The sequence below is a fragment of the Trichosurus vulpecula genome, chromosome 8 (genome assembly GCF_011100635.1).
Source record: "Trichosurus vulpecula isolate mTriVul1 chromosome 8, mTriVul1.pri, whole genome shotgun sequence".
NCBI classification, from domain to species: Eukaryota; Metazoa; Chordata; class Mammalia; order Diprotodontia; family Phalangeridae; genus Trichosurus; species Trichosurus vulpecula.
Window position 1 is genome coordinate 62,670,505 of NC_050580.1, and position 288,358 is coordinate 62,958,862.

At 43.0% G+C, this 288,358-nt stretch overlaps 1 protein-coding gene across 1 annotated transcript; it reads right to left on the reverse strand.

Moving 5' to 3' along the window:
* Window positions 1-49,354: 49,354 nt before the first annotated feature.
* ZCCHC24 (zinc finger CCHC-type containing 24) lies at window positions 49,355-190,370 on the reverse strand. The gene is made up of 4 exons (XM_036734791.1): window positions 189,836-190,370; window positions 173,550-173,750; window positions 80,587-80,751; window positions 49,355-55,239 (listed from the first exon to the last, which is right to left on the reverse strand). The coding sequence occupies exons 1-4, from the start codon at window positions 190,076-190,078 to the stop codon at window positions 55,126-55,128; spliced, it is 723 nt and encodes a 240-aa protein (XP_036590686.1). The 5' UTR covers window positions 190,079-190,370; the 3' UTR covers window positions 49,355-55,125.
* Between the last annotated feature and the right edge of the window lie 97,988 nt (window positions 190,371-288,358).

Genomic DNA, 288,358 nt, shown 5'->3' on the forward strand with positions numbered 1-288,358 from the left:
ATGGTGAATGCTGCCGGTCGGTACACAGATGCCCAGGACTCACCACAGGCAAGGAATCTGATGAATCCTTAGTGAAAGGTCTGAGTTGGTTGTGCCCTTCCTAGAAGGGACTTGCCCCAGGGCAATAAAGATTAAGGACTCCTGAGTAAACAGAAGAGCCCCTAATAAAAGGAGTGAGCCAATAGGATGTGCCCTTCTAAGGAAAGTTCCTTGCCCCGGTCCAACAAAAGTTGATGCATGGGGGTTATGACGCTTGGAGCTGTAAAGACTTGGGTTCAAATCCTGCCTCTGATACTTAGCTGAATCACCTTGGGATTTATCTGGGAGGCCACAGATGGTCACTGATAACACTGACCTTATTTTTATGCTAAGGGGTAGCAATACTAATATAATAACTGATAGGAAGAATGCTTTTCAAAGCCCTTTACACATATTATTTCAATTAAGCCTCTAAAGATTCATGAATTCGTGGGTATGCTTGGTTGGTCCTCTCTGCCACACAATGACCCCTTCATGCCTTAGATGGTGGCCGATCTCGGGTGGTTTGTTTTTACTAATAGTCCATCACCCGGCTTAGTACAAATAACCTTTCTGGCTTAGCATGGTATTGGCTGTGTGATCTGCTGGTAGAGCCTTCCAGAACCCAATGTGCTATTAGAATAGGGCTTTAATGAACCATTGGCAAAATTATGTGCTATTTCTAGCCATCACAAGAGCCACTAGAAGTCAAGTTTTGGGGTCAAAGATTATTTTAAAATTTTATTGAGTGGCTATTTGAAGTCTTAGGGATGTTCTTTTTTTTAAATATTAAAATTTGTATTGGATTATAGGATCATGGGTCTAGAACTGGAAAGGACCTCAGAGGCCATAGAGTTCAATCCCTTCACTTGGCGGATGAAGAAACTGAAGCCCAGGTTGATTAGCTGACTTGCCCAGGATCCCGTAAGTATTAAAGGTCATGGGTGGGGTATAAAAGCAGGTCTTCTGACTCTAGAGAGTCCCGCCTTTCCACTTTTAATATCACCTTTTCTCACTGTCTTTTGTCCCCTCCATCCCTATCCTTTGTGACAAAAAAGAGAAAACCAATTCAGTAAAATTAATCAGTGCATCAAATAAACCTGATAGTATATACAATGTGTATATATATATATAATATATATATGTATGTGTATATATATATATATATATATATGCTATACTCTTCCAATTACAAGTAAAGACAATTTTTAACATTCATTTTTAAAGCCTTTGAGTTCCAAATTCCCTCCCTCTCTCCTCTCCCCACTCCCTGAGATGGCAAGCAATTTGATATGGGTTACACATGTGCAGTCATACAAATCATACTTCCATATTAGTCATGCTGTGAAAGAAAACGGACCCCCCAAAAAACCCCACAATTTTTTATAAAAGTATGCTTCTATCTGCATTCAGACTCCATCAGTTCTTTCTCTGGAGGTGGACATAATTTTTCATCATAAGTCCTTTGGAATTGTCTTGGATCTTTGTATTGCTGAGAGTTGGTAAATCATTCACAGTTGAGGGTAACCCATGCTCCTCCCAGTTTTTCTTTTGGAAACTCTGTCCATATTCTTTGACCACTTATCTGGTCATTACTGCCTATATGCCTTTGAGCAAATCACTTAACTTCCTTGGGCCTTGGTTTCCTCATCTGTAAAATGAGGGGTTGGCTTAGGTAGCCTCTGAGGTTCACCCCATCTCTGGATCTGTTGGAGATTAGTGTGTCAGTTCTGTGTGAATCTGGGATATCAGATGCCTGTTGAAGATATTTGGAGAAAAAATATTTTCTCCAATTGACAGCTTCCTTTCTTATCCTAATTGCATTAATTTTGCTAGTGTGAAATTTTTTTTAACTTCACATAATCAAACTTACTTATTTCATCTGTTGTGATCGCCTCTATGTTTCATTTGGTTCAGAACTCTCCCTTAATCATAGCTAGGAAAAGTAACTCATCTGGTTACCTCCTCATTTTTTTTAATGGTGTGACCTTTGATATTCAGGTCATATGTCTGTTTTGAATTTGTTATGGCACAGAATGTAAAATATTTGTCTAAACTTAATTTTTGCAAGATTGATTTTCAGTTTTCCTAACAGTTTTTGTGAAATAGGGAGTTCTCCAAGGAATTTTTAAAAAATTTTATTTTGAGCTCCAAATTCTCTCCCTCCTTTTTCTTCCCCTTCCCCATTGAGAAAATAAGAAAAGCAAGTCTGTTACAAACATGTATGGTCAAGCAACCCAAGTCGTGCATTGACCATGTCCTATATATCTAGATGTTGATACATATGTATGCATATATAATATAGACACATGTATATGTATATACATACACACATCTATACCTATACATACATACCTATATCTATGCCTACATACATACAAATATATATGTGTGTGTACGTACATATACATACATACACATACATACATACACATGTAGATGCATACACACACATATATCAGTCTGCACTATGAATCCATTACCTTTCTATCTGGAGATAGGTAGCATGTTTCATTATGAGTACTGTGGAATTATGACTGGTTCTTGTTCCCAGGTCTCAAACTTTTTTATCTTTACAATATTATTGTTAAGAAATAAATTGTTTTTGTTCTACACACTTCACTTTACACCAGTTCATACAAGTCTTCTCTGGTTTCTCTGAAACTATCTCCTTTATCAGTTCTTACAGCACAATAGCAATTTCATCACATTCTCATGCTATAACTTGTTTAGCCATTTCCCAGTTGATGGATGCACCTTTAGTTTTCAGTTCTTTGCCACCATGAAAAGAGCTACCATACATATTTTCCTATATGCAGGTCCTTTTCCTCTTTCTTTAATCTCTTTGTAGTACAAATCTGGTAGGGGTACCACTGGGTCAAAGGGTATGCAGAGTTTAATAGCTATTTGGGCATATTTCCACTAGAATGTCTGGGCCAGTTCACAGCTTCACCAACAGAGGATTAATGTATGTGTTTCCCCACAACCTCTCCAGCGTTTCTCATTTTCTGTTTTTTGTGAACTTTGCCAGTTTGATGGATGTGAGGTGGCACCTCAGACTTGTTTTAATTTTCTTACTCTGAGAATTGCCAATTCATATCCTTTGATCAATTATCAATTGGGGGAATGGCTCTTATTCTAATACATTTCAATCAGTTCTCCATATATCTTAGAAATTGAACTTTTATCAAGAGAAACTTCCTGCAATAATTCCCCCCAATTTCCTAGTTTTCTTCTAATTTTAGCTGCATTGCTTTTGTTTGTGCAAAATCTTTTAAATTTTATTTCCTCACAATTGTTTATTATACTTCCTGAAAACCTTTCTTCTCTTGTTTGGCCATGAACTCTTCCTTTGTCCATAAATCTGACAGATGATTTCTTCCTCCTCTAACTTTTTATAATACACCTCTATATTCATATCATGTACTGTTCTCAGTCTAATTGAACATTGGATTAAGTTCATTTGTTTCTGATTCTTTCTTAGCTAGTTTGTTTCACTAATGTACTTTTCTATTTTTTAAACAGTTCTGCCCAATAGTATAATTTAAGGTCTGGAGGTGCTATTCCCTCTTAATTCCTACTTTTCCCCCTTATTTTGTTTGAGATTCTAGACTTTTTGCTTCTCCAAACTAATTTTATTATTTTGACTAGCTCTTTAAATTATGTTCTTGGTAGTGTTATTTGTACACCACTAACTCAGTAATTTAATTTAAAGTAATATCATCATTTTTGTTGGTGTAGTTTAGCCATGATCATTGCACATCCCATCAATTATTTATCCTTCTTGATTTCTTTAAAGAGTGGTTTGTAAATGTATCCATACAAGTCTTGAATGTGCCCTGGTAAATTGGCTCACAGGTATTCCATGAATTCTATGAATGTTGTAGTTATTTTGAATGGAAATTCTCTTTCTCTTATTTCTTGGATTTTGTTATTACTATATAGAAATGCCATTGATTTTGTGGGTTTATTTATTTGTTTTTTACTGCTATAGGATTCAAAACAATTAATTGTATCAGTGTTTCTTTGCTGATTCTCAGGAGTTTTCTAAGTAAACCCCAATGTCAGCAGTGAATAGAAATAGTTTGGTCTTCTCTTTGCCTATCTTTATGCCTTTACTTTCTTTCTCTTATCATATTGCTAGCCCTAGTGTTTCTAGAATGTTCAAATAATAGTGGTCAAAGGGAAGAAGTCATAGAGATTGAATTCACTCTTTGGTTTTTCCATAAGTGATTTTTGAGAGAATATTGAAATTGTGTAGATATATCATTCAGGATTCATATATTTGATCAGAGAGGTAAGTGAGTTTCTTTTGAGTCAGGTGAATCTATGGAAAGATTGTTTGAGTTCACCTTAAAGTATTTCCATAGAAGATTGTTTTTTCCAGTGTTTTATGGTTCAAAGTTCCTTTCAAGCTCTTAATCATCTCATTTTGAAGATGAGGAAAATGAGGGCTCCTCCAGAGGGCAAATGTCTTGCCCAATGTCTCATGGTGATTTAGTTGCATCCAGGACAAGAATCTAAGTCTCTTGACTGTGTAAAGGACATAGAAGATTCCTTCCTTACCACAATTCTGTAGAATGGTTAGTGGAAGCACCATCATCTTCATTTTACAGATGAGGCCACTAAGTCTTAAGAGGATAAAGTACCACAGCTAGTAAATTGCAAGTCTAGAACTATGTACCATCTTTGAATACATGGTAAACTGCCAGCTCTTTAGCTGATGGTTTTCTTTTAACATTATTGAGCATACCCTGGATCAAATAGAGTTCATGTTCTGTTTCATAATCTATCAATGAGTTTATTCTGAAGCCAACACAGTTATTGAGAGGTTGGTTAATTTACTGGTAGGTCATTTAAGGTCATATCCAAAGATTACATTCATTTCGAGAATTTTCCCTTCATATGGGTGATTTTTGTGAGCAGAGTTAATGCAGAGTTCACATTTGGGATCATGGATTGGTCATTGATCTCATTCTGAGATTAACTAGTTCATGGAGAGGTCATTGGTGGTCCTTCAGAATCATTCCATTCACTCTTTTCAGATTGGTGATTTTCTGAGGGAAGTCATTGAGTTAATGGAAGGGTCAGTGACTTCACTGACAAGCCATTTAGGGTCAGGCATTTTATTCACTTTAAACAACATTTTATTGGCATTGGATATTTGAGGGAGCATTGGGGTCACCAAGCTTATATTTGGGGTCCTGAGGAAACCAGTGATTTATATTTAGTTTAATGGAGTCACCAGGAGCTTACTGAGGTCAAACAGGAGAATTTTATTCATTCGGAGATTTCCTTCTTAGAGTGATGATTTATCAGAGTGAACTGAAGTGATGCTGATTCATATGGGTCCTTAAAGAGATTAAGAGATGCTCAAAGAAATCATCATGGGTCATGGGGCCAAAAAGGAGAAAATTCTATCCTAAAGAATTTTTTTCCATATAAATTCCAGTCTGGCAAAACCATTCAGAGCTTTAACTCTGCTGGCACACCGAGTTACCTTGACCACCCCAGGGAAACGTTTCCAGTATAGTCACAATCATAGCTATGTCTGTTTTCTGAGGACCAGCCTAGGTAAAGAGGGAGAGGTTCTGGACACTAGGATGGCCACTAGGTGATGAATATCTTGGCCAAGGCAACTCATGAAATTAACCTCAAAATAAAAAAACTGATGAAAAAAAACTGGGGTGCGTGTGTGTGTGTCTTCCCTCTGCTTTTACCAAGGCAAAGTGGTGGGAAAAGGGACAGAGGATGTCAGATTTTAGATAGTAAACCTGACAGCCATGGGTATCAATGCAATGTCAAGAGAATTCAAGGAAAGTACTATATGCTCTGTGGTTGGATTTATGGGATAGTCAGACATGGATGGGTTGTGACCTACAGTTTTGGAGAAAATATCTACATTGGTGAGATTGGAAATGGTGTTGGGGAATACTCATAAAATCAAGTTATTTTTAATGAACAGGGATTTTCTCTCCCTTCCACTGTCCATTAAAAACCCTTATTAAAATACGTGTGTGTGTGTGTGTGTGTATGTGTGTAGTCAAACAAAAAAAATTCCTACACTGACCATGTTCAAAAATGATTCATCACCTCTCTATCAGGAGGTGGCCGCATCATTGGTCCTCTGCCAATTTTAATATTTTCCTAACCCACCCCACTTGAGTTTCAAGTGTGCCCCACCTCTACTATTCTGGGGTTTGGTAAATGAGACTTTTTTGTCCATCTCTCTTCCCTTCCTACCTCCCACCTCCTTCCCTATCATAATCCATATTTATTTAGGGTGTGTGTGTGTGTGTGTGTGTGTGTGAGAGAGAGAGAGAGAGAGAGAGAGAGAGAGAGAGAGAGAGAGAGAGAGGGAGAGAGAGAGAGAGAGATTGAGATTGAGATTTTGTCCACTGCATTGATCAGCCTTCTGAAGTCCTTGAAGGTTTTTGGCTTTACAATGCTGTTGTTATTGTATAAATTGTTCTCCTGGTTCTTCTTGCCTCACTCTGCATAAGTTGATATGTCTTCCAGATTTTTCTGAAACTATCTCTTAGGCCATTTCTTACAGCACAATACCAGTCTGGTACATTCATATATCATAACTTGTTCAGCCATTGGGCACCTCCTTATTTCCAGTTCTTTGCCACCACAAAGAGTTGCTATAAATATTTTTATATATATGGGTCCTTTCCCTTGGTATGTCTAAGTTCAAGGGTATACTTATATTGAACATGAGAATATTTATTAGAGTGAACTTGTATTTTTCAAGAAAGGTATAAAAAAGGCACTATTCTGATGGCAAAAAATCCATTGTCAGGTGGCATGCAGTTACTGAGTTGTCACATAATCCCATGTCCCATAAAGGTTAAGGAGATTCTTCCCATTCTCTGAATCATAACTCTTTAATGACATGCATGCATGGCTCAGCATAAGGCCTGATTTCCCAGTGGCCCTGAACTGGTCATGAAACTGTTCTCACTGTCTTCTCTCCTACCTCCAAAAGCAAACAAATTGTTGACTCAGAACCAGGACAAAGCTGCCCCTGGCAAGGTTTGAAATATAGGCTCCATTGTTACTGTCCATTGGAGGTTTGGAGGTTTGCTGCACCCTAAGAAATTGATTTATCAGAGAATATGTGCCAATGAGCCATAGAGGTCAGGCTTTTCCGGCCTTCAAATGTGCATTTGTAAAAAGTCACTGAAAAATGCCATGTGCCCTCCTGCACACTCTGCCCTCTCTTTTTCTTCTCTCTCTCTTCTTTCTTTTTCTTTTCTCTTCTCTGTCTCTCCTTTCTTTTTCTTCTCTCTCTCTCTCTGTCTTTCTCTCTGTCTCTCTTCTCCTCTCTTCTTTCTCTCCTCTCTCTCATTCTCACTTCTCTCTCTTCTTTTCTCTCTTTTCTTTCTCTTTCCTCTCTCTCTCCTCTCTTTCTTCTTTCTCTCTCTCCTCTCTTTTTCTTCTCTCTCTCTCCTCTCTCTCTCTCTCTCTCACACACACACACACCCTAAATAAACATGGATTATGATAGGGAAGAAGGTGGGAGGTAGGAAGTGAAGAGAAAGGGACAAAAAAAATCTTGTTTACCAAACCCCAGAATAGCAGAGGTGGGGCACACTTGAAACTCAAGTGGGGTGGGTTAAGAAAATATTAAAAGCAAATACCCACTTCACACAGTAGGTGGTTAAAGGTGCAATGTGGTGGTGACAGAATGAGGAGGAATCTGGATTTGGATTCCACCTCCAAAACTTACTACTTGTATAAATGTGGATAAGCCAATGAACCTCAGTTTCCTTCTCTGTAAAATGGGAGGAGAATGATAATTATAGCAGTGAGATTGGAGAGGCAGCATTGTTTGTAGTGTAGTGGTTCTCACCCCTAGGGGTTCCCAAGACCCTTTCAGGGGTTCTGTGAGGTCAAAACTATTTTCACGTTGATACCAAGCTGTTATAATTTCTAATATGATAAATAGCTATAGATATAACTCACATAAACAAAACTTCCTTTTGGGAGGCTCCTTAATCATTTTTAATTGTGTGAAGGGGCCCTGAGACCAAAGAGTTTGAGATGCACTGGCATAGAGCAGGGCTTCTTAAACTTTTTCCACTTGTGATGCCTTTTCACCTTTCAGCTTTAGCGTTACGTGGCCTGAGGGCATGCTCAGTGCAAAGTGTGCATGCTTTGTGTTCAGAACCAAGGCTGCAGTGAAGTTACGAGATGCAACATGGGAAAGTGCTGCCAGAAACACCTCAGATTCACTATGAGTTTGATTTTTAATTAATTTTTGGTCGTTTTGTGTTCAAAAATCTTTTACTGTTGCCAAATTTTTCACGACCCCATATGGGGTTGGGACCTACAATTCAAGAAGCACTGGACCATGTAGAGAACAGAGGTTATGGAACCAAGAAGACCTGAGTTTAAGTCCCACCTCTGATTCATACTGGTGACTTTGGGCCAGTTACTTAAACTCTGTCTGCTTCAGTTTCCTACATTATAAAATGGACAGACTTCATCAGCTTGCCCAGCTGACGCAACCTTCATCACATGGAAGGTGTCAGGGAGCTTGCTTTGGGGAGAATTGTGAGGATGGTGCAAGGGCAGTATGCTGTGGAGACTGTGTGGCCTGTGTGGTCAGCCCATACCTGATTCTGGCTGGCTAACGACATGATTGGGAGAAGCCTTTGGGGGAATTGGCTGCATAGGCAGTACTGCTAGCGTCTTCTCAAAGATCTAAGTCAGACCTGTTTGATGGGGAAGGTCCCTGACTCTTTTTCTCATAGGGTCCAATTAGCCACAGAGTTGTCAAACTTTCTGCCCTTGACTTTAGCCAGATTAAAATGTAATGAGAAAACATTTAATAAAATAAATGAAAATGCAACACAACATAGATAAATTAATTCATGGTTTTGTAAGTCAATATACAACAGGGGATCTATTTCTATATTTGCATTTGATACCTCTACAGTAAGAGACATTTTGGTAAAGGGAAAGTCCCCAGAAAAAGAGACAGAGACATAGTGTGTTTGATATTAAGAAGGGCAGCTGGTCGCCTAGTACCATCATCTGAGAGTAACTCCTGGGTTGGATAGACCATGGGACTGAACCAAGAGGTCAATTATGTTCATGGTTCTAATGTTCTTACCTTCAATGATTTATATCAAGGAGAATCAACTTTAGGAGAAATTAAAAAAAGGAAACTGAGGACTCCTTCCAGACCAGAGAATCCTACCTGGTGTCCGTGACTTGCTAAGCCTAGTTGGGTGTCCCACCACAGCAGTGACCATGGGAATCATGGACCATTGAGGAGCTTGTTACCAGAGTTCAAGTTTGTCCTAAGTTTGTCTTTTTGCAACTTTAGCCCCCCTCCCCCAAGTGCTGACAACCAGGCTTCCATAGTTCCAATTATAATCCGAGCTTCTTGGTGACACTGCTAACTGTGCTCCATTTTCAGCTTTCTGGTTGTTTTTAGCCTTCCCTCTAGAAAAGAGCAAAACACAGAGCTTTGGATTCAGCTGCCTTCTCCAAGAGTTTCTTTCCATCAGGTAGCCTTACAATAAGAGGTGTTAGAGGAGATGTGTCCTGTGAATCCTGGTGCCTGCCCTAAGCCCTTGAAACCTGTCCAGCCTTCACTGAGGGGCTTCAGGAGTCATCAATTAACAAACATTTATGAAGCACCTGGGGCAGCTAGGTGGTAAAGTGGAGAGAGTGCTGGGCCTGGAGTCAAGCAGACTCATATTCCTGAGTTCAAATCTGGCCTCAGACACTTACTACCTGTGTCACCATGGGCAAGTCATTTCAGCCTGTTTGCCTCAGTTTCCTCATCTGTAACATAAAGAGGTTGGCCTCTGTGACCTCTAAAATTCCCTTTTAGCTCTGGAGCTATAACTTATAAACAGGCATATATAAAATTATAGGTAAAACAAGCATTTACAAAATATCAGTGGTGGGTGCAAATGGGAGATCTCCCTCTGATTTGCTTGACTGGTGGCCACAGTGAATGAGAGACCAGATCTTGGGTGGTCTTCTAGCTCCACTTCTCCCCCTCCCCGCCCAGAACTGCAATGGGCGAGAGGCAGAGCTACATCAAAGCAATGAATGCCAGGGAGGGTCTGCCTCAGAAGCAGGAAGAATTACTCACTTAGGAAATTTTAAAAGGAATGATGTTCTCTGGTGCTTTCTCTTCCTTCCTGTGTCTAGAACATGTGGCATGTGACACTCCCTCTCTGGCACTTCCTCTCTAACCATTAGAAATGGCACCTGTTTGACCGACTTCATAATAACCTGGAAAGACTTATGTGAGGGGAGCCGAACCAGGAGATCATTATACACGATTACAGACACATGGTATCTGTCAGGACTAACTTTGATAGACTTGGCTCTCCTCATCAATGCAAGATTCAAAGACATCTCCAAAAGACTCATGATGGAAAAAGCTATGCACATCCAGAGAAAGAATTATGGAGTCTGAATGCAGATTGATGCAAACTATTTGCTCTCTCTCTCTTTTTGTTTTTGTTTCTTCTTTCTTGTGGTTCATTCCATTGGTTAAAATTCTTCTTTACAACTTGACTATTGTGAAAATATGTTTAGCATGAAGGTATATGTAGAACCTATATTGGATTGCATGCTGACTTGGGTGGGGACAAGGAGAGGGAGGGGGAGAAAATTTGAAACTCAAAAACTTGAGGAACTGAATGTTGAAAACTAAAAATAAATAATTTTAAAAGGAAAAATAAATAAATAAATGAATAAATTAATTAATTAAGCAAAAGACACAAAAAAGGTTTTCTCTTTTGATGTTTTAAACATCAACCTCCTGGGAGAGTATAATAATAGTCATAGGTTACTGTTTTGTGTTCTTCGAGTCTTTGCTAATTTTTTTTGTGTTTTATATTTTAAGTAGTGTGTGTGTGTGTGTGTGTGTGTATGTATGTGTGTGTGTGGGAAATAAATAGCCATGCTATACTTGATCTATACTATATATTGAATACTTTTCTACTCCTCTTTTGGGAAGAACGTAGACATAAGGCAAACCTAAACTTTAAGTAATTTCCCCTGGGGGATGTAAAAAGCCAGAGAGTTCAAGAAAAAAGAGCCTGACTCTTCATTCTGGAGGCCAGGCACCCATAGGACTGAACCTGGTCCACAAAGGTGAGCCCAGAGTTGAGAAGGCACCTTACTAAAAGAGGGAAAGTGTCCTAGCCTCCTGCAGCCTAGCCGCACAGTTATTATAACTTGGTTTCCACACAAGCCTGGGGTGTGTTTCTTGCTGTTGCTCATAAACAGAGAAACATGACTCCTGATGGGTGTAGAGAATTCTGGGCATATGGAATTTGCTAAGTTGTTTCCAAAGGCTTTTGGGAGAGATGCAGATGGAGGACACTCGAGGCAAGGTAGAAAGTTTTTCTAATAGCTGACCTGCAGGGGAAGCTGGCCCCATCATGTCTATCATGTCTCTTTTCTAGTGGCTGCACAAAAGTCCCTTCTCTGGGGAGGATTATTCCTCCTCTCCTGATTTGAGTTGAGATCGCATCTCACTCCCAGCAGAAAAGCTCATTCATTCTTGTCTATTCTTTGGCATATTCTATTCTGCACGAGTTCCATGATTTCCGCTTGCTTGGGCAGATACATTTACTTGCTAGTTGTGGTGGTCTTTTGTGGAAACACCGTTCAGAAGGAAAGCTGCTTCTCTGATCGACTGTGCTTAGGGAGAAGGGTCGCCTTCACTTTACACTGCTCAGCTTAGTTCCTTCCCAGCACATGTGTGATGCATTCGCTGGGGAGATACTCATTAGCAGCTGTGGGGGTCAGGCCTCTTTCAGGATGTGGTCTTGGAGCTGAACCTTTCATTAAGTCATGCAGTCCACCCTTCTGTTTCCTGACTGGGTTGCACCTGTGCCATAAAATGCATGAAAAATAAACATTAACCTCCCTTACTAATATCCCAGACTGCCCTGGGATTAAATTTTATAGCCTGCAAGTTCTGAGGAGCACGTGAACTGGAGCAGAGACAAGAAGGACATCAGGGAGGGATGCTTGTATTTTCACCTTGTATTCCTGGGCTACGGAAGACATCGCTTGGTCCCTTCATATACTTTGTGCCCCTCCTGTCTCTGGCAATCTTACTATCTCCTGCTGTAGAGAGAGGGGGTCCTTATCCCTTTGGTTCCTGCCCCAGGGGACTGACTTGTTGCTGTCATCTGGTTCCTGCTATCTCTGCTATGGATTTCCTCCATGGGTCCATGAGGCCACGGGGGTCAACAGCTGGAAGTACAAGATCCTTGTTCCTTTTAGCAGTGATTCTTTTCCTGCGTCATCCTTATGTAAGTGAGCACCTGGAGGGGCTCCCAGGACTGAAGACCACCCACTGTCTGTTGGTGTCTCTTCCATATGACTCTTCCTTACTCATCCATTCCCAACTTCTCATCCTGTAGCCATCTGAATCTCTAGCATCAGGGTATCAGACGCATGACAAGTAGCCTCACTTTGAGATTCCCCAGAGTTAGTGTCTTACAATGGGAAGGGGGGGCTCTGGATTCAAAGGACATCATTTCAAATCCTATCTCTGGTGCTTACTTCCCATGTGACCTTAACATTTCTTAACCTTTCTGGTCCTCAGTTTCCTCATCTGTATAATGGTATGGTTGCATTAGATGGCCTCGGAGGCCCCTTCTAGCTATAGATTCACGATCCTATGATAAGAGCCTTCTGGGAATAGGTTCAGAGGAGACTCTGCCATGAAATAGGCAGATGAAACCTTCATGTCGTGTCATCCTCTTTTCCAGCCCCAGCACCTCTGGCACTGGGCTCCACTGCATTGGGAGTTCTGTCACCCCATGCCCACCCACATTGGGTCACTGGTGAAGTCCCCAGTGGTAGCATGTCCTGGGGTGATTGTCTTGTTGTTGAGCAGAGTCACTGAACTGTTCAGGAAGGAAAGGGCATTTCAAGATCATGGAGTCCATCTATGTGTGGCCAGGACTGTGTCCAATCCCATTGGATAGAATATTGACTTTGGCTGCCTGAAAACCACCTGGAAACTATCTCACAATTCCAGAGCAGGGAGACTGAGGTCAAGTTGTGGAGTCAAGTTCATGGTGTGTCTTCTCCTGTTTACTTCTCATCTCCCCTAAGTATCCCCTGCTCTGGTTTCTAAGGAGCTATCCAGGGCAATGTGTCTCCTCCCACACACTCTTTACATCGAGTACAACCTATCCAGGGGCAAGATATTCTACATGGCATTGAGTCCTCTGGGTCATGGGATTTCCTACTTATTGCTTAGCGAGGTGTAGAGCTTGGGATGGGTTCTTTAGTCCATTCTCCTATTTCCAAACAGGATTGCTTCTAAGTTTTGAGATGAAGTGAGGGATCGTTGTGCCAGGCACTGTGCTAAGTGCTGGGGAAGGGCGAAAATGTGGTCCCTGACCTCAAGGAGCTCATAGTCTGATGAGACAGACAACAGTGACCCTTATATACCTACTGTCTGCTCTGTCCTTTAAGATGATGGAAAGCATCACTCATGAGGTGAAAAAAAAAAGCCAGACCTCCTCCTTCCTCCATTGGACCTTAACTATACAGACAAATAGCATATTGCTATTTCCACAGGCCATACTCAATTGAATATAGGTATGGAACCCTTTAGAAAATAGTAAAAAAAAAAGAATACATAAAGTATATTAATATGTAAACACAATAATATATAAATATAATAACAAATATAAATACATATAAAAGAATATATATATATATATATATATATATTTTCTTGGCACTAATGTAACAAAACTCCCCCTGAAAATTCTGGCTCTGAAACCCCTTATTACTTTACCAGGGTCTGGATGGGGTGTTTTGGGCAACTAATTGTGAAAAATTGCATCTTGAGCCCCCATTCATGAGTCACAAATCAAACAGCAAAGTTGCTGAGATGGAATAACGAGGTAACTCACAAATAACTGAAAATAACTAGATAATAGACTCCAACTACTCCCTTACAACAATTCAGGCTCCCGGGGAGCAGAACAGGGATTCTACTGTCAGCCAGGACATCTCCACAGTTCCTTTGGGTTAGATTTACCTCCACTCCCATTCTGGGGGCAGTTAGGTGGCAAAATGGGTAGTAATAGCCCTGGACTTATAGTCATAAAGACCAGAGTTCAAATCCTGCCTCAGATACTTACCAGCTGCATGAACCTGAGCAAGTCATCAAATTTCCCCATCTGTAATAGCACCTACCTCAGAAGGCTGTTGTGAGGATAAAATGAAGGAATGTATGTACAGAGCTTTGCAAACCTTAAAATGTTATTAGGGGTGGCTAGATGATACAGTGGATAGAGCACCAGGCCTGGAGTCAGGAAGATCTGAGTTCAAATATGACCTCAGACACTTACTAGCTGTGTGACTTTGGGCAAGTCTCTTAGTTCCTCACTGTTTGTCTCAGTTCCTCATCTGTAAAATGGGAGAAGGAAATGACAAACCACTCCTGCATCTTTGCAAAGAAAATCCCATGGACAAAGTTCATAAGGTTATACAGTCAGACACAACTGAACAACAAAATGGTAAATAAATATTAGCTTTGATGATGATGATGATGGTGATGGTGATGATTTTTATTACTATAGAGACTGCCCCAGTTCCATTTTTCCCCCATAGTGGTTTTGGAACTCTTCGGTACTCTCTGAACGCCATACCCAGGCATGATGTAACATCCCTTCCCTGCCTCCTGCTTTAGGGGTAGGGAGAAGTCCAGAGAAAGGCAAGGACTTGTGAACCAGGACCTGACATGGCAGGGGGAGGGGCAGGATATGGGAGAGGATGGTAGGGGTCCTTTGCCTCGGATGCCCAAACATTTTCTTTCTTTCTCTGCTGGTGCTCATCATGTTCTGCCATTCTGTCCCCAATTATCATTATATTGTCTTTCCTTCTGTTCTAAACCATAAGCTCAGGGAGAACAGGGGTGCTATTTAAGCCATAATTGGTGGTTTTGTCTCTCCCCGTCTCCCTCCCCCACCAGCGCCCTGCATATAGTTTATTGAAATCAATTGTAAATCCCTCTCCCTTCCTGCTCCCCTCCTTTTCTGCTCTTGTGACCTCAGCACATCTGGCCAGGTTGCCCCACCCCTGGACTGATGAGGCTGCCAATCTGGGCAAAGCAAGGCACACCACGGCTGCACATCTGTCAGAAAATCACACCTGTGGGGAACTGAAATCCTCAGACCATCTTTTCTTCCGAAGTAAAAGTGGGAATAATTAGGAGGATGTTTTTAAAACTGGGCTGGATTCTTTCTTCTGGAACAAAGTGGAGATAGGGCCAATAGAATGGATAGGACATTGGTTTTAGAGTCTTGAAGATCTGAGTTGGCATCTCACCTCAGATATTTACTAGCTGTGTGATCCTGTGAAAGTTAATTATCCTTTCTGGGCTCAGTTTCTCATCTGTAAAGTAAGGGGCTGATCTCTGAGTCCCTGCCAGCTCTAAATCTTCGAGCCTATGGAATTTCCTTACTCAGAGTCCTGTCCTGTTTTTACTTCTGGGCTTTGGAGACTACTTAGATCTCAGAACTTTCATTGACCAAATATAGACCACCAGCTCTGGTTGGGTTCATTAGGGACCTTTCAAATCTTTGGTTGTCAGGTTGGCAAAGGGAAAGATGGAGGATTTTGTGGGGTTTCAAAGGCTAAGTGAGCGCTGATGCTTGGGTCTGTTGGAGAAGGATGGACGCTGAGAGTGTAGGAGCTCCGTGCCAGGGAGAAGAGAGGGAAGAACCAAGTACCCACATATCCCCAGGAATCACTGGCCAGAGGGGTCAGGAAAAGAGGCCGAATAGACACCACAAGACACGACCTTTTCCTCAGATCCAGGGACTCAAGCGTGGTCCCCGTCATACCAGCAACGTGCCACCAGAGGGCAGCACCAACACACTTTCCCTAGCATGGCCGTTTCATCAGCCTGAAATTATGGCTGAACCCAATTACAAGAGAGGTGGGCATGTGTTGGCCCTAAATGCTTGCTAACGTTGTCTGCCCAGCTTGATTCTGAGATTCCTCGCACTTGAAGGGATGGCAGGCAGAAGAGCAATGATTTTGGAGCCAATAATTATGAAGAGGACAGAAAAGGGCAAGCCAAGCCACAGTGATTCCCCTGGCCTCTCTGCATGCTGGATTTATGAGGCAGCTGTAACTTCAAGAGGACAGCGCGGACCTTTGTGCCTACACCTGGGGATGAGAGGGAACATGGGGACACAGTGAAGCTGATGGGAGTTTCAGATCCTGGGTGAAGCCATGTGCAGCCTAGCTTGGGAGGTGGCAGTGATTGGAGCCTGAAGCATCGAGCAGAAGAGCCTAAAGGGAACTAAATTCCTTCCATAAATTTTTCTCCTAGCTGTGAAAATTTCCAGTTTCCAGTAAAGGGGCCTTAATTGGGGAGTGAATTGTCAATGACATTTTAAAGAACTTTGATTAACATTATAGATCACACATATGGAGAAGGGAGGTGTGCTCTTGTCTAAGAAGACATCTGAAAATCTTGACCTGTCTAGCCATAGAAAAGTTTCATAAGTATTAGATTGGAATTGCTTTTTCTTCCTCCTGAAATAAGGGTGTCAACATTTGTCTGAAGTGGTCAGATAGTCAGTCAAGCATTTATTAGGTGCTTACTATGAACCAGGCACTATGGCAAGTCCTGGTGATACAAAAAAAAAAAAAAGGTAAATTTATGGAAGGAAAGCAAAGTGACTCAGTCTGGGTATACACTGCCTATTCTTAGGTGGGTCTCTAAGTCCAGGTTGCCATCTTCTTCTCGAATTTCAGCCTGGAGAATTGCATGCTGGGAGATTAAAGCTTATGGTTGTGTGAACAGCTGAATGAGAGCTAATGCTGACTCTCGTTGACTGTGTTTTTATTCCTTTGATTAAACACTTATTCCAACTATTAAAGCTGCTTGTGACTTCTAGGTGGTGCAGGGGACAGTGTGTTGGGTTTGCAGTCAGGAAGGCCTGAGTTCAAATTCTGCCTCAGACACTTACTAGCTGTGTGATCCTGAGCAAGTCACCTCAGCACTCAGCCTCAGTTTCCTCATCTGTAGGATGGTGATGATAATACTTTGCAGGGTTGTTGTGAAAATAAAATGGGAAAACTTAGGTGAAGTGCTTTGTGAACTTTAAGAAGCTATCAAAGGCTGGCATAATAATAATAAATCGCTATTTCAATGCTGTATAATAACTAGGAGGAAGAGGAGGGGGAAGAGTAAATATGTTGGGACATAAGATGAAGGGGAGGTCTAGGGTGTGATGAAGACATAATAAGGCATAAGATTTGACTCAGAAATCTTCACAACCCTAGGCCAACAAGAAAAGCAGTATCACTCACAAATTGCCAAACTAAGGAGGGTCAACAAGCTTTCTGAGAGTCAGAAAGTTTGGATATTACCCTGCTCTCAGCGCCCTCTGCTGTTGAGTGATATGCATGGCAGGTAGGGAATGAACACTCGTCGGACAGCACCCTTTACCATTGTGTAGGTTAGGCAGGAAGTCAGCACCCCCTAATTCTTATGCAGGAAGTTAAACCAAGAGGAAGAGCAACGGATGCCTCCTGAGAGTAAAAAAAAAAGGGGAACTGCTTCTCACTCTGGAGAAAGCAGTTCCTTGAAAGGCTCAAACCAATGGATTTCAAAGCCTTTTTCTCCTACCTGTGAAAATGCCAATTTCCAGTAAAGGGGCCTTCATTGGAGAGTGAATTGTAAATAACTTTTTAAAGATAAACATTACAGATCACATATATAGAGAATGGAGGTGTGCTCTTGTCTAAGAAGACATCTGATAACCTTGACCTGTCTAGCCACTGAAAAATTTCATAAGTATTGGATTGGAATTGCTTTTTCTTCCTCCTTAAATGGGGGTGTCACCATTTTTCTGAAGTTGGCAAGTCCTGGTGATACAAAAAAAGGTAAAATTTATGGAATCTTCCCTCAAGGGAAAACAAGTCAGCAGGTAGTTATTAAGTACCTACAATGAGCCAGGCACTGTGCTAAGCAAAAAATAGTGCCTACCCTCAAGGAGCTTACAATCCAACGGGAGGCAAATATGCAAACAACTATGCACATGCAAGATGAAGACAAGGTAGATCGAAGCAAGCACTGGCATTGAGGAGGATTGGGGAAGGCTTCTCACAGTAGGTGGGATTTTACCTGAGGCTTGAGGGAAGCCAGGAAGGAAAGAGACAAGGTAGGAGAGCATGGTGGGCCATGGAGCATCATGGGTGAGGAATAGCAAGAAAGCTTGTTTCACTGGATCTCTGAGCACATGGAGGGAAGGCAGTTGTAAGAAGACTGGAAAGGTAGAGGAGGCCAGGTTATGATGGTCTTTAGAAGGCTAGGGAGTTAATAGGGAGTCGCTGAGTTGGGGCATGTGTGTGTCTGGGTGGGGGTGGTTGCATGTCCAGATCTGGGCTTTAGGTAGATAGATCACTTTGGCAGCTGAGTGGAGGATGGATTGGAATGAGCAGGGACTCGTGGCTGGAAGTCCAACAGCAGCTATTTCGATAGGGAGGGCTGCAGACATGGATTTGAGAGATTTGAATTCTTGTCCCAGCTCTGCCATCAGATACCTGTGTAACTGAGGGCAAGCCATTTCCCTTCTCTGGGAAATGAAGAAGCTGTTCCAGGTGGCATTTTTGGCAGCAGTGGTAGTTGGGGAGGAGAGGGGGGCTATGGGTGTGGAATATTGCATACACTGCTAGACTCAGTTGAGGTGTTGGCTAGTTTTTCTTTTCTTTTTTTTCCTCCATTGGTTAGTTTTTCTAACCTGCTTCCCCCCCCCCCCCCTCCTTTTTTCCTCTTCTCTGTTATAAGGGATGGCTCTCTGAGTAGGGCAGAAGGGATACATTTGGATATAGAAGTGCTGCAAAAACAAACGAGATGAAGAATTTCTAAAATCTTTCCATTTTTAGCTCCACAAAGGTCCCTCTTCCTTTTGAGTTTGCCCCCAGTAAAGCAGCATCCCTGAGGTGGAAAGGTGTATTGGGGGCAGGCGTCTAGTCCAAGCTGACCGCAATCAGGAATCTTCTCTACCGCCTCACTGGGTACAGCCGCTCCCTGAAGACCACCAGCAACGCTCCTGAGGCTGCGTGTTGTTGCAGCTCTGAAGAAGGATGTTTTCTGTGGCCAGTCTCAGGTGGGGCCAGTCTGTGCTGCTGGGTGGGGAACTCAGCTTCCTGCTTACCTGAGCTCAACTGATGGATTCTCAAAGTTTTACACAGCCTTGGTCACTGGGCGGCAGCACATGACCAGCTTATGCTGAGGAGGTGCTGTTTTTAGCTGCAAAGGCAATCCGTTTGCCTGGAGAAGTCACCATCACTTAGCCTTCCTCTTCAGGGCCCCCAAACGCCTGCAGAGGTCAGCAGATCTGAGCTAGGGAAAGATGTCCCTCCGAGAAGGAGGATTTTGGAGTCATTCCTAGCTAGTCTCCAATAATCCTAGGGTGGCCATGGTCCACAATGTTCCCCGGTTCCCCAGCAGATTAAAATGTAATTGGGAAATACTTAACAAATTTTAACGAAATAAATAAAATACAATATAACATAGATAATGTTAACTTGTGGTTTTCTGAGTCAATATGTAGCCTGCAGGGATACATTTCTCTTTGAGTTTGACACCACTGGGCAAGACTTTGGAGCTTTGTAGAAGAATGCTGAGGATTATTAGGAAGATTGTCCCCATTTCACAGCTCAGAAAAGTAGAGCCAAGCCTGGTGCATTGTCTTTGTACTAGAGACATGGCAAAGAGAGAATTCACATTTTAGCCTTTCTGATGTTCTCTTGCTCCCTCTCTCTCTTGCTTTCACAGGAATCCTTTATTTCTCTTCCAAAATCTCTAAATCTCTCCCTGTTCACATCATAGATTAAAGTGGACAAAGGTTTGTCAGATTTTGTTTGTTTTATAATTGGACACTAGGCATGCACAATTATATGGGGGTAAGGGGAAGAGGATTCAATCTGAAGGCAAAGAGCATGGACAACTATGGGCTACTTTTGGCTGGAGCAGGTGGGTCACATGTCTGTCTCACCTTCTGTCTTTTCCTTCACTATGTGCCAGGTACTCTGCTAAGCACTGGGAACACAAAAAGAGGCAAAAGATAATCCCTGACCTCAAGGAGTTTACAATCTAATGGTGGAGACAACATGCAAACAAATCTACACAAAGCAAGCTATATATGGGACAAATAGGAAGTAATTAACAGCAAGAAGGCACTAGAATTAAGGGGCTAGGGAAGGCTTCCGGTAGATGAGATTTTAGTTGAAACTTGAAAGAAGCCAGGGAGGTCAGCAGGTGGAGTGGAGGAGGGAGAGAGTTCCAGGCAGGGGGAACAACCAGAGAAAATGCTCCTCCCCCGACATGACACTTAGTTGCCACTGAATGCTGCTCCTCTGGACACTTACACTGGACACATCCCCACTAGACACCTCTAGGCCTGGCCTCCTTGGGCCCTGGAGCATCTCTCTGCTTCTAGCTGCACTTGAAATCCTTGGCTCTCTTCCTCATGAGAAGAGTGGGCTCTATGATTGCTTTTTTTTTTTAAATTTCAAAAGCCAAAGGCCTTTTTATAGCTCTTTTAAAACCAGGAGCAGCCCTATGGAGAAAAACCCTCCTTTCCCAATTTTTGGAACAACAGATCAAATACTCTTCAGAATCTTGACTTTTAGGACCTCTTATCTTTAATAAAAGATTCTCCCACCCTTTTCTAGCTCCCCTTTATATGTTGCCTTCCTCTATTAGAATATAAGCTCCTTTAGGGCAGGGACAGTCTTGTTTCCCTGTATTTGCATCCCTGGCACTTAGCACAGTGCTTAGCAAAGAGTGATGTGCTTAATAAATGCTTGCTCTATCTATGTAACTGTCTATATCTATCTATCTATCTGTCTATCCATCATCTATCCATCTATCTATCTATCTATCTATCTATCTATCTATCTATCTATCTATCTATCTTTCTATCTATCTATCTATCTATCTTTCTATCTATCTATCTATCTATCTATTCTTTTAGATAAATAACTAGTATTCCTCAGGCTCATAGGTCTTTTTTTAACTAAATTTCCAGGGGCTTGGATCTCTCTGTCAGCTCCCTTACCCCTACTTGTGTTGAGCATTCCCTAAGTCTTCTGATTTTAATTGTTGAAGTCTAGACTACCCCTATGCATTGTCCATGTAAAGGCTATATGCCCAATAACTGTCAAATGACTTTGGGATTTGGTGTAGAGACAAAGCTCAGGAAGGGGGCAGGGGACAAGCCATTTTCTCCTCTACCTGCCCAGTCACATTTTTGGCATTTCATGAACAGATATGGTCAGCAAAGCCTGAAAAGTTTTTGAAACTTCATCCTTACATAAAAATCCATCAGTCATTTGATCAATTGTAATGTGTCTGACTTGAGGTAATGTTGCTGTTGGGAACTGGTAAAAGAGTAGGATCTGTTTACCCAGTTGTTCCTTGGAAAGAGAGTGTCCTGATGGTGAATGTGAGTAGTCTTTGTTTTGGGCAGGTGTATTCTTGTGATGGAGAAGGGAAAACGTTGGCCTTCTCTAGGAAGCACAAAGATGCTATGCATTAGGGAACTCTAAATCCTTTCATTTGGATTTAAGGACATCAATCAACTAGACAGTCTTAATTTGGTTTGCTAAGTTGACCTTCCTACTGGCTGAGAAGATGAACTGAAAAGCCAAGAGGAATGCGAACAGTATGGTAGAGAGAAAAGGACACCTGGCCTCACTTTTCCTATATATAAAGTGGGAATACAGTCCCTACCTCACAAGTTTGTGGTCAGGAAAGTTCTTTTTTAAAGAGAGTATGCTGAGGAAGAACCTGGTCAAGGGGAAAATCTTGTTAATTAAGGTTAACGGAGGAAGCTTTCACATTGGAGGTTGTATTCTGGAATTAATGATATCTCCTTGCTAAAGGAGGAAGTTCCTTTGCTCTGGATACTAGTTGGTCATTGATACTCCTTTAAGGATGATGGGCTGAGAAATGGCTATAAACTATGCCCTTGGATGTGGTCTTTAAAAAGGAAGACAGACACAGGGCTAGGAGCAAGGAAGAGAGAACTCTATCTGAAAGGACCTGGAAGGAGCTTGCCGGACACATACAGATGCCCCATTCTCTGAAAGGACGCCTGCATGACCTTGCCTAGAAGCATGGGCCCCAGGAGAGGACAGAACCATGTGGCGCCAAAGATGGTGGCAGATGAAAGCATCAGTAGAGTTGTATGGAGTCTCTGAGTCACTTCGGGAGCTGCAATCAGTGAAGAAATAACAGCAATGCCACTGTGGAGATCCTGGAAAGGGGGAAGAATTCAATACCGTTCAACTCAATTTTAGTCATAGATTTAGAGCTGGAAGAGCCACATGTAGTCCAACCACTTCATTTGGCAGAGGAATATCCTGAGGCTCAGAGGGTAGAATGAATGAAGAGGCATTTATGAAATGCTTACTATGTTCCAATCACCTTGCTAAATGGCACCTCCTATGGATAAGGCACTGTGCTAGGTTATTGGGATACAGAGATAAAAACATAGCAATCCCACCTTCATTTTACTGGGACCAAGACTCTTAGGCAGAGAGGAGTTCCAGGAACTCAAGTCAAGTGCCACCCCCCCTTCTTGCTGAGTTCTCCCTCACCTAGGAACGTATAGAGTTTTACCATGGGTTGGAGATCCCATAGACCCCCCAGAAGGGGACAGCATTCAGAATCATTAGAGCAGACCCCTTTTCTGGACCTCTACGACCCACATATCTCACAGTACTAATGCAGGTTAAGGTAGGGTTGGGCTCTACCACCCTCTGTCCCTCGCTATTCCTTGGCTCTGGCTCCTACTTGATCCAGAAACTTGGCGATCTAGAAAGTCCTTGTTCTGCCACGGCCACTCCCAGTTATGTTCCTGCAGCTCACAGGTGGGCTCATAAACTCCTCACTGCTTTGTTGCCATCTTTGTCTGCTGGTCTCTTTGGGGCTGCATGGTTCCTTGGGTGAGATGCAAGGTTTTGCAGGCTGCCCTCTAGGGAACAAGAGTCTTTTTTTCTGACCAGCTTCTTTCTGGCCATCCCTCGACTGGTTCTTACCATCTCTCACTGTGTTGTGTTTGCTTTTCCTTTTAAAGGAAACATACTAGATTATATCTCAGGTGGATGACTAGCTCTGTTTCCAATTTTAGAAGCCAGGAGATCTGGTTTCTGGTTCCAACTCTGTAATTTTGGCCAAGTGATTTCCCTTCTCAAGGCTTCAGGTTCCTTATCCATAAAATGAGGGAGTTAGACTCAATCCATCATCTCTTATGTGTGGACAAAGACTAACCAAGTGCCCAGAGCAAGGATGGCTTGCGCCCTATCAGGGAGACTTAGTGCCAGAACAAAGACTCCAGTGTATATGTAGTCATCTTTAATGCAAAAAAGAGAGACACACAGATACAGAGAGAGACGGAGAGGGAGAAAGAAGGGGGGCGGTGGGAGGAGAGGAGAAGAGAAGAGAAAGAAAGAGAAAGGAGAGAGAAAAGAGAAAGAGAAGAGAGAACAGGAGAGAAGAGAAGAGAAGAGAAGAGAAGAGAAGAGAAGAGAAGAGAAGAGAAGAGAAGAGAAGAGAAGAGAAGAGAAGAGAAGAGGAGAGGAGAGGAGAGGAGAAGGGGAGAAAAGGGGAGGGGAGGGGAGGAGAGCAAGCTAGTGCTCATTCCCTAAACATGTTATTTTTGTTACCAAAAAATTAATCTTGACCAGGTTCAGTCAAGAAGCATTTATTTATCTCTATATGGAAGCACTGTGCTACACTGAGGATCTAAAGAAAGGTAAATATAGAGCTCACATTCTAATGTGATACCATGCAAATAATTATAACTGTAGTTTTATATGTATATGTGGTCATGCATAGTTTTGTATAAATCTGTATGATATATACACAGTGACAATGTGAAGTAAGCTCAGAGGGAAGGCACAAGCATTTTGGTGGGGTGGGAGGAGCCTGGAAAAGCCTCCTGCAGAAGATGGGTGTTGAATTGTATTGACTTGAAGGAAGCCAGTGGGTCCTCTTGGCCACACCCATCACATGTTATATGAGTTTTGTAAATATTATTTTTGGTTGTTGTGTGACTCAGAGTTGGGTTCTCCATTGTCTCCTGTGAGGTTGCTTAATGAGAAGCAGTCTTCCAGGGCTTGATCACTTTAATTAAAAACGATGCAAATTGTTTCCAAACCTGTAAACTTGAGGACTAGGTCCTAGACACAAGATGACCCAGCCACAGCATAGACTTGGGAGGCCAAGGTCAAGTAGTGAATCAGTTGGTGTCTGTCTCTGTATCTCTCTCTGCCTCTGTGTCTATTTGTCTCTGTCTCTGTCTCTGTCTGTCTGTCTGTCTCTCCCCACCTCTCACTCTTCTCTCTCTGTCTCTGTGTCTCTGTCTCTGTCTCTCCCCCCACCTCTCCTACCTCTCCCTCTGTCTCTTTGCCTCTGTCTCTTTCTTTCTCTCTTTCCCCACCTCTCGCTTCTCTCTGTCTGTCTCTTTGTTTCTGTCTCTATCTCTCTCTCCCCACCACCTTTCACTCCTCTCTGTCTGACTCTGTGTCTCTATCTCCCTTCTTTCACTTTTCTCTGTCTATATCTCTTCTTCCCATCTGTAGTACCTCCTTATAAGACTCTACATGACTCCCAGTGGTCCCTCAGTAACTGTAACTTCATCAACCGAACATAAAAACCGAGGACCCTCTTGTTGGGTCCCCTCCAAGGCCAGGGCAGAAGCTCAGCTATCTATTGGGTACATGGTGGTGACTAAGGTGGGGCCAGGGCTGGGGGCACTGTTTCCAAGGTCAGGCATCTGGAGGCAGACCTGCTTTTCTCTGTGGAGTCGTAATACCTAAAAGTGAAATTTCCTGCAGGAAGGTCCCTACAGAGGGCTGGGCCAAGAGCAGCTATTTCCACTTTGGTTTCCCAGCTCCTTGGTCAGCTTCATTGCTGGGAGCTCCAGGAAAGGAGACATGCCACTTAATCTCTGAAGAGATAGCGATGGTGCCATGGAAAGACTCTGGACTGAGAATGTGCATGTTGACTCAGTGTTTTCCTCACAGCAAATCTGTGAGGTTGGTGGCATAAGTATTTTTTTCTCCATTTGACAGATGATCACACTAAGGCTCAGAGAGGTTAAATGAAGGTACCATGGCTAGTAAGTGTCAAAGCCAGGATTCTCAGGACAGCATCAAAGGATTTTCAAACCTGGGAGAGACCCTGGACTACCAGCGTCCTTGATCTTCAGTGTGTCACAGACCCCAGTGGCAGTCTGGCAAAACCTCTTGACCCCTTCTTGAAATAATGTTTTGTTGCCTACGTTCATTATTGAAGGAGATGCTAAATATCAGTTAGAAATTAGTGAAAATAAATAAGTGATTTTTTCCCATCCAAGTCCACAACCCCCCTGGAAATCTATCCTTGGGCCGCAGCTAAGAACCCCTGATCTAGTCCAGCTTTTCTTACTTTACAGATACAGAAACTGAGGTTCCCAGAAAGGAAGTGACTTCCAGGTGGCAGGTGCTAGAGCCTGGGTATGAGCCCAGATCCTCGGACCACAAATGCAGGGATCTGTCTTCTAACCATAGTTCAGTTCTCGTTTTGTCAACCCAAACCAAAATGTGTTTCCACACTGTCTCTGCATCTAATTCTGGACATCAGGAAATCTGGTTTTCTAGTTCCAATTCTGTGACCTTGGGGAAGTCATTTCCATTAAATGAGACTAGAAGTAGAGGTGTCTAGTCTAGGGATTGGAACTAGAAGACCTAAGGGGGCACAGTGGCTAGAGCCCTGAGTCTGGAGTCAGGAAGACCTGAGTTCAAATCCTGCCTCATATACTGACTAGCTGTGTGATCCTGGACAAGTCACTTAACCTCTGCCTGCCTCAGTTTCCTCAACTGCAAACTGGGGATAATAATAGTACCCACCTCCCAGGGTTCTGTGGATCAATTGAGATAGTATTTGTAAAGTGCCTGGCACATAGTTGGTGCCCATAGTATTTGTAAAGTGCCTGGCACATAGTAGGGGCTTACAGTATTTGTAAAGTGCTGGCACATAGTAGGTGCCTAATGAACGCTTGTTTCCTTTCCCTTTCCCACCACCCAGGTTGTTGTGGAGAAAAGAAGGGATGTCAGAGTGCTACACTAATGTTGAAGTGCCTAATTTGGAGGAGGGAAAGGAATATGTCCCATTGTCCCTTTGGCATCTGTTCCATTTTCATACTTGTCCCGCTAATCTCTCACCTGCTGCAAGGGCTCCAATGCAGTTGCAGCTGGTAAAAATTCTTGGGTGTGAATGACATTCTTTGCTGCTTTTAAGATCTGGGGGGAGCCCATGGCTGCCCTTCGGCTTAGTGTCCTTTACTCTTATCACACAACCTGCCCCCTTCTTTTCTGTTCACATATTTCTGATGATACCCTTGACATCGTTTCTCTGGCATAATTCTTTGCTGGCACAGTGGGCAGTCTGCTCCCATCCGCTGTACCCCTTTCTGTTGCTGGCAGGCTCTCTTTCCTCCACTCAGTGTGGCATTCCACTATTCATCACTGGTTATTTTCTAGTAAGTCCTCTTTTTCCCCTGTTTGCTAATAACAAAGTGGGCAGATCCATCCTGGGTGTCCAGACTGACCCTGGGGTTTTAGCCCTCGGGGCATGCCCAGGAAGGGTCTCAATCTGGAGATTAAACACTGAGTCAATGTGTCTGAAAAATAAATGAGGCTAGGAGGTGGAGGTGAGGGAGTGAAAGGACCAGAGGATGCATCCTCCTGTCCTGTGGGAAGAAGACTGGACTTAGGTGGTGTGTATGGCTCAAGAGTAGAATTTTGGGTCAGGAAGACCTCAGTTTGAAATTGTTCTCAAATACTTAGCAGCTATAAGTTGTGTCATACTGGAATGTTCATTCTCTGAGCCTCAGTTTCATCATCTGTGAAATAGGCTAGATGGATGGACTTGATGGCCTCCAAGATCCTTCCAGCCCTAAATCTATGATTGTATGAATCCTAGCTCTGCCACTTGCTGTTTGTCCATGGACAGGTCTCTTAACCTCTCTGAGCCTCAGTTTTCTTATCTCTAAAATTGAGATAATACGTGTACCACTTATTTCATTGGGTTGCTGTGAGGAAAGATTTTTTTTATTCACAAAAATGGTTTGAGGAGAGGAATCATGTTTCAGAGCTTAGGAAATATGGGTCTGGCAGTTCAAGAATCCAGGCCAGTGATTGTAGCCACCCCAACAATGAAGCCCCAAGTAGAAAGGGTCCTGGATGCTGGGCCATTGTCTCTCAGATTTGAACCTGGTGGGATTAATGCTATTAAGAAACTGAACTAAACTGTGAAATTGAGGAAAGCTTTTGGGAAACCTTGAAACTCTATGTAAATGTGATTTCTTATTATGTGTGAATCAGGTGGCACAGTGTATAGAGTGCTGGGCTTGGAGTCAGGAAGACCCAAGTTCATAATCCTATCTTAGACACTTACTGGATTTTTGACCCTGGGCAAGTCACTTAATCTCCTAGCCTCAGTTTCCCCATCTGTAAAATAAGAGAAATAATCATAACTACCTCTAGAGGTTGTTGTGAAGATCAAATGAAATATTTGTAAAGGACTTTGCAAATCTTAATGTACCCTCCAAGTGCTAGCTGTTAGTATTCCTGTGAGCTGACTTCCAAGCAGAGCCCAAGATTTGGGTTGTCTATCCAGACAAACCAAACGGGATGGCTGCACGCTCTTACATGCAGGCAGCATATCTCAGACACATCGCACGAACAGCACACAAACTCAAGGATCAATACAATTCAAATACGTATTGAAGCCCTGCTATTGTGTTAGCCTGCCCAGAAAGGCTAATCGGTACTTGGGTTTGAATGAAAAGGTCCAAGAAATGACTACACAAGGGGCATTTATAGTTCTGAGGCTAGAGGTATTTACCGAGGATAGTCAGCATCAGGTAAAGATCAGGAACCCCTCACCACATACCCATGCCCTTTTCCAACCAAGCTTTCCCTGGGCCAGTTTCCTGTATTCTGTGTGGCTCCCTGGTATCAGCTGTGCTCAGCAACAGGCAGGATGCTTCTGCAGTCCTGATGGAGCCAAAGCCCTCTGGGGCAGAGGGGGCTTTAGATCTCTCAGGATCTGGGTGGAAAAGTACTAACAGCTGGATTTTTTCATGAAGCTCGTTCCCACAGGGGGAAAGACTGGAATGGAGCCTGGGACTCTGAGTTGTGGGCTTTATCACAGTTCCAAGATGAAATCCTCTGTGGCTGGCCTCATGCAGGGCACCTGTAGGAAAGGGGAAGGTGAAGCAGAGCCAAGCTGATTCCTGGGAAACAGAAACTTCAGCAGAAAAGCACAATCTGAGATGCTGACTATCTCATTCCCAGAGAAGGGGGGAGGGGAGCAGGAGCTCAGGATGAATCCTGTTTGTCTGCCATATTGGGTGACTATGGAGGCAAAATGGTGTGTGCTTCAAAGCTTTGTGCCTGCTATTGTTTGACAGTAGAGATCCAAAGATAAAGACTAATCAGCAAGTGCCCTCAAGGAGAGGGCAGTTCTACTGGTAGGGCTGGGGTGGGGAGAGGAGATATAAACATTTGTTTAAATAAATAAAATTCAAGGTGAATTGAAGGGGCTAGGGAATAAGGAGAGGCTTCATGGAGGAGGTGGCAAGCCAAAGATTGTTAGAAAGCAAGAAGAGAAGAGGTACATTCCAAGCGTGGAGAATGGCTTGAATGAATGCACTAAGGTGGGAGAAAGTGTTTGAGGAATAATCAGTGGTGAAGTCAGAAGCCAGATTGCAAGGAGTTTAGAGGTGAGTAGATGGATGTCTCCGAAAGGATTAATCCAGTGTGAGAATGGGGTGGGGCTGGACCTGTCAGTGGTGGCTAAGTAGGCTCAGCTGCCAACATTAAAGAGATTCAGGGCAGGGGAGATGGAGTAGCAGACAAGAGAAGGCAGGAAGGCGGCCAGCCCAGACCCCTGCCCTGACTGAGGAAGCAGCCCAAGGGAGGTAGTTGACTTGGAGTCAGGGTTCAAATTCTGGTTCAGACACTTACTAGTTGTGTGATTCTCAGCAAACTTCTTTTTTCTTTCTTTCCTTCCTTCCTTCCTTCCTTCCTTCCTCTCTCTCTCTCTCTCTCTCTCTCTCTCTCATTCTCTTTCTCTCTCCCTCTCCCCACCCCCACTGTCTGTCTCTTTTTTTTTTGGCAGGGCAATTGGGGTTGAGTGACTTGCCCAAGGTCACACAGCTAGTACATGTGTCAAGTGTCTGAGGTCACATTTGAACTCAGGTCCTCCTGACTCCAGGGCTGGTGCTCTACTTACTGCGCCACCTAGCTGCCCCCATCTGTCTCTGTCTCTCTCTCTGTGTCTCTCTTTTTCTTATCTGTAACACGAGGCAGTCGAACTTGACAACCTCCAATGTCCCTTGCTGCTTTAAATTGGGATCCTCCATTTTTCATTCCATCAAGGCACCTGCGCCTACCTTTGTGCCCTTTGTCATATTATTCCCTAAGCCTGAAAAGCCCTCCCTCTCTGCCTTGCCTGTGAATTTCTTTTCCTCTTGTCAAGGACAACATAAATGCCTTCCCCTCCAGAAGCTTCCCTGATTGTCTCCTGTTAAGAAATGATTCTTCCTTTCATATCTTACAAATGTTTTGTTGGCTCTCCTTTCGGGCATTTACCATGTAGTGCTGTGCTGCACAGTTATTTGTTTTGGTGCCTTATTTTCCCACTGACTTTTTTGGATAGCTTTGTTTTAAATGGCACCTTTGTTCCCAAATAGATTCTTCCCTGTTGCACTACCTACTGAGCTATCCCTGTAACAAAAAAAAAATTAAAAAGAATTCCCTAGACTTTGCATTTCTCCCCAGGGCCTAACCGAGGGGTACTGTGCACAAAGCAGAATTGAATTGGATATCGCAGGGCCTGCAGGTCTCTTGGGAGAAGCCAAAAAGTGTAGCTCAGATCGCTGTTGCTCAGGAGTGGGAGGATGTCCTCCAGTCAATGATGTCGATGAGCTCAGTTTGTCTTCTCTATATCCCCCCACCCTACTAGAGAATTGATAAGGGCCAGACCCCAGGGGGGCTGAGGTCATTGTCCTTGAGGACCAAATGCACTTTGGGAGGAGGTGGGAAGAGGGAATGTTTAATGGGGGAGACCCAGGTAGGATGAAATCTCTGTTCTCCAGCTTCCCAGCAGCTGGCCACCCAGAGCTGAGGCTTTCTGGAGTGGGTCAGGCAGTGGTCCACCCTGGAGATGCTAAAGGAGGAAACTTGATCATGGAAGTGAATTTCTGTCTGTCCCTATGGCATGGGATAGTGGGATAGTGCTGGATGGGGAGTCCAAAGTCCCAGGTTCTGCTCTTCGCCCTAACCCTAGATGACAGGGTGGTTTTGGCCAAGTCATCTCATCTTTCCAGGTCTCAGTTTCTTTATTTGTAAAGTGAGGGTGTTGAACTAGGTCATCTCCAAGGTTCCTTCTAGCTCAAAGTCCTATAATTTTATTGAACTGGCTTATGTTTGACAGCATTTTCAAAAAGACTCAGTTCCTTATTTCACTTGAACCCTAAAACAGGCAGTGTAGAGCCAAACAGCCCTTGTTATCACCATGTTACGGAGGATGAAGTTGGAACCCACAGGGCAGAAGCTCAAGGTCACACAGCAAATTAGTGACACAGTAAACTCACAAATAGAGCCTGTGTGTCAGCCAAAGCAGTTTTTTTGATGTACTGGGGAAAACTGTTTGGGAAGGGGCTGGCTGACCATGGAGAGGTACCTCAGTCTTCCCCAGGGGCCAGAGCAAGGATAACATTTTTAGATGAAGCCTTTAAAAATAGTGGAATTATAAAATTTCATTTTTATATGTAATTAATTAAATTTAAATTTAATGGCTCCATAAGCTAGGCTCTATGTCCATGATTCTTCTGTGGATGTGCCTCATGGGGCTGTCCTGAGCCCTCTGTCTACATCTTATCCTCTGTGATCTTATTAGCTTTCTTGGGTTCAATTAGGTATCTATCCCTAAGCAATTCCCTCCCATATCACTGACTGCTTGTTGGACAGCTCCATGTGGATCCTCCACAGGCAGGGGTGTGCTGGAGCCAGCTCTAACTGGCTCCCTAGAGGCAATTGTGAACTTTTCATTGTGAGTATTATACCCTGAAAATTGGCAAATGCTACAGTCAGAGTTCCATTTATTGTTTTGCTGATTGTCTAGAGTCTAGACAGTGACTAAAGGTGTCAGACTTGTTGGCAGTAAACAGATTAAAATGTAATTGGGAAATGTCTTTAATAAAAGATGTAACGCAATACAGATAATGTTAGTGCATAGTTTTCTAAGTCAGTATGTTGCCCTTCAGGGATCCATTTCTATTTGAGTTTGATACCATTGATAGACTTAAGGAAGAAATGGGGAAAAAAATGTTAAGAATGAAGACTAAACCTACAAGTGTGTACAGCTAACATTTCCCAGCACGTCCCTGCTGTAGGTATCTCAAACTCATTATGTCCAAAACAGAACTCATTACCTTTCTCCCTGAAGCTGACCTTCCTTTAAATTTAGCTATTTCTTTCGGGGTGCCACCATCCATCCAGTCACCTAGGTTTGCAAGTTTAGTATCATTCCACTAACTCATCCTCAATGTCTCCCTCTCCCTTGTCCTCCATCTCCAATTTGTAGCTCAGTCTGGATGATTGATTCTATCTCTATGGAGATAACACATAACGCATCTCACACCTGTCCCTTTCTCTTGACTCACACAGCTACCATCTCAGTTCAGGCCCTATTGCTTCTTTCCTGGACTTTTGCAATAGCCCCTTAATTGGACTCCAGGCTTCTGGTCTTTCCTCTCTTCAGTTCATCCTTCAATGAGTTGCCAAAATAATTTTTCCTATAGCACAAGTCTCAGCAATCACTCGAGAACCTTCAGTGGCTCCCTATTACTTTCAAGATCAAATAGACTTTTCAACTTGGCATTTTTAAAAGTCCCTTAAATCTTTATCCACCCTACCTTTTCAGAGTCAGAAAGGCATAATGGAGAGAAAGCTGGCCCTGAAGCTGAGAAGATTGGTTGTGTGACCCTGGGCAAGTCACAACTTCTCACTACTCTAGGCAAGTCTCTAAGGCTATTCATTACACAGGAGGTGCTATCCTGCATTGGTAGAGGGAATTCCCTCACCTGGGAGTTCTCTATACTTATGAAATCACAGGTCTTTTCTTTCAAATACTTTCTTTATATATTCCCACACACAGCAAGTGTGCCCTCTTGCTGTTCCTGCAACTTAGCAGTCCATCTCTTATTTCTATCCTTTTGCCTAGGCTGCTCCCATGCCTGGAGTAAAATTCCTCCTCACTTCCTTAGGTTTATTTTATAAGAAAAGCGTTGACTGATTCCTCAAGTGTTAATGTTCTCTCCCTCATTAAGAATGTACATAATGCACACACATATATATATGTATATACATGCATATCTGTCTATTTGTAACTCCCTGCTTTAAAATGAGAAAATGATCTCATTTTCTTTACAATTATCATTACAATTTTATGTATAACATTCTCAATCCAATTTTAAGAACTTATGTGCTTCCCCCCCCCCCCCGCCCCCGAATGTAAGCCTCTTGAAGGCAGGGACTATTTTTAATTTTGTCTTTTAGCTGCTAGTGCTTGGCACAGTGCCTTATACTAGGTGCTTAATAAATGCTTGTTGGATGGGACCTGTAGGGATTGGGGGTCAGTACATACACAGACACAGCAAGCACCTCAAAATTTTGAAATATCTCACAAACACAGACACAGACATAGACACAGATACAGGCACGTGCGCGCGCGCGCACGCGCGCACACACGCACACACACACATACAATTGTTGTATGTCAGCTCCCCATCCCTTGGTAACTATCTACACCACTTCTCTAAGGAAATTATCTGGAATAAGCACTTAACCCTCAGTATGAGTGTAAGTCATTGTAGAGTGTGTCCCTAGCCTAGGAGGCAGGGCAGCTAGGTGGTGCCATAGTGCACAGAGTGCTAAGCTTGGAGTCAGGTAGATTGATCTTCATGAGTTCAAATCCAGCCCCAGACACTAGCTGTGTGATGCTGGGCAAGTCACTTAAGCCTGATTTCCTCAGTTTCCTCATCTGTAAAATGAACTGGAGAAGGAAATGGCAAACCACTCTAGTATTTATGCCAAGAAAACCCCGAACGGGGTCACGAAGAGTCCGATATGACTGAAACAACTGAACAGCAACATCCTAGGAGGCTCTTTATAAAAGCGGAGGCAGCGTGTTGTAGTAAACAGGACTGCATTTGGAGGTAGAAAACTGGCATTTGAGTGTAAGAGGTTCTTTGGCCTCATGACTCCTTGGTCATGGATAAGCCCCTTTAATCTCCCTGACTCTTAGTTTTCTGATGTGTAAAACGGGAATAATGATATTCACACCACCTTGGTAAGCTGGTAGGGAGATGTAGCCAGCCCAGTTCTGGGTCAGGGAGCCTAAATTAGCTCCCCAGAAGAGGGGACAGTCTGTACTTGGGGAACCCCAAACACTTTTGAGAACTTAGCAGTGCTAACACATATCAATCATCCATTATTGTCATCAGACAAGGCCACCTCCAGACCTTGGGATCATAGGATAACAGACTGAGGGCTGGGAGGCACCTTAGCAATCGTCGAGTTCAAGCCTCTCGTTTTACAGATGAAGAAACCGAGGCCCAGGAAGGCTGTGACTTGCCTAAGGTCACACAGATAGAAATGACAGAATCAGGGTTTGAATGCTTGTCCTCTGGCTCAAAATTCAGGACCCTTTCCAATCTTCCCCACATTCTTCCTCCTCCTGCTGGGACTGTGTGTGGGTGGTGAGTGGGAGGAAAGCCCAGGAGGGGGAGCAGAGTCGATATTCAATCCTGGCCAGAAAAATTCACTCCGGTCCTCCGTGTTCCCACCAAACTTCCTTTCTTTCCAAGAAGCTGTGAGTAAGGAAGGGAGCGATCAGCCTCATGTTGGCTGCCTGACTTCTCCAGGTGTGTGACTTGACTGCCCATGTCAGGGGGTGGGAGTGGGGGGACTGGGAAGAACGGAACTCATCTGAGTTAAATCATTCATTCCTCTGTAGAGATAGGGAGGAAAACGGGGGGAGGGGGCCGGGTATGGAGGCCAAGGATCTGACCTTGTGTAGCCCCAAGTACAGACTGTTCCCCATTCTAGCCAGAACACTTTAGTCAGAATAGTCAAGTTTGTTCTCAGAGCAACTGGAGGCCCCTCCGATGAATCCTCCCCTTCACCCCTCCCCCACTTCTCCCTAAGGCCAATTCTGAGTAGTTATGAAGTGTGCTAAAAATGCATCCTGACCACCCTTTCTTCTCTCCCATCCCAACCCTCAGGAACTTCTTGTCCTCGGGATTTTTTCATCAACCATAGTATAGTGAGACAAATCCTGAATGGGGATCCTGAGACCTGAGTCCCAGTCTCAGCTTTACCATTAACTTTTTATATGGCTTTGGGAAAATCACCTGAACTCTCTGGAGCTGAGGAAGGAAGGAAGGAAGGAAGGAAGGAAGGAAGGAAGGAAGGAAGGAAGGAAGGTAGGAAGGAAGGAAGGGAGGGAGGGAAGGAAGGAAGGAAGGAAAGGAGAAAGGAAGGAAGGAAAGGAGGAAGGAAGGAAGGGAGGAAGGGAGGGAGGAAGGAAGGGAGGGAGGAAGGACGGGAGGGAGGAAGGGAGGAGAGAAGGGAGGGAGGAAGGGAGGAGAGAAGGGAGGGAGGAAGGGAGGAGGAAGGGAAAGAAGGAAGGAAAGGAGGGAGAGAGGAAGGAAGGAAAGAAGGAAGGAAGGAAGGGAGGGAGGGAGGAAGGAAGGAAAGAAGGAAGGAAGGGAGGGAGGAAGGAAGGAGAAGGGAGGGAGGGAGGAGAGAAGGAAGGAAGAAACATTTGCTGTGTACTATGTACCAGGCATTATGTCTGGTTCAAATGATTTTTTCATTTGATCTTCACAACTACCCTGGGAGGTAGGTGCTACTGTTATCTCCATTTTACAGTTGAGGAAACTGAGGCAAACAGAGGTTAAGTGACTTGTCCAGGGTCACACAGCTGATAAGTTTCTGAAACCAGATTTGAACTGGAATCTTTGTGACTCCAGGCCCAGGGCTATATCCACTGGACCAGCTACATGCTTCAGTGTCCTCATGTCAAATAGATGTCAGATCATATTTGAAATTTATAGATAGAACCCATAAATGTTATTCTGAGGGAAATAAAGGAAGGACAGGCAAATGTTGGATAAAATTTGGCATATTCTAAAAAGTATTTTACTTGTAATACTAGCTCTGGGGCTACTTTCCAAATTCCTGGCTTCCACTCAAATTAGTATGCTAGATCCCCCAGGGTTGCCTAACTACCATTCCCCTGAGGACTCTAGGTATGACCCTGAGGATATAGGGGCATTTTTCTAGTACTGTTGCTTACAGACCCCCATCCAGTGTACTCCCCATCAATGATTAATTAGCCAGCTAAAGTTAGCTAGCCAGAGAAAGGGGTATTTACCAAATATAATAAGGATAGTCATTACATTAATATTCCCCACCCCCAAGAGCATACTCTCCCCTTGTACACACAAAGCTCCTGGGGGACAGTAGACTCAATCATAGAGTCCCCATGTGGCAGAGGGGCAATTCACAGTTCTTGGTTCCTGGAAATAGCTTTCTCCTTTCATATAGTCTTTGTGCAGGGTTTTAATGGAAAATTCCTCATAGGAGGAGAAGGGCTAGCATCAGTGGGGAGGGGTCAGCCCTAGGTCTTGCCTGTGCTCCTGGGGTCTCCAGAGCCACTGTCTGCACATGAGTTTACAGTATCAAGTACGGGCAAACAGTCTCAATCTAGGCCCATTTCATGTCTTTGTGGAAAGACCTAGAAAATCTTAAGCTTTCATTGAGTCTACAAATATGCTTCCATATGATCTTTAATACTCATTTTTATAGACTGTGGATATTTTTTTCCCCAGAAGTCTTCAGGGTCTTGTCCAGAGCTCTGATTCATAGCAGCAGGAAGAATCCAGGCCTTATCCACAAAGTAGTGTGAGAGTGGGGGGGGGGGGGTGGCAGAGAGGGAGAGGAAGGAAAAACCTCCCAGTGTTCCTAGAACTTTGGAAAGCTTTTCACCCTCAACCTACTCCTCCTCCCTTCCTGGATCTGCTCCTCCCTCCCACTCCCTTATCAGTGTCTCTCTCTATCACCACCCTAGGGCTCTGGTTCTCATGAGGATCCTTTCCTCTGTCTGTTTCATATTCTATCACAGTCTCAGGTTCCAATAATCAGGTCCTGTCCTGTAAGGGTCCTTCTGTCTCCTTCTTTCTCCCACTCTCAACCACTCCATCTGATCTGCTTACCTTGGGAAGTAAAAAAAGCTAAGGCCAGCCCAGAGAAATGGGCACTGACCTTCAATCCCACCCAAGAGGGCAAGAAACTTATTTTCTTCCATGGAGGGCCTCTTAGAAGGTCTCCTTTTCTGTTTTACTCCTTGGCTTCCCTCCCATCATGCAGAAGAGTTTCTAATCAGGATCTCTCCCCCAACCCTTTCCCCTTTCCGGAGAGGACAGTTATCTTCCCAAAGGGCTCCTCTCCAGACTGTTGTCTCCAAGTGTGGTTATTAAGTTCAACAGGAAATACAGCCTGCCCTGAAGAATTATTGGTTTCCATTGCTCCTGGAGATGTCAAAAGACATTAATTGTTTTGTTTTGCTTCCACTAATAATACTAGTAATGATAATAACACACACAGCCTTGGGAACAGGGAGCTCCAGGTCTGAAGAGAAACACTGTGGTGCAGGGGAGAACTGCTCAGGGAGCTGGAGATCTGATCTATTTTTTGCACCCCTGCTGACTTATTGTGTCACTTTCAGCATGTCTGTTTATTTATCTGAGACCTAGTTTTCAGGGTTTTTTTTTGCTCTGACTACTTTATTTATTTGAAAAATCAAATATGTTGATGCCTTTGGATTTTATGTCACAGCCTTTTCTAGAGCTCTCTCCACCTTTCCCTGAGCCTTATTTTTTCTTCCATAAGACGATCTACCAAGGATTCTGCTTTCTTATGGAAATGGAAAGGTGTAGATAAGGTGGCAAAGGAGAGTGGAAGACTAGAGGGAATGGGGAATCCTTGCTGCTCAGGGAAAATCAGCACACACTTCTGAAATTATCCTCCTGGGATATTTCAGATGAAATGATTTATTTCACTTGTGATTCCACATCCATCTCCCCTCTGTGCTGCCCCCTCCCACCCCAGGTTTGAATCATGTTATGGTTGTGGGTCAACATGTACACAAAACCCCGTAGCTGATGAGCCCCAAACAGTGTATTGCTTTTACCAGTCAACTGAAAACACGTTTCTTTTTGGTGGGGAATTTTTATATTTTTTCCAATACAGGTAAAAAAGATTCTCGTCATTCATTTTTTTAAATTTTGTGTTCCAAATTCTCTCCCTCCTTCCTTTCCCTCCCTCATCCTTGAGAAGGCAAGCAATTTGATATAGATTATACATGTGCAGTTATTCAAAACACATTTCCATATTAGCCATATTGCAAAAGGGAACACAGATAAAAAAAAACAAGAAAAATAAAGAAAATTTCAAAAAGTATGTTTTAAATTGCACTCAGACTCCATCAGTTCCATCTCTAGTGGATAGTATTTTTCATCATAAGTCCTTCAGAATTGTCTTGGATCATTGTATTACTGAAAATAGCTAAGTCACAATTAGTTGATCATTGTATAATATTATTGTTACTGTATACAGTGTTGTCCTAGTTCTGCTCATTTCACTTTGCATCAGTTCATGTAAGTCTTTCCAGGTTTTTCTGATAGTGTTCTGCTTGTCATTTCTTTTTTTAAACTTAATTTGTTTATTTTTAGTTTTTAACATTCACTTCCATAAGTTTTCAATTTTCTCCCTCTCCATCCCCAAGACAGCATGCAATCTGATATAGGTTCTACACATACATTCCTATTAAACATATTTTCACATTAGTCATGTTGTATAGAAGAATTATAATGAATGGGGGGAACTATGAGAAAGAAAAGACAAAACAAAAAAAAGAAAACAGTCTGCTTTGCTATGCATTCAGACTCCATAGTTCTTTCTCTGGATGTGGATGGCATTTTCCATCATGAGTGCTTTGGAACTGTTTTAGGTCCTTGCATTGCTGAGAAGGGCTAAGTCTATCAAAATCAGTCATTGCACACTTTGGCTGTTACTGTGTACAGTGTTCTCCTGGTTCTGCTCCCCTCACTCAGCATCAGTTCATATAAGTCTTTCCAGGGTCTAATGAAGTCCATCTGCTCTTCATTTCTTGTAGCACAAGAGTATTCCATTACATTCATATGCCACAACTTGTTCAGCCATTCCCCAATTGATGGGCATCCCCTCGATTTCCAGTTCTTGGCCACCACAAAAAGAGCTGCTTTAAATAGTTTTGCACATGTGGGTTCTTTTTCCATTTTTATGATCTCTTTGGGATATAGTCCTAGAAGTGGCATTGCTGGGTCAAAGGGTATGCACATTTTTATAGCCCTTTGGGCATAGTTCCAAATTACTTTCCAGAATGGTTGGATCAATTCACAACTCCACTAACAATGAATTAGTGTTCCAATTTTCCCACATCTTCTCTAACATTTATCATTTTCCTGTTTTGTCATGTTAGCCAATCTGATAGGTGTGATGTGTTACCTCAGAGTTGTTTTGATTTGCCATTCTCTAATTAAAAGTGATTTAGAGCATTTTTTCATATGATTATAGATCACCTTAATTTCTTCCTCTGGAAACTGCCTATTCATATCCTTTGACCATTTATGAATTGGGGAATGAATTGTATTCTTATACATTTGACTCAGTTCTCTATATATTTTAGAAATGAGACCTTTATAAGAGACACTGGTTGTGAAAATTCTTTCCCAGTTTTCTGCTTCCCTCCTAATCTTGGTTGTACTGGCTTTGTCTGCACAAAACTTTTCAATTTAATGTAATAAAAATCATCCATTTTGTATTTCATAATGTTCTCTATCTCTTGTTTGATCACAAATTCCTCCATTCTCCATAAATCTGACAGATAAGCTATTCCTTGCTCCCCTAATTTGCTTATAGTATCAGCCTTTATATCAGAATCCTGTACCCATTTGGATTTTATTTTGGTATGTGGTATCAGATATTGGTGTATGCCCCTGCTTATCATTTCTTATAGCACAATAGTATGCCCTCACAATCATATACCACAACTTGTTCAGCCATTCTTCAATTGATGAACATCTCCTCAACTTCCATTTCTTTGCTACCACAAAAAGAGCTACTTTAATATTTTTGTACATATAGGTCCTTTTCTTTTCTTTTTTAACCTCTTTGGGATATAGACCTAGCAGCAGTATTGCTGGGTCAAAGGCTTTCACAGTTTTATAGCCCTTTGGACATAGTTCCAAATTGCTCTCCAGAATGGTTGAATCAATTCACAACTCTACCAACAATGCATCAGTAAAGACACATTATTTCAAAGCCAAAGACATTTAATTAAATAGCATAGCAAGATAAGTGACAAGGAAGATTTTCTTCATGCACACAGAGGCAGGTTCACCCCACAAATTATTCTATCACAAGGATATTCCAAATCCAAGGAATCACACATGACCAGGGAACTTGAATAGTGGAGCACACATGTAGAAAGTATGTATGACCAGGATTCATGTGTATTTAAGGCAAACCCGACCTCTAATGTTGCAGAGATGCCAATGTCCTCTGGTGATTTCATAAAACATGTTTTCTATGCTGAGCTGTAGTCCTCTGCCATAATGCTTTCTCTGTAATGCTAACATCTTTGTGGCTGGATCAATCTAGTGATGTTTATTAAATGTTTATCAAACACTTACTATGGCCCTGACATGCTTGGTGGTGGTGGTGGAAATGCAAAGAAAAAAATAGTCCCTGACTTTAAGGACATCATTACTGCTGGAAGCCTCCATTACTGCTGCTTTCTGCTACCATCTGCTGGTTTTATGTACCTATACAGCCTCAGGGAGAGTGATCTGCCAGTTCTTTTGTTTAATAGCCCCCACAGTCAGCTTTAGCTCTTCAGTGATTCAAACACTTTAGTTAGCTACATCCATCCAGTTGGATAAAGAATTTGGTGTCAAAGTCATAAAGTATTTCAAACCACTTTTCTTCTTACTCATCTCAGACAATAATTCTAGAATCCTATATGACTTGGAGTTAGAAAATTGCTTTCAATGAATCATATTCCTCATCATAGCAATATGAATCTAAGCCAGAAGTGATCTTACAGGTCATCTAGTCTATGTCCCTCATTTTAGAGCTCGCTAAACTGAGGCTCAGAGAGTGACTTCCCCAAAGTTACCAAGGTAGCAAGTCAGTCTGTGCCCTTTCAAAATATCCTAGGGACTCCCCTTGGCTGAAAAGGAACTGTGCGAAGGTGGGATTGTAAGATTTTTTTTTCTTTTCATTTTTTAAAATAAAATTTTATTTCATCTTCAGTTCCAAATTCTCTTCCTCTCCCTCCCCAACCCATTGAGAAGGCAAGAAAAATAAAACTCATTACCTATATATAGTTTGCAAAATAAATTCCCACATTAGCCATATTTTTTTTAAAAAAAAGAAGAAAATATTTTTCAATCTGTACTCTGAGCCCATGTAAGGTTAATTGGGAATAAGATCTTCCCCACCCATCAATAGGCCTCATGTGGAGCCCATTAAGGGAAGCTTGTTTGCTTGTAGGAAGGCTTACACATCTTTTGCTAATTTCTAATTAGACACTGATTCAGAAGGGTTGTGATGCCTTCTGGCTCTGAGCCTATTAGCTGAAAGAGTATATATTTTGAGAGGTGAACTTTTGCTTTGGGGGCTCACTTATAAAAAGGATCCTGTGATTCCCTGGTCGAGACTCTGAGTGGCCATATTTTCAGAGCTCCCTAACTGCTCAGAGGTAAAGGCTCTCTTGATTCAGTGGTGGATGTAAAGTATATAGCAGTATTGTCTTGATTCAGGCAGTAGAGCCTTGTCTGTTGGTCTTTATTTCTCTGCTCTGTATTTTCTCTGTTTGTATTTTATGTAATTAAAGAAGATTGTTGACCCCTGAAACAGCTATCTTTCCTTTTAAAGCAGATCTAAGAACCTGTGCTAGCAACCATCCTGGGTATGCCAGTGTGGTTGCCATTATAGCCCATCAGTTTTCTTTTCTTTTTTTGGAGGGGGGGTGGGCACAGATATCTTGTGAGTCCTCTGGAACAGTGGTTGGTCACTTTTTTGATCAGAGTTACTAAATCTTTCAAGATTGATTATTTTTACAATTTTGCCATGACTTGTATGAATTTTGCTGTTAATTATATAAATTGTTCTCCTGGTTCTTCTCAATTCACTTTTTATCAGTTCATACAAGTCTTCCCTGGTTTTCCTGAAATCACACCCTTCATCATTTCTTTTTTCTTTTTTTTTTAAGATTAAGAAGTCAGTCAAAATATATTTATTTTTTTTTTGTTTGTTATTTTGGGTTTTTTTTTTTTTGGCAAGGCAATTGGGGTTAAGTAACTTGCCCAAGGTCACACAGCTAGTAAACGTGTCAAGTGTCTGAGACTGGATTTGAACTCAGGTCCTCCTGACTCCAGGGCCAGTGCTGTACTCACTGAGCCACCTAGCTGCCCCCCTTCATCATTTCTTACTATGCAGTAGTATTCCATATTAGATACATTCAGCTATTCCCCAAAGGACAGGCATCCTGCAGTTTCTAATTCTTTGCCATTACAAAAAGAGCTACTGCATTTTGTATATATGTGTCCTTTTTCTTTTGGGGACCTGGTAGAGGTATTGCTGAATCAAAGGGCATGCCCAGTTTAATAGCTTTTGGGGCATTGTTCCAAATTATTCTCCAGAATGGTTGAACTAGTTCACAGCTTTACCAAACAGTTCATTAGTTCACCTCCCTCCTCTCCAGCATTTGTCATTTTTCTTTTATGTCATCTTAGCCAATCTAATGGGTGTGAGTTTGCACCTCAGGGTTGTTTTAATTTGCAGTTCTCTAATTATTAGTAATTTAAAGTATTTTGTTCACATGCCTTTTGATAGCTTTATTTTCTTTCTCTGAAAATTGCCTATTCATATACATTGAACATTTGTCACTTGGGGAAGACAAGACGCTTTTCAAACCCATGTTGTTCCTGGTTGCCATGCAAGTTTCTGTGGAGGCTGACCAACAGGGCCAAGTGAAGCTTGTAATCTCTTCCCTGGTTTTTTGGTTTGTACCCCTGCCAGGATCATCATGACAACTCTTTACATAAGCCTGTGTTAAATGTTACACATTATATAAACAAAAGGAAAGTGATTTGTATACAACTTAAATACATACGTGTGATTAGAAACTTTCCTTCAAAATACAAACATTCACATTGCTTCTCTGTGATTTAATTTCCTGTTAAACATAGGATCATATATTTAGAACACAAGGGACCTTATACACTCATCTAGACTAGCTTCCCCATCCCATCTCTTTCATTTCCTTCCTTCCTTTCTTTTTTTCCTTCTCTCCTTTCTTTCCTCCCTCACTTCTTTTTCCTCTCTCCCTCCTTCCTTTTCTTCCCCCTTCCTCCATCTCTCTTTCCTCCTCCCTCCTTCCCTCATTCTTTTCAAATTTTCTGTGAACTTATTGCTTATTTGATTGTCAACTCTTCTATCCATAGGTAATAAAGGTAACTTCTTGTTTCTCTATTTTGCTTATGATGTCATGTTTCATGTTTAATTCTATTTGAAGATTATCTTGGGAAATGATGTGAGATGCTAACCTCTATCTAGTTTACTGCCATATTGTTTTCCTAGCAGCTTTTGTTGAATAGTGAATCCACCCTTAGTAGTTGGGGGTCTTTTAATTTATAGGAGATTGTTCCGCTATGTCTATCTGCTTCTGTGTGCTATATTTGGTGTTCAGTTGCTTTTCAGTCATGTCTGACTCTTTGTGACCCCATCTGGGGTTGTCCTGGCAAAGATCCTGGAATGGTCTGCCATTTCCTTATCCAGCCCATTTTACAGATGAGGAACTGAGGCAAACAGGGTTGAATGACTTGCCCAGGGTTACATAGCTAGTAAATGAGGCCAGGTTTGAACTCCATGAAGATGTCTTTTTGACTTCAGGCCCCCAAACTCTATCCACTGTACCACCTAGCTGCACATGTGGTATGTACTGAATCTATTGTACTGACCAACCTCTCTATTTTGTAAGCAGCACCACATAATTCCTAATAATTACTGTTTTGTAGTATAGTTTGAGATCTGGTGCTAATAGACCTCCTTCTTCCACTTTTTCTGAACCATTTCCATTTTACAGAAAGTTACTTGTCCAAAGTAACACAGGTAATAAATGACACAGATATTTTTTTAATGTTATATACCATGCTGCTTCCACATACATGAAGAACAACCACATGTGCATATGGTATAATAAGGTAGGCATTCTTACATGGTGGAAAGATCCTTGGACTGAGAATCAGGTGGTCTTTGTTCCAATCCCATCTTGGCCACTGCCCTGCTGTAGGACTCTGGGCAAGTTGTTTTATGTCTCAGGGTCTGTTTCCTCATCTGTAAAATGAGGAGGTTGGATTACATTTCTGCCTATTTTGTGATTCTGGGAGGCCTATAGAACCTGGTGTTCATCTCTGGTGCTAAGATCATGGCTTTATTTATAGCCATCACCACCCACGCCATCTGTAGCTTGCCACTTATGCTGAACATACCACCTAACAACATGATCTGGTTGTAGCTGAGCAGCTACAGAGTGTGTGGTGTATGTGTGCATTTTGGTGTGATCAATCCAGATGTTTCTACAGCTGGTGACTGATTCTCTCCATCTTTTGTGGGATGTGTCTATTCTTATCATGTGAGGGGGTGGGGTGTGAGTGGGAGAGTCCTAGGTCAATGTGAAGATCCCTCATTCACCTGGATGAGGTGACAGGGTATGGCTAGTTGTTGGAAATTACCTCCCAAGTAGGTAAACATTCTTCCCAGCTCCTTGCTGAAAAGACACAAGGAACTCCTCTAATGATCCTCAGTGACTGCAGCGGTCTCCAAGACGATTGATTGGCAACCAAGAGTCAGTGGGGGTGAGGGTGGAGAGTTCTACTGGATAGAAGCACTTTCCCTCTATGGCCTATAAAGGGATCTATGAAACAGCTCCTGCCATTTTTCTTTTCCTGTAACTTCTTACCCTTGGGTTTCTAGACCAGAGTACAGTGGGAATGGGCCTTGGTTGGGTGCGGGGTGGGGCATTGGAGAGGAAATTTCTCCTTCCCTGACTCCACCAGGAGCAGAAAATGATGATTTGCAAAAGAAGTCCATGGAGAGTTGAGAGACGAACCCCAGGATCTCTAGCTCCAGACTGAGTGTTTTTGTCCTTCTGTTTTATTTTCAGAGTCGAGAAAATGAACTTTCTATGGATATTTGTGAATCCTCAACAGGTTGAGAAGAGGGGCACAAGCCCCCTGGAGGGAGCAGAGGATATTCAACATTGAACTTTGCCAGCTCTCCTGTTAGCATGGGTTATTCACATAGTGCAGGTCGATAGGAATAATGGTGATATTATTAACTAACATTAACTAATGTGTTCTTGTTTGATTCACACAATTACTCTGTGAGGGAGGTGCTATCATTATCCCCATCTTAGAGATGAGGAGACTGAAGCTGAGCAAGGTTAAATGACTTGCCCAAGGTCACGGTGTGATTGAGGCTAGAACCGAACCCAGTTTTCCTAAGTCCAATACTCCATCCATTGCGCCACCTTGCTATCTCTATGCAGGGAAATTATTTCTTTAGCAATCTTTCCAAAATACATTCATCTTTCTGGGAAGGCCTGATGAGTCTAATGAGCTATATAAATGTTTATATTTCTGTATTTGTTCATTGGCACCTTTTAGTCCTTTTGATCGTAGGCATTTTATTTGTGGGTGAAGTAAAGGTGTGGCCATACCCAATACCATCATTATACATTGGGAGCCTCTGAGGGGGTCTTGTTCCCTCTTTGGGGGAAATTGAAACATGAACTACATCTAAGCTTTTTTCAGGAGATTTCTCTAGAGTCAAATTTTCAGGGTGGGAGCAAGATTCAGAGAAACTGACCTTGTTGGGGGCCTGAGTTCCCATAATTGAGCCAAGATTAGTGGGAACCCAGAGTCTTCAGTGGGAGGGGAATCCTGGGCCACAGAGAAAAAATAAGAATACTTACTGGTGATACTAGAGTATCTATAGCCTTTCCACTTAAAACTGAAAAGGAGCTGTATGAACCTAGAATGATAAAAATTTTTCTTTCAAGGTACCCTATAACATTCCTGTTTCCATTTTCTATAGGGAACAAAAGGACAGAGTATGAAATTGATACTCTTGGTGGGCTTCTGGCCTAGGGGAAAGGGTGGTGGAACAGAGCAGCTGGCTCAGGGGGTGTTTCCCCCTTCTGACTAGCAGCGTGGCAGGCCCTGGACATAAAAATTATGTGTGTCACTTGGGGCAGCTGAGAAGGATTAAGGAGCTGGTTGGGGAAGGTGGGGGACAGCTGTAGGATAAGGCACAGGTGGGGGCCAAATCAGGAGACTGGCACAGGCGCTGAGGGGACACTCTGAGACAAGCTACTTAAGGCCTGGACTGGGCCCTGAGAGTCAATGACCCAGAACGGCTACAGCTGGGCCTAGGCTCTGGAGAATAGATGAAATAATAACAATAACCCCTTTCCACCCTTATACCTTTTAATATTCATCAAAGAGACTTTCGTCAGACAGGAGTTTCAGTGATGTTCTCTTTTCCCCGTCTCCCACCACCAGGAGGCTGAGCTTAGTGTAAGCAAAGAAGAGGGGCCACAAAGGTTTGGAAGAATAGGAGTCATAAACATTTTCATTTTTTCTCTTCTCAGAATACCAAAGGCAATTAAACTCAATTACAAAGTAGAAAAAAATAAAATAAATTTTCAAAAAGGGACTTTAGAGAATCCTTTGTCTAGGGGAGCTGAGTTGGAATACCAGTTCTGCTAATTACTATTCACGTGACCTTAAACAAATCCACTCTGTGGGCCTCAGTGTCCTTATCTGTAGAGTGGACGTTGGATCACATGACCCTTCAAACCACCTCTATCATTCTGGGATTCCATGGTCCCCAGGGGCTTGCCATGAAAGCTCAGTGTAGCCAAGGTATGGGGCCCTAGGGCTGCTACGAGTTTAATTTTCCTGGGGAATCCTTGAGGCCCAGATTGTCTCCTTGTTTTATTCTTGCCCTATCCCCCTATTTTTCCTCCCAGATTTCAGGACTTTGGGCCACCTACTCTGAGTCACGTGGATCCTGTCCTGCCAGGAGTCCTGGAGAGTAGGCCTCAGGCTGTCAACTACTCTTCTACCTCAAATAAGCCCTTTCTTGATGTTTTTCTGGGCTTTTTTTTTTTAATGGTAGAAGCTACTGGGGAAGAGATGGGTTTAAAAGAAAGGGAGGTTTTACAAAAGACAAGGAGTCTTAAAATCTATGGTCTTTCTTGCAATGCCCATGGAATTTGTGCAGTTAAGTCTCTTTTCATTGACCCATCTGTTGGTTGTTATTTTGGGAGTGAGCTCAACCCTTCTCTTTTACTTTTTGGGAAGGTTCTTTCTCCTCATCCTTGGGCGGGGTAGGGACATAATCTCCTTCCTCATTTAGACTCCTTAGGAGAATAATAGGGAATAAGTAGTGTTGAAGCTGGATTCATTTTAGTCCTTTCCCAATAGACATGGAAAAAATCGACAAACTGATCATTACTAAAATAGTTCCCATTTCCCCTTTCCCCCTCCTCTTTCCATTCCAGTTTAGGAATCATTATTGGCTCCCTACTGCTTTTATGATTAGTTGTTATATGTTAATTATTTCCTATTTGTCCTATACATAGATTGCTTTATATATATTTGTTTGCATGTTGTTTCTCCATATAGATTGTATGCTCCTCGAATCCTTTTCTTCTTTCTTTTCCTAGCACTTAGCACAGTGCCTGGCACATAGTAGGTACTTAATAAATGTTTATCGAATTGAAAAATACACAATTCTTAGCTTACAATTTGAAGCCCTCTGCTGTCTGGTTCTGCTCAACTTTTCTTGTCTTATTTCAGGGGCAATCTTCCGTGGTGTATAGAAAGGCAGTCTCAGAGTCGGAAATACCTGGGTTCAGATTTTACCTTGGACACATACTGGCTGTATGACCCTAGGAAGGTCACTTAACTTCTCAGCGTCCCCAGGTAGTGCTCCTCATAATGAGGGAGTTCCTTCACTGTGATGTACCTACCACAATGAAATCAGGGATCTGAACCAAACACACACACACACACACACACACACACACACACACACACACACTCCAACTACTACTACTATTAGACTACAATGAGAAACTCAAGTCATCGAGGACCCCTACTCTATTCTAATCAGTTCTAATCAATTTGATACGATAGAGGCAGTGATTATAAGTTCTGTATATTAGGCCCCAGAGCTGTGAGCTGCAGGTTGTAAGTTCACTTGCTTAATCATAGGAAGTTAACTGGAGGCCCTCCATCCTTGTTTTCCCTCGTCACGGTGACCAAGCCCAGCGTGACGGAGGTGACTCAAATACATGGAAAGGCTGCCAATTTATTTCTGTACCTCTGGACCATTCTCTCTCGTCCAACACGAGCAGGTAAGCATCTTATGACCCCCCAGTCAGTGGATATAGTCTTTGCTTCACCCAACTCGTGACCCTGCTGACAGATCATTTTTGCTTATCCTTTAATGATTCCAATTAATGGAATTATTCTGTATTTGATATAGCCGTTCTTGAATGTCTACATATCTGACTCTATAAAAGTAGGGCCCTGGAAGGAGGGGGCGCATCAGATCGTGAGGAAGATCCGAGGTCCACTTCATTGGCGGGGACCATGGACCAATAAAATGCCATTGGCTCAGAGCTTTGCCTCAGTCTCTTTTATTGTAGGTTGGATAATTTTAATCCCCACAACTATTAATGCTGTTATTATTACGAGTACTACTACTGCTACTACAATTAGAACTACTGCTACTAGTAGTACTATCACCATCGCTACTACTGTTAGTACCACTTCTCCCCTTCATGCACTTACCATTTTGGTAAATTCCAGTAGTAATATTACTATTACTATTAATACTACTACTGTTACTACTACCACTTCCCTTTATGTACTTACCATTCCATTAAATTCCAGTAATATTACTTCTACTATCATACTATTACTATAATAATATTATTATACTCCTCCTCCTCCTCTTCATGCACTTACCATTCCCCTTACTTTGAATTAGATAGTCTATTTCTGTACCTTTGCCCAGGTGACACTCCACGTCTAGAATGTTTTTTTTTCCCCTCCTCGTTTCCACTATTTATGATCCCCAGCCTTCTCTGAAGCGTGACTATTGCCGTCTCCTGTTTACCCTTCCCCCACCCAGAGTTGCCACTGTTTTCTTCCTCTTGAAGTTATTTCATATTATTTGGGATATGCTGTGTTTACTTACATGTGTACTTGTTATATTCCTCCAATAGAATGTAAGCCCCTTGAAGGCAGGGACTGATGGATTTTTGCCTTTGTATCCCCAGTGCTTAGCAGTGCCTTATATATGGTAGGTCCTTAAAAAATGTTTGTTTCATTAAACTGAATGGAATTTTGAGCTGGAAGGGATCTTAGAAATCATTTTAGTCCAATGCCCTCATTCTACAGAAAGAAGTAAATGCATGTTATTGAGGACTCATAATCATTTTCATGGATTGGAGATGAACCTAAGTCATATGAGTCCAAGTCTTTCCACTATATTGCCCTCCCATTGTTTTTTTTTTTTTAGTTGGGGGGGGGGTGTTACTGTAAGATGAGTGTGTTGATTAAAGCACAGTTACTATGAAACATCCACATTAGGGAGAGGACTGAACAGCGCTTTAGGGTGATTTCCTCAAACTTAAGTGATGATACCCTTATTTAAGCCTAAAGGTGCAAAAACGCAACATGGTATCAAGTCTTTAACCATAATATATACAGTGTCACAAAGATGTGGAAATAACTCCATGACTGTATCTCTGTCTTTTTGTTGACTTTTTTTTGTTTCTTTATTTCTTTGATATCTTTTTCTCTTCTATCCATGCCTCTCTTACATCTTTATTTGCCCTTCTCCCTTTCCTAACTTTCTCTTTCTTGTATTTAGTGGGTATAATTTTGTGCTCTTAGTTCTTACTTTATAAAAACAATAATAATAGGTTGTATTTATATAGTGCTTTTAAATTAACAAAGCAGATGAGTGACGTAGTTTGTTTCTCTTAAAAAAACCTCACTGTTTATTAAGTTGATGTTCATGTAGGTGATGCTTGATTGATTTCTTTTTCCCTTCTGGTCAATTATATCTTTCTCCACCATTAGTCTATAATAAGAAACTTTACAGGAAAAATATGGTCTCTCCCCAAAACTTGCATTACTCACTAACAAACTCTACTTTCTTCCACCAGACTCCTTTTTTATTCTTCATGTTTCCAAACTCTTCTCCATGCCCCCAATCATTTCCTTGCTGTCTTGGAGATTCATGATGCACTTGGGATGAAAAGACTTGGCCTTGTTCAGAGGTTCAAGCTATTCAGCAAGTGAAGAACTTCCAGTGCCTTCGTGAGCAATCACTTCTATATATGGTGATGGAGGAATCTTAATGGCTGAGCTAATTTGTGACCTAATCAGTCAACAATCCATATCAGTCTTGGGTACTGACTCAGGATGGGAAGCTAGTTTGAAGACAGTTTTCAATTGGGCCAGGGTGGATGGCAGAAGGGTTGTATAGGAAATGGCATTGAGTTAGGGGGAGAGGATGACATCCTATTCATTCCCAGGATTCGTGGAATCCTCTTTGACTTCTGGTTATATTGTCCTCCACCTCACTCACCACCTCCCCAATCCCCCTAGTGAACACTCATCACCAACAATGACATTCAAGACTCTCTCTGGCTTTTGAAAAGTATTTTTTTAATACAGCATGAAAAGGCTATGATTCTATAAGGAAGCTGTAATACGTAGTATCCAGGAGATAAGGCACACGCTGGAATGCCAACCTATGGACACTTTGGCTGAGAGGTCAGGGCAGCCTGGGCCACCTCCTCCGTGCACCCTCTAAGCCTTTGTCCTTAGGTCTTGTTTGTCTTTTAGCTGTATACACACATATTAACAGATATAGACATGGGACAGGGACTCAATACATGAAGGCAACTGAGGCTGACAAAAACCAGTGGGTGACAGATGACAAGCGAGACAGAAAGCCCCTTCCCCACCTCAATAACCCCAAGACTAATCATTAGGTTAACTTTCTTAAAGCTCTAAGAACTCATAAACTACTGTGTTAGTTGTCTTTCTAGTATAAAATGTAGTGATTGTTGGATTAAATATTCATTTAGTGTAAAACTGGAGACTAGCAGAGGGTTGGGGTGAGGGCTTCCATTCAGAATGACAACCACAATGAAATCTGTTACAGAATTAGGCCCTGTGCAAGGCACCAAGGTAGGATCATGCAAGTCCTACAATAAGGGGCACCTGAGGATCTGGAAATTCTCTTCATCCATTCTCCTCCCTGGGCTGGCCTCATCCTGGAGGTCATCCCATGGATTGTCCTGTTCCTATTAGGAGAACGGTTAGGACCATAGTTTGTCTTGAGGGCTGGCAAATGGTCATGTGAGACACAAGTTTGTCAAATAGAGGCCCTCACCAGATGCTCCCTCCTTCCCCAACCCCCCTATCAAAATTAAAAATAAAAAGTTTAAGAAAATGAGAGAGAGAGAGAAGAGATTATAATTATATTACAGGACAGGGTATGGGTAATCCCAAATGTCTAGGAGCTGGGCTTCCCTCCAGGAACTGGGATCTTGAGTCTAGTCATAAAGTAAAGAATAATAAAATATTCTTGGTTTCCTTCCTTGCTATCAAATCTAATTATAGCTTTCCTTAAAAGGTAATACTTCCCAAAATACACATATAAATAAACTACATAAGCATATTAATAAGTCTAAACAGTTGAATAATATATTGGTTACTCAATACTGATATTTTCATCCAAGGAAAACATAAAACAACAATATGGCTTAAAGAATTGCAAGGATTCTTCTCATCAGAATTATGTACCAACTTTCATATAATATTCTATGTAGACAATATTTCCTTCTCAATGTAGTTCGGTTGCATACTTTATACAGACAAAAAGCATTGTAAAAAATCAAAAAAAAAAAAGAGACAATTTCCCATCATAAATATTTTCTTGAGAATACGCTCTGAGTTTGCAGAATATTTAAGGAAACTCTTAGCTTGGTTGTGTTCAATTGGAGAACCAGGCCCTTCTGAACAGTTTAAAATAATTGTGAAGATGCCTCTTTTAAAAAACTCAACAACAATAAAAAGCAAGCCATTCCTTTTTTCTTTTCTTCTTCCTTTTTCCCTTTTTTTTTTTAAGGCCCTCAAATATATACAGACAAAAAATTGCAAAGAGTTTCTGGAGAATAAGATAACAAGTTCAGTATTACGAGAAATATTTGTAACCCTTCAGAAAATTTAACATCTACAAAGTTTTCCAAAATACACACATAGTATTAAAAAAAACCCAAAGGATTTCTATGTCAAGTATAACTCAAGATAAATACAGATCTGCCAAGAGAACTGTAGAATACTTCATACGGGGTAAACATTAATGATCACTCAATAGCATCTATGAACTGCATACGATTGTCCCTTTTCAATATCTTCCTAAAACCACAATCTTTCCTCAAGTCACCCAGGACCCTTGGGGCCCCTTGAGCACTCAAACTGTGTAGCACCAGCCCTTGGACAGCAGTGGTATATATAGCTGAGAGAAAACAAATATATACTCATATTTCATACAGGCCAATGGGATACAGGGAAGGGTGTAAGAGGATGTTTTGGCCAACTGAAACCATCACAAATTGATTGGCTTGATGGTTAATTGTGATCACTAACTGGGCATTTGTGACAGTCTTCCTGGAGGGCGAGCAGGTAGTCCACTGGGCAGAGTACCACTCGACTCTGGCTGTCACCATGAACTGTTTTCTTGTAACACCATCTTGGCAATTTCAGGCTTCCCAATAGCTAGGCTCATGATGGAGACCAGGAAAATTAGCTTTGGAGAGGGAATTCTGGCTCCCCTCTGCCTTGCTTACAGACTCTATCCTACAGGGTGGGCAGATAGCAAGAAAAGTTCTCTGCTTGTGGTCTTCTTTGAATTTCAAGTGAAATTGAGAGGATCTCAAAGACTTGGATTTTGTTTGGGAACCATCCTATGGAGACAGGTCCTTGGGAACCCTTGGGCTGAGAACACAGAGTTGGGTTCTAATGGTCCAGAAGGGTCACACTGCCCTCTACCATTATTATTATTGTTAATATCGCTCTTCTGGATTTTATAATCATGATGAACAATAATATATTCACTTTCTCAGTTCCAAAATGGCAAGGATAAAAGCCATGATCAGCACCATACCAGGGCCCTCTGGAATGGCATAGAACATTGTTTGTAGAAATTCTCCATCTGGGGAGGAGGGCAACTGACCTGCCCTATCTTGCTGCCCCTACTGGAGAGGGGTGGGGACGAGGGAAGGAGAGCTTGTTATAATCCTTCCCACACATTATCTTACTTGACCCTCACAGCAATCCTGTGAGCTAGATGCTATTATTAGCCCTATTTTACAGATAAGGAAACGGAGACAAAAAGAGGTTAAGTGACTTGCCCAGGGTTGCTCAGCTAGTAAGTGTCTGAAGTGAGATGTGAACCTAAGTCTTTCTGACTCCAAGTCAGCTGCTCCTACCACCAGGCTGTTGCTAATATCTCATTAAGTGCTCAAGGGGCATCAGCTGCCTTCAGTCTAACCTGCTCCTCCTTGCTGCATCCATACACATACCCTCTCTCATGACCTGGATCCCCAGCTAAACACTTAACTGTAGCTTGTCAGCTGCTAGCTACAAATGCATTTCTACTTGAAAACAGAGTCTTTTCAGGCCTAATTTGGGTGAGCCACGACCCACAGTAAACACAGAGTTTCAGTCTCATTCCTTGGTCTGATTGGTTTTCTTCAGCAAAGGCTGAGTGCCCAGGGGCAAACTGAGTGAGCTAATTTTGAATATATGGCTATCACCAAGAAAGAAAATTACATAACATAAATACAGTTTCATTGCCCCAAGGGAAAGCGTGTACCTGCTGTCTCTAAGACAGCTGGACGCCTGACTAGTGTTCAGTTGCAAGGCTTCTCTGCTCTCCTGGGAAGTAGGAAAACCATCATTCCCATTTACAGAGAGGGAAGCCTATGGCCCAGAGAGAGGCACAGTGGTATGTCAGGGTTACCAGACAACATTGGAAGAACTGAGAGAAGGGGAGGGATGGAGGGAAAGGGACGTGGCAGTGATGATGGACTAGAGGACCTCATCCTAATCCCTTTGTCATGGGCTCTACCATGGCCATTGATGAGGGGGGAAAATTACAGTCACCAAAAGCCTGGCTTTTTTCTTAGAAAGGTCCCATGGGGGCAGGGAGCCGGTGTGGGCGGGGGATCAGTTCACTGGTCAGTCATTCTTAAGGATCCAAGTGTAAACTCTTTGAAGTTTCCTATTGTCCCTCTCACTAAGAGCCCCAGTCTGATTGGGCTGGGAAGCAATTCCTACAGAGGCCGTTAGAATCTCAAAAAATCTGTTTGAATGATCAGCTGTGATTTAGTGCTGTGAACACTCCCTCCCCTAGGGAATTCCACAGAAGGAAGCATTGAGGAGAGAGGACTGAAAGGGAGCAGAGACTAAAAAAAAAAAAAACAGTCCAAAGGAAGACCAATGATGGCTGGACAAGCCTTAGCCCGATCACCAATCAAAGCCGGGCTGCCCAAGAGCTCACCTGATACTTTAAGGTACTTGACTGGTGTTTTTGCAATAGTGTCCAACTCTTTCTTCCTTGCCTTCTTCCCTCTGGCCAGGAGCTGCCCCTTTCTCAAATGATGGAAATATATTGGGGAGTTTCAGGGTTGGAGGCGGTAAGGAAAGGAGTATTTGGGGAGCAGGTGTGGACTCCACCTGTCAGAGCTTTCTCCTATTTTCCTCACTCCCTTCTGCTACATGTGGGTAAATGTTTTCTTGTATTAATAGCTCATCTATTGAATAGAAAATAAGATAAACATTTTTTCCCATAAAAGTGGCTTTTCACATGATTATAAAGTCAGGGTGCCTGTCCAGGCTTGGGGAGAAAAGGGGTGCCTTCAGTTTCCCTATTATTCACAGTAAATTTAGTGCGTTTGTGGCCTAATGCTGAACTGGACACCCAGAGGGAGCCAATGGACAGGGAGAGACCTGAGAAAAAAACCACGTGTTCATACCCTGTCAGATGGTAAGTAGGAGGCAGTGGCAGCAGAGGCCAAGGAGAAGAGAAAAAATACCTTCTCCCACCATCCCCCACCCCTATAACTGGCAGAAGTCAAGCCTTCAGTTCATCTTCACTGACCCCAGAAAGTTGGATGGGTCTGGAGGTCTGGCCACACTCACTGGCCCCCCAATGCCCCTGAGCCTCCTGCTCAGCTCTTCCTCATATCCAAAGGACCAAGGGTCCAATCCTTTGCCTCTCTTGGCCAGGACATTGGAAAAAACTGTGTAAACAATCAATGGGACAGCCCCCACTCTTTCTCTCCCTCACCTGGCCTGGTGGCGGTCCCGTCAGGAACACTTTCAGTAACACTGTGTGTCCTAAAACACTAGACAAAAAACCAGATTCCTATAAATACATCTTGCATGTGTACAGGCTCACACACATACACAGAGGGGGAAAAACACAGACACAAACACAAACACACACATGCACACACACAAACAAGTGTTACATTCTGTTAACTGTAAGGCATGTTATTCCTTTATAGATAGGTGATAACTGGTGATATCTTTTCTTTTCTTCCCAGAGGTTGAATTTGTGTCAGGACTCTCGTAGATTGGGTAGGGGATAGGGGGACCCATGGTGCTCTGCCGCCAGAAGCTTTGGGGGTGGCGGGGTGCTGGGAAGGCCCACCATCACAGGAAGGTTTTATTGCACTCGCCGGCAGTAGTAGCCCAAGACTTTGCACTTCTCACACAGGTGCTGGGGATGCTCTTTGCTTTGATCGGAGACATCCAGGCCATCTGGTTTTTCCAAAGGTCTCTGCAGGAAGGAAGAAGAGGATGAGAGAAAAGAAAGAGAAGAGAGAATGGGGGGGAGGGGGAGGAGTGGGAAGGAGGGAAGGCGAGAGAGACAGAAAGAGAGAGAGAGGAGGGAGAGGAGGGGAGAGAGAGGTAGAGAGAGGGAGAGAACAGAGAGAGGTCAGTTCTGTTTCACTCAGGCAAATCCAGACCTACCTTCCTGCCATAGCTTACAGATGTCTCCTTCCAAACCACCCTCCCCTCACCACCCACATACTCTAATTCTTTTACTCCTTCTGCAAAATGAAAACACACCATTTTTAACTCCACCCTGTGGGAAACCACAATTCTTAGAGCCCATGATCACAACAGCTCTTCATAGCAAGATCACCTGCCTCGGAGGTGTAGTGGATAGAGTGCTGGGCCTGATACCTAAGTTCCAATCCAGTTTCAGAAAATTAGTAGCCACCTGAAGTAACTTGACGTCAGTCTGCCTCAGCTTCCTCACATGTAAAATAGGAATAATTATAGCACCTACCTCCCAGGGTTGTTGTGAAGATCAGATGAGGTAATATTTGTGGAGTGCTAGGCGCAGTGTCTGTCATGTATTAGACACATAATAAATGCTCGTTTCCTTCCTTTGACCAGGGTTCCCTAGATCTAGAAAGTGACCAGGAGTGGAGGGACATTGTCCTAGGAACATTAATAATCAGAGGCAAAAATGGAAGGGGGGGGTGGTCTAAGTAGAAGGGTTAACTCCACACAGATTTATAAGAGAGAGTACACCATTGCCAAGTTAATAATAATGATGACAATTCTGTATTGGTCCAAATATAAACTGCTTAGAGAGACTGGAAGTAGAGACATGGGTTAGACAGCTAGGTAATGAATAGTCCCGGCAATGAGGTCCCGCACTGGGGTGGTGGCTGAGCTAAAGAGAGGAGAGAGACAGAGGTCAGACACATTGAGGACTTGATTCCTTCGGCCAGTGCCTTCCTTCCCTAAACAGCAGGCTCTTTACTTAATATGCTGTTCCTTGAGGTCAGGGGCGGTTTCTTTATCTCCAGAATGTGGTCTGGAAGAGAGAAGGAACTTAATTGTTTGTTGATTGAAAACTAATTGGATATGGAGGTTGAGGGAGAAGTTTAGGGCCTGTGTGTGACAAGCATGGTGGTGTCACTGACCCAGAGAGGAAATGTGGCAGGATCGGTAGGTAGGTATAGGGGGGAAGAGGAAGCCACAGAATCATGGATTTAAAGCTGGAAGGGATTTTACAGGGCATCTAGTCCAACTCACTCATTTTACAGATAAAGAAACTGAGACCCAGAGAAGCTCTGTGTTGCCTAGGTAGTGACAAAGGCAGAATTTGAACCCAGATCAGGGGATTGCTTGCTCAAGTAGACAGCCAGTGGAAATAAGACTTGTGGGGTAAGGACTGAGGTGCGGGGAGGGCACAGACAGCTAAAGCACTGAGACTTGAATTCAATAAGATGAGTTTAAATCCTATCTTAGATACTGTGTGACCCTGGATAAGTCACTTAACCTCTGCCTGTATTTCATAGGGATAATAAAAGCACCTGCTTTAGGGGTTGTTGTGGGAGTCAAACAGGATAATATGTGTATGAAAAGTGCTTCACAAAGTGCTATATAAATGACAGCTATTATTATTATTTATTGGGGGAGAGGCAATCAGGGTTAAATGACTTAGCTATTATCATTATTATAGTGGGAAGAGACTTAGCCCACCCACCACAAGGACAGAGACTACAGTTATCCCTTCCACATCACAGGGGTCAGGAGTACGGCGCCTCCACCACCTGGAAAATCCACATAAAATGTTTTGGCCCTTCCTTCGGACCAGAGAAGTCTGTATTATTATGGTATTAAAAGATAAAATATGTTGATATCATACAACACTATACAGATACTTTATGCATTTCTAAGTTTCTAAACCTTTTCTGTGTCAGCTGCGGCTTCTGCAAAACTCCCCCCAAATTCCCATTTAATTTTTTATGCCAACCTACGAAATATCAAAACCATCATCTCCTTCCTTTCAATCCCCTACAGCGTCTGGCAGCAGTTTCCAGAGGATCTCATTGGCCTTGCTAGAAAGAATACCGTGGCTTTGGAACACCGGGCACTCGTTGTTTAATAAAAATGGACATTTCTGGGGCGATAAAATGGACAAAGCACTTAGCGCTTTCCTCACCACGCTGTGAGGTGAACTGTGTGAAGAGTATCGCCCCCATTTTACCACAGAAGAAACTGAGACACGTAGCTGAGCTATAAGAGCTGGATCATGAATATGAACTCAGGTCCTTTGGCTCCTGATCCACCAACTGCTCTGTCTCCACCCTCTCTGCCTCCCTTTTCCTCTCAGATTCTTAGATTATATCCCCGCCCCCGGCCCCAAATCATCCTTCTCTTTGCCCATCTGTATTCCATATCTGCCTTCCCTGCCCTCTGAGCTCTAGGAAGATTATGACAGCATCATTCTCTAATCCATTCTGTGCAGAACAATTAGATCAAGCATCCTAAAACTGCAACTGGAGGCAGGAAATTTGGGCCTGGGTCTTGCTTCTGTAACTACTTTATCATGTGACCTAGGATATATCTATTTCACTTTTTAGATTGAATTTCCTTCTGTGTAAAATGAAGGATTTGGACCAGAAAGTTCTTCCCAAAAGCCTATAACTACTGAATTTTTTTTCCTTCTAGGGACACTGCAAAGGATTCTTCTGAAGAACATCCCCTTGGGCTTCTCAATATGAGATCTTGGGGTGCTGATGTCACATAATTTATAAGAAATACCTCTAATTCAGAGGAAACACTTCTGGGCCCAGAGACAGTAAGGGAGTCGGACAACTGGTCAGAAAGAGATAACAAGGGACCTTTTGCTGGCATTTGGTGCAGCTGGGCATTGGCAACTTTATTGCACATAAGTCACAGAGGAGGAGAGGAGGGATTATGATTGGTCACAAGGGAGCAGAGGCCCTGGTCACACATCCAGGGCCAAGAGGAGAGCTAAGGCTCAGAGCAGCAAGGAAATAGGGCACCTGGTTGTAGTTCTAGGGCCAAGAGGAACACAGTTAGTCACAGGCAGAAGAGCAGGGGCCCTTCCTGGGTAAATGCCAGAGTACAGACCAGGAAAGCAGTGATCATACCTCTCCCTGTATAATACCATCTTGGAAGCACTGAAAACTCGCACCCAGGATAACCTACCCAGCAAAACTGAGTATAAATCTCCGGGGGCGGGGAGGGGGGAGGGAACGCATATTTAATGAAATAGAGGATTTCCAAGCATTCCTGATGCAAAGACCAGAACTGAATAGAAAATCTGACATTCAAACAGAAGACTCAAAAGAAGCATAAAAAGGTAAACATGAAAGAGTAATCATAAAGGACTCAATGGAGTTGAATTGTTTACATTCCTATGTGGGGAGATGATAATTTGTAATTCCTAAGAACTTCATCATTCTTAGGGCAGTTAGAAAGAGTCTGCATAGACAGAGGGCATGGGTGTGAGTCCATTATGTTGGGATGCTCTCCAAAGCAAAGAATGTAGGGCAGAGAAAGAGGGATGCACTGAGGGGAAGGGGGAAGGGAGAGGTAGAATGGGGCAAATTTTCTCATGTAAAGGAGGCGCACAATGAAGAGCTTTTATAGTGGATGGGAAAATGGGGGTGGTGGCAGGCAGTGCTTGAACCTCACTTTCATCAGAATTGGTACAAAAAGAAAAGAATATATACACAGTTGGGTGTAGAAGTCTATCTTATCTAACAGGGAGATAAGAGAGAAAGGGGATAAGATACTGTGAGGGGGAGGGTGGGTTGGGAGAAGGTGGATTGGTTGGAAGCAAGACAGAGTTTTGAGGAGGGACAGGATAAAAAGATTAAGAGAAGGATAAACAAAGGAAAATGGGATGGAAGGAAATGCATGGGTTAGTGATTATAACTGAATGTTAATGGGATGAGCCAACCCCTAGAGTGGAAGTGGACAGCAGAATGGATTGGAAAGAAGAATTCAACAACATAATGTAAGTAAGAGACACACTCGGGACGGAAAGAGACATACATAGTTGAAATAAAGGGCTGAGGCAGAGTTTATTATGCTTCAGCTGGAGTGAAGAGGGTAGGAGTGGCAATCATGATCTCAGACAAAGCAAAAGCAAAAATAGACCTAATTGTAAGAGACAATAAGGGAAACTACATTTTGCTAAAAGGTACCATAGACAATGAAGTGATATCAAAAAAAATTTTATAGCAAGTTTCTCTGATAAAGGCCTCACTTCTGGTTTTTTTTTTTTGGAGGGTGAAAGGCAGGGCAATTGGGGTTAAGTGACTTGCCCAAGGTCACACAGCTAGTAATGTGTCAAGTGTCTGAGGCCGGATATTGAACTCAGGTCCTCCTGACTCCAGGGCTGGTGCTCTACTCACTGCACCATCTAGCTGCCCCAAAGGCCCCATTTCTAAATATATAGGGTACTGAGTCAAATTTATTAAAATATGAGCCATTCTCCAACTGATAAATGGTCAAAGGATATGAACACGCAGCTTTCAGAAGAAGAAATCAAAGCTATCTGTAATCATATGAAAAAATGCTTTAAGTCACTATTGATTGGAGAAAGGCAAATTAAAATGACTCTGAGGTACCACCTCACACCTGTCAGAAGTGACAAATGGTACAATTGGTGACAAATAGGTACATTAATGAACTATTGGTGGAGTCTCAGTGAACTGGTCCAACCATTCTAGAGACTATGGCCAAATCTGGAACTATGCCCAAAGGGCTATACAACTGTGTATACCTTTTGACCCAGCAATAGCCCTACTAGGTTTGTATCCCAAAGAGATCATGAAAGAGGAAAAAGGACCTGTGCATATCAAAATATTTATAGCAGCAATTTTTGTGGTGGCCAAGATCTGGAAATTGAGGGGACATCCAACGATTGTGGAATGGCTGAACAAGTTGTGGCATACGATTGTGATGGAGTACTATTGTGCTATAAAAAATGATGAGAAAGGGATGTTTTCAGAAAAAAAAAAACACGGGAAGATTTATATGAAATGATACAGTTGAGTGAGAAGAACTGGGAGACCATTGTGCCCAGTGACAGAAATGTTGTACTGAGGATCAACTGTGAAAGACTTGGCTACTCTGATCAATACAGTGATTGAAGACAATTCCTGAGGACTCATGATAAAAAAATGCTATCCATGTCCAGAGAGGACTGATGAACTCTGAGTGCAAATCAAAGTGTAATTTTCTTGCTCTCCTCATTTTGTTTTTTGCTATTTTTTTGTAATATGGCTAATATGTAAGTATATTTTGCATGATTTCCCACATATAGTTGATATCATACCATTTGCCTTCTCAGTAAGCGGGGGAGAGGTGGGAGGGAGAAAGAGAATCTGGAGCTCAAAATTTATAAAGAAAACAATGTTAAAAATAAATTTTTTTAAAAAAGAAAAATAGCTCATAGATTCTCCCCCAAAAATGAAATAAAGGAATTGATTGAGTTGACTTTAGTTTGCTCCTGAAGGCAACAAGAAATATAATTTCAAGGGTACTTGGTCATTTTTTGCTTGTGGTGCCCATGATAATTGTAAGCCAACAGACCACTATGAAGATAATTGCAGCTTATGTCTATTGTGATGATGCGAAAGTATAGAAATTCAATGAAGAGCTTAACATAGTCTTCCAAATTAAGTCAACATATGCCTTGATCTTCAGTAATATGCTCACTGGAAGGTGAGCATAGGGAGAGGTAACATATTTAAACATTTTGCTGCCTCTGAAAAAAGGGAAATTTATCAAAGACTGATGATCCCCATTACTTAGGGAATTTTAACTTGAATAAAATAGCTACCACAATGAGGAAACCGAGAGAATCCAGAAACCATCTCTGTCCAAAAACACTTGGCCTCCCCTCCAAGAGGAAACACGGAAAACAAGGCAACAGAGGTTTACATTAAAAATTCATCTGCAAACCATTACATAGGAGAATGACAGAAGATGACAAGCATCATTGTTTCAACAAGAAGTGAAAAGCAGTGGGAGGTGGGGAGAATTTACAACACTCCAAAGAGTGCCTTAGCATAAGACCTAGCTAAGTCATGTCGTCCTTATAGATAAAACTAGAATGGAGTCAACAAGTGGGTGGGAAATGAAAGAGACTTGCTGAGAGTTTCTATGATGACTAATTCTAATAATTCATGATAGAGGAACTGGGTTTTACTTCTTCAGTACCTGATGTGAAAAAGTAAAAATGGCACTTAAGATGGAGGAGCCAGGAAAAACAGTTAACCCTGACCCAAATATATATCAAAAAAAATCCATGCTGAGTGTGACACAATTTTAAAGGAACTCAGGGACCAATTTCCAAAATTTATCGGTGATTGATAAGACTGGTACCTACCAATTTTATATGCTCATTTTCTAATCTACTTAAAAATTTTAAATGATCTATACATATATTGAAGAAATGCTTGATGGAAACATGAGCAGGGAATAGGAAGGTTTTTGCAAGTGATAAATCATAGCAGACTACATTTTCATAATCATACAGTTCACGGAGACATATGGAAGCTCTAAGTCCCTACTGGGTTTATTATTTGTTGATTATTTTTTTAAAATTGACTCATTGGAAAGGGAAGCTGTGGGATCTTGCCTCCTTTCATATGTAAAGATCACCCAAGAGAGTCTACAATAGATGATACCACAGACATAACTGATCGACAATCTTTTGAGAATCAACATCAATAAAGGCATAAAACAGGGAGATGTGTGCTCACTGAAGGTGTTCACCAGGATCATGGAAAATGTCCAGATAGAACGAGAATTCCCTACAGATGGAGAATTTCTCCAGATGATCCTGTTTGGAAATTACACTGTGCTGATTACAGCGAACACCAAAATATTACATGGCTTCCTCAATGATATCTACTAATACCGTTAGCAATCCACATGGAGAAAAGCAAATGGATATAGAAGGCATATTTCCTAGGTTATGACATGTAGCTGGATGGGCAACTTTTGAATCAGTCCATTAGTAAGTATATCTTGGACAGATACTCCTGATAGTTAATGACTATTCTTCTAATTGAATGATGCAACCATTGTCTTCATTGGGGTGTATTCATATCTGGAAAATAACATTCCATTTTCAGTGATCCCAAGGTTTCCCCTACCACAAAAATTAAATATTTTTAGCACCAATATTCTCCTAGTAATGTGATGGGGCTAAAAATTATGGAATGTCATGATCTCAGAAAAATTCAAATTACAGGACACCTAAAGGACAATTGGAAAGATGCATGGTGGGCATGAGTGGGGTGCAGACGATGAATGTATGGATCGTAATGAACATCCCAAGAGTAGCTCTGTTTTCATGGATGGATATACTAGGTCAAAGCTGACCAGGGTGGGCTGGTCCCTCAGGTTTGAGATTGAGCAATACAAGACATCCAGAAGTACATATAACAGTTATCAAGTGGAGGTTTACTTAGCCATAGCAGAGGAAAGATATTCATAGAGGAGAGAGCAACACATTCCCAATGGTGGTCATCCCATATTAGTTATGCTGCCTGTGGCTTTTGTGTATTCAAGTGACTAGGAAGCTTTGTCAGCTTTAGTTCCCTTGAAGATATTTAAGTAATTTAAGAAAAAAGACTTTACTAAAACCACATGGTGTTGGGCTCTGGTTGCTATTCCAGTAGCCACGGCCAAACAATTGTAAAGCAGTCATCCCACCTGTAATGAGCCACTCCATACTTAGCTAGGCTGAGATAAGGTTGGAACTCAGACAGTAGATATGATCTGCTTCAAGAACTGTACCAGAACCCTTTACAGCATGGTGGAACCTGTCCCAGCTTGGCACAGTCTCTGAGAACTCAGGGTCACCTCTGTTCCATGATGTGTGGCAATCACTTGGCCACCTATAATTGCCATTACCTACTACAAAGTAGGACTTTGAAGAGAGATTACCAGTGCTAAAAAAAATAAAAAAAGGAAAAGAGATGGATAGATGGGAGATTTTGAGAGAAACATGGACAAGAATCTCTGTAAAAAGACATGGTTGGGTTTTGATCTGTACTTGTGGAGAGACTACTGGCAACAGAATATTAAACTATCAAAGCATAACTTGTTCTCTATTTACAGGAAGACTGGAGTAAGAAGACAAACAGATGAAAATGTCCTTCTGAATTAATCTTGTTCATGGCCCACCTTCACGGAGGATGGATAGTCTGCCAGGGCTGTCCTTATATCTATCCTCATTCTCCACCTGGTGCAAAAATGCCATGGTTGGAGTCAGAAGGCCTGAGTTGAAATATTGGTTCTGCCATTTCACTTCCTGTGTGATTCTGGGAGAAGTCACTTCATCCCTTTAGTCCTTAATATCTTCACTTGCAAAATGGGTGTGTTGGATTGGATGGCCTCTGAGGTCTACTGGAACTTGAAATCACAAATCCTATTATCCTATGAAGTACCATGGCCTGCCTCCCAATTCCATGGCCTGGTGGATGGGCCAGGATCTATGAGAGTTTGGGAGAGGGTAGGAGTAAGTACAACAAAGCTTAACCCCAAGGATTCTCATAAACATTGCCTTGCAAAATGTGCTGTAGCTTTGCTTCAGAAATCAGAGAAGAATTCATCAGTGATCCAGTTTGTTGTTAGAAGCATCTCTCCTGCTCAGTCCCCGGCCTCCCTCCTTCCTTCCCTCCTTCCCTGGGGCCCTGGGAATCATTTTTCCTGGAAAACTTGTAGAGGATGCTGGGAGGACTCCTGGTGAGGACAGTTTCTTGGCCAGCTGACAGACACTACCTTCTCTGAAGCCTTGGCCTGCCCCAGTCATACTGCCTTCAGAAATAATCCTCCCGCAGGGAAGGAAGGGGGTGGGGTAAGAACTACAGAAGGCAGAGACCCGGACAAGATTAGTAAGGGCCATCTGGAAGGCACATGTCACGGGGAGCCTAGAGACTTGGGTTCTAGGATCAGCTCTGTCAGCAATTTCTCTGGGTTCCATGATTTCTTCATCTGTTAAAATAGGGAAAATCATTTCTGCCAAAAAGAGAACTAGAGGAAGTTTTCTTTTGGCATGTTGGGTACATTGGATCCTCTGTGGAGGATTTGTGGGAGGACATGGATAAGAATCGTGCAGGACAAGAATGTGTGGGTGGATGAGTCACAGGCTGCATCTTTGAGGTGGACCCCTAACAATGAAATCACAAATCTACTGACTTATTGATGCATATACTTACCATGTCTTCCTCACAGGAGTGAGGATCGAATGAGATGATAGATGGGAAACTATTTTGAAATGTATAAGGCATTGGCATTATTATTCTAAGGCTCAACAAGATAAAGATATTAAGACATTTGGTCCACTATTCTATCAGAATCTGCCTACAGAATCCTCCCAAAGTCGGGTTCCAAGCACCTCGTGTAAAGCTAAATCATTTAAAGGAATCATATTTCAAAGAATTACAGAATGGTAGAGTTGAAAACAATCTGGGGCAAATCCCCTCATTTTGCAGGTAGGGAAACTGAGGACAGGTAGTCAGTATGAACTGCTAATAAGTGGGAAATCCAGGAAGAGAATGGAGGTCTTGTGACTTCAACCTTTCCACTATACACACTTTCTCCTTGTTTTCTCACTTTGTTGCTCTTGTGGCCATAGACTGGGCTGGATCACCATCCTCAGTGCCCTAGAATACATTAAGGAGCACCTTTAACCTTTTCTAAACCTTTCACTTCAGTGAAACAGAGGGAAGGAAGATGGAGTTGGGGAGCAACAATCTAATTTCATACTTCCCTCATTGAACCTTTAATCTACTGGACCTGGACTCACTCCTCAGTGGTTAGCTGACTCCCATCCCATTGTACTAACCCCATTACAATGGTTCTGCCAATGTACAAACCCCATTCCTCATCCTCAACTCACACCCTCTCATGACTCTCTACCACAACCCCTTACTCCAAATGCCCCAATCTAGACTTGCCTACTCCTTCCACTGTGTCCTCTGAGGATGCCTACTCCATAATGAACACACTTGCTTTCATCTTAAACCTCTTATCTTCTTATTCCTTCTACCTTTTAGCCCTCCCTTCCTTTTCTAGTACTGGTTAGACTTTCTTTCAAATGCCATCACTTGCTGATCTAGGTGGAAGAGTCAGAATACTCCTTGTCCCACAGCCATTTTTATGTTTTGGCCTCCACCACATTCACCATGGAATCTTTCCTCTTAGAGTCCCAATATCCATATTTATTGTTCAATTCAGATCTTTATAGCTATTATCTGCTGATCTCCAGGACATTTTCCTTCCATGCTCTATGGATTCAGTACCTGCCTCACAGTCTTTCTCTCTTTTCCATCTTCTGCTGTTATGCTATTAAACATCTATAGTAGAAATTTAGATTTGAAGATCTGTTATCATTGCCTTACTGATACAACATCCACACCCTTTTGATACCGCCTCAAATACCTTAACTTTTCAGTTCCTCAGATTACTCATTTCCCATGACCTGCTGTTTTACTCCACCATGGGAATACATGCAGAGTTGGTCATACTCTTGACCTTGCCCACAAATATTCCACTTCTATGTTCATCAACTCTGAAATTCCTTTATCTGATTATAATCTTTTATCACTCTATCTTTTCCTGTGCTTTTATCATTTCCTCTCCTTGTACTTCATCCTCATTATGAGCTTCATTCCTTCTACCCCTCAGTCCTTTCCCAGTCATTACTCCTGACCTCTATTTTGACCCTCAGTGAACCAACTCAGGGCATCTAGGTGGCACAGTGGATAGAGCACTGGGCTTGGAATCAGGAAAACTCATCTTCATGAGTTCAAATCTAGCCTCCGACATTTGCTAGGTGTGTGACCCTGGGCAAGTCACTTAATTCCATTTGCCTTAGTTTACTCATCTGTAAACTGAGTTAGAGAAGAAATGGCAAACCACTCCAGTATCTTTGCCAAGAAAACTCCTGATAGGGTCACAAAGAGTTGGACACAACTGAAAGGACTGAAAAAGAACCAACTCAATTTTATTTTTTCCCCTTGTTTCCCTCACCCCTTGGCTTGTCACTCATTGCACCTTGCCAGGCCCCAATCTTGAATTGCTCTTACCATCCACTTCTTTTTCTCCTATTTATATGCTGCTGAACAGAGCTGGAGGAAATCATCAAACTTCGTTGGATGAAGCCATTGCATATTATCGAATCTCGATTGGTTGCTAACTGCAGCAAGGCAAACGTTCAATCGTTCCCTAATTGATGCACCCTCCCACTTCTGCCCAGCCCTGTTTTAAGCAACGTTTTTGCTCCTCCAGCCTGCCATGGAGCCTACACTCCTCAGCCCTGTCAACAGAGAACCTCACTTCATACTTTACTGAACAAATGGACATCATTCGCTAAGAGCTCTTCCTTCTCCCCGGTCTCCTCCCTCTTCATCTCAAATCACTCAGGCATCTTTTATTATCTTTTACTTTGCTCTGGCCCTTCTCCTTGCCAAGGCACACCCCTCTCTACATGTACCTTTGATCCATCCCCTCCTAACTTTTCTATCAAATTGCCCCCATTATCCTCCCTACTCTTTTTTTGAATCTTTAATTGCTCCCTATGTATTGGCTAGGTGGCTTAGTGGATAGAGCACTGGACCTGGAGTCAGGAAGACCTGAGTTCAAATCTGGCCTCAGACACCTACTAGCTGTGTGATCCTGGGCAAGTCACAACCCTGTTTGCCTCAGTTTCCTCATCTGGAGAAAGAAATGGCAAGCCACTCCAGTATCTTTGCCAAGAAAACCCTAAATGTGGTCACGGAGAGTTGGATATGATTGAACAACAAATGTATTGACTCCTTCCCTGTTGCCTTACAAACATGCCCACGTCTCCCGCATCCTTAAAAACTCTCACTCGATACCATTATTCTCACAAGCTATCACCCTCTATCTCCCCTCCCCTTCACGTTTAAACCTCTCGAAGAAGATCTTGCGCACTCAGTGTTTCCATTTCCTTTTCCTCTCACTCATGTCTAAGCCCTCTACAATCTGACTTTTGACCTCACTATTGAACTGCACCTACCAGTAATCTCTCAATGGCCAAATCTAATGTCTTTTCTTAATCCTCACAGTTCTTGACCTTTCTGCGGCATTCGATGCTTTTGATCACCTCCTCCCGGCTCTTCTCTTGTTCCTGGGATTTGTCCACACCGCTTTCTTCTGGTTCTTCTCCTATCTGTCCAAACCCTCCTCCTCTGTCTCCTTTGGTGGTTCTTCATCTATGTTGAGTGTGCTCCCAAAGCTCTGCGCTGTGCCCTCTTCTCTTTTTATTCTTTATTATCTCACAAGAGGTCTCAACAGCTTCCACGGGATGAATGATCAATTCTATCTATGCAGGTGATTTCCAGATTTTTATATCTACTCCTAGTATCTCTTCTGAGCTGCAATCATGCATCACCGCCTACTTCTTGGACATCTGGAACTGTGTGTCTCGGAAGAAATTTCAGACTCCGCATAACCTAAACTGGACCCGTCATCTTTTCCCCCAAACCCTTTCCTCTTCCAAACTTTTTCCTATTACTATTGAAGGCACCACCATCCTCGTGGTCAGCCAAGGCCACAATCTGATTGCTTGCTCTCATGTTTTATATCCAATCTACTGCTAAATCTTGTCATTTCTATTTTCCCAACATCTCCCCTGTGTCTTCTCGCTACTCAAAAAACCACAACCTAGTCCAGGCCCTTATCACCTCTCCTTCTAACTGGTTTCCTTTCCTCAAGTCTCTTCCTACTCCAATCCATCCTCTGCTCAGCTGCCAAGGCAATTTTTCCAAAGCATACATCTCTGTGTTAGCTGTACCCCATGCTCGGAATGCCCTACCTCTTCGCTTCTGCCTTTTGACTTCCTTAGCTTCTTTCTTTTTTCTTTTGCAAGGCAATTGTGGTTAAGTGGCTTGCCTGGGGTCACATAGCTAGTAAGTTTCAAGTGTCTGAGGCTGGATTTGAACTCAGGTCCCTCTTGACTCCAGGGCCAGCCCTCAATCTACTGTGCTACCTACCTGGCCCCCGCTCCCACCCCCAGCTTCTTTCAAGACTCAGCTCAAGCCTTACCTTCCACAGCAGGCTTCCCCCAGTAGCTGCTAATGCCTTTCCTTCTCAGACTACATTCCATCAAATCTGTCTGTCGTCTAGGTACTTAGTTATTTGTATTATGTCTCTCCCATTAGACTGTGAGCTTCTTGAGGGCAGGGACTGTTTTTGTCTTTCTTTGTACATCTCCGGTTTTGCACATAGTAGGTGCTTAAATGCTTATTGACAGAATGGTTCCTGGGGTGTTTCTGCCTGGATTAAATAAGGGACCCAAGAAGGAAACAACACAGGAAAAAATGAAGTAGCAGCAGATAGGGTTGGACTTGGAATCATGAAGTCCTCAGTTCAAATCCAGCTTGAGGTACTAGTTGTGTGACCCTGGGCAAGCCACTTAATCTTAGCCTTAGTTTCCTGATCTAGAAAGTGGGGGTAGTGATAGTATAACTTCCCAAGGTTGTTGCAAAGATAAAATGAGATAGTATTTGTAAAGTGCCTTTTCAGGTCTTAAAGTGTCACACGGATGTTAGCTGTCAAATCCTTGTCAAGAGGTTGGAAGGTGGAGGAAGTGATAGTGAAACAGGAAGGAAGTGTCTCTGGAATTCTGGACTGATAGGCTTCCTCCATCATCCATATGGTCCCTAGAAGTCATGGGGTACAGTGGAAAGAACACTAGACTGGCGATATGAAGCCAGAGACCTCATCCCCACTCTGCTACTATCTGCGGTATCACTACCCCTGTCTCTGGCCTTCACTTTTCTTTATTAGGGAGGACTAGGTGTTCTCTCTTCTGTGTACTTTGCTTATAGAAAGTACTTAATAAATAAGTGCTTTATCATTCATATCATCAATCATTCATTTGTATTAAAAAACCTGTGGCATAGCAAGGCCTAGGAGCCATACGGCTCATAGACTCAATGTATCCATCTTTGATTACAACCTACTAACTTATGGAGTTCTTTCTGTAAGATGTCCAGTCTCTCATTCTGTGTAGGTGCAGGTGTTTGGTTAAAGGGTTGAAGATGACTGCAATAGTTATGAAAATGAATCATCTGTTGATCCTAATAGGATCTGTTTCAGATGGTGGACTCCCTGGGTCTAAGGGGATCTGGGAGGGCAGAGGTATTCTGGAGGGTGCCGGGAATGGCTGCTTAGGTGTAGCCAATGCACTGGGGTTTTATTTCTCTAGGGATTGGCTTTGATCTTGAGAAATGTCTACCAGCTGGAAGAACTGGTGAACGGGGTCACTGTTGCCACACATGAGAACCTCACTTCCTTTGGCTGTTAGGAGATTGGACTAGATTTTATCTATATAAGGTCCAGTCCAGGTTTTTCTTTGAGTTTCTATGAGTCTAGGAGAAGACCCTAATAGCAGCTTGCTGAGTACTGGCTGGGATGTTTGGTGGCGGTAAGTGCAGATGCTGGGATTGTCTATATGTAGACATATACACACAGAGTACTTGCTTTTTCTAATCCTCCTTGTTCTTCCTGGATATCAATGGCCCAAGAGCCCAGCTTGAAGTCATGGAGTGAGAAGGAATGAAAGAAGGTGGATTCCAAATGTATAGCCCCACCTCAGGCTCATTATGACCATTCTCTTTATACCTGCATTTAACCCATTCCAAAGAGGTATTTAACAAAGAACTGAAAGGAAAGAAAGTCACTAAACTGTGTACACTCTTTGACCCAGTGGTACCTCTACTAGGCCTATACTATAAAGAGATCAAACAACAAGAAAATGGTGCCATATGTACAAAAGTGTTTATAGAAGCCATTTTTGTAGTTGCAAAGAACTGAAAATCAAGGGATGATCACCCTAGAGGAATGGCTGAACAAATCAGGGAACATGAATGCAATGGAATACTACTGTATCATAAGAGATGATAGAAGGCATGGTTTCAGGAAAATCTGAGAAGATTTATAAGACAATGCAGAGTAAACTGGGCAGAACCAGAATAATTTATACAATAACAACGACGTCGTAAAAGCAAACAACTTGGAAAGACCTAGCATCTCTGATCGATGCAATGAACAAGCATGATTTCAGAGGACTACTGATGGCCTATGCTACCGCCTCCTTAATGAGAGGAGATGGATTCAAAATGCAGACTGAGGCATACATTTCCGGACATGAACAATGTGGAAATTTGCTTTGCCTGACCATGCTTATTTGTTATGAAGATTTTAAACCGGAAGTTTGGAGAGAGAGAAAATAAAGGACTTTGAAAAAAATACAAAAGAAAGGAAAGGAGAAGCTTTGTTTTTTAATCAGGGAAACTTTCAGGTGATGATGGGTTTTTTATGCCATGAAGGAACAGCTTCCCTAGAACGTGATCTGAAGAGTAGATCACATTTAACTAGTGAGTCACTCCTGGCATGGTGTGCTGTTTCTTGGGACCTCAAGGCGTGTCGGTTCATGGATGTCCCTGGGAGGCAGCTCCATGAAAGGCAGTGCTCCTTCAGCATAGGGGCGGGAGCCAAATTTGGACATCTGTAGACTTTGCCTACTAGGCAGAATCCTGGCAGAAGAGAGTGTTGCTTGTGTTGGGCAAGTCTAGGGGTACAAAGAAGCAGTCTTTAGAGGACTGGGAGAAAGTGGCTTTTAGAGAATCATTAATATATCATTCATAGTGTGGGTTGCCATGGCCAAAGAATTCATCAAACGGTCAACCTTTTGATGATGGGACTTTCTGTATTTTTCTAGCCTTGTCTTCTGAAAGAAGAACCAGAATGAAAGGAACTTTTAGCAACCTTGCCAACAGCATCCATTATCCACTTGAACATTTCTAGGGACAGGTTGCTTACTATAACACAACAAAACCTGTTCCTTGTTGGACAGCTCTTATTCTAAAAAGCTTCTTATATTGATCCAAATTCTCCTCTGCTGTAACCCCCACTCCCTTGGTCCCAGCTCTCTTCTTTGGAGCCACATGGATAATCTAATCTCTCTGACACATGAGAGCCATTCATGTATTCGACAACATCTAACCCCACTTTCTTTAGTCATTCCTATGGGTTGGACTAGGCTGAGATTCTCTCAGCTTTCAAATTCTGGAAGTCTGTGATCCTGTTACGAGATGATTTCCAGTCTCTTCAACATCCTGTTTTTCTTCTCTGAATATGCTCCAGTTTGTTAATGATTCTCTTACAGAAGTGGATACCATACTCAGGATGTGATCTGGCTAGCTCGGAGTAAAATGTCTATCTTTGTCTATATGCCTATAAAATGTCTATCAAAGTCTATCTTTGAGATAGACTGCGTGTTTCTGTGACTCTAGCCTCACAATATCGTTGTAAGGAAAGCACTTAGCAGACTGGAAAACCCAATAGAAACATAAACTATTATTGTTCTTCTACTACTACTACTACTACTACTTCTACTACTACTACTACCACTATTACTATTACTACAACCACCACCACCAATAACATAAAATCAGTTTTTTTGATTGTCATATCAAACTCCTATTAAGCTCATCATCAACATTCTCCCCCTGTGCCCTGGATCTTTTTCATATGAACTGATGCTACACTAAGTCAGACTCTATCCTGCATCTGTGCATTTGTATTTGCCATTTTAAATAATAGATTTAGCTCTACTCAATTTCATCTTGTTAATACAGGTACATTATTCTAATCTACTGAAAATTTTCTCAATCCTAATTCTGCCAACCAATGTGTTAACTATCCTTCCTTGTAAGTCTGATAAACATCCCATCTCTGTCTTTGTCTGAGTTATTGATGAATATAGTGTACATAACAAGGCAAAGGGGAGAACCTTGACGTACCCCACTATCATTTAATAGTCCAATCAATAACCACTTATTAACTGCCTACTATGTTCCAGGTACTGTGTTAAGCAATGGAAGCATTTATCCTGGATATATAAATTGATACTCTCTGGATATGGTTTCTCACTCAAAGCCACATCAATCTAACCTGGATATTCTTCAGCCTTACCTCTCGCCATTTTGTCTACATGAATGTCATCTGAGACTTTTTTTTTCCCCAAAGTCTTTATTGCCTTACTGTTCTTCCTCCCTTTGTAATATGGTTCAGGAGTAGTTCAACACAGTAGAGTGGGAAGGATGCTAGGTTTAGAGTCAGAAGACCTGGGTTCGAGTTTTCGCTCTGCTACTTAATACCTGTCCAACATTTAGCAAGTCTATACCTTAGAATTGAGTCTGTACCTGTGTCTTGGTTTCCTCTTCTATAAAATGAGAGGGTTGGATTCAGTGACCTTCTGGCCCCTTCCAGCTCTGATCTCCATACATAGCAGATGTGTGTGGGGTGCCATGTGGTTCTGGGTGCTAGTCAAATCCATGCAGAGACATGTGGCATTAAGAAGCAATTCTACCAGACTGATGCATAACATATTTATTTATGTTGTATTTTAAGGCTTTGCAAAGTGCTTTCTTTACAACAACTCCATGAGGGGAGTAGTAAAGCATAATGTTATTCTCATCGAAAAATGAAGTCATTGAGGTTTAGGAAGGTCGCATTAATAGAATTTGCCTGTGACTGTATATACAGTCAGTTAAGTATCTGAGGCAGGTTCAGAACTCAGGCTTTATTTATTTCTTTGTTTTTAGTCTGCCGAGGTCTCGGGGTGTGGGAGGGAGCCATGTCCTCTGGACTTCTCCCCTTTCTGTCCTGAAAGGTTCCTCTATACTCCATCCTCTCTGCTTTTGTGGAGTTGAGGAGCAGGCCAGAGAAAAGCCATTCTACTCTGCAGTGGGGAAACATTAAGCAGCTGGGATTGATTGACCCAGGAGAGAAACTGGGAGGTGAAACTGAGGTTAGGGTTTTCTTCCAGGAGGGGGAAAGGGGAACTGTGCAGCTGGAGGCTAACAGGAAACACATGTGGAGGGGGGAGGCTTCTGAGGTAGGGGTGGGAGGTGGGAGGTGGGAGGCAGGGGGTGGAAGGAGGCACCACTTTCCCAGAAGAAGGATTCACAGCCAGGGCAGGACCCAGAGAGCCCCGCAGAGAGGAGCCCTTATGGCTCTGCCCTTTCTGGGAAGATCCCTGGGCTCTGATGGGAGAAAACAAACCTTCTGTCAATCTCTGCCAGCTACGAGAAGGGGCAGTGATAGAAAGCAGTCAAGCACAATGGAAAAGGGAAGGCGGTTTGGAATCAGAAGAGCTGGCTCTTCCACTTACAGTGTGACCCCAGAGAGGTCACTCCACATCTCTGAGCCTCAATTTCCTCATCTGTAAAGTGGACACAGGGAAGCTCGTACCATCTTCCTCAAGGGGTTTCTGTAAGAAATGTGCTTTGTAACCCTTAAAGCTACCCTTCTCATCCGTGTTAGTATTGTTTATTTATTATGCAGCCACAGTATGCCCACCCCAGTGGTAAGGACTGTGGGAAGATAAACAGAGGACATATGATCCTTGAAAAGTCGACAGTCTAGTTGGGAAGAAGGATGAACAATGAGAGAATAAAAAAGAGAGAATGGCGTAAGTGGGGCAAGGCACATCCAAAGGTGGTTCTCATCCTAACTGTGTCCCTTACTGACTGTGGGACCTTGAGCACTATACTTCCTGCTAACCTCTCTGGGACTCAGTTTCCTCCTCTGTAAAATGAAGGGGCTGGCCTGAATGAGTGGTAATGTTCTGCCTACAGCAAATACGTTATCAGCTGCTCGATGGTGTGGTAGGCATGGATTTCCAGATCAAAGAATCGAGATAAGCACTGACCCACAGGGTCAAGGAAGACTTCCTATAGAAGGGGGCTCAGCCTCATCTTGAAGCTGGCATCTGTAAACTTGGCCTTTAAATGTTTCAATAACTGTATTCCCATATAGGTCAGTGAGGTGGCCCAGTGGGTAGGGTGCTAGGCCTGGAGTCAGGAAGACTTGAATTCAAATCCAGCCTCAGATACTTACTAGTTGTGTGACCTTGGGCAAGTCACTTCACCCTGTTTACCTCAGTTTCCTCATTTGTAAAATGAGCTGCAGAAGGAAATGGCAAACCGCTCCAGCATCTTTGCCAAGAAAACCCCAAATGGGGTCACAAAGAGTCAGGCATGACTGAAATGACTGAACAACAAATTCTGATATAATTGGTTTCCTTTGTAATCCTGTGCATTTCATTTTATGCATTTAAAAACATTATTCTGAGAAAGGGTCCATGGGCTTCACCGGATGGCCAAAGGGGTCAATTTTACACAAAAAAGGTTAAAAACTTTTGCCTTAAAGGGTTGGTAGAATTCCCAGATGGGGAGAGGAGGACAGAGAGCATTTTGGGTGGAGGAACAGTACAAGGAAAAGAAGAAATAAGTGTTGTGTGTGATGCCAAGGGGACCCTATTGGCTGACACATTCTAGGGAAGGTCATGGGATCACAGAAGTTGGAGCTGGAGAGGGTCTTAGAGGTCACCTAACCCAGCACCCTCATTCTGCAGTTGAGTAAAGTGAGAATCAGGGGTGTGAATGATTTGCCTGTGGTCATATGGGCAATAAGTTCCAAAATAGTACTTAACCTCAGGTCTTCTGGCTCCCAGACCATCCCTCCTTCCCCATATTCCACCCTGCCTCTCTCTCCCTGAGACACAGTTTATTACTATTTTGTTTCTTCATTATATCTTTCTCCTGATGGTGAAATGCAAAAAACTTATCTCTGGCTTCTACATAACCCAAATCTCTATTGGCAAAAGAAACTTTGCTGGGCTCTTATCAAGCTCCTGTCCATGGGTCTGGTATCAAAAGGAAGTCAGGCATAGTCTATGGTACCTGAAACCACCCCAACCCACTTCATCCAGAGGCCACCATCGAGATGGAACAGGTGTCATGTCTCAGGCCTGCCCCTTGAAAGTTCTGTGGTCAGAAGCAGCAGCAGCCAGGGACAGGTGCATTTATACCCCTCCATCACCCAGGGGAGAGCAAGATTTCGGCCCTGGCTCCAGGAATCAACATTCTGAAATTCCATTTCAATGGGGAGAAAATTAGAAAACAAGACTAGAGAGATGTGGTGGGGGGATGTTGTAATGAATCTCACGTACTGGGCAGAACAATTCATGTGGGCTGCTGTAGAACATAAGCTCTTTGAGGGCAGATACTGTTGTACTTTGTCTTTATATCACTAGTGCCCAGCCCTGTGCTGGGAATGCTTAATAAATGTTTGCTGAATGGAATGGAATGATGTAGGCAATAGGGAGTTATTGCATGTTTGTAACTTTTGTGAGGGGAGTCTTGGAGAGGAATAAGTATTTATATCATATCTACTATGTACCAGGCACTGTATTTTTACAAATATTATCTTATTTGATTCTCACAACAACCCTAGGAGGTAGGCGCTATCATTATTCCCATTTTACAAATGAGGAAACTGAGGCAAGCAGCGGTTAAGTGACTTGCCCAGGGTCACCTAGCTATTAAGTGTCTGAGGCCAGATTTGAACTCAGGTCTTACTGACTCCAAGACCAGCACTGTGCTACCAGCTGTCTCCCTTAATCCCTCAAGGGATATAGTGGTAGTGCTGTCCAAGAGGCTCTAGACAGCACCAAGGATGCCAGAGGAGAGTGACCCTAGGATGTACATGCAGATCCATTCATTCAGTAAGAATTTATTAAGCACTATTATTATGTAAGCCGTAAGAAACAATGAATATGAAACTTTTGGAGAATCATAGGAAAACTTATATGAACTGATGCAGAATGAAGTGAGCACAATTTGGAAAACAATATTCAAAATGGCTACCACAATGGAAATAGGAAGAACAAAAAAAAATGGAAGTGGAAACTGTGATTATAAGGACTAGGAAGTTTGACCCTGGAGAATTGTAGAAGAAATGTCTCTCTTTCCCTTCTTTGCAGAGGTGGGAGAATATGGGTGTGGGATTACTGACTATGTTGACAGATTTAGTTGGTGTGCTGGTTTTGTTAGCTGACTTTTTTCCTCTTTTTCTTTAATATTCTTTGTTATAAGGTATAGCTACTGGATAGGAGAGGTAGGAGGGATGTACTCAGAAGCAAAAGTGATGTAAAAACCAAAGAAATAAGTCAAAATTAAACAATCAACCAAAGAATTTATTATATACCTACTATGCACCAGACACTGTTCTAGGCTCTGGAAATTCACATACAAAACCAAAATGGCCCTTACCTTGCATAAAATTTCATTAGAATTCTCCCCAGTAACCTCACCAGTCAGGACAATATGAAGGGAAGAGTCCCCTTCTACTCTCCTGAAATTATTTAGTTTGACCTCATGGCCTATGTAGGGGATCTCTTCTATACCATGCCTGATAGGTGGTCGTTCAGCATCTCCTTGAATACCTCCAGTAGCAGGAACTCACCACTTTGCAAATTAGTCCATTTAGATGATGAGAAGCTCTCCCCTTTGCAATTCTTGTCCATGTTTTTCCATAAATACTCCACAGAGGTTTGACCTATTAAATTGGAGGACTTCTACTGGTCCTTTTAATATTTCAAGAATATCAGTGGAACACTGAGTTGGACAAAATGTTGGGATAACTCCTGATACCTGCCCTGTCTACTTCTTTTTTCCGGGGATGGGGCCCTTATGTCTTTTAGGCCCCTTATTGTGGGCAATCTACTTAGTTAAACTCTCCATTAACCTCTCCATTGCCGTATAACTCATCCGCAATTTTTATTCTTTAAAGATCACTGTGTTCTATGACTTTTAGTCACAAAGCATTGCCAGGAGAATTTTGGTCTTAAAAAGATGTTTTTGTGGCAGGGAACAGCTTGTTAAGCTGCAATTATCTTCCTGGTGGTCTGTTTGCTTATTCTGATCTGAGCACTGCAAGCCATGATGATCAAGCGTTCTAGGAAATGATGTTTCTTGTTGCCCTTCGGTGCACGATCAAACCAAATCCAGTAACCAGCCAACCAATTCCTTCAATCATTTTTCCAAGGAGAACCTGTGAGCTGCCTCCCTTTTAGCTGTAACTTATTGGTGTCTCCTGATTTCATTAATGATGAGAATGTCAACACAGGTGCTAACCAAAAATGCGTTCACTTTGTACTGAAGTGGGTTCCACATTGCCTGGGAAAGGAGGGGAACTGTGTGGTATGATAGAAAGAGCATTGGATTTAGAACCAGGAGATCTGGGTTCAAATTCCAACTTTGTCATTTATTAGTTGTACTACCTTGGGTAAATCTAGAGAATAGATTCGGATGCAGAAGGGCTGGCTTCAGATCTTGTCTCTGCTATTTGCTGTTTGTGTGACCCTGGGCAAGTCACTTCACATGTATGGGCTTCAGTGAAGGAATTGGACTAGATGACCTTGGAGATCCTTTCTCTCTTTAAATCTGTGGTCTCTCTGAACTTCAATTCCTTAATCAGTAAAATGGTTGGTCAAGATGGTCTCCAGGATCTCTGTGATCCTTTACTGTTGAAGATTTTATATCTCAAAAAATACCAAAATACCTTCTATCCCCACCACTCAATTGAAATTGAATCTTACCCTTGAAATATCTTTATCTAAGCCTTCCTTCCCATTGCCAAGGCCACCAACCTAGTTTAGGGCCTAATCATCTTTCTTGGACTATTAAAATGTTTATTTTATTGATATCTTTTGCTTTTCTATTCTAGATTTCCTCCTGAATCCCTCTTTTCCTCTCCATCAGAAAACCATCCCTTATGACAAAGTATTTTTATAAGAGAAAACAAAGAAAAAAGAAAGAAAAGAAAAGAGAAAAAAAATTGGCAAAATTGATTGTTGAAAAAAATTATATACATTATATACAGTGTTCCTCACCCATGAACTCCCCCTTGTCCCAATCTGTGAATAGGAATGTGGGGGGGGGGGCATGTCTTCTCAGAGTTCTTCTTTGGGGCCAAGCTTGTTTTTTACAATTTCACAGTATACACTTCTAATAATTTTATGAATGGTTTTCCATAGATGTTGCAGTAATTTGGTGTATTTTTTTTGTCTTTGCTTATTTCCCTTTGCATCAATCCATGTCAAATCTTTCCATGTTTCTCTGTATTTATAATGTTTGCTGTTTCTTACAACGTAAGAGTTATGTTGTAATTACAGTGTGATATTCCATTATATTCATGTACCATAATTTGTTTAGCCATTTCCCAATCAAAAGGCATCTACTTTGTTTCTAGTTCTTTGATACCATAAAATGTCATGCTATAAATATTTTTGTGTGTGTGTATAGAGTTTATCTTTTTGGCAACGATCCCTTTGAGGAAGATTTAGGTCAAAGGGTATAGAAATTTTAGCCACTTTATTTGAATAATCTAAATCACTTTCCAGAATGTCTGTACTAATTCAGGGCTCCACCCAAAATGCACGAGTGTCTCTCTCTCTCTCCACAATCCTTCCCAACACTGACCACTCTTGTCTTTTATCTTTGTCATTTGGACAGGTGTAAGGTAAAACCCTGGGCTTGCTTTGATTTTCATTTTTCTTTTTATTAGTGATTTGGATCATTCTTTTCTGTGGTCATTAATAATTTTCACTTCTTTAGAAAACTGTTCATATCTTTCAACCACCTGTCTATTGGGAAATTTGCCTAGACTATGCAAATAGTTGTCTCCCTATCTCCAGTCTTTTCCCCCACTTCAATCAAACTGTCCTTCCCACCCCTGACAAGTCATACAGTTCAATCAAAATCTTTGATTTTATTAGATTGTAAGATCAAAGATTTATAGCTGGAAAGAAATGTCAGAGGCTAACTAGTCCAATAACTCCATTTGACAGATGAGGTGATCAAAACTTGTCCATGGTCACCCAGCTTACATGAGAGGCAGGATTTGAACCCAGCTCTTCCTGGTTCCAAGTCCAGCACTTTAGCTAATACACTATGTAGCCTCTCGGCAGTATGGATAATTCTTCTGTCATGATACCTCTACACCATAGCAAATTATCTTCATGAATTACTATATGAAAAACTCACCAAGTGGCAGCCAATTCTCTAACGATGAGATGCTCAACACTTAGCTAGATTAGTCTAGATGAGACACATAGTGTAGACTGATCTATGTAGCCCTTCTAATCTGTCTAAAACACCAGTGTTCATCATGTCATCTCTGCTCAAGGACTGCTGCAGATTACAAGCTTTTAAAACCCTGTCTTCATGGACGACACCGTCTTTTGAGCATGAGGAAGTTGGTCACCAATTAAGACCTATCCAAGATTTTCCTGGCAGTTTGGGAACCTCACTGCCTCAAGTTGTGATAAGCTTGCCAGTTAGCACAAGGTTTTGTTTGCTCCTCTATGAACGTGTGTGCGTGTGTGCATATGTGTGAGTGTGTGTGTGTGTGTGTGTAGCCAGATGGCAGGAGGAGACAGAATTCAAACCCAAGTTCCTATTATCCATTTTTTCAGAGCACCCTATCCTCTTGCCCAGCCTTTCCAAGCTTAGTGATTAGTGAGACTTACACCTAGAACAGTCTATGTGACCTGTGTCTCTGACACTCTCATATTCTACCCCAAGAGGAATTGGTGATGCAAGGTGGCCCAGTGGGTCAAAGTGCTAGCTTAGGTTTTAGAAAGACTTGGGTTCGAGTCTTGCCTCAGTCACATCCTGCTTACGTGATGCTGGGCAAATCATAGAACCTCTCAGCACTCCAGGCAACTCTCTTAAGACCACAAGATACAGAGTGAGTGTCAGTCTACACTAGTGAAAGGCATTCCCTCATTGACAGACTTCTATGTGTCAATAAAATCGTCAGTCCAATAAAAAAAGATAGCCCCCTGGAGGCTTGAATTCATACTGTACCTCAATAGTTCAGACTTAGAAGCTCATATTTAGAGTTCATAATTCCGTATTTAGAGTGCCTGCCTAGTCCTATAGTTAGAGTTTATGGAGCATCCTTCTTGTGAGAGAGGAAGTATAAGTATTATCTTCATTTTCTACATGAGTAAGCTGAATTTCAAAAACATTAAACAAAAGGCTTGTGGTTGTAGGACTGGCGATTTAACCAGAGGCTCTTGACTCTGTCTATGTTCTTCCCACAGTGCCTTGCCAAGTTCATATTGGATGCCCCTTATATTCATGCAGCATCTTAAATCCCAGTCCCCAGATTCATATTATACCCCAAATGAATGCAACTAGCTTCTTAATTTGGCACCCTTCCACTCTAATTCATGCAATAGCTTAAACATCACCTCTGGACTTTGTAGGAGTTTGACCTCTGTTATCTACTTCCACGCTTATTGTGCCTTGACAGGTCAGTGGCATGGGGAATCTCTAGGGAATCACCGAGCCCCAGGGAAAGCAAGGAGCTTGCCCCAGGTTCCCCAATAAGTCAAGAAAATAGCCCTTACTCTTTTCCTCATGCTGTCCCCTCTTACCTGCTTGTGAGGATACACATTGATGTGGCACTTAATACATTCTTGTCCCATGTTGGCCCAAGAGTTCCCACTCATCCATTTTCTCTTGCACTTGGGGCACTTGTATTCTCCAAAGCAACGCTTCTTGCCCTGGTATGGGGTCAGACCCTCACCTTTGGGGCGAGCCTAGAGGAATATGAAAGAAAGAAGAGAAAAGAATGGAATCCATCTGGCCACCTTGACATCACTGTTCCCACCATAGTCACTAGTATCTCCCCGTTCAGCTATCAGCTCCCCCTGCTCCTTCTTTCCCCTAGTACTCCTGAAAGAAAGGATTAGATGTTCCTCTCACTGGAGCTCTTCAAGAAAGGGCCAAAGACCATCTGTTGGGGATATTGTAGAAGGAATTCATGCTGAAGTCCAAATTCAACTAATAGACTTCCTAAATTCCCATCTTTCAGATACAATATTTTTGTGATCTCTGTACTCTGGGGACAGTAACTGGCCACATATTGGGCCTTTGGGAAGATTAAGAACCAGTTAAGTACAATGTGTAACCTGGACCCATACATATGGTGATTTCTGACATTTGCTTTGTCATACTCTTACTTCGTTGGCCAGTCAACGAGCCAGACAATCATGCTAAGGTAACTTAGGTTAAAAAAAAATCAATTGCATAATTACAGGATAGTGAGGCCTCACTTAAATCCATGTGCAAAGGGCCAGAGGGTTTTAGTTGACCTCAAGCTCCTCAGTGTGATGCGGCAGCCCCAAAAGATAATTTTATCTTATGCCAAAGTAACAAAAGTATAGTGAATAGGCAACAGTGGGGAAACGATACCAGGCACTCAGTCCTTGTTAGATCACATCTAGGGTCTAGTTCTGGGCACCACCATAGTTTAACTGGGACATTGACTAGCTAGAAAGTGTCCAGGATGGTGGAACAGTCATATCACTGGGAAGATTTGAATGAAGAGAGGTATTTAGCCTAGATGAAACTGAGGGGGAAAGAATAGATGTCTTCAAAAACCTGAAAGGTTGCTGAATCAAAGAGACCTTATAATTCCAGGAGGAAGCACTAGACTGACTACGAGTGAGTAGAAGATAAAGAGAAGCTAATTTCAAATAAGGACAAACTTACTGACAATTTGAGGCATCTGAGAACAGAATAGGTTCCTTCATAAAGTAATGAGTTCCCCATCCCTGGGGGTGTTCACACAAAGAATGGATGGCCATCAGTTAAGGACATTGTAGAGGGATTCCTGCATTAGGTGGGAAGATGGTCTAGATGACCTCTGAGATCTTCCAGTTTGGAGGGTCTATGGCAGTGTTGTTCAATGGGGAAAAACAAAACAAAATAAAATGCTGAAAATGCAATCACAGCATCTCAGGTCTGCCCCTTCCTGCTGGTGTGACTTTGGGTAAGTCACTAAACTCCTCTGCAGTGGGAAGAGATGATTCTGAGGCTAAGATTCAGATGCTCTGGAGAAGTAGATGGCAAAGGTCTCACCTCTTTTCATTGTTCCATATAGGGTTTAGCTTTGTGTAGAACTACTTAATTGAGACTTTGATCTAACAGCAGGAATGCAAAAAAACAGTCTTACTGTTTGCTTTTCTGATTTTTCATCCTCCAGTAGCACACAGGACTCCATATTACACATAAAGCTACCACACACGTGTGTGTACACATATACATATACACATATATGTAAACACATATACATACACATGTATATAAATACATATACATACTCACACATATACACTCATATAATGCATACACTACATATATAAACATAGCACAATATACATACATATATATTTGTATAACAATGTGCATATACACATGCACACATATACATATAAATACACACTTATAGACATGCACACATATATACAAATACACATATACACACATAGATACAACACACACACATATATACATATACTCACATTCACACACAAACTTACACAAGTTTTTCAGGGTATCCTGGTAACATGTCTTCCATCTCTCTCCACATCCAATAACTGGTCCCTCTCTGCCTCTCACCCCGGTGTACTGGGTGATATTACTCAAGTCAGATCTCTAGAGGCAAGGCTCCCCCTCCACAAAATTGTGAAATAAACTAAATTTCCCAGAGGTGGCTTGACACTGATGTCATGAAAGAACCCTAGCCTGAGAGTCAGGAAATCCTGGTCTTAGCCCTAGCTCTGTCAGTAACTGACCCATGTAATGCTGGCCAATTCCTTTCATCTCTCCAGGCCTGAATATCCTCAGCTGTAAACTAAGGAGGGGTCTTTGGATCCTGTGATCCTCCCCATTGAGCTGCAGCCAGGTGGGTCTCCTCACTGTCCCAATCACAAAAACCAGGGTCATTCCTGTTTTGGCTCAAGCTCTTCCCCACCCCCACCCCCCCAAATGACAGGGTGAAACTAGATAATCTCCAAGCCCTCCTAGTTCTGATGTTGTTTTCAACATTCTTCCACCTCCCCTTCCTAGAAGCTTTTCTTCCTTTTGGGAGCTCTGTCCAGAGCCTCCTATTTTCGTAGCACAGCACGGTCTCTCTTCCAACCCTCTCTCCTCCTCCACACTTGCAGAATTTCAGAAAGGCCATGGCTGTCCAGAAGGAAAAAATCATGAACGACTAATTCATACCAAGACCAGGACAGAGGACAGGCCTTAAGATAATGCCACCTGAGGATCATCTGAAAGAAGGGGTGATGTTAACCTTGGAGAAGAGAAGGCTTAAAGGCGACATGGTAGCTGAATCCAAGTCTTTGAAAGGTTGTCATATGAAAGAGGGATTAGGTTTACTCTGCTTGGGCCCAGAGAAAAGAACTTGGAACAGTGGGTAGAAGTTGCAGAGAGGCAGATTTAGGCTCAGCCTAAAGTCACTGGGTAATGGGTTGGATGGCCACTGGTAGAGGGGGATCCTTATCCCAGTGTAAGATCAGGAGCTTCCCAGGGCCTTCTCCCTGTGAAAGTCTGTGACTTTTAATGCATTCCTTGTCTTGGGTATCATCTGCAGTTTTAAAGAGGAGTTTGGAGAAAGTCACAATTGACCCAAACAAGTCACTTTCTAGTGTGCATATTTTGGGCAGGGCATGATAATGACATAGGAGAGAGATTGTGAGACAGAAAGGCCTTTACCAGAATTCTTCACATACATCACATGAGCTGCTGCCCCCTCACTGTCCATGCAAGGTCAGCCGCATCCCTATTCACTGTTTGGGCTAAGAGCCTGTAGAAAAGGCTGAAAGGCCAAGGCCAAACTTAGCAGGGGCCAAGGAGAAGGCATCTGCTTTTGACCTCCATCAACTGAAGCAAATGGCAAAGGTCCTCTCCTTCTAGGACTTACCAAAGTTTGAGAGTTTGGAGGGTGGAGGAAGGGTGAATATAGATTCTGGGTACTTATTTACCAATTATTCTACTGCCTGGAGAAAGGAAAGAGAGAAGGAGAAAGGGGGAAAGTGAGAAGAGAGAAGAGAAGAGAAGAGGTGAGAGACAGAGACAGAGGAAAGAAAGGAGGAAAGAGCCAAAGAAAAGAAACATATATAGCAGGAAAAAGAAAACAAAAAGGAGACAGACAAAGGAGAGGTTAAGGAGAGACAGGCAGATAGACATAGTGTTTTTATACTGTGAGATTAGAAAACCACTTTTTTCCTGAGTTTATATTCATTAAGAAAACCTTGAGCTGGACAACCTGAGGACACCTGGTTCCTCCCAGGATAAGTGTCTATCGTCATCATCCAGCCACCTGACCAGCTGTGAAGCCTAGTGAGGAAGGCCAGCAGTTAATACTATTTAGCATGATTTTCTAGGACACGGCCTGAGTGGGGAGCTCCCTGAAAAGGAATGGAATGTCTCTGTAAAATCTTCTAGATCAGACTATAAAGGAGATGCCACATTAGGTCAACTCCAGTGGTTCAGGATTAAGTACCAGGCACTATGAGATCTCAGGCCAGGAGGGAGCCCCAAGAAATGAACTAGATGAGGTTATATTTATGAAGCTTGGGAGTTGCCTCATCATGCACTCTGTCCGTCCTATACACCATGAGAACAGATAGCCACTAAGCCTCTACTAAGCCAGCCCTATCCCCACACAGTGTGTGCTAAAGAGAAAAGGCTGCTAGGCCAAAGTCAGGTGTAGTAAGGCAGAAAGGAAGCCTCTGCTTTGGCTTCTTTCATCTGTAGCAAATGGCAAAGGTCCTGTCCTCGCAGGTGCTATTGTTGTAAAATTAAGTTTCAGGGCTTGGGGGGTAGGGATGAGGAATGTGAAGATAAACCCTGAGTATGTAATTCTCATAGATTAAATACTCTGGAGAACAGAAACAGAGGAAAAGAAATTATCTGCATGTAACAGACAATTTTGCTAGCAGTCACCCTATGTGAATAAAATTGGTTGTTACTATTTTCCTGTAAAATAAACCATTCCACGAGCGGGCGAAGAGGGGATAGGTGTGGTAAAAAAGGAGAAGAAGCTGGAAAGAGAATGTAGATGCTGGATTGTGAGGCATCAGAAAGCTGAAGAAGGTTTGGGGCAAAGGATCAGGAACTCCGGTACAGCAGGGTGTTGGGTTTGAGACCAGATGGGACTTTGAGACAGACGAATGGGAGACATTCATGACAGATCCAGCTCTTGAGATGGATCAAGTCAATAGCGGTGCCTCCCATGAAAGCTAGTGGTCTCAAGAAATGCCAAAGTTTTCAGAGTTGGGCTGAGATCCAGAGGCCTGTCTCTTCTAACTTGCTTTGTGACGTTGACAAATCATTACCACACTCTGGGCCTTTGTCTCCTTTCCTAAAACATTTTGAAGGTCCCTTTGAACTGTAAGAATTGTTGGCTCTCTGGGCAAGGGAGAGGTTCCTGGGCACAGACTTTACAGCCCCATGATGGCTTCAAAGAAGAGTCATCCTCTATAGTTCCCTTCTCCTTACTGGCTTCAGCTTTCATTGCCCTCTTTTGGTGGCACTAGAACCTTTGGCGACAAGAACCTTTGATGGCTCTCCATTTCCTACAGGTTCAACTCACAGACTCTTCAGCTGGTTGTTCAGACCTTCCATAATCTTGCCCCAACACACATTTATGGCCTCATTTCCCATTAGCCCTGTATATGAACTCCTTGGTTCTCATTACATTTCTTGTTCATTCTCCCACCTGGAAGGACAATGGACAGACATTTCTCCTACTCTCTGCATATCCCAAACCTACTTAACTTTCAAGGCTGTATTTCAGTTCCACTTTCTCCATTGTGTTCCCTGACCAACCCAGCTCATCATCTTTCAAAGCATTCACTAACTGTACCCTCGAGTTTGGGCAGTTAGATGGCACAGTGGATAGAGCGCAAAATCTGGAGTCAGAAAGACCTGAGTTCTAATCTGGCCTCAGAGACTTTATTAGCTGTGTGACCCTGGTCAAGTCACTTAACCCTGTTTGCCTCAGTTTCCTCATTTGTAAAATGAGCTGGAGAAGGAAATGGCAAACCACTCTAGTATCCTTGACAAGAAAACCACAAACAAGGTCATGAAAAGCTGGACATGACTGAAATGAATGAAAAACAACAACACTCCCAAGTTAATTATTTAAACTGTATTCTTGTCCCACACTGTTTTGGGATTATTTCACGAGTGTATTGCCTGTACAACTAGACTCTAAGGGATTGTGCATTTTATTTCTCTTGTCTCATAGTTCAAAGGAAAGACATAAGACTGTAGGATTAGTAGGGATTTCAGGGACCTTCTGGTTTAACTTCCTTACAATTCAGAGAAGTTAATTGAGTTGCCCAAAGTCACAGTTATGAAACAGCAGAGGTGGGGTTTGAATCCAGGTCTTCTGACATCAAATCCAGTGCTATTGCTACTATACCAGGCAATTCTAAACATACAGCATGTGTCAATATCTATTGACTGACTGTCACTCTATCTCAATGGATGACAAATAACCAGTTGTGGACATAATGATATTTCAAAATCAGCTTTCAGTGTACAGTCAAACTTCTAACTTAAAGAAAAAGCAAAAATTAATGAGAAAAAAAGTAAAATTGGGAAAACAATGTGTGAAGTTACTTTTGTCCTTTACTCATTCTTAGATGCAAGAATATAGCTGCTGTAAAGACATGGACTCTATCACTATTATTTAGAAAAGTTTAACCAGTGCAAAGCAGTTCCCATAACAAGGGAGACAAAAGAACCCAGAAACTGCTTTGGATGATAAACACATAATATCCTTGACATTGGTGAGTTATGACAGTCGATCTAAATACAAACTCACTTAAGAAATATTATAAAGAGGGAGAATGGAAAACTATGAGAAGTATTGTCCTCCCAAACAAGGAGAAGCAATTGATGGGACAAAGAGTGAGCAGAGGTGCTTGGTATGAAATTCAGTACAGCTTGAGCATCCCAAGAGCATTTGTAGATGAGTGAGGAAGAGAACAATGAAGAAATACAAAATGGAACAGATTCGTTGACATTTTCAAAGTGATCTATTCTAATTTGCCATGTCAGCAAATGATGTGCTATATGAGGAAGTGGCAATGGTGATTAAGAAGATGAAGTCAGGAAGGCTGGTTGAACCTGACCAAATATGTATGTAAGAAATCCCTGCCAGAGATGACACAATTTTTAAAGACTCAGAGACCAGTTTTTAATATATCTTAAGCAGGGAGGAGTTCAGGAGAATGAAAAAGATCACAGATGTATTATTAACCCCTCTCAAAAAATATTAAGAAGACGTAGGCAACTGCTGATCTATATATCTAATTTATTATCGCTATAATAAATTAAAGAACACATTGAAGGAATCTTCAATGAAAACCTGGAAATGAAACAAGTAGGCTTTTGCAGTTGATAATCTCAAAGAGATAACATCTTTACAGTTACCCAAGTGATGGAGAAGCCTAGGGAATAGAAAAGTCCGCTGTGTTTATTGTTCATCGACTTTTTTTTTAAAAGCATTTGACCCTGTGGGTCAAGGCAGCCTCTTTTCTTCAAAGCGTCTCCTGTGTATACATTAATATTAGAAGAAACTCTATATGACAGATGTGATTACAGAGATAGCTTTTTTTCCAGCAATGTGCTATGTAATGACATCAATCAATCAATGAAACATTTATCAAGTTCCTACTATGTGTCAAGCACTGTGCTAGAATTACCAAGATAAAAATGAAACAGTCCTTGTTCTCAAGGAGGTTACATTATATCACAGGAAACTATGTATATGGAAAATAAGTAAAAAGTAAATAATCATTAGAGCTGCCTACCTCCACCACCCTCAAAGTGGTAGAGTGGGCTGCTTCAGTAGGTAGTGGGTTTTCTCTCATTGGAGGTCTCCAAGTAGCAGCTGGTGGATAGCTTGATGGATATATTGTGGTGGGGATTCTTTTCAGGTATTCTTTGGGGTCCTTACAACTCTTAATTTTGATACATGGTGATTTTGGGGTAGGGTAAAAGAATAGGGAGAGAGGTGCCATCAGCAGCTGTAGGGATCAAGAAAGGTTCATGTGGGAATTTGTGTTTGAGCTGAGCTTTGAAGGAGGCTAGGAATTCCAGGAGGAGGTGAACAGGGTTCCCATTCCAGGCATGAGGGACGGCTTGTGCAAAGGTGGAGTAAGAAGAGACAGAATAAAAATAAATTAATAAAAAATTGAAAAAATCTTTTAAAAAAAAGATAGAATATCACATGTGAAGGATAGTGAACAAATAAACCTGGAAAGGAAGAAGCGAGCCAGATTGTGAAGGGCTTTAAATGACAAACAGAGGAAGTTTGTATTTGATCCTGTAGGCAATAGAGAGATATTCCAATTAGGTGAAATATAAATTAGGTTGAATTACAAAAATATATTCAAGAATAAAACAGGTGGATTTAAAGTATTCACTAGTGTCATGGTGGATATTTTGCACAACATCCAACAAAAGAAGGATTCCCAATTTATGCTGCCCAGAAAACGGCCAGAAGCTGAACAGCCCATTGAATTAGCCCATCCATATGGGTATCTTGGTTAGGCACTGCAGATGGACAATCTACTGGTTCCAGAACTGAGTAATGGGAGGATGAGTTCTACATGGGTCAAAAATGGAAAACTGGACTGCTGTTGTTGTTGTCATTTAAATGATCCCAGACCATCCAAGCCCATCTTTTTATTACCAATATTTTCCAAGTGGTGCTGGCTGGCTGCAAATCTGGGGTGAAGATCAATGAAAAATCAAGATTATAAGTAACTCGGTTCTATTGATTATCTCCAATTTACCCTGTCTTTATCTTGCTCGTACAGCTGTTTTCATGTTGTCATCCCCATTAGACTGTAAGCTCCTTGAAGCAGGAACTGTCAGTTACCTTTCTTTGTATCCCCAAGCACTCAGAACAGTGACTGGTACATAATGGGAATTTAGTAAATACATATTGACTGACTCAAAGAGCAATAGAAAGATACAGGGGCTAGTGCAAGTGGTGTGGAGAATATTATAAAAAGTTACTTGTGTGCACAAGTCATATGAAAGACACCGTCAAAGATATTCATGACTGGCAAATGAAATGGGTTGGTCATGCAGTGAGAATGGCAGACAATGAATGGACAGACTGAGTGGTACCCTGGTACCCAGAGACATCAAAAGAGCAAGAAGAAGGCTTATAGCTGGTTGGGTAGAACCCATGTGGAAGGGCTTTGGAAAGGCATGGAGAGGATGCAAATGTTACAGCAGGAATTCCTGTCATGCATGGGTTGGACCAGATGACTGGTGAGGTCTCTTTCAAATCTCAAATTGAATGATTCTGCTCAGGGGATTATAATTGGTAGGAGTAGCTGTATTGATCATTGTAAGATCACTGGGAGCTCCCTGCATGATCTCAGGCCAGTCACTTAGATTCTATGAGTGTGTTTTCCCATCTGTAAAGTAAGTGAGGAGGTTGTAGGAAATAATCTCTAGTTCTAAGACTCTAGGATTTGATGATGTAGATGGGGCCTGGAGTTCAAGGGATAACTATTTTCACCCCCTACCTAATCTTAGCACAGCCAAAGGCAATAATGCATGGCAGAAGGAGCACAGGGCTGAAGTAAGTATCTGGGTTTGATTCCAAGCTCTGTTATTGGTTGATTACATGTATCTTGGTTACACATCTGTTATTGATTACATGTGTCTTGGTTAAGGGCAGCTAGGTGGTACAATGGATAGAGTGCCAGGCCTGGAGTCAGGAAGACCCGTCTTCCTGGGTTCAAATCTAGCCTCAGACACTTACTAGCTGGGTGATCCCAGGCAAGTCATTTAAACCTGTTTGCCTCAGTTTCCTCATCTATAAAATGAGCTGGAGAAGGAAATAGCAAACCACTCCAGTACATTCCAAGAAATCCCCCCAAAAGGTCATGAAGAGACAGATATGATTGAACAACAAAAAAATCTTGGTTAAGTCTCAACTTCTTTGGTCCTCAGCTTGTTCATCTGTAAAATGAGGGGTTCGAACCAGGTGACTTCTAAATTCCCTTTCTGTCTCTAAATCCTGTGATCCTGAAGGGAGATGATGTCTTAACAACTTCACTTTGCTGAAGTGATGGAAGGATAGACATTCAACTAGGGCATGGACATAGGATGAAGCAATGGGATGGTGCTGTGGATGGAAAGCTGGGCCTGGAGTCAGGGATACAGGTTCAAATCTTGCATCAGACACTTGTGAGACCCTGGGCAAGTCATTTGCCTCCTGTGTGCCTTGATTTCCTTCCTATAATGATTTCTTCAAGCATTGCCGTGAGGATAAAATGAAATAATATTTGTATGTGTCCAGGGGCAGAACTTGAATTCTAGTCTTCCTGGCTCCAAGTCCAGCAGCTCTAATCTTATATACCAGTGCTGCCCAGCTCAAAGAGAAATGAGGGTCACTAAGCCATACATATAGACCCCTGCAGGCCACATATTGACTTAGAAAACCACACATATTTCTTTTTTTTTTTAAATTGATATATCAACATATTAAAATTGGATAAGAACTAACTACATTTTAATCTGCTTTGGGTCAAATTTGGGAGTGTGGAGGGCCATGTGTTTGACAGCTCTGTACTACGCCATGTTTGCCTCTCTAAGCATTGGGGTTAGAATAATAAAACAAAACAAGCTTCTTCTCTTAAGAAGCTCACAAATGACAGAGTGAATAAAATAGAATCAAAAGAACCATGTATATACTGGTTCCAACTACACTAATAATAATCGTAACAAAATCCAGAAAACAGACAGAAAATGAGGAGGAAAAGAAACCAAAGAAAGTTGATATTCTTGTGTTTGTTAACATAAATCTTCTTGTTAAACTCTCAACAGAAATTTAAAATTTTAGATACACTCTTTGCTTTTATTTGTGTTTATTTATTGGCTTCAATGTTTGTTTTTGTTGGAGTTAAGTTTACAATAAAGTGGGTTTTTTATTTGAAAAGTAAAAAATCAGAATCAAATAGTGTGAAATAGTTGGTCCTATAAGAAGGGATGTTAAATGAACCTCTCTCCCTTTGCAGGGTGGGGGACTATGGGTGTGGAGTGCTATATATAACATTGGAATTGGTAGATGGGTTGCTTAGATTCTGCTAAACTACATTTTTTTCTTCCTTTGTTCTAAAGGGATAATTTTCTAGGAGGGAAAGCATGATGATAAATATATTGGGAAATGTAGGTGATATAATAACAACAGATAGTGACAAAGATTTTTTTTGAGGCAATTGGGGTTGTGATTTGCCCAGGGTCACACAGCTAGTAAGTGTCTGAGCCTGGATTTGAACTAAGCCCTCCTGACTCCAGGGCTGGTGCTCTATCCACTGCTCCACCTAGGTGCCCCATGACTTTTTCCCATAAGTAAAAGACAATGGAGAAGGACATGGACAAGAGAGATAGGGAAGAGTGAGAGAGAATACATTTGTTCCTGGAAAGCCTTCATCCCAAGAGAACAGAAATGATCATGAGAGTTTTCCCATTCAATTCAATTCAATAGACATTTATTAGACACCTATTGTGTGCAAAGCACTATGGTAGGCAATAGGTATACAAAGATTTTTTTTTAATGACATAGTCCCTTCCCTAAAGAAGCGTATATTCTACTTTCCTTAATAATGGCTCACATTTCTGTTGTAAACTTCTATTGCAAATGCTTTTTTGGCAAAGAGTTCTTTGTGAACTCAAAGGTTTCCAAAATGCTTTCTCTCAACACCACTGCAAACAGGTGGCATAAATATTATCATCCGAATTTTACAAATGAGGAAGTGAAGCTCAGCACAGTGAAAGGTCCCACAGGGTCCTAAGAATCAGGACCAGTATTCAAACTCAGATTTCCTGACAGTGCAGGGTTGTGCTCTTTCCACTTTTGTGGGCTCAGGAGAAGATCCAGTTACAAAGTAGAGGTTCTGAGTGATACCAGCAGCCCTCTCTTTCTAGCCGAGCAGAGGTTACCCAGCTGTTCTTCAGTGAGAGATGTTTAGAAGGCTTAGGAAGAGAGAATAATCTTGTGCTGAGTTGGAAAAGTGTTTTGAAAATATTCTGAGACTGCTTTTTCCTTTCCTTCTTTCGACTAAGGAAGCTAGCTGACTTTTCTGTCCACTCCTCTCAGCCTTGAGTTCCAGAAGGTTAGGGAGAAAGCAGGAAGAAGGGGGAAGGTGGAAGGTGGAAGGTGGAAGAGAGGGCAGCACAGCCCAGGAACTGGTGTAGAGACTAATAGCAGGCCAGAGAGGTCTGGGAGCAGTTCTGGGAGATTTGGGCGAGGCGGTGGGTTGGTGGGGGGTTGGTGAGGGATGTTGTCAGGCAGACTCATGGATGAGAAACAGATGGAATATTTGGGAAGGATTCAGAGTCTCAGGGTATGGGGTGGAACAACAAAAAAATATGACTCTGGGGAGTTCAGGGGGAGGAGAGGAGGAGGCAGGACCATGGAGAATGTTAGAGAAGGAGAGAGGAAGTCAGGAAGGTGGAAAAAACCTGGTAGGAGGAGAAGCAGGCTTCAGAGAGGCTAGTGGATTAGGGGGAGGCACTCTGGCAGAAGCGATAGAAGAATAAAAGAGAGGATAAGAAGAGAAGAGAAAGGAAGGAAATTTCTTCCTGAAAAATATGGGGATATGGAAAAAAACCAAATAGACTCAACTTCTGAGCTGCATCAGCAAAGATCTCGCCTCTTCCTAGAGGACTGGCTAAACTGAAGGATATCTTGGTTGGGTTTCTGTCCTTCAGTGAGTTCCTGCTGATCTCTCCACTCCCTCCCAGTACTACCCTGCCAAATTCAAGCCAAGCCAAGCCAAGCCAAGCCACTAGACATGATTTAGAATTTTGTCTTTTGCCTCATCTATCTGTCTCCTTGGGATCTACCTGGGGAAGAGGACCATTCTGGAAAGCAATTTAGAATTATTGAGAAAAGTGATTTAAAAGGCCAGAGCTCTTAACCCATTGATTCCACTGCTAGATGTATATCCCAAGGAGAGCAATAACAGAAAGGAAGAATGAACGTACAGCAAAATATTTATGGCTGCACTTTTTGAAGAAACAAAGGCCCGGAGACAAATTGAAGGGTGGCTTAATGAGTTGTGGCACATGAATGTAATGGAATCTTACTGTGATTTTAAAAAAATTATGAGTGTAATGAATATAGAGAAATTTGGAAAGATTTACCTTGAGTGATGTATGGAGAAGTAGGCATAACCAGGAAAACAATATATGCATGACTAATAACAATATAGATGGGAAGAATAAAAACAGCAAGACAAATGAAATTAAAATGCTTCCAAATCATAATAACCAAGGCTGAGCTCAAATAAGAGCTATGAGAAGGCAACTGTCCTTGCTTTTCTTTTTTTTCAGAGGTGGGAGGCTACGGGTGTGGAAAACTTCATACACTGTCCTAGTTTTTCCACCTGTTGATTAGTTTTGTTCACTTGTTTTTTGCTTATTTTTTATTCCTTGTTGTAAGGGAGTGCTATCTCTGGGAAGGGGAGGGGGAATTGATTGGGGTATATAGGTTTGGGGGAAACATTATCAATAAAAGTATTTTTTGAAAAAGGAAGATCCTTCCGGTCTCTAGAGAACTGAAGTAAATGCCAAAGAGAGGTGCAAATTAATTACTCTGTGATTTCTGGGAGAGAGAAAGTCATTGCTGAGTGAGAGGCATCAAGGAGAGACTTCTTGGAAGACGCTTTAAAGCTGGGCTTTAAAGGGTGGCTGGGAGAAGGGGCGAGGGGGAAGCCTCCATTTCATCTCTCTGGTCCTCCATTTCTTCATCTCTAAAGTGATGAGGTTGAACTATGTGCTCTCTCAGGTCCCTCTTAACTCTGACTGCCATGATCCTTTGAAGAGGGGAAGAGGTAGAGATGGAGAATGTGGGAGGATGTACAGAGAATAGTGAGCAGTCCAGTTTGGTTGCAGCATGGGGTCAACGGTGGAAAGTGGTATGAGGTAAGACTGAAAACTTGAATGGAGTTCCTTGAATGTCAGGCAAAAGGAGCTGGAACTTGACTAGGGAGGCAACAGTGAGCTATAGAGGACTTTAGAGCAGAGAAGTGGCATGATGAGATCTCTGCATGTGAGAGATAAGTGTGGCAGCAGGTGAAGGAGAGTTAGAAGAGAGTGGAGGGTATTCTATCCTCACAGCTCAGCACTCAGTATACTGATCAGGAACCCATGGAGGGCAGGAACTGGGCACATATCTGTAGGGTTGGCAGACTAAGGGAAAAATGGAACAGAAAAATAGTTAATAAGTCTTTAACAAGTTTTTTTTTCCCCCATGCCTGATCTTGTGTTAGGGAAGAAAGGAAGAAAAGAAAGGAAGGAAGGAAGGAAGGAATGAAGGAAGGAAGGAAGGAAGGAAGGAAAGAAGGAAGAAAAGAAAAAGAGAAAGAAAAGAAGGAAGGAAGGAAAGAAAAAGAGAAAGAAAAGAAGGAAGAAGAAAGGAAGGAAGGAAGAAAATAAAAAGAGAAAGAAAAGAAGGAAGAAAGGAAGAAAGAAAGAAAGAAGAAAGAAGGAAGGAAGAAAAGAAAAGAAAGAAGGAAGGAAGGAAGAAAAAGAAAGAAAGGAAGGAAGAAAAGAAAAAGAAAAGAAGGAAGGAAGGAATGAATGAAGGAATGAAAAACAGAAGGAAAAGAAGGAAGAAGAAAGAAGGGGAGGAAGGAAGGAATAAAAGAAAGAAAGAAGAGAAAGAAAAGAAGGAAGGAAGAAAAAGAAAGAAAGAAAGAAAGAAAGAAAGAAAGAAAGAAAGAAAGAAAAAAAGAAAAAGAAAGAAACGAAGAAAGGAATGAAGGAAGAAAGAAAGAAAGGAAGAATCACTGGCAAAGATCTTTAGGGACCATCTAACCAACCCACTTAGTTAGTTAACAGGTACAAAAAAGAGACTCAGGGAAGGAAAGGATTTTGGTCAAGGTCCGTGGGCTAACAAGTGGCAAAGGCAGAATTCCAATAAGGCCTTTTGACCTCAGGTTCCACCAAATGATCTCCCCGTAGGAGATCAAAGTGTGGACTACAGTAAACAAGGAAGCTTTCATGGAGAAAGTGAGATTTGAGGTAGGTTTTGAAACTGTGGTGAGGAGCTAGATTGGCAGAGGGGGATGAGACGCTCTGGTGGAGGGAAGATCACAGGCAAAGCCCTGGTGGTGGGAATTAGTACAGTACATTCAGGTGCTGGTGAGGAGAGTGGCTTAAGACTCCAGCCAAGATACCAGTGAGATGAATCTCTTTCAACTTTACTATTTCATTAGATTCTAAGGGTAGTCAGGAAGGGCAGGAACAATTAGCCCTATTTTGTAGATAAGGAAACTGAGGCCCAAGATGCAAAGTGATTTGCTTATTGCTCAAGAAGCCTATTAATTGCAAAGCTAGTATAACACATGTCTCCTGATTTCTAGTGCCCTATTATACCTTCTTCTAAGCCTGACCCTTCCCCACCATTCCCTATAATTCTGAGGCCAGGGTGGAGAGAAGGAAGAGCACCTAGTACCTGTTCCTTCATACCAGTATGTCTTCCCCCTACCTCCCTTTTAAGACCCTGTGTCCTGCACCAGACTATCCAGAGAGCACAGTGACTTCACACATCTGGAGAGGGAGAAAAGAAAGGAGGGGCAGAGTAAAGGATGGGGGCAGGATGCAGCTAGCTCAAGTCCTGGGGGAACTTCTCTTCCCCCAAGCGACGCTGTGTGGCTGCCTCTGACCCTCTCAGAGGAGGGATGACATTGAGGTGGAGGGGGGAGACAGAAGGGGCCTGTGTTTGTTTGGTCTCTAGAGCTAGTTCCTGGAATAGCCCAGCATGCATAGTTTATGCCTGTAAATGACGCCAGTGGAGAAAGGAGAAGGAATTTTTGTCTCCAACAAAGGGTTCTTTCCCCCCACAAACCCTCCCACTTGCTGCCTCCCAGAAACACACGGTCTTTTCTTGCCAGATCTGAACATGAAAGGGTGGTGGCAGGAGAGGACTCCATGGGTGACTCTGAGTGACTCGCCCAAGGCCACACAACATTTCAGTGGAGGAGCTGGAATAAGAGCCCAGCCTCTTTCCACTGGGCTGCATCACGGGAGTTGGGTCTCACAAAGCTCAGCCAGGTGACCTCAAGGAGGTCCCTGCACTCACCAGAGGTTCCATCTCCTCGTCTACAAAATAAATAGGGAGAATGATACCTGCTGGACCTACCTTGTGGGGTTATCATGGGACCCAATAGTAAGAACAATCCATGGTTACACAGTGCTTCAGAGCTTCCAATGGGCTTTCCCCACATGGAAGAACCATATTCTTGGACCGCTTGCCAAGTACTCTTTCTACTACACTGAGAAAGGGTTGGTTTTTTTTTTTAATAGCAAAGCAAATGAAAGGGGTGATTATTATGATCTCTGGGCAGAAGCGCAGTTCCAGCATGTGCCTGAAAAGTTCCCAGTGTACCTCTTTCATCTAGTCTTCCCATCAGTAAAGGTTAAAAGGAGGAGACAGAGCCAAGAGATTTCTTTTTCCTCCTTTTCTCAAAGGCCCCTCCCTTCCCAGCTGCCCCTCCCCCTTCTTCCATTTACACTATAGATTTCTGGCATATTAATAGTGATTTGCAGGTTGTCTCCCAGTAGAATGTGGGCTTCTTGAGGGCAGAGACCCAGGGTTTGCCTTCCTAGCACTCAGCACAGCGCCTGGTACATGTGAAGCGCTTAGTAGATTTTTGATGGCTGACTGCCTGACTCCCACCTGGGACAGAACCAGCCCAAGGAGCAGGGCAATACCTTTCTCCTGGATGAGGAAAGATTCAGGTCTAGGGCCTGAATCACTTTTGTTCTACTTTTCATGATATAAAATCCTTTTTCAGCCAATTAACAACTATAGTTCAAATGAGAAGTTTGTTTTGCAACCCTCTAGTGCATTTCATAATAATCATGACAGCTGGATTGATCGATGAATCAAAAAAACAAACTTTAGCAAAAGCCAGGTGGTACAATGGGGAGAGGGAGGGAGCTAGGCAGGAAGATCTGAGTTCAAATTCTGTCACCTAACCTCTGTTTGCCTCAGGTTCCTCACCTGTAAAATGGGGATGATAATAATAGCACCTACCACCTGGGGTTGTTGTGAGGACCAAATGAGTTCAATGAAAGGTGCTTTGCAAACCTTCAAATTCTATAGAAATGTTGGTGATCATTATGAAGCACTTACCAAATACCTGACATCCCCAGCCCTGTAGCCTTGCTTATTTATAAATTTGCGGCCCCCTCCAGGGGTGTGAGGACTAGAGGTTGGGAGCCTAATAAGTAAGCTAAGCTATAGGGCTAGGGCTATGGTGTCAGGGAGCTTACATTCTCATGGAGGAGGCAATATACACATAAATAGGTATATATAGACAATATCTAGGCTATCTGGAAAAGAGCCTTAAAAGTAACAGCTGGGGAGGAACAGGGAAGTGCTTTTTGCCAAAGGTGGTGCTGAGTCCTGAAACAACTGAGAGGCAAGAAAAGGAAAGTATAGGTGCAGGATGTGTGAGGGCCAGCTTGTGTTGACTTCTGAGCTGATTGTTAAATTTTCAGTATTAATTTTTACACATTGGAAATCAGCAAACCCTTCAGATCGAAGCTTGAATTACTGTCTTGCTGACTGATTAGACTTAAGAAAGTGATGGAGAAAGACTAAATTTAAAAGTATGTTTTTCTGGAGAGCCATTGGTTAAACATTTGCCAGAGTGCCCTACACAGAATATAACCAGCACAGAACTGTGGAGATGGGAGATGGAGCTGTCATGTGTGAGAAACAGCTAGAACGCCAGGAGGGCTTGACCATGGAGTTTGTGGACAGGTGTAAAGTTTAAGGAGACTGGGAAGGTAGGAAGGAGTCAAGCTGTGAAGAGCTCTAAATGCTGAATAGTGGAGTTTTATTTGATCCTACACGTGCTTGAGAGTCACCGGAGTTCACTGAGCAGAAGAGTGATAAACTTAGAGCATGCACTCTCTTTTGTAGGCAGGCTTGTGTAGAGGAAAGATTGCTGGCTCTGGACTTAGAAGACCTACAGTCCAATCCCAACTTTGTTTCTTACTACTTGTGAGCTCATGGGTGATTCACTTTGTTAGCTTCATCCCATCAGGTTTATGAGCCAGGTACCAAGAGAGGATATTGATGCCTGTCAGAAAATGAAGCATGTTAGCTTTAAAAGCCTTTTGGGACAGTGTCCTAAAAGGGCACCATATTGAGTTGATAGGCCATCAAAGCAGAGCATTTCCTCCGTAAAATGATAGGAAACAAGGGAGAGGTTTGGATTAGATATCTTCTGAGGCTTCTTCCTGTTCTGAATCTATTTTTTGGTCACTTTCCGGCCCTCAGTCTCCTCATCGTGGGTCTAGGTCACTGGCTCCCAAAATATAGGGAGGGGGCCACAAATTTATAAATAAGCAAATATGCCTTTTGTAGACTTGATCAATGCCTCGCACATGTATACATTAATGTTTTCCAATGCATGTAATTACTGTTGTGACTCATAAAATAAATTCAAGAATAACATGTATACAAATCACAAGATTATGGGTCTAGAGTTGGAAGAGACCTCACTCAGAATCCAACCCCCTTGCTTCACAGATGAAGAAATTGAGGAGAAGTGAAGGGACCAAAATGACTTGACCAGCATCACATTGGTAGCAAACATCAAAGGCAAAATTTGAACCTGGGCCTTCTGACTCCAGGGTCAATGGTCCTCTTCCTACTGGACTACACTGCTTCCAAAACATTACAGAATTCATAGCAGCTTTTCCTCATTATGTATTTTCTTAATCAACAGATAGTAATAGTAGAATTAATATTACTAAGGAGTCTACAAAATTTTGTGATGCTAAAAAAGTGTTTTTTCATACTTGAAAATGTTGGGAACCATTGCCAGGGGGGGCCATTAGGCCATATGTGGCCCTCCAGGCCCTCAAGTACATCCCTTTGACAGAACCCAAACTCAGTCCAAGGGCTGCACTTGAGGACCTAGAGAGCCACATGTGGCCTTGAGGCTGCAGGTTGCCCCCACCCCTGGATTAGACAATCTCTAAAATCTCTTCTGACTTTAAATCGTTAGAATTAGAATTTAAATCATTAGAAAAATCATTCCTTTGGGTTAAGAAGTATATTCCCATAAGAGAAGTATTACTCTAGAGTTTTGACGGGCAGTAGGAGAGGTACTAAAAGGGTACAGAGAGAGAGGCACTACCGAGTCCCTTTAGATTGTGAGCTCCCTGAGGGTAGACACTGTCTCTTGCCTCTTTTTGTGTCCCTGATGCTTAGTATAGTGCCTGGCACATGATAGGTCTTAATAAATATTTACTGTCTGGCTAACAGTCCAGAGAACTAGAGAGTCAGGAGACAACATCAACTGGAGTATGGGCGGGGTCATTGGATGAGTAGGTTGAGGGGCACCAAAGGCAAGACTGACTAATTCCATTATGGAAAGAGCCCTAGGCTGGTTGTTGGGAGACCTGATTTCCAGTCCCAGCTATCACACTAGGTCTCTGTAGGAAACTGGATAAGCCACCTCCCTTTTCTAAGCCTTGGTTGACTCATCTGTCAAATGAAGGAAATGAAATTGATGGTTCTAAGGCCCCTTCCAACTCCAACATTCCAGGATCTAGCCGTGGAGTCCTTTACCTGTCACAGGAAAACTCAAGCACTGAGGAGGCTCTTGGTTGTAGCCTTTCTGCATCCCACTAGAGGGAGCACTATATCCTCTCCAAATCCTGAAAATCTAAACAGAATTGCTTTTGTAATGCCTCCATGGATCTCAAAGTACTTTTGGGGTCCACTTTCCAGATGGGGAAGTTGAGTCACAATGGCTCCGCATGCTGAGTAGGTTGTTCAATTCCAAGAGAGGGAGCTTGCCTTGGACTCCATTTAGGGAGGGGAACACCACCAAAAATGGAAGTCACATTTATATGGCACTTGATAATGTCCCAAGCACTTTGTTCACAATAATCTTTTAAAGTGGGTTAGGACTAGCGTAGGGGTCCATCAGTGAGGATGCTTCTCCAACCTGGATAGATTAGCAAGTGAACCCAGGTTGTCTAACTTCAAGGGTGCTTGTCTCTTCACTATTCCATGTTGCATTTTTTTTTAACAAAAAGAGAAACTGAGACTCAGACGAGTTAGGTGAGTTGCCATTGTAAGTGGTAGACCCAGACAAAATGGTACCAGATCTAGCCTTCTTTCCACTCCACCATGCTGCCTCTGAAAGAACTAGAGATGTTCCCTCGTGCCCCTCAGAGGGTCAAAGACAGGACAGAAGGGGGCAGAATTAGGAGGCTCAGGGCAAAGAACACTGGACATAGAATCAGGCCAGAAGACCTGGGTTCAAGTTAGATTCTGCTGCTTGGCCAGGTTCCTGAATTTCTCTGACCTCTGCTTTCACCTCTTCACAATGGTATTCCTGCATTCCTTATCTACCAGGGTACTTGTGAGTTATGAAAGGATATAGACAGGTAACACAAACAGCAAAGTTAGCTTCCTTGCTGCTGACCCAAGCTACCCTCCACATTCACCAGAATGAGATGAATAAGGAACTCCACCCCCGTAGGGAGAGACCCTCCCTCTCCCTGAAGCCCTCTTTCTCTCTCACCCACCCTTTAAGACTTAGCCCGAGTCTCACCTTGTGAGCCAGGGTCACAGAGGTTCTAATTAGCAGAGGTGAGATTTACACTTGGTTCCTTTGACTTCAAATCCAGAACTCACTCCACCACATGACAGTTAGTAAGAGTTAGACCCAGGACTCAAGTTTCCTGATTCTAAGATCCAGTGTTCTTAGCACTGCCCAAGTGTGGAGGCTTCCCTGAGGTGCTTGTGGATTGAGAACATAGTCTGCCCCCGCCCCCTCTCCGCCCAAGGCAGACACAGCAGGAGGGGCTTAGCTGGACAGGGAGCTCCAGGCAGCTGGACCTTCCCAGCCCCCCAAGGAAGTGGAGCGGGGCCAGCTCTTCCAAGAGACCATAGCCCACTGCCAGGCAGTCATTGCTTCCAGCTGGAAAGATCTCTCTAACTGTATCTATTAAGAAACAAGGGGAGGAAATAAAGACCAGATGGGGTCCCTCTTTCTCTCTTCCCTCCTGCTGCCCCTCTTCCCTCCATCTTATTTCCCAGCCTGCTTGCCCTCCAGGCAGTTTCCAGCTTTCTTAGCCCGGAGACAACCACTATGGCCTTCTCAAGTCAGAAGACCAGATCACTTCATAGAACACTGGACTGAATCAAAAGATCTGGGTTCTAGTCTAGTCTAGTCTGTGTGACTAGTCAGTAAGTCAGTTTTCTCTGTGCCTCAGTCTCCCCATTTGTAAAAAGGAGGGTAGTGGCCTAGAGTCCCTTCCTGATCCAACATTCTGTGGCTGTATGTCTCTGCTGTGATAGGTTTCTTTTACATCCTTCTCCCTGCCTAAGGTCTCCATCCATCTAGAGCTGGACTGGTCTGTAGAGGAAGCTGGCCTCTATACAAAGGAGCCCTTCTGGAGTGACTGTCTTGACTGTCCTATGTCCTTTTCTATAAGATCTAGGAGATCCTCACTGTAGGACTCAGCTCCACCTCCTCCAGGAAGCTTTCTCAGATTAACCTCAATTAGTTCCAGTAGCAACCTCAGGGCTTGTGTCTGGGCCTTTACTAAGCTGTAATGAGTTCTCTCTTAGCTGGGCTGGGCCTTTGAGGACAGATACAGGTTAGTGGCAAACCTATATTTTTCCTGTTGGTAAGACTCTGGGGCTCTTCAGGAAGAGCCTTTGAGACCACACCACAATGATGGGTCAGAATAGGACTTTAATAGAGACCCTGTCATCCTATAAGCTCCCTGAGGGTAGGTCCATTTTTTTTCTTTGTAACTAGAGCTCAGATAGTCTGATTGACATATCTGGGGGGGTCTTAGAAGTTATCTAGGCCAATCCTCTATTCTTATAGATGAAGAAACTGAGGCCTAGAGAGGTTAGTAACCCAGGTCAGAGAGGTAGTAAGTAATAGAATCAGTACCTGGGTCCTCAGGTTCCAAAACCAGCTTTCATTCCATTTACCATATTGACTCTAGGGTAGGGGTGATTAACCTTTGTGGGTCTCACAGTCCTCTTGGTAAGTCTGGGGAAGCCTTTGGACAGATTCCTTCTCAGAATCATGTTTTCAAATGTGTCAAATAATATTCATAGAATTGCAAAGGAAACCAAAAGTTAGTGAAAACAAAGATATAATTTCCCACCCCCCATCCAAGTTTTTACCCCAAAAGCTATCCATAGACCCCTTCGGGATAGGACCCCTATTCTGGGGGATGTTGTACTGATATGTCTAAACCTTCCCCTCCCCCTGCCTTTGGGTGTCTTCCCTGACATGGGCCAGGATACACACTTTGTTTTTTTCTGTGACCCCTCATCCTGCTCCTTCCATCCCCCCCTCCTGCCTTTTCCTTTTAAATCCCCACTTGGCTTTCCATAACCTCTTGGGGCCAGGCTGGACTCTAGCCCAGATGCCTCTTCCTGTTTTAAATAAACACATTCCCCTATCAAAGAGATGTGAAAACCCAGTCAGAGACCCAGCTCTGCGGGAGGACTCTGGTCCTCCTGCTTTCTTTTCCTCACCCCCCAACACCAAGCAGCACCAGGGCACAAGCCTTTCATCTTCAGGGGCCAATTCCCCAGGGCCCGGGGTCAGACTGAAATCTAAGTCTCATTATAACTAACCAATCTCCTGAGATACTACCCAGGCCTTAGCTACCCCTCAAGAAGGTGGGGCAGAAATTTATTATCCCTGTTTTAAGAGTGAGTGAAGCAGGGACCAGAGTGTCCCAGGTCATACAACACAAGACCAGGTCTACATCCCAAATTTTCCTGACTCTTTCCGGAAAGAGGGACTCCACTGGGTCCTTGATAATCTAGGTGGCTCTGAAATCCCTCTGGGATTTGCCAGGGAAGCCCATTCAAATCAATTCCATCTAATACACGATGGTAGGGAGGAAATAACTACTATGCCAGAGGGCACAAAACCTGAATTCCAGTTTTCTTATTAGTTTTATCAGCCAGTCAGTCAACAAACATTTATTAAGCTCCTACTATGTGCCAGATACTGTGTTAAGTGCTATGGATATAAAACTGTAGGACCATGAGGAAGTGACTTTACTTTTCTAAATTTCAGTTTCCTTCTCTGAAAAATGAAGATAAGACTCTTCTGCCCAGGGTGTCTGGGGTGGGGATGGGGGGTGGGGTGGTGGTGCTGGGAGGATCATATGAGATAATGTACATGATAATGCTTTGAAAATTAACATTATTTTAATTATTTAATTAAATAATAAAATTTCAAGCATTCAATTATCTAATTAAATAATTAGGTTTTGAACATTTAATTGTTTAGTTAAATAATTGAATTTTAATTGAGATGGTGTTATGTACTGGGAGGGGGTAGGGTAGCACATTTTTTTCTCTTTTGATTTTTCCTCTCTTGCCAGAAGGTAATACTACCTGAATAAGTCCTCTGTGACATGCTGAGTAGAGCTAGGAAGCTGTTCCCATGAGCCTCACTGTTTTTCCCATGATGCAGACTCTCCAGTTGGCATAAGAACTTCCAAAATCCAAAATACAGCCAAGCATTGTGGGACTGGACTTTCTGCTGTAATTGATTTATCAAGTACTAGAATATGAGAATGAGCAGATACCCCCAAGAACACCGTAAATTTACCTCCTTAGGATGGATGACTGAGAAGTCCTACATCACTCAGTAGATTTAAAAAAAATGTGCGTGGAACTTGTGGGTGACATGGAAGTACAAGCTTAAAATATCATTAGGTTCCAAAGAGATTCGATAATAATAATAGTGAGCATTTATGTAGTGCTTTAAGGTTTGCAAAGTGCTATAATAATAATAATGGTAATTAACATTTATACAGTATTCACTATGTACCAGGCACAGTGCTAAGGGCTATATAATTATTATCTCATTTGGCCCTCACAACAATCCTGGGAGGTAGATGCTATTATTTTTCCCATTTTATAGATGAGGAAACTGTGGCAGACAGAGGTTGAGCGACTTGCTTAATATCATACAGCTACTAGGTGTCTGAGATCAGATTTGAACTTGGGTCTTCCCGACTTCAGGTTTAGTGTTCTATGCGCTGTACCATCTAACTGCCTCTAGCTATAAAGGAAAAATTCCTGGAGCATAGAACTATAATATTCTACTAAGGGAAATAAAGTTGTATGGGGTTATACTTCTTACTCTCGGAGGCTATTATTGAATACAACTTACTCTCAGAGCCCCCATCAGAGACATACAATTGGCCAGGAGGAACAAGAGGATTGACACAGAAGGGTTTTGGCTAAACCAATTAATCAATCTATGTGTATTGAATGCTGCCATATGGGAAGAAGGAGAAAGAGAAGGAGGAGGAAGAGAAGGAGGAAGAGAACAAGAAGGAGAAGGAGGAGGAGGAGGTGATAACAACGACAGTCCCTCAGGGTGTTTATAGTCTGTCTAGTTGAGAAGACAAGAGACAAAGCACAGCAAAGAGTTAAAAACTCAATAACTCTTCGGACTGCAGCCTCATTGCTCTTGGCATCTAAAAGTATCATTCTCTCCACTCCACTCACAGTGCACTGAATGTCTCTTACGTACAAACAGATTACAGTCACAGAAATGTACACATAGACCTATCCACATGGTTGCACCCACAGAGACATATAGCTACACATCCTTATAGGCACACAAACATAACACACCTACATATGGATACATACACACACACAGGGACCCACAGGCATACACATGCTTACGTGTATGCACAATCATCAAACTCGTAAGCAGACTTTAGTTAAATTCTATAGCTATGTCTTAAGTGGCAGCTAGTGGTGCTGTGGATAGAATACTGGTCCTGGAGTCAGGAAGACCTGAGTTCAAATCTGTCCTCAGATACTTTTTTGCTATGTGACCCTTGGCAGATCACTTTACCGCTGTCTGCCTCAGTTTCCTCATGTGTAAGATGAGAATAATGACAGTGCCTACCTCCCACTGCTGTTGTGGGGATCAAATGCAATAATAATTGTAAAGCACTTAGCACAGTGCCTGATATACAGCAAGCACCATAGAAATGTTAGTTATTATTATTATTATTAGGCAAAATCTACCAAGTGCCAGAGTCACAGAGACCAAAAGGAAACAATGCTTACATTTAAAGGGATCACATTCTATTGAGGGTGGTCCAATATGGATCCAAATATGTAGGTGGTGCTCCAAATAGATATAGCACAAGGAAAATTGAAATGGGGGGCACAGACAACACCTGGGGAGATCAGGGAAGGTTCTTAGAGAAAGGGCCACCTGAGCTGAGCCTTGAAGGAAGGCCATGATTCTGAGAGGGAGCATTGAGGAAGGAGTGCATTACAGGCATAAAGGAATATACAAAAGTGGGAAATTGCGTGTTGAATTAGTGAACATCCAGGAATCCAGTTTGAGTGGAAAGCAGAGTTCATCAGAAGGAGTAGTGTGAAATAAAGCTGGAGAGGTAAATGGACAGCCTTAGATGGCAGGGAAGGAAATCTGCATTCCATCCTGGAGTCAGACAGAATTACTGGAGGTGCCTGAGTGTGGTTCAGATCTGTAATTTAGGAAGATTATTTGACAGCTGTGTAGAGAGGGAGCAGAGAAGAAAGATTCGAGGCAGGGAGACCCACTAGGAGGCTATGACCATAGTCCAAGTAAGAAGTAATGAGGTGCTGATTTAGAGGTAGTGGGGGTATGAGGGGAGGAAAAGGAATGCAGTGGGAGAGATGTTGTGTAGGTGAAAAAATGCTGCGCTTTACAATCAGAAGGGTTTGGTTTGAATCCTTTGTCCAACTTACAAGCTGTGTGACTATGGCAAAGTCAACCTCTCTGAGCCTGTTTCAACTACAGAATAGGAATGCTACCATTTTTACTACATGCCATACAGTGTTATGTGAGGAAAGCACTTTCTAACCCTTAAATGGCATCTCAATGTGAGTTGGTATTACAGAAGCACCCAGAGCACCCCTTGGGCTCCTGTTGGGAGCACTCCCTGAGTACTTCCAGGTGTGCCTGTGCTGAGAAGGAGGCAGCCAGAGTGACAGGTGTGGGCTGCAGCCATGGCTGGGGCTGGGCACTATCTCCTGCTCCACACACACACATCTTGTGTCTGGCGTCTCCCAATGTCCTCAAGGGCCTCCTTGTCCCAGCACAAACACCCTCGCTGCCCCTCAACTGCCAGGCTCCAAGTCCCTTTCTCTCTACTGTGCGCTTGCCAGCTCCAGCAGAGAACTCTCTGCACAGTCCCCCCTTCCCCTGTCCCCAGCCTAAAGCCACCACAGAAAGCAGAAAGGTCCCTCTGCTTCCACAACACTGCTGTTTGTCAAAGCCCGGGAACAAAGAGAGCATTCACCATTCACAGGGACAGGAAAAAGGGCCTCAGGAAAAGCTGGGGGTAGGAGGGGAGGGTGAGAGACTGAGAAGTGAGGGAGAGGGGGGCTTGGAGAGACAGAGAGATGAGAGAAAAGATCATATTAGACAAAAGAAAACAGGCATAAAGATGGTGAAATATGGACAGAGAAAGAAGAAATGAGACAGAAGGAGAAGGTAGTGAAAGGGAGACAGAGACAGCAGGAGAAATGGAGGATTGGTGGCTAATGGGAGGATGACAGATGACAGAGATACAGACAGAAGAATAAGGAAGACAGAGAGAGATCTATAGAGGTAGAGACAAGGAACCAGGAAGAGAAAGCAAGAAGGGGAAGCTGCCCTTTTCCTTGAGGTAGGTAATCAGTAACTGCTCTAGAACTGCTCTAGAAATGACCTGTTGTTTGCAAAATTGGAAATAAATACTCCCTGAACTGGTGAAGAGGAAACCTCCACCTTCACCCTGTGTCTCTTCTCCTTTGTTTTGAAGGCTATACAAATGGATCCCCAAGGGGGCTTCCAAATTCAGTTCTAGTGATCTCTGGTGAGACCGGGTTTGTTGGGCAGACACAGCAGAGGAGAGAAAGAAAGAGGAGAGTGAGCAAGACCAACATTCCTCAGCAACTTCTGTCAATGACTTCCTGCCTGCCACTATACAGGGACAAACCCATCATAGAAGGTCATTTGCTGGATAGGGGTGAGAGGGCTGGAAGAAAGGGCATAAGGTCAATCTCTATACATACTGGCCAAGGCCTCCCACTCCCTATATGTCTCTCCCAGCTCCTGATTTTCCACCTACTTCAAATGAAAAGCTGACTCCAAAGAGCTGTATATAATAAATACATGTTCCCAGAAAGGCGATTGTTGAAGGTTTTTAATTAGATCTTATTTGCACATGTCCAGAGGAAATGGAAATTTAAAGAAGTCATACAGAGAGCTCTTTTATAAAGTGAAAAATTCTCTTGAATCATTGCTCCCCAATTTATCTGTTTTGTCATTTCCATTTTTCCTACATGATCAAAGCTCATTAATTTGAAATTATGTGAGAAAAGCTGGTCTAAAATGATGAAATATCTTTATTAGCAGTTTTTTCCTTCTTTCAATTAAGTCCAGAAACATGAACCACATACAAATGCAACAAGTGAATCAATGAAAAGGAAAACCTCTTAATGGAAGAATGGTAGAAGGAACAGTCAAAGCATGAAAGCTAACCGATAAGACTCCTCAATTGAAAAAAAATGATTTGAAAATAATGCAAATAATTGTGATTGGTGTGGAAGAAAAACTAAGGAGAGAGAATTAAGAACTATTGGGTTTTATCATGAACTATTAAGAAAAAAACCATCTGACTTCTGTTTCAGAAAAATTATGCAAGAAAATGTCCTAGAAATATTGAAAACAAGGAACAGTTTGCACTTAGAATTCACAGGATGCCAATAGGCAAAAGCCTGAGTGTGGTTCAGATCTGTAATTTAGGAAGATTATTTGAGAGCTGGGTAGAGAGGGAGCAGAGAAGAAAGATTCAAGGCAGGGAGACCCACTAGGAGGCTATGACCATAGTCCAAGTAAGAAGTAATGAGGGGCTGATTTAGAGGGGCTGATTTAGAGGTACTGGGGGTATGAGAGGAGGAAAGGGAATGCGATGGGAGAGTTGTTGTGTAGGTGAAAAAATGCTGCACTTTACAGACACCTCATTGTCAAGATGTGAGAATATAATGACAAGGAGATAATCCTACAAGCAGCCAGGAATTAACATACCCCATATGAAAATGCACAAATTCGAATTTCATAAGATATTTTAAAAGTAGAAAGAAGGCCAGGAGACTCACTAGGATGCTGTGATTATAGTTCAAGAAAGAAGCGATGAGGCACTGACTTAGAGGTAGTGGTGGTATGAGGGGAGTAACGATAAAAATAACAGAAGTTGGAATATGATAATATGGAAAATTAAGGAACATAGCATTTAAACCCAAAGCCTAGAAAATCCAAGCATAGTTTTCTAAACTAAAAGATAAACATTTAAAAATAAAGATAATTTTGGATAATTTGTGGATAAATTAGTAAAAATTCAGATCTCTGACTTGCAGATTGGAAAGGAAAAAGACAGGACAGACATAAACATAAATCATCAAACTAAGAGATTTAATTGATAGCTACTTTCCAACTGGGATTAGATAGTAGTTATCTTAAAGAAATAACTATAAAGGAGTAAAAGTAACAATACTGTTGTTTTGTAGTGTTGTGGATAAATAAAATATAAAAATTAAAATTCCAATTTAAATGGCTTGGATTCTCTTATGTAAAAAAAAATTGGTTATTCCATGGATTAAAACCCAGAACCCAACAATATGCTCCCTATAGGATACAGATCTAAAGCTAAAATAGAAAGACAGTGTGATGTGGTGAATAAAATGCTAAACATTGGGGCAACTAGGTGGCTCAGTGAGTAGAGCACTGGCCCTGGAGTCAGGAGGACCTGAGTTCAAATGTGACCTCAGACACTTGACACACTTACTAGCTGTGTGACCTTGAGCAAGTCACTTAACTCCAATTGCCCTGCCTTTCCCCCTGCAAAAAAAAAATGCTAAACATTCAGGACTGAACTTGGAATCTGAGTATCTGAGTCCATATTTCAGCTCTGCTACTCACAGTCTGTGTGAATTTGGGCAGCTCATTTGACGCTTTATAGCTTCAGTTTCTTTAAATGTAGAAGGAGAGAGTTGGTCAAGATGACCTTCAATGTCTCTTCCAGATCTAGATTTTTGATGCTAGATATATCGATTTAAGATGACAAGATCAACTAAAATTTACCAATCTCATCTAGCTTTGGAAAATCAAGAGGTTAGATTCACTGAAGATGAATTAAAATTAGAAATAATGATAAGATAATGATAAGATAAATAAAGAAATTTTATCATGCTCAAAGATACCATTAACAACAAGAAATGTGGTAGGAAGTTTGCTATCTTTTGATTCATGGTGCACCTAGTTTTAAATCCTGCCTCTGACACATACTAGATGTGTGATGTTGGACAAGTCACTTAAACTCCTAGATTTTCAAATTTCCTCATCTGTGAAAGGAGGATAATCCTAGCACCTATATCAAAGGGTTGTTGTAAAGCTCAAATGAAATAATGTATGAAAGGCACTTTGTTAAATGATATGCAGTATAAATTTTAAGTATTTTTTTTGGTTTTTGTTGAGGGGGGAAGGCAGGGCAATTGGGATTAAGTGACTTGCCCAAGGTCACACAGCTAGTAAGTGTGTCAAGTGTCTGAGGTCACATTTGAACTCAGGCAGGTCCTCCTGACTCCAGGGCCAGTGCTCTACTCACTGTGCCACCTAGCTGCCCTAAGTATTATTTTAATACCAATATAATATGGCTAATAGATTTATGAAGTAAAAGCCAGCTGAGGAGAAATCCATAAGACAGACTATAGAATGAAAATGAAACAGTTGGTTTTTTAAATGACCAATAAAATTGTTAGGCAGAGACTTTAATCAAAAAGGGGCAAGAGAAAAAACAAATTGGTAATACAAAAAACAAGGAGCTATCACAACAAATGCAAAAAAAGAGCCCACTATCAGAAACTATTATATACAACTTTATGTTAATAAAAATTAAGCATATAAAATAAATAGATGGATATTTACCCAGAATAAAACACTCAGTTTGGTAAAGTAGAAAATCGATATCTAAATAACTGGCTTTTAGAAGGAAAAATTAAACAGGTTATTAAAGGCACTAGGGCCAGAAGAACTCACAAGTAGATTCTAAAAAATTTTGGAAGAGCAATAAGTAACATACTATTTAAACTGCAAAAAATAGAAAAATGGAATTTGATTTTTCCTGCAAGGCAAATAGGTTAGACTTAGCAAAAAAAAAAAAAAAAAAAAAAAAAAAGGAAGGAAAAGAAAACTGTAGGTGAATATCTTTGGTGGAGTGATGAAAAAATGTTAAACAAAATATTGTCAAGTAGAGTACAGAAATATATTTTGAAATTAAGATTTAAACTAAAAATGCCAGGATGGTTCAGTATTAGGAAAACACCACACTAAAATCATAGCAATGTAATATTTATGTATCAATTGATGCTGGCCTTTGATAAAATATCACATTTATTTGCACTAAAATACCAAGCAGTATAAGAATGAATATTCTTACAATATTAAAATAAATAATTTATGTAATTATATATAATGAAACCATGTAATTACATAATGATAAATAAAAAATTACAATAAAAATATTCCTTAACAAAATACAAAGTGTTTATTTAAAACAATGATGTAATATACATAATGAAGACACAATAGATTTATTTCCTTAAGAGCAGAGGAAAGCCAGAGCTGTCCACTCTCACCTCTGCTATTTGTCTTAATTTTAGAAATGGAAGCTATACTAATAAAGAGAAACTAAGGGAATAAGCATTAGAAAACAAAGGGAGGGGGGTAAATATTTCTAGTCCAGGATGATATGATGGCACTTAGAAAACCCAAGGGACCAATGACGAAACAACCAACCGAGATAAATGGCTTTAGAAAGATAATGAGATATAAGATAAACCCACCAAAATAGCTAATATTTTTACATATAGCCAACAGAAATCAGGGGAATGGAAAGATAAATACTATTTACGACAATAACAAAATGTATAAAATAATTAGAAATTAACCGACCAAGATCAGCACCTCTACATCTATACGTATGTAGATAACACATCTATCTATAGAAAGATAACTATAAAGGAATTTTTAAGAAATAAAATATAAATGGTTAAGTCAAGCCAATTTAGTCAAGTTGGTAAAACTAGCCAAATTAATTTACAGAGAACTTGAATTTAAATCCTGGGCTCTGCTACTTCCTACCAGCATAACCTTGGGCAAGTAACCTTATCTCTCTCGGACACAGTTTTCTTGTTTATGAAATAATGGAGTTGGACTAAGCAACCTCTGAGATCCCTCTCGTTTTTAGATTCATGATCTTTTGATACTAAATTTAATATAATACCAATCAAAATACCAAAGAACTATTTCATAGTATTAGATAAAGTGATTAAGTTTATATGAAATAACAAACAAGAAATAACAAACAAGGGAATAATGAAAAGGGAAAAATAGAGGAAGGGGAATTAGGACTGCACGATGCCAAATTATACTGCAGAGCAGTTCTTATCAAAATTCTCTTGTGTCGTATAAAAATAGATCGATGGAACAGAATGGATAATCCAGTATTAGAACCTTAGACACAGGCTGATGTATAAAAATCCAATATTATAAAACAGTGAGGAAAGGAATATTCAATAAAAATTATTGGGAAAATTGGACAGGAGTATGGGGAAAATGGGATTAGATCCACTCATATATCACATGCAATAAATTGTAAGTGGACCAATATTTCTAGTTTTTTGTTATTCAAGTAAAGCTATTACAAATATTTTTGTACAAATTATTTTTTTCCTTTTCCATAAAATTCTTGGTAGCAGGGACCTACTTAATAATCCTACTAGTGGATTCATTCATTAGATGTGAAATGAGATGCCGGGGAGGTAGTGAGCTCTCAGTGACCTGAAGTCTCAAGGAGAAGCCTCATGACCATTTATCAGCAATGTTGGAAAAAGGTTTCTTAGATATGGGTTGAACTAGTTGGCCCCTGAGGTCCCTTCCAGCTATAATTAACTCTATGATTCTATGAATCTACATTACGTCCCCCTGTATCAGGAAAGGATTTGTATTTGACAGTCTTCAACATAGGAGGCTAAGTGGTGGTGCAGTGGATAGAGAGGCTCTGCCTAGAGTCAGAAAAACTGAGTTCAAATTCAGCCTTAGACACTAGCTATGTGACCCAGGACAAGTCACTTAACTCTTTTTGCCTCAGTTTCCTCATCTGTAAAATGAACTGGAGAAGGAAATGGCAAACCACCCCAGTATCTCTGCCAAGAAAATCCGAAATGACTGAACCACAAAGAATCCTCCATATCCTGCCCAATACTCCATGTTCATATCCAGAATGCCTGGCCAGGTTTAGAATCCAAGAATCTTAACAGCAAAAAGGGTTCATCTAATCCAACCTTCTCCTTTCACAGATGAGGAAACCAGAGACTAGTGCCTTGCTTAAGGTACCCCAAATCAGTGATGGAGGTGGGGCAAGAACCCAGATCTCCCGACTTCCAGGGTGATGAATTTCTGTCATTCCATGCTTCCATCTGAAGAGTCTTGAAGCTTTCCCAGCAAGTGGGTGAAAGTTCCAAGGTCCTTGTGCTCCTGCCAGATGTTCCACAAACCTGCTGATAGCAGCTTTTCTCAACAGGGACCGATCAGATTTCTTATTTGGAACTCCATGCCTTTCCCCATGCTCTCCCACTCCCCCACCCCCGCTCTATTTTGGGTTGCCCCACCCTCGTGAGCCACATGGCCCTCACTCCATAAACACAACCCTGAAGGGATGCCTCTCTATCAGATTTCCCTATGCCCTCAGTCTGGGAGGGAAAGTGCCAGGGGCCAAGAGACATCTAGGGGTTTTGTAAAGTGAGAGTTAGCTGAGGGTTTGGCTGGGCTTACCCTGGACCTGCTGGGAGAGTGAGGACAGCCCCTGTTCTGAAAGAGGGAAGAAATGGGACCACAATCAGAGCTGCCTACATTAACAGAGGTATAACTATGACCTCCTCTTCCGCACATTGTACCCCACCAAAGTATTCTCAGGTCGGATCTCAGCAAAGTGAACCCACTCGCTAACTTAGGCCAGTCATTTTTATTATAGTGACTTCACAGGCTCACACAGGATCATGGGCCTATCCAAGGTCCTAGATTTCAAGTTCGAAGGGATTTCAGAGATTGTCTAATTCCACTCTCCCCTCCCCTCCGCCGCCCCATTTTACAAATGAGAAAACAGAGACCCGGAGAAGGTAAAAGACTTACCCAATGTCAGAAAGGTAGTAAGTAATGGAGAAGGATTTAAACTGAGGTCCTCTTACTCAAAATCCATTCCTTCTCACTGCATCACACTGTCTCCCCCTTCCTTCCACTAGCTCCTCATCCTGCAAACGAAGTGCCTGGGTTAGGTGACCTTTCTATCCTCTTCTAGGTCTGACATTTTATGACTGATTCCTGGACCTGAAATCAGGAAGACCTGAGTTCAAATCCAGCCTCAGATACTTGCTAGCTTAGAGACCCTGGCCAAGTCACTTCCTGTCTTAGTTTTATCATCTGTAAAATAGAAATAACATTGAGAGAAAATGAGATGATCTCTTCAAAGCACTTTGCGGACCTTAAAATGCCATGTAAATGCCAGCTGTTGTTACTATTAGCTCTTCAAATCAGCAATATTTTCTGAGTGTCTACTTAGGAGCAAGACCCTACAGTTGATACAAAGACTATGAGATTCTGTGTCCCTTCCTTCTAGAATGGACTCTCTAGCAGGAAAGATGAGACCTAGAGTCCTAAAATATTAGATAAACAATGCAAGATTTAAATTCAAGACAGAAACAGAAGAGACAGCATAAGAATGTAATGATAATTCATAATAATAAAATGACAGCATTTTAAGGAGTACAAAGCACTATAATCCATTACTCATTGGATGTTTACAGCTCAGTGAGGTAGGGACTACAGATAAGTAAAACTGTTCAGAAGCCTCTGTTCTGCTAGGGAAGGAGAAAAGGCACACACACATACACACACACACACACACACACACACACACACATACACACATACACACATCTGTAAATTTCTATATTTAAAGTGGTCATCCAGTGTCTCAGTGTGGTACAGAAGTGATCCTGGGTTCTCATAGGCTAGGCATAAGGTCTGGCAAGCTGGAAAGGTTTTGAGTATGGACCTGACCATATATTATGTGTCTGTCCCTACTGGCGTAGACTAAGTTTTGAGTGGCTTATCACAAGATAGGAAGTATTATACTTGAGTTAAAAGAAAATTCAACTTTGCAAGGGAGCAGGCTGTCTGAAAAAGATCTAGGGTTCTTAGGGGACTGCAGATTCAATATAAGTCAATAGGGTGATATGGAAGTTGAGGAAGCTAATGGGAGCTTAGGGAGCATTAAGAGGAGCTTAGCTTCCAAGAACCCCGGGTGGGATCACATTTGTAGTACTATGTTCAGTTCTGGATGCCATGGTGTAGGAGAATATTGAAAAATAAAAGAACATCCATAGGAGGCCAACCAAGATGAGCAAGGGCCTCAAGATTAATAAATGAATATTGATTGATTGACTGACTCTGAGAGTATCAGCTGAAGGAACGGGGGATATTTAGTCAGGAGAAGAAAGGACCTAGGGGAGAAGTAATAGGTATCTTCAAGTATGTGAAAGGAAGCCATGTGAAAGAAATAAAAATAGGATTACCCTTCCTGGACCCAGAGGACAAAACTTGCAACACAAGACGGAAGCTGTATAGGGGAAAATTGAGGCTTAAAGCAAGGAAAAGCTTCCTAATGATGAGGATAAAATTGAAATAAGGTGTCTTGAATTTAATGGGTAAGGCTGGATGACTATGCATCAGGTATATGGTTAAGGAGATCTATTTTCAGGTACAGATTGGACTACATGGCCTCTGGAGTTCCTTCCAGTTCTAAGATTTGGGGAAAATTCTGTGCAAATGCCAGACATCTATCCCCCTTCCCCTACCCCTGCCTCTCAGCTTTTCAGCTCCCTTTTAAATGTGTTGTTATTCACTTGTGTCCGATGCTTCATGACCCTATTTGGGGTTCTCTTTTTTTGTTTTGTTTTGTTTCTTGGCAGGGCAATTGGGGTTAAGTGACTTGCCCAAGGTCACACAGCTAGTAAGTGTGTCAAGTGTCTGAGGCTAGATTTGAACTCAGGTCCTCCTGACTCCAGGGCCAGCGCTCTACTCACTGCATCACCTAGCTGCCCCCTATTTGGGGCTTTCTTGGCAGAGATGCTGGAGTGGTTTGCCATTCCCTTCTCCACCTCATTTTACAGATGAGGAAACTGAGGCAAACAGAGTTAGGTGACTTGCCCAGGGTCACACAGCTAATAAGTGTCTCAGGTCAAATTTGAACTCGGGTCTTCCTGACTCCAAGCCTGGTGCTCTATCCAGTTCTCCACCTAGGTGCCTTTTATCTTCTCCAATTAGAATATGAGCTCCCAGGTGGCAGGGTTGGCCTTTCTTTTGACTCATCATTGTATCCCCAGAATTTAGCACAGTGCTTGGCACTAACAGCAGGCTTGTCAGGATTAAGGATGTAGTGTGGGAAGGGGGTGGAGAGATGATGCCGGGCAAAGCTAAGCATCACATGGGCTGATTCAAATCCCTGACCTCAGCGTCATCAGCACTGACTGCTCTCTGATGCCCTGATATACATCAGCCTAGACATAATCTCAAGTAATAATAGTAATAAGTCACATGCATATAGCACTTCTAAATTAAGGGAGAATTTTACTCAAATAACAGCCCCATGAAGAAGGTAAACAGAAGAAAAAACAAGGCTGGCTTCCCTGGCACTAAGGTACAGACTTCCCTGCTGACTCACACAAGAGGAGAAGAGGACAGAGGCTGAAGAAGGCAGCATCTGGAAGGCCAAGATACCCGTGGATCCAAGAGCAGTTCTCGTTTAGCCCTGGTAGAGTAGATGGAATGTGGGACCTGCAATCAGGAAGAGCCAGGTTCCAGTCCCGAGTCTACACTAGTGGGGTGACCTTGGCCAAATCGCTTAACCACTCAGAGGCTCAGTTTCTTCATCTGTGAAATGAGGATAACAACACCTACCTTATCAGGTGGCTGGGAGGCTTCAATAAGGTAATCCATACAAAATGCTTTGCAAACTTTAAACTCTAATTATTAAGGTTAACGAGATGGAAAAGGAGAACGGAGATGAGATACTACTTTTAAAAGCAAGACAGTTTTAGTGGCTGTCCACCAGGAAGGGGATGATCCATAGACTCCAGGTCAGAGCTAGAAGGGACTTTCTAGTCGAATTTAACTCTCTCATTTTACATTATGAGAAACTGAGGCCCAGAGAGAGAGAAGTGTCAGGCAACTTGTGGAAGAACTCAGGCCTCTTGACTCCCAGTCCAGGACCCTTCCCCACTAGCCACACCAGCACTGCCTTTGAGTAGGGACAACTTCGCTCTCCCAGACCCAAGGTCTGTTCCTGAGAGCGTAAACTGTTTTTACAGATGGAGAATGTTCTCGAGCTCTTGCCAGAATTGGGACTCCCTCTACCCCCTGGCCCTCCATCAACCTCTTGAGTTGTTTCTAGCACTAATTCATCCATCACAGAGGTTCACACACACGCACACACAGACACACAGACACACAGACACACACACCAGCAGCCACAAGAAGCTCTCTCATGAAACTTGTGTTCAATCTCTGCTTTCTTAGTAAATTCATCCCTTCTTCCTGGGGCTCAGCCCAGGGATTGTGTGAAAGCCCTTGATATGGAGTATGTTAGAGGCAGGATCCGGCCTCAGGGAGGGACAGGGATTATAGTCTGGCCCCTCATCCTAGTTCTGACTTGTACTCTGTTAACAACTTCTAAGTATCTGGGTCTGGATTATTTCTCTTAGCTAAGTTACTTTTCCTTTATAGGTCTTGTTTCCCCCTCTATCAAATGGGGATATTAATGCCTGTCTTATCATTCCTTACCAATTATTTTGAGGATTAAATTAGTTAATGCATGTGAAAGCACTTTAAGAAAAGGAATATATAGCATTAATAATATGGACCTAGAGTCAAGAAGGCCAGAGTTCAAATCCAGCCTCAGGTACTTATTAGCTGTGTGATCCTGGATGAGTCACTTAATTTTGTCAGCCTCAGTTTGTACTGAGATACTCATCTGTAAAATGGTGGTAAGAATACCTGCTTCCAGGGTGGTTATCAAGGATAAAATCAGATTTTCAAACCTAAAATTGCTGTGTCAACCTATTATTGTTTTTTTAATTATTTTTTCTTTTTGGAGCGGGGTAGGCAGGGCAATTGGGGTTAAGTGACTTGCCCAAGGTCACACAGCTAGTAATCGTGTCAAGTGTTTGAGGTCAAATTTGAACTCAGGTCCTCCTGACTCCAGGGCTGGTGCTCTGCTTACTGCATGACCTAGCTGCCCCTATTATCATTGTTTTTGAAACCAATAGAGGAAGCGTAAGTAGTGCCTTACAACCAAGGTGATAATAATGAATCATGACAACACTTCCAAATGCCCATGATTTAATCAGGAGGGGCCACCAGTGTAAATCTCAGCTCCCTCCACACCTTAGTACATAGTTTTGGATAGGATAAGGATAGACCAGATCTATGATTTCACTGCATCAAGAGTTCCCAGAGGAGGAAATTTCCTTCAACAAACGCAGGACATTCCTTTCTCTCTAACTTAGGGTCTTAGGGTGGCCTAGAGCATGTAAAGACTTATTAAGGGTTACACAGCCAGTATGCATCAGAGACAGAATTTGAATCCAGTTCTTTCTGGCTCGGGTGCAATTATCTGCTATTTCATGGCTGCCTCCCATGAGCCTCTGTGCCCAGCAATGATCATCACTTGACAACAATAGTTCACATTACACAGTAATTTCTGCATGTGAAGCTTGGTTAAGTCCATTATCTCACTCTCTGTGAAGGAGGCAAGGCAGGTAGGTAGAAATTGCCCCATTTTTATAGATGAAAGACTGGCATTCTCTTAGGAGACTCAAAGTACCCTTGACCTTGGGATGACAATTGGAATACTGGTCCTACCAATTGGATACAATGGTATCTTTTGGGTGGTGACCTGGGTTACAATTTAGAAACACAGTTCATTCAAGTAGATTCAAATACAGAAACTGTGTGGTATAGGGACTAGGTCACTGGGAGCACAATGGCATGAATTTGAATCTTACCCCAAACATTTGCTTGCTGTGTGACCTTGGGAAAATCACCTAACCTCTCTGGGGCTCAGTTTCCTCATCCGTAAGATAAAGAGATCAGATCCTCTGACTTCTAAACTTCCTTCCAGCTCTAAATCTATGATCCAATAAGTTGGAAGGGACATTGGTTACCATCTGGTCCAATCTCCTCATTTTGTAGAGGAGGCAAATGCAACTCAAAGACATCAAGTTATGTACCCAAGGTCACCTAGCTAGTGAGTGGCAGGGCTGAAGTCAGAATCCCAATTTCCTAATTTCTAGTGCAAGGTCTTTTCCAGTACTATATTTTCTCTGCCTCAAGGTCTGGAGATATTGGCATTGGAAGGGGGAAGGAGGTAGAAAATAGAACTCTTCATATACTTTGCTAGTATTTCTTCCTGATTGGTTTTTATCCTGGATGCCCTCTTCTCACCACTTGCCCACTGTGACAATACCAACTTCATAATTTCATAATGAACTCAGATGATAAAGGACTAGTCTGGTCTGGTAGACAAAGCCCCAAGCTGGGAGTTGAGACTTGGCACCTAGTTCTGGTTTCACCAATAACTAACTAGCTATGTGGCCTTAAACAAGTCATTTATTCTCTTTAGACCCCCTTTTCCTAATCTATAAAACGGACTGGATCTTAGCATTCCTTCCTGTGACCTGAAAGAACAAAATTCTTTTGGGAGACCCAAAGTACCCTTGATCTTGGGATGACAAATGGAATAGTGGTCCTAGGAAGCTTGGATAAATTTCTTAACTTCTCTAGGCCTCTGCTTCCCAATCTACAACTTGAGCACAAGAATCATTGATAATATCACTATGAGGAGGATCAAAGATTGAGGGCTAGAACGGAAGGAACTTTGACGCCATTACATATGATTACATACATGTGAGTACTCCCTTTTCTAATGCAGATCACAACTTGTCTTTGTGAGTTTCTATCACCAAGAAGACTCAAGGGGGCTGTGACAGCTGTCTTCAAGTTCTTAAAGGAAGGGCTATGCCACAGAAGACTTGTTCTTTTTGGCTTCAGGAGCAAAGAGTAGATGTTAGAAAAGATAAATTTAGGTTTGATTGCCAGAAAGACTTCCTGAAGTGTCATGGCTTGTCTTGGGAAATGGTAGATTCCTCCTCAGTCTTAAGATGCTGGATGAGCACTTGTTGGGCTGGTCCTCAGATGACAGTCATACAAAACCAGTTGCCTGGTCTGTACTTTTTTTTTAACTGTTTGTCATGGTACACACTAACTACTTCTACCATGGGCCCTAGTTCTCAGGAATATCCCCCTACAGCCTCTCTTGCTGCCTCTCACAGAAGTTTTCTTGGGCCTCTGGGGGATGGGTTATCAGCCCCAGGGTGGATAACCCATGATCCTTAGTCTTGAACCCTAGTCCTGGAAGGGACCTTAGACATTCATACACAAGTCTGGAATGGTCAGGAAAAGTGTCTAAAAATAAAAGCTTATTCTGATATTGAGGAGGAGGTAGCTGAGGAGGAATGTTTCTGAGCACATCTATCACTTCTGTTGGTTCAACTGCTCTCTCACAGAGGGTATAGTATATTTTCTCAAGTACTAGGATAACAATATTTCTTCAGCCTCTAATCAGGATGGGTATTGAGGTCTGGAATAATTTCTCACTAGCATCTACTCAGCATAGTTGGTACAGGCATGGCCCTAAATAGTTGCTCCAACCAATACCATTTGACAATAATCTTTCTGATACATATAACCAAATCTCATTCTAAAGCCATGAGATCTTGCTGGACCCTGGACTCTGTTCACTGGATTATCTGATGAACAAATGTGATTGTAATTCACTGCAAAGCAACTTTCTCGATTTACCATCACCTACAACCTTGACAAGTAGACAGTTCATTGGGGGAGACATTTCTCTGTAGTCTGATCCAAAAGCACAGAAATAGCTCAAAATAATGGATGTCCTGCTGGTATTGCTACAGCACCCTCATCAGGCCTGCCAAAAAACCAAGAGCCATGGCTACGCCTACCTTGGTACTTAATATGGTAAGACCTCTTCTCTTTCTCTGCTGTTGAGTGACTCTCTACCAATTGTATCCCCTTTTAACTCTGGGTGTTTCCAAAGTATATCAGCTTAGCGGCTGCTCCTGTAGCAACTTTCTCCAAGTAGGAATTCATCTTCTCACCAAAACAAGGAAAAGAAGAGAACCTCTAAGGTCCCTTCCATCTCTAAGATTCAATGGTTCTATGATGTTGGAGCTCTGAAAACTAGAGATGCTGGATCATCCAATCAAGGGACCATGGCTCCATCCCAAAGTACTTAGGTAAGGTTCCATGAGAGACAATAAGAGATTAAAATCTTCAAGGGAGCTTTCTGAACATCTGGGTTCTATTGGGAGAGTGGCTGGCCTTTGCCAAGCCAAACAGTGCCTGGATAGGCACACGTCTTGGTGATCTCCAAACAAATGGCCCCATGGAATCCAGCAGCCATGTTCTCGTGCTGTCCTGAGAGAGCTCCCAAGGGAGCTGAGTGAGCAGTGAGGTTCCAGGCCCTCACACTCCATTGTTTATACTGATGGTTTCCAGATGCTAGAGAGGAAAGTCAAAAGTTTGGGGCTGGGCCAAGAGGAGCCCTCTGTACTTCCCCAACCCCTCCCTCTCACCAAAGCTCCAGCCTCCCTCCTTCCCGGTACTTAAAGATACAGTACTTTCCTCATTTTCTGGACAGAATAATTCACCCATGGAAGAGGTAGGTGCAAAGGCTGGGGCCATTCCAAAGAGGATGTAACACAAACCCCTCATCTGTAGGATCCAAAGAACCAAAGAGTAGGGACTTCCCCCAGTTGACATTTCCTTCTCTAGGTTCTGTCCTTACCCAACAAGCAAACTCTGTGCCTCAGTGCATGTTAGAGGCATCCTGGTGTGGTGGGTAGAGCACTTGGGAATCAATACTGATTCCCTCCAGCCCCTGCTGATCCAGCACCTAATTATGAAGTCAAGCAGCCAAGCTGGGATTCTGGACTCTCTGGGAGTTGGCACAATAAGAGAGAAGAAAGAGGGAGTTTCTTCTTGGATCCAATGTATCTAGTCACCAAATCAAACAGAGCCCAAAAGAAATCCTCTTCTCATAGACACATAGCTATGTTTGGCTTTAGCTTGCCCAGAACACAAATAAATACTTGATGTGTCTTTACCAACTAGGCCTGTTTTGTGCTTTTAATTTATGGCTGAGGGAGGAGGACAAGAAAAGGATGGGTTCAGAGGGCTTGGAACACAGAAATGGGCCCATGACCAAGCAAAACCAGGATTTGTACCCATTTGGACTTAAAACAGAGCCAATCTTAAACACCAAGGATATTTGGGCTCTGAAATAAAAAAGGGCTTTGCTGAACAAATGAGCCATATAAACATGATTGTAGGGATGATGTTCAATCTACTTAAAAGAACATTGGATATACAAATGTAATGTAATTGAATTGTGACATAAGAAATGATGAAAATGGGGAATTTGAAGAGGCATGGGAAGACATGTATTAACTGCTGGATGGAGAGTAGTATAAACACAACCAGAAGAAAAATATACACGATGGCTACAGTGATGTAAATTAAAAGAACACTAAAAATAAGTGGAACTTCATTAATTGTATTGACCAATCTTGGTCCTGGAGAACAGATGATGAAATACACCTCCCTGCTTTTGGAAAGGATGGAGGACCATGGGTCTGGAATATTGCATAAACTTCTACTCAGTCACAGTACTAGTTGGTTTTACTCAATGTTCTTCTTTGTTACAAGGGAAAAGCAAATGGTGATGGTGGGGGGGGTTTCCTACATTGGGAAATGACTGTGATGTAAAAACAAAGGAAATCAATAAAGCTTTTTTTTTTTAGAACACTATATTTAAGAGCTATAGAGGAGCTTCCACATGCACCTAAATATTATAGTAGTACTTTTTGTGGGTGTGATAGTAAAGTCTTGGAAATAAAGTAGATGCCCACCATTTGGAGAATGGCTAAACACTCTACGGTACATGAATGCAGTAGAATCTTACTGTGCTTTAAGAAATGGTGACGTGTGAGATGAATACAGAGAAGCATGGAGAGATGTACATGAACTGATGTAGAGTAAAGTAAGCAGACCCAAGAATACGACTACAACAATGTAAATGCAAAGAACAACCACATGGAAAAAAAATCAAATGTTTCAAATATATCATGTAATTTTGTCCCTAGTTACATGTAGCTTTATACAATTACTTGACGATAGTTCACATTTTGCACAGTCTTGCTTCTCCATCTCAAACATAAGTCACAGGAGGGTAGGGACCATGTATTACGGTTATTTCATATGCAATGTTGCAAAATTATTAAGAATAAACATGGCCGCAAAGAAAAGATATGGGAAGACACTCCCATCCTATCCCTTGGCAGAGGTTAGAGGTCCACAAGTGCTGTTTCTTACACATATTTTCAGACTTTTTTTCAATGTATTGAGCAATTACTCTGATTTTTCTCTTCTTTCTCTCTCTTTTTTTGGCTTTTAAAAATATTTGTTAAATGGGATGGCTCTCTGGGAAACAGAAGGAGAAATTATAGTGAAGTTAAAAAATCAGTAAAAGGTAATTTTTTAAAAGAACTAAAAAGGAAGGAGGGAAGAACTATAGAGGAAGCCCTTTGAATCTAGTTCCTTTAATTAAGTCGTCTCTTCAATAAACATTTATTAAGCTCCTAGGAGTCTAAGATTAAAAAATTACATAGATCTTGTACAAAAGAACATATGTCCTATTAGTGGGGCATGGTACGTACCTTTGTACTTTTGTTAGAAAGTAGTAAGTAATTTGAGCAAAAGAATAGTTCAGTGGGCTAGAAAAATTCTAGAAGGGAGGGAACAATTTCAGTAAATCATGATTATCCATTCATCAAAGTAAGCCCTTTAATACTTAATAATTCTTGCTGAACCTAGGAATGACTGCATGCACTTGAAAACAGTGACAGTACAATTCTTTAAAAATCATTCTATAGTTTAGAATTGTTGCCAGTTCATACTGGGTTTCATCAGATTGATAAAATTAGCCAAGTTCATTTATTTTTCCAGTAATAGAAGCATCAACATTTCATTCATTCATTCAACAAATGCTTGCTGAGTACCCACTCTATACCCAGCCTTATACTAAATGCTATGGGGCATTCAAAATAATCACAATACGTGGTCCCTACCCTCCCATGACTTATGTTTGAGATGGAGAAGTAAGACTGTACAAAATGTGAACTATCTTCAAGTAATTGTATAAAGCTATATGTAACTAGGGACAAAATCACATGATACAAACAATACACATTACCAGAGGTCAGAGGATGGTGGGGTCACTACAAACTGTGCTAATCAGAGAAGATTTCATGAAGAAGATGGGACCTCTTCTGTAACTCTTGGAATCACTTGCTCCCACTCACTGCTCGGCATTAATAATTATCTTTTCATAATAGAACTTTACAGATAGCAAAGTGCTTTCCTCCTGACAGCCCTGAGAGGTAGATAGCATAAACATATTATGGGTAAGGAAACAAATCTGGAGAAGTTAAAGGACTTCATCAGCTTTACAGGAGGCAGCATGGAACAGTGGAAGGAGCGTTAGCTTTGGAATCAGAGAAACCAGGGTCAAGTCCCTCTCTGACACTTAACACTTATGTGAGCACAAGCCACTAAACCCTCTACAGCCTCAGTTTCCTTATCTGTAAAATGAGAGGATGGCCGTTGAGGTCCCTTCTAACTTTGGAGCTATTAAAATCCCCTTGAAGGCAAGGCCTGGATCTTTTTTCCTCCCACAGATCAATCTCTGCTCATCTGACAGTTCCTCCTCACCTCACAATCCCCTGACCTCACTCTCTACCATTATCCTCCTTTACTTTGGTCTCTGGTAAAAAGGTGGTTCTTTTTCTCACCCTTCATCCCATCCATCCCCCTCCTGTCTTTGCTCTCTGATTGCCCCCACTATCATCCCTTCTTTGTGATCCTAAATCTCTTCTTATCTACTTACTGGTTCCTTTTCTGCTGCCAATAAACACACCCACTCCCCCTTCCGCAAAAAATCCTCACTAGGTCCTACTGTCCTCATTAACTACTCTCTTATAATTCCCCTCCTTTTCTCAGCCAAACTCCTTGAAAAAGCTGTCCACAGCTGGTGCCTCAATTTACCCTTCTCTCACTTTCTTCTTAACTCCTATAATCTGGTTTCTGACTTCATCGCTTGAGTAAAACTGCTCTCTCCAAAGCTGCCACTGATCTTCACTGTCAAACCAGAAGGTTTCTTTTCACTCCTCATCCTTCTTCACCTTGCTGGTACTGGTGACATCATTGACCACACTCTCCTCCTTGATACTCTCTCCTCTCTGGGTTTGGAATATTGCTGGCTCCTGGTTCTTCTATGTCTCCCTTCTCAGTCTTTTTTGCTGATTCATCATCTATTTCATGATCATTGACTGTGGAGAGAGCACTAGGCCTGGAGTCAGGAAGACCTGAGTGCAAATGTGGCCACAGACACTAGCTGCATGACCCTGTGCAAGTCACTTAACCCTGTTTGCCTCAGTTTCTTCATCCGAAAAATGATCTGGAGAAGGAAACGGCAAAACTACTCCAATATCTTTGCCAAAAAAACCCTAAATGGGATCATTCAGAGTCAGAAATGACTGAAAAAATGACTCAGCAACGATTCTGAGGCTCTGTCCTAGGCCCTGTTTTCTTTTCTCTTTCTCTTAATGACCTTTATCAACTCCCAGGGATTCAATTGTGATTTCTATGCAGATGGTTCCCAGATAGCCTGGCTTAGTCTCTCTCTCCTGCTCATTCTTGCTTCACCAATCTCTTGTTAGACATTCGTCCCAGAGGCCCCTCAAAGTCAACTTGTACAAAAAAGAATTCATTATCTTTTTCCCATCCCTCCTCCAAAGTTCTCTGTAAGAGTGGAGGGCACCACTCTCCTCTTAGTCAGGTTCACAACCTCAGTGTCTCATCCCACATGGCCAATCAATTGACACATTTGATTATTTCTATCTATACATTTCCTCTCCACTCATGCAACCTAGTTCAAGACCTCATTCTCTCTCATCTCGACTATAGTACTAATCCTTTCCATTCTCCCTGCCTCAAGCCTCTCCCTGCTCCAACCCATCCTCTGCACAGCTGTCCAAGTGATTTTCTTAGAGTGCAGGTCGAACTATGTCACCCCCTCCCTGCCCTCCAGTGGCTCCTTATTATCAAATATAAATGTCTCTGACTTTTAAAGTCTTAACAGCTTGGCTCCTTCCTACTTTTCCAATCTTTTTACACATTACTTAACTCCTTCCTCACCCATTTCATTCAAGTCATATGGACCTACTCGGTGTTCCACACACAGGATGCCCCATCTCCCATTGTTCTGGCTGTCTCCCATGCCTGTAATGTGCACCCTTCTTACCTCTACCACCTTAATGAACTGCCCCACCCCACTCATTAATTCTTTTGTGGTCCCCTCATCTAACTATCTTGTATTATTTTACATATATATATATTCAATCCATCATTAGTAAACATTTATTAAGCACCTACTACCGTACACACCTATTTATACATGATGTCTTTTTCTTTTTAAAAATTTATTTTATTTTTAATTTATGGAATGAAACAAGCATTTCCAAAACATGATGTTTCTCTCAATAAAATGTGAACACCTTGAGGACTGCTTTCCCTTGTATTAGTATCCTTGGTGTTTAGCCTTAGTGCCTTGGATGTAATAATGCCTTAATAAGTGCTTGTTGGTTGACTGATCCATTGGCTAGACCCCCAGTAGGTGTTTGCCTGGACTTGAGGCAGGACCCTTTCCTGCCTTCTCCCACTCCCAGACCCTGAGGCCCCCTAAGATAGCTAGAGCAAGTGGCTGGCTGGACAGTAGCCTTCAGCAGAAAGCAGGTGGCAATGCCGAGTAATAATCCCAATAATCACAATCACAAGCTTTCTCTGCTTGCTCTGGGAAGCTGCTCCAAACTTTCCAATTGTCCAGGGCTTTGGAGTTTGAGGAGCACTTTCTCCGTCATGACCTATCTGATCCTCACAGCCCTGCCCTGTGATGACAAAACTGATTGTTTTATTACCATTTTATCAATAACATACAACCTGCAGAGCCAGAATTCAAACCTAACTCTCTTTATTCCTTTTCACTATGACCCAATGCATCTAGAGAAGGAGCCCTCTATCAACTACCAGGACTTGGACATTTCTGTAGAATGTGAGCATCTTGAGAGTAGGGATTGTTTCCTTCTTTGTATCTATACCCTAAGTGCCTAGTACAGTGCTTAATAGGTGCTTAATAAGTGCCTGTTGATTGATTAAATAGGTATTGGCTACAGCATCCACTTCCAGTCACTGTATGGTGTTCCCCCATCCCCCCATGATGACAAGGGCTTGGAGTCCATGACCTTGGTCCTATTCTTCAACTGGCTCGCCTCATTCTCCCTGCCCCCAAGACTGCAGAGACCCAGGCTGAAGAGGTCAAGGAGACTTTGTGGAAAACAAGAGTCTCCCTTGTCTGTGCTGTTCTTGCTGCCCATAGAGACTGGAAAAGAGAAGACTTGTTGATACCCAAGGAATGTCAGCAGGGGACTGGGGGCTGAGTCAGAAGAGTCAGGAAAGGGGGAGGAGAGGCACGAAAGAACTTCAGCACAGTAGACTCTTCACATCCCAGTTCAAGATCCACCACCTCCATGAAGCCTCCTCCTACAGCTCTTCATCTGTGCCTCACAAGATCACAGTCAATGCTAGACTTTTACCCCCACTGTACCTGTGGCTTCATCATGTAGGAAATTCCTTGTAAGCTCACTCTACTGATGGAGATCCACGCTTCCTCTCCAAGAGGCAGTTAGGTGACGCAATTGATTGGGTGATGGATTTGGAATCAGGAAGAAGACCCGAGTTCAAATACTCCCTCAGACACTAACTAGCTGAGTAAACCCGGACTAGTAACTTGACCTTGAATAGTCTTAGTTTCCTCACTTATAAAATTGGCAGAGTAATCACACTTACCTCAAAAGAGATTGCATAAGTAAAATGTTATAGAAATGTTAACTATTATGATTAACTAGTGCTCTTAGAGAGTAGCCTGGGGCACCGAGAGGTCAAATTACTTGCCCAGAGTCACTGAGCCACTGTGTGTCACAGTCTAGACTTGAACCCCAGTCTTCTTAACTTGGAGGCCAGATGTCTTTTATGCCATGCTGCATCTCCTAGGTTTAGCGTATTTTATTAGCTAACATTTGCATAGTATTTGAAGGTTTACAATGCACTTTATGCACACCAACTGCTACTGTTCTGTGTGCATGTAAATGTTGTCATAGAACATTAGAGCTAGAGGTAACCTTAGAAATAATGTCATCTACCTCCCCACCCCCCAATTTACAGATGAGAAAACTGAGGTCCACAAAGGAGTAGCATCTTCCCCTAGGACATGCAAGGAGCACAGCTGACTGAGTTCATCAGATCCAGGGGTCTTTCCACATTTCCAAGATGCTTTTTGAAGGGGAAGAGAGCAAGTTTTTTTTTTTAGGCACCTACTATATGCCAGGGCCTGTGGTAAGCACTTTACAAATATGATCTTGCTTTGAACTTACTCTCTGGACTTCACATCTTCATTAACAGCTTGTCCCTTCCCCATCTGCCCCTCAAGTATCCTCTCCCTTTCCCCATTTCCATCTCTCTTTTATAAGTTGTGTTTCCCCATTAGAATGTAACGTCCTTGAGGGTAAGGACTATGTTATTTGCTTGCATTTTATCCCTAGTGTTAAGGACAGTGCCTAACACATAGGAAGCCCTCAATAAATTATCTATTTTTCTACCTATTTAGCTAGGATTTATTATGGAAAGGCCCTTCACTTAGTCCCTCTCTCTATCTAGTAGTCTTCTGTGGTCCTTAAGCATAGCAAATAATCAGTAAGGCTGCTGCCCCTGGTACAGTGACCTTACAATGCCTCCAAAAGATCATATGACCCCAGGTCTTGGACAACTTATGGACTCTCTGCAGAAGAGGCTGGCTATAGCAAAACAGATCCGGTCTTACTGGGTTATTCTATGGCTCAACGATCTAGTCACTTGGGCTAGGAGCAAAACTGGGATGATTGGTGATACAAATGGACCCTGGGTGCTGGAATAGGAGCCATACTGGTTCCCGAGAAGAAGAAAGTTGGTGGGGGAGGGTTGGAGGCAGATACAGTCAGGATAGCTTCCAGAGGAGCTAGGATTTGAGAAAGCTTCAACATGGATCAGAGATGAACCTTTTCTTCCTTAAGGGGGGAGGTGAGTGAGGAGAAGGAGGTACAGGGAAGGAGGAAGAGACTCCCCGTTTAGAGCTGATTTTCCCTATTTTTTTTCAGAGTGGGGGTGGGGAAGGCATGGGACCAGGACCAGCACCATCAGTGACTCCCATTGTTTCCGAGACTGGGGAGAAGAGGGACCCTGCTCAATGAGGCCTCTGTCAGGCCTTGGGACAGCTCGCTCTTCCTGCTGGAGCACTACACAGGGTGTGTTAGACAAGGAGGGCAGCTGGGATGGGAAGCTCAGAAATTTCCTGTCCTGGGTGCCATGTGTCTAGGATGGGACTTGGGGAGGCGGAGGAGGGGAGCAAGTAGAGCGACTGATGGGGGAGGGGGGACTCTAAAGACAAGTGCCCATCTATCTCTCCTGAGAAGAGAGATGCCCAGCTGCTCAGAGAGGGAGGGAGGAAGAGATAGGGGGAGAGAAGGGAGGGAGAGAGAGAGAGAAAGAGAGAGAGAACATGGGAGCAGGAGAGACGGGGGGGAGGGAGAGGTGTACTGGACACTGGTCTATGCCATCTCTGCCTCCATTAGTTCATATTTAGAGAGTGACCCTCTGAGCTGAGTCTAGGAGGAACGTGGAGAGGACAGAATTGGGAGCTGAGTTCCCAGACAGCTTAGCCCCTGTACCCTCCTCTGTCCTCAAACACCAACTAAATTTAGCTGCCAGTTGTGTGATGAGTGATATCAGTTGCTGCTGACACGATGCTTTCAGTCTATCAATGTTGCATGATTGTGCTCATATGTGCTAATTGCCATAGTTAACTTCTCAGAGCTAATTACTGAGAATTTTTCGGGTTAGGATTAAAGAATTCATTCACCAGCATAGAGGTAACCCTGGGTTCCTCTAAAAAAAAATACTATAACTTTGACATTATCCAGAAACATGAACATTCCATATAGAAAGAATAGAAAAAGATGATTGCCTATGAAATGGTGAATTTATCATGTACTGTTTGTTGGTACCACTGGGTTCTTAAAGGCTCCAAAAGCAAGACCAACCACCTGGAATGCTCTTGAACACTGGTATCTAAGGATGGAAGTCTCATCTTGGATTGCAGCTCACGATTGGGAAAGGTTCATCACTAGGTGGTTTTTCCCCCCTCTTTGGCCACAAGGATTCATGAAGACTATCTACAAAGATGTGAAAGTGGAGGGTGTGCCCTTACTGATGAAAGTCCAAGCTTTTGAAGCCTGAACAACTAGGTCATAGATTTTTTTTAAAAAAAAAGCTTCCAGTTGGAAAGACAGAAGATCAGAGCCCCTTGAGCCCAGGCAGAAGGCAGGGAATAGTTAAAGAGAGTATAGGGGAGAATTCATTGCAAACTGGTCAACAGGAAGAGACCAGTTGCATGGCGAAGTAGGAGAGAAAGTACCTAGGCCAGGAATAAATGTGAGGAAGGTGGTGAGCTATAGTTTTCCTAGCTGGCTGAGGGCAGAGGGGGATTGGGCTTGGGAGGGAATACCTCGATTGGAAGTTAGTTGATCTCAGGGTGCTGACAGAATGACAGAACCAGGATTGGAACCCTAGCATCCTTCTTTCCATATTTTGACAGGGAACACAAGGAAAGGCTTTCTCTATCACTGGCAAGATTGTTTCCATAAGTGGTCTCTGTTTGCTCCCAGCACTTATGCTGGTTTAATGGTCACTCTGGATAGACTCTAGGCTTTGAGCAATTCCCACCCCCAGAAAAAGTTTTTGTTGTGCCATGATACCTAGCTTAAGAGAGTGTTGATGCCCCCAACTTACCAGACGAGAGAGAGAGGACATAAAGAGGTAAATAAAGCAAGAAAGAGCCTTAGGTAATGACAGCAAAGAAGGAGAATTCAATGTGTCACCCATCACTTAGTCAATCGACTAGTGAGTCTAGCTTAAGCACTACTTGCTCTCCAGGCCCTTATATACTTTCTATGCTCTGGCACTGTGAGGAAAAGAAGGCAAAGAGGAAGAAGAAGAGGAGGAGGAGGAAGAAGAGGAAGAAGAAGAAACAGTCTTTGCCTTTTAGTTGGGTACAACAGACATATGTACACAAAAATACAGCTAACCCTAAAGGCAAACTTCAAGGGATACAAGTTTGAAGGAGAGTTGCGGGGTCGGGGTGGGGGTGGGGTGTCTCCAGCTCTAGCCAGCATGGCATCTTTGTTCCTGAAGAATCCCTTGATTTAGTGGAAAGAACACAGAATTTTCAGACGTACCAATGTCTTGAATATTTTTTTTGCTTCATTATTTGTTACAAGATGGGCTTCTTTTTAAAGGGAGGAGTGAGTTAGTGGGTAGTGATAGACAAAAAGAAAAAGGAAAAGGGAAGCATCAGTAAAAAAAATTTTAAACACAGAAGAAAAATGTTCAGAATAGAACATAAAAAGTAAAATCTTGTTACTATCAGGCTAAATTTAATATATACTTTTAAAAGATAAACTGCACATAACAGAAGTTCATGATTTTCTAAGCTACTCTCTTTTTATTCTTTTTTTGCTGAAATGTTCCTTTGCTGATAATTTGTTGATAATTAAATTCATACTAAGAAAAAAAAAAAGGTGACAAAAGATGGATTGTGGAGGACCTTTAATGCCAGGTTGGGGATTTTGTATTTTATTCTGAAGGCAATAAAAGAATCATTGGAAAATGAGAGAGAGAGAGAGAGAGAGAGAGAGAGAGAGAGAGAGAGTTGGGGGGGGGGATTGTCAGATTTTTATTTTAGATCTGTGTCAGATCTCAGTGTGAACTGAGTTGCACATGTACTCAGATGTGATGCTAATGTTTAGTCCAGGAGATGAGTGCCTAAACAAGATAGCTTCCTGAGGAGAGATATAGAGCCCAAGAGAGGAGGCTAGAAGCTCCAGGTTGTGAACACAGAAGTAAGGGGTCAATTTGTGTGACTTTTAGAAAAACTGTAGGTGAAGAGAGGTTATGTAACTACATGGAGCAGCCCATGAAAATTCAGGGGAGCCGACCCCCAAAAGAGAGACTTAGAATAGAGATTTTATAAACAGAATTCAGGGAAATTGCTGAGTTAGGGTTTGGGTAGTTTTCAAAGAAACAATCTTGGCTCAGGACCAAGAAGAGTGATCTGAGACTTAGACCCAGAAGACCTTATTTCCTCAGTGGCCAAGGGAGTGATGGGAGAGTGGGCTCTGGCTTAAGCAGAGATGGTTCTCTCCTTGTCACCTAATTCTTACCCAGTTTATCTCCTGTGACTCTCTTGACTGAAGAAGAGTTCGTGCTCTGTAAATATAAATGATCCCTTATACTGTGGAACTGGGTAATGGATCTCAAAGCTATCCTTAGTCACAGATATGTAAACTCTTAGATCTGGAGAGAAACATGGGGCTCATCCAGAGATTGACCAACAGCCACAGAGTGGTCAGTGGCAGAATTCAGGCTAGAGCTCAAGCTTCCTCATTCCTATTTCAATGGGAAGGAGAAAATCATCCAACTGCAAAGACAAAAGGCAGTGAGATCAATGGTCAATAAACCTTTATTAAGTACCAACTAAGTTCCAGGCTCTGCGCTAAGTGCTGGGAATTCAAATAACAAACAAAAAAAAAAAACAGTCCTTGCCCTCAAGAAGCTTACCATCAAATGGGGGAAGATGATACACAAACAGAAGTGGAAAAGGGAGGATGGGATAGAGGGTACCCAGTTCCACAGGGAGACCCTGGGAGGAATTCATTGCTCAACCACCATCCTGATCAGTCAACAGCCATCCACATTGAGGCAAGACCCTCCACCAGCAAAAAGACAGATTTGCTGAAGGCTTAGATGATAGTTAGCATTTTTTTAGTAATAAAGCATTTTTTTAAATTAAGATATATGCATTATTTTCTAGACATAATGCTATTGCATACTTAACAGAAAACAATATAGTGTAAATGTGACTTTTATATGCACTGGAAAACCAAAGAATTCATGTGATTTGCTTTATTGCAGTGGCCTAGATAGAACTGAACCTGCAGTATCTCTGAGGTATGCCTATATTACCTCACAAGGTAGTTATAAGGATCCAATAAGATAATGAGCCAAGCTTTTCAGACCTTAAAACACCATGTGAATGTCAGCTTTGATTGTGATGTTCTCTCCTGCCCCATACCTTAGTTCCTCCAGATAATTGAGAAGTTCTCAATTCCCCTATAGATGAGTGTTGAGAATAGGATCCACAGAGAATAGGGGGCTCTAGCTGACACTAAAGCCCTTCTAAGGCTCTGGCCAAAGTAGTCCTGGATTGCAACAACCTCCATGTTGGTTTTCTATCATGTTGCTCCTCTGGCCGAGCACCTACAACGGCTTTCCCTTGTCTATACGACCAAGACCTAACTCCTTAGCTTCTTACTCAAACTTCCTTTTATCCCTACTTTTGACTTCGCTTATCTCGTTCTCTTATGCCACCCACTTGGAATATGCTCTCCCTCTACTTGGTTTATCTGGAGCCTCCCCATCCTTGAAGGCCCAGCTCAAGCCTCGCCTTCATGATCATCCAGATCTCTCTCTTTACACAACTCCTATTGTTACTTATATTTAGGACCATATAGTTGAACACATTTTAGTGGTTCAATGTACATCAATTCTGGCTTCCCAACTAAAGAATAAATTTTTAAGAGCAGGGGACCATGTCACATACTCCTGGCAGCTGGGTAAGATTATATCGTAAAGGAAAGGGCCAAAGACCTCACTTACCTCCCTCCCTATCACTGCTTCCTGTCGTGTAGGAAGCTCCCAGGCAGGGGTGGGACAGCGTTTTCAAAGGAAGCAAAGCATTTGGTCAGTATGCATTTTCCAGAAGGGAGGGAAGAGGAAGAGTACTCTGGATATTTGGTTTCAGTCTCGGAAGAAGGGACAACCAGCCACTCCAACTTGAGGAAGGGACATAGGCATAATCACTCACTAAATTTCAGGAGTTCTGAAAAGGCCCCTAAATGCATCCTTACAAGATATCTAAATTCTTTCCTTTAATAATTCATTCCTGTGGGTTCAGTCTTTCACTAAATAGGTTTTTCTTTTAAAATATACCCCACTCGTCTTCTTACCCCAAAGCCTCTCCATACCTGCCTACTCTACTTTCTGAAGTTATCAGAGAATTATTCCTTTGGATTCCTCCAGGGGGGGTTGTACATTAAGTCTCAAATACCTCTGTATGAATGAGTTTATAACATATGTTTGGGCTTTAGTGAGAGGAGCCTGAGGACACTGCCTTTATGGAATGGGGGACAAATGATGGGGCCACTGAAAGGGGAGGAGGTAAGTAGATAGAGTGAGGGTGTCCAGGAGATAAGAACAATGACAAACTAAGTAGGTGATGAATGATCAAGAAACATCTTAGGCACTGCTTAGAGACAGTGACCCATAGAAGGTCTTCACTGTAAACCTTCCTGATAGTCATCTTAATTTATAAGATGAAGTGCATTCCTTCCTGAAATCCCTACTTGTCAACGAGTACTTCACCCTGCCTCATTCTCCATCCACAGTCCCTACCTCTCTAATTCCATAGTTCCCTGCCAAGAATGAGGAGTGGGGGGTGGAGTGGAGGAGGGCCAGGCTGATCACAATAGTGAGACGTCTTACAGAAGTAGGAACTGGCATTGTCACCAACTCTGGGTCATAGAATCATAGATTTAGAGCTGGTACAAATCTTAGAGCTCATCTAGCCCAACTCACTCACTTTATAAATGAGGATACTTTAGGTGTGCTTCCATCTCTGTATCTGTTATTTCACCCAGCAGATTTCTGGCCAACAATTAATTCATAGACTTCAGCCACAGGACCCTGATCTATAAGCTCATGGAGGACAGGGACCATGTTTTATTCATCTTTGTATACTTCGTGCTGCCTAACACAGGTCTTACACATTGTAGGTGCTCTTTAAATGCTCAAATTAAATGTGATAAAAAAAAAACCAGTTCATATAAGTAATCATGATGATGATGATCCTAAGAAAGATGATGCAAAGAAAAGAAAGAAGAAAAAGCAGAGAAGAGGAAGTAGAAACAATGGGAAGTGACTATGCACTTAAGGAAGGGAATGTCAGATAGTCTGAAGTGCACCCTAAAATTTGGGAAAGTGGATTTCATCTGTGGTAGGGCAGAAAGTAGAGACTACATAGCATAGTGGATAGAGGGCTGGCCTTGGAGTCAGGAAGATCTTGGACCAGGTTCTGCCTCTGATATATTCTATGGTGACTTTGGGCAACTTATTACCTCTCAGTAACCTCGGCAAACTCTGTAACAGAGAAGGTGTGATCTGCATTGGTAGAGGGAGTGTGCTTACCATCCTCATGCTAATGAAATCATGGGTCCAGTCCCTATCCTTATGCCGCACAACACTGGTAGATCAGGGAGGATGTTATAGCCTTCATATACCTGGATTTCAGCAAGCTGTTTAACAAAGCCTTTCATGCTATACAGCACACATTAATTAGTTGGTGTTATGCTAGATAATAGTGCAATCAGTGTTCAGAACTGGTTGAAGGATTGACACCAGAGTAGTGAGTGATTTGGGAAGACAATTCTAGTATAATTCCAAAGGACTCTATCCTTAACATTGAATTTCTCCCAATATTTTTACTAGTGAGTTTGATAAAGGCACAGATGGCATGCTTCTAAAATTTTCTGTTGATGAAGCTGAGAGGGGGAGCTAATATATCGAATAACATGTCCAAAAAGATCTGGTCCATTTGGGATGATGGGCAAAATCTAATTATTTTAATAGGCATAAATGTAAATTCCTGCTCTTGGGGTGAAAAAATCAACTGCAAAAGTACAAATACTATAAAAAGCACCTGGATGTCTTGGTTGAATGAAAGCTTATTAAGAGTCAACAGTGTAATGTGGCAGCCAAAATAGCTGAGGTGATCTTAGGTTACCTGTAAGAAAGGCACAATGCCCAGAATAAGGAAAATCACAGTCCTGTATTGGTCCATAGTCAAACCACATTTGGAACACTGAGTTTAGGACTGGGTACCACATTTTGAGAAGGCCATTGACAAGCTGGTGCAAGCCCAGAGCAGGGCAACCAAGATGGTGATGTAGAGCATCATTGCCCCTAGTTGACTGAATGCTGCTCTCTAAGAGATTAAAGTCTTGCTTTGTCCCTAGAGCTTAGTCAAACATGAGTGGAGTGGGGTGCTCCAACTGGTGCTGGGAGAGGCCAAGCTGGAGAATGTTGCAGTATTTTGTGGGGAATCATCATTTCCAAGTCTAGACTTTTACTAAAACAAAAATATTCCATAGAGAAGAATCGGTGGTCTCAATAATTTGTTGGATCAGGAGGTCCTGATAATTTGTTCTGACCTTAAAGCCCTGAGTGGCCCTAATGATTGGAAAGGTCATACCATCTGGGCTTCTCCTTCAGCTCAGATAAGAACCCTTAGAACAGGGGTGTGGACAGCTTTGGCTGAATGGGCTGACCTACAAATGCAACATTGGCCTAGGAAAGTCTTGTCCTGCCAGCTAAAAGAGCCAGGAAGCCATTCCCTGGCAGCTGGATTTGTCTTTCAGATTAACCAACAATATGAGGGCATGTTGGTAGGGGCAGCAAGGGGCTCTTGAGGGAAGAGGGAGGAGGGTATCAAGCCAGAATTTAACTTGCAGTCTCTTATCCTGCTCCTAAATGTCCCCCCTTCCACATTGTCCCAAAGCAGACCTTTTCTTCCTTTTCTTAAGGCACCAGGACCATTCTGTTCTCCCAATCCAACTTCTGACTCTCTGCAGCCCTAGAGTTGTTTTTGGCTCTGTGACCAGCTGGGTGCTAGCACGCACACACATGTAGGCGAGGCTGCAGGAACAGCCAGGTTATAATTACCTCCAAGATCTGTTTTAAATCAATAGTCCTGGGCCTGGCAGTTAAGGTGGATAGTTCCTCCTTAAACCTCTTCCTTTGTGCTGAAGGGAAGTAGGAGGAATTGGCCTAGCTGTTCTTGGAGATCCTTGGGGGCTACTTGCATATATATGGTATCCAGGTGCCTATGTATACGTGGTGTGTGTGTGTGTGTGTGTGTGTGTGTGTGTGTGTGTGTGTGTGTTCAAGCACTTTTGTATGCATGAGTGCAGATATGTAAATGTTTGAGGTCCATCCCTCAATGGAACCCACTGGTTCCACTACCTCTTTATCTCTCCCTAGTAGCCTTCTAGGTAGAGACTCATCTGCTGACTCCAGGCAATTGGGGTTTCTGAGGGCAAGAATGGGAAATCTGAACATCTTTCTGCATCCCTCACCTCAGCAGCTGGAGCTCCCCTACATCAGTACCCTCTTCTCTACACCACCTTCTGCCACGCCACCCCTACTACTACCATCTGTTCTTTGTGCTCTCGAAGGATTGGGTAACCTCTTTCTAGCCATCGGCCTCAGTCAACCAAGCAATAGGGCTGGGCCCTAGGCATGCTGCCTAGAAAGAGGTTAGGCAAAGTCTAGTGGGGGCTGGGGGAGGGAGAAGAGGGGCCAAAAAAGAAATACCAAACTTCTCGTTTCATTCCTAAGATTCTACCTCCCTCGGGGAGTCTTCCTGACGTTTCTTTTCCCAGTTTCAGCCTCAGTTGTAAAATGAGGGAGTCAGGGTCTAAAGTCCCTTAACAGCTCTCATATTCTAGAATTATAATAGTGTATTTGGACTTGCCTCCTAATAACCTTGAAAAATAGAATGAAGAAACTGAGGTTGGAAGGGCTTGGGACTCAGTCAAAGTCACAGAGCTAGTAAAAATGAGAGCTGGGGATGAAGACTAGGCCTTCAGCCTTTGAGTGCAGGGCTCTTTCACTACACAGGGCTCCCTCTCCTCAATCTTCTAAATACTAAGGGCCCTTTCAGCTCCAACACTGTTGGGGCCTCAGACCCTGATTTCTCCCAACTCCTTCTATCAGAACATGAAACCCTACCACCTACCTGCCCAAAATAAACATGCACTCACTGACTCACAAACGTACCTCCCTGGGACTTGAGTATGAAACAAACAACTGATCTCCTAGCTTTATGTTAATAGTATCTGTAGTTTGGTTGTCTACGTGCCTTCAACAGTCTAGACCTGGAGACAGGGACTGAACAAAACAGATGAAGCTGGCTTTTATGGCCACCTGTATACCTCCCTGTCTGTGCCCCATCTCCCTAGCTCAGTTCCCTAATTCTGCATGCTTTATCTTTTGGCCCAACAAGACCCTACTGTCAGAAAAAAAAGGCATTGCTATTAGTCATTTGCTGTTCGGTACTGTGGCTCACTGAAAGTGATTGGGTACCCTCCTTTTGTTTGCATCTGAAGCCTTCTCTCACCATACAAATGAAACATCTATCCTTTATTGAAGAAATCTCTCTCACCAGGAGAAAAGCTAGGTTTGGGGTGGGGGAGGCAAGCACCTACTTTGCCTATGTATAAGGCCAGCTTTTGTGGATACCTACACTGAGTTCAGGCATCCAGGCCAGGAACCAAGACAACTCAGAGTATAATTTGACATTCCCCGAAGGTCTGTCTGGCCCTTTTCTTTCTCCCAGTACTCTCTCCCTTTTCAGTCTCATTCACTTCCACGGTTTCACAGATCACCTCCAAACAGATGACTACCAATCTCTATTTCCATCTCAAGCCCTCCACTGTGCTCCAGCCTCACATCTCAGACTGCCTACGGGACACGCCTGCCAGGACACACCACCACCTCAAACCAGAGCAACGCCAACTAAGCTTATTCTTTCTCCCCAAACCTGCTTCCTCTGACTCCACCACTCTGGTCTGTGCCATTACCCCGTAGTCACCAGATCTCCCAAGTTCCAGACCCTGGTGTTCGTTCTGGCGCCTTCCTTTCATTGATCTCTCCAGGCCTGTCAGTTCTACCTCTGCAGCATTTCTCATTTCTGTCTCCATCTCTGTTTCCACTTCCACCAGCCTAGGAATGGCCCTCTTTACTCATCCACCTTAACTATTTCCATAGCTTTCTATCAGATCTTCCTGATACCCATCTCTCCCGCTTCGTCTCACCCTCCATATCACTACCAGGGTAATCTCTTCACACAGAGATCTCATCCTGTCTCTCCTTTGCTCAGAAGACTTCTGTGTTTCTCTCTCATCTTCCAAGTTCAAACTACTTGACTGGCTTTCGAGGCCCTCCTCAAATTGGCTCCACCCCCTCCAGCCTTATTATTCTCCTCCATACCATACCCTTTGTCAGGCAAACTGGACGACTCCCCCTCTGAATCCTGCCTACACAACTTGTACTTTCTTGCCCTCCATGCCTTGACTGATACTATTTCCCTGTGCCTAGAATATCCTCTGTCCCTCTCTTCACCTTCTACCCATTCTTTAAAATCCAAATCAAAGGCCACACTCTCCATGAAGCCCACCCTAATGTGTCCAGTCAGTACCACTTTCCCCCTTGTGACTCACAAAGCATTTCAGTGCTTCTTGAATGTAATTACGTGTTATAGGCAGCTAAGTGGTACCTCAGATAGAACACTGGGCCTGGAGTCAGGAAGTCATTGTTTAGTCATTTTTTGGTCATGTCCAACTCTTCATGACCCCCATTCTGGGTTTTCTTAGCAGAGATACTGGAGCAGTTTGCCATTTCCTTCTCTAGCTCATTTTACAGATGAAGAAACTGAGGCAAACAGCTTGGAGTGACTTGCCCAGGGTCACACAACTAGTAAATGTCTGAGGCTGGATTTGAGCTCAAATAGCAGGTCCATGCTTGCATGGAATCACTTGACTTCCAGTCTAGGGCTCTCTCTACCTGGCCACAATGTCCCACATTCTCAAGTCAGTTCACCAGTCCAGGCCTTGATTTCCTCATCTGTAAAATGGGCTACATGGCTATTAAGGTCCCTTCCAGCTCTAAAGCTACAATCCTCCAGTCCTGCACTCCGATCTCTTTGCTTCTGATGCCTTCAATCCACCCATTAAGCAATCAAAAGACATTGATTTAAAACAAAGACTCTCAGAGTTGGGAGTGACTTTAGAGATCATCCGGTTCAACATCCTTCATTTTATAGATGAGGAAAGTAAGGCACAAAGAGGTGATGTGACTTGTCTTGGGTCACAAAAGTAGTAAATCAGGGCTCTGAATCTAGTGTTCTTCCCATCATACCATGACATAAACAAAGCAGACAGGGCAGAAATTGTTACAACATGACTTATTAACACGTCTCTCAACTCCCGTTTATACAGCAACGTGAGCCTTACAAAACATTTTCCTTACGACATTTCTGTGAGGTGGATGACTAGCCCACACAGATGTTTGTCCTGATCCCAACCCCAGCATCACAAAGGAGTTTCCCTATAAACAAACGAATACAAACAAAATAGTTTGGCAATGGGGCTCTGTGGAAAGAGCTTCAGAGTAAACGAAGGTAATGGAATATTCTTACACAATTTTCACAAAGTGATGAAAATGAGAAGTTCAGAGAACTTTGAGAAAACTTAGGCAAGTTCCCTTCAAATAGGGATTGTTCTGTTCATCATATTTGTACCCCCCAGGCCCTACCCAGTGCCTAGTACATAGTAGGTGCTTAATAAGTACTCAATAATTGATTGATTGACTTATATGACTCAGAACACAGGGAAGAAAACAGGACCAAAGAAATATACGTACACATCTATAGCTATATCTATCTATCTATGTCTGCATATGTGTGTATATATAACTATATGCATATTTTATGTGTGTTTGTGTGTATATATGTATACACACATATATGTATGATGCAGGCAGCTAGGTGGCACCATAGTGCATAGAGCGCTGGGCCTGGAGTCAGGAAGACTCATTTTCCTGAGTGCAAATCTGGCCTCAGACACTTACTAACTTTGTAATGCTAGGCAAGTCACTTAGCCCCATTTGCCTCAGTTTCCTCATCTGTAAAATGAGCTGGAGAAGAAAATGTCAAACCATTCCAGTATCTTTGCCAAGAAAACCCTAAATGGAGTCATGAAAAATTGGACATAACTGAAGCGATGGAACAAAAACAACAATAAAATGATACAATAACACATAAAGGAAAAATAAAACATTAAAAGACATCAGGATTCAGGTTCCAGAAAACTGATAAGGAAATTTACTTCCCTCTGGACAAGACTCTAGAATCAGAGGACCTGGGTTCAAATCTCATGTCTGGTGTTTACTGCCTATGATGTTTACTGCCTATGCAACTTTGAGCATGTCACCTAATCTCCCAGGTCTCGATTTTCTCATCTGTGAAATGTAAGGTTGGATCTACAGACTCTCTAGAGTCTCCCTGCCCCTACCCTATGATTCTATGTTCTCTTAGTAGAGAGGTGGTGGACTACAAGTGCATAAAGCTGCATATGTTGTCAGACATGGTCAACATGTTGGCTTGCTTCTCTTAACTTATTTTGTGTAGCAAGGGAGTTTTTCACAAGAGAATTAATTGTTGGAAAGTGACAGTGATACTAAAAAATCCGTAAGACATTTTCCAGGGAGAGCATTGGATATGGAGTCAGAAACCTGAATGTGAGGTGGACCTGACTTTCATCACTTCAAATGAACTTAAGTGCTCTGGGCCTCAGTTTCCTCAGCAATAATGAGAGAGTCAGTGAATGAAAGACTAACCTTTTCTAAACTCTTACTATCTGTTTTATGTGATTAAAAATGTATAACCTATATTGGATTGCTTGTCATGGGGTGGGGGGGGGAAGGAGGAGAGGAAGGGAGAGAGGGAAAGATAGAATTTAAAACTCAAAACTTAAAAAAATGTTAAAAAATTGTTTTAACATGTTATTGGGGAAAAAATAAAACAATATACATATATGTGTACATATATATATATATATATATATATATATATATTTTTAACCCCTTACTATGTGTTGTCTCTTAGGGTCCTCCTTCTTCACCTCTGCATGAGGGCAGGCTCATAGACTCTCTGGAAGATGGACCCTCCCATCTCCTGGTACAGGTGCACCTTCAGTTGGGCTGAAGGTCCTTGTCCAGCTACCTCCTGCTACCTTCCCTGCCCCTCTCCTGCCTGCCCCTCTCCCCAAAGATTCTGCTCCATGTGAAAAAATTCCCAGTGATGTCTTTTTTTGCCTCATGTGTGTTTGTGAGAGTCAAAGGACACGAAGCTTGTAGGTCACTTTGAAATTCTTAAAAGCACTATCTAAATTCAGTTATTTCTGTGGTTCTTACAGCAGTAACTGGCAGGCTGCTTGACTTCCAGTCCAGAGCTCTCTCTCTACACCCAACTGTGCTGCAGACACAATTCGGCTCTCTCTCTGACAGCAAAAATAGATTTGCCTAAATGTTGACATCGACCACCCATGGGATAACCAGCCTATCCGCCAGCCAGTACTGATCCTATCTATTTTTGTTTCCCCGGTACCTAGCAAGGAGGCATGAATGTTGGCAGAACGGTAGCTAAACAGGTCTGGTTTGAACCAAAATATATTCTGGCAGATGGGGAGCAAGAAGATATAAAAAAAAAACTTTAGGAGTGTAAGAAAGGACTTCTAACTTTGCTCATGGCAAAAACCGGGATTTGAGGTGCCCACCAGGGGCTGAAAAACCAGACCATGGCAGTAGGTAGGCAGGTGCTGTGCCCCTCACAGGTCTATTCAGATGGGAGGAAAAGAATGTTTCCGGTCTTCACAGAACCTGCTATGCCACAGGAGGCAAAGCTGGCAAATTTGAAGGTGATTCTAGAATGAATGGTGGCTCCCCCCTAGTTCTACTGACTGTTCCATTAAGGGTCTGCTTTATGGCAATAATTCTGTCAGCTTCATTGGCAAACCTGAGTGTTAATATTTTGAATGATAAAAATATAAATCGATTATATGAATAAATAACATGGCAGGTGCTTAGTAAATGCTTGTTAAAGGAAGGAATGAAAGAATGATTTCTTGGCCATACTGCCCCCTTTCACCTATATTTGTGAGTAGATTTTGTTGAACTTTGGGGGCAGACTGTGTCTTCTTAGCTTCTTGGGGGTAGGGACTGTTATTTTTGTATCCTCAGGGCCCAGCACAGTGGCTACACAAGTAGGTACTTATCAAATATTTGCTAAGATGATGGATTGAATTCTGTTTTCCAGGTACAGCAGAAGTGGAGATACCTAGTCAGATAATTAATTCTGTGAGATTTTGAATAGATCACTAAGACCTCCCCCCGATATATACTAGGTACCTGACATATAGTAAGCTCTTAATAAATGCTTTTTGACTGACTGCCCATCTCTCTGACATTTGATTTGATTTTCATCATATTGTTTTCTAACTGGTCCCTGTAGTTAATGGAAGAGGGAAATTAAGCATGGGGTATATTTTCCTCCTTTCTTTGCAGATGTGGGTGGCTATGAGTATGGAACATGGCACACCTAGTCTAGTTTTGCTGAAACACCTTTTTTTCTTCCCTTTTTTTATTCTTTGTTACAAGGGATACAAATACCCTCTGGGGAACAATGAATTTTAAAATTAAGGTGATTTTTTTTTAAAAAGCTACTAATGAAAATACTCTTCCTGAAACAGCCCTGTGAAGCATATACAGCAATATACAGAAACAGACCCCAGAAAGCTGTGCATGGCTCACAGTCAATCAGCTGAGAGACAAGCTTCAAGGCGAGAGCCAGCATCCTTTCCACTATATCATGATGCCAATGAGGAGGCCACTGAGGAAGGTAGAAGGAAGTTGCCAAAGAAAATGTTGACAGAACCCTCTAGGTTTGCTTCAGAGGGGGCTGGGGATGTAAGCGGGCTTTACATCCTGCCTCGTGGTAGAATTGTGACTATGAAAAGTATCATGGTATTACAGAAGGGGTGGCATGCTAAATTAAAAACCTTATGAGGTACTACCTCATACACATCAAATTAGCAATAGTAATAATAAAAATAATGAAGTAATGAGACCAAGTTGGCAGGATTCTGGATAAACAGTCACACTCATTCATTGCTGGTAAAATTGCAAACCTGGAGAATCTTTTCAGAGCTCAATCTGGCAATACTCAGTACAAGTTATTAAAATACTCTTATTCTTGGACCCAATGATTCCTCTGTTGAGATATCACAAATGGATATCACAAACAATAACACAAAATGACACAAACTTTGGCTGTCCAAAGTTTTTCATAGCAGCATTTATATGTCGATAGCAAAAAACAAAAAAACAATAAAAAAACAACGAAGGCAACTTGTGTCCAACAACTGGGGAATGGGCAAATAAATCGTGATACATTAATGTAACTGATACCATAAAGCAAATAAGAGATACAAGCAATAACGTAATCTGGCAAGCCTTTTCTGGAATAACAAAAAAGTGGAATAAAGACCAAACCCAAAGAACGGAGTCTGCACCAATTATTAGCACAGAAGAAAAGAGAACGTGGGACTGAAGAGATGAAGAATTATGACAGGAACTTAGAGGGAGTGATAGAAAATTTGTCACTCTATTTTAATGCTCTGGAATTCCTGAACACAAATGTAAAATGTTAGAGAGCAAGTTAAGTTGTTCTTATTGACATTAAAATGTCAATTTGTTTAAAAGTGTTTTTTTTTTTGGAAGAAAGAACACTGTGCTAGAGGGCAGGAGACCTTGATTTGAGTTGGACCATTCTACTAACTCACCTGCTCGTCCCCCAAGCTGATAGACACGTGCTTATGCTGCTCATCCCTTCTCTAGTCTTCTCTCTGACAGCTAAGTACGGGATAATGGGTTTGAGCTCTGACACTGCCACTCTCTGTGTGACCTTGAGGATATCACTTCTCTCTGATCCTCAGTTTCTTCATCCGTAACATAATAGTTTCTACCACCTGCCTCATAGAGTGGGGGTAAGGGAAAGGATTTGATAAACCGGGAAGCATTAATACTGTCATCCTCGCCGACCCCCGCCACCCCCAGTTATTTTTCTCTTTCTCTTGGTGTCTGTCTCTATCTAGACCTTTGTTTCTTCTTTTCACTGACTGTCTCTATTTCTCTATCCCTGTCTATTGCCGAGGACAAGGTCATAGAGGAAAGTCATAGCTGGGGTTGGTCCATCAATGGCAAGGAGACCCTTTAGAGGCTGTCTTCACTGATAAGACCGATGGAAGATGGTGGCAGCAGTGATTCCTACTCACCCCCCCACCCCCACCCCCGGGGCATCTTCCCTACCACTCCCACTGTGGGGGGAGGGGCGAAGCTCCTTCCTGAAGGAGAATGGGTCTTTCCCCCCATTTCCTGTAATGAGAGCCAAAGACACAGAGGTCTAGGGGCAGTCAAGAGACTGGGTCCCCAGGGATAGAGGCAAGAACATCAGAGAGGTTGCAAGAGCCAGACCGGTCCTTCCCCTCTTTCTGCCCTTTGCATTCATTGGAAGAAACTGGCAGGAAGCCCCCCACCCCCACCCCCACCCACCCATATGGAAAGAGGTGTTTGCAGAAAAGTTCTTCACCTTAGGTCACAGCCCCCAACCAAGTGGAAGTGAGAGGCTGAGGGCACCAGGGTCACAAAGGAGCCGGTTCTGGGAGGGTATCTGGGTAATGCCAAAGTAATCCTTGCTTAACTGGGAGTGGATCCTACTTGATCTTGCTGAGTTAACAACTCTGATACTTTTCCAATTAATGATAACCATCCCTTATGTTTGAGGTTAAATGATTTGCCCGAGGTCACATGGCTAGCAAACAGGAAAAGCCAAGACAGGAATCATAGGACCATGGGGCCCTAGATTTAGAATGGGAGGGGACTCCAGAGGCCCTTCTAGTCCAGCCCCTCTCCTTTTATAGAGGAGGAAACTGAGGCTGAGAACTTAAGATTTCTACATAGTCACACAGTAAGTGGTAAAGTCAGGACTTGAATACAGGTCTTTGGACTCCAAATGCAGTATCCTCGTGGCTTCTGAATCATTGAGTCTGAAAGCAAAAAGGCACCTTAGAGCTCATCTGGTGCCCTGGTCTTCTGACTCCTCATCAAAGGGCTCTTTTCATTTCCCAAGAGTCTCACTTCAATCCCCAACTGTTTACTTCTGAGACCTCTGGAGCCACAGGGACTGGATTCAACGTCCACCTTGGATGCCCACTACTGAGGTGACCACAGGCAGTCACTGAACCCCTCAGGATCACAGCTTCTTCATCTGTAAAATGAGAGGGCTGGACTAGAGGGCCTCTGGGCCCTTTTAGCTATGTCTGTGTGGTAGACATCTGTGGCAGACACCTTTCAGGGAAGCCATGGACCACCAGGACCTGCCCTTTACGGGGCTGGGAAGGCAGAATAGCCTCTATCTGTGTGTCTCTAACTCTGTCTCTGTTTCTCAGTCTCTCTATGTCTCTCTTGTTTCTCTGTCTAGTCTCTTTCTTTCTGTTTGTCTCTGTCTCTGTCTTTTTCTCTCTCCGTGTCTTTTTCTCTGTGTGTCTGTGTCTCTCTGTCTCAGTCTGTCTGTTTCTATTTCTCTTTTTCTCTGTCTGTCTCTGTCTCTTTTTCTGTGTCTCTGTCTCTGTCTGTCTCTATCTCTCTTTCTCTCTGTGTGTCTCTGTGTCTCTGTCTCAGAATGTCTGTCTCTCTCTTTTTCTCTCTGTCTTTGTCTCTCTTTTTCTCTGTGTTTTTGTCTCAGTCTGTCTGTCTCCATCTCTCTTTTTCTCTCTGTGTCTCTGTCTCTCTTTCTCTCTGTGTGTCTCTGTGTCTCTGTCTCAGTCTGTCTCTATCTCTCTTTTTCTCTCTGTGTCTCTGTCTCTTTTTCTCTCTGTGTCTCTCTCCCTCCCTGCTGCATCACTCTGCAGGGAACAGGAGGAGATGAGTACCTGTGAGCTGGCCCTTCTCCAGACCACAATGATGCCTTCCAGTCCTCCATCAGTCTCTTTAAGCTCCTCACTGCTGCCCTCCCATGCACAGCCTTATATTCTTTCCTGTCTTCTCCTGGGGAGAAACCTGGCCTTCCCAGGTAGACTGACCTCTCCTGGAGGGCAGGAATCCTGTCTTCTCCTTCTCTTTGCCAGCTGACCCCAAGAGAGAATCCAGGGCCTTTGTACAGGGAAGGAGGCTAAGGCCTGTGGTTTGAGGATGAAGTTGAAGAGCAAGGAAAAAATGGCTTAGAAAAATAATTTCATTCTCCCTTGAGCATGAATGGGCCTCTGTAAAGCCCCTGGATGAGCTCTTCCTTCATTGTGAGAGTGAGGTTAGAGCAGTGAGGTTAGACTCAGCAAGAGCTGAGTTCAAATCCTCCCCTGACACTTGCAAGTTCTATGACTGGGCAAGTCATTTAATCTGTCCCAGCTTCAGTCTTCCCCTCTATAAAAGGGGGATAATAATAGCCTGTCTCATAAGGTTATTGTGAGGAACAAACAAGATTATGTAGGTAAAGGGCCTTACCTGCAATAAGTAGATAAATGTTATCTGTTAGCTATTTGTTAGCTCCTGGAATGTTTAGGTCAAAGTGGATGTTTAGGGTCTGATGTGCCCCCAAGGTGTGCCTAGCATTATTTCCTCAGGGTGGCAAGGAACAGAGAAGAGTTAGAGATCTGAGTGGTTAGTATCTGGGACTCAGCTCCATCTTTCCCAACCCAGAGGGTCAAGTAGAGCTTAGCTGTTAAATAGAGAGCTAGCACCATTCAAATGACCCAGGAAATGTCTCATATTCCCTAAATCTAAGAGGTAGCATGGCTTAGTATACAATGTTCTAGAACCCTCTCTGCTGAGGATAAGAGCAGTCCCCTCAGCATCCTCACCCCAGAGGGTCCTTCCCATAGCCTCCCGCTGCCTGCCCCAGAATAGGTGCCAGAGTCAGCCCCAACTCTGGCCACTGAGACCTCAAAGTTAGGGGTGAAGATGTGTATGAGGGGCCTGGCCACTTTCAGTGAGGAGGCCAAAAATAACTCGAATAGATGATAAAGACTAACTGCCTCTAAATCATGCCATCCACTCTCACAAGAGACCAGAGCCAGAAAAAGAGAGACCAACAGGGAATGAGAAAGGGAAGGAAAGAGGGGAGAAATAAAAGGTGAGATGGGGGAGACAGGAAAATAGGCAGAGACAGGGGCAAAGATGGTGACAGGGATGAGCTAAAGAAAGGGATGGAGACAAAGAGGCAGAGGAAAGGACAGAGACTGTTTCTCTGATCTGGTGCTCGCAGCACTCTTGCAAAGAGAGGAGAGAGACTTTTCAAGTTTTTCTTCTTTGAAACAGCTTTGTCCAGCAGAGAGCTCCCTTCTAGGATTTGAGTAGAGAAAAGGCTGGGAAGCCACCCCCCCCCCCCACCCCCGAGTCAAGGAAATGGGGAGAGAAAAGGAAGGGAGGGCCCTTCATGCCAGCATCTGAGCAAAGCTCAGGAATTCCCACCAGGATATCTTCTTGGGCGTGAGGACGCTGGCCTGGGGCTGAATCACTGCAGCAGATGTTCATGGTGGGAACTGGGGAAGGCTACTAAGACTTAGCTGCTGAGGACAGCAGAGGCAGGTGAGCCAAAGTAGATGGGGAGCTAAAGAAGAGCAGGGCCTCTTGAGAGAGAGGGGAGAGAGAGAGGAGAGAGAGAAAGGAGCAAGCCCTCCCTGCCTGGAGTGAACAGAAAGGGAACGTGAGATAGGGACCAGGACACTGAATGGGGAGTCAGAAGAGCTGCGTTTACATCCCAGCCCTGCACACTGATGACCTGTGCGACATTAGGCAAGTCACTTCGGTTTCCTCTTCCGTGACAATGAAAGGGCTGGATTGGCCCATATCTACAGCTGCTGCCAGTTTTAAATCCTAAACTGCCCCGGAAGTAGGAGTCCACTACCAGCGTCCACTGGGAGACACAGGAGCAGCCTGAATTAGGCACCCCCTTTCTCCAAGCCAACAGGAAACTCACACAAATTCTGAGCGTTTCCCATTTCCTTCTTAAGGAAGCATAATCCCTCAGTGCTTGCTCCCTGGTGTGCTGTCTACAGCTGGTTCCCATCTCCCTCCTTCAGCCTCTCTCTGCCCATCTCATACTGTCCCTGTCTCTCCATCTATCTCTTGACTTATCTTCTTTTTTCTCCACATTTCCTCCTCTTCTGTTCCCTCCCTCAGCCTGATTCTGTCTCCCTGGTTAATACAAAATGTCTATGTTTGCATGCAATGGACCCCTCTCCCTGCTGACCCTCATAGGAGCTAAAACAGTTTGGTCCCATGGGATTTAAATTCTGAGGGGGCCTCAGAGATCATCCAATCAAAATCCTTCATTTTTCGAATAAAACAACTGAGATCTGGGCGAGTGAGGAGAATGACTTACCCAAGGTAACTGAGGTAGTCATTGGCAGAGCCAAGATGAAAACCCATAGCAGGCGGCCCCTCCAAGGGGCCTGGCAAAACCAGCCAGAGGTACCTACTAAAGAGACTGTCCAGGTCAGCTTTCTTCTGCCAGACAACGAAGTGCAAGCTCCATTAGTGATGACCAAGTGCTTTGAGCGTTGAGTTGAAGAGCCAATGGACACATTTGGCCATGTAGGTTTGAACCTGCCACAGATAGCTACAAGTGCTCACTATCTGCTTCACATGACTATGATGAGCACAGTGCTTTGTCAGCTTTAAAATGCAACATAAACATGAATTATCGTTCATCTAAGCAAGAAGGAAGACAAATCTCCACTAAAAAACAAGGTTATGTAATGCTTTCTGAAACCAAGGATGCATGACTTTTGGATTATCTTATGGTCTGCAGAAAAGACTCTAGATTTGGAGCAGGATCCCAGCTCTGCCACTGACTGGCCATGTGACTGTGGGCAAGTTACTTTGCTTCGCTAGGTCTCAGTTTCCTTATCTGCAAAATGGAGGGATTGTACTAAATAATTCACTTTTAGCTCTAACACTTAAAAAAAATCCTATACTGTTCCATTGTCTTCCATTGGTGTGTGGAAAAGAGGGCATGAAGCAGATGTAGATGCACCATTCTTTGTCCTTGGAAGGAACCCCAGGGCAGGTAAATGAGGGGATCTACTGCTCCAGCCCCCAAGACTTAGCCATTATTCCTATCTCCCTATGGAAATGCAAATCGATGGGATATCACTATTCCTTCTCAGCACCCTTCGGTGACTTCCACTGCTGACAAGAGACAGGGGCCAAACTCCTTAGCACATCATCCAAAACTCAAGTCACTCTGCGTCTATGTTTGAGACTGGCACAGCTCCCTGAATGGAGTGTGAGAGCTAAGAAACATTGAGCCTCTAGGAAAGGGAGGTCATCCCAATCTGATGCTATCTCCACTCCGACCTTCTGTTCTGAACCCCATGGGCCCCTTGCTATATCAAAGGTCAAAGGATCATGGGATCTTGGGTCTAGAACTAGATGGTTCCTCAGAGGCTATTGAGTCCAGATCCCTTATTCTTTTTTCTTTTTTAAACTAAGTTTTCTTTCTATCAATGAACAAAATTCATTTTCTCTCCCTCCCACCTTCCTCCCCTTCCCCTCAGACAGAAGGAAAGAAAGAAGGGAAGAAAGGAAGGAAGGGAGGGAGGAAGGGAGGGAGGGAGGAAAAGAGAGAGAGGGGGAGAGAAAGAGAGAGAGAGAGAGAGAGAGAGAGAGAGAGAGAGAGAGAGAGAGAGAGAGAGAGAAAGAAAGGAAGAAAGAAAGAAAGAAAGGAAGGAAGGAAGGAAGGAAGGAAGAAAAGAAAGAAAGAATGGAAAAGAAAGAAAGAAAAAGAACCCTTGTAAGAAATATGCACAGTCAAGTAAAACAAACTCCCTCGCTGGCCAAAGAATATGTCTCATTCTTCCTCCTCAATCCATCACTTCTCTGTCAGGAGGTGTGAGTCACATGCTTCATGATGGGTCCTCTAGAGTCTCATTCAGAGCCTCTTCATTCTAAAGAGATGGCCTAGGGATCTTAAGAGATGTTAACCCAAGGCCTAGGGATGTTAGGAGTTCACAGAGGCAATAAACATAACAGGCAGGATATGAATCCAGTCCTCTAACCCCAAAGTTAATTCTCTTTCTCCTGTACCAAGATGGAGAGGAAAATGGAGGCAAGGGACACTTCATTACAGGTTAGGCCCACTGCCTGGTAATAAATAATTATAGTTATTATGTAATTAAATAATTATATAATAACAATACACATCTTACTTTGATGGTCACAAAGCACTTTTCTCCCAACTCCATGAGGTCAGTAATGCAAGGGTTATTATCCCCACTTTACAGATAAGGAAACTGAGCTCCTATAGGCACACAGTTAGCAAATGTCAGAGCCAGAAATTGAAACCCAGTCTGCTGACTCTAGGTGCAGTGTTCTTTCCACTAAACCAAGCTGCCATATTTCTTTTAGGCCCACTGCCTAACTCTAGGCCAGCTTCATTATTTTTCCTAGGTTTTACATCCAATTTTTCTGGGGTTCATGACCCAGTACTCATCTTCATAGCCAAATTGAAAGCTAATAGTCCATAAAGCCCAGGAAGGCCAGAGCCCTGAAGCTGGGGCTCATCACCCTTACCCCAATACAAAGTCAGTGTGAGCACGAAACCTAACTCCTTGACCCACCAAGAGCAAACACCCAGGAATTGGCCTCCCTTCATTTTTTTCCTCTTCTTTTGCATCAGCCGTCTTCCCAAGCCATCTCTGGAGAGTGAGAAGGAAATGAAGGAGCTGGTGAGCAGCCCAAAAATCTAAGACCTGAGCCCCCGAGACTGAAAAAAAAATACATCTGAGGTCAGAAAGCAGGGGTTTTTGTTGGCCTCTGGTCAACTTTAAGCCTTGTTCAGGAAACCCCATCCAGGCCTGCTCCCAGCCCACAGCAACCCAGAGCAGCAACCAATCAAGGAGACTTCATTGATAATAGGCCACTTTTATAAAACACTTTCCATGCTGAGGCAGCTGCACAGGGCTTCAATTCCTGCTCTTCCTCTCATGAGCTGTGTGACTCTGACTAAGTCACCTAGTTGATCGGAGTTCTGGTTTTGTCATCTGTAAAATGGGAGTGATCGAACTCATGTTCTCCTTTAAAGGACTATTATGAAGAAAGCATTTTACGCATTTTAGAGCATGTTCTGAGTTGTTCTAATAATTGACAGAGCCATGTGAAGTAGGTAGTACAGGTATTATTATGCCTATTGTAGGGATCAGGAGGCTTGCCCATGGGAACTTGGCTAGTAGGTAGTAGATGCAGGACTCAAACTTAGGTCTTTTGGTTTCAAGTTTGGTGATCTGGTAGACCACTGTACTGGTCTACTGTGTGCTGGGCACTGTGAGGGTTAGAGAAGTATTAGATTGAGCTCCTGCCCTGAAGGAGCTTATTATCTACATGAAGAGACTGAATGTACACAAAACTAACACATTAGGCTGTATACAGTAAGTGCCAAATAGAAGCATAGTCAGGTAAGCAAGGCAGCTGGGCTGTCAGATGGGCAGTAGTAATAGTAGGGATTGCTGCCATGAATCGCTGGGACGACTTGACTAGTCTCTCTTCCAAGCCTGCGCTGCCTTGTAAGATCTGGAAGAAACCAGGTTTTCATTGCTAGTGAATTCAAACTAGCCCATACATCAGTGCAAATGCAGAGAGGATCTTGGGAGGAGAGGCTGGGTGCTAGGACCTGGGGAAGATTTATTAAGGTGGCGCAGCAGATTGGTTACAGTTGTTGGTGAGTTTTTCCCTTTCATCTCTGCTAGCCTGCATGCTGATCATCAATCATGTGGAAAAGGTACCTAAGAGCATAAGTCGGGTGTGTGTGTGTGTGTGTGTGTGTGTGTGTGTGTGTGTGTGTGTGTGTGTGTGTGTATGTGAGTCAATAAACATTTATTCACTGCCTACTGTATTGCAGGCACTGCATTAAGTGCTGGGGATACAAAAAGAGGCAATAGACAGTCTCCATCCTCAAGGGGCTCACAGTCTAATGGGGGAGACAAGACAACAAGCAAACAAATACATACGAACAAGTTACATACGGCACAAACAGGGAGTTATTAAAAGAGGGAAGGCACTAGAATTTAGAGGTGTTGGGAAGGACTTCCTGAAGAAGATGGGGTTTTATACAGGACTTGAAGGCAGTTAGGGAAGTCAGGAGACAGAAATGAGAAAGGATGAGTGACACAGCTAGAGAAAATGCCTAGAGCTGAGACATGGGTGTCTTGTTCATAGAACAGTGAGGAGGCCAGTGTCACTGGATTGAAGAGTATCTGGTGTAGAGTAGGGTGTAAGAAGCATGAAAATGTAGGAGGGGGTGAAGTTTGGAAGGGGTATGTGTCTTGGGCGGTCTGTGGGAGCCCAGAACTGTGTGGGTGTCCAGCTCCTTGACGGTGTCCAAAGTTCAGCTTAGAGCTGTGACCCTTGAACCTACTCCCGTGGCCATCAGAGGCCCACCCCACGAGGATATAATACATAAAGACATGCTTGCATTAGGATCTCAGAAGAGTGGGAGATAGGTGTGGACCAAAGAGGTCCATAAAGGCTTCCTGACGTAGGTGGAACTTGAGATGGAGCTTGACCAATGGTTAGGAATGAGGTTGTTGGAGAGGAAGAGGAAAAGCATTCTAGGCTGTTAAAAGAGCAAGAGTTAAAAATGTGAGACTGAAAGGCTTAGGGTCTATTCATAGGGCCACAGAGCTGGAGCTGGCAGGGACCTCAGAGGGCATCAGTCCAACCCCCTCATTTCAGAGATAAGGACACTGAGGCCAGGAAGGTGAATTTAGTTACTCAAGGGCACACAAGTAGAGAGTGTTAGTGGTGGGATTTGAATTCAGATCCTCTTGATTCTAGAATCAGTGCTCTTTCTCCTATACCTTGGAGGTCGTAGAGGACAATGGTTAGACCCATTTCCCAGCCTTACTCTGGCCTGGGCAGCCCCCTCTCAGGCTGTGACTTCTCAGTGAAGATGTTCCGAGGATGCTGAGTTAGGGAGGACTTCCCTGGGCAAGTATGTACCCTTCCGGTAAATCATTTTCCTTTCCATCATATGCAGGCCTGGGACCAAATCCCAGGTGAGGGAGAACAACTAAGCAATATATTTAGGCCAACTAAAATTAAAAAAGAAATCAAAGCAATAAGAGTTCTGTGTGATCTAGAGATTGAGGGGAAGGTAAATGAAATATGTTCCCAGTGCCTCTACCCAAGGGGCAGCTGGGTGGCAGAGTAGATGATAGCACACTGGGCCTGGAGTCAGAAAGACTTGTTCAAATCTGGCCTCAGCTGTGTGACCCTAGGCAAGTCACTTAACCCTGTTTGCCTCAGTTTCCTCATCTGTAAAATGAGCTGGAGAAGGAAATGGCAAAGTATCCTTGCCAAGAAAACTCCAAATGGGGTCATGAAGAGTCAGACACAACTGAACAACAACAAGCCTTACCCAAGCCAGCAGCCATTTTTCTTTTGATACCAAAGGAGCTTGTAGAGGAAATGATGCTGAATCAAAAATCAGGAGGCCTGGGTTTTCATCTCTGCTTTAAGTAGCTGTGTGGTCCTCAAGTAAGTCACTTCACCCACCCCTCTGGGCTTCATTTCCTTCATCTGTAAAAAATGGTAAGCCACCCCACATGCTACCTGTCTCTCTCTCTGGATCATTTAGAAAATCAGACCAGAAAGGTTATTGTTTTCTAAAACACAACAGCTGCAATGAAGACCCGTGCTCATGGGAAAGTGCCTACTGAGATCCATGCTTAGTTATATTGTCAAATTGGTAAAAACACCAGTTAAATCACATCGGCTTTCATGGTGGCAAGCCTGCCACCATCTTGCCTGATAGGATGGTTCTATTTGAAGTCTTCTAATGAAGAAACAAGAGTCCCGTTCCTTCCTGAACCACTGTGAGCCAGAAATGCCAATATGAAGCCACACTGTCCTTACCTGTCCTCTTCATTATGTGGTAAAAGTCCTCCATTGTGGACTCTGCTGACGTAGGGCAGAGTACGTCACTCCCCTGCTTGAAATCCTTCAAAGTCCCCCTGTTGTTTTACGGGACAAAACTCAAACTCCTGAGCCTGGCATTGAAGGGCTTCCACAATTGGACTCCAACTTTCTTGTTTCATTTCACTCTGCTCCCCTCATGGACTCTATGTTCCTGCCAACCTGGATTATTGGCTGTTCCCTGATCTCACCCTGGCCTCTCCTGCCCAGTAGCCATTGCCCGTGACATCCCACATTCCTGGACATGGGTGTCAAGCAGGGGGTCAACAAGCTGCCAATAACCATTTCTCCACCTACTGAAATCCTTTTCTTCCTGCATCTCCCTAAAGCCTGCCTTGAATATTATGGAGCCTAGCAACTCCATGAGACCTACCTTGAATCTTCCAGATAGAAGGGACCTCTCCCTCCTTGACTCTTTCTTCAATTTCTATTCAACCTTTCTGATGTATTCATCACATTCAAACTTGTATCATAATTATTTGTATATGTGTCTTAGCATTTACACATCCCACCACTCTCTTCTCTCCCCACTCCCCATTAAATTACAATCTCTTTGAGGTCAGGGATTGTTTCGAACTCCCACCACCATCTATTAGTTAAATTCAAACCCTATGGTACTGAGTTTAGAAGAATTAAAGATCATTATAATCAGGGGAGGATCATGAAGGATTCAGTGAGGAAGCTGGATCTGAACTTTCTATCCACACCCTGACTTGGTCACTGGTACCAATTAGCAAGTGGGTCAGGCACAGGCCGCTGTCCTCAGCAGGATGATTCTCTCAGCTCTCCTATATGAGGTGGTCTGGCCAGCTCAAGGGTAACAGTGCAAGGGGGCTTTCAGACAGGCATAAGAGCCAGGCTTGGGATAAGCAGTCCAGAGTCACTGCCTCATGACCACTTTAAAAAGGAGAACTCACTGAAAACTTGCTGCCAAGGATATGAAAACTGCCCCAGATGGCATTTTTCCTGCTGGGAGTTTGGCAGACAGGAAGGCTGTCATGAAAGCTAACCCCTGTGCCCTTCCCCCTTCCCCACTGCACCCCTGCAGCTGTTCTGGCTTGAGAAGCCAGGGTGGGTGTTGCTTGGATTGCCTGATTGACTCTCTACATCTAGGCTCTTGGAGGGATGGCATGATGACTTATGGGATTGCTTCTTTACTTTCCCTGCCTTCTAGCACAGGTTCCTGATGCAAAACAAGGACAAGCCTAAACCACCTACCCTCAATTGCTTCAAGATCACAGTTTCCCCCCAGTCCCTTCAGATTAGAAGAGATCTTTAGTGTGGCACCTTATAGAAACCCCTGCCTCTGTGCTGGAGTAGACTTAGAATTGCAGAATATTAGCATGATGAGGGGCCAGCAGAATCTCAGAGGTAGAAGTCCCCTTCACCATGATCTAGTCAAACTTGAATCCAAATTAATAACAATAATAATAATAAGAATAATGATAGCTAACATTTATACAGCATTTACTATGTGCCAGACATTGTGTTAAGCACTATACTATTTTTAAAAATATAATTTATTTATTTTTAGTTTTCAATGTTCACTTCCATAAGATTTTGAGTTTAAAATTTTCCCCCTTTCCTCCCCTCCTTCTAAGAAGGAGTGCCATCTCATATAGACTACTTACACACTCATATTAAACATATTTTCACATTAGTCATGATGTAAAGAAGAGTTAGAACTAATGGGAGGAACCATGAGAAAGGAGAAACAAAGGCACAACGGAAAAGGAGAAGAAATAGTCTGCTTCCATCTGCATTCAGATCCCAAAGTTCTTTCTCTGGATGTGGATGGCATGTTCCATTGTGAGTCTTTTGGAGTTGTCTTAGATCCTTGCACTGCTGAGAAGAGCTAAATCAAAGTCAGTCATTGTACAATGTGGCTCTTTTCCTGGTTCTGCTCACTTCATTAAGCATCAGTTCATATACGTCTTTCCAGGTTTTTCTGAAGTCTGCTGGCTCATCATTTCTTATAGCACAAGAGTATTCCATTACATTCATATACTACAACTTGTTCAGCCATTCCCCAGTTGATGAACATCTCAATTTCCAATTCTTTGCCACTACAAAAAGAGCTGCTATAATTTTTTTTTGTATATGTGGGTCGTTTTCCTGTTTTTATGATCTCTTTGGGATACAGACCTAGAAGTGGTATTGATGGGTCAAAGGGCATGCACAATTTTATAGCCCTTTGGACATAGTTCCAAAGCATTCTCCAGGATGGTTGGATCAGTTTACAACTCCACCAACAATGAATTAGTGTTCCAATTTTCCCACATCTTCTCCAACATTTATCATTTTCATGTTTTGTCATGTTAGCCAACCTGATAGCTGTGATGTGCTACCTCACAGTTGTTTTAATTTGCATGTCTCTAATCAATAGTGAGCATTGTTTCATATGACTATAGATTGCTTTAATTTCTTCCTCTGAAAACTACCTATTCATATCCTTTGACCATTTATCAACTGGGGAATGACTTGTATTTTTATAAATTCAACACAATTCTTTCTATATTTTAGAAATGAGGCCTTTATCAGAGACACTGGTTGTAAAAATTGTTTCCCAGCTTTCTGCTATCAGTCTTTATATCTAAATCATGTGCCCATTTTGACTTTATCTTGGTCCTATTTCCCCTCACCCTGTTTATATTTTTCTCTATCTTTTTTTCCCTTTGCCTCCTCACTAGAGTTTTGCTTTTGACCACTGCCTCCTTCAGTCTCCCCTTCCTTCTATTAGTCCCCTCCCTTTTCTTCCCCTTTAACCTTACTACTTCTTCTCTACCTTATATCTATTCCCTCTCTTTTCTTTCCTCTTTCTCCTCCTACTTCCTAAAGGGTAAGTTAGATTTCTATACCTAACTGATTATGTTATTCCCTCTTTGAGCCAAATCTGATGAGAGTAAGGTTCAAATAATGTTCATCTCCCTCCCTTCTTTCCCTCTACTGGAATAGATTTTTGTGCCTCTTCATGTGATGTATTACCCTTGTCTGCCTCCTCCTTTCCTCTTCTCCCAGTACAATCCTTTTTCACTACTTAATTAGATTTTTTATCATCACATCAAGTCAACTATAATATATATGTTATATATATTTCAGGGCTGTCCAAAATGCGGCTGCCGATTTATGCAGCCTGCCTACAAGCATAGAAATTTACATAAATGCTTTAGTAAATGAAGCCAAGCTACGGCAGAGCTCTCACTAAAATGGCAAATCAAAATATATTGTCTATTGTTTCAATAAAAACTTAAGGTTGGACAGCCCTGATATATATAATAACAATACAGTTCTCAAGAATTACAAGTGTCATTTTCCTTTGTAGGGATGTAAACAGTTAGCCCTTATTAATAACACATTGTTGTTTTTTTTCATTCCTGTTTACCTTTTTTTAATGCCTCTCTTGAGTGGTTTATTTGAAGATCAGATTTTCTGTTGAGCTCTGGCCTTTTCGTCAGGAAGGTTTGGAAGTCCCCTATTTGGTTGAATATCCATTTCCTCCCGTGAAAGATTATGCTCAATTTTGCTGAGTAAGTGCTATACTATTATTATCTCATTCAATCCTCACAACAACCCTGGGAAGTAAGTCCTGTTGTTATCCCCATTTTACAGATGAGGAAATTGAGTTAAAGAGAGGTTAAGTGACTTGCCAGGGTCACAAAGCTAGAAAGTGTCTGAGGCCATATTTGAACTTGGGTCTTCTTGACTCCAGACCTAGAACTCTATTCACTGTACCACTGTGCCACTCTCTACATTTCCTGTCATCATCCAATCCTCTGCTTAAAGACCATCAGCGATGGGGTACTCACTACCTCCCAAGGCAGCTCATTCCATTTTGGGCCAGCCCTAATTGTTTTGCACTTTTTCCTTATATGGAACTGAAATCTGCCTTCTGTCAGCTTCCACTCAAAACTCTTAGTTCTACCCTCTGGGGCCAAGCAGAGCAAGCCCTTCAGATGCTCAAAAACAGACACCAAGTCCCCATTAATTCTCCTAGATCCTTCAATTAATCCTCCAATGGCACAGTCTCCATTCCACTCGAGACTGGTCATGTTCCCCACGATTCAGACTGTCACCGTCCTTCCTAAAACTGTGGGATCCAGAGCTGAACATGAGAGTCCAGATAGGCTCTGACCAGAGCAAAGTATGCAGCTGGACCATGATCTTCTTCAGTCTGGACCCTGGGCTTCACCCCATACAGCCTTAAGGTTCCACTTGCTGTTTTAGCAACCATGTTACACTGACAACTTGGAATAAGCAGCTCCCTAAAACCCTCAGAACTTTTTTAAATAATTTTTGTACATCTAGACTCTGGCAGTTGACTTCTAAATCCAAGAGTAGGACTTTACATTTATTATTTTTTTTTTGTCATTAGATTGGGCCATTCTATCCTATCCAGATGAAATTTCTGAGGCTCAGAAAGGTATGATGCATCTTAGGTCACATTTCTAGTTAGTGACAAACTAAGGAAAAGAACCCAGGTCTCCAGTCCAGTATTCTTTTCCACTGTACAACAAGAATTTAAAAGTGAGTACAGTAGAGCTGGTCCCAGTCTCACTTCTAATTACTTACAATCTAATAGAGAACACCAGACCAAATGAGCTTCTTTCTCTGCAAAGAAATGGTTATATACATCATGATTGCATTTCTTTAACTCTTCCCTGTAGGCAGAATTGTGTGATGATGTAGTGATTGTAAAAAGTGGATCATGTGGGAGGGGAGGGCCAGGTAAAGGGATCCTCAGGGCTGTGATATGTATCATAAACTTGAAAATGGGCTAGGTAAGGGGAACTGAAAGAGCCAAAGCAAGACCTTCCCAGAACCTCTGACAAGAAGGAATCATCCTGAGAAGTTGAGAAGTAGGAAGACCACATGTGGTATCTTTTCTAGCCCAAGATGAAAGCCCAACTTTGGGGTGGGGGGGGGGGGAGGCGGAGGAGGGTAGAGAAGGCTGAGCCACTTCCAAATCAGATTCAGTCTGAAATTGATTTAGAGTTTTGAAGACCAGGACAAACTATTGAGGGAGGAAGGGATTGTTTTTGTGCTTGCTTTTGTTTTTTTGGTTTGGACCTGCTGAACTTGCTGATGTAGGGAACTCCAGAAGAGGAAATGCCCTCTACCACTGATACCTGTTCTATAATCTACAGGATTAAGAAGTTGCCTGGGGCTCTGATAGGGTGAAAGATTTGCCTAGGCTCAAACATACATACACACACACATACATACAACATACACATATATATACATACAATATGTATCAAAGACTGCACTTGAACCCATATCTTCAGGACTCTGAGGCTGGCTAAAAACCCAAGCCAATTACCAGGGGACAATGAAGTTAGAGAATCCCAGAGAATAGAGCTCTCTGTGCTGTTGTGAAAAGAGCATTGATGGGAAAGCGAGAGGACTGGATCAGTTTGAATCTTGTCTTCACTACTTTCTAGCATTACTTAAACTCTTGAAGCTTCCGGTGTCCTCTGTAACATGAGAGTTAGCAAGTCACCTTTCAGTTTTAAACCTTGGGTGTGAGGCTCCTAGTTGGGGATTCTGGACTTCATAACTGGAGCTCTCTAACACAGTCTACCACTAGGGATATATTTGTAGACAACTCTTTCCTTGTTCCTACACCTATGCTAAATCTAGCTAGGGCTCTGGTTTCAGAAAAGTGGTACCCAGTAAGAGAGCCTTGATTGCAGCAAAGACCCTAAGAATGAGAGCAAAGTGGCACATCAAGCTACCAAGGGTTGGTCAGAGGGACATCAAGCCTAAACAGCATCTTCCTTGCACTAGGGCCAAGCAGAAGAACCCAATCTTTCCTCCTGACAGCGCTTCAGACATCTGAACACAACTATTGGTTCCCCACTGAGTCTTCTTTTCTCTAGGCTAACCATGTCCACTTCCTTTAACAGAGTTTCAGGTGGCTCAGACACAAGGTCCTTCACCCACTTGTTATTCTCCTGAAAGCCATTCCCCTCTTAGCCCAAGATCAAATGAGATTCATTGGCTTCCAAAATACACTACAGACTCATGTTGAACTTAGAATCCACTGAAAAAATCAGAGTATTTTAAGAACAGCTGCTGTCTCTCCATGCTTCCCCATCTGATATGTAGGAAGCTCATTTTTTGTGTCCAAGTGAAAGACTTTACATTTAATCCTATGGAATTTCTTCTCATTAGATTCCATCCAATATTCCCTAGCCTGTCAAGATCCTTTCAGATCCTGACTGTCATTGACTGTGTTGGCTAGCTCACCCAGCTTTGTGTCTTCTGCAAAATTTGATGAGCATAGCATCTTTGTTTTATCCAACTCATTGACAAACATTTTTAACAGCACAAGGCCAAGCACAGATCCCTGGGGCACTATGCTGGAGACCTAATGCCACATTGATACTGAACCATTAACAGCTAATCTTTGATCCTGGCCATCCAGTTAGTTCTGAATCCAAAGGACTGTATTATTACCTAGTCCATAACTCTCCGTCTTGTTTCATAAGAACACTATGAGATACTTCATTAAAAACTTTGCTAAAATTGAGGTAAACTATACCCCCAGCATTTCCCTCATCTATTAAATTAGTAATCCTAACAGGGCTAGTCTATAATGACCTATTCTTGATAAAGCCATGCTAGTTCTTTGCAATCACCACTTCTCTTTCTAGACATTCACTCACCATTTCTTTAATAATCCATTCCAGAATTTTCCCAGGAATCAGTCAAGCTCATTGACTTATAATTTGTAGATTCTTCTTCTTCTTTTCTTTTTTTTTGAAAATCTGGACTCCAATCTTATGGTAACTTTCCTGTTTTCAGTGATCTTTCCAATATCACTGATGATAGCTTAGCAATCACATTAGTCAGTTCTGCCAGGCCCAGAGGAGATAGTTCACTCAGGCATAGTAAATGACTCCATTTAGGGCAACTAGGCATTCTTGTGCTGTTTCCTTATTTATCCCAAGGTCCCTCTCTTAAATCACCTCAGACCTAGATTACTGTAAAAATTTCACTGGGACATCGACTTCTGTTTTCTCACCTCTCCAGGCCTATCTCCTTGATAAAATTGTGAAGAGAGAATGGGTTGTATTTTGGCATCCCTTATCTTCCCTTTCTTCACTTCTCTCCCTTTTCCAGAAACCACCAACAATAAGAAGCCGGGTTTGGAAAAAGGAGAAAGGAAGCAGGTAGTCATTCTGAAGTCAGAGATTTGTTTAGAATAGAGGTAGAAAAGAAAGGTTGTTTTTGCCAGGCAGAAAAATAAACATCTCTCTCTCTTACTCTCTCTTTCTCTCCCCTCCCTCTCCTTCTCCCTGTCTCTTTCCCTCTCCCTCTCTGTCTGTCTCTCCTCTCCCTCTCCCTCTCTGTCCCTGTCTCTCTCCTTCTACTGCTTTCACTTTCAAATGAAAAGGGTTTAGATTTGTTCTATTTGGTCCCAGAGGGCAGAACCAAGTGGAAGTTGCAAAGAGGTAAATTAGGTTGAGATCAGGAGAAACTTCCCACCATTTAGAGATGTCTCAAAGTAGAATGAGCTGCCTTGGAAGAGAGTGGGCTCCCTCTCCCTAAAAGGTCTCCAAACAAGTGTTGGATGACCACTCACAGCTATGTTGTAGAAGATTCCTTTTAAAGCAGGAATTAAACTGATTAACCACTGAGATTCCTTCCAACTCTAAAAATTCTTCACTTCTTTACAATGTATCAGACAAATACATTGTATTTGAGCATATATTCCAACCTCTGTGGAATATATGGATGCCTAGAGGCAAAGAGGACTCACTGTGTCAGTATATCAGTCAATCTGTGGATGTGATGGGTCCCTGGTTGGACGCCCACCCTCTCTTCCTCCTTCCTATCTTCATCTGAAAGAGAAACATCTGCTAACATGGCTTTGGAGTCCCAATTCTGCCCCTTGTTAGCTGAGCCAGGCCCTGACTTTGTCCAGGCTTCATTTTTCTTATCTATGAAGGGATTGGACTCAGTGATATTTAAGGGCCTTTCCAGTTTTTCTCAGCTATTGCAGCTCAAACAAAGCACACAGGGAAGCATGGGGAAAGATAGGAAGTAGAGCAACAATTAGCATTTTTTTATGCTTCAGAAAATGAAACAGGGGAATGCAGCCCAAAAAGTGTCCTAAAATCAACTTTTTAAAAACAAAATTGTTAGGGTTTCTTTTTTTTTCTTTCCTGGAGGGGGTAGAGAGGGAAGAAGGCAGAGATTCCAAGATCCAGTAAAGATGCTCTGCCACAGGGATGGGAGGAAAGAACACACCTGGAGTGTGGTCACCAGGGGGAAGAAGCATCGACCTTCTGAAGGCATCCTATTTTAACTAATTATTCTTGCTAATCAGAGAGGAAGTCCCATTATTTCTATGCTGCTGAAGTAGTATACATGCTGTCAGTACCCTCTAAATACAGCACCCTGCAGCAACGTCCTGGTCACCCTGCCCTTGTTATGATGGATTGAAGGTATAGTTAACTTTGGGTGTTGGGTTTACTGCTTCCCTGCAGATCATCTCTCCAAGCTCTCTCAAACACCATTGTATGTTCCTTCTGTCCTAGCCTGGGAAATTAACTTTTTCCCACTTTCCTCCTGATAACATGGACTACCCCAGCTTTAGTTCCTGCTTATCTTCTTGTCTTCTACTGTTGACACAGGACAGCCACATGGGCTCTGACTGTGCCTTTTCAGGAGCAGGGGTGGTGACATCTTATTGGCTTCACTGAACACCTGGCTGCACCCCTCCTTCCAAAGGCAAATACACCGTAGAGGGGGCTACAAAGCTGACCTCAGACACAGAGGCCATCTAAATATGCTGCCCTTTTTCTGACAGAGCTGGAGCAGATTCAGCAAGGCAATGCTAATTAGAGGGGGCAGGGGGAAATGTCAGGGAAGGGCACCTGTGGTAACAGGTGGCCCAGGAGCCCCACTTTCACCCAAATCATGAAGGATGTTACTTAAGGAAGTAACAGGCCACACAGGTGAATTAGGCAGCTTCCTGGCTCAGGTGTTGCTGTAGGACTTCTTCTTGGCCCTTCTGATGTTGGGGCTGGTGAGCCATGCTAGCTGGTGGACTAAATGCCATTCCTGACTGAAGGCAGCATCATTGGTGCCTCATGAGACAAACTGTAGGGTGTATCTGAAAACCCACCACCATCAAAGGTCAATGTTTTTGCCAGCTTCAACAGTAATGCAGTTCAGGAGTGTAATACACAAAGCATTTCCCAGGGTTGGAGCCAGGCTCTCTAATGGGATGAAGCCACCCTCCGACTAAATCCATGAAAAGCCAAAGGACCTTATCCAGTAGAAACATGCCTAAGTGAAGGCAACTGGGTCCTCTTGGAGGCTTATCTAATGAAATATCTAGATAAAGTGACACTTTTTCTCCTGCCCTAGAAGAAATAAGACCCACTGCCTCTTGCACCTCAGCTATGTATGGCCCACCAGAGTCAGCACAGGGAATCTCAGGACCAGTAACACTCATCCCATCAGAGTACTTGCATTCAACTAACTGGCCTGGAGACTCAAGCTCTGGGTCAGAGAACGAGGAGTCACAGAGCTGGCAGACATAGATTTAGAGCTAGAAATGAAACGACAGAAATCATCTAGTCCAACCTTTCATTTTATAGATGAGGAAACTGAGGTGCAGATGGGTTGGGACTTGTCCAAAGCAACACAGGTAGCAGATTCAAGCAGATTTAAACACAGGTCATACCTTTCAGATTGTCGTTTACCCTCCCCCTTACGGTAGCTTACAAGCATTATTTTTTTTTTTAAGGACAGAGGTCAGAGTATGCCTGGACAATGCACTGCTTTATTCAGTCCACCCTGGCAAAGGCATCTAGTTCATCAGAATATGATTTAAGCTGGCACAGGGAGCACCACCTATTGGGTAAGATTGGAAAGTGCCAATTCAGCAGGGTTGAGTTCTTGGGTTGTGCCTTGGGGAGATGGGAGTGTTAGAACGGAACGCTCAGTATGGAACTGGGCATATTCTGTCAGGCAGGGCTGACAAATTGGTTGGTTTTGCTGAAATGATTTTTTTCCTCTTTCTTTTTTGTTAAAAGGGATGGGGCACTGTGGGGGTGGTGGCAGTAGTAGATATACTCTGAAATGAAGGTGATATTAAAACGAAATAAAAATAAGATTTTTTTAAAAATATGACACCCTGAAAGGTAGGTACAATTTTAACCAGGGGGGTGAGTACTAGTCAATATAAAAGGGGTTTATGGGATACAATTTACTGTAAGCCTCTTATGAACCTCTAAAGTCTCCCAAGCTAGGTGGCAAAGTAGATAGAGTGCTGGGCTTGGAGTCGGGAAGACCTGAGTTTGAATAAAGCCTATCTACCAGAAACTTACTAGCTGTGTGACAGTGGACTGGCCTCTTGATTTCTCTGTGCCTCAGTTCCCTCATCTCTAAAATGAGAGAATGATGGCCCTTTCAACTCTGTATTTAAGAATCTGAACTTCTGGTGGCTTTCCACCACAGATGAATCCCAAGACTTAAAGATATTCTGCTACCTTGTCCTTCCTAGCCTACCTAAGCCTGAGGTTATAACAGCTTGTGTGGCACTTAGAGCCCTTTGCAACCTGGCCATAAACTACCCTTCTGTTCTTATTGAACATTACTCCCCTCCATGCACACTGTAGGGAGGGAACAAGCACCTACTAAGCACCTACTATGTGCCAAGTACTGTGCTAAGCACATTACAAATATCTCATGTTATCCTGACAACAATCTTGTGAGATAGGTGCTGTTATTATCTCATTTTACAGTTGAAGAAACAGGTAGACGGAAGTTAAGTGACTTGCCCAGCTAGTAAATGCCTGAAGTCATTTTTGAACTCAGCTTTTCCTAACTCCAGACCCAGGGCTCTATGCACTGTAACATCTAGCTGCCTCTAAGCCAAAATGACCATCCTGTTCCTTCAATCAGTACTTGGAGGAGCTGGAGTCAATGCTGGTGGTCTCACAATTCACTCTTCAGGCCACTGATGCTCATCTTTGGCAAGCTCCAAGCAACCTCGAGAGCCCATGAGCCCTTATAAATAAGAGACACCTAGGAGCTAGGGGACAAAGCCATCGATCCCCTTCCAATTAGGTAGGCCCAAAGCCCTGTGACATGTTAACTGGAGTTGCCTGCTTCAATGCACATGTTTCCCTGATCCCTGCTCCAGAAGGTCCTGGGAGACACCCTACCTGCACGACAATGGTTGTACCCTATCCTGTAAAGAAGGAATTTGTGGCCCTTGAAAAAATAAATTCTTCTTAGAGATGCAACCAAACACACTACTTGGTTGACTGGGAGAGATATGGCCCAGAGGATTTTGCTTAAGGGAGCCATGTATAGCCTCCAGACCCCCAACCTAGTTCAAGTGTTTCACCTACATGAACCTCGCCCAAACAGCCCAGGAATGGCCTTGGAGAGAGAGGAAAGGCTATACACATCAACACCAAGGAGTTATTAAGCACCTACCATGGGTCAGGCACTGTGTGAGTGCTAAAGAGACATAGAAAGGCAAAAAATAGTCCCTGCCCTCAGGGAGTTTACAATCTAATGGATACATAGTCTATGTGCTGGTGGCTTCCTAACTAACATGGCAGCAACAAAAGACATAGGCAGATATAATTTGAAGTGTGTTTGCCTTTCCTGAAACACCTAAGTGGGCTTTTTCTGGCATGGTTTGGGTATAAGCTCTACCGAACTCTTTCCTGACCTCTGTAGTTTCTTTTTGAGCATCTCTCATCTTTAGGAGTCCAGCATATTTGTCCTGCTTTGGGTCCAAGAGAATTGCTCAGAGTTGCAATGAAATTTTCCACCTCCCTTCATTCGGGCCCCAGAAATGGTCCCTGAGAGAGCCACACACACACACAGACACCTAAGAGTTGGTGATACCTGAGAGGCATAAAATCCTGAAGGAGAAACATAGGCCCAGATCCCAAAGACAGAAATTCCTGACAGACTATGGCAGACAGAGAATCCCAAGAAACCGAGATATAAAAAGCCTTCAGAGTCGGTGGGGCGAGGGAAGGGGACGGAGTAAATATGCCAGATTCTCCCTGTTCTGTCTGCTTTCCCTTCATACCTTATCCCCCTTGTTCCCCAAGCCATCTCTTTCCCCCGCCCTTTCACACACTCCCCCCTACCCCATGCATCCAAGAGTCCTGGAAGTATTTACATGCCTAATTCTAAAGTTTTAGCTGTTCTAGGAATCTCTCCCTGGTTTTTTTTTCCTTCTTCTTCTTTTGCAATCTCCAAGAAACTTGATCTGCCAGATGGGTGGGAGAGATTATTGTTTTGTGTCTGACATCTGGATTTCATTAGTGGCCTCAAGCATGCTGAATCAGGAATGGTTGCTTCCCTCGGGACAAGAGGGACTTTAAACCCTTGGAGTGGCCTGGGACCTTCTTCTGAAACTCTCCTCCAACACCCCCTCCCCACCCCAACATACATACATGCAGATGCTCACACATACAAATGTGTACTACAGGTGTGTGTGGGGGGGGGGGCGGGTAGGGATATACTTCTAAACCCCAAAGGATGCCTCCCTGGAAAGAGTAAACAAGCTTTGAAAGATGGCTGGCCAAGGAGGGGGCAGGCGAGCAGGCGGGACTGCTGGGCCAGAGACTCCCCTCCCCCTTCCTTGCTCAGGGAGTTTGGGCATCCTGCCATCTGGCTGCTGGCCCCGCCTGACTGAGGACTTGGCTGGGGATGGGGGTGGAGGGTGGAGGGAGAACACTGGCAGAGGGATGTGGGGTCTGGGCAAAAGTTGCTGAACACCCCACCCCCTGTACCCTAACCCCAGGGACTCGGATTCTAACAGGAACAAAATAACAAGGTAGAAATTAAGGAAGTGGTTGAAGGAAAAGCCTCGGGTTGAGGATAAAGAGACCCCACTTCTAGGCCATGCTCTGCCACTAACTAGTTGTATGATCTTGGTTGTCACTTAACCTTACTGAGCTTCAGTGTCCTCAAAATAGTAATTCTTAGAATTGCCCTGACTACCTTAACAGTGACCTGCCCAAGGTCACACAGTAAATGCATACATAGCAATCTAACAAAAAGAACCCTGCTCTCTAGACCAAATTCCCACTTTCCTTCTAAAAACTAGTACAGTGGTGCTCCAGAATCTGTTCCTGGGTCACAGAGACCTTCTGTAAAAGCAGAGAACTACCACTTACCCAGAGTGAGACAACTGTCAGACTCTGCTTCCCATCCCTTCCTGTCTACACTAAGCCACCCAGACAGAACCATCCAGGCCCACAAATGCAAGGGCAGAGTGCCTAGTGAGAAGCCCGGCGGCGTAAGTCTTAAAGCAGCAGGGGACACAGCAGCATCCTGTGACCAAGAGGGAGGGAGAAAACATTACATCCCTCATCCCTCAACCCCCTGGTGTGCACTCAGATATTTTCATATTAGGATGTCTCCTCAGTTCCAAAGAATTCTTTCTCTGAAACCATCCTTCTTGCCACACAGCCTCTGCACCCTCTTCCCTCCCAGAATCATGAATGTAGCAATGTGATTTGGGGTTTTTAAGGGGTTTCCCACCCCCACCCCCTGCACATGATATGCCTTTTCTCATCTTTTGAAAAGCACAATATCTTCCATAGGCATAGGGACCATGTTTCCTGATCCGAAATTCAGAAAACTTGGTCTGACAAAGGATTAGTTTTTTAGGTGTATCCATGAAATTAGGGAACTTGATCTTAGCACACACAGTGTGGTGTTTGCAGATGGCATCTCTGCCATCCTACTGTTCCAAAATATGCTTTGCATGACTCCCATAGACAGTGCATACCTAGCTATAGGGGGAACATAAAACACATGTGTCTTCTTGAGAATGCTTCTTCAGTCTGTCATTAGCAAACCTCTGTGGCCTCTGGGTTTTTATTGTAATGTTTACTGATTCGATTCATTCAGGTCCTGCTTCCTAAATAAGCGGGATTCACAGGACATTTCCACAACTTCTGGAGAAAACTAGACCAGAATATCTGAAATCAGGCCTGTCTTAAAAAGTCCAGAGGGCATGGTCACTGTATCCATAGGGAATATGGGGTGAATTCAGGGACAATGGCGGCAGTGTCCACATCAGGCTGCCTCTGCCCGGCAGTTAAGCTGTTCCTGGCCCCTCAAGCCACTCCCCAAGGGCCCTTCAGTCTGCTTCACCTCAAGCTTTCTCTTCATGCACACATCGGTGCATGAACACACACACACACACACACACACACACACTCACACTCACACTCATATACACACACACACTTACACAAACACACACACACTCCTATTTAATGCCAAAGATCCTCACACTCATGTACACAAGCACACACTCATAGGTCTGGTACTCTGTGAGGACAGCTTGTTCAGAGCAAAATGCTCCAGTTGTGGTTTCCAAGGCCCCTGCTCCCTCTGTATACTGAAGCTGTCTAAGTTACAGGCTGGCCCGCCAAGCATTAGGAAGAGCCAGCTGTTCGCAGGTTGAGCAAGATTCTGAAATGCAGATGTCGGGGAAGGAGCCTTTGATGTCTCAGACTTCCAGGCAGCTTACATTTGAAATGAGGTTATAAAACCAACCCACCCCCATAATCCTGCTGTACCCCTAGACAGTTGCCACCCTGAGATGCAAAAGGAACAGAACAACTGTGTAAAAAGAAAGGCAGCTGCTCTTTGCCAGATCCTCACTCAGTCAAATCCTCTTCTCCCATGATACAGTAAATTCATTCAGGAATCCTGATAGCATTCACACACAGGTGTGTCTAGTCTACATCACCCTAAGAGGACCCCTCTCCCATCACACACACACACACACACACACACACACACACACACACACACACACGCATGCACATACTCTACACTAGCATTTAGGTCTCTAAGAGGCACCCTAGGCTGAGGCCTGGTTTAACACCCTGAGTGTTTGCATTCCCTCACTCCCTTACTATTTGGGTTATCTCTGCCCACTGTGTGTTTCAGTAACCCCAATGGATTTTTTAAGTGCATGGGGCTGCATTTACGTAGCTTACAGTCAAAGTCCAAACTCTGGCCATTGCTGGTGTGGGCCAAGTAATAAATTCACTCTTTGGAAGAGATACAGGGGAGCTTTGGTTCTTCACTGGGCTCAGAGTGGTTTCCTCCACATTCACCAAGTGCTAAAAAGTAACCAGAGCCAGTAGAACGATGGAAACATTGTAAATTCTGGCTGTTTGTTCAGAAGTTTCTCTTTAGCCAGGTCTCACTGGTCCCTGCTGACACTAGCCAGAGTTTAGCCAGATCCATTCTTTACGATGCAGTGTGTCCAGTCAGCAGCGGCCCCTTGCAAGACTATAAAGCTTTGTCTTTAGCACCCTCCCACCCCGACTTTCATGCCCTCTTACACCCACCTCAAGCACCCAATACCCTTTGAATGCTTAGGACCATTTGTCTGCTCCTAGCAGCAAGCCAGCTCTCCCCAGCCAGTGCTTGATACTCTGGAACCCCCTCTGCCCTACCTTCTTTTCAATCATAAAGCTGGAAAGAAGTCAATAAACTAATTCACACTAATGTATTAATGTCTGATAATGGCGCAACCATATTACCCCAACCAGGGAAATTTGTATTTTCACAGGGATTCTCTAATGATACAATGCCCTGTAACCAGAAGAGGCTCAATAATTATTTGAAGTTGTGAGGGGGTGGGGTAGAGTGTCTTTAGACCCTATGACTTGGGGAGGGAGACTTCCTAACAACTGTTAACAATTGTCTGTTGAAGGAAAATATGTAACTGTTTACTATGTGCCAAGGGCATTGCGCTAAGCGTTGAGAGGAAATGCAAAGGTTTAAATAAAATACCTTTCTTGCCTTCTATACAAATACCTGTAGCATATAACTATAATACAACATAAAACATAATGAGCGAAGAGAAGGAGAGACAAAGCACTATTAGTTCTGAGGAGGAAGCTACCACCTCTGGCTGGGGTATCATAAGGTTTCATGAAGCAGAAGGCATGTGACCTGGGCTTGATCTCAATAAGTAAAGAAGGCAGAGATAGCACATTGCATAAAGACTCAGCCTTGGTCAGGAGAACCTGAGTTCAGATTTTGCCATCTTGGTTGTGAGTCCTTGGGCAAGTCACTTGGGCAAGTTGCCCCAGGGAACCCTCTAAAGACAATGAGTTGCAAAACAAATGCTGAATTGCATTGTGGGGGGTTAGTTTCCTCACTGGGCCTTCCTTCCACGGATGGATCCTTCCAGAATTGTCTTGAGGATCAAATGAGATGATGTATGTACATCCCTTTGCAAACTTAAAACACTATTCAAATCCTAGTTATTCTTATGACATCACAGATCTGAGCTGAAAAGAAAAAATAAGTAAGTAAAGGGAGGAAATGATATGGCAGGTGTGGTGACCAGTGACCACAAAACCAGGAGAGCTCAGGACATGAACAGAGTGTAACAAATAGCAAACAGGAAGCCAGAGAAGTGTTTTGAGCAAAGCAGTGACATGAGCTGATCTGTGAACGAGGAAGAAGAATCTAATAGCACTACCAAGAATGGATTGGAGTGGAAAGACTACATGTAGGAAGACCGAGGAGTGCCCTAGAATGTAAAAATGCCATGTAGACACCTGTCTATCCCACCTACACCAAAGATTCAGCACATTGTCCCAGGTGGGGATGCCCAGGCCTCAACCTATCATCACCACCATCCCAGCTATGGAGACTCTAATCAGGAGCTGAGGAGTCCATACCATCCACTACTGCTACAGGGTTTCTGAAGCAGGGATGGGTACTTTGTATCCTCACTCTCCTTCCCTTCTGCTGCCTCAGTATCAGGAGACTTAAATGGAATATGGCTAACAGTCCTCCAGCATTCCTGCCTCCTTTACACTGGCTGACTCAGCTGTCTTCCAGCATCAGGACAGTTGACGATGAAATAACAACCAAATTAAAAAAAAAAAACATAGCAAGCCACCTTGATGCTGATGGTAGCATAGCCAGGCAGTCATATCTTTGGTGAGGTGGTGTTACCATTCTGGAAAGACACCTGTCAAAAAACCTGGGCTGCAATTCTAGCTCTGCTCCTAACTTGCTGTGTGACCTTGGACAAGTCATTCATTTCTCCCCGGATCAGTTTTGTCATGTGTAAAGTGACATACTGGATCTAGATGATGCCTAAGTTCTCCTTCAGCTCTAGTAATCTGTGAATCTGATTCTGTTTTAGCTCTCACTGATTCCCCTCACCTCTGAAATTCTCTATAGAGGGGGGTGGGTGAGTACTTTATATTAATTCTATCCTGTCAGGTATGTTCAGTATTATTCTGGCTATTTAGTTCTTATCTCCTCCAATAGTCTGCCAGCTCCTTAAAAGGAAGAGCTATGTCTTTTGTTTCTATATTCCCCAAAGTGCTTGGCAAAAAGCTGAGCCTGTCATAGAGTTAATAAAAGCCAAATAAATAGTTGCTTATGTCCTCTCTCCCTCCTATTAAGAGAAGAAGAGAGCAGAGATTAATGAGCCCCAGAGCCACATGAGAAGTGGGCACGGAAATCACCACTGAAAATTTTGCATGTGATTAATATTTGATGAATTGAATTGACTTAGCGATTCATTTTAATTAATAGCTCTTGATTAATAATATTAATGTTAATTCACTGTCTCATTGGTGCTAATAAGAGCAGTTTGCACTCTCTGAGCTACATGGCTCGAACACAAAGCTGTCACTGATCCCCCTACCCCTAAAATAGATAATCCACTTGGGAATAACTAGGAGTTAATGATCTTGGAGAACAGATATTCTTCACTCACTTCTTTCATCAGTGATTTAGTAACCCCTGGTGGATGAGAACTCTGCTCCTCATCTACCTGTCACAATGGGCCATGGCCAAGGTCAAAGTCAAGGTCTCTCTGTGGGCTTCTCAGAGGGGCAGACCCATAGCTGCAACCAGGGGTGAGAGATAAGAAGAGGAAAAAAATCCCCACACCAACTCTTACAATCAAGTAATCTTGACACCTATGGACTCAGCTAAGAAGACTGCCCAGGTGCTGAGCTGTGCAAAAAGTGACAAAATGAGCTCTCTCTGGTGTCGGGCAGGAAGCATCCATGCTCAGCTCCAGGATCCAGTATCAAAGGCAAAGTCTCTCTCGTTCCCTCCTAGTCTACGTCATTTGCAATTGATGGAAGGAGACTCAGTCTGTCAAGGAACTGAGGATGGAGGACAGTGAATTTAATTCCACAGCTCTTCTGAGACTCCCAAGCACCCCCTTGCCTGTTTCCCTTTTGTTACACAGTAGAAAGGCACTTTCCTCTTCCCAGGAAGCCCTCTTTCCCCTGCTGCATCCAAGGCAAGCCTCCCTGGCTTACAGCCCAGCCCTTTCCCTAGAGGGCTGGCCTTCCTGGGCCTTGAAGACCCTCTGATTCTCTCTGGATTCCCCAGAATAGTGGCTGCAGGATAGAAGAAGCAGGGAGGTGAGGCAGCTGAGGTATATGGGGAACACCGCAACTGAACACATCTGGATTCCTGGCACCCGCCCCACATTCCTTCCCTGTGACTGAGAGGAGGCGGGGGCCTTGGGAGAGTGGTGAGGAGGCTGCAGTGCTTGCCAGCTTCCCCTCCCACCAGGGCCTGGACCCCCTGGCCAGGCCAAATGGAAACTCGAGCCAACAGGAAACCTGGCCATGGATCTTTCAGGGGTAAAGGGGAAAAAAAGAGGCCAGGGAAGGCTTTGGAAAAAATTCCCCCATCACCTTTCTCCTAGGTTCAGGGAACTTAGAATCTCTGTCTCAAGTCTTCCAACTGGGACAAGTTTACTAGTAGGGGCCTTTTTCTGGCCTTCCTTCTTTGCCAGGACCTTGGGACCAGGAATCCCAGGATTCAAACCCATAAACTTCTCCCTTTCTCCGCAAAGTGTGGCAACACAACACTTGCCAATTCCACCCAATATCAAACTGGAAATGGGGCATGCAATCATCTTTACACCAACCTCTAACACACCGACAACTTCTTTCTTAAGAAGATAGGAAGGAAGGAAAGAAGGAAGGAAGGAGGAAGGAGGAACTAGAGAAAGGAAGGGAAGAAGGAAAAAGGAGGGAGGGAGAGGAAAAAGAAAAGGCAAATATTGGAGAAAAGCAGAAAGCTTCACCAGACACTCATTTTTGAAAGTAAGCAATGTTCAAGGTCAGATGTCTCCTTCCCCTCCACAGTGAGAGGTTAATTTTTCCAATGAACTTAGACCAGAGTCCTCCTGAGAGGTTGGGAGCCTTAGTCATGTGCTTGGGCAACCTGGTTCTTACCTGGGGGCAATCTTTGATGTAGTGGCCCTTGTTGAAGCAGAGATGGCAAAGGTAATTGGGAGGTGGCCTCTTGCTGGGCTTTCGGGCCTCAGAGGAGAGAGACAAGTCAGAGAAGTGCTCGGTGAGGGAGCTGAGCCCATCCACGATGTTGTTGAGAGAGCCATAGGGAGATGCACTCTTGTACAGGCTGCTGCTGAGGGCCTGGGGAGAGAGAAGTTTAGAGGTTCATAGAATTTAGTGTCAGAAGAGATCTTAAAGACCTGTCTAGTCTAACCTACTCACTTTACAGATAAGGAAAGTCAGACCCAAAGAAAGGAAGGAGCTGGGTCCATGGTCCCACAGCCAGTAAGTATCAAAGCCAGAAGATGAGATGTGGAAGGAAGTTAAGACAAGGTTGGAAAAGGCAACAAGGTTTGAGACCAGAGGAGCCTCCATCCTCCCCTCTTCACACTAACCTCAATACTTTAAATGCTGGTTGTGAGACAAAAGACCTAGAGGAAAACTCAGATGATGCTCCCCATGCACACCTTATTGTTATTACAGCCCTCACTTTATTTGCTCCCAAATCAAACCTGTCACTAGACCCACTGATCCCTACCCCTGCTCCCTGTGAGGCTGAGGTGGTAACAGCCCTTTGATGCCTGACTGAGTCAAGGGCCCCCTTCACCCAAGTGACTCCTACCTGGCCCACTGTGATTGATTAGTCAGTATTAATGCAACTGGGGCAAAGACCAGTAAAGACACCCAGGGCCCACTCCCTGACCCCTCCTCCCAGAGCCCCCAGCATGGGTGAGCACAGCCTCTGTCCAAATCCCTAGCAAGGCAGTGGTTCCTGGTCTGTCTAGGTGAGGGAAACCAGACATCTCCCTTGGGCAGGGCTTCAGAGACAGTGCAGTCTGGCCCCCTAGCCTGATGTATACATGGTCTATTTATAGGCATCACCAGCTCGGGGCTTTGTTAGACAAGGATTTGACAGGCAGCAGTGGGATGGGCGAGACCATGTGGAGGTGGGGGGCCATAGCTCAGTGATGATCCACTTTGGAGAATGGCTGCTATCCTCATTTTAACCCAGGAGAGAATGAAGAGGTGGTATCCCTCACAGCGGGAGTTGGGGGTAAGAGAAGGCCAAGGCAGAAATAAACTTTAGACATTCCTAGTTCCCAGACCCAATAGGGCCACTAATTAATTCTATGTGATGGGCATATGGAGGATGGGACACCATAGTCTCTGATCCCAGAAATATTCTTAGGTCAAGGCTTAATGCCCCATTCTGCCTGCAGCCATGAAGAAGGTGGTAATGATAGCTAATCTGTTGGCCCATAAGGAGGCTTGGAAAGCAATGGAAAGGGAACTCTTCCCTGGATTCCTTGGCTGACAACTTCATCTCCAGATCACTTAGTTCTTGATTATCCCCACCCCGGAACTGAACCCTAAAGCAGTTGTTCGTTCTACTAAACCATAGTACCAAGCTCCTGTGATGGAAAAGGGAAATCTCTGAGCTTCTGAACTATGGCTTCAAAAGAGTCCTTGGAGGGATAAGAGAACAAATGCTATCATGCCACCCACCCTTCCATGATTTGGGATTCAACATTAGTCACCTCCAAAGAAATCCGGGCAGCTGGCATCTGCCAAGTTCATTTTTTCCTTTTCATTTCCTCCAAAACTTTTGAGGTCTTTGAAAAACAACAGAAGGCAAAGAACATCAGACTAAGAACCAAAAGACCCAGCCAGATTCTACTCGTGCCTCTAAATGACTGTGTGACCTGGGGCAAAGACCTGCCTTCTATTGGCCTCAGTTCTCCCATTCATGAAATGAAAATACTAATCTCTGCCCTGCCAACCTGGCCTCAGAGTGCTAATGAGATGATCAAATGACATAATAGATATAAAAGTACATTGCAAATGATAAAACAATGTAAGGTATCGTGTAAATGACCCGCTGAGACTCTAAGACTGATCATTAGCTCCTCTAAGATTGGACTCTGGTTCTGACACCAAGAAGTTGATCCAAACAAGAACTTCAGAGCCATAAACTTTCATGGTAAGTAAATGCAATTTCAGAAATAATAGCGTCTCCCCATATCAACTTCTTTTTAAATAGAGATTTATGAGATTCTACAGGAATCAGTAATATTCTGGCAGCAAAATGTTGATGGATAAGGAAACCTACTAGTTAAGTCTTAACAAAGCTCTCCTCACTCTGGAGACCATGTTCAGCTGCCCACTGCCACTGCCACAGACAACCACTTTCCCTACAGCTCCCTGAGCATTCTGTCTTCTTTCATGACACTCCCAAGTGTTATGTTTGCATTTATGCAGAATTTTCCTAGTTTTGCAGGAGGATTTGGGGGGACTAATTCAATTCTGGCCTGGGAAAGACTCCCTGAAGTGTTAGGTCCAAATATTTCATTTCTCCTCCCCCACTCTTCCACCAGCTCCAATTCCCCAAACTTCTGCTCTGACCATTAAGGCACACTGCCATTTCCCTCACTCCCTTTAACCTCTTTCCAAAGCCTTCCATAAAAGGTTGGTGACCTTAGGGGTGGGACAGCAATGTTTCCTCTCTCAAAGCTATCCAGAGGCTGCTCAGCTCCTGGAGTGTGTGGGGAGGAGGAAGGGGGAAGGGGGAAGGGGGTAGGGAGGAAGGGAACAGATCTGGAGAATTTCTTAGGGATCAAGGTAAATGGGTGCAAACTTGCACTTGGACTATTCTCCTGCCATGGTTTCCCACAGACTCCCTAGACTCCCTGTGGGGGAAGGGGCACCTCCAGCTGTCGGACCTCTTGGGGAAAAAAAAACCCCACAATCAAAACTGATGTCTTTGGCAACACTCTCCCCACTAAAATACAGCTTTTCCACCTATCACAAAAGCCTGAGGAAAGGAGGAAGAACCATGTAAGATGCAGGCCAAAAAAAAAATACACTGGAAAATTAGAATAAAGCTGATTCATTCTATCCCACTGGCTGTTGTTCTCAAAGAAATAGGGCTCTCTCTAGAAGACCCAACAGTTCCCTCTATGTCCCTGCTCCCTTTGGCATCCATCCTCCCTCCCCCCCCCCTTTCTCTTTCCCCCTCTCTCTCTCCCTCTCTCTCCTCCCTCAGGCTTTCACCCATAAGACAGGAGACCCACCACAAAAATGCCTCCTAGGATTGATTTGGACCCAAGCCACTACAAAGGAATCTTGGAGCCGGGGAGAGGGGGAAGAGGGAAGGGGGGGGAGGGGAAAGGAATCCTCTTGCTCACTCAGCCTCCTCCAAAAGTGATGGCACTGAGATTCCAAAACCAGTCTGATTTTTCCTTCAGTTAAAAAGACAGAAAGAGAACAAAATGACAAACTCGGCCCAAACTCACAGAGATCTATCTCCCCATCCCCTGAATTCCCATGGTAACTACTACTTTTACCATGTTTAGAATTAATGTTGATGACTTGTCTAATATTGTTCGTTATCTTTTTATGAACTACCTTATCAACTAGACTGTAAGCTCTTAAAGGGCAGGAATTGTATAGTGTACACCTTGGTATCTGTCACATCACCTACCAAAGGACTAAACACACAGTAGCACTTACCAAGCCTCAAGGCCAGATCATCCACTTCTAAGATGCCTTCCCTACTCCTGCTCAAATTCTGTGGGAAGCCTATTGAGTCTACCTTATGGGCAGCTAGGTGGCATGGTGGATAGAAGGCCAAGCCTGGACTCAGGAAGACCTGAGTTCAAATCTAGTCCCAGAAACTTACTGTGTTACCCTGGGCAAATCACTTAACCCTGTTTGTCTCAGTCTCCTCATCTGTAAAATGAGCAGGAGAAGGAAATGACAAACCCCTCCAGTATCTTTGCCAAGAAAACCCCAAATGGGGTCACAAAGAATTGGAAAACAATTGAACAACAACAAATTCGTTTTGTCTAATCTCCATTGGACCCTCATTGCATCCACTGGAAGCTCTCTCTTCTCCCCTACTCCATACCTCAAAACTCTGTGATGTCATCTTCTTTGTTTCAGTTTCTGAGAAAGAAGTGACCTCTCTCCATGCCAAGGCCAACGGCTGTACTTATACTCTTGATCTCATGGCCTCCTATTTCCTCCAGGAGCTTGTTCCCTTGGACCATTCTATCTCATTCTTTCAATTTCACTTTCTCCCTATCTACGGGCTCCTTCTCCGCTATCTCCAAACATGTTCAGGTCCTTCTCTATTTTTCAGAAGCTCTCACTTCACATTGCCATCCCTTCAAGCTAATGGCCTTTACCTTTACACTTTCAAACTCTCAGAAAAAGTAATTTTCCCCATTGACCTCATTTACATGTCAGTTCTCAACCTTGTGCCATCTGGTTTAAATCCCACCTACTGAAAAAGTTAGCGCCTTAGAAGTTTCTTGGTCCTTCTCCTATTAGCTTCAGAATATCTGACCACCACCCTCCTCCTGAATACTCTTTCTTCCTTTTGTTTATATGGCACTGCTTTCTCCTGGTTCTCTTCCTACCTGAATAATAACTTCTGTGTTTCATTTGCTGGATTATCATTTACCTCCTGCCTCTTCAGCATGGATATCCTCCAAGGCTCTGCCTTTTCACATTCTCATGGACTCTCATAGATTCAATTATCATCTCTATGCATATAACTCTCAAATCTATCTATCTATCTATCTCTAGGTAGCTACTGTGTCAGCATCTCTAACTTGTCTTCTCCCTCTAAACCCTTTCCTACCCTGGACTTCCCTACTTCTGTTAAAGGCACCATTGATTCTTCTGGTTACTCTGATTTGCAACATCTGAGTCATCTTAGATGTTTACCTCTGCTCCCCCACCACATATAACCTTTTACCAAGTCCTGCCAATTCTATCCCCACACCTGTCAAACCTGTTGTCTCCTCTCCCCCACCATCATCATCATAGTTCAGATTCTCATTATCTCTGTTGTAATAGCTTTCTAATTGGTAGTCTCTACTTCTGCTTCTAGTTTCTTCACTCTCTAATCCATCATAATAATCTTCCTAAGGCACAAGTTTGACCAGGTCACTTCTTGTTCAAGAATCTATATTGGCTTCGCCTTGACACTAAGACAAAAAACAAACTCCTCAATCTGGCATTGAAAACCCACCATAACCAGACTCCAACCTACCTTTCCAGACTTGTTCCATATAATTTCCTTTCCTGCATGCTATGTTTCAACCAAATTGGACTAATAGCTTTTCTGCCAGATGTGACACCCTGCCTCGCACCTCTAGACCTTCCCATAGACTATGCTCCATGCCGGGAATTCACTCCACCCCTACCTCTACCTCTCCAGATCTTTATCTTTCTTCAAAGATCAGTTCAGGTGCTACCTCCACCATGAAGCCTTCCTGGATTTTTTTCTATGTCCCCCTCACCCAGGAATTGTACTTTCCATTTAATTGTCTTGAATTTACTTGTTTGTGTACATTTTGTGTCTCCTTAGCAGATTATAGATACCTCTGTAGCTGGAATGATTTTGTTTTTGTCTTTAGCATCTAGCACGTAGCCTTGGACACAGTAGACATTCAATGAATATTTGCTGAATTGAATTGAATGGTTGCTGCTGCAGGCGATGGTGATTTCCATAGCAATTTTCACATATATTATCTCACTGGAGCCTCACAATAACTCTACCTAGTAGACAAGGTGGATTTCATTGACCCACCTAACAGATAAGGAAATGAGACAGAGGTGGGATTTGAACCAAAGCTTCCCAGTTCCTAGTCCTTTCTTTGCTCTTTCTATTCCATATTGCCACTCCTTGAAAGATACCAACTCAACTGGAGCTGAATGCCTCTGTTACCTTCCAGGATGCAATCAGAGAGTCCAGGAGTGGGGCTTGAAAACAGAAAGCTCCAGGATGATCTCCTGGTAACATATAGCCCGTCCCCTTTGCACCACCCCGTCCTCCAGGGAGGTGAAGACAGAGATGAAGGAAATCATAGGATCACATATTTTGAGTTAGAAGGGACCATAGAATCCATCCAAGTCCCACCCCCTCATTTTACATGGCCTCAGAGGAAGCTACTGTTAGAACAGATCATGAGAGATTGTCTCCTCCAACCCTCTATCCTCAAGGAGATGAAGATCTAGCTTGCAAAGGTTCATAAAGAATTCAGCTGCTAGGAATCTCAAGAACAATATGACATGATGACAATGGTATAGATGAAAACAACACAAAATGGGCATCTGGATTCACATTAAATGCAATAAACCATGTTGTTCACAGAAGACAGAGGATGAAACACACTTTTCTCCCCCAAGAAGGGAGGTGGAAAACTATGAGTGGACAATGTTGTATGCCCCATCCTGTGAGATCAGCATTGTCTTTCTTTTACTTTGTTACAGGGGAAGGTTCTCTTGTAGAGAAGCAATACTGGCACTAACTGTGGCATACAAAAACAAGGAATCTGCAAAACATTCTAAAATAAAGACAGAATCTACGTAGCTCCACCTCTCCCTTGACCATCCAAAGGGCCTGAAGTTGCAGATGCCAAGTAAGATTTCCTAGTAATTACATGTGGTTCCCCAGGAGGTAAACTCTCTAGACCCTGGAGTTGAGGCCTAGGCTTTTTGTGTCCTCATAAAAAATCACTGGAGACCATTCTCTTTCCAGTTCCCACTTAGAGGAGATAAGGTCCTCAGAAGACAATGAAGAAAGGGAATGTGTATTAGAAACAAGTAGTGATATCCAAAGACAGAGATGACAGAAAAAAGATGGAAGAAGCAGACAGAGGCAGAGAAAGAGGAGATGGACATGGGAAGAAGCAGAGACAGAAGTCAGACAGAAACAAAGTTAGGCAGACCACAGAAGCAGAGAAGTTTATAAAGGAGACAGGTGGATAACTGGCAGAGAAGACAGAGACAGGGGCAACAGGTAGGAATACAAGAAACAAACAAAAGCAGACAGGCAGGCAGGTATGATGGTAATGAGCAGATATGTAGGGGGTCAGACAGAGACAGACAGAAGAGAAAGGCAGAGACGGAAAGGAAGAAACAGAGACAGGGAGAGATAGGGAGGAGAAGGGCAGAAACAAATGAACTCCTTCCAGAGAAGGGCTTTCTAACTCTTGTCCTCAGCTCGGGATGGAGTGAGTGTGTGGGGGGATGGGGGGTGGGGTTTTTTCAACTCGGAAACAACTGTCCTCTTATCTTAGAGGGCAGTCCTCACATGAGACCTCTGTGGGAGACAAGGCGAGCTATTCACCCTGCAAATTTCTCTGCCCCCATAGTCTTCTTTCTGCCTCCAGAAGTCAGATGGGTCCTACCTAGAGGCAATCCTTACAGAATCAAGGACTGATAGCCCTCTCCTCACAGCCTACCTTTCAGAAAGGGAGGAGATAGGGCTGAGGAGACAGCTGGGACACAGAGCATGGACCAATGAGTCTGAGCCTGCCTGGGGTTCTCTGTGTTAGGGAACACAAGACTCAGAAGTGGTCTGGAAGAAGGGCAACTAGGGAGCACATAGTTCTGCAGGGACCCTTATGCTCCAATTTCCACAGTCTCAGTCAGATTCAGATAAAGATTGTGTTTCCTGTAGGGAAACAAATCCAAATTGGACCTGTGGTTTGAAAACACTGGGTTGGGTTTTAAAGGAAAAGGGCGGGCCCTTTGACAGACTGTCTGGAAAGAAGGGAGAAAGAAGGAAAGAGAGAGAGAGGAAGGGAGGAAGGGAGGAAGGGAGGAAGGGAGGAAGGGAGGAAGGGAGGAAGGGGGGAAGGGAGGAAGGAAGGAAGGAAGGAAGGAAGGAAGGAAGGAAGGAAGGAAGGAAGGAAGGAAGTCATTGACACTGGCAAACCTCAGGTCAAAGGCCAAGAGCAGAGGGGCCTGGCCCACCACACAAGAAAAGCTGCACAGCAGCTCTCTTTAAGACTGCCTGGGGGCAGCTAGATGGCGCAGTGAGTACAGCACCAGCTCTGGAGTCAGGAGGACCTGAGTTCAAATCCAACCTCAAACACTTGACACAATTACTAGCTGTGTGACCTTGGGCAAAGTCACTTAACTCCAATTGCCCTGCCTTCCCCCTTCCAAAAAAAAAAAAAAAAAGACTGCCTGGCTTTCCCACAGAGAACATCTGATGATCTCACCCCTAGGCATGGATGCCTAGGGGAAAAAGAGATAGAGAAGGGGAATGGAGGAGGCAGACAGAAACCAAGGGATAAAGAGAAGGCAGAAGGAAGATGCCAGAAGCAGCAGCTTCATCCCAGTGTCTCCTTCCCTCCTCCAGCACCTGCCGTGTTTACCACACAGGGTAGCACTCACTGGCACCTACTGACTTCTCTTTTTACTGAGCTGTTTCCTAAAGGTATATCTGGTCTCCCTACCTAGATTAGAAGCTCTGTAGGGCAGGGGCAGGGACTACCTTCTTTCTATATTCCTGTTGAATGAATGAAAAACAGAAAAGAAACAAAAGGGCTGAACTAAGGCTATATTCCCAAACCATGAGATTGAAACCTATTCTATAGGAAGGAGGGTTTTTCAATCCAATTGATTTAGACTCCTATCTGCCCATCACTGGGCTACATACAGCAGCGGTGGGGAACCTGCGGCCTCTAGGCTAAATGTGGCCCTCTAGGTCCTTGGGTGTAGCCTTTTGACTGAGTCCAAGTTTTACAGAACAAATCCTTTTATTAAGGGGATTTGTTCTGTGAAGTTTGGATTCAGTCAAAGGGCCACACTTGGATTCAGTCAAGGCCACGGGTTCCCCACCTTGTCAGCTAGAGGGAAACGAGAAGGACAAAAGATAGTGTGCCTGCCCACATGTAGCTTATGGTCTTAAGTCCTGTGATTTCATTGATATAGGGAAATCTTGGTAAGGAAACTACCTCTATGAAACCATATGAGAGCATCTGCTCTGCAATTCTGTCTATTTCACAGGGTGTTGTAGGATTAAATTAGATAATGTATGGGGAGGGGGGAAGCTAGATGGTGCAGTAGATGGAGTACCAGGCCTGGAATTAGGAATGCTCATCTTCATGAGTTTAAATCTGGCCTTATATACTTACTAGCTGTGTGACCCTGGGCAAGTCTTAACCCTGTTTGCCTTAGTTTCCTCATCTGCAAAATGAGCCAGAGGAGGAAATGGCAAACCACTCCAGTATCTTTGCCAAGAAAACTCCAAATGGAGTCATGAAGAGTCAGGCACAACTGAAATGACTGAACAACAAGAAATGCATGTAAAGATGGAATACCAAATCAAATATTTCATAAATGTAAAGAATCATGATCATTATTAAATTCTTCTCTTGATCTGCTGGTTCTCCTCCTCTCAATGCCTTTAACAAGCAGCCCAAGGCTCTCTGACAGCCCCCTGGTTCCTTCCCACTGCCCCACTCATCTCCTAGTCCAGTTCTCCACCCTCCTGCCTGACTCAGAAAGACCACGAGGTGTGGTCTGTCCTTTGAGCCCAGCAACCAGCCAAGTCCCACTTAACTCATGAGATCAGGCAAGGTCATTCTGCTTCAGCCAACAAAGCTCCCAAAGCCAACATACTTCATGTTGAATTCACCTCCTCAACTTTCCCAAGGGCAGCTTGGGAGGGCTTTGTACGTACTTTCTGAGTTTCTGTCTGGGTCAGTACGTCTGAGTTTCTCAGGACCTCAAATGTCCAAACCAAAGGTGGTTTCAGAAAACAGACACTCCTGCCCCAAGGACCACACTCATTCCTACCTGAAGACCAGTCAGAAGTCCATGTGTCTCTTTCATAGGCCATGTCATCTGTCACTGAGGGTACCAAAGATTCCCCACCCATTGTCAGCACTCCATGGTCCTGCTAGGTGGTCCTACATTCCCTCAATTCAAGAATAGAAGCAAACCAACCAGTCTCATGGAATCACATAAACTCAGAAGGAGAAATGACCTCAGTGGCCATCCAGACCAACTCATACCTGAAAGGAATCCCCACTATAACGTATCTAACAAGTGGACACCCAGCCTCTTGTTAAAGAGCTCCAGTGAAGGAGAACTTGCTGCCTCCCAAGAAAGCCCATTTCTCTTTTGGACAGCTCTAATTGTTAAGTTTTTCTTGACATCAAGCCTAAAATTGTCCTCTTTGCACCTTCCACCCACTTGCTCCTGGCTCTGCCTTCTGGGACCAAGCAGAACAACCTTATCCCTTTTCCATAGGACATCCCTTCACACACTTAATCACAATGGCATGCCCCCCTTGGGTCTCTTCTCTAGGCTAAACCTCCTCATTTTCTTCAAACGATCCTCCGATGTTATGGATTCAAGGCCCTTTCACCAGCCTGGGTGCCCTCCTCTGCCAGATTATCAACGTTCTTCCTAAATATGATGTCCAGAACTGAACACAATACTCCATTTGTGGTCTTACTAGGGCAGCGTGCACGGGGACTCACACCTTCTCATTCCTGGAAGCTAAGTCTTCCATGTGGTCCAAGATGACATCAGTTATTTGGCTGCTAACTCAGAGAGAGCTTGCAGGCCACTAAAATCCCCAGATTCTTTTTACACTTGAGGAGCTGGGAGGTGGTTGAGTCCAAATAGGAGATTTTACATCTACCCCTCTTGAACTTGATCTTATCTGATGCAGCCCAGGGCTCCAGCCTGGCAAGTCTTTTTGGTCCTTTCAAATCCACTAACCTGATGGTACTTTCCAACAGCCTCATGACAGATGTTAGGTTTATGGGCACATTCGCCGTTCACAGTTCCAGACAAAGGTGGTGGAGTCTGGATGGCTGCTAGATCAAGGGAAGTGACATCAAAGTTTCACTTTTCTTTGCTCTAGGCAGCCTGCATCTGCAATCTGGGGGCTACATTTTGGGAAAGACATTGACAAAGTAGAGTCCAGAGAAGGGTGACTGATGATGGGGCTAGAAGGTAAGAAAAACCTAAAAAAAAGGAAGAACAGGGAGAAATGAGGGATATCACTGTCTTCAACTATCTGAAGGAGACAAGAGAATAGACATGTTCTGTATAGTTCTAGAGCACAGAACTCGGATGTGTAGGTGGAACTTAAAGCAGTGTGATAGCGGAAAGAATCCTGGACATGGAATAGTAATTGTTGAGTTACTTCAGTTGCATCTGACTCTTCATGACCCCATTTGGGGTTTTCTTGGCAAAGATGCTGGAGCGGTTTGCCATTTCCTTCTCCAGCTCATTTTATAGATAAGGAAACTGAGGCAAAAAGGGTTAAGTGACTTGCTCAGGGTCACACAGCTAGTAGGGGTCTGAGGCTGGATTTAAACTCAGGTCCTCCTGACTCCAGAGCTGGTGCTGTATCTACTGCACCAGGTAGCTGCCCAGAAACAGCAGGCATGGATTCAAATCCTGGTTCTGCTACTTAGTACCTGGGTGACCTTGCACAGGTCACAAATTCTCTAGGCTTCAATTTCCTCATCTGTAAAATGAGAGGAATGAATTAGAAACTCAAATAGAAACAGATCTTTGTGGGCCACATTTTTACTTAGAAAACTATATATTAACATTATGTATGTTGTATTGTGTTTTCATTTATTTTATTAAACATGTCCCAATTACATTTTAATCAGATTTGGGCTTCAGTCTACTAGTTTGACACCTCTGAACTAGATGACCTCTATTTATCTCTTCAAGCCTTAGATCTGTGATCCTAAGTAAGCAGGAGGCAGACTGGAGGTTAACATATGGAAGAACTTGGTGATTAATAGTCCTCCCCAACACTGGAATGGGCCAGGCTGCCTTGTGAGAGAAGACAGTCCTCACGACTGGAAGGGCTCAGGCAGAGATTGACTGGCTATCTGACAGGCAGTCTGGAGAGGGGTTCATGAATGCAGTGAACTCAGACTGGACTTGAGAATATCAAATGATGCACATCTGAGAATCTGGGTGCAAAGTTAGAATGAGGTGGAAACCAATATATATATATATAAAACCACTCATTAAAAAAACCACAGTGAGAGAAATCCTGCATCTCCTCTCACTCTCTCCCCCCTCCTCATGCACACACATACTCACACAAACACACACACACACACACACACACAATACATAGCCTTGTTTTCTTCCACCTTTTGCATCATCACACATATGCTTCTGATGAAAGCAGGAAGGAAAGTACAGCTGCCCCTGGCACCAGACCTGAATATTTACAGCCTGGACACTCCACAGCCCCCCGGAGAATCAAACACCAAACTGTGTAAGACAGGACAGGAGAAGAAGCCTAGCAAAGTGGGGCTAACAGACACATCAGTACACTACAGGGCTTCGTTGGAGATTCTGAGGGAATGAAGATTAGGAGAGGAAAAGTGAGGTCTCAGGGAGGGAAGGCTAATGGCCGACATGTGGCCAAGTCTCCTTCCCCCATCTCCAGGTTCTATCTTTGCAGCCTTGCCCTGGTGTGAATTTAAATTCCAAGCAAAACTTGGCAGGGTAGCCTTCTCTCCAGCTTCTTTATATGGCATGCCTTCTCTGGGCACCCAGCAGGGTCTCCCTTCTTTTATGGGCCTCCAAAGCCTGCAGAATCCCTCCCTCCCATTTAGGAAATACCTTGGCCATGAAGTCTGTCAAGTGAGGGACAGCATCCTGCCTTCTCTAAGTTGACAGTGTCAACAGCTAAAGAGATGTCAAGTAGGATGAGGATGGAGAAAACGGGACCAGAGGCCTGTGGAGGCTGCATGTGCAGCAGCTGATGGCCATGCTCACACCAAAGTGAGCTCCCCCAGTCCAGGGGAGCGTCCATGCTCTGAAAGATGCTTCTCTGGGCCAAAGAACTTCACTAGAGTCCTCTTGTTTCCTGTTGCACACAGATCCAGATCCAAGTCACCTCCTTCTGCCCTCTCTTGGGTGCAGATGGTAGAGAACTCACAAAGATGCAAACAGGCAGATACACACACACACACACACACACACACACACACACCCCTGGCCAGTACTCCACTCAGAACACTTCACTTTTCCTCGTTGTCACATTGCTGTTGCAACCCCGTGTGCTGAGATTCCCCAGGAACAATGAGCTTTCTGTGCCCCTACCTCCCCACTCTCCCCCCTCCAGCCCCAAGTCCAAAACCCAGCTCAATCCGTTGCATTTTGCCATTGTCATCGCAGTAATCTGGAGGCTGCTCTGAGATGGGAGCATTTCTGGCAGAGGGGGCTGGCTTGGTCCTGGCCAGCTTTGGTGGTCAGTATGCAAGTCACATCCTCAAGCCCTGCTATGATGACTTGCCAGTCCTCACACATAATAGCAGGCCTCCATGGACTGCCTCTGTTCTCTGTGGAGTCCTCTCCACCCAAGAACCTCTGGTCCACACACAGTCATCTCTTCTCCAACAGCCCCATATTGCTTTCTGTGTTTGTCGGCTATAGGTATTTCTCTCTCTCTCTCTCTCTCTCTCTCTCTCTCTCTCTCTCTCTCTCTCTCTCTCTCTTTCTCTCCCACTCTCTCTCTCTCCTCCTCCCACTCTCTCTCTCTCTCTCTCTCTCTCTCTCTCTCCCAGCTGCTATTTTAGAGCTGCCTTAGATCATTCTCCCGGCCCTGAGCTGAGCAACGTGCCTGTCACTGTCATAGCTTCAACTCAGAGTGGAGTTTAGGGACGAGATGAGAGAAGTAGATGAGAAAGGCCTATAAGAACAGGAACTTCACCTGTGGCCACCTCAGAGACCAAACCATAGACAGCAGGCAAAAACAAACACAACAACCCTGGTGCTTTGAAAAAGCTGTTAAGAAATTGATCTCTTATATTTCTGAAAATAGAATCTACGGGCACTTCTATCTGCTCCCTCCACACTACCTCAATATAAGGTCTTTACATTCCAATGGGGTGAAAGAGAAGCACAAAATATGAAGAGTCAGGTCAGGAAGACCTGAGTTCAAAACCACCCTTAGACATTTAACTAGTTGTGTAACCTAGACACAACTTATTTGCCTCAATTGTAAAATGAGGGTAAATAACAGCACCTACCTTGCCAGATGTTTATGAGGATCAAATGAAATAATATTTGTATAGTGTTTAGCACAGTGCCTGGCACATAGTAAGTGCTATCTATGTAAATGCTTATTCCATTTCCTCTCATATAATGAGACAAGGCAAGACCCTAAATGGGGGGAAGGGGGTTAAACTAGGTGATTTCTAAGATTCCTCCCAGCTCTAAATCTATGAATCTATGATTCCAGGAATCCAGGTCGCTTGATTCTAAGCACAGGATAGTTTTCAATAAACTGCATCACCTCTGGCCATCACTAGGAAGTCTCACGAGAGCAGGTGTTACAAGCCACCAACTTCAAATCACCAAGACACCAGTTACTTCCCTAAATTCCCAAAGTTCCAGACAGGAACACTGGTTCTCCCTATAAAGCTTTCTCAATCAATGAAAGGCAGAGAAGGCACATAGCAAGGGAACCCTGACCACAGGAAATCAATTAATGTGAACTCATCCCTTGCCCTCTTGTCAAAGACAAGGTTGATTACTAAACCAATCCTCCCAAATTTCTACAGTCCAGGTGTGCCCTCCTCCCTCAGTGGTGAGACATAAACAGAGACAAGCCATAACAAAAGGAGAACCTCACTAATAAATAACACAGATACACAGGCCCCCACACACATACACCTCCCCTCCTGGAGGTCACCAAAATGACCAGGACTGATGGGGAAGTGACATCTCACCTCAACTCCCCCCAAGACCAAAAGGTAAATGGTGAAGGAGAAGTGTGAGATGAAGAAAAGGGAAAGAATTGCCAATAGGATAGAGTCTTAGAGAGAAGAAGAGAAAGGAGCTAAGGGCTTTATGAAGTTCTCTGAAGAATGGGATTCAGCTCCCAGGAGCCTGGTAAAGTTCCTCCCTATCCCCTTTGCTACAAACCACAGCAATACATACATACATACATATGTATACACACACGTATATATGTATATGTACATATACATATATATGTTTATTTATTTATCTCCAGCTTATTTGCTTTCTTTTCTCCCCAAAACCGCCCCCACCCCACCCCAATAAGAGAGGAAATACTATGAGTTGCCTTTGTAACCAAATCCACTGAACTGGTGGACTTTGCCACCCTGCCTGGAGCCCAGGTTTCTAGAAAAGGTCCAAGGGAAGCTTGAACACCTCTCTCTTTTCATCTCCTTACTCTCCCCAGCCCAGCTCCCACTCCCCCGTTCCCCTCTCCTCCCCAAAAAGCAAAACACCCTGGGGCTGCCTAGCCCGCAGCTCGGTGGGGCTGCCTTCCCTGTGACTTTTTTTTCCAGACTGGGGGGAGGGGAAGTGGTCTGCAGGGTCACCTTTGAGCCCTCAAAAACCACTTCCTATGTGGTCCCAGGCGACCCACTGAGGTGGGAGCGGCAGGGAGTGGGGGAGGAGCTGGTGGATGTAAATTAAGTGGATTCGAAGGACGGTCCCCGAGGCAGAAAGCAGGGAGGCAAACCCTCCTTTGGCTGTCAGTTTTTCCCAGGATTGCAGACCCTCTGAAGGGATTATAAAATGTAGAGCTGGGAGGAACCTTACATTTAACCTAGCTCAATCCACTCATTTTACAAAGACAGAAACTGAGGCCATTCAAGTTAGGTGACTTGGCTTGGAAGCAGCGAGCCGGGTTTCCAATCCCAGACTCCTGTGCTCTTTGCACTAGCAAAGGCTTTTCTATGAAATCATTTGGGGCTCATCCTGTAGCCATAAGCACGTCAAGCCAGGGAAGAGAAAACAGACTTTGGGCAACTCCCAACAACTCTGCAGAATGAATAGATTCTGGGCTTGCCCCAGGCCCTCCCAACGCGCGGGGATGGAGATGGGTTTTGGCGTAGGAAGGATACTGAGGAGGGGGGCATCCCCCTCCCGGCTCTCTGGCTCTCCTGGGGGCAAGAGTAGAGGTGGGGGTGGGGTGGGGAATCCAGAGCCTCCTGCAGGTCACGAATCCCAGACTCCGCCTGTCAGGAGGCACTGCAGGACGGCCAGTGTTCCTCCCAGGCTCCCCACCCCCTTGCTCTGCGGGCCGGACATCCCGGGCCAGAGAGGGCCCTTCAGGGATGGGGGGGTGGAGGGAACAGGGAGTGGGGAGGCCGCCCGGGCCTGCGCTTGGCGCGGAATGGGGGGGGGTGGTCTCCTGCCCTGCAGAGGACAAGGAACGAGAGCCACCTCAGGGGGCAGGGTGTGGGGGGCTCCCGCGGCGGGATGGGAGATTCCAGAGCGCCCTCGGGGGCTAACCTTGGCAAACTTGGGGGAAAGTGTTGCAAAGTTGGAAGAGAAGAAACTGTTGCAAAGTTGGAAGGGAGCCTGGCCAGGCTGGGCGCGGGAGGAGAAGGGATGGCCCCGCCGGCCGGCTGGGGAGGGATCGGCGGGCAGGGGAGCGCACCCACCTCTCCGCGCTGCAGCTGGAGGAAGCTGTTGAGATAGCTGGAGTTGAGGGGCGAGCCCAGCTGCTCGGGGCTGCCCTTGCCGTAGCCCAGCTCCGGGTGGGAGGCGCCGGCCGGCTCCGGCCGGAAGGCGTCGAAGGCGCTCGCCTGGTGCGTGTCCTGCAGGGACAGGTAGACCCAGTTGAGGAGCTGGGCCGGCTGGTAGACCGAGGCAGCGCTGGTGTCGATGGCTGACAGCAGGCTCATCTTGCTTGCCCCGCTACTCCTCGGCCGCCGCCGCCGCCGTCAGCTCCTGCCCGCGAGCCCCCTCCACCGCTCCTCCCCGGGCCCGCTGCCCCGCTGCGCTCTAGTGAGGGGCGGGGAGGGGGGGCCCGATCCCGCGCCTAGCCCTCCAGCCCCCCCAGCGCCGCCGCCGCCGCCGTTCGCCCTCCGCTCCGTCCGGCAGCCACTCCGCTGCCCGCTTCTCTGCAGCCCGGCCAGCCCCGGCTAGGCGGCCGCGGAGCCCAGAGTGGGGGAAGAAGTTCCACAGGAAACTTTTCTCCCCGCCCCCTTCTCTTCTCTCCGCCCCGGCGGCCGATCCGCTATCTGTCTTATTTCTGACCCCTCCGACAGCCTGGAGTTGGGCTGCAAAGGGGCCGGGGCGGAGTCTCCGCGAGCCCCCTCCCGCCCCCCGCCCCGAACTTTCCCCGATCCCGATTGGTCAGCTCTTTGACCAGGGATGACAAGAGGGCGGGGGAGTGGGCTGGGGGAGTCGCGGGGGAGGGATCTGTTATCTGCATATGTATCAAGCACAGGGCCAATCAAAGGCCGGCCTCTCCCCTTCGGTCAGTCTGGGCTCCCTTAGGATGTGGACACAGTCCTGGAAAGATCTCAGTTTGAATCATACGGATTCTTTACTTTTCTTCCTTCATGCCTTCCTTTCCTCTATCTTTCCCTCCCTTCCTTCCCCTCCTTCCTTCTTTCCTTCCTTTCTCTTCTTTCTTTTCCTTCCTTCCTTCCTTTCTTTCCTCCCGTATGTCTGTCTGTATCCCTCCATTTCCCTTTCTCCTCTTTCTATTTCGCTCTCTCTGTCTTTCTTTTCCTCCCTCTCCCTCCACCCTCTCCCCTTCCCCCCATTTTTTTACCCTCTCACATTTTTTCCTTCTTCAACTTAATATCACTTGTGGGTCCTTTCTCTTCCTAATTTCTTCCATCTGGAAATTCAGTATGGATACATATTTTTCAAAAAGAAACTCTGGAAAGTTCAGGAGATTTTGAGGGGATGCAGACTCCAGAGTTTCAGCTCCATAATCATCCAGTGATCAGATCCCTATTTCTTGGCCCCAAGAAAAGTTTCCTTTTTCCCTGCTCCTCCTCCTTCTTCTGCTTCCCCCTTTCTCTCTTTTTTCTGTCTCCCTTCTTTTTGTCTTCATAATTCATTTCTTTCCCCCTTTCCATTTTTTCTCTTCTTGCTCTTTTTCTTTCTCTTCTGTATTCTTTTTTCTTTTGATTGACTTGCCCCCTTTATCAATATCCTTCCCTTTCTCTTTGTCTTCTGCTCTGCTCTTTACTTCTTTTCCTTTCTCTTTTCCCTCCACTTTTCTTCTCTTCTTTCTTTTCCTTACTTCTGTTTCTTTTATCTCTTCCCTTTTCTTCTTTTTCCACACTAAGTCTTGGCTCAAGATTTTGAAGTTTTCCCACTTGACCAAAAACCCAAACCTCAAAGTCAGATGCCTTATGCCCAGGCCATGACCCCTTTTGCCCAAAAATAATGGATCTTGGGTAAAACTGAAGGAAGTCAGAAAAAAAAAGTCACCAACTTCCCTAGGGTGACTGGAGCTTCTCTCTTTTCATGGTTCCAATGGCCACCTGTCTGTAGGTTACTTGGCCGGATAAGATGATCTCTAAAGTCCCTTACAGCTTTAAATCTGTGATCCTACAAACCTATGAATTCTCCAAAGGCCACCTTCCATCCTGACTTCTCTCCTTCATTTTAGTTCTGTTTGCTGTCCTGCCTCCATACCTACTTAAAGGTCATTGTCTCCACCTTCTTGAATTCTGTGGCCTCTGCCCCTTCCTATCTATGTGACTTATAGCCTTCAAAACCCACCTTTTCCCAGAAGCCTTCTCTCACCCACCCACTCTGCCTCCCTGAACTCTCCTCCACTCTGTTTCCCTGACATATTTCATTTGTCCTGTGTTAATCTGAGCCTTTGCCTTTTGTTATACAGTTGTTCACAGGGTCTGTTTTCTCTCCCAAGTTGGATATCCCTGAAAGAAAGAATCATTTCTTTTCTCACTTTGTTAACTCTTAGCCCAAAGTATCCACACATACACAATCTATGCGCAACTCCTGACTCTGTACCTAGTAGTACAGAATCCATAAACATTATTGACTGACAGTCCTGCCTAGAGGTAAAGGAGTGTCCACTAGATGACCTTTCTAGACTTCAGCCTCTTACATTTACCATATGGGCTGTGGGGCTGTGTAATCAGATAGGTAGGAGAGGCCTGGCTCAATATTTGCAATACTTGAAAAGGGGAGCAGCCGTGTACAAGCCCTAGTGACCATGATATAACGTTGATCATCATTAGCCATTAAGTATAGCACTGAGCGGACCATCTTTCCTATTGAATTGCAATATTATCATTGAGCACCCATCATATACTCACTCAGCTCTGTGCTAGACACAGAAGAAATAGAAGATGTTTACCCTCAAGAAGCTTTCTGTCTAACTGGGGAGATGACTGATACGAAACAGAGAATAATGACAGTATGCCACCAATCCATCAATTATCTAGCCAGCAAGTGTTTTTGATTGCATATTACACATGCACAGCTACTATGCCATGGTTTGCTTGAGACAGAGTTAATATAGAAAAATTAATATTGCATTAAGACCTAGATTTTTATTTCATTTTTGTTGATATCCTTTATTTTTATAAAGCCTTTATTTCTCAATATACTTCTCCCTGTCTCTTACCCACCAAATCATCACTTGTAACAAAGCTTTTAAAAGTTTAAAAAATAAAACAGTTCAGGAACACCAACCAATAGATTAAACTTGTCTGTTGGCATATGCAGTATTCATACCCTTAGTCCTCTGTCCCTGCAAGGCGTGGACAGAGCTGCATTTTCTTAACTTTTCCTTGGGGCCAGTTATAATTGCATAACATTCAGTTTCAGGATTTCATTATTTTTCTCCACTTAGACGATTATTATTATTGCATACACTGTTTTCCTGCTTCTGCTTACGTTATTCTGCATCAGTTGACATAAGTCTTCCTACGTGTCTCAGGATTCTTCATATTCATCTTGCCTTATGGAGCAGTAATATTCCATAATATACATTTACCACAATTTGTATGACCCATCCTATGATGCCATCCCCGGTATCTATTTTGACTCCAGTTCTTTGCTACCCTAAGAAGAGCTACTTTGAATATTTTGGTGTGTATGGGATCTTTCTTCCTGTCTTTACCCTCCTTGTAATAGCTGTCTAGCAGTGGGATCTCAGGAGATCTGAATTCTAGTCTGCAAAAAGAAGGGTTGGATTGCATGATCCAACTTTAAAGTCCTGTCTCCTGACTATGCTGTGTAATTGCTATATGATCTTGGACACCTTGCCAAGCTTCTTCCTCATCTAGAAAATGCAATGCTAACAGGCTTACCTCAAGGGCATCACATTAGATCATGGATGTGATCTAATTCCATGCTCGTGCTTCCCTGAAACAGTCTCGGGGTTTCCAGGGTCATCTCCATGCCACCAAAATGAGACATCAGAGGAAGTCTCTAACAGAAGCAGGCAGCTACAAAGTTTTATTATTGGGACAGATTAGAAGATCTTTGCCCTGCTCTTGAGGATTTTGCTTAGAGGCAAGACTTAAATATATGCATGTACTAAATGGAAGGAAATTGTTAAACTATACACAACTATGGATAATAAATAAAAGATAGAGGGCAGGGTAATCAAACACAAGATGCATAACTGATGAAAGTGAATCAGGGGAGGTAGTCTTGGTACCCAGGGAACTAGAAGGGAAATATGATGGCACAAAACAAACTGCTCCCTGAAATCATCCAACTCTTAAGAGAGAACCAAAGATCTCCAAGTCATCCCAGACACTAGGGCAAGGGTAGAGTGGAAGAAGCACTGGATTGAAGGTTAGATGATATGGGTTCTAGTCCCAGCCTTTGCGATCTTGGGCAAGCCACTAAGACTTTCTAGCCCTCAGATTCCCAGAGGTCTGCTACAGCTGATCAAGGAAACATCAGCTCACTCTCCACACTCTCCAGACCATACTCTCCTCACAATCCACAAGCAGGGCTGAGGGTGTCTTTCCTTTTATAGAATTCTTCCCCAGCTCTTCGAGTTCATCGTATGTAAATTGTCCCCCTTCTTTCAATTTCACATCCACTTTCGTTTAAAAAAAGAGAACGAGAGAGAAAGAGAGAGAGAGAGAAGGGGGAGGGGAGGGAAGAATGAGCCAAACATTTTATTTATAGCTTCTCGGGCAATGTGTGGCTATCACAGGGGTGCTGCAGTATCTTATGAGGTTCTCTAGAAGCTACCAGGTCACCTAGTTAGGCTTACTTACATGGGAACCTGACTTCCTGATGAGTACTGGGTTGCAGACGGGGCCAGACAAAGGGATAGTGATAATTGCCCACATGTATGTGATAATTTATTTTCCCTGTCTTACAAGTGATGAAACAGATCCAGAGAAATGAAGTCACTTGTCGGTCGTCATATAATTCAACATGCCATAATTCAAACTCAAATCCAGGGCTCTTCCAACTAAACTACATTATCACCGTCAATAACAAGCATTTATTAATCACCTACTGTGTTCCAGGCACCATAATAATCACATAACTTTCTATTTCCACCAGTCCCTATTCTTCCCGGATTATCCTAAAATCGAGGTCGTTTTCATGGTGTAGATCCATGAACCCAAAGTTCAAAGACCTGGGTTATAGAGAAAAAGATCTGAAGGTTTTAGTGGACTGCAAGCTCACTTGTAAAAAAAAAAAAGCAATGCGATTTTAAGCTGAATTCATCGAAGTTTATTTTCCAGATTGCAGGAGGCAAGAGACTCGCTATACTCTGCCATGTTCAGAACAAACCTGCAGGATTCTGTTCATTTGTGTATACCACATGTTAGAAAGGAATTGAAATGTATGAATAGGAGAGTTACTGGGGTGGTAAGAGGACTGGAGATGATGCCATTCGAGGATCAGTTAAAGGAACCGGGGATGTTTAGGCTGAAAAGAAGACTTGGGGGGAGGGAAAGCTACAATAACTATCCTTGAGTATTTGCAAGAATCTTATGTGAAAGACGGCGTAACTTTGTTCTTGGGCAGATCACTGCCCTGGGGTTCAATTTCCTCACCTATCAAAGCAAGGGCTTGAACTATAAGGTTTTTCTGAGGTCCCTTTCAGTTCTCTCATACGATGATTCCCTTCCAGAGTGAGCTGAAAGCTTGCTAACAATTAGAGCCGTCGAAATAACCTGCCTCAAGAGGTTAGGGCATTCTAAACAACTGGAGATATGCCTCGTGTGGCAGGCTGATTGCCTTTTGGGGATATCGTCGAGGGAATCTCCACTTCAATACAAGTCATTCTAGATGCTCTCTTGTGTCCCTGTTGATTCTGAAATTAGATAATTTTGGTGACGCATTTACTGTTGTTAAGGAGCCGAAGACAAATCATGGCATTCAAGAACGTTAGAGCTGGAGGAAGAGACTGTGAAGATCATCTAGACTTCGTTGTACGGAGGCCTGGAGAAGCGAAGAGTTAGTGGTAAAGATGGACCTAGAACTGATCTAAGTCCTAGTACTACTCCCAGGGTCCTTTTTGTGGAGATCTAGGAATACAAGAGAAAGTGAAGACTCAGTTTACACCTTCATAGAACCTATAGTCTAGTCGGTGAGTAACAAAAGCAGTGAGAGTTTACGTTTCTATAGCGCTGAAAGTTTGCAAAGTGCCGTAAAAATAGGACCTCATTGGATCTTCGAAACTACACTGTGAGGTGGCTGCTATAATTGTCCCCATTTTACTGTTGAGGAAACTGAGAGCACTTAAGGACTTGCCCACCATCGCATAGCCATTAAGCATCTTAAGCAGCCCTTGAACCAAAGTCTTCTTGATTCTAAATTCAGTAGTCTATCTACTGTGTCATAACGAAGAAAAATGGGGAGGGAGGGAGAGAGGCAGCTGGGTGGCTCAGTGGATTAGGCCTGGAATCAAGAAGACCTGAGTTCAAATCTGGCCTCAGACAGCTTACTAGCTGTGTGATCCTGGACAAGTCGTTTCACCCTGTTTGCCTCAGTCTCCTCATCTGTAAAATGAGCTGGAGAAGGAAACGGGCAAAGTACTCTAGTATCTCTTCTTCCAAGAAAACCCCAAATGTGGTCACAAAAAGTCAGACACTACTGAAACAACTGAACAGCAACAGCCTGATGTAGTGGGAAGAGATTTCCAGCCGGACGACATTGAGTTTGAACCTTGGCTCTTCTGCTTACTACCTGTGTGACCTTGAGCAGTCCCTAACCTTCCCTGAACCTCATCTGTAAATGAGGGGGTTGGACTAAACAATCTCTAAAGCCCCTTTCAGTTCTAAATTGAGTGGTCCTCTGCCATGCTGCATTAATTGATTTTATGCCTTGGAGTCCTAATCTGCCAAATGTGGAAAATAATCCTGCACTGACTACTTGCAGTTACATAGAATTTTTTATTTACAGCTGGATGGGACACTAGGGGCTGTCTAGTCCAAGCTTCTCACTCTGCAGGTGGAGGAGCTGAGGCCCAGGGAAGGTGGATAATTTCCCGAGGCCCAACAGGTAGTGAGCTCTCTCATGGGCATGATGATATGGATGAGAAAGCTCTTTGCTGAGTATAAAACCTCTGGGTAGGATCATTAAGTCATGGAGCAAGGAAGCCGGCTTCGATTGTAAGAATGATCCTTGTGAGATGTCCTTACTGGGAATGGTGAGATCTCTCTCCTAATGCTCCATGAGGCAGCGAGGTTATGCTACTTTAGAGACAAGGAAACTGAGATATGAGGTGTTGGCCAACTGGTGATGATGTCAATCTAAGCTAGAACTGGACAGAATATGAGAGAACAGAATGGAAGGGATGGCCCTGACTCACTCTCATCTAGACTTTGAAAGACTTGTGTATGTCTGAGACTTTTTGTTGCTTAGAAAATGATGTCAAGTCAGTGGTATTTTTGCCCTTTTTCCAAGTCTCTACTATCGATAAGGCAGAGAAAAACAGGTCTCTTGATAACATTTAGCCTGATAGTACTTCCTGATGGTTTCCAGGGAGCTGCTTCATTCCTGGATGGAGGTCTGTGTGCCTCTGATTACTACTATTGTTTCTTGGGTCCCTCAGAACTGGCACCAGGGGCTGTGCCTTTGGAAACAAATAGTAGGAGGGAAAGGAGGAGGCTTGATGAGGCCAGTTTTCTTTTATTTTGTCTTTTCTCCCCCCTGTATGCTCTAGTCCAACAGGGAAACCCACCTGAACACTGGTAGGAAATTCTACTTCCTAGGAAAAATTCATGTCACCCATGTTCCAATCCTCCTTATATTCCTCCTCTCTCTCCAGAAGAGAAAAAGTTTCAAAATTCTAACTCTCTTAGATATAAGAAGGGAAAGAAGGGAAAGTGCTCTCCCCTGGTACAAATCCCTGAAATATGTGGCCCAGACCCAAAGCTCACAAGGACTGAGTTCTGTGGGAAGGGGGGAAGGGTGATCTCCTAAAATTTTATCCTTTTGACCTGGTACAGTAGAAAGAGCACTAGTTCTGAAGTCAGAAGACCTGGGTTCAAGTTCAGCCTTCAACATTTCCTACCTGCCCAGCCTTGGGCAAGACATTTAACCTACCTGGGCCTGTTTCCTCATCTGTAAAATGGGGGGGGGGTTGGTCAATTGAGTCTCTGAAGTCCCTTCCAATGCCAGACCTATGACTCTATGCTCCCCAAAACTCTCTCTGGGAACTTTGGATTATAGCTCATGTATATGTTTTCATTAATCAAGGTAAAATGATCACAACTTCTATTCAGGTACTCAGGGTAACAGTACATACCAGACATAGGACAGCCTTTGTTTCTTTCCATAGAAAATGCAAGGAAGACTTTCATTTTAGCACTTTTAGTCCTTTAGTCCTTTTAGGACTACCGATTATTTTAAAAATATGTTTTTATTGATTTCATTAAATATTTCCCAATTACACTAAAAAAGTAACAATTATTTTTTAAAAATTTTGAGTTCAAAATTCTCTTCCTCCTTCCCATCCCTCCCCCTTCCTTGAGAAGGCAAGCAATTTGATATCAATTATATATGCGGTCATTCAAACCATATTTCCATATTAGCCAAAGACTCATATTATTTCATGAAATGAGAACAATTCTCCTTTCTTTTTTCAATCAGTCCCATCTTTACCCCAGGACCTATATAGGCCTCCAGTCATATAGTAGCACCCTAAAAGTGTTAATGTCCCCTCCCAAACACCACAAGAAAGAAAAAGAATTGGAGATTGCTAGAGAGACAATCCCCCAATGTAATGATGAGTTTTACCTTCTCCTCAGGGATCTATAAGACTGACCCAGCCTCACAGTCCTACCCTGAAGTTTTGGAAATCCAACAGAAAGAAAACGGAGTTGGAGCTACTACAGAGGAAATCCTTCATCAGCATTCTGGTACAAGTCTCATCTGTACCCTCAAGGATCTATACAGGCCTCCAATTTGACAGTCCTAGTCTAAGGGCTTGGATGACCCTTGAAAGAAATGAATTTGGGGTTGCTATAGAAGCAACCCTCCACCCCATCAGACCTACACTTTCAAATAAATAGTCTGGAACTAGTAGTAGAGGGCAAAGTATGGTTTTTTGCTTCTCCATGTTATGATTTAATCCCTTCCTGCTCCTTCAATTCTGATACCATATATTCAATCTCCTTGACTCCAATAATCTGATGGTGCCATCTAGGAACTATGTGTCTCTTTATCTCTGTCTCTCTCTGTCTCTGTCTCTCTCCTTCTCTCTCTGTCTCTCTTTGTCTCTCTGTCTCTGTCTCTCTTTGTAAGTTGGAGTCAGTTTGTGAAGGGTTTTACGTAGGAGTTTATAGTTTGTCCTAGAGCAATAGGGAGCCACTGCAGTTTCTTGAACAGGACAGTGACATGGTCAGAGTTTTGCTTCAGGAATATCAATTTGGCATCCGTACAGAAGACAGATTTCAGAGGGAAGAGGCTGCTGGTATTTATATTGATGGTCCACTCAGCTTCCAGGATTCCAAGAAAAGGCTAATGATTTACTAGCTAATATTGAGCTTTGGTCATTTCTCTCCTCCTTGTCTGTTCTCCTAGTTTCTCAATGATGACTTCCTGTGCCCCTCTCTTTCCCTGGGAGCAAGGACAGGAAGAATTATTTTAAAAAATCATCCCTGGCACAGGTACGGCATTGAAGCAAGAGCTGGGTCTTGGCCAGGACTAACACCAGCAAGCTGAGGGTGCTCAGCAGCAATGTCTGGCCCCTTTCATGCTGCTTCCAGGTTGGTCCCCAGGACTTGGCTTCAGAGCTAGTTCAAAGTCAAATAGTGAAGTTTGTCTTCTGCTCCCTGGCACTTTCCTTTTTGTAATGCTCTGGCCAAATACACAGTGCCCTTATGTTCACAGCTGGCTGTCCAGAGCACTCTTTAGTAGCCATAAAGTTTCATCCAGTCTTCTCTGAGCTCCAAAATAGTCCTTCTCTCCTTTTCCATCCAGACTCCTGTTTATCAGTCTGTTAGGGGAATAACACTGGAGACATTCATTCAAACTGAAGTATGAAAGAATAAAAATTGGTTCTCATATTATTTTGCTAGAGTATTTGTCTATTACAAAAGAAATTTAGCAACCTAAAGGAATACGATGCTAATGATGCAATTTCAGGTGGTATTACAGTAAAGTGGGTATTTTGCAACCAATCACTCTGATCGATCCCTCAAATAATAACTAGCCCTGTCTGATTGAAGAGAGGTGGGAAGGGGAGGGAGAGCTCAGCCTTTGACTAGAGAGTTTTTGTGTCTTGGAACAAGGCTGGTGATTGGCTGAAGCCCCCACTGCTCAGGCCTTCAGGGATTGGAAATATGGAATCACAGAAACTCAGAGTTGGAACCCCCCTCACACATGACCTAATCAAATCACTTACTAGTGCAGAGATCCTTACTGGGACATCCCTGATTGACAGTCATCCAATCCCTGTTTGAATACCTCTAGTGATGGGGAATTCATTACTGTGCAAGGCAGCCTGTGTGTTGGATAGAGTGCCCAGCTTGGAGTCAGGGAAATCTGGGTTCAAATCCAACCTCTGACACTTACTAGTTTCTCACTAGCTCTATAGACTTCCTAGACTGATCACTTCACCTCTATGATCCTCAGTTTCTTTATCTATAAAATAGGAATGCCAATCCCTGCCATGCTTACCTCACAGGATGGTTATGTGTTTCAAATGAACTAATGTCTATGTAACAGGGACTGGGCATGCCTGACCCTTAGAAGCATGTGCAGTATGCTTGGCTGATGCAATTGGAAGTTTTTTTCCTTGCCACATGGGCTTGACTCTGTTACACATATAAAGTGCTTTGAAATACATGAAGCATATATAAAGCACTTTGAAGTGCTAAATAATTGCCGGTTGTTGTCGTCACTTCAAGACAGAACCAATTTGTTAGGATTTCTTTCCAATGTAGAGTGAAGTAAACAAATACAGGACCAGGAAATATTATATACAGTGGCTATAATAATGTAAATAGAAAAAAAAAACTGAATCCAGTATAATCAGAGTGACTGGGTGTGACCCTGGAGAAGAGACTAGAAAATGTGCTTCTTTGAAAGGTGGGAGACTATGGGTGTAGAACATTGAATATATCGTCAGACTGAGGTACTGTGTTGGTTTTTATCGCTGAACCGATTCCTCTACTTCCCCTCCCCCACCCTCACCTTTTTATTCTTTATTACATTCTTTTTCTATTTAGAAAGGGAAAAGGGAGGGACATATCTGAAAATGATGGTGAAAATGAGAGATATGAATAAAAAAGAAAAACATTATTTGGTCCTCATTCTCCACTCTGGAATGATATGGAACAATATGTAAAACAAATCCATGATCTCTGATGAGGGCACTTCCTCTAACCAAGCACCTATCAGTCTGTTTCCTTCCTGTCAATGTCTTTTGGCAGATCCTCTACAGAGGGTTAATAGAGCCCACTGAAAGTCTTCCTCTGGTTCTTTTAATATTTTCTTGATACTGTTGCAGGATTCAGAGGCTTAATCGTTTCTCCCTCCTTGTTGCTATATGACCAGCCCCCTTATTTCTATTCAGACCTTTTGGTGCTAATGCTTTTGATGCAATTTCTCAGGTGCAAGCCATTGTTGGAGGTATGCTATATTTTACTTATACTCACCGTGCATCTTTGGTTTTGACTTTTTAAACAATGTGTGTGTGTGTGTGTGTGTGTGTGTGTGCGTGCGTGCGCGCGCAATCTGTAATTTTGGGTGGACAGCTAAGTGGGGCAGTAGATACAGCACTAAGCTTGGAGTCAAGACGACTCATCTTCCTGAGTTCAAAGCTGCCCTCAGGTACTTACTAGTGGTGTAACCCTGGGCAAGTCACTTCACCCTATTTGCCTCAGTTTCCTCATCTGTAAAATGAGCCCGGAGAAGGAAATGGCCAACCACTCTGGGATCTTTGCCAAGAAAACCCCAAATGGGGTCAAGAAGGATCAGACTCAACTGAAAAATGACTGAAATTGGATTGACTGAAATTGTAATTTTGGCTCTTCTGAGAATAAGGTGTTCTGTGATTTATGGCCACATGTATAGCATCACTAAGAGAATGTTGGTGGCAGAAAGATGGGCTTTTGTGGTGGCAAATTTCTTGGAAACATTTCAAGTTCTGTGTAATTTCAAAAGTACAATTCTTCTCTTTCCTATTCAACTCCCAGTCAATGTCAATCTTTAGCATCTACTCAGAATTTGTAAATTGATGGAACAACTCAAGTCATCCAACAGTCAGGGCAATCCCCATGCATTTTCCATATCCTTTCTTTTTGGATCCATTCTAATTTTCAGGGAAATTGTTGCTTGGGTAAGGCTTTATACTCGTTATGTTGTTATTCTTCAGCCATTTCAGTTGTGTCTCACTCTTTGTGACCACACTCGGAGTTTTCTTGGCAAAGATACTGGGGTGGTTTGCCATTTCCTTCTCCAGCTCATTTTATAGATGAGAAAACTGAGGCAAAAAGGGTTAAGTAACTTGCCCAGGGTCACACAGCTAGTAAGTGTCTGAGGCCAGATTTGAACTCAGGAAAATGAGTCTTCCTGATTCCAAGCCCTGTGTTCTATCCATTGAGCCATCTAGCTGAACCACATACTAACCTATTAATTTTCCTTCAAAGTCTTTCCTCTACATCTCTCATGCTTTTCAAAAAATAATTCCTCAGGATCTCATTTCATTTGTTATATAATTCTAAAACCTCTTGCTTCATTTCTTCTAGGAATTCTAGTTGACCTTGTGGTCATGCTACTTTTTTCTCTTATGATTTATAAATATTGCGGGGTTATTTTCTTCTTCAGGGATTGTGTCTTAGGTATCCCTGGTTCCAAAATAGCTCTTAATAGTTGGTATCTTTTTTTTCCTCACTAATTCTTCCAACCTTACTTCCCTATTTGAGACTTTGTCATAAGGCCAGACTCTGTGAACTTCTGGAAGGAATGCAGAGACTTTATTTGGTCCTGATGTGGATTCTCTGAAGTCCTGGTTTTTTCTCCTGGTATTAAATCCTGTGTTCTTCAGGGATCTCAGGGGCAGCTCAGTCTGTGTACCTATAGGCTTTCAGCTCAGCTTACAGTTTGATCTCGGATGGACCCTGATCTCTGTCCTCCAGGAGATTTGAAAGTATTGTGCTTGGAGTCAGGAGTTCAAATTCAGCTTCAAACATCTACTAGCTAATGTGACCCTGGGCAAGTCACTTAACCTCTGTCTGCCTCAGCTTCCTCAACTGTAAAGAAGGGATAATAACATATTTCCCAAGGTTGTTGTGAGGATCAATTGAGATATTTGTAAAATGCTTAGCAAAAGTACTTGGCACATAGTAGTTGCTTAATAAATTCTCATTTCCTTCTTTTATTTATATCTTTAATTCTATCCCTTTGCATCTCATCTGTCTGTTTCTCCTAGCTATCTTTTCTTTCATATTCATTTTCAACTTAAATCTACCTGGCTTCTCCTTTTCCACTGCCTACAAATGCACTCAGGTTTATCCCATCTCTAGAAACCTTCATTTGACCTAGCAAATACTCAAGCTGTCATATCTTTCCCCATTTTCACCACCAGATTCCTAAAAACCCCAAAATTATCTGTACTCACTGATTCCAAATCATCACCATCTATATAACTTCTCAGCCCTTGTGTTTAGACTTCTAGCCAGTCTATTGCTGCTCTCTCAAAAGTTACTATTTATTTAAGCACCTTCTATGCGCAAAGCACTACACTAGGCACTGTAGATATTAATACAAAAATAAGACAGGACCCGTCCTCAAGGAACTTGAATCCTATTGGGTGGATACAACATATTTACAGATAAGTAAATATAGAAAAATATACTCCAGCTCTTCCATTTACTGCTTGGGAGTGGGGACATGAGGTGTGTGTGGGAGTGGGGGGAATAAGGGAAAGGCCTCATAAAAGGAGTTGAGACTTGAACTGAGACATTAAGAGAGCTAGATGCTCCAAATAGCAGAAGAGAGAGCCCTTCAAGCGTGGAGGACAGCCTGTGACAAGGTACAAGGGGGAGGGGAGGAATGTGATGGATGTGGAATGGGAAGCAGGCTAGTCTGAAGGAAACAGAGAGAGTGTGAATGGTGAGAATTACTGTGTGGTCAGTCTAGTGAGATAGATTGGAACCAGATGAATCCCTGAGGAGATATTTTAATCTAAAGGCAATGGGGAGTCATTGAAGCTTCTACATGGCTAGATCAGCACCTAAAAAAGGGCATTTTCAAAGCCATGTGGAAGAGAGATTGTAGAGGGGGAGAGACTGAATACAGGAAGATCAAATAGGAGGTTATTGCAAAAGTCCATTTGAAAGGTGATGAGGGACCAGATAAGAATTGATTTAGTATGAGTAGAGAGAAATAGTTGGATGTGAAAGATGTTGAGGACAGAGAATCAGTAAGACCAGTCAACTGTAATACAAAAAATAAAATAAAATAAAAATAAAGACCTATTGAAGCTTCACAGACACCCCCCCAAAAAGACCTGTCGACTGACTGGATATGGGGGAAGGTGGTTAAGTCAGAGTAAAGAGTCAATGATGACTCTGAAACTAGGATGCCAGAAGGAGTGGTGGTGCCCTTAATAGAAATAGGGAAGTTAGGAGGAAGGACAGATTTGGAGTGGGTTTTTTCTGTGAACTTGGATGGGGAAAAAAAATTGCATCTTTATTTTCACTAATCTCTAAATGAAACTTACCATTTCCTTCAATTATTAGGTTTTTTTTTAAAGAAAAAACAAACATAATTCTAGGGAAACCATAGGCTCTGTTGGTCTAAGAGACACACACACACACACACACACACACACACACACACACACACACGCACACACACACGTTAAGATTTCCTGGTTTGAGGGAAAGAATAAATTCTATTTTGGATTTTTACCTGTGATGGTGCCTCTAGGGGGGCCTAGTAAGGCCCTCCTAAATACTTCTTGATGGTTTTAAAAAAGGTATGAGATACCCTTCAAGAGGTTAATTCCTCTTTAAGGATGGAGGTATTTGTTTCAGTATTGATGATATCACCCTCATAAATTACGAACTGACCTTGCCAACTGATGGACACCCTACTCAGGATTATCAATTCAGGTCAGTTCATACACCCTGCTATACTTTTGGACCTGGACTTTAAAAGGAGGGCTGGGGAAAACAGGAACTAAAGAGATAGAGAGAGAACAGGATCTACAGAGAGACGTGGATTTGGTTCCCTAGAGAGGAGATCTGCCCATCCAGGCAGCCCATTTAAGGACCCACTTGGCCTCTGGGAGAAGAACTGTTTGGCTTCCCCAAATTTCAGTACATAAATGCAGCAGCAGAACAGAAAATGCTTCCTGAGCCAGAAGAGGAGATAAGTGAATGTGAAGCAGGAGGAGGAGGAAGAGGAGGAGTAATCAAGCGACAAAGAGTTCCTGGACCGAGTGGGAAGTTGAACCAAGGAGTGGCATGGGAAAGACTTATGACACAGAGGAGAAAACCCAGAACTTTGCTCTTTACTGGTACTGTGAGTCATGTGAGCTGTGCAGGTCTAGGAATAGGTGGTTGATTCTCTTTTGATGCTGAGTGCTATCCTACTGTGCCTGTTTGATGAAGGCATGAAGGCAAAAAAAACATGGAAGCAAGTGGGGGTGGGGGGAAGAGAGGATGCAGGTATCTGGCAGCTAGTGGAGACTGGATGGAGGGGAAGAAGAATGAAAGACCTAGAAAGAGAGGAGTGCTGGCATCAGACAATGGGAAATCTTGCATAGGACAGATAACATCAAAAAGTAAAAAACAAAAACAAAAACAAAAACAAAACCCTAGAGGTTCATCCTTATCTTCTCTGAGAAACTACATGGACTGATCAACCACACTGTTATAATATAGCTAACATTTATTTGGCACATCAATGCTTGGAAAATACTTTACATATACTATCCAACTTTATCCTCACAACATCCTTGGGAAGTAGGTACTATTGTTATAATCAATTTTACATATGAGGAAACTGAGGGAGAGAGGTGACCAGGGTCACAAAGGAAGTCTTCCTGACTCCACGTCTAGCTCCTTATCAAGTATGTTTCCAACTAAGGAGAGGTAAGAAGAATGGTAGAAAATGGGGAGGGTATGGAGAGACGGAGAAAGAGGCAGAGACAGAGAAAGAGGCAGAGACAGAGGAGAGAAGATGTCTCACACCCCTTGTGCCAGTCAAGAACAGTAGATGAAGACAGAACTTGGGCATAGAAAGTCTGCCAGAGAAGCTACAAAACAGGATTTGGGAGAGGACGAGGGAAGGGAAGCTCTGCCAGAGGAACTCTAATATTTGAAAACAATGAATGAAAGAAAAAATGATTTATTAAAATCCAAGTGCCAGGTATTGTGCTAAATGCTGGTGGCACAAAGACAAACAAGCAAGATGGTCTGTGCCCTGAAGGAATTTACATTCTAATGAGGAAAGACAATACATACAGAAGAGTGTTCAAGAGGAGGGTTTTCCCGAATGTTGTTACAGAGAAGCGTGATTGAAAGGCAATTGATTGAAATTGATTGCCAGGATTGGTAGTATTAATATGATTACAGCTCTCTGAGCTTCAGCTGGACAGGGAAAGGGGGCAAGGGGAGAGAGAAGACTTGGAGATGATGGGAAAGTAGTCTATTAGCCAGAGACCAATCAAGATAAGGTGGAATACTCACCAATCAGAGTCCAAGGATACAAGGAAGGACCATTTAGTTCCCACCCTTAGTGGGAATGCAAGTTATTCTGGGTTTTACATTAGACCCTTCCTAAACCAATCCAACATCTAAAATCAGCAAGGTGTAGAGAAGCAGTATGGTGTAGTAGACAGAGAGTAGGCTTTAAAGCCAAAATGACCAGTTCAAATCTTGCCTCTGGACAAAAGAACAGAATGGCTATGTGACCCTGGGCAGATCACTTGATCACTATTCTGATCAACTAAATTGCAGAGAGGGTGCTAATCTGCATGGGTAAAGGGTGTTTCCTCACCTGGGAACCCTATGCTAATGAAATCACAGTTCTATTCCCTATCCCTAGCCTAGGAACAAGGCTCACTGGTGATAGAATTCTTTCAGAAAAAAAAAGATGGTTCCTCATGTGAAGATCTTGGTCACCATCCATTTAATAAAATGTTCTTTGGTAATATCATGACCAGCCAACTTAAAAAGCAGAAGTTGGATCCCATACTTAGGAGAGTGAGAGCTGGTTCCCATGCTGCCTGGGTGGGTACATTCAAGCCAAGAGAAGTGAGAATCCTCCAACGTGTTCCCTGGCCCTTCAAGTCTTGAGAATCTGTGACACAAGGGTTTCATAAGTTTGCATTAGCATTTTTGGGTGGCCATGTGATACTGATGACTCATATTGAATTTGTAGCCCATTGAAACATCCTCAGATCTTTTTCACATGATGCATAGCTGTGGAGCCCCAGCCCTGTACTTGTTCATACTGAAAAAACAAAACACCTAAGTAGATGCCTTTACATCCAACCCTGATGAATTTCACCTTCCTAGTATGGGTCTATTGTCCTAGCCTGTTTAGATTTATTTTGAGATCCCAAATTCATGACCCAGCTATCCCTCCTAACTTTGTGTTGCCCACAAGGTTGATAAACAGGACATTTCAGTCTCCATCCAGTTGCTGGAGGCCAAGCAGCATCTCTTTCACCAAGCCAGGGAGACAAAGATGTTGTTAGCTCCCTGGGTCTTTCTGGCTTGTTTCTTCCGGTTCCCTGAGGAGTTAGAGGTTGAGGACAATCATGACTCCTAGACTGGAAAGCCTGGCTGAAGGCCAGTCCCTGCTCTTCTATGCATAGGGCCTGAGGGATTCCTATTTCTGAATCACATGCTCTGATGCCTTCTCTTTTCAGATTAGGGGAAAGAGCCCTGGGCCGAAAGCCAGAAGACCAATGAATCTCATCTTGGCTGTGGAAGCTCAACAGGAAGCCTAGAACAAGCTGCTTTAAACCATAGGACCTCAGTTCCTCTATCTGTAAAGTGAGAAGAGTAATATCTACCTCATATGAGGGAGCGTATGGAAGTATTTTTAAAAGTTTGTTTTTTTTAAGTCAAGTCAACAAGTTTTTAAGCACCTACTATGTAATAGTAGGCTAAACTCTAGGGATACCAAAAAAAAAAGACAAAGAAAATCTATTAAAGTTTTTAAAAATACTATGATTTTTTGGAACACCCTACATTTTATGTGTGTGTGTGTGCACATGTGCATTTAAAGAAGATGAAGGTGGCAGATCCCAGCCACCCCCCCACCCAGCCCAGCTTTCCTCATTCCCGAGATATTATTGGGTAGAATATAAACCCCTTGAGGGCAGAGAGTGTTTCATCTTTGTCTTGTCATCAATGCTTGTTTATTGATTGGATTGATTGAAGGCCCTTCTATCACAAACATCAAGGGTGGGTTTAGTGGGTGCAGAAAGAGCTTTATTTCCAACTTGACCTCCTCTCTCAGATCAGCCTCACTATTTGCTAAACGTTGCTCCCATTTTGCAGACATGGAAAGGGAGACACAGAGAAATTGCTTTCATTAGGTAGTGTCACAGTATCTAAGTGCCTTCTCTTTTCTACGTGTACCCTCCCCTGAGACTCCCTACTTCCCTTCCAATCCCTGCCCTTCCTTTTCACTTCACTTCCCATCTCTCTCCTTTCCTACACAATTTTCTCAAAGCTGGTGGCAGCTAGAGGCTTGGAAAGTTTCGTGTTTTCTGAAGGAGTTAAATAGACACTCCCAGACCCCTCCACCTCTACAGAACACAGCTATAAATCAGCGCTAACTCACCATGAAGCATCTATATGGCATCGTCATCATCAACCTCAAATCTAAGCCACCGATTTATATTACACAAGCAGCTGACCAGAGAGGGTGACCTATAGACAATCTTACTGCAGCCTGGATTTGAGCCAACAATCACAAGGTGAAAAGGTCAGTGGCCTGCTGGCACTCCCAAGTGCCACTCTGGGAGACAATGAGGTCTTCAGGAGCACCCCTATCTACTCCAGTCAGTCCTGTGGCATAAAAGATGTCCTCTAGGAAATAAATGGTCAGAAAAGAACGTAGGCTGAACATGTAGCAAGATCAATGGGTAATCAATCAGTTGACCAACAAACATTTAAGTGCTTACTCTGTGCCAGGCACTGTGCCAACAAGGGAGATAGACTGAATGTTGCCCTGGTGCCATAGATAGATATAGAGATGTATAGATATATATATGTGTGCATGTATCTTTCCTCCAGAGAGAATCTGCACTGGAGACAGTATGTGTGCGTACTTATGTATGTCTGTATGTGTGTACGTATGTATGTATGTGTATGTAGATATATACATATACACATATATAAAGTCCTCCACTGTATGAGGCAAATCGGTCTGGAGGATTCATGGGAGGCCATGCATGATAATTGCACAGGATATTAGCCAATGGAGGGAATGCCTGCATCATTGGAATTGTGGATCCCTTGAACCACTTCATGATAAATAATATTTTGATACAGCAAGAGCTTGTAATATGGATGGGAACTGACTGTTGCTGTTCACCAACATTCCAGTCTCCATTGCCTAAAAGTCTCTATAGAATTAGTTACATAAAAATCCTTTTTTTAAAGTAGGGCTCCCATAGCAAAGGACTCTACCTAACTAGCTTCCCAGGGAGTTCTGCATCTCTGAAACCATGTAATTACATCTTTTCACAAAATCTCCATTTGTCCGAGCTATGGGTAAAGTTATCCGTAGTTTCAAATCTACTTTTGTTATTCAGGCATTTTCAGTTGTGTCTGATTCTGTGTGACACATTTGGGGTTTTCTTGGCAAAGATACAGTAGTGGTTTAGCATTTCTTTCTCCAACTCATTTTACAGATGAGGAAATTGAGGCAAACGGGGTTAAGTGACTTGCCCAGGGTCACACAGCTCATAAGTGTATGCAGCTAGATGGCACAGTGAGTAGAACACAAGCCCTGGAGTCAGGAGGACCTGAGTTCAAATCTGGTCTCAGACACTTGACACACTAGATGTGTGACCTTGGGCAAGTCACTTAACCCCAATTGCCCTGCCTTCCCCCCTCCAAAAAAAACCACATGGAATCCTCTCCATCTAGTTTTCAGTTCAAGCTCCATATGACCCCATACAATTCTTCCTCTGAGCAGCTTCCAAACCTCACCAACAGCTGCACCAATGAGGAGGTTATGAAGACAAGTGGAGCAATGGAGAAAAGTTGGCCAAAATCAGCCATCCATAGCAAAAAGCACCAGGATGATGACCAGGTGCTTAGCAGAAGGACAAGTCAGGCTACAATGAAGAAGTGCCTGCCTGGCTCGCTCTGGTACTACCGTACATACACTGACTGCAACTCTGTCACTGGAAGCTCCAGGTGATTGGGGCTTTCACTTCTTCTACATATGACAAACACTGGGAAGGTATCAGCACAGAAAGAACAGAGGCTGATTGGCAGTGAAAGGGCCTAGATTTGAAATCGTAGAACCCAGAGTTCAAAGCCTAGCTCTGCCACTTATAACCTGTGAAAACTTGGACAAGTCTCTTCACCCGTCTCTTAAGCCTCAGTATTCTGATCTGTCAAAAAAAAAAAAGAAAAAAAAGGGGTGGCGGTGGTGGTGGTAGGGAAGTTGGGGGCTGAACTAGATGTCCTCTAAGGTCTTGTTCAACCTATAATTTATACTTATAATCCTAAACTGATAAACTCCAAAAGGGCCAAAGCCTAAAAAATGCAAATTTGCCATTCCCCATCCTCCCAAAGGGTCCTTTAAGCCCAAATACATCTGAAGAATGAGATCAAAGAAGCTTTGGAGAGGCTAGGCATATTGATCTCTACTTGAGAGCAGGGACTATTTTTACCTTTTTTTGTATCTCCAGTGCTTGGAGTAGTACTTGGAACATAGTAAGTGCTTAATAAATGCTTACTGAATGACCAGCTATTTTATTTATAGATGTCTCTCCCATCCTGTACTTTTTTTTAAGTTTAAAGAAACTTTTATTTTATTTTTTTTTAATTAGAGAAAATCTGTTTTCTCTCTTTCTCACCGTGCCCTGCCCCCAATTGGAAAAAAAGAAAAAGAAAAGTAACAAATATGCATAGTCAGGCAAAACAAATTCCCACATTGTCCATGTCCAAAAATAATTGTTTCACTCTGCACCTGAGGCCATCCCCTGGCAAGAGGTAGGTAACATGCTTCATCATTGGTTCTTTGGGATGTAGTTATTCATTACGTTGATCAGAATTCTTAAGTGTTCAAAGATATTTGTCTTTACAAATTTGTTATAGTATAAATTGTTCTGGTTCTACTCATTTCACTTTGTATCAGCTCTTCTCAGACTTCTCTAAATCATTCCTTTCATTGTAGCACAATAGCATTCCATTCCATTCATATACCATCACTTTCCATCCTGCTCTTCTGTAGTTGTTTGAGGTTTTTTTTTTAAGCTAAGCACAAGACTTTACACAAACAGAAGAAAGATAGCCTATTTTATCATGTACACACTTGAAGAAACAGTAAAGAAATTATTAAAAAGCAGAAGTTGAATTGGTTCTGGGAAGTGTAACAGAGGAGAGGGAAGGGAAATTGAGAGAAGAGGAGAGGAGAGAGGAAGAGCAGAGGGGAGTGGAGTAGAGGAAAGGAGAAAAGGGAAAAGGAGAAGAGAAGAGGGAATGAAAAGAGAGGAGGGGAGGGGAGATGAGAAAAGGAGAAGAGAGAAGAGAAGAGAAGGGGAAGAAGGGAAAGGGAGGGGAGGAAAGAGGAGCAGAGGGGAAGACAAGGAAGAGGAGGAGAAAAAAAGAAGGAATCTTTTCCCTCCCATGCCCAGTTTTCTCCCGAACTTCCCTATGTGTATTGAAGGCATCATCCTAGACCTTTCACGCTTCCTCCATATCCAATCAGTTGCCAAGTCAATTCTAATTTCTCAGCATTTTTCTCTTGTCCCCTTCTTTATACCACATATAGCCACCACCCTAGTTCTATCCCTCATTACCTCTTAGCTAGACTACTGCAATAACCTCCCAAATGGTCTCCCTACTTCAAGAAACTATTCTCTGTTCAATCCATCTGCCAAAATCCACCTAGCTGCCAAAACTTCTAAAGCATGGTCCTGACTAGGTCACTCCCCTACTCGAGCATCCCTATTACCTCTAGGATAAAATGCAAACCTTGGCATGGTCTAGCTTAAGCCAACCTTACCAGACTTATTTCACAATACTCCCCTTCAGGCACTCTACATTTCAGTCAATCTGGCATACTAGCTATTCTCTGAATTTGGCATTCCATCGGCTGCCTTGCATCAATTGTCCCATGTGCCTAGAAGGCACATTCTGTTCATTGCTATCTCTTAGTCCTTAGCTTGCTCCAAAACTGAGCTCAGGTATCACTTCCCAACAGAAAGCCTTTCTTGTTCCTTCCAATTCTTGCTGCTTTTTCCCTACTCTGGTTATCCTCTGCTTATCTGCGGACACATTGTATCCTCCCAGCAGAATGTGTAATGGGCATAACAACTGAAGACATAGCCCCAAAATGGCCATTGATTGGCTAAGTGCGATCTCCTAAAAAATATACCTAAAAGTACCCTAAGAAGAGGAAAAAGAGGAAGATAAGGAAAGAAAAATGGCATACCGTACTGCATCCTAACAGAGATCTGGGCAACTGTGAGTGTCCCCCTCCTCTCCTGCTGAGGCCAGACAGTAGGTATTGATACAGCCAGTGTAATGCAGTACCTGGAGCTTTCCTCAGCCTTGACAATGCTTATTTCTCAGTCTCAGTTCAGTCTTCCCTCCCCTAGACCCTGGTCAGATATCACCTCCTACACTTGAGCATCTTCCTATGTTGGGTGGCAGTGGTTCACAAATCCTGAAGACACAATATTACCACTGCAATTGGCAGGCGGCCAGCTTCTCCAGGTTGCACTGGAGGCTGCATTTGGGCTGCAGGGCCAGGACTGGGCTAGTTTCACAAACTTCCTTCTCCACAGGCTTGGGAGAAAATAAGGTCTTAGGGGTGCTTATTGATGAAGTGTTTTCTTAATATTAAGACTACTTAAAAAGGTGGCTTTTAATGACTAGATGTAATATGGGGAGTTTATGGTGGGTAGAGAATGATTCAAGAGTTTGAAGCCAAACAATGATTAGATTTTCAGAAAGTAACAGGAAGAGGGTGGGGGTGGGGATCTGTCCACACAAACTGCCTGTCACAAATATGAGCTTCTTGAGGGCATTGATTGGTTTCTGTCCTCCACCCCCATCCCAGCAGTCCTTTTGCACTTCAGAGTCATTTGTAGTACTTATACCAATCTATGGCATGACTATCTCTATTCCCACACTTAGGCCAAGGAAGCCTCCACACAGATGATCCCAATTCTACTAAATCTCTTTCCTGGGGCCCAATGACTGACCTATCACAATTGAAGCTCTACCTGCCATGTCTAAACTCTCTTCTTACTCTGAAGAACCTGATTTCAAGACATTTGTAAGGTATTAAAGGAGATAAAAGATGGAAAGAAAGGTCCAATATATACACTAAAATAATCATAGCAGTACCTTTTCTGAAAATTGGAAACAAAGAGGGGGCTCAGAGATGAAGGAAAGGCTGAGCAAACTGTGCCATGTGAATAAATATTTGTTGAATTGAATTCAATCAGACCATCATCTCAGGATCCTGAAGTGATGCCTTTGAATGGTGTGGATCCTCTTGTTTCCTGCACTGGGTCCTGGATCATTTCAGTGTCTCTAGTATCTGATGAAACCCCATCTTCAGATACTTCTTCAATGGGATGATGAGAGTCAGTATCAGTCTTGTTTTGATTATATCCCTTAAGTTCAACCAGTTGGGAACCCATAGACAAACTAAAATGGTGAAGACTCTAATGAAGCAAATAGTACATTATTTTCATCAGATCTAGTCATGAGTCAATTGTTCATTTTCTTCTAAGACAGTTAAGCAAAAACAGCAGAATACAAAGGAGTATCCAGGTCCACTGGACCAGTTATACTCCAAGTGCTTTTAACCTATTGGTCTGTGACTATTGACTAGCTGACTATTTGTTCAAGGATAATACACATAGCATGCCATTGCTAACAACTTGGCCCCAAGCATGCATTGCAACATTTTCCAGAAATGGACTCCAAATTGTGACTTCATATCTGAAATTAATGGTTTGGCAGTCCAAGGAACTATATTATTTCTTTCAGGAATAGTAATGCCATCTGAGGAAATCGAGGAAATTTAGCACATGGGATTAGATAATATAGCCTTGAAAATGGAAGTGTGTACATAGGAAGGTAACATAGATAATGAAATGGAGGCCCACTCAATGCCAAGGTCAATGCCGATATATCGAATCTCCAAGTCTGCCTCTTTAACTTCTCCATCTTCTGGCATTGGCCACAATCCTATTGGATAACTAGGATAACCCTTTGACCACAACCACTTATTCAGGCTCCAGACTGACCACCAACAGTATTAGGGGATCCATTTCTTTGTCTGGTTGCCCAGTTAAAAAGGACATTAGGGTGGGTTTGAAGCAAATCTCTGAAATACCTTGAAGGGTAGAATGGTCACTACTCTTGGTGAAATCTTAGTCTTTGAGGCTTCAGTGCATGCAACAGCAGCACAAATCTTTTGGAGGAAAACAACTATTTTGTCTCTGTGTCCTTTGCTAAATAACCAGGTACTGTACTAGAAGTTAAGGAAAATATTTTCTAATGGGTTGGTGGCTCCTGGAAGATGCACACTTTTTTTAAGCCTGAAAAATAATAATACTTCTTGAACATGGCATCCTAGTGAGATTTGAGCCTTCTGGTGCATTAAATTTCTGTAATCAATAAGGATGGTTATGGAGTGCCACCCTCCTTCTAGAAAATGCCTCCATGTTTCTGGAGTCACTATCATGACCATCAACTCCCAGTTCATAATGGTGTAGTGATGTTCTCTTGGTGTTAATTGACTGAAGTAGCAGATGCCATGTAGTCATATTACTCCAAGCCCAGGTCTTCTTTTGGTTGGCTTTGGATTAATGCTGCCTCAGAGTCACTTTCAATGTCCTATCTCCATAAAAAGGTTGGGTCAGATGATAACATTGTGGGGGTGGGGGTGAAAGTCTGGAATGTCCGTTCCTGGTATGATTTCCACTAGTTCACTACTCCCTTCCCCAGGATCCCAGGGAGCGGCTCTGCCAGGTGCTAGTAGCATAAGACAATTGGTAATTAAAAATAAAACCTAAAACTAATGGTCCAAGTATGAATACAAAAATTGATGACATTTGTATGTTTCTACCAGTTCATTTGCAGCTGGGTGGGATGGTTAGGCAGCAGGCAGCAGACCTTTGTCACTTCCATCGCGGGTACATCTCTCCACACCTGTAGCCTTACAACAGTTATTGCCTTGTTTACCACCAAGGAAGGAAGTCCATTAATCTTTCATAGAGGATATAACTCAGAGAGGATATGATAGAGGCCTTTTTCATATCTTTTTCTTTTTTAGTATAATTTTGTAAACCACCTCAAAACTTTATTGGAAGTAGAAATCTATGACTAGGAATTTTTGTACCTGGATCAAACAACATGAAGCAAATCCTCATATGGGGAGGGCACAAGGGAGAGATAATGGGAGGAAGGGTGCTACGATGGTGAAACAGGGGAGGATCTTGCCATCTCATAGCTACCTATTTAACTAATTATTCATGTTAACTAGGTACTAAATTCTGTTGTTTCTAGGCTATTGCAGGATTGCAAAGGGTTTTCCAAATTAGGCATCTTTTAAATTCTGTACCCTGGGCCAAAGCTCTAGTTGCCTCATCCTAGTCAAAAGCTAATCCTTAGTCTGTCCTGTGGGAGGAGGTGCCAGACCCTATGCTAGATACTGGGGGTATAAAGATAAAAAAATGAACCCATCCCTGCTCTCAAAGAACTTGTATTCTATTGGGGGAGACAACGTGTGTGTACATACAGAATAAATATATGGAGAATAAGAGGGGCAGAGGGCACAGGCACAGGGTACAAAGTTTTGTCATCTTCACAGTGTTGCTGAAGGCCAACCCCACCATGAACGAGAGCCAAAGGAATGAAGGACCTGAGTTGTTTGAATGAAGGTCATATTGATGTGCAGGTTGTCCAAATTTTTAGAAGGCCACAGCTTAATTTTTTCCAGGCTCTATCGCATTTCTTCCTGGACCGTTTCAATTTGCACAATAGTATCAAGAATGGTGAGGCAGCAAGGTGGGGCAGTGGATAGAGTACTAGCTCTGGAGTCAGGAGGACTTGAATTCAAATATAGCCTCAGATACTTAGTAGCTGTATGATCCTGGGCAAGTCACCTAACCCTAATTGCCTCAAAAAAAATGGGATTCATTCAGCTCAGCCTTTGGTGGCCAACTATTCCTACCGTCTTTGAAAGGAAGGGGCTGTGAAAATTGGGATTGCCCTGTTGCAGGCAGGGATGGCTGATCAGGTCAAAAAAGGAAAAGCAAGTTTGAGGGGTTTGGTTTAGCCCTGGCAACAGGCACAAAAAGCCCCACGGGAGCCCACCTCATTCTGGCCCAGAGGGCTCTCATTACCCACTTGGGCAGGAAAGAGAAAGCCCAGCTTTGGTGGAGTCTGGTGGCTCTGCTCCTGTAGCCTCTGATAAAGCAGGTGCTTCCTGGCTACAGGGGGAAGGCAGTTGGGAAACAGCTGGTAGGGTGAGGGCAGCTCAGTTTCTTATTCCTGATCTCACCAGCAGCCATGGGTCTCATGTGAGCACAGAATGTCTGCTGGTCAGTGAAAAAATTGAACAGGCTGGTGCAGAAAACACATCCCGAGAAGTGTAGATGATAAGTCTGGAAAGGTCACTTGGACGCAGGCCTTGACTGCTAGGTCAAATAGGCTGCACCTGAAATGGGCAATTGGCCTATGCAATTTGAGAAAACTTGATTTTCTTTGCCCTGTTGTTTTCTTTCTTCCTTTCTTTCTTTCTTTCTTTCTTTCTTTCTTTCTTTCTTTCTTTCTTTCTTTCTTTCTTTCTTTCTTTCTTTCTTTCTTTCTTTCTTTCTTTCTCTCTTTCTTTCTCTCTTTCTTTCTCTCTTTCCTTCCTTCTCTCTCTCTTTTTCTTTCTTTCTTTCTTTCTTTCTTTCCTTCTTTCTTTCCCTTCCTTCCTTCCTTCCTTCCTTCCTTCCTTCCTTCCTTCCTTCTTTCCTTTCTTTCTCTCTCTCTCTCTTTTTCTCTTTCTTTCTTTCTCTTTCCTGCCTTTGACTTGGGGAAGGCCATTGGAGTGCCAAAACAGGCCTTCTTAAATACTAAGCTAGCAGCAATGGCTAATAAGCTTTCCGAAGTGCTCTTTGTTTGTTGAATCTGCATAACTCTGTATTTGGGTAGCAATGGTGATTTTCACCTCTATGTGTGACTGTATAAGATCTAGGCTAGGTCAGTGTTTTGAGATTCTTTCCCGTGTGACAAATGGGTCACTGAGGAAATGGGTGAAAGGACAACGCTTGTACTTCTCTGGGCAGAGGTTCAGGAGCTTTAGTTCTTGTTATATATTCTCAGTAACTATTCCTTTGTAAAATGCAATGAATGTTAATTGCTTGTCAGTGATATCAAGGGGATATCAACTGGTTAAATGATACAAGAGAGATACTAACTGGCAGTGGTAAATGATATTGGGTCAGTAATCATTGGTGATTAATATTAAAGAAAGATCAGAATGAGGGCTTACGTTGATAACGTTGGAGGAATCTCACTGCCCTTTAGGGACACCCCTAGAATGCCTCAGTTTCCTTATAAGGATAACAATAGCACCCACCTCCCAGGATTGTTGTGAGGATAAAATTAGATATTTGTAAAGTGTTTTACAAACCTTAAAGCACTATATAAGTGCTAGCTCTTCTTGACTTCAAGCCTAGATCTCCTGTTCCATAATTTCTACCCATTGCTCCTGGTTCTATCCTCTACAGCCAAATAGGACGAGTTTAGCCTTTGTTCAATCTGACAATCCTTTAAATGCTTGAAAACTACTATAAATCTCTTCTTCTCCAGGCTAGCCATCCCTAGTTCTCTCTTTCTCTCTGTAAATAGTATTTTATTTTTCTAATTACATGTAAAGACAGTTTTCAATATCCATTTTTAAATAAGATTTTAAGTTCCAAATTTTTTCCCTCCCTTCATCTCCTCCCCCTCCTCAAGATGGCAGCAATCTGATATAGGTTATATGTATGCAAACATGTTAAACATATATCCACATTAGTCATATTATGAAAGAAGTATCAGAACAGAAGGGAAAAACTATGAGAAAGAGGAAAAAAACTGAAAACCAAAAACAGTGAAAATAGTATGCTTTGATCTGCGTTCAGACTCTGTAATTCTTTCTCTGGATGTGGATAGCATTTTCTGCATGAGTCTTTTGGAATTGTCTTGGATCATTGTATTGCTGAGAAGAGGTAAGCTTCAGCTCATGTAAGTCTTTCCAGGTTTTTCTGAAATCCACCTGCTCATCATTATAAGAACATTATACAAGAGTATTCCATTAAATTCATATACTACAACTTGTTCAGCCATTTCCCAGTTGATGGGCATTCCCTTAATTTCCAATTCTTTGCCACCACAAAAGAGCTGCTATAAATGTTTTTGTACCTGTAGGTCCTTTTCCCTTTTTTATGATCACTTTGGGATACAGACCTAGTAGTGCTATTGCTGGTTCAAAGGGTATGCACAGCTCGATTGCCCTTTGGGCATAGTTCAAAATTGCTCTCTAGAATGGCTGGATCAGTTCACAGCTCCACCAATGGTACATTACTGTCCCAGTTTTCTCACATCTTCTCCAACATTTATCATTTTCCTTTTCTGTCATATTAGCTAATCTGATAGGTGTGAGATGGTACCTCAGAGCTGTTCTAATTTGCATTTCTCTAATCAGTAGTGACTTTGAGCATTTTTTCATGACTATAAATAGCTTTAATTTCTTCACCTGAAAGCCGCCTGTTCATATCCTTTGACCATTTATCAGTTGGGGCCACCCCCTTTCTTTCGACTAATCCCCAAATGGCATGGTCTCCAGTCATCTCAGCATCGTGGTTGCTCTGTTGGAATGCTCCATCTTACTTATGTCCTTTCTAAAATATGATACCCAGAACTGAGCTCATTATTATCATTATATTCTTATATTAACTACCTGGGGCAAACTACAGAACTATCACCTCTCTTATGGAGTACATCATGCCTCTCTTAATGTGTCTAGAATAGTGCAAACTTCCTTGGCTGCCATATGAGACTGTTAACTCCCAGTGAGCTAGAACCTCCAGGTATTCCAGATGGATTAAAGAGGCAGGCAGGGAACCTAGTTAGGAAACTGTTTCACTCTATATCTAAGGAGATAAGAGCATGGGCCTCTTCTAAACTCGTCTACTTAAAAAAAAAAGATTTAAGAAATAGGCAAGTTCTAGTAAGCTATTATTTCATAGGCCAGGGGTGGAGAACTTGCAGCCTCAGGGCCACATGTGCCCTTCTAGGTCCTCAAGTGTGGCCCTTTGACTGAATCTGAACTTCACAGAACAAATCCCCTTAATAAAAGGATTTGTTCTATACAACTTAGACTCAGTCAAAAGGCTGTACCCAAGGACCTAGAAGGCCACATGTGGCCTTACAGCTACAGGTTCCCTACCCCTATATAAGCAATCAATCCCTCAATCTTGAGGGAAAAAAATGGCCTCAGCTGTGGATTCTTCTATTGGTTCCCCCAGTCTCCCAAACCAATGTTCAGTACTAATTCCCAGGGTTGCCAGGGAAGGTTTGGAACACTCCTCCCTTTCTGCCCCACCTCCCAGCATCAAAAAAAACAGTTCAGATAGATTTGGCTGGAGGAAGATTTGGAGGGGTAGTGAGATGAACTGGGAAAAGATAATATAGACAGGCCTAAGCTTGAGGAAAATTCAGATGATCAGCAGAGTTAATGTCAGAGAAATCCAGCAAGACCCGATGGGGTTTGAGTTTCAGGATACCTTCTTTGTCCCTCTCATTTGGGATGGTGCCTTGCATTGGTCTTAGGGGAAGTAATTGGCATCACCCAGCTGGACTGTAAGTTCTCTCATTATTTTCTTCATACTCCCATAACCCAATCACAGTGCCTGGCACATAGTAAGCATTCAACAAATCCTTACCGAATTTAACTGAATTATGGTAGGTTAATAATATGGCGGACAAAAGGAAACCCAGAGAACTATGTGTCCCCACAGAGGCTCATTAGTTGAATTCTCTTATGAGATGACATTTAGAAGAAAAATTAACCATGGAGAGGTACACCTTCTCCTGCCCTGCTCAATGAGTAATCTGAAGCAGTGAAGAGTAGGGTAAGAGAAGTCATCAAAGCCACAGTTTTCAACAACCTAATCGACCTCTGAAAATGTACAGGATTTAATCATCAGAGTGATGATGCCTCTAGTGGGTCAGATCGGCAGCAGGACAGGGGCCTTATGGAGGAGACTCTTAAATAAAGGAGAATTATGAAAATGAAAGATGGTTTTAAAATACCCTGGGGTCCCTGGGATGGTAGGACAAAGACAATGCTACCAGAGCAGAAGAGACAATATTTGTTATAGCTTTAGTGAAGGAGGGAAGAATGACAAATGTGTGGAGCCCCAAAAGCATCCTGGAGATCCCATGCATATGGAGTCTGTGTATTTGAGAGGAGCTGGCAACACAATTGATGCCTCTGTGTGACAGCAGAGGGCTGAGAGGGTTCATAGGATCATCAAGCTTAAAGCTGGAAGGAAATTGGGAGGCCATTGAATCCAATCCCTTCATTTTACAGATGAAGTAACCGAGGCCCAAAGAAGTTAAGTATTTGCTGAGGATCACACTGTCAGTAAATGGAGGCAGGATTTGAACCTGAGTCCTTTGACTCCAGAGCCATTGTCTTCCCACTGTACTATAGGGAAAAGGAAGATGAAAGTATATGCCATCATGAAAGATTTCCTCCCTATTTCTTGTCCTTGTTGGGCCACTCCAAAGGGAAGCAAGTGCATGGAATTTTGTAAGGGGTTTTCAGAACCAAAGGATATATTTCAATTGGTGGCTTAGGAGACTAGCTTGGGAACAGTGAGTCACCTTACATGGCAGACACAAACGATTATAGTCCAAATGCAGAGCTTATATGTTACATGTGAAATTAGGGAGTGAGGAGGAAAGGTTTTAGGAATGAGAGTGGTCGTAGAAGCTGTATATTTGGGATTGGCTAGACATTAAGTCAGTGCGTACAGGTTCAAGTATGGAGCTTGGTAGTTGTAATAATGCCTTTGGGATTTGTGACGGTGCTTGGGGGTGAGAAAAGAAACTATGTTTGTAAGGGGTTAGGGAAGAGGGAGGGAGTTTCTACTCCCACATCCCCCACACCCAGAGTATATATCAGTACAGAATAAACTATAATCAAAGCCTGTGAGAGGAGATAAAGTTTAGTGTCATGGGTCTGAATTGTGGGCTTCTGCTCTCCCTCTTGGGTTCACTTTTGCATAGAGATTCCACAGAGAGACCCTGAGTGACCTAGGATATTGGGCATCATAAAAGTAGGTATATGGTAGACTGGACTCTTATTATTCTTTTTAACCTTTTAAAAAAAATTAGTAGTGTCTTTATGTACATGAAACTGCCAACACTTAATGTTACTTTGTGACAAAGAAAATTATTAAAAGAAAACTACTATTGTAAATGTGTCTGGTGATGTATGCAACATTATGACCCATAGTACTGCTGTTCTTTGGGGCAGCTAGGTGGCACAGTGGATAGAGTGCCAAGGCTGGAGTCAGGAAGACTCATCTTCCTGAGTTCAAATCTGGCTTCAGAGACTTACTAGCTATGTGACCCTGGACAAATCACTTCAGCCTGCTTGCCTCTGGAGAAGGAAATGGCAAATTACTCCAGTATCCTTGCCAAGAAAAACTAGGGATGGTATGGTCAATGGGGTCATGAAGAGTCAGATATGGCTGAATGACTGAACAACAACTATGATTGCAGATGCTATGCTTTTCCCACTATACCTTGCTGAAGTCATTGTTGCTAAAACTCAGCCCTGAAGCTGGTCTTAGAGTGTAACTCTGAAGCCCCTCTGCTTCCAGTCCACCCCCACCCCCCACACCCCCATCTCTTCTCCAGAACCTGGAGAAGTAAGTATACAAAGCCTACAAAAATCCCATGATTCTACTAACAAATTCCATGACCTTGGACAAGCTTCAAAAACTTACATCAAATGGGGAATATAAAACCTCCTCTGCTTATGTCTGGTTACATCAAAGGTGGAGTAAGGCTCTAATGAGATCAACTGAGACTATATATATATATATACATGCACACATGCACACGCACATACATACACGCACATGTATACATATATATGTATATATATATATATATATACATATGAAAAGTATGAATGATCACATATTACCAAGGCATTATTAGCATACTGTCGTTAGGGAGTCAATAACATGAGCTCACTCCTTCAATGATCAGAATGGCTTCATCCAGAAAGAAACTCTACTCCCAGCAACAGACTAGCTAAACTCCTAACCCCAGCCAAGTAGCTTTTTGGGTCCCAAATCAAAGAGTAGGGGTCATAGACTTATGGCTTTACATAGGCTGTTCCTCATGCCCAGAATTTACACTCTGATCACCTCTTAGAATCCTTACTTTCTTCCAAGGCTCAACTCAAGTGCTAACTCCTACAGGAGGCTTATCCTGACACCCTTAATTGGTAGTAATCTCTCCCTTCTCAAATCATCATATACTTATTTATCTGTATGCACATTTTACCTACCCAGTAGAATGCAGACTCCGTGCGGAGGAAAGAAACTATTTTTAATTTCATCCTTGTTTCCCTGGTGCCTTAATTATCCTCCATACTCAGATGAACTAATGATTTCATTCCTGTCCATCTATTCAGGTCTTCCCACAACTTCACCATATCTACCCAATGTACTGCCACTATCCCAAGCCTTCCCTTTAAATGAGGAGAATTCCAATGGTCCACTGGTTATCTCTCACTCTCTCCACATTTTTACTCATATCTTTGATGACATCTGTATCCTACTTTTCCTTTATAATTCCTTATTTATAATGTTATATAACCCATTCAAATATACCACATACCTCTCCACTATCCTCTTGTTGATATTCATTTTGAATTATTCATATATAGTATATCCATGTCAAGAAACCATGGAGCAATAACAGAAGACTAGGGATGGAGGAAGGGACCAAATGGACCTGTAATTTCATTGATAAATGGAATTTCCAGATTAAGAGACTCCTTCTACCAATGCAGGTCAGCACCTTCTCTTCTACTAATACAATCTTAGATGGTTGGCTAGAATACTTCTAGGTTAGGTGACTTTCCCAGGGTCATGTAGCCAATATGTGCCAGAGTGGAGATTTGAACCCAATCCATCCTGGCTCTGAAGCCGACTCCCTACCCTCCCTAACAGAATAATAATAATATTTTAAAATACACGCCTTTGTTAAAGGTAATTAAAAGAACTCTGTAATTTCCCGAAGGCCATCCAGCCCTCTCTCCTCCCCATTTCCCATTTTCGCTATCTGTACAAGACATATATACTGATGGGCAAGTTTTATGAGTCATCCATTCAGTAGTATATTACAGTCACTAGAACAGACGTTCTTCATCCACTTGTCCTTTCCTTAGTGGATAGTTAGACTGAGCTCTTCTGAGTGATTGTGGATCTCATCCAGGAAGCTCTGCAGTACTCCAGGGCTTGATATAATTAGCACAATATCACCCACAAACTGGAGCATGCAAAGGATGCCCCGCCTATAGCAGGTGTTCAATGAAAGCATGTTGGATTGGATTGGATTGAATTGGGATTGGCACCATGAAGAGCTGTTGGCATTACATGGACAGAAATGCTCTATTTGATATTCAGTAGGCAATATTTTTATGATACTAATCCCTGAGGTGTATCTCTGGGGAAATAAAATAAGTCTACTGGGAGGAAGGGAGTCTTAGGAGATAGGTAGCCTTTAACTCCATTTAGGGAACATCTATCTCCAAAGATCAGTAGATGAACTCTGGATGAGAGCCAGTAGCTGCCCTCCCTCGCCTTTCTGAATTCCTCTCTGCTTCTCCATGTTACTATTCTTAGCTGCAGCTACAGGGTCCTGAGTCTTGAGTCTTTGAAGGCATCCACAACCCCAAAGGGGTTGGGAGGCTAAGTGGAGAAGGCAGGTGATGGTGGCAGCTCTTTTCCCTCCCCCAATCTCTCTGCACAAATTGTTGTCCTCAGCAAAACAGCTCAACTGGCCTTTGAAAGCTGGGATTAGCTGGAATTCTTAGTGCTGGAGTTGGCACTCCTGCTGAAGACGTGCTGCCCTGGCCCACAGCATCAAAGTTCCAGCCCTTGGAAAAGACACCCTGATCCCTGCATGCTAACACAGAGATTCCCTCTGTCCCCAGGGCCTGTGGGGCCAAGGTAACCTCGTCAGCTCTTCCTTAGGAACTAACAAAGGGAAATGGGTTGGGTTTTGGCAGGGACTTAGGTTAGACGTGAGGAAGAACTTTCTTCTCCTCAGTATCAAAAAGCCACTGTGATAGGCACAGTCCAGTGCTGGACCCCAGCTTCCAGGAGTGGATAACTGAGGGCACATTGGCAAGATGCATGAACAGAGAAAAGACACATTGGGGGTAACATGGTGTCCTGGAATCACCACTAAACTTACAGTTAGAAGACTGCCCTTCAGGTTCTGACTCTAGCACTTCCTAAGTGTGTCACTCTCAGAGTTCAGCTCCCTGACTCAGTTTCCTCATCCTATCCAGCTGGCGAGGTGAGACTGGAGAGTCTCAGGAGAGTTCAGGGCTACATAAATATATCTGGGAATCATTTGCATAATGATACATATTCAGACGATAACAGAACCCAAGGGAGGCATGTTTTAGTGAAGAAAGAGGAATCTTTTGGCAGCCTTGAAGTTTCTAGGCTTGTTAGAGATCAAAATGAGAGCTCATCTCTGTAGAGTATGACAAGAATGGGGAATTTTGAGTCGACAGGCCCAACTCTTGGAGAAGGAAGAGGCCTTGCTGTCCTGCTGGGCTTAAGCCCCAGGTCTCTGGTCCCTCTGGGAATTCCAGATGGTCAGAGGGCCAAGCACACTGTGACCTGATCTTGCAGCTGTGTTGCTCCTTCTACTCTTTCAACCCCCAGTGAGAACAGAACCAGAGGAAATGGGTTTAGGTGACATCTGGAAGGGCTGGAGGTGGGGGATCGGGGTGTGTGTGGAATCAGCCCTTTGCAATGAGGTACAGCTGGGAGCTTAGAATGCCTGAGAGCACTTCTCTGACTTACTCTCTAACTCAGTGGTGGAGGGAAGGAGTGCTGATAAATGCCCAAATAAATGGAGAAAGAAACAACTTTTGGACTGTCAAAAGAAGATTGAGCTGGGATTCAGTAGGCCTGAGTTCTAATTTGGCCTCTACAGAACTTGTAACATGACCAGGCTATTCACACAACCACAAAGGAGTGACAATTTTCATTGGCATAACACTTTAAGGTCACAAAGTATTTTCCTGACAACCCTAGGACATAGGTAGAGCAAGGACTATTATTTCCTATTTACAGGTGAGAAAACTGAGGTACAGAAAGTAAGTGGCTTGCCTATGGTCACAGAGGTGACTAGTAAGCATGTTAGAGTCAGGACAAAAACCCAAATAATAATAGCCCTGGAGATATCAAGGTGCTTTCTTTTCCCATGCTATAAAAAAGGCAAGGACAATTATACCCATTTTATAGATAAAAAAAAAACCCCACTGCATTAGAGTACTGACATGACTTAACAAAGGTCATATGACTAGAAGGGTAGGAGCTAGAACTCAGATCACAATATCACTGATTTAGAGCTGAAAAAACCTGAAAGGTCATCTTACCCAACTTCCTCTTACTACATAGGGGGGAAGCAGTGGGGCAGAGAAGGGATTTGCCTAAAGTCACTCAGCTAATAATGAGATTCAAATGCACAGCCCCAAGCAGGCTTTCCATAATACTGTAGGATCTTCAGACTCTTCAGAATCTTTCTACCCTGCAATTTAGGCCACCCTCTTTAAACTTTAATGACTTAGGAGACTACCAAGAAAGATTTGTGAAATCCTTGGGTTGTAAACTGATTCAACTCCATCCCCCTGCTTGATGGAAGAGACTCATAAAGATACTGAGAGATTGCAGAGAGAGTTCTCTAGGTTTTTGGGCCTCTGAAATGCCCTGAATGGCTTTAATTCCTGGGACATACATCTTCTACCATGGCCCCAGCTATAATTCCCTATTCAAGGAAGGCAGTACATGTGAAAGCATAAATTAGTTGGAGGAAGCACTTCCTATTTGACAACTACTAGGAAAATGGGAACAGTTTGGTGGAAATTGGATTTAAGACCAACCTCTTAACCTCTTATACCATATATAACAATAAGCTCAAATAGGGTATACAACCTGAATATTAAAAGTAGCATCATTAAGGGCAGCTAGGTGGCGCAGTGAGTAGAGCACCAGCCCTGGAGCCAGGAAGACCTGAGTTCAAAACTGGCCTCAGACACTTGACACACTTACTAGCTATGTGACCTTGAGCAAATCACTTAACCCCAATTGCCCTGCCTATTCCCTTCCAAAAAAAAAAACAAACAAACCAAAAAACCAAACCAAAAAAGTAGCATCATTAAAACAAATAAATACATTAAAGAGAACCAGTTCATGTACCTTTCATAGTTATGGTTAGAAGATGATTCCTTAACCAAGCAAAGGGGAAAGGCAATCAAAATAGATAATATTGGTTACATTAAACTTTTTGAAAATTTTTTCCATGAACAAAGACCAACGCAATTGGTATAAAAGAAGTTGTTAATCAAGGGAAAAAACACCTTAGAATCAAATATCTCTGATAAGGGTCTCGCGTCCAAGATATATAGGGAACTAACAAATATGTGAAACCGAGAGCCATTCTCCAATGAATAAGGGATCAAAAGATGTGAACTAGTAGTTTTAAAAAGAAGGGGAATAAACTATTAATCCCATGAAATATTACTCCAAAATCACTGTTAATATAAAAAATAAAAATCAACTCTGAGGACATACCTTACACCCAGCAAATTGACAAAGATGACAAAAGACGGGAATGGGCAATGTTGAAAGGGCTACAGAAAGACAAGCATGCTAATATACTTTTAATAGAGCTATGAATTGGTCCAACCATTCAAGAAAAAAATTTAGTATCATGTTTATTTTTTAAAGTGGCAAAATATCTATAACCTTTGATCCAGAGGTCACGTTACTAGGAATATTGCTAAAGGGATAGAGTAGAGGTCAAAGACAGAAAAGTTCTACTCACACCAAAATAATAATAATAATTAAAATAATAATAGCTAACGGTGTTATAGCATTTACTATGTGCCAGACACTGTGCTAAATGCTTTACAATTGTTCTCTCATTTTAAATACAATTCTATGCAATATTCATAATAGCACTTTTTATGTTAGCAGATAACTTGAAACAAAGTAGACACTTAGGGAATGGCCAAACAAGCCATAAGAAACAGTAATTATGAAGAATTCAGAGAAGCAAAGGAAGAGTTATATGAACGTATGCAGACTGAAGTATGTAGAACTAGGAAAACAATATACAAAATGGCTATGATCAAGTAAGTGGAAAGAATTACAATCGCAACAGTAAAAACCCAGAATGCTGTATAATTATAACAACCAAGCTTTTTTCTTGACATTAGTAAGAGAAGAGAGGAGAAAATGTACCTCCTTCCCTTCTCTACCGAGATGGGTGTGGAGGAATCTATGGTTCTACAACAGTGAATATTCTATCACATTCATCTGATTGGTTGATTTGGATTGCTGAACTGTTTACACAAACACACACACACACACACACACACACACACACACACACCTCTTTCTTTTGTAATCTTTATTGTAAGAGATAGCTTTCTGGGTAGGGAGGAGGGAAGAATATGTTTGGAAATGTAAACTGATGTCAGTAAAATTGAAAAAAGAAAGCTTGGGAAACTAGGAGACTCAGTAGACAGTCTATTGGACTTAGAATCAGAAAAACTTGAATTTAAAATTCTGCCTCAGACATACATTAGCTTTGTGACTCTGAGTAAGTTTTTTAGCTTCTCTCAGCTTCATTTTCCTGGTCTGTTAAATGGGAACAATTAGCTACTTCACAGGGTCCTTTTGAGGGTGAAAGGAGATAACTTATGTAAAGTATTTTGCAAACCTTAAAGCACCACATAAATGCTAGCTCTCATTATCATTAATTATCATCCTTATCATTGGCACAAAAAGCCTTAAGATAAGGCATAAAATAAATAGAACCTTGGGTCTAATCCCTTTCTCCAGCATTAATGGATTACATCACTTTAGTGATCAGTCCTTGAATACTGTCTGGGTTTTGCTTTCCTTATTAGTAAAATGGGTCTAATAGTAGGAACACCCTCTTACCACTTGAGCTGAATGAGGTGAGCATTATGGGAATGCAAGCTGACATCCTGAAGCTAGACTATACCACTGTTTTCTGAGCCTTAACATCAATGGGATTAATTGACCTCTTAGGTCAATTAGAGAGAGTGTGACAATCCTGGTTCTTATACTTTGCCTCTTACTAATTGTATGACCTTGAACGAGTCACAGAACTTTTCTGAGCTCTGGTTTCTTCACATGCCAGATGAAAGAGCTGAATTAGCTGGTCCCTGGGATCCCTTCCAGCTCTGACATTCTGAGCTCCAAGCTCTCATTAAACAGTGATAGCATTAAGTTCCATCCAGGACAATTTCAGCCAAGTCAGGTTATCATTAGCCTCTGGCATGTTGTTGTGTCTCCTTCTGTGGATAAATATGTCCCTATGTGTCAGCAAATAACATTTACTAGCGTCAAGCCAAGAGGAGGTGAGCTCCAATGCAACTGGGTTTCCTAGTCTGCCATCTCAATATCTGCCATGCACCCAAGTGCCATCTGCATCCCTGCAACACCTTGCCCTTGGGGCAAGGCAGAAATCTGTTTCAAGGGTCTCCTCTGGACAAGGGGCCGTGAGTCTGTGTGTATGCATGTACATGCATGTGAGTGTGTACATTTGAGTATGGTATGCTCACTTGTGTGTAATATATCTATGTTTGCATTATGCGGATATGTGTGCATTGCATTCTTATGCATGTATATAAAAACAACATTAAGACAGCTTAGGGCAGTGGTATTCCAGTCCCAACTACAGCATTCCAGGTGTGCAACCTTGGGCAAGTCACTTCCCCCCTGTGAACCTTGATGTCTTCACCTGTAAAATTTAAAGTTTGGACTAGAGGATCTGTTGCAGCCAGGTGGCGATGGGACAATCAGACTCTGACTGACCAATGTGTAATCATTGGGTACTCCCTCCACTTAATACAGACACTAAAAACACGTTAAGCTTTTTTTCATCTGATCCTTAAGATTATCGGATCACAAGTTTCATAACTGGAAGAGAGGCCTTGTAGATAATCTTACCCAGTGCCCTGTGTTTTCCAGATGGCAAAACTGAGAGCCAGAGAGAAGTGATGTCATCGTAGGGATGAATTAGTCAATGCACTTAGCAGATGGGCCATCTCTTGGGTGAAGCAGAACAGAGTAGAAGAGGGCTGGATGAAGCTGGGCTGGTTCTTAAAGAATCAGCCACAGGATAGGTGCCTGGGCAAAGGAGGGGTGTATAGGGGTGCTGGAAGGGGAAGCAGGGGAGCACCAAAGGCAAACTTGACTTTTTTACTACCTTGCCTGGAGCCATAGATAGGGAAGAGCCTAAGAAGGTTGTAGAATAATTTTAAACTACATCCTTCCTCCTCTGGGAATTGTTTTGCCTCGGAGTCCTCAGGCTCTAACCACAGACACACTGACTGCCTCTTTTCCTGGGTCCTCCGAATGCTGCAGGGGCTGCTGGGACAGGAGCCAGGTTTATAGTCATGACTGTTTATGAAGCAGAAAGGAAACACCATCTAAATAAACACACCCACAGGAACAGTTTCTCTTTCTCCTCTATTCAAAACCATTTGTTTCTGAGCAATAAAGTCCCAAGAGCGGGAGTGATGTTTTACACCTCCTACAAAGATACTTTCAGCTCTATCTGGGTCTTTGAATGACCTCCTGACACCCCTGACACCGCTCCAACTTAGCTTTGTGGATCTTCCAACCCCTCCCCAACTCCTCCCAATCCAGTTGGGTTTTTTGGGACCACTGCCATCTCTTCTCCCCTCTTACTTCTTCTTAAAGTTGGCTTCAGTTTAATGCAATGAGTTTTTATTAAGCATTTACAACGTACCCAGGCCTGTGCTAGATTCTGAGAGGACAGCGGAGAAGGAGATGATATGGCCTATGCCCTTGAGAAGGTTACAGTCTAGCCAGGGAGACTTGGCTCATAAATATACAGCAATTAGAGAACAGTAAAAATAGTGTGCGACTGAGAGACAGTTTTCTCCCTAGAGACATTTATCCCAAAGGAAAAGTGACTTTGGGAAGGCATGAGGCAGCTAGGTAATGATGGACCTGGAGTCAGGAAGATTTGAGTTCAAATCCTGCCTCAGATACTGACACCAAGCAAATTACTTAACGCTCTCTGCCTCCCTTTTCCCATCTGTAAGATGGGGATAATAATTGCCCTTACCTCACAGGATTGTTGTGAGGGGGTGAAATAAATTAACATTCTATGTCTGCTGTGAATTGCAACGCTCAAAAATTCATTATAAATGGTAGAAATATTATTAGTGTAATAGCTGTCTTCAAGGCATCTTAAGGCGTGGCCTCCAAAAGAAGAATTGGAACCAGGAATCAAAACAATAACTTGGTATAACATGTGCTAAGTCCTGGGAGCAGCCTCTTGGAAGATCATCATTGGGGATTCTTTCCTCCTTGTCATGGTCTAAGGACCATTGTGTCCAAGATTCTCTTGCTACCTCTCTGATTTTCTCCCTTCCCAGTCCTAGTTGGAAGGGGTCAGTTACTCCCCGTTGGGAGAGTGGGCCAGACACTTGTCTTCACTCTAGAGATGTCAGCTGCTACTCCTGTTTGCACAGTGTGGTACAGTTATAGTACTGGAGAAATCCTGAGTTTTAATCCTAGTTCTCCAGTTTCCTACCTGTGTGACCCTGGGCAGTTTATTTAACCACTCTGTGGTGTGGAGATTGGACCAAATTGGACTTCTGACATTTGTTCTAATTCTGGCAAATTGAGAGCAATTTTAACCCAGAGAAGGTGGGAATTGAGCTGGGAGGTGAATGATCTCAAGAGGCATATGGGATTGAAGAGGCCAGAGAGACAGCAGGAGCAGACATTCTTAGGCAGGAAAGCACGCTAAATGGTCTAACTTGAAGGTTTCTATAGGATGGAAAGGGAGCTTCCAGCCAGATTATGGAAGGCCTTGAATGGTACCAGGCAAAGACATCTTGAAGCCAATGGAAATACCTATCACAGGCCTGAGAATGCAGTATATACCTAATTAATTGGCTCCATATATACCTAATTGAAAGACTCATTGGAGTCAGGCTTGGAAAATGAACACTGGATTTTTCTGACTTCCTTCCTTCCTATGGGATAAAGTTCTCTATTGCTTCTTCTAAGAAGAAATGAGCCAAAAGGGCTGGAGAGCTCTTATCTCAATTAAGAAATGAGTTGAACTCACTTGAAGCGAGTTCAGGGTTAAAACTCCCAGATAGTAATGGAAGTAGAACCCTGAAATGTGTTGTGATGAGAAGTTAAGAACAGAGTAGTTAGGGGCAGCTAGGTAGTGCAGTGGATAGAGCCCTGGAATCAGGAGGACCTGAATTCAAATTGGGACCCAGACACTTTCTAGCTGTGTGACCCTGGGCAAGTCATTTAACCCAGATTGCCTCAAAAAAAAATAGAGTGGTTATCTCATAGTTTAGGCTCATTCTTCCCCAGAGACAGAGAGTTGAATGACTCAACCCTTTGGAGCCTGTTCTGTGATGAGTCTTGGGGAAGATGCCAAATGGAGAAAGCATTTACCATCTAGAGGAAAGTGTGGAGATGAGAGGGCCAGAGATGGGGATAAGGCGAGGAAGGAGAAAGCACATTTTAGGATATACAGCATCCTTGTACTATGGTTTCTCCCATAGCCCTATGGATTTTTGGTCAAGCAGTTTTTTCAAAGGTCTTTGAAATTCTCCAGGGAGGGTAATCCATCACACTTTCCCATTCTGAGACACTTTACTCAGTCTTTCTGAGAACTTCCAGAAAGTCTATAGGCCTGCATTAAGTCTGAGGTCACTTGCCTCCCTCCAGCTTCTCCCTTGGGCCTGTCCTTCCTTCCTTCCTTCCTTCCTTCCTTCCTTCCTTCCTTCCTTCCTTCCTTCCTTCCTTCCTTCTTTCATTCCTTCTTTCCTTCCTTCCTTCTTTCCTTCCTTCTTTCCTTCCTTCCTTCCTTCTTCCCTTCCTTGCTTCCTTCCTTGTTTCTTTCCTTCCTTCTTTCTTCCTTCCCTCTTTCCTTCCCTCCTTCCTCCTTCCTTCCCTCCTTCCCCCTTCCTTCCTCCCTTCCTTCCTTCTTTTCTTCTTTCTAATTGATACATTTTCTTTCTAACAAATAACCTCCTATCTTCCCATTTAAATGATTAAGGAAAACCACCAAATATGGCAATCACAACTGACAATACATGTCATTTTCCATTTTTGTTGTTTTCAATTTGTTACAGAAAGGATGTGTGCTTTAACTTTATATTAGTCTTTATTTCTAAGAATATTACTGAAATAAGAAAGAAAGAGGAGACAGAGACAGAGAGAGAGAAGAGAGAGACAAAGAGAAGGGAGAGAGACAGAGGAGAGAGAGAGAGAGAGAGAGAGAGAGAGAGAGAAGAGAGAGAGGAGGGGGAGGATGAGGAGGATTAGGAGAAGGGAGGGGGAGGAAGGGAGGGAAGCATAGAGGAAGGAGGAGGAAGGGAGGGAAGCAAGAAGGGAGGAAGGGCAGAAAAGCTAAAACAATAAGTAAATAAAAAAATATCTTTTTTGGAAGCTAGAAATGTCTTCTTGTATTCCCAATGGTTGTTATGGGAACATCCGGCTATTTCAAGAACATGCACATGCACACAAGATGCAAACATAAAAACACACACTCCCATAGAAGCTTGGATACGTACACAGATGCACTGCATGCTATGCAAACATGTACACACAAAGAACAATCCACACTACACACATATGGAACCTGGACTTGAATCCTGGTTCTGCTACTTTTCCTGTGTGACTTGGTCCAGTCATTTAATTTCTCTGGACCTCAGTTTCCCCATATGTAAAAATAAATGGTTGAGGGGCAGCTAGAACGGAGAGTGCACTAAGTCAGGAGGACCTGAGTTCAAATCTGATCTCTTACATTTACTGGGCAAGTCACTAAAGCCAGATTGCCTCCAAAAAATAAAATAAAATAAATGGTTAAACTTGATGACCCCTCCCTTTCCTTCCAGGTCTAAGTTGCTGATGCTACGGTCCAAAATACATACGTAGATATGAATAGCTGGCACTTACATAGCATTTTTTGGGGGCAGTTAGGTGGCACAATGGATAGAATGCTGAATCTGGAGTCATGAAGACTACTCTTCCTGAGTTCAAATCTGGCCTCAGACACTTACTAGCTGTGTGACCTTGGGCAAGGCACTTAACCCTCTTTGCCTCAGTTTCCTCTTCTGTAAAATGAGCTGGAGAAGGAAATGGCAAACTACTCCAGTATCTTTGCAAAGAAAACCCCAAATAGGGTCACAGAAAGTCAGACACAATTGAACAACAGTAACAATATAGAGCATTTTAAAAGGCTTGCCAAGCTCTTTGTCTATGTCACCAGGGAGCAGATATGATCACCTTTTTCAAGTATTTGAAGGGGTGCCTTGGGGGAAAGTGCTTTGACAAACATTCACACTTCCCACCTCCTGAATGGACCCTCAGTTAGGGAAAGGCTAAACAAACTATAAGAAATAACATCGATGAAAAATTCAGAGAAGCATAAGAAGACTTGTATGAACCTATCCAGAATGAAGTATACTGAACTAGGAAACCGATTTGCTCACATTCTCTCTCTACCCTAAAATGACAACCACAACAATATCTCATATTTATATAGCTTTTAAGGTTTGCAAAGCTTGTTATCTCTTCAAATTCTCACAATGACTCTGTGAGGTAGGTGCCCTTATTAGCCTCATTTTATACATGAAGAAGGTAAGATAAACAGACATTAAGTGGTTTGCTCAGTGTCACACAGCTAATGGGTGTCAAGGGCAGGATTTGAACCAAGGTCTTCCTGACTCCAAATCCACTCAGCTGCTTAATTCTTACAATAACCCAGTGAGGGAGGGGTTGTTATTAACCCCATTTTATATATGGGGAACCTGAGTCTCAGAGAGATTAAACAGCTTGCCCTTTAAAGCATCATGTTGCTAGCAAGCACCTAAGGTGAAATTCAAACCCAAGTCATCCTTTAGAAATCTTATCCAGACTATTTCGGCCAACTCTGATCTCTGTCTTCTCTGAACTCCAAGGAGCCCTTCCTTTCTATACCTCTCAAACAGATGGGAGATAAGCCCTGTTACTAAAAGTACTGGGAGATTCTTTAACTTCCCTTTCTAATGCATCCCAAGGTCTCACCACCATCCTCAACCTTTCAGGGTTTGGGTCAGGTGCCCCCTCCTACTTCAGGCCTTTCTCTGATCCCAGCAGTTGTTATTACTTCTCAGTCCCTGGCATTACCTTGTATTTGTTGTGTGTTTGTGTGTATATAAACTTTAATATAGAGAGGGACAGAGAATACAGTTGGAAATATATAAACATATACACATGTACATAATTAGAATGTGTGCACGATGTTATGAATTAAAGCTATATATTAAATTATATTATAGTATGTTTTATAGTGTTATATTATCTATAAGTGATATATATTATATCTATTTAAGATATACCATCTCTAATATGATATGCATAATATACGCTCTATAATATATATATATATATATATGTATTTTTAATAAGCTTAAAATTATCCAAAGATGTTTGGAACCCTCTATACATATACATGCATATATATGGCATATATATAAATATATATGTATATTATATAAGGTAAGTATATATTTATATAAGGTAAGTTACATGTATATAGTTACCTTATATATGTATATGTATGTGTGTGTATATATGTATTTCTATATGTATACACTTACCTGTGTACATGTGATTTTCCCCACCCACACCCCCACAGAGACTGTAAGTTTATTGAGGGCAGGAACTGTTTTCAGTTTTGTCTTCACATCCCCCACCTCCTAGCATGGTGAGTGATACTAAGTAAATGCTACATGAATGGAAATGAACTGAGAAATAGGGATCATTTGTAGGAACGGCTTTGCGGATGATGTGCCATGGCCCTGGATGGAAAATCGCGCTTATGTGCATTTATGTGCTTTCTAGAGAAATGGTCAAATTCCAAGTCAAGTCACAACGTATACCTTTGTAGAGTTTAAGAATTGTGATCTCTGTGTGTTCGTTGACTTAAGATTGTGAGCCTGGCTAGAAACATATAAGACTTAATTTATCATAAAAAAATACCAATATATTATAGAAAGCATAACTTTGGGGGCATTTAAAATGTACCATTATAAAGAGCAACATTAAAATCTCTCCCCATGCTTTTTCTTGACTAGTGTGTGGCACCCTAGGAAGCTTCCTACCTGACTTACCTTTATTCTCAGAACTAGAACCAAGGTACCTCTATGAACCAGAAAGATTGTTTAAAATCTTGAAGTCATGAACCATCAAAAAACACTTGAAATGCTGCCTCCTCCAAAAAGCCTCCCTTGCTTGAAACCTGCCTAGCTATAGCAAAAATGTAGAACAATGCTCTTTCCCATCTATTTACCCTTCCTTTCCCTACCCAAAAGCCTTTACCTCCAACATAGGGAAAATCCCAACTATTTTACAATGTCTTCATAATGATAATTTTGCTTTTTAGTCATTTTAGCCATGTTTGACTCTTTGTGATGCCATCTGGAGTTTTCTTGGCCAAGATACTGGAGGGGTTTAGCCATTTCCTTCTCCAGCTCTTTTTACAGATGAGGAAACTGAGGCAAACAGGGCTAAGTGATTTGTCCAGGGTCACACAGCTAGGAAGTATCTGAGGCTGGATTTGAACTCAGGTCCTCCTGATTCTGGGCCCAGTACTCTATCCATCTCACAACCTAGTTGCCATAATAATAATTATAATAGCTAACATTTATATAGCCCTTAAAAGTTTGCGATGCACTTTATAAATGTTATCTCATTTCATCTCCACAACCACGCTGAAAGGTAGGTGTTATTATTACCCCCATTTTACAGATGAGGAAACTGAGGCAGAGAGCTGTTAAGTGAGCTTCCTAGGATCACAAAGCTAGTAAGTGTCTGAGGCCAGATTTGAACTCAAGTCTTTCTGATTTTGCACACGCAGCTCTCTATCCACTGCACTTCCTAGCTTCTCACGTCCTCTTCCTCTTCATACCCATATGTCATCCACAACAGAGAGATGAGACTCTGAGTTCCCAAAGGTCAGGGACCACGTTGATGTAAGTCGGTCCCTAGTACTTCGCATCACTGAAGTCATAGGAAGGAGTGTTTAATGAAGGCTCCTGGAACATGGATCTGATGATGATGCAGAATGAGCTAAGACGTCAGTGAAACTTTGCACGTGTCCTCACTGGGCCAGAAGCATCTGTCTGTAGGGTTGCCCACACAAGGGGACTTGGTTTCACTCTCAGTTTCCTCCTTCAGCTCTCTTTTAGCCAAACTACATTAAGAGGAATTAGAATCTCTATGATAGCTTTAAGAAGCTTGTTTGTATTAGTAGCATTTCAAAGCTGGAAAGGACCTCAGGGGTCATCTAGTCCACCTCATACTCAAACAGAATCCCTACTACAACCCACAGGGAAAATGCTCATCCAGCCTTTGAGATAGCCAATGAAGAAAACCTCCTCCTGAGGCAGCCCGCTCCATTTCTGATAGCTCTGTTGTCAATCAGCCAGCTAACAAACATTGTATCAAGTGTGTACCACGTGCCAGGCACTGTGCTAACTGCTAAAGAGACAACAAAAGTTAAATAGTCCCTGCCCTCTGGGAGCTTCCACTCCAGTGGGGGAGATGACAAGTATATAGATGAATATACACAGAAAAAAGTACAAAGTGAGTACAAGATTAGACAGTGTTTCCTAAATTTTCTTCTTTGCAATTTCCATGCACTAGTTCTCATTCTGCCTTCTCTGGGATCTAACAGAACAGCAAATGCATCTCTTTGATATATCAGTCCTGTAATTGAGGGAGACAGCTATGACGTCCCTTTGAGTCTGGATTTCTCCAGGTAAAAGGGTCCATAGAATAGGAGCATCTTAGAGACTGGAAAATCTTTAAGATTTTCCTTCAGGACCAAAAGGAATGAATTGTAAAAGGTAGAATTGAAGATGCTTTCAAATGAAGAGAGGGAAGGATTTGGGGTAGGAATCCTGCCCAGTGCCACTCATATCATTCTATGGTCTTGTAATGCTAGCCTAGATGCTGAGCACTATGGGAAATCCAGAGTCTAAGAACATGGAGGGCAGAGATGAAGGCAGGGAGCTTTCTTTCCAGTGCCTTGTCTCATACCCACAGAGGTGTTGTGAGTCTCCCAGCCACTAACCTGCCATGAACTGGTTTTCCTCCATGTCTTTTCTTCCAGGGAAGAAAGGCTTGATCCCTTCCCCAAACCCAACTGCCTTCTCCCTTTCCTGGGGTTTAATTAATACCATGTAAGAACTTAATGAAACCCAGATGGAAAGGCTTGGCTGTTTAAAGCTGGAGTTATAACTTTTCAGAATGCAGAGATTTGGGGATACGCTTTTTGAAGGACAGAGAAAAGAAAACAGAAGATGGGAAGGGGCAAACAAGGCTGGGAGTTCCAGAAATGGATTTAAACATGATGGGACAACTTCCTTAGGAGCTGGCCAAGCCAGCAGTCAGGGGGTTTTGTTTTCATTGGAAAGGGAAGGTCAGGGGACCTCCTCCCAACACACACACACACACACACACACACACACCTGACCGTATACTGTGAGTAGAAAGAACAAATCATAGAGTCACAGACTCTCTGTGTTGGAATTAAGCTTTGAAGTTATCCAGTTCAACCTTCTATCCAGGGTTATGAATCTCATATAGTGACAGCTTTGCTCAAATACTTTCAGAGGCAGGGAGCTCATTACTTTCTATGGTAGCCTGTCCCATTGTTGGATAATACCAGTTATTAAAAAGCTCTTCTGGTTTCCAAACTTTCCCCATCTCAGTTACCTTTTTCTGAACTCTGTTCCTCTCTCTCTAATCCATCTGCAACTTGCTGCCAAAATAATTATCCTCATCGGCTCCAATCAAATTCAAACTCTATACCTTGGCATTCAAAGCCCTTCACAATCTGGCTGCGGCTTTCCTTTCCAGACTTATTTCCCATTACTTCCCCTAATTGTCACTATCCTGGGTCCTCTCCTTTTTCTCTCTTTACACCCTCTCTTGGTGATCTCATCAGCTTTCAGGGATTCAGTGGTCATTTTTCTGCAGAAAATTCCCAAATCTACTATCCAGCCAAGCCTCACCTCTTTCTTGAGCCGTAGGCTCGCATCTCCAATTTCCTTCTAGACTTCTCCATCTGCACGTTCCATAGGCATCTCAGACTCCATAATTGCCGAAACAGAATGCATCATCTTTCCCCCTAAACCCATTTCTTTTCCTGCTTTTTCTATTTCTATTAAGGCTTCAAGGAAAAAATGGGTCTTGAAGGTACAGATTTGGAAGAACAGAACCACGTGAGCAAAGGTATAAAAGTGATCAAGGAGGTGCCATGTTTGAGGGAGAGTGAGGAGCTAGCATGGAGCAGAATTTGGGTATGAGAGCAGCAGGAAACAAGGTTGGCTAGGCAGCTGTGGGATAATGGAGAGCATACTTTGAGGAGACCTGCATTCTAGTTCTGGCTCTGCTATTGATGGGCTGTGTGGCTTTGGGCAGCTTATTTAACCTCTCTGAGCCTCTGTCATACACTCCCTGATGAGAATTAAATGCTCTATACAAAACACTTAAAAACTTAATGTATTTGCCTGGGATTGTGATTTCATGAACATGAAATTCCTGGTATAGAAATTCTATACTCAGAAGTAGATCTGTGATCCTCCTGTATCATAGAGTATGGCCTGGGCCATTGAGAGATTAAGTGACTTGTCCAAGGCCACACAGCTCTTATGTATTGGAAGGAGTGTGGACCTGAATCTAGGTCTTTCCAACCCCAATGTGACCTTCTATCCACTATCCCCTGCTGCCCCTCTGTAAGTCCTAAAACACTGCACATTCTTGTTCTGGAGCTTCAGGGCAACTTTCCATAATAATTTCTCATAATATTGCATCCAGAGTCTTTTTCTGATCATAACTTTCAGGTAGCCCAATGATTCTTATATTGTCTCTCTTTGATCTGTTCTCCAGATCAGTTGTTTTTCTAATGAAATGTTTCAGATTCTCTAGTTTTATTACATCTTGGTGTCTTATAAAGTCAATTGATTTCACTTGCCCAATTCGAGTTTTCAAGAAGTTATTGTCTTACTTAAGATTGTGTTTCTCTTTTTCTAATTGGTTAATTTTCTTTTCATAATTTTCTTGGATTACTTTTTTCTAATTTTTCTTTGTTCTTTGTTATTTGATTTTTTAATTCCTTTTTATTTGCTTCCTTAAGATTTTGTATCTCTTTTTCCAATTGTTAACCATTTTTTCATAATTTTTTGGAATTGCTTCAATTTTTTTTTCTAATTTTTCCTCATTTTCTCCTATTTGATTTTTTAAATTCCTTTTTAAGTTCTTCCAAGATTTCTTTTTGGGCTTGTGACCACTTGACATTACTCTTTAGTGTAGGAGTGGCTTTTTTTTTTCTCTAACCTCACGATCTTCCTCTGGAAATGGGAAGGAAAAAAAAGGAAAAAATAAATTTACATGATAACTTTGTTTCATATTTGAAAGGAATAATAAGTTGTGCGTAGTAGATTTGCAGTTTCATGTATAATCATCTCTTTAATTAGACTGTTATAGAAATGCTTGTTTTATTCCATAAGTTAAAAATAAAATGAAATCTTAAAAAATGCACTACACAAATTGAAGTCATACATTACAGCACTTCTTTCAAGATGGAAGCATGTTATAGACTGCTTAGAATACCAGTCTATGCAAGAGCCACAGCTGAAACCAAATTTCCTGAAGCTCCCTTCGGAGTGGAGGGACACTTGAAGTGAGACTTCAGAGACTCTATTTCCCTCAGAAACTCCCCATCAAACTCAACTTCCTCCCCTTCCCCAAATTGCCAGAAGACGAAGTTGACTCACTAAGAAGTCTCTTTTTCTCCCCCTAGTGTCCAAGATCAGGGACTGCACATTCTGAAAGAATGAGAAGTGGGTGGTATGGGAAGCATGAGCTGGGTCAAAGGCATGTGGAATTTACAGTAAGAAATGATTCCCCGCTTCTGTAGAAAGCCTTCCATGGCCACTCTAGATTGGGGCCATTCTCCCCATCCTCCAATAATAATATTAGAAATAATATAGTATAATTATATTAATTATATAATATATTCTATTTTATACTGTGTAATATATTGCATGTATAGTATACACGTGTATAATTATATAATTAATATAATAATAAATAACATAATATATACATACATAATATATATGTGTATATACAATCTGTATGTATATATATGCATATATAGGTATATATATACAAAATCTGTGCATGTGTGTGTATATATACACATAGACAGATTGTTGTTCATCCTTTGTTCTCAAAGGGGACCAAGGACATCAAGAGGATGATGTCTTGACTTGCAAGTGAATTGGATTTAAGTGAGGCAGAGCTGTGCAAAGTTTGGCTCCATCTTTCCCTAACCTTTTATCATTGAATGGGTGTTGCCCCAGACAAACAGAGACCTAAAAAAGGCTGCAGCTGCCCCCTGCATCCAGGGCCATGGCCAGTCGTCCTGATGTATGTCTTGCCACTAGACCCCAATCCCTCTGGAAGAGGGAGTGTTACCGATATACATACATACACATACACACACCAGCAGCAATATATGTATACGCATATAATATCTAGCAGCTATATACATGTCTCACTTACACACACACAGCACTTGCTTGCCTCCCCAGAAACCCTTGAAGGGAAGTTATGGTTGTTATTCAGTGCTTTCAGTCATGGCTGACTCTTCCTGCCCCCACTTCGGGTTTTCTTGGCAAAAATACTGGAGTGGTTTTGTCATTTCCTTCTCCAGCTCATTTTACAGGTGAGGAAACTGAGGCAAACAGGGTTAAGTAACTTGTCCAGGGCCACACAGCTGGTAAGCATCTGAGGCCCAATTTAAACTCAGGTCTTCCTTACTCCAGGGCTGGTGCTCTATCCACTGTGACACCTAGCTGTTCTTGAGAGGAAGCTGGTAGAACAAGAATGATTAACTCCATTTTACAGATGTTGTGTGACTTGCCCTCAGTCACTGTCAGAGCAGAGAAGCAGGTCTTTCAACTCGAAGATTAGCGTAGCTGTTTCAACTATAAATGTTATCAAATGCTAGGTCAGGAAGAACAAGATTGGGTTTGAATATCATAAGCTGCATGACCTTAAGCAAGTCACTTAACTTCCCTGAACCTCATCTGGAAAATGGGGAATAAGAACCCCTCCCTCAGGGTGTTGTTGTGAGGCTTAAGTGAGATAACGTATGTTATGTGCTTCAAAAACTTTAAAGTACTATCTAAATGAGTTATTATTACTGTATTTATTTTATATTATCTAGCATTTTGTGCACATGCGTCTTATATCCCCAAACTAGCTCAAGCTCCTTGAAAGCAGAAATGAGATATTTGTAAAGCCCTTAGCACAGTGAGTGCCTGGCACACAGTAAGAGCTTAACAAATGCTATTCCCCCTCTCCCTGGATAGCACCTCACATTTAAACATTCAGACATCCTAGGCCCTGGAAGGTAAAGCTCATTCAGCCTCAGAAAGTTATGAAGTCTTCTGGGGTTGAGGGTGACCCTTTAAATCCACACACCATTCCATAACCCTTCATTATTAATGTTTTTAGAAGTAATAACTTTAAGATGACAAAAGTCTTTTGCAACCAGGACCTTGTGACAACTCTGTGAGGTATGTATTATAATATGATTTTTCAGCCAAGCCTGGGTAACCACTAGCTGACTATGTTCTAAAGTGAACACTCTCTAGGTACGGGTTGAACTGGTCAAGAGGAGGATCCTGAAGCAGACAGAGAGGTTAAGTGACTTGCCCAAGGTCATTTAGCTAGGAAGTATCCCAAGCCATATTTGAACTCAGGTCTCTCTATCCACTGCACTGAGGTCTTTCCCAGCTCTGAGGTTCCATGATTCTGTGATCTCCATCTTGTGGTTGGAAAATCGATGACTGATTTGCTAAAGGTCAAACAGCTAGCAGCCAGAAATCAAAACTCCAGGGCTTCAGTGGAAAACTAGAGGAAGAAAAGCCAGCCTTAGACCCGAAGAAGGGTATTTTCCACTCCCCACCCCCACGCCCTATTCTGATGAAGGCAGACATTTCTGCAATTCAGGAATGTAGCTTCAGGCTTAATCTCGACCAACCAGCTGCTTCTCTCCTTAATCCAAAAGCTTGAGGCAAGTGTGCCTTGGTCTTCCATCCCTCTCTTCCCTCAGCCAGCCAGCCAGCCAGCCAGGAGCAGCTGCTGTGGGCCTCAGCCCTGGGGACCTGCTCCCCTCAGCTAGGCCAGAGGGAGGAGGGAGGCCCTATCTCTCCTTTCTGGCCCGTTAGCCTCTTGGCCAGGCAGGAATCCAAATTGCAGATGTCCAAACAACCCTTAGGGATGACTAAACCCCTAAAACTCAGGCATGATGAGAGGCTGTGCTGGGGATTCGAAAATGGCCCCTAAAGTCTCTTTGGATGGAGATCTGGAGTCCCTCCATGCTCTCGATGACTCCTTATGTCTGCTTGAATTTCCAAGTGTCCCAGGGCAGGGAACAGCTGCATGCCTCCCCTCACTCCCCACCGAACATGTACTCCCTTTCTTCTCCCCTCCCCCCTTATTATTTTTTTCTTCCATGAGTCAAATAAACACAAGAGCCAGGCCCAATGCCAAAGGGGGCATGGGTCTGGAAGAAGACAAGCAGGATCTAGGGCCAACACTTCCCCTCCAGAGCCCAGCCAAGCACTCTCTGAAGCCTCAGGGAACCTCAGGGACATGCTGCTTCTGGCCAGAAATCCAAAGAAACTTGTTTTCTTCAGTCCCTTCTAAAATTGTTGGTTTTTTTTTTTCCAGTATTTGTGCATGTGCCATGTCCCTATTCTAAACTATAAGGCCAGACACCACTAGTTTTTATCAAAACTTTGTCCATTGTGCAAAGCACCCAGTTAAGAGGTTTGGGGTGGAGAGGTGCTCAACATCCCAAAGTACCATCACCAGCTCCTGCCGAAAAGAATTTGACTCAAGCCTTCTCAGCCAAGGGAAAAGACAAAGTTTATTAAGAGTTAGCCAAATAGGCCTGCCCCAAGAGATCCCACCCCTTGTGACACCTGTAAGGAAAGAGGGCCAGATCAATCTGAGCTAAATTGGATCTGAGCACCTTCATGGAGGCAAGATGGAGATTATATACACAAAGATTGTGGGGAGGGATTGAGAGGTGCTCTGGGATGACCAGAGGAGGGGTTTAGGGAGGGACTTGAGGACTAAGGAGGAGTTTGAAGGGACTAGGATGAGGTCAATCTCCAGGGTGGGAAATAGCTGAAGACTATATGGAAATGACAGACAATGGAAGGCTAGGGTAACAGAGCTAGAGCATAGATATTTTGATCAGGATTAAGGGTGGGAAACAGCTGGACAATAGAGAGCTAGGCAAGGTAGACATTTGGGCCTAAAGGTCAAGGCCAGATCAAGTGGGAAGATTAAAGGAAGAGTTCAAGGGTTCAAGGGGTTCCCAGAGACTGCCCTTATCACTCCCCCCTCAAACAAATGGGACCCAAATTTCTTTGGGATAAGGGGTGAAGGTCTCAACTTCTGAAATTTCTTCCTGCTGGCAAGGGGCGTAGAGCTGTCCCTGCCTCGATGGGTCCCATTCAAGGGGTACATAGGCCGAGCAGTCTTCTGGAAGTTGATGGCTTGGAGCCTCCTTTTATCTACCTGTTCCCTGGAGGGTGCAGTAGCTTGAGGTCCTCCAGGGGCTCACAGGTATATTCCGGAGTTTCTGGAGGAAAAGCAAGAGGTGACACTGTTTTAGTCCTAGAATTATGAGTCCAGCTGGAGAGGCCTTCTGAGTTTTACTGCTGTTGGGAGTGGTATGACTCGGTAAGGTCCCTTCCAGGTGACATCTAACTGTTCTCCCTTTTGGGTTTTCCATGATTTTATATAAACCCAATCTCCCAGTTGTACTGTAGCAGGACACTCTTGGTCATTGCCCACAGGTTTTGGAAGACATTGGCATATTTGGTTAGAGCATTCCTGACAGCCCCTAACTGAGTTGCAAATTGGGTGATTAAATGCTGTTCTGGGTCTACAAGGATGTCAGGTTAGAAGGGGCCTCCCGTAGAGAAAGTTCGAAAGGACTAAGCTTGATATTTTCCTGAGGTGTGATATGCACTGAGAAGCCCAATTGGAAGATTTTTAATCCAATCTTCTCGAGTTTCCTTATAGTTTAGTAAGGGTATGTATGATTCCCTTTTCTCTACTTTACCAGAGGATTTTCGATTCCAGTCTGTGTGGAGGTAGTAATCGATTTTAACTGTCTGTGCCACATCCCGGGTTATCTGTGAAATAAAAGCTGGGCCATTGTCACTCTGTAAGGAACCAGGCAAGCCAAAACGAGGTATAACTTCCTTTAATAGGAATTTTTCAATTAATGGTTGCAGTCCTTCCCAAGCCTTAGGCTTAATTGGATATTGAGGGCGATTGGGAAACACATTAGAATCTCTAAGGCGATTAAGGGCTGGGGTGGCATGAGTATCTTTCCCAGGAATTCCCTGATCCCAAACAATTGACTTGACTGTCTCCCACACTTCTGGAAGAACCTGGGGAGGTCTGGTAAGCAGCTGGGAATGGGAGACGCGAGGTTTAAATAGAGAAAATTGGCTGCCCAATTTCACCATCAGGTCCCTTGCCAACAAGGGGGCAGGGGAAGAGGAGATAATAAGGAAGGAGTGTTCAAAAAATAGATCCTCAAATAAGCAGCGGAGAGGGTATGTCTGAGGATATGCCTTAGGTTTTCCCTCAATGCCCACGACTAGATGGGTCGAGGGGCGGGTAGGACCATAGTAATTGGTTAGAACAGAGAACGTTGCCCCCGTATCGATTAAAAATCGGGTAACCTTACCTTCCACCTTGATATCTGCCCAAGGCTCGGCGAGAGAGATGGAGAAAGTGGGAGCACTGCCAAGCCCTAGGCTGCCCAGTCAGTCCTGTGGATACTGGAGAACAGGGTATTGGGAGGTGGCTCTACCACTTTTCCATCCTAGGGGACAATCTTTCCTCCAATGTCCCTCCTGGTCACATGTTGGGCATGGTCCTGGGGGCTTTCTCTGGGGGGCCGCCCTGGAGGGGCACTCCTTGGACCAGTGGCCTTCCTTGTTGCATCGAAAGCAGGTTTCCCCTCTGCCAGAGTTGCCAGAAGCACCCTCAGGCAATTTTGTGGCCATGGCAGCAGCCAAGAGTTGGGCATGTTCTCTGTCTTTAGCTCTTTTCTTTGCCTTGACTAAGTCTCTATTATTGAACACTCCGAATGCTGTCTCCAGTAATTGGGCCTGAGGTGTTTGGGGTCCCATTGCCAATTTCTGCAGTTTCCTCCTAATATCTGGGGCAGACTGATCAATGAAATACATGCTAAGGATTGCTGCCCCTTCAACAGAGTCAGGATCCAGATTTGTATACTTCTTAATAGCTTCTACTAGCCGGTTTTGGAAAAGGGCAGGGTTTTCCTTTTCTCCCTGAGTAACTTCCCTAATTTTTAGAAAATTTATCTGCTTTTGGAATGCTGTTCTTAGACCTTTTAACAGGCAATTTATCATACGGTCTCTCTTTCCCCTATCTTCACTTTTTTGATAGTCCCATCCTGGGTCACTAGTGGGAACAGCAGTTGTACCTGGTGGATATGTTGTTGGGTTATTGCTAGCCAAACTATCCCCAAATTTTTGGGCTTGTTCCCAGATTCTCCTCTTCTCTTCAGTGGTACAACAGGTAGAGAAAAGGATATGCAGATCACCCCAAGAAAGCTCAAATTCTAAGGACAGATCCCTAAAACCCTCAGTAAACTTGGTAGGATCTTCTGAGTATCTCCCCAGTCTCTCTTTAACTTGAATGAGATCTGAAATGGAGAATGGAACACGCACTCTCCTTGTACCAGTAGGGGAGGCAGGCACTTCCCCCAAGGGAAAAAGCCTTGAAGGAGCTGTGTAGACTGAGGCTTGGGGAGGGATATAGCAAGTCCCACTTCTTGTGAGGGAGGGGCTGGGCAGTGCTAGCTGAAGTAGATTAGACTGCAAGGCCAGGGGATCAGGCTGACAAGGGAGAAAATCAGTTGATACCTGAGGAGGGGTAGGGGTCAGAGGGGAAGATACCCCAGAGACCCAAGTGGGTGCCTCCTCAAGTTCCGAGACTGGAACCTGAGTAGGGGCCTTTTCAGGGGAAGGGACGACAGAGGCGGACACCCCAACAGGATCCTTGGCTGGGATGTGAGCAGGGGTTGCCAAGGGGGGAGGGGCCGAAGCCCTGGGGACCGCAAGGGGGTTGTCCAAAATGTCCTGTTCACCCCCATTGCCCTTTTGTGGGGCAGCTTTAGCTGCAAGCATCTTACAATCCTTTCTGAGGACAGGGTTCCAAGAGAGCTCCATGAAGGCCATCACGTAGGCAACTTCTATCCATTTTCCTTCTGTGCGACAGTATAATTCTAACTGCAAAAGAGTATTACGTTTTAAAGTCCCAAAAATAGGCCATACTTCATGGCCTTCTAAGTGATACTGAGGCCAAATAGCATTGCAAAGGTGCACCAGCCTTTTCTTTTTAAGTTCTGTAGAGAAGCTAGATTTTTCCCAATTTTGCAAAAGATAACCTAAAGGTGAACTTGTAGGAATTGAAAGAGTTTGACCCATTTCAGGCGTTTGGGCTGGAAGTCCCTTCCTCCTTAGTAAAGGAGAAGTTAGGAGAAATTGTCCGGAGACAAACAAAATAAAACAAGACAAAAAAATATACAAAAAGTACCTGAAATTTTCCCAAATCCCCAGCGCTGAAAGAATTGAAAGGATCTGGTATATACTTCCGGATGGGGCATCCGTCCATGTCCTCCATGCTTCAGAAGCTGTGCTTAGGTCCATGGCCTCCAATATAACCACTGGACCAAGAACCACCTGAGAGTGTCAGGATGAACAAGACAGCCTCCTAGCTGTCTGACCTACTGGGACCTGCTGAGGTGAGGCCTGAAAAGCACCTCCAAAATGCTTGGGAGAGTGAGGGGGGAATTGGGAGCGGGGAGGCTTACCTTCCAGTCCTTGGCTGGAAAAGAAATTGAGATTAGCAGTGTTTCCTAGCCAGGGAACTAGCTGAAGAGGTTTGGGGTGGAGAGGTGCTCGACATCCCAAAGTACCGACACACCAGGTCCTGCTGAAAGAATTCGACGCAAGCCTTCTCAGCCAAGGGAAAAGACAAAGTTTGTTAAGAGTTAGCCAAATAGGCCTGCCCCAAGAGATCCCACCCCTTGTGACACCTGTAAGGAAAGAGGGCCAGATCAACCTGAGCTAGATTGAATCTGAGCACCTTCATGGAGGCAAGATGGAGATTATATACACAAAGATTGTGGGAGGGATTGAGGGGTGGTCTGGCGTGACCAGAGGAGGGGTTTAGGGAGGGACTTGAGGACTAAGGAGGAGTTTGAAGGGACTGGGATGAGGTCAATCTCCAGGGTGGGAAATAGCTGAAGGCTATATGGAAATGACAGACAATGGAAGGCTAGGGTAACAGAGCTAGGGCATAGATATTTTGATCAGGATTAAGGGTGGGAAACAGCTGGACAATAGAGGGCTAGGCAAGGTAGACATTTGGGCCTAATGGTTATAGCCTCAGGCCAAGGCCAGATCAAGTGGGAAGATTAAAGGAAGAGTTCAAAGGTTCAAGGGGTTCCCAGAGACTGCCCTCATCACCCAGTAGGTAAACTTTTGTTGAATTAAATTAAATTTTACCAGTCATGGTATTTCAGAAGAACAAAGAGGCATTGGGAATAGGAAAAATAGATTTTCTTTGAGATTAGCGGCACCAGGCTTGGGTACAACCATTGGGACCATGTAGCAGTAAAAACGAGAATTTTAGAATTTCCATCTTTCTTTTCCTTTGCCATAGAAGGTTTTTTCAAAACTTACCTTGAGAATGACTAAACAAGTTATGGTATATGATTATGATGGAATACTGTTGTGCTATAAGAAATGACAAGCTGAATGCTCTCAGAAAAACCTGGAAAGACTTACATGAACTGATACAAAGTGAACTGAACAGAACCAGGAGAACATTGCCATTCTCAGCAATGCAAAGATCCAAGACAACTCTGAAGGACTTGTGACGTAAAATGCTATCCATCTCCATCTGAATGCAGAACAAAGCATACTTTTTTCCTTTATTTGTCTTGGGGTTGTGTGTGTGTGTGTGTGTGCATGACTTCATATGTATAATCAATATCAAATTGTTCGCCTGCTCAAGGGAGGAGGAGGAAGAATTTGGAATTCAAATTTTTTTTTAAGATTTATTGGACCTGAATTTTTTTTTTGCAGGGAGGAAGGCAGGGCAAGTGACTTGCCCAAGGTCACAGAGCTAGTAAGTGTGTCAAGTGTCTGAGGTCGGATTTGAACTCAAGTCCTCCTGACTTCAAGGCCAGTACTCTACTCACTGTGCCACCTAGCTGCCCCTGGAATTCAAAATTTTTAAAAACAACAAATGCTTTAATAAAAGGTTGTTTTTACATGTAATTGAGAAAAAGAAAAGAAAAAGAAAATCTTACCCTGACTATTCCCTGATGCCGATGAGGGCACAGTCTCTGGGAACCACTTGAACTCTCCTTGAATCTTCCCACTTGATCTGGCCTTGGCCTGAGGCTATAACCGTTAGACCCAAATGCCTACCTTGCCCAGTCCTCTATTGTCCAGCTGTTTCCCACCCTTAATCCTGTTTCCCATCCTTAATCCTGATCAAAATACCCTAGTGCTCTATTGTCCTGTCAGGTAGCCTTCATCTATTTTCCACCCTAGAGTCTGACCTCATCCCAATCCCTTCAAGCTCCTCCTTAGACTCCTCCTCAAGTCCCTCCCTAGACCCCTCCTCTGGTCACCCCAGAACACCCACAATCATTGTGTATATAATCTCCATCTTGCCTCCATGAAGGTGGTCAGATCCAATCTAGCTCAGATTGATCTGGCTGGCTTTCGTTAAAGGCGTCACAAGGGGTGGGATCTCTTGGGGCAGGCCTATTTGGCTAACTCTTAATAAACTTTGTCTTTTCGCTTGGCTGAGAAAGCTTGAGTCGAATTCTTTTGGCAGGACCCAGTGTGTCAGTACTTTGGGATGTGGAGCACCCCTCAACCCCAACCCTCTTCAATGCCTCCACAGCCCTCCTTCTGAAAGTGATCTCTGATACGGACATGCCCCCTCTTTCTCCTCCTTCATGAACACACATACACACAAATGTGAGTGTGTGTTTGTGTGTGTGTGTGTGTGTGTGTGTGTGTGTGTCTAGTATATCATAGATATACTAGAAGGCACCTTAGACATTCTAGTCCAAGGCCTGAATTCTACAGAAGTGGAAACTGAGTTCCAGGGATGGTCAAAAAGCTACAGTGGATGTGTCCTAGAAATATTTGTCTGCATTTTGTTAGGGGACAATGATTAGATAGGCTAATTTAGGAAAACATGTATACAAAGATTATTTTCACTGTCATAAGCTGGGGAGTGGGGAGGAGATGAGGGGGAGGAATAGTCTAAGATTACCCCCTTCTCCACCCATTTCCAACCCATCTAGTTGTGGAGCTGCTCTGTTCTGTTGTCTTGCCCTTACACCTATTTGAAAGCTGTGTGGGGGCAAAAAAAAAAAGGAGAGAAATTTGGGATTTCACTTTTGTTCCTGGGGGACCAGAGAAAAATTCCAGGGCCATCCAGCCTGAGAGCTAGAAGAGGCCATGTAGTATAGTAGATAGGGTACAGGTCTTGGAAGTCAGGAAGATACATGTCCTGGGCAGGTCCTCTGACTTCCCTGTGGCTGTTCCCTCAACTGAGAAATGAGGGGGCTGGAATCCTTGGCCTCTAAGGTCTTTGAAAGATTCTAAGTCTATGATCCTGCGAGCCATGGATGGGTCTGACTGGAGACAAGCCTTGAAAGGGTGAGGAATCAAGCAAGAGGGAGGGAGTAATTAATATAAGGCCTAGTTCTCAATTTATTTATTTGCATTTAAACTCAGTAAATTGTGACCCTGAGTGTTGCCTTAGGGTAGTAGTGTCAAACTCATACGAGAGGGGTGGGGGCTAATTCATATAGAAGGATCCCAGAGAATCACATACTGACTTAGTTTTAAAATGTAATGTTGTCTATGTTTTGTTGTATTTTTGTCTACTTTGTTAAATATTTCCCAATTACATTTTAATCTACTGGGGGCCACACTTAAGAGGTTGCCAGAAGCCAATAGGCAGAATATTTGATGTCTCTACCTTTAATGCAGTATTTCTAGGATCACCTACCTACCAGGGGTGTGTTGGAGACAGCTAGAGATTGTTAAATTTTCAGTGAGAGTATTTACATCTCAGAAATTGACAAACTGAACAAATCAGGACAGGATTTACTGTTTTGGTGACTGTCTAGACTAAGAAAAGATGGAGAAAATGTTAATACAGAATAAACTTTCAAAGGTATCTTGGGTACTTTTTTTTTCAGAGAGCCAGTTGTTAAAATAATTACCAATATATCATTTGTACCAAGCCAGATGTTCTTAACTTTGTGTCATGGACCCCTCTGGCAATCAGGTGAAGCCTAAGGACTGCTTCTCAAAGCAATGTTTTTAAATGATTGAAGGAAATGATAAATTTCTGGTAGAAGTTAGTAAAAAGAAAGACGTAATTGTCTTCTCATCTGAGTTCGCAGACCTCAGTTTAAGAACCCTTGAGATAACATGATCCCTTAATTTTACCTGAGGAAACTGAGGCAGAATTCAAGTCCAGGTCATTGGACTCCAAATCCTAAATGGTTCCACACACAATATAATGTTTCACCCTATCCCCCTATTTTTTAAAATTTAATATTTTTATCCCATCCTGTAGTAAACTTTAAATGAAACCCTAAGAGGAGTTATATATATACTGGTTTCAGAGATCAGGGAATGCAGAGGAAAGAGGCCTCCTCCTTCTCTCTGGGCCAGCTGGGATCAGGGAATACAGGAAATGAGGGGGTTGGTTGAGATGATCTCAATAAATAGGAATAAAAATACTTGGCCGACGGGCCTCACAGTGCTGTTAGCCTTCCACACTCTAAATCCTATGAGCCTATGGAATAAAGGGAGGGGGTGGCAGCTAGAAACCTGAAGAGGCCTCATCAAACTGAGAATTGAGTTTGGTGGTGGAAAAGAATGGATTTATTAAGAGACCTAAAGAGCCAAAGCTTCAAAGTGTAGCCACTGTGGCAGACCAACGGGGAGAGAGAGAGGGTAGAACAGCAGCTGGAGTCCTTCCCAACACTTCTCAATCAAGTCACAAGGACAAAAGATCTATTCCGGGGTGGGGAACCTGAGGTGTGGCCCCATAAGGCAAAATCTGGATTCAGTCAAAAGGCTGAGCTTAAGGACCTAGAGGCTGCAGGTTCCCACCCAATCTATTCCATCTAAGCACCAATGTAATTCTAGTAGCATTACTGGAACTGTGGTTTCCGCGTTAGGATCATAAGGAACCAGGGATATGTGGTAAATGTTAATAAGTGGCTCTCCAAAAACACAAAAAGAAAGAAAATGCACACAGGACACACTTTTACATTTAATGTACATTATTAACATTTTCCTCCATCACTTTCTTTTTTCACATTTATTTGTTTTATTTTTAATTTATAGAATAAAATAAGCATTTCATAACATAGTATAATAGAAAAAGATGATTTTAAGCCTAGTCAATCAACAAAATAATAAGTCAAGCCCTGAGCAGTAGTGCTTGCCAATTTCCAAGGTGTAAATTCTCAGACCAAAAATTTAACAATCAGCTCCAGAGCTAGTACCAGCTGACTCCAGTAAACCTCTACTAGAATGTAGAGCTGTTATCTCCTCTTCCATCATTTCTGCCAGGAGAGCCATTTAGCATGGAAATTCCTCACTTAGCATAGTCCAAATAAGACAAAGAAGAAAAGTGGAGTCAAGGAATCCAAGTGTCTAAAGTAAGAAATGTATTGCTTCCTAGAGACCCAACTAAAATTTTGAAATTCACCTACTGTCAGAGAACCTTAGCAAAAATGTCCTCTTCCTCCACAAAGCAGTGGGCATGGATAGCAAGACCTAGGCTGACATCCTGCTTCAGACACTACTCATCTGTTGCTTTGCTAGATATTATTAAAAGCTAGCATTTATATAGGCTGTTAAGGTTTGCAACATACTTTACAAATATTTCTCGTTTTGTCCTCACAACAACTTTGGGAAGTAGATATAATTATTATCCCCATTTTACTGAAGAGGTAACTGATACTGACAAGAGGTTAAAAGACTTGCCTAGAGTTACACCACTAGGAAGTATCTGATTCTAGATTTGAAATCAGGTCTTCCTGAGTCCAGGTCCATTGGTCCACTTAGCAGCCTAGTTAATTTTTCCTGACCTCCTTTTTTCTCCTTTCTTTCCTATCCCTTTCTTCTTCATTTTTTTTCTTTCATTCTACCCCCTTTCCATTCCTCTTTAGGGGCGCTGGAGGTAGGGCAATATACATATTTCTCAGGTTCTGGTCACTCAACAAACAGCAAGCAACTTTTGAGCCAATTCCTTGATGCTCACCACTTAGTAGAGCTTTGAGATGGAATCAGAACTGAGAGAAAAATGGAAGATGGTGGAGTAGAGAATGCAATAGATGCCCAGTCAATTAGGAAGTGGCTGAACAAATTATGGTATGTGAATGTAATGGAATATGATTTCACCATAAAAAAAATAATGAATACGAAAAATTCAGAGAAACTGGTATGAACTGATGCAGAATAAAGAAGAAATAGGAGAAAGCACTTTGAATTATAACTGCAATAATGTAAATGAAAACATGGAAAGACATCCAATGTAGTGAGCAATCAAGACTCTGGAGGACTAGAGGTAAAATATGCCCCCTTCTCAGGTTGGGGGTTCAGGGCAGGTAGGTGATACAGTAAATAGTGTTGGGCCTGGAATCAAGAACATTCAAATTCTTGAGTTCAAATCCAGCTGCTCACTATCTATGTGACCCTGGGCAAGTCATTTAAACCTGTTTGCCTCAACTTCCTCAATCTGGAAAATGAACAGAAGAAGGAAATGGCAAACCACTCCAGTATGTCTGCCAAGAACCTCCTTCCCTCCCCCCAAAAAAGGGGTCACAGATCATCGGATATGAATGAACAACAATGGTAGAGGGGAGATGGGACGCTTAAAAGCACAGAATGAGGAGTCCATTGCCAGACACGGGAAATTTATTCATTTGTTTTGATGAGCTCTACTTCTTTGTTACAAAGGAGGATTGGGGAGTGGAAATGCTCTTTTTAAAAATCCTCAATACAACTTTAAAAAAAAATAAAGAGAACTGACTCTAGGGGCCGCAGAGCTGAATTCAGATCCCAGAAGTGGATCTGCCACTTACTGTCTGTGTGACCTGGGCTAAGTCACACCCTTTTGAGGCTTCAGTTTCCAGAGATTTCCTTTTAAGGTCCCTTCCTAGTCTAAATGTATTATTTCACAAAATGAGAACAATTTGCATTCTCTTGCCCCAGACTCTCTGGTCTCTGGCCTCCTCTCTATTGTTTACTCAGCCCTTTTCCCTACTTCCTCAACTAATTATCTCCCTCCATTAGAAAGTAAGCTCCTTGTGGGCAAGAACTTTCTTTTTTGCTTGTGTTTGTAAACTTTTTGTGTGGCTCAGCTCCAGGCACTTAATAAATGCTTGTTGACTGATTGACAGATTAACAACGTAGGCTATTTTGGGTTAAGCTTTGTTCTGCTCTTTAATGACGTAAGTGCCCTTTTAATGGTGTAAAGGCCCCCCTTTTTCCTAGAAGGCTTTTCTCTATGGCTTCCGGCTTCTTTGCTTTCTGGCTTTGAGTAAAGCTCAGTAAATAGAAGGCTGGGCTTGGAGTCAGTTTAGAGTTGAAACCTGTAGAAGCTGTGTGACCTTAGGCAAACTGCTAATTAATCTCTCTCAGCCTCAGTGACCTAATCTGTAAAAGGAGTACCCCTTCCCGGGGAATTTGCTTTTTAACAACGAGTAAGACTTTAAGGTTAAGGAGCGTCTCTAATCGAGGAAATTTAGGCTTTAGTTAGCAAAAGAGCTGATGAGGGCACAGTCTCTGGGAACCCCTTGAACCCTTGAACTCTCCTTGAATCTTGCCACTCGACCTGGCCTTGGCCTGAGGCTATAACCATTAAGCCCAAATGCCTACCTTGCCCAGTCTCTATTGTCCAGCTGTTTCCCACCCTTAATCCTGTTTCCTATCCTTAATCCTGATCAAAATATCTATACCCTAGCTCTGCTACCCCAGCCCTTGATGGGTTGTCATTTCCATATAGCCTTCAGCTATTTCCCCCACCCAGGAGTCTGACCTCGTCCTTAAGTCCCTCCCTAGACCCCTCCTCTGGTCACCCCAGACCACCCCTCAATCCCTCCCACAACCTTTGTGTATATAATCTCCACCTTGCCTCCATGAGGGGGGTCAGAACCAATCTAGCTCAGATGGGTCTGGCCCTTTTTCCTTACAGGCGTCGCAAGGGGTGGGATCTCTCGGGGCAGGCTTATTTGGCTAACTCTTAATAAACTTTATCCCTTCCCTTGGCTGAGAAGGCTTGAGTCGAATTCTTTCGGCAGGACCCGGCGTGTCGGTACTTTGGGGTGTCGAGCACCTCTCACCCCAAACCCTCATCAGAGCGAGGCTCATTTTTGATTGGGGATTGGGAGGAAAGGGAGGGAAGCAGGATAGAGATGGGAAATTTCCTACATTCTCCCCGCTTCCCCCAAATGATCAACTTCTCCCCCATACAAGGTTGGCCCTGCTCCTGGTGTTTGGATGTGGAGAGGCCTTTATTCAGAATGTCTCTCTCTAAAGCATTTACTGAACTCATCAAACATTAAGTACTTACGTGCGTGAATTTGATGAGCCCTGGAGATACAGACACAATAAGAAAAGTAATTATATGACCAAAATTTTGTACCAAATATACCATCGTAGTAATTACCCTCTTTCAAAAGCTAATTAAGTCTAGCTGACAAAGTGATGGGGGAAAGTACATTATGCATAGACCACATGGGGGCTCATGAGTTATGCCCTTAAAAAGAAACACTAGCCCCAACATGTCGGGCTGTCCTGAGAGCTACAAATCAAGCTCTGAGGACACAACCCACATTACCAGTTGGGGTTGGTTCCAGAGCATGGGGACTATAACTCTACTTAACCGCAGTCCTCATGAGGACAAGGACTGTTTCTTATTTAAACTTTACATCTTCCCTAGCAAACTCTCCGTGCTTAATAAATGTTTCTTGAATTGACATTTGGGCAGGTTGTCTAAAGCAACGGAGTTTTTGCTGGGCTTCCCCTCACTCTCTGCTGGAGTAGGCCTTGGGACCTAGAAGGTTAGGCAGGAAGTTTCACTCTCTACTGGAATCTGGCCCATTTAGTCAACAGAAGAATCTCCCTGGGACCTGGAGGGACCAAAAGGCATATTCTTCCCAGCTCCTCCCAGACCTCACCCTCCACCCAAGATTGCACCTGATCTACATTAATCTCCCCCTCCCTTCCCTGACTCCAGACTAAGTCTATGAATGCTCTGTAATTCAGCCCCTGATAAACCTTCCTTTCCCCCCCCACACCCACCTGCCTCCACCCACCTCAGCTGTTCCTAGACATCAGTTCTGGTTGCTGGAATTTTGACAGCTCATACCTATGAGCTAAAGGGGCTGCTCCTCTAAGCTCTGCCAATATTACATTTCCTAGGAGAGTTCAATGGGTTTTTTCCCTCCCTCCCTCATCCTCTCTCCCCCAAAAGTGTACGTGTTTAATTCTGTTGTCAAGTTCTCCTTAACGGGACTCGGCTTTGTTTAGATTCCTGGCATCAGTCACTAAAAATTTTTTCAATGGGGGAAGGGCAGAGCTAGTTAAATAGCTTTATGACTTTTCTTACATTTTAAGCTGTTAAGAGATTTCATTTTCCTTCCTTGGATGGGAGAAGGCCTTGCTGCAAGGCTCCATCTTCTGGGGGAAATTCCCTTCAGAAAGAAGTGGGAAACAGCCTATTTATTATCTGTGAATGTTAAGCAAGCCCATTTGAAATCCAGGCCCCTTGGCCAAGCATTTGGGTCTCATTAAAAAAAGAAGAAAGAAAGAAAAGAACTTGCTGGCAAATCCCAGTCTTCTTTGAGTGGAGCACATTTGCAGAATTCATTTGGTGACTTGGGGGTGGGTTTCAAAACAGATGTGGAGGTGGGGGTGTAATTCTGCGTCATCACAAAGTACTGTGACACATCGGTTGTTAGGAATCTCATCTTCCTCAGACAACACCCAGAGCCACAACCACCCAACATCTTTGGATCCCCAGCCGGCAGCAGGCACTCACACATTCAACCTTTCCTCATTCAGAAACATGCTGGTCAAATGCTCACGCAAACAGCTCCATCCCCTTCATTCCATACAATTGTGTAAATTGGGGCTCTGAGTCCAGCTTCGTTCCTGGCAATGCTTCCTGCCTCAATCCTGGTCAGCTTTCCACGTGAGAAGTATTTCCTCAGCACCCGACAAGGAGGCAGAGAATTTTGCAAGGAGGAAAAAGTCCTACTTAGGGAAATAACCTAGTAAGAAAAGTGCATCTATTCTTTAAATGCTCTTATGCATCGAGTGTTCCAGATGTCCCCTATGCATGAAAAGCACTCCCTCCTTCCTTCTAATTCACAGAACCCCTGGTTTCCATAAAGGCTCAGCTGAGGTACCACTTTCTACATGAGGTCTCTCCTGATCCCCCAGTTGGTAGGGCCTTCCTTCCCAAAATTACCTTGTACAAATACCTGTAGTCTTCCTTGGCTAGATCGTAAACGCCTTGAGGACAGGAAATTTTGTCTTTGTAAGCCTAAGACACGATATAGTGCCTGCTATATAGAAATGCTCCCATGTCAGTATGGGTTGTGCTTAATCAATCAATCAATCAACGCATATTTATTAAGCAAGGGCAGCTAGAATGCTCAGTGGTTAAAGCACCAGGCCTGGAGTTCAAATCTGGCTTCAGACACTTACTACCCTTGTGACCCTAGGTGAGTCACTTAACCCTGTTTGCCTCAGTTTCCTCATCTATAAAATAAACTGGCAAAGGAAATGGCGAATGACTCTAGTATCTTGGCCAAGAAAACCCCAGATAGGGTCACAAAAGAGTTGGACAGAACTGAAAAGCGACTTAAAAACAAAATTTATTAAGCACCTTGTACCTACCTAGCACTGTGCTAGGTGCAGAGGATACAGGTCACTGTTGTTCAGTTGTTTCAGACTCTCCACAACCCCATTTGGGAATGAAATAATACCTACACTTAAGGAATTTACATTCAAATGGAAGAGACAACAATTACATATAAAATATATAGTACAAATATAAGTTAATAGATACAAATATATGTGAAGTCATTAGGGGGTAGATTGGGAAAGAAAGCTCCAGCCATTGGAAAGAATCAGGACAACCTTCATGCAGAAGAGGGTGCTGTAAATACATCTTAATTTTTTTTGTTTTTAAATTAGTTTATTTTTAAAAATATTATCTCTCCCTCTTACTGCTCCAGCCCCAATTGAACGATAAGAAAGTGAAAAATAAAACCTTTATGACAAATCCCCATAGTCCAGCAAAACTAATTCCCACATTAGCCATGTCCAAAAATGAATGTCTCATTCTGCATTTTAAGTCCCATCATCTCTCCATCAGGACCAGGGTGGCTTGTTGTATCCTCTGTCCTCTGGACTTGTGGTGTTTCATCACGTTGACTGGAGCTATAAAGTCCTCCAAAGTTATTTTTTTTCCTCTATGATATTGTATCTTTATACATTGTTCTATTAATGTTCACTTCCTCTGCCTCACCAGTTCATCAAGGTTTTCTCAATTTCCTCTGAAACCATATGTTGTTTGTAATGGAATACTATTGTGTTATAAGAAATGGGGAGCAGACAGACTTCATAATAACCTGGAAAGACCTACATGATCTGATGCTGAGTGAGGGGAGCAGAATCAGGAGAACATTATACATGATCAGATATATCTGTGATGGCTAAATTTGATAGACTTGACTCTTCTCAGCATTACAAGGTTCTAAGACAACTCCAAAAGACCTGTGATGGAAAAAGCTATCCACATGCAGAGAAAGAATTACAGAGTCTGAATGCTGACTGAGGCCAACTATCTGTTCTCTCTTTTTTTCTTTTTTCTTCTTTTTTTGGTTTTGTTTCTTCTTTCTCATGATTCATTTCATTGATTATAATTATTCTTTACAACTTGACTTATTGTGTAAATATGTTTAATGCAAAGGTATATGTAGAACCTATATCGGATTACATGCCATCTTGGGGGGAGACAGGGAAGGAGAGGAAGGGGGAGAAAATCTGGAACTCAAAAACTTGTGGAAGTGAGTGTTGTAAACTAGAAATAAAAAATAAATTAAAAAAAGAAAGCCAACAAATAAACACAAAAGAAGATATATCAAAAATTAGAAAGAAAAATTTATCTTATGTAGATATACATATCTATATCTTATATAAATAAAATATTTAAATACATTTAAATAAAATATATAAATAAAATAAAATAAATATGCCACGATTTGTTTAGCTATTCCCCAATAGGCAAGTAAAAGAACACATTTATTAAGTACCTATTGTATTGCCAGTCATTGTGCTAAGCCCTAGGGGTATAAAGAAAGTCAACTTAAGTAATTCAGTCTAATGGAGTGGGTTCCCCTGATGAGGGCACAGTCTCTGGGAACCCCTTGAACCCTTGAACTCTCCTTGAATCTTCCCACTTGATCTGGCCTTGGCCTGAGGCTATAACCATTAGGCCCAAATGCCTACCTTGATCCTCCCACTCGACCTGGCCTTGGCCTGAGGCTATAACCATTAGGCCCAAATGCCTACCTCGCCCAGTCCTCTATTGTCCAGCTGTTTCCCACCCTTAATCCTGTTTCCCATCCTTAATCCTGATCAAAGTATCTATACCCTAGCTCTGTTACCCTAGCCCTTTAGGGTCTGTCATTTCCATCACCCCAGACCACCCCTCAATCCCTCTCACAATCTTTGTATATATAATCTCCATTTTACCGCCATAAAGGGGGTCAGATCCAATCTAGCTTTCCTTACAGGCATCGCAAGGGGTGGGATCTCTTGGGGCAGGCCTATTTGGCTAACTCTTAATAAACTTTACCTTTTGCCTTGGCTGAGAAGACTTGAGTCGAATTCTTTCGGCAGCACCCGGTGTGTCGGTACTTTGGGGTGTCGAGCACCCCTCACCCCAAACCCTCTTCACCCCCATAGTTTCCAGTTTGGGGCTACTATGAAAAGAATCACGATGAATATTTTTGTACAGATTACGCACGATACATATAGTTCAAGTAATGTTTTTACACTTTTGGTTTCTTTGATCTTTTGGGGGTATAGGCCTAGTCGGGGTGCAGATGGGTCAAAGATTATATACATTTTAGTAATCTGGAAGTCCTAGTTCCAAACTGCTTTCCAGAATAGCTGGACCAATTCATAGCTTCACCAAACTGATCTTCCTAAAATGTAGATTTATCCATGCCAACCCTTCATTCAATAAATTCTAGTGGCTCCCCACTACCTTCAGCATCACATGGAAAACCCTCTGGTTGATATTTAAATCTCTTAATAATGGGGCCCTCTCCTACAAACAAATTGTGGTATATGAATGTAGTGGAATATTATTGTGCCGTAAGAAATAACAACCCGGCCATCTCCTAATTTTCCGGTCTTTTTTACCTAACTCCCCCGTGTACTCTACAGTCCAGAGACACTGGCCTCCTCGCTGTTCTCCCCACAAGAAATTTTCTCTTTTGTGTATGAGTTAGACTGGGTGATTGTTAAGGTGATCACTAATTGTTAGATTCTTTGATTCTGAGTAAGGGCATTGTGTTCTGTCTCTAAGCACAAGGGGGCAGCAGTGAGAAGGCCAGAAAAGGTTTCAGGCCACAAGATGGAGGAACTATGAATGTTTCTGCTGGATTCCTGACCCCAAGGATTGACAGCTGCAAAGAGCAGCACCTGAGACAAGTTTGGCCAGGAGCTGAACAGAAAAGCACAAAGGAAGGCACTTATAGGAAAGACAAGCATGAGGCCACCGTGGCAGGGAAAGAAGGGGATGCCGGACATAGATCCGTATAGGAAGGGATCCCAGACGCCCTCTAGTCCTTATCTTCCACCTGAGGGACCCAAGGCTCAATGGGATTGAGTGATTTACTCAAGTCATACTTAATAAGCAGCAGAGTCAAGATTCAAACCCAGACCCTCTGACTCCAGATCCAACGCTCTTTATACTGCGTCATTATACCACCCATCCTTCCTTCACTAGAGTCACCAGCCCTGGGACTGAGCCCAGAGAACAGTGGCTACAGAGAGACCCTGAGCCCAGGCCTTCACTGCTAGAGCTGGGAGTTTGTAGAAGCATGAGTCTCTAGTTATTCCAGGGTATGATGGGAAGTGGAAGGGCATTATTCGCACCAGAATGTGGCTGATGTTTCTACTGCTTTAACATTTGTTTCTGTCTTGTTAAACACTGACTGTCTCAATGCTCTTCCTTGACTGTGACTGGTGGCATGGCCTGGAAAAGAATGAACACCTGGGTTATTGGGCTCCTTTTCAGACTAGGTAGGGGCAAGCCAGCCAAAATGGAGAAATTACCATTAAAAGTGCCCACCATTCAAGCCCGTATCCCTGTGGGGCCAGCACGTGGGACCTCCCAGGATTCACTATTAATTAAATTTGGCCAAAATGAATGAATACGAAAACAGATGAGGGATTTCAGTTTCCTCACTTGTAAAAAAAAGGAGAGAGAGAAATTCTTACCCACTTTGTATGTGTTGTGGATACCTCTGGGAGACCGGTGAAGAAGTTCTTCTCAGAATAATGTTTTTTTTAACATATAATCGAAGGAAATTCTAAAGTTCAGCCAGAGGTTTGCAAAAATTACCACGGGATTTTTTTCCCTATCCAAATTCACGGACCCCTTGAAATCTATCTACCGTGTAGATAGCTATCTATAATCTGTCTTAACCCCAACCCCTGGACTCGACAATCCCCACACTCTTTTCCAGCCCTAAATTGTCACGGATCCACAAAAAAAAAAAAAAAAAAAAAAAAGTTTTGTAAAGTGTTTCTTTTTCAGTGCTGCTTGGCATGAATTGGCCAACAGAGGGCAGCATTTAGCTTTCCTTCCCAGAGCCTCAGGCCTTTGCTAGGCAGTGAGCATCTGAGTACCATTTTAACTAATTTCTACCACACTGTCTTTATAGAACTGGACAGAGAGAAGATTTAGAGAGAATATGAGGAGCATAGTTTTAGAGCTAGAAAAGACCTTACATGCTATCTAATCCAGGGGTGGGGAACCTGCAGCCTAGAGAACATATGTGGCCCTCTAGGTCCTCAAGTGCGGCCCTTAGACTGAATCAAAACTTCACAGAACAAATGGATTTGTTCTACTCTCAGCAGGTAGTCACATAAAACAGTTCAGTGTCAACGGCAGGCTCAATAAGGCAAATACGTGAGGAATGATACAGAGGGTGGGGTATCACCATTCAGAGGGTGGACCTCTATGGACTGGCAGGGTCACGGGAGGCATCCTGGGTACAATGACGTGATTGCAGTAGGCGGAGAGAAGCAAGGAGGGCATAGAATCAGAGGTTCTAGATATGTAAGGAATACTGGCTTACTTGCTGTTCCTTGAATAATAAGACACTCCGTATTACAACTCCGGGCATCTTTGCTGTCTGTCCCCCATGTACGGAATGCTCTCCCTCCTCCTCCCTGCCCCCTGACTTCCTTCAAATCCCAGCTAAAATTTCACCTTCTACAGGAAGGCTCTCCCAATCCTTCTTGGCTCCAGTGCCTCTTTTCTGTTAATTTATTTCAAATTTATCCTGTATCTAGCTTGCTTGTACATAGTGGTTTGTTTGTCGTCTCTCTCGTGAGATAGTGGTTTCCTGGAGGACATGGACTGTCTTTTGCCTTTCTTTGTGTCCTCAGCAAGCACTCAGCACAAAGCCTGGTACCCAGCAGGTACTTAATAGATGTTTATTGACTGACTGTTAATGAAGGTTCAGAGGTCTTTGGGAAAGGAGCCATGAAAAGAGCAGCCTGGCTGGAGGAGCGTGTGTGTGTGTGTGTGTGTGTGTGTGTGTGTGTGTGTGTGTGTGTGCATTGGGGAGTCATTTGCCCTATGGTAGGTAGTATAGCTTACAAAGTAGTTGGGGGAGATAAGGTATCTGATAGGCATCAGTGGGTCAAAATGGAAAAAAAAAAATTTACTAATGGGGCTGGCGGTTCTTGTCCTGGCCCTGGCAACAAAATCCTTCTTCTCTTCAAACATATTTCCTTATCTGTAAAAGAAGGAACAAAATGATCCCTTGCAGCTTGAGCATTCTATGAATCAATGAAGCCACAAGAGGCACATGGTGAGGCTTATGGAGGGAGAGCTTGCCTTGGCTTCCCTTGAACAACAGAAATAAGGTATGTGAACCAGCCCTCTGTCTGCCCCTGTCATAAATACTAAGACTGAGCAAGGAATAATATTCACTCACTACTACTTTTAAAGGAAACCTGAGATTCCAATGGCTAGGATTTCCATTTCCAGGAAATTATCAGGCTTTATTGAAAGTTCCACGGTCCCCTAAGCCTGGGTGCAGTATCAAGGAAGCTTGGGTGGAGCAGAAAGAGGGTTAAGCCCAGTGTCAGGAGACCTGGGTGTGAATTCTAGCTCCTACATTTCCTAGTTATTGTATGGCGTTGGGGTTATCCACACAGCTAATAAGTACCTGAAGCCAGGTACTCAGATCTGCTTGACTAGAGGTATGGTATTCTATCCACTGAACCACCAAATAGGAGACAAGCCTTTCACCTGATCTCAAATCATTGCTGTACCTTCGATGGGGCTTTATTGTGCGATTGGACCCAGGGGCCCTGGTGTTACCTTCTCTACCCTGCTCCCCAGCACAGACATAAAACCTTTAAAAATATAAATAGTTAGGGTGTAACAAAAGATCATTATCAATCTGTCAACAAAGGGGATAGACAAAGCAAAGAGGCAAGTCAAAACCCACACCTAATGTTCATACCGATATCTATGGCAAAATGCCCTTATGCTCCAGCCTTGACTGCTCATGTTACCAGTAAGGACTGAATTGGGACAAAATTGTGACTCAGTCACTCAACGAGCATTTATTGAATGCTTGTTGTGTTCCCTAGTTTACTAGGTACAGTATAGAGAGGAAACAAGATTGCCATTCTGCAGAAACTTATTATCTACATAAGGAAAAAAGGGAATATGATGTAATTGTTCATGGGTAGGCAGGGTCAATATAATAAAAATGACAATCTAACCTAAACTAATTTATATATTCAATGCCATCCCAATTAAATTACCAAAAGATATTTTACTGAATTAGAAAAAATAACAAAATTCACTTGGAAGAATAAAAGGTCAAGAATATCAAAGGAACTAATAAAAAATGTAAAGGTTCTAGTCCTGGCTCTGGCCCTGCAGTGTGACCCTGCTTCCCTATCTGTAAAAATGGGAATGATCATCTCTGCCGTGCCTACTCCAAAGGAATATTGTAAGGACCACATCAGGGGTTAAAAACTAGAAGAGACCACAGGGATCATATTGTCCAGCTACCTCATTTTACTCATAAGAAAACTAGGTAGAGAGATTAAATTACTTGCTTGAGGTCATGCCATATGGTCAGGGAGATTTAAATCCTCCGGATCCAAATCAAACATCCTTTCTAATATAGATAATGTGAAAGTGTTTTGTAAACTATAAAACTGCACCATCCGCATGAGATGATTCTCCACCATCAATAAGGATGATTCTTTTGAGAAGATAACTAGCCATGGGCATAACTAGCAACTCTGAGTACAAATAGTAAGGATGACAGCTGAGATGTGAGGATGAGCTGAGATTGTTAGGGTCATGGAGGAGGTAGACTTTGAGTAGGGCCTTGAAGGAACTATGAGGGGCCTAGGAGACCTGTCCCTTGTTAATCTCCTATTTGTTTTATTGGGATTATATGGTTTTCCAATTCAGGGAACCTGTTAGGGCTTAGAAAAATATAAAATGCATCTCCCAAGCAGCCTTAAATAACCCCTCTCCTCCACTCAACAGTCCAACTTAATTATTTTCATGAAGTTTTAGGAATCCTTCTCTCTGTTTCTACTAAAAGCCAGACCCCATTCTTCTTTCTTCTTCTATCCTCCTCTCTCTTCTCCTAGAGAAGCACTAAATAGGTGGAGCAGAAAGAATACTAGACCTATAGTAAGCAGAGGTGGTTTAGATCCTAGCTCCTACGCTTACCAGCTGTGCGATCATAGGCAATTCACTGAACCTCCCTTTTTTCAACTATAAAATGGGAACTTTCGAAGATGGCGGCTGGAAAGCAAGGACTAGCATGACCTCCTTGACGAGTCCCTCCAAAAACCTATAAAAAAATGGCTTTGAACCAATTTTAGAATGGCAGAACCCACAAAACAGCAGAGGGAAACAGAGCTCCAGCCCAGGACAGCCTGGATGGTCTCTGGGTGAGGTCTATCCCACACGGAGCTGGGAGCTCGGAGCTGAGCAGAGCAGAGCCCAGCGTGAGAAGCGCGGTCCAACCAGACCAGGAGCTGGGGGTGGAATGTGCCCTACCACCCTGAATCAGTGAGCTGTGGCAGTTACCAGACTTCTCAACGCACAAACACCAAAAACAGCGGAGAAGGTTAGTGGGAAAAGCTGCGGGAGTGGAAGGAGTTCGCGGTTCAGCTACCATCCCCGGGGGCAGCGGAGGTGGGGCAGCTACAGCTGTTGTTGCTTCCGGCCCCAGGCCCACCTGGTGGGAGGAATTAAGTGGTGGATCAGAGCAGGAGTGCACAGCCTGCTGAAGATTTAAGCCCAGTCTGGGTTGGGGGTTCTTGGGGAAGGAGCAGTGCTGGTGTGGCAGAGCTGGCACATCCCCCCCCAAACATGGAACATAGAACTCTTTAGTCTACAAGCAGTCATACCCCACTGAAAAACCCAACGGTCAAGTTAGTTAGTTGGAAATATGGCCAGGCAGCGAAAACGTACCCAGATTCAGTTTCAGACTTTGGATTCTTTCTTTGGTGACAAAGAAGACCAAAACATACAGACAGAAGAAGTTAACAAAGTCAAAGAGCCTACAACAGAAACCTCCAAGAAAAACATGAACTGGTCCCAGGCCATGGAAGAGCTCAAAAAGGATTTGGAAAAGCAAGTTAGAGAAGTAGAGGAAAAATTGGGAAGAGAAATGAGAAGGATGCAAGAAAACCATGAAAAACAAGTCAATGACTTGCTAAAGGAGACCCAAAAAAATACTGAAAAATACACTGAAGAAAACAACACCTTAAAAAATAGACTAACTCAAATGGCAAAAGAGCTCCAAAAAGCCAATGAGGAGAAGAATGCCTTGAAAGGCAGAATTAGCCAAATGGAAAAGGAGGTCCAAAAGACCACTGAAGAAAATACTACCTTCAAAATGAGATTGGAGCAAGTGGAAGCTAGTGACTTGATGAGAAATCAAGATATCATAAAACAGAACCAAAGGAATGAAAAAGTGGAAGACAATGTGAAATATCTCCTTGGAAAAACCACTGACCTGGAAAATAGATCCAGGAGAGATAATTTAAAAATTATTGGACTACCTGAAAGCCATGATCAAAAAAAGAGCCTAGATATCATCTTTCAAGAAATTATCAAGGAGAACTGCCCTGATATTCTAGAGCCACAGGGCAAAATAGAAATTGAAAGAATCCATCGATCGCCTCCTCAAATAGATCCCAAAAAGAAATCTCCTAGGAATATTGTTGCCAAATTCCAGAGCTCCCAGATCAAGGAGAAAATACTGCAAGCAGACAGAAAGAAACAATTTGAGTATTGTGGAAACCCAATCAGAATAACCCAAGATCTGGCACCTTCTACATTAAGAGATCAAAGGGCTTGGAATACGATATTCCGGAGGTCAATGGAGCTAGGATTAAAACCAAGAATCACCTACCCAGCAAAACTGAGTATCATGCTCCAAGGCAAAATATGGATTTTCAATAAAATAGAGGACTTTCAAGCTTTCTCAGTGAAAAGACCAGAGCTGAATAGAAAATTTGACTTTCAAACACAAGAATCAAGAGAAGCATGAAAAGGTAATCAAAAAAAAGAACAAGAAAAAGAAATTGCAAGGGACTTACTAAAGTTGAACTGTTTTGTTTACATTCCTACATGGAAAGATAACATGTATGATTCATGAGACCTCAGTATTAGGGTAGCTGAAGGGAATATGCATATATGTATATATGTTTATGTATATATATATATATATAAGTGAATGTGTATGTATGTATATATCTACGTGCATATATATATTATACACACACACACACACACACACACACACACACACACACACACACACACATATATATATATATATAGAGAGAGAGAGAGAGAGAGAGAGTGGACACAGGGTGAGTTGAAGATGAAGGGAAGATATCTAAAAGAAATAAAATCAAATTAAGGGATGAGAGAGGAACATTTTGAGAGATGGAGATAGGGAGAGATAGAATGGGGTGGATTATCTCACATAAAGGTGGCAAGAGGAAGCAGTTCTGTGGGAGGAGGGGAGAGGGCAGGTGAGGGGGGAATGAGTGAATCTTGCTCTCATCAGATTTGGCCTGAGGAGGGAATACCATAATACCATGCATACCCAATTGGGTATCTTACCCCACAGGAAAGAAGAGGAAAGAAGATAAAAAAAGGGGGGGATGATGGAGGGGAGGGAAGATGGGGTGGAGGTAATCAAAAACAAACACTTTCAAAAGGGGATAGGGTCAAGGGAGAAAATTCAACAAAGGGGGATGGGTTGGGAAAGAGCAAAATAGAGTTAGTCTTTCACAACCTGAGTATTGTGGAAGGGTTATACATAATGATACACATGTGGCCTATGTTGAATTGCTTGACTTCTTGGGGAGGGTGAGTGGGAAGGGAGGAGGGGGGAGAATTTGGAACTCAAAGTTTTTAAAAACAGACATTCAAAAACAAACAAAAAAAAGTTTTTGCATGCAACTAGAAAATAAGATACACAGGCAATGGGGAGTAGAAATTTAGCTTGCCCTACAAGAAAGGAAGGGAAAAGGGGATGGGAGGGGAGTGGGGTGACAGAAGGGAGGGCTGACTGGGGAACAGGGCAACCAGAATATACGCCATCTTGGAGTGGGGGGGGAGGGTAGAAATGAGGAGAAAATTTGTAATTCAAACTCTTGAGAAAACCAATGCTGAAGACTAAATATGTTAAATAAATAAATTAAATTTAAAAAAAAAAACAAAATAAAAATAAAATGGGAACTTTCCCAACTTCAAAGGACTGTTTTAAAGAAAGTTCTTTGTCAGTCTTAAAGTGCTATATAAATGTGAGTTAACATTTTTTTCCATGACTATTTATTCCCTTTACTTCTGTTAACTCTATTCTTTGGTCCATGAGGCCAACCATTAACAGGAGGCAGAAACCCTCTTCCACCAGCCCATCACTCTCTCCAGATTCAGGAGAGGATGTCTGCAGGATGGTGAAGTGCATAGCAAGCAATACGTGGAATTAAGGGTTTGAATCCTTGCTTTCCCTGGGCTACAGGTGGATACAATAGGAAGATGAGTGGAATGTGAATGAGTAAGGGAGTAAGCAGTTGTATTTAGACCAAATAGCTGTCTGCTGACTTAGACCTAGGTTTCCCAATGAACCAAGGTTCCCACCTACCATATCCTAATTGTTCCATGACCTAGGACCAGGTTCTTACCCTATTTAGGCTTCGAGATGCGCAGAGTACGAATGAGTAAGGGAGCAAGGCAGCTATATTTAGATCAAATAGCTGCCCACTGACTTAGACCTAGGTTTCTCAATGAACTAAGGTTCCCACCTACCATAGTCTAATTGTTCCATGACCTAGGATCAGGTCCTCACCCTGTTTAGGCTTCAAGATGGGCAGAGTACGAATGAGTAAGAGAGTGAGGCAGCTATATTTAGACCAAATAGCTGCCCACTGACTTTGACCTAGGTTTTCCAATGAACCCAGGGCCCCCACCTGCCATATTCTAATTGTTCCATGACCCAGGACTAAGTCCTCGCCCTGTTTTGGCTTCAATTTCACCTCTGCATAATGAGAATGAACATAGTTCTCATTCATAGGGACTTATGAAACACAGAGCTTGCCAAGTGCTTGGAAAACATTCATGTTTATGAATGAGATAATATGACAATCAAATTAGCAAGGAGAGACTGAGCCTCCTGTGGCAATAGGTGGGATCGGCACATGGTTTATACCTAAAGAACACCCGAGGTACACCTGCCCCGCAAAGTATCTTCCCTGCTGGTCTTGGTTGGTATCCCAAATTCCCACCCTTAGAGTCACTATTTTAGTTTAAGGCAATAACTCTAGAAAGCCTCTGCTAAAGCACAAATGTATGACTTAGGAACTGGTAACATGTTAACTCAGCTGTCCTCCCCTGTGAGATTGCCTTCAGTCTACTCTGTCCATATAAATTTAAATGTTAGTGTGTGTGTGTGTGTGTGTGTGTGTGTGTGTGTGTGTAACTAGTTATTCACACAATATCCTAGCTTTAGAGCTGGAAGACACTTATGAAGCCACCAAGTCTAACCCCCTTATTTTCAGATAAAGTTAGGTGACTCCCAAGATCATCGCAGAGCTCCTAAATGTCTGAGATGAGATTTGAGCTCAGATCTTCCTGATTTCAGATCCAGCGCTCTATCTACCACACCGGGTGCCAAGGCTGGCTTCTCCACAAGAAAATAAGCTCATTGAGGACAGGAGCTGTTTTTGCTTCTTCTCTGTTGCCCTGGTGTTTAGCAGAGACTAGAATATAGCCAGAGCTTAATAAATCCTTGTTGACTGACCTGACTGACCCATTAGCTCCCAGAAACCCTTAAGTTTATTAGTTGCTTATTAAAAACCAGGACCTAGAAAATGAAAAACAGACAAACAGAAACAGTTAATGCTGGAGGGGCTAGGGGAAGACATGGATGTGAACTGGTCCAAGTCTCCTGGAAAGTGATCTGAATTATGAAAGGAAAAGGATTAAAAACTTCAATACCTTTTGTCTCATTAGACTAAACATATAGGGGAAGGGAATAAACATTCATATAGTGCTTACTATGTGCCAGGCACTGTGATAAATGCTCTTTTACAAATCTCATTTGATCCTCGTAACAACCTTGACAGGTAGGTACTATTATTATCTCGATTTTATAGTTGTGGAAACTGAGGCAAACAGGTTAAGTGGCTTTCCCAGGATCACACAGCTGGTAAGTATCTGAGGTCAGATCTTAATTCAGGTCTTTCTGATTCCAGGCACAATGTTCTGTCCTACCATTGCATAAACCCTGGAAAAATCAAGTTCAGAAACTTTATAATTTATAACTAATTTATATTTTGTAATTTTTATATATAATAGAATTCTAAATTTATACTTTATAACTATCTTATATAAAATATTTAGAATAGTACTTTTTGAGCCAGTGAAGAACCAGATATCAAGTTCCAGCTCTATATTAGTGAGATTATGGGTGCCCACCTATTGGGGAAATGATGAGTCAACCATAGTGCATGAATTTAATGGAATATTATTAGGAGGTAAGAAATTATAAATATGAGTAATTCAGAGAAACACAAACTGCTGTAGGATGAAGTAAATAGAACCAGGAGAACAATGACTATAACGATGTGAATGAAAAGAACACTAAAAAAGAAATCCAACTCTTGTTATTATAATAACCAATCTCGGTCACAGATCAAGAGAGTGAAACATATCTCCCAACCTTTTGGTGGAGAGGTAGGGTGGTTAGAAGTGCAGAATGTCCATTATTTTTGCTTAACTGTTTTACTATTTAACAAAACTAGTTTTATTCATATGTGGGGAGTAATCTAGAAATGTTTTTGATATAAAAACAAAAGGCATTGATAAATTTTATTTTAAAGAAATAATAATACTAGCTGGCATTTATGTGGTACTTTAAGGTCTCAGTTTGTCTGAGGCAATGCCCATTCAATGACTAAGGACTAAGAACTGAGACAAAAAATGGCCTAGTTGACCATGACAAAAGTATCAATCTGTGAGAGGAAGGCCCTCAGAGTTTCTGGCTAGAACAGAAAGCAATTGCTATTTACACTCATATGCAGGTTAAAATATCGGGGAGATCTATTGACAAGCATTTCTATGTACCAGACCTTGTGCCACATGCTGGAGCCACAAAGGAAATGGGAAAACATCATTTGCTCTCAGGGAACTTCTCTCCTAATGGGTAATGGGAGAAGCAACAGATACACATATGAAGATCTAACCAAGGCCAACAGCATGATAGGGATGGAAAAACTGCAGACATTCAACAGAGAGTGAGAATATGGTGGACTGGGAATATCAGGGAAGGATTCAAGGGGAACGTTGGGTTCTATAAAGAAAGACGAATAAGATTCAGAGAGGAAGAGAGACATTTTTTTGGAAAAGTATCCCAAACAGGGAAATCCTGTTAACAAAAGGCATGGAAGGAGGAATAGGTAGGGCCTGTTTGGGAGATGTTGAGTGGAGCCAATGGATAGGATTTGAAGGTTTACTCAAGCCAGCAATGAGAGACAGGTTTGAATTGGTTGTGGAAAGCTTTGAAAGTTGGATCAAAGTTTCAGACAAAGTTAAAGCTAAGATAGATTTAATCAAAAGAGAAGAAGAGGGATACTACATTATAGGTCAGCCTTATTAATCAATATTGTTTTAGACTATTTAAAATAACTAGACAGTATAAGGTTGGAATATTGCTGTGGTGCAGGACAGGGCTGTCCAACCATAGGTTTTTATTGAAGCAATAGACAATATATTTTGATTTGCTATTTTAGTGAGAACTCTGCAGTAGCTCTGCTTCCTTTACTAAAGCATTTATGTAAATTTCTATGCTTGTAGGAAGGCCACATAGCATAAATCACACCAGGACAGCCCTGGAAGAGGAGATGATGAGTTGGCGGACTTAAAAATATATGGAAAGACTTGGACATACGAAGGAAGATGTTATCCCCCCTCAGAGAAACAGAGGACAAACAAGTACATAGATACATATGAATATATATGTCTATATATGAGCATGATTATAGATATCTAAGTATATGTATGTATATTTAAGTGCATGTTATGTGTATGTATATGTTTATGTGTACAGGTCTATATATGTATGTATATATATGTATATACGTGCAAACACACATGTGTGTATATATTATATATAAGTATATATAATATATATATCCATGCATCTATCCATCCATCCATACACACACAAGGCTTAATTATAGCCTTCTGGGAGTGGGGAGGAAAGGGGAAAAAGGAACAAAGTAAAAAGTGCACAGCAGAGAACAAAAGAAAGCTTACAAGGAAGCAAAGGAAAGCTGGGCAGCTCTGAACACAATGTGTATTATTTATTACGTAGGCTTTCTTGAAATGGAAATTTATTGCTGTACATTTTGAATCTTATTATGTTCTGCTGTGTACATGGCAATGCTTTTTCTTCCTTTCCTTATTTTGTATTTAAGTTGTAGTATTTAAGTTCATAATATGTTTCTTTTTCTTTTCTTTTTGTGTTTTTAAGTGTTTAAGTTTAAAATAAATTAAAAATTAAGAAAAAAAGAAAGTTGGATCAAAGAGTTTGGACAGTTATCATGTACCTCTGAAAGAACAGTATAGCTGTTCCCTTTTTCTCAGACCAAGATTTCAGGCCTTGTGCAGAATTTCCCGAACTACTCTGGCCACAGAACACTTTGGGGCATGAAACATATTGAAAAACTCCATGAATGGTAGTCTAAGGGCTCTGAAGGGATGGAAGCAGGACAATAAGGAAATGTGGGAGCAAAATAAGGAATTAAGTATTTTCCTAAATAAAACCGACCTATGTGATACTTATTTTTGATACATAAACAACCTCATGACTGTCAGTCATAGTGCAGGGAGGTTAGACTCACTGGCTTCTAAGATGCCTTCCAGCTCTAGAACTTTATGATTGAAATATGAAATTTCCTTTTTAGATTAGACCTGTCCACACTATAGCTACCTCTCATGAATTTTTTTTGCCTATCAAAAATACTTTTGACATGTGAGAGATGGAGTCAGAAAGGTAGGCTTGGTCTATAAGATGTTTTCCCATTTATATCATCGAGCTGGGAGAAACATTTGAGACCATCTTTATCTGACAGATAAGAAAACTGAGGCCTCACAGAAGTTAAGTGACTTGCCCAAGGTCATACTACTAGTGAGTGGTAGATTCAGGATTTGAACTTAAGTCTTCTAACTCCAAATCCAGTGCATTTCTGAATGTATGGGATATTGTTCTTGTCCAAACATTCCACCTGCCCTAATATTATCTGATGAAAGGAGAGATATAGTAACAAGTGCCTCCCCATTCCAGTCCATCCTTTACTCAGCTATCAAATTGATCTTCCTCAAGCACAGATCTGACTATGTCACCTCCCTATTCAATAATCTCTAGTGTCTTCCTATTGCCAGAAGGATCAATTGTAAAATCTCCTATTTGACTTTTAAAGCCCTTCACAACCTGGCTCTTTCCTATGTTTCACTCCCTGGCCTGTCCTCCACAATTCAGCTAGACCAGCCACCTTGCCACTCCTTCCATATGATGATTGATCTCCCAACTCAACGTTTTTTCACCGGCTGTACCCAATGCCTGGCGTTCTCTCTCTCTCCTCACTGCTTGTTCCTGGCTTCTCATTGTCTTGACTTGCTGCAGTCTAGTTAGACTAGGCTCCTTTCCCCAAAGGATTGAAGAATAGAAACAGCTAGAATGACTGATTGGGCCATAAATTCAAGCCGTGGCACCAGTGAACTTCTACCAGTCCCTGTGTTAATCCTACTTTGTCTTGTTCCTGACTGGTATATCCCAAGGTGACTGAACCCTGTTTACTTTGGAATGGTATATTTGTCAATGGCACCTGCTCTATTTGTCCAATTCAGTTTAAAACTTCATAGACCCCAATCCCACCAGTGCCATCCAAAATAAATCTATATAGTTCTGGGAAAGGCTGGTCGCTCTGAAACTAACCACCTCTGGCAGCCTCACTTCTTAGAATCAGAACCAATAATGAGAGAGATGGTGGTACAGATGCATCTTAAGTGGCCATCGTCCCCTAGAGAGACACATGCACTAATGAGAAATCCAGTAGTTACATGAACTGAGTTTGAGAATCTGCCGTAAGAGACAGCAGTATCTGGGAATGCATACCTGGGGACTGGCATTTACTAGTTTCAAAAACAACCATTGTGCTAATTTCAGATTATACACCCACAGAGAAACAGGGCCCTATGAGGATTAAAGGGAGCAGCTGGCATAGAGAGGAAAGAGAATCAGCTATATTCCCTGAAGACAGGGTGGATGTATCTGCTTTTGTTTCTGTTCTCTCAAATTTTGCTTCCTCTCTGTGTTTCTCTATCTTTGTCTCTGTCTGGTTCTCTGTATGTCTTTGTCTCTCAGTTTGCGTCTGGGTCTCTCTCCCTTCTTTCTCACCATATTCTCCTCTTCCTCTCATTCTCTCTTATCATCCCCATTACTTGTTACCTTTCCTTTGGGATTCTTGTGGCCCTGAGCCTTGACTAGATGGTTCTCCTACTTGTCAGGGTTTGACATACTTTAACACTTTAATGGAACTCATCAATATGTTTGGTATTCCTTCCATGGCACCCATCCACCCACTTTCCCTGTAGATGACTTGTGCAAATCCCCCACAGGGGATTGATTCTCCCAGTGTATGTACTGGTATGGGGGTCTCTCTAGTTCTTTTGACATCCAATGGTCCAATTGTGAAGCATACAGGCTGTTCATTGATTCTCTTTCAATATACTATGGGATTGCCTTTTTGTTTATATGCCACTTTCACCTCACAATTCTTCACTGAAGATTGACTGAAGCCCACTCACATACACCTTGTGTGTGTTTTTATTGTCCTTTTGGTAACCTATGCTTTTGATTCTTTTGAGATGTTTGAACTATATGATGTGCTATCATGTGGTATTACTAGATGAATGCTGGTCTTAAAAAGTTGGGTTTTTGTTTTGCCAAGAAGCTTGTAATCATTAGAAACACCACATAATTTCTCAGTTGCTATACTTTCTTACTTATGCTTGTCCAATTCTGGGCCTAGTTCATTGTCCTTTTGAAGTATCTATTCAAGGTATGTGTGTGTGCGCGCGCGCGCGCGCGTGTGTGCGTGTGTGTTTATATATTTATACTCTGGACAGTAGACATTCCTCATCTACTTGGCTCTTCCTATATGGAGTTAGGCCAAACTCTTTTGAGTAATTATGGCTCTCCTAGGTAGTCTCTGCCATGTTTCAGGCCTTGAATCAATAAGCACAGTATCGTCTGCCAACTGGAGTGTCTGGAACACCCCTACCCAACCCCCCCCCTCCCCGTTACAGGGAAGCCCTCTCCCACCTTGTACTCTCTATTGCATATAATCTCTATACACAAACAACTGATTCAGAAGTGACTCCCGCATTATTAATTAGTTGCTTCTGTTCTGTAAGATAGAGTCAATTAGGGTTAATTAATTCTGCATTAATGCAGAATGAGACATACATTTTTAGACTGGGCAATTGTGTGGATTCCTTTTGCTTGGCTATATTTATTTTTTACAAAGATGGTATTTTTTGTTGCTGTTGTTGTTGGGGGATGTAAGAGATAAGTAGAACTAGCAATAGTGTCTCCTTCCTCTAAAAAAGAAAAGAAAATGTCACAGAATCCTGGCCAGTGAGTCATGGCAGCACATACATTTGTTGAGCCTGCTTCTGTATGTATCTAATGACAAAGAATGAAAGGGCCCAATTCTCCATTTCAGAGCCTGTATTGGTAAAATGGTTTCCTTGTCTACCAACCACGTGGAGAAGAAATAGACTTCTGATTGGCTGCTGAGTCTGAATCAGTAGCAAGTTCAAAAGACTCCTCAGGGCCATTGGACCTGTTTGGCTTCCCCGATCTCCATCAAGGAGGACAAGCTGCTATGGAATTCCAGGTGGCCTCAGGCCTTCTCTCATGGCCCTGCTTTGTTGAAGGAGCCATGAGCACAAGGCCTTGGTATTGCATCTGTCCCTCCTCTATCTGTTCTTTCCTGCTTTAGATGAAGGAGTATTAGAAATGGAAATGACTAGCCATTGATCTCAAGGTCTTCAAAAGATTAGGAGAGCCACCAGAAGGTTCAGAATTTGGACCAGAGTTTGTAGCCAGCCAAGACTCCTTCACCAATGTAGTCCTAAGATTGGATTCACCCCAACAAAGGATTGACCCTATAGCCAGGGTGACAGGTCCTACAAGCTAGGGAGTGACTGTGTCACTTGGCTGTGCTGCATTTGGAGGTCAACCAATGTTTTGTGTCCCAGCTTTGAAGAGCTTACTCTCACCAGGGGCTAAGGTGTTGTAGTGGAGAGTGTGCCCCTAGATATTTGGGAGAGAAATGTTTTGTTCACATTTCTGTTCTTGCTATATGGTCTCGGTAAATATCTTTTTGTAAAATTATTTTATTGGTTATCAGTTGGTCAATATTAATTGATTAAATGATACTGAGATTATATGACAATAGATCAATGACATAAGGGAGATACTATTTGTGGCTGGTTGTTGCCACTGGGGAGGATACATCAGAAAAGGGGGCTGATAACAGTAGACACAACCCTCTTATTCCTCTGTGGTAACCCTAGAACTCTGATTGGGATCAGAAACCAACTTCACTCTACAGATTCAATTTGTCAGTGAGAGTTAGGATTGAGACAGATGTATAAAGGCTGCCCATTGGGACTTGTTCTCTCTCCCCACCTGGAAGTTTGCAACAATCCTTGCCCCCTCACTAGGGTGCAGTCTGTAAGGAAAGAGGGCTGAGTTACCCCCAGGAAGTCCTTTGTGGTGCTCCCAATCCCAATTCATTAGACAATCAAAAGTTGGTTTTTTCACCATGGGGTTAGTGGACCAGGAAACTGTCAAACCAGGACACATTTCTAAGCAGAGAGGGGGGGGTCCATTTATTTTGTGTCATTCAGCACTTCTATAAGTAGACCCCCCAAAATATGTGTCCCCAGGTTTATTACAAAAGACAAGAGAGTCTTTGAAACATTTTTTAAAAATGTACAGAGGAGAACAGAAGGATATTCAGAAGGAAACACAGATGAGCAAGACAGTTTTTAAAGTAACATTAAATTTATCATATACCTTTTTTTAAAAAAAAAATGTGAGATGTATGTAAAGAAATTTTTAGTTTCCCATATAATTCTGTTTTGCATATTCTTTTTGGTGAACACTAAATTCAGAATTTAAAAAAAATTAAATTAGAATCTGTGTGAATATGCAATGTTATCCAGTGCTCCCCATGGCAAACATCCCCCCAGTCTCTTCTTTTTTTTTTTTTGGAGGGGGGAATACAGGGCAATTGAGGTTAAGTGACTTGCTCAAGGTCACACAGCTTGTAAGTGTGTCAAATGTCTGAGACCAGTTTTGAAATCAGGTCCTCCTGACTCCAGGGCCGGTGCTCTACTCACTGTGACACCTAGCTGCCCCCTCTCTAATCTCTTCTTGAAGACAGTATTAATGATATTCAAGCAGGAGGTTTCCTTGCAGTCTACAAGCCTTAGTCTCCCCCATTTCTTAATCCTGAACTGTATCTTCCAACATATTTTTCTCTAATTTTCTGTATACTCACCTTTGTATTGAACTTACTGAATAATAAATTATATGTTGATTTAATTTGATTACTTTTATTGGATACTTTGTAAAAAATTTTCTACTTCCTCATCTCCTAATCCTCAACAAAAGGCGTTAATTAAGATATAAGATTTGCATAATGGTCTTTTTGCAGATAGTAATCCTGAGCATTGCAATGTGAGATGACCAAATCCCCCATGAAACAATGTTTCTTGGTGCCTTCAGACACAGGATAAAACCAGCTTTTCTAACTTCATTTCCCTCTCCAAGGCATACCTGGACCATCCTTTCACTTAGCGGTATCTTCCTTAGATTTTCTCATAGTAGAGGCAGTTAGGCGGCCTGAGCTCTGGACCTGGAGTCAAGAAGATGTGAGTTCAAATTCTGTTTTAGATGCTACCTGTGTAACCCTGAACAAGTCAGCTAAGCTGTCAGTCTCAGTTTCCTTATCTGTCAAATGGGGCTATTATTAGCACCCACCTCAAAGGGTTAAAATTGTGAGGATCAAATGAGATAACAGATGTAAAGCAGGTTGCAAAGCCTAAGGCTCTATATCCATGGTATATATGTGCAGCTGATGAATAGTAGTAGAACTGTATTTACGACTATTTCATAGGGATATTATGAGGATTTAATGAGATAATACACATAAGCTCTGCAAAACCTTAAAAGTGCTAGGCAAATATTAACTATTAGCATCTATAACCGGTATGATTCATAGCAGCAGTATATTGAATTTCCGGTCATTGGACCAAATGTTTTGAGAACCAAATGTTAAATTAACATTTATAGTTTAGATACTATACCCTCAGCCCCCACTCTGCCAGCCTTATCACAGAAGCGACAATGGAGCCGATGAGGCTGAGGGCTGGTGAGGATTTCTCTTACCTTTATGGGTTGCCATGGCTGACCTCCCCAGATCCCCATCTCAAGGCCATACTACCACTGATGAGCCTTGGAAAGCAGACATGGTCTCTTGTTGGGACCATTCTTAAAGCCTTTCTAGTGCAGTAATCTGCCACCCAGGCTTTCCAGAATCCAATATTGCTGCGCATGCCACGTCATGAAGCATCAAGTAGCATGGGGGGGGTGGGGCTTGGCATTTCAATGGAAAAGGATATCATACTGAGAATTTTCTGCGCATAACATAGTAGAAAAAGCTTTACATTTTGAGTCTAAGACTCTAGGTTCCAGTTTTGGCTGCAGACCTTACTTGGAAATAGGGAAGAAAAAGGTTGTATTTAGAGCTGGAAGAGACCTTAGAGATTATTCCTTTTTTCATATTTTTAGTTAATGTATTTATTTTTATTAACTAATTAAGTAATTTTTATTTTTAGTTTACAACATTCAGTTCCTCAAGTTTTTGAGTTTCAAATTTTCTCCCCCTCCCTCTCTTCCACCCGCACCCCCATGGCATGTACTCCGATATAGGCTCCACATATACCTTCACACTAAACCTATTTTCACAATAGTCAAGTTGCAAAGAAGAACTACAACCAACGGAATGAACCACGAGAAAGAAGAAACAAAACAGAAACAACAAAAAAAGAGAGAGCAAATAGTTTGCTTCAATCTGCATTCAGACTCCGTAATTCTTTCTCTGGATGCGAATTGCTTTTTCCATCATGAGTCTTTTGGAGTTGTCTTAGAATCTTGCATCACTGAGAAACTTAGAGATTATTCTTGTCCAAGCTGCTCCTTTTACAAATGAAAAAACTGAAGCCCCTAAAGAAGGGATGACTTGGGCAGCCTCACAGGGAACCCAATTTCTGCCTTCTCTTCTTTTCCCAGTATTCTTGGGTAACTTGCACAATCCCTTCCTTAGCTACTCCAAGGGCTGAGATAAATGACTCCCCCAGGTTGCTTCCCATGCCTCTCCTTCAATCATTTTTTTCTTTTTCCCTAATTCCATGTTGTTGTTGCTTGTCATTCATTCTCGAAGAGCACCATGACATCAGGGAGGTGATGCCATGCAAATGAATTGGATTTAAGTGAGGGTGGGCTGTGCGGAGTCACCAGCCTCGATTTCTCCTTCAGAGCTCATCAGGGTCCAGTGGCCAGATATACATGAGGACAACTAGAGATGGCCTAGGACACGATGAGGAACCTTGGCCTTTTCAAGCTAAGGTCTTTAACAGGTCTGTTTGACTGAGACAACATCCATTCAGTGATGGAGGCTTAATAAGAAATGAGGCAGAGAATGGCCTCTTTACCTAGTCCAAAAAAATAAAAAATCTGGGAGAGGAAGACCCTCAGGATTTCTGGCCAAAACAGAAACAATTGCTATTTACATTCCTTACCCTTACCCTGAATGACTCAGGAAGCAGACCCAGAATAATCCTGTGAATCAGCTGAAGAGATACTTAAGGGCCCAAGGAACAATTTGAAGGTTGTCTGTGGAGCCCCTAGATATGGGGTCAATAGAATTCCAAGGAGTGCATGAACTCCGATGGGGAAAAAAAAATACCTCTTTTTTTTTCAAAATAATTGTTTTTTGTTGCAACCCTATATATTTTATGCATTCAAAAACATTGTTTGGAAAAGATGTCCATAACCTTTATCCAACTACCAGAAGTGTTCATGAGACAAATAAGGTCACAAACCCCTGCTCCAAACCCATTATGAGTGCTGATATGGGTGGGAAATATATCTCTGGATGTTGAGGGTGAAAGGACATCAGGCTATGGAGTTGCCAAGACCCATCCAATACTGGGAATTGAGTCTTGTTTGGAAGGTCTCCTTAAAAAACAAATTGTACCCAAGAGAAGTTTGCCATTTCATATGTAAGTCCTTTTCATGTTCTTTTTGTATATTGGGATGTTTGGGTTTAATGATGTTTGTCAAGTTCATGATAAAAAAGGAAAAAAATGTTGCATGGAAATTGTATTTGTCATCCCAGCTCTTGTGTGATGTGAGAGGTACGATAAGGTCTCAGAGAAAGGGGCAGCTAGATGATAAAGCAGACAGAGTCAGGGGCCTGCTGTCTGGAGATCCAAGTTCAAATCTGTCCTCAGATGTTTACTAGCTCTAGTGTGACCCTGGGTAAGTTACTTCACCTCTATTTGACTCAGTTTCCTCAGCTATAAATTGAGGATAGCACCTACCTCACAAGGTCCTTATGAGGATCAAATGAGATAATATTTGTTAAAAAGTGCTCAGCCCAGTGTTTGGTGCATAGTTAGTCCTATGTAAATGTTAGCTATTAGTAAAGGGTACAGTAGCTAGATGGTGCAGTGGATCGAGTGCTGGGTCTGAAGCCAGGAAAACATTTTCCTGAGTTCAAATCCGGCCTCAGACACTTAATAGCTGTGTGACCCGGGGCAAATCACTTAACCCCGATAGTCTTGGTTTCTCATCTGCACAATGAGTGGGAGAAGGAATTGGCACACCACTCCAGCATCTTTGCCAAGAAAACCCCAAGTGGAGTCACAAAGAGTTGAACATAACTGAAACAACTGAACAACAACAAATTATTGGAGTGACTTGAGTTTATCTGTAATCCTTCCAAGCTTCTTTCATAGAGTTTGTAGTGCAGAGTTGGTGGCTGGGAAAGAGACAGACTGACGTCATTTGAGGGTGACTGAGGAGAGATACAGAGATAGATGTCAACTTCAAGGGCCAGACCTTCAAAGGAGGATGGAGAGACCATCGTTGGAAAGCGGAACCCTGGTGACTCAAGAAATAGGGGCATTGCCATCTGCTAGGAGCTGAAGAAAACTGCCAGCAGATTGACAATTGGGGAGACTTCCAGAACCATTAAGAAGAGACCTCAGTTCAGGAGCATTCTGAGGAGCCCAACTAAATAGAATACCTGAGCATGTTTGTAAATGAAGGTTGTCTGTAGGTGGGTACTGTAATTGCTATTAAGCTCTGTGTGACCCTTATTTGACATTCTTCAACCTATAAATAATCTAGTTAATTCTTTTAACCTTGTAAAGGGAATTGGTGACAAGAGATGGTGGGTGAATCTCTCAGATCCTAAAAGCAATGAGGCAGAGAAGTGAGAAGTCCCTTTAAATGTATCCAGGTCTGTAAGGATGTTTGAGAGCCTCTGACCTTAAACTTATAAAAATTGTCATACTTTATTACTTTTTCACTGAACTCTTCTAGTTCATCTAGTCTGGTGGCATCAAACTCAGATAGAAGCAGGGGCCACTAAACCATACATAAAGATCCCTGTGGGCTGTATATTAACTTAGAAAACCATATATTAACATTATCTATGCTCTATCGTATTTATATTTATTTTGTTAAATATTGGTTATATCTTAATCTGCTTTGGCAACATTCAGTAAAGCTGTGGACCTGACATGTGGGCAGAATATTTAACACCTCTGACCTAGTCTGTAGAGGTAAGAGATGAAATATTGAGCCCAGTTTGGCTGGAACACAGTGTGTGAAATAAGACTTAAGATGTGATTGGAGACAGCTGGTTAGTCAAGAGTCAACCTTTCTTATATGCCTACTATACGGCAGGCACTCTTGAGAAAGGCCTTAAATGCCATGCTAAGGAGACTGTACCTTATCCTAGAGCTAATCTGGAACCACAGAAAGGTTTTTGAGCCAAAGAATAACTCAATAAAACCTGTCCCTTGGTAACATTATTTTGGCATCGGTGTGGAAAGAGTTTGGAAAAAAAGAGAACCTAGAAGCAGGGAGATGAGTTAGGGAGCTCCAGCAGTAGTCTGGTTGAGATGCCATGGGAACCTCTACTGGAATGATGATCATGTGAATGAAAAGTAAGATGATGGAAGAGGTGTGGAGGTGGGGTAACAAGATTTGAAACATTGGATAATAGGGGAGAGTCTAGCAGAAGGGAGTGTTGAGGATGACTTTATGGCTCATCTTGTACCTTGTACCTGATTTATGTGTACCAGGTCAGTTGGACTATAAGCTTCCTAAGGACCCATATCATTTCTTTTTTCTTTCTTTCCCTCCCTTTCTTTCTTTCTTTCTTTCTTTCTTTCTTTCTTTCTTTCTTTCTTTCTTTCTTTCTTTCTTCCTTCCTTCCTTCCTTCTCTCTCTCTCTCTCTTTCTCTCTCCCTCTCTCTCTCTCTCTCTCTTTTTTTTTCCTAGCACAGGGTAAGTACCTAGCAGTTGCCTGCCATTCTAAGTGAGTTGAAAATTTGTACACGACTCAAAATCTGAGGGCACAACAATGTAATCTTACATAACCTTCAGCTATGAGTCATATCACATGTTGTTCTAGAAATAAAGTTTATATTTATGGGAGGAATTAGCATCTTTATCACTGACTGCCCCTAGCAAAGTATTTCTCTGCTAGTGAGCTAGTGATTCTAACCCTCTGGGCTCCAGTCGTGCAGACTTTGGGTATAGTTGATTTGGGATGGTTTCTTGGGAAGGGACCCCCAGCTATCTGCTTGAGAATTTAAGCTTGGGATTTGCCTCTGGTCCTCCCTGCTTCCTTATTCACTCATCTCCCAAAAATGTTGCCCAGCCCAGAAAGATTTGTCTTCAGGCTCTTTCCACGCTTGGAGACTCTGGGAGTTTGGGGGGAGCCAGAACAAGAAGTTGTTCTAAAGTCCTTCGAGAGCAAGGATAAGCTGGAGAGACTGTGGAAGAGAAGGGAGCATAGTCTCTGTGCTTTACCAGGCCACCTCCCTGTGGTTTGGAAGGTTGGCAGGGGTGGCCCCATTCCAGGAACACTAAGCTTCTTTTCACTCACACAAAGTCCCTACTGGAAGCTCGCTGGTGCTCTGATTTGGGTACCAGGGCTGGCTTTACTAATAGGAACAAGGTGTGATTTGAGTCAAAGACGTCCCCGCCCCCGCCCCCCCCCCATCTTCTCCTTCCTTGACCTAGTTGTGAAGCGTGCAGTTCCAGAAACTCAAAACACTTTGGCCTTGTACAGAGTCTTTCTTTAACATACAAATCTTTATAAGGTGGAAGCACTTTGGCGACTCTATTCTTTGGAGTGCCTGAGATGAAAAGGAGCAGAATGGAAAAAGCAGGGGGAGGGGGGCACTGAAGATTGGAGGTGGGGGCAGAAAGGAGGGAGACAACCTTGACCTAGACCTTGTCCTACACGATCCCCCAAACCCTACAGAAAGTACAGAGGTGGCAGCGTGGTCAGTGATCTCTCGCCCGAGCCCCCTGGCAGTGCCCCTCTTCCCCGCTCTGAGGACTAGGAAGAGATCGCCGAGATGAGGGAGGGGCTTCCTCTTTCTCTCCAGTGTTGCTGTTTCCTTTTAGGGGCATACACTTGCCTGGGCCAAGTGTAACCCGTGGGGCTGGAGGAAGGTCATTTCCCCACCTTGGGCTTCAATTTCCCCATCTGTAAATCACGGGGGGTGCCCTCGGAGAGCCTCCGGGGGTCACTTGCGCTTCGGGTCCATGCACTTTCTTTTTCTTTTCTGCCGCCGGAACTCTGCCCCACGCTGGGTTCGGGGGCTCGACGGTCACCGCCCTGGGGGTCCAGGGACCCCCGGCTAGGCTTTGACCCTAAGCTAGGATGCAGGGCTGCTTGTTCCGCCTCCCCCCAGCCCCTCCCCGCGGTGTTTTCCGTCCTGCAGGGGCGGGGCGGACTCCCCGGCCCGGGCTCCTCCCTCCTCGGCCCCGCCCGGACCGGAGCGGCAGCGCGGGGGAGGGAGTTGGGGTTGGGGAGGCAGCAGGACTGACGGTGAGGCATCGGCTCGGGGGACTGCCGTGCTGAGAGGTGAGTGTGCGAGGCTGGGCAGGTGAGGAGCCGGCGCCCACCTCTGCCCCCTCCTCCTTCTCTTCCTCCTCTCCCCCTCCCCGAGGCAGCTTGTGTGTATGTGTGTGTGTGTGTGTGGGGGGGGGGCGCAGCTTGTGTGTATGTGTGTGTGTGTGTGTGTAGGGGGGTCTCTGTGCCCCATTCTGGAGAGGTAGGGTGCCTCTGGGATAGGGAGGGGGTAGCTGAGTACATCTGAGCCCTCTGCCGCCAGTCCTTGCTGCTGTGGATCGGTGGGAGGCTTCTGCCGCCCCCTGCCCAGGTACAGCCTTGCCCCGTGTCCCCCGAAGACAGGGGATGGTCGGAGGCTGGGCTCCCGACCCCCCTCACCCCGGTCCTGCGTCGTTCCCAGGTCCCCGGACCTAAGCCGGAACTTCCTTCTTTAAAAAAGGCAGCGAGGGGCCCCGTGTTCGATTTGCTCGGGCCGGGAGGAGAATCCCCGCCTCCGTGCCCAGCCTGCCTTGGCCCGGCTCGGCCCCCCACGCTTTCCCCTCCCGTGACGGGCGGACGCGCTCCTGCGCACCGGCTTGGGCTGGTCCAGCCCGGGCCGAGCTGGTCAGACCGCGAACGGACTGCCCGACCGCGGTGCGCCCGGGCTGGGTTTTTCCACGGGCATCCTAGACTAGCTGTGTGCTGGGGTGTTAAAGGTTAGACCCTTAAAGGCGCAGCACCTTTTCAGGCTCCGAAAACTTGCTTTTGGTGATCGTGGCCAGAAGCGGAGGAGAAGGAATTAAAGTGACCAGGACTCGCTTTTGAGCCGTTTCCGCGGTGGTAGTGGTGTAGAACCTGCACCTGCAGCTACATTGTAGATGATATAGATGTGACCGTCGACCCTGTCTCTACCTCTCCGGCTCCCCCCCAGGCATTGGAGAAACGAATGATTGCGGGAAAGGAGTCTAGTTTAGGGTCGGGGGACAACTGAGACTAGAATTCGCGACCGTTAGTCTTTAACCACCTGAGCGACCTGGTTGTACCCGGTGGGGTGTTTGAGAACACACCATCAAGTGAGCATCGAGGCGAGATGGCGAGGTTCGTGTTGACTTAGAGGCCAAGGATGCCCCATTCACTTTTCTTTGGCTCCTACCAGGGTAAGGAGACAAGGTGCTGCTCATTTTTGTGAGCTGGCATTCGGGTATTTACTTGCTGTGGACGCTGTAGGTTTGGGAAACGTTTGAGGTACCATGTTTGCTTGGGCTTAGCCCACCGTTATCTTACTCCTTGTTTTCCCATCGGACCCTCCAATTTGAAGGGAAAAAAAATTAGATTATTCCTTGGGAAGGGGCGGGGTTGTTGGTGGTGTAGTTGTCTGTATGTCAGGGAACCCCCCTGGAGAGTTAGCTATTCCGAGCAATTGGGAACACCTCGGTTTGCTGAAAGGAAGAATTACTTAACACCTGTTAATAGGCTGCCAGCTGCTCAGACCTAACCGTGAGAAGAACAGGAATCCGAGGTTAAGGGTTGCTGGGAACTGTGGTTTCTGTTGTTCCTCCCTGGCCTCATAGCCACATTTATCTATAAAATATTGGATTAAAAAGGAGAACTTGAATTCCTTGAGCAAATATGGGGAAACAGAGGGCAGGAGCAAAAAGAGGGGAGAAGATAGGTCTCTAAAAAGCTCCATCTTGGCCATGTGGACAGAGGAGAAAGAATTTAGCCATTTTCCCTCCACCAAGGTAGCTGGTGACTAGCACTGGATGGGCTGGGAGGAGGGTTAGAATCTGGGAGACCAGAATTCAAAGACAATCTCAGATATGTAGTTGTGCGACCCTGGGCAAGTCACTTACCTTCGCTGCTTCCATTTCCTCATCTGTAAAATGGGGATAATAGAAGCTCCTACTTCCCAAGGTTGTAGTGAGGATCAAGAGATACTAATTGTAAAGCCCTTAGCACAGGGCCTGGCACAAAGTAAGCCACGTTGAAGTGTTAGCTATTATTATTGTTTGTTGAACCAAATTACCCAAAGTTGGGCACAAAGATGTTCTGAGGGGTACCTCTGGACAAACAAAATGGCAGAGCCTGGGAGCTCCAGAGGTGCCCACTGTGGGGCAGGTCGTCACCCAGATATTTATTGGGCACTTTCAGTAAGCTAATCTTTGTTGGAAGGAGAAGGGGGGAAAAAAGCAAAAATAAAGAATGCCTTCCCTTCAAAAGCTTACACTCCAATGGAAGAAAAACACATAAGGAAGCTACAAGTGAGAGAAGGCAAAAGTTACCTGTGGTGGGAGGATGGTGGAGAAAAGAAATCTGGAAAGTCTGGAGCTCACGAGTGGGGGCCCAGGGAGAAATCAGTGTGGGCCCTCTGCTGCCTTTGACCCCTGTGGTTTGGACTAGGCCTCATTTGTATACCTGAGGCCACTGGCACATGTCGACATCTTCTGTTTAACGAGTATTAAATATCTGACCAAATACATCAGCAAAAAGCCACTAGCCCAGCTCACGTCCCAAGGCTTTTTAGGAGATCCCAAGGGGCATAAGATCTTGGCCTCAAGGTGCTTTCCATCTGGTAGGAAAAACTGATAGCCTGGTATAGAAACTATTGGGGGGGCGGTGTGTAAAATGAAAGGGTAACATTAGATATTTTCAACTCCAAATTTGGGCTTATGACCAGTACTTGGAACTCAACAAGGCCTTTCTTGATGACCCTAGATCATAAGAATTTCTCAGCTGAATCTCTATTCTTAATATTTGTATCATTTATTAAGCTTTTGCTATATGCTGTCTCATAGTGGATAGAACACTGGGATTGGAATCAGGAAGACTCATCTTCATGAGTTCGTATCTGGCCTTAGACACTTACAAGCTGTGTGACCCTGGGCAAGTCACTTCACCCTTTTTGCTTTAGTTTAGTAAAATGAGCAGGAGAAGGGAATGGCAAACCACTCCAGTATCTTTGTCAAGAAAAGCTCAAAATGGGGTCACAAGTTGTTGAAGACAACTGAAACAACCACAACAAATACTGTCTTAAAATGGTGGTTAACTGTCCATGGGTATGTGTGTAATTTCCAGCAGGAGGACATGTGCTGTAACTTACACATATTTGTATTCAGTAAATATTTATTAAATATCTACTGTGTACAAGCTCTACTCTAGGTGTTTTGGGATAAACGAGTATAAAATGTCTTCTCTTCCTCTTCCCCTCCCCACTTTAGTCTGGTAGAGAAGGCAAAATACTCTGTGTACATGAACAAAATAATGAAGAAAGTCTCAGTGCCATTGGAGAGGCACAAGAAAAGTGCTCTGTGTGTGTATTTGTGGTGGCCATGGTGTTGGATTAGATGACCCCTGAGGTCATCTAATATAATTATAGTATAATGATATAATTCCAAGGTACAGGGCAGACAGACAAAATGCCTTATGGATAGTATCGACACTGAAGCTGCTAGAATTCCTTAGCCTGACAATCAAAGTCTTCCAACAGTTCTACTATTCCAGGTATGCTCCATACTTCAAGACTAAACTTCTTGCTGTTCTCAAAGCATGCCCTTCCCCTCACCCCCATCTTTATTTTTTCACATTTAGCCCTACACCTGGAATGGTTCCCCCTGTTCCCACTCACCATAATGAAAGGCCCATCCTTCCTGGTCTAGTTCCAATGCCACTTCCCTCCATGACTCCTTAGATGACTCTCCTCTGGATTCCCCCAGGATCTTGTAATTTTCTGATGGTACTTAACCCAGGCCCTACCTCTTATTATAATTACTTGTGTACCTTGCTCATTTCCCTACTAAACTCTCAACTCCTTGAGGGTATGGTCGTAGTTGTTTTTGAATTGCTTAAGTAGGACCTTGCATAAAATCAGGTATTTAGCAGTGGATAGAAGTCTGGAACTATAGAGTCAGGAAGACTTGAGTTCAGATCCTACCTCAGACATTTCCTAGCTGTGTTACCATAAGTCACTTAACTTTTCTCTGCCTCAGCTTCCTCTGTAAAATGGGGCAAATGATAACATCTACTTCTCAGGGTATTTGCTGGAGAAGAAAATGACAAACCACTCCAGTATCTTTGCCAAGAAAACCCTAAAATGGGCATATGAAGAAGAAGAGTTGGACACGACCAAAATGACTCAACAGCAACAAAAGTCAGGGTATTCGTGTGGCTAGATTGAGACTGTATTTGTAAAGAACTTTGCAAACCTTATAGCCCTCATTATATGAATTCAATCACTAATGGAAATGGTAAAGATAAGTTCTCAATGAAAGCTTATGGAATTGATTAGGGTATCCCTGAGGGACACCTGGGGTCACCATTTGCTCCATTCTTTTCATTTTATTATGTACCTCTTTTCCTTCTAGGCTTTCAGGTCTTTTGAACCCAAGTCTGGCCTGACCCCTTCACAGCTGGGTAAACAGGTTTTCTGTTAACCTTTTTCCTACCCCCATTACTTCAGATGATCAAGAATTTATTTGGTGGCCAAGGAAGAAAGTTCAGGGGAAGTCGTTCCAATCATTGTGGACCCTCAGCTGTATCATGAAGTAGAGAAAGTTTGTCGTTAATCGGCAAGCCTTTATCAAGCACCTACTCTATGTCCGACATGTTGTTGGGAGCTAGAGATACAAAGGCAAAACCCACACAGCTCCTGGCCTCAAAGAGCTTACACTGTCTTTGGTGACTTTCATGGCCTTAGTGTAGGACCTTCCTTACCTCGTGCCTAAACTGTTGGCATAACCTCTTAACTGGTCAGTGGACCTCCAGACTCTCCTTTGTCCAGTTCATCCTTCAAATTGCTGCTGACCCAGCCTGGAGGAATGGCT

What these genes read in the sequence shown, in the direction of transcription:
- ZCCHC24 (XM_036734791.1), bottom strand. Translation starts at nt 190,078, where the DNA reads ATGAGCCTGCTGTCAGCCATCGACACCAGCGCTGCCTCGGTCTACCAG. An exon ending in TCCAGCTGCAGCGCGGAGAG is followed by an intron (nt 173,751 to 189,835) that starts GTGGGTGCGCTC and finishes CTCTCTCCCCAG; the next exon opens with GCCCTCAGCAGCAGCCTGTA. An exon ending in ACATCAAAGATTGCCCCCAG is followed by an intron (nt 80,752 to 173,549) that starts GTAAGAACCAGG and finishes ATATTCCTCTAG; the next exon opens with GCTCGCCCCAAAGGTGAGGG.